The 288358-nt window shown below is 38.8% G+C and overlaps 2 protein-coding genes across 3 annotated transcripts; both read left to right on the top strand.

The window, feature by feature from the left end:
• The first annotated feature begins 51628 nt into the window (after positions 1 to 51628).
• Positions 51629 to 276009, top strand: LOC129779579 (acetylcholine receptor subunit alpha-like 1). Its single transcript, XM_055787137.1, has 10 exons — positions 51629 to 52670; positions 80201 to 81288; positions 192828 to 193034; positions 226786 to 226830; positions 230674 to 230783; positions 238541 to 238721; positions 239022 to 239482; positions 239548 to 239768; positions 239892 to 240151; positions 251227 to 276009. The coding sequence occupies exons 3-10, from the start codon at positions 192846 to 192848 to the stop codon at positions 251428 to 251430; spliced, it is 1671 nt and encodes a 556-aa protein (XP_055643112.1). The 5' UTR covers positions 51629 to 52670; positions 80201 to 81288; positions 192828 to 192845; the 3' UTR covers positions 251431 to 276009.
• Positions 276010 to 286585: 10576 nt separating this feature from the next.
• Positions 286586 to 287905, top strand: LOC129779089 (uncharacterized). 2 transcript variants are annotated; one of them, XM_055786356.1, is made up of 4 exons: positions 286586 to 286721; positions 286785 to 286970; positions 287040 to 287236; positions 287299 to 287905. In XM_055786356.1, the coding sequence occupies exons 1-4, from the start codon at positions 286710 to 286712 to the stop codon at positions 287579 to 287581; spliced, it is 678 nt and encodes a 225-aa protein (XP_055642331.1). In that variant the 5' UTR covers positions 286586 to 286709; the 3' UTR covers positions 287582 to 287905. The 2 variants fall into 2 exon arrangements, with proteins under 2 accessions (XP_055642331.1, XP_055642332.1); XM_055786357.1 differs by having other exon boundaries at positions 286593 to 286721; positions 286788 to 286970.
• The last annotated feature ends 453 nt before the right edge of the window (positions 287906 to 288358 follow it).

Raw genomic sequence — 288358 nt, 5'->3', positions numbered from 1 at the left:
GCTATACACTCTGTCCAACTTCTATAAGACTAGGTGATGATCTTGCTGCTTTGTGTCATTATATACAAACAGTGCTTCAATTTATATTTTAGTGTGTAGGTATTGGTGAGTACCATACACTGCATGATTTTCATATGTGTGTGTGCAAGCGCAGAGCGTAAACGAATGTTCTTGTATTTTTCAAGTGACAAGTTTCTTTAAGACCAGTTACATTTTTCGTTGTTTTAGTTGTTTTGATCAATAAATATAAAAAATTCCGAAGGGAAAAGTGCTCCCGGAGAGAGAAGAAAGACAAATCAATGCATTTCACCATCCGATTATTTTTACAGGCTCAGTTACATAAGTTTAATGGAGCCAAACTCTTAACTATATTTCAACTAGCATATATCAACATGTTGTTTCCTTAATTCTATGGTTAATGAAATAGGAAACCGATTACTCGCGGTCGACTCGAGTTTAGAAGGGTGACACATTTTCATTAGGAAAAGGATGGGATGTAAGGAGATGTGTGTTTACACTCGCACTCACATTCACATTCACATTCACATTCTCATTCACACTGACACTTCACACTCAATTCTTAAAACTATCCTTACATTTAATATGTGTTTACAATTTAACTTATTCTAATGTTAGTAGGAAGGGAACCGATAGCTCGCGAAGGACGAAAAGGAGGGGAAAAGGATGTATGAACAATCACACTCGATAGTTCGATAGCTTTAAGGAAAACATATATTTGGGACATGTAATCAAGGTCTAACCGAGCCAACACATCTCTCACCGGCACATTGGACTGCTTTCCTCCAGCCCGAAGGGAGTTTTCTAAATTCGATCTGGCAACAAGATACAACTCGCACGACCAAACAACGTGTTCGATGTCGTGGTAACCATGGCCACAACCGCAGAGATTGCTGTCGGCAAGATTAAAACGAAAAAGCAGCGCGTCTAACGAACAGTGATTGGACATGAGTCGGGAGAAGGTGCGAATAAAGTCCCGACTCAAGTCCAGACTTTTGAACCACGGATTGAGGCTAACCTTAGGGATAATTGAGTGGAGCCACCGGCCCAATTCATCTTCGTTCCATTTGCGTTGCCAGTTAACGATGGTATTTTTACGAACTAAAGAATAAAATTCATTGAAGGCGATTTGACGCTGATAAATTTCGCCTTCAATTGCACCTACCTTTGCTAATGAGTCAGCCCTCTCATTACCCGGAATCGAGCAATGTGAAGGGACCCAGACAATGGTAATGACATAACAGCGTCTGGATAAAGCACTCAAAATTTCTCGTATTCTATCAAGGAAGTACGGCGAGTGATTTTCCGGCCTCACTAAACGGATAGTTTCGACAGAGCTCAGACTATCCGTTACAATGTAATAGTGTTCAACAGGTCGTGAGGCGACGCTGTCCAGCGCCCAGTGTATTGCTGTCAATTCAGCAATATACACTGAGCAAGGATACTGAAGACTGTGGGAGGTGCTAAACAATTTGTTGAACACTTCAAATCCTGTGGACTCATTCATAGAGGACCCATCAGTAAAGTACATATTATCACAATTGACACGCCCATACTTTGCTTCGAAAATCGTAGGAACGATCCCCGAACGATGATAATTTGGAATTCCATGGATATCCTGCTTCATGGACAGATCAAAATGCACAGATGAATTGACAGGAAAACAAACACGGTTGGGAATATACGAAGAAGGATCAACCTGCATGGAGGCGAATTCATGATATGAGCTCCCAGCTACATCCCAACGCAATACAGATACAAAGATACTGAATTCGCTCGAGTTTAATGAGGTGTGTTTTGGCAGCTGATTGAAAACAGAAACTGCCATACTCCATCACTGAGAGAATAGTTGTTCGATACAACATTATAAGATCTTCGGGATGGGCTCCCCACCAGGTGCCGGTAATTGTACGGAGAAAGTTTATTCTTTGTTGACATTTTTTACTCAGATACCTAATATGGGCCCCCCCAAGTACATTTGGAGTCAAACCAGACCCCAAGATACTTGAATGACATAGCATGAGTGATCGGTTTACCCAAAAGTTGAAGATTTGGTTTTGCTGGTCTATGCTTCCTAGAAAAAACCACCATCTCTGTTTTCTCCGTGGAGAATTCGATCCCTAGCCCGATGGCCCAGGTTGAAAAATTGTTCAAAGTATCTTGCAAGGGTTCTTGCAGGTCGGATTCGTTTGATCCTACGACAGACACCACTCCATCATCTGCAAGTTGTCTTAGGTTGCAATTATGTGTAAGGCAATTGTCGATGTCACTTACATAGAAGTTGTACAAAAAGGGGCTTAAACATGAGCCCTGGGGAAGTCCCATGTAGGAGACCCGACTTACTGTCGAATCGCCGTGAGAAAAATTGAAATGTTTCTCAAAAAGCAAGTTATATAACATATTATTCAATAGAGGCGGCAGACCCCGAGAGTGTAATTTGTCTGACAGGACCTCTATTGAAACTGAATCAAAGGCCCCCTTTATGTCCAAGAATACTGAAGCCATTTGAATTTCTGAAGAAAGCAACGCAAGACAATCATTTGTCCCCTTGCCCCTGCGGAACCCATATTGTGTATCTGTGAGTAGGCCATTCGTTTCAACCCATCGATCAAGGCGAAACAAGATCATTTTCTCCAACAATTTCCGTATACAAGACAGCATTGCTATTGGGCGGTACGAATTGAAGTCGGACGCGGGTTTTCCGGGTTTTTGAATAGCTAGAACTCGTACTTGTCTCCAATCATCTGGAACAATATTATGTTCCAGAAACCAATTGAATAAATTCAACAAGCGATGTTTCGCCACATCAGGGAGGTTTTTCAACAAGTTGAACTTAATTCGATCCGATCCCGGAGCAGAATTGTTACATGAAATGAGAGCAAGAGAAAATTCTACCATCGAAAACTCAGAATCAAGATCGCACGGGAGCGGAATCGAGACAAATCTTTGGTGCAATATTAAAAATCCACCGATGTGAATATTCTTCGCTTTCATTCGTTGAAGAGCGATTTCTCATGTTTCGAGCCACTTTCCATAATTTTTTCATTGACGTTTCTCGTGACAAACCCCCCACGATTTTGCCATTAAGCACGTTTTTTCCCTTTGATCAAATTTTTGAACTGATTCTCAAGAGCTAAATACGTTTGAAAATTTTCAGGAGTTCCACGTTTCCGAAAAGCTTTAAATGCATTCGATCTTTCTATATAAAGCTTGGAGCATTGGCTATCCCACCATAGATTGGGAGGCGGCCTTCGGAAAATGGTGGAACCTGGAATGGGTTTCGTTTGAGCGCGAACTGCGCTGTCATAGATCAAACGAGAAAGGAAGTTATACTCCTCCAATGGAGGTAAACCATCTCTGGAATTGATGGCTAGAGCAATCGCGTCCGCATACTTTTTCCAGTCAATGTGTCTTGTGAGGTCATATGCCATGTTTATAGATTCAGAAGAATTCGACCCAATGGTGATGGAAATTTTGATTGGCAATTGATCACTACCGTTGGGGTCCTGGATTACATTCCACTTGCAATCTAACGATAATGAATTCGAGCAAAGCGAGAGGTCAAGAGCACTTGGGTTAGCAGGAGGTTTAGGTACACGTGTTGTTTCCCCAGTGTTTGAACACTGTCATATTGAAGCTGTTTCAAAGGTCATATATCATCGATGAACGATTGTCGTCGTACTGTTCCCCCCAGGCAGTTCCGTGAGAATTGAAGTCTCCCAAGATCAATCGTGGCTCAGGAAGGAGTGAGCACATGTCAACAAGTTGATTGCGGCTAACCGCATCTCTCGGAGGCCAATACAAGCTGACAGTACAGAGGTCTTTGCCTCTGATGTTTGCATGACAAGCAACAGCTTCAATCCCTCCAAAAGGTGGAAGGTAAATTCGAAAAAATGAGTGGCACTTATTGATCCCCAATAGCACCCCTCCGTATCTGTCATCACGGTCCAAGCGTATAATATTGAAATCATGGAAAGAGAGATCATCTCGCGAAGAAAGCCATGTTTCGGACAGAGCAAAAACATCACAATTGAATTTATGAATTAAAAATTTGAATGTATCCAAATTTAGGGATGAGACTACGACAATTCCACTGTAAAACAGTGATATCTCCGACCTCTCTATTTAAATTAGACATCAAGAGAGATAATCATTGCAAGGAGGGACCATGTTTGCATCAACTGTTGCAAAATTGTCTTTAATACTGGAAGCATTGAGATGACAATGGTTCTGATGGAGTCGGAAACATTAAAACACTTGAAGATTTGATCCAGAAGGTCAGACAACTTTATAAATCCCGATTGGGAAGTTGAACTGGACGAAAAAATAGGGACAGTTGGGGTTTTTGATGTTCCCTCGAGTGCTGGGTCGTTCGAAGGTGAACTATTCCCACGGAAGCCAGGAGGAACCTGATTTTGCTTGTCCGCGGCACTCGATTTTTTAGGCAAGCTAACAGGGGGTATCACCGGGGGGGACTCTCGTCGGATTGGACGAGCCCATTCAAGCAGTGCTCAATTTTTTGACGAATCCGCAAGGATACTGTAAGATGGAGAGAGTTTCACGTAAATCGCTCTCTAAGCTCTCTGATTAGGACAAGCGGGAAATAGCTACAACAGCTTCGAATACCTCAAAATCACTTATGCAAATAAAGCAATATGACAATTTAAATGTTACTCGGGTGACAATTCGTCAAGTTTTTGTAAAAAATCCTCACATAAAGAGGGCTTAAAAGGTTAAAGCCAATGTCCTGGAAAAAAGGTAATGAAGATGGTAGAGTTACGAGCGACATAGCATGCGCTGCCATAACTATTTCTCAAATAGTGACGTCAGTCGTTGTGTTTTTCTTTGGTTGCCGCATCCATGTGAAAATCCTTTTTTTTAGGAAGTAATTTATCAATTAGAAACGATTTTTTTAGAGTTCCCGCTGAATTTGAGTCTAATGTGATAATGTGCAGTGAATATTTGCGAAATCTCGTCGAAAAAAACGAATAAAGGTGATATTTCCATGTGCCATTTTCACTCCCCCACGTTCATAGAAACAAACGATGTTTCATTATTTTAACATTATGAAGTGTATGTTTCGAAGACTCGAAGAGTGTATGTTTCGAAGACCGAGTTTCGGTGTATATGTTGTGAGAGAATAATCGCCAATTAATCAAAATTTCACCGAAAATGTTACTGATTTCAAGAACTTAGCAGCTTATTGCTCTCTAGACCTTTTTACCACATAAATAATCGTGATAAGCCACGATACAATTGTCATCTGTTAAAAAACAAAAAGTTGAATGATTTCATGAGAATTGTGGCTCAAATTATCATGTAACCGTGAGAACTTTCAACATTGTTTTGTTTCTTCCATATACATTCCATATTGAATGCAAATAACGTTCTGTATCATATTGCGGACGCTTAAGGTATATGATGCAGGAAACAGATCTAAACACAGGTATTATGTGGTTGATGTTCTTAATAAATTAGTTCAATATGCTTTTAAGATTTCTACTTTGGTACCTATTTGATTGAAAGCAAAAAATCATCGAATAAAATGCGTTTCAAATGAAGCGAATAAGAATAAAACTTCGGACACTAAATCAAATTTCGGACAGATTTAATTCAAATTTCGGACACTTTACCAAGCAATCACAGTAAACTGTTAACTATGATGAGAACTGATGAAGCATTGGAGAAATTTAAATATTTATGAACGGGTAAATTCTACGTGCTCAAGCTAAGGAAACGACAAACACAAACGATAATGAGTAGTGTTGTAAGATTTCTGCCGATTATGTTATAATTCAAATGTAGTTCTCATGTGAAATGATAGTGAAACCAAGGGATTACTCTAATGAAGCAATTGTGATATTAATTTTATAATTATATCATCGGTGCATTAGGCATTTCAAGATATTAGAGCAAAGTGTCCGAAATATGATGTTGTCCGAAATATGATTCAGAACGGTAATTACGACACGATATTTTGCTTGCCAATACAGATATACTTCGCCTATTGCTCCACCTCTGTATGTACCTCATTGGGTTAAAGCTACTCATCTTACACCATCTCACATCGGAAGACGTCTGAGTTTTGCCAAAGCTCACTATAACGATAGTGGGACATGGTATGTTGTGACAAAGAATGTTTCCAAAAGAATACATTTTGCTATATACCATAACGAAATATTCTTTAATGTATAGGTTATTTTCACTGACGAGAAAAAGTTCAATTTGGATGGTCCTGATGGTTTCAACGGGTTTTGGCGTCATTTACGGAAGAAGGAACAGTATTTTTCAATCAGAAATTTTGGAGGATTCTGTGCAACCTTCAAGCTCAAGATAGCTTTCACATCATTCAAGGAGTACATACATGTTCTGGAATCCTTTCTCCTGCCTTTTTTGTATGGATATTGTCACACAAAATTCATATTCCAGCAAAACAATGCTACTATTCATACCAGCAAGGGAACTCGCTCTCCAGACGTGAATCCTATTGAAAATCCTAGGGGGATTCTTGTACTCAGAATCTACACTGGGGGAAACCGGTACACCTCGATTGAAGAGCTCAAGGTCGTAATTTCGGAAACATGGAAAAATATCGAGAAATCCGTTCAGCAGAAATTGGTAAATAGTATTCCAACACGAGTTTATTAGCCGAAATGGCAAGGCTGTCAATTATTAATATGTAAATCAGCTGATCGTTTTGAATTTTTGATTGATAATACTTATGACTTTTGAAATGGTCTTATAGAAACTGGACAGCAGAAATTATCATATTTTAGCACGAAACTCTTTCGAACGAAATTGACGCTAAATATACTTTATTTGAAGCATTCTAAGCATTGTATGAATGTATCCTGTTGAAATTCTAACTGTTTGTGTTGCAACTAAATAGAATCAGGGTGGTCTTAGTTGGACAGATTGTATGCAAATTAGGTTTAGAGATTTTAATCTGCGCGAGTGATTTGTAAGCGATAGCAAATCATTTAGGGCACGAAATGTACAGTTGATCTTATCCTGAACAGAATGAAAGACACAATTTGAACCATAGTTTTTATGATGATTCTTGATTCTATGTATTTCATTAAGACAACTGACTTTTTCAATCTCTTGAAAGTTAAACGTTAAGAAGAAAAAGTTATATATTTTTGTCGTAAAGAAGAAAAATTAAATAAAGAAAATCAATATTCATTTCGTTCAATTGCTGTCTCGTTGGAGGAAACGGATTACAGAATGAAAAATTGCTATTCGTTCGAGTAATTCTGACTCGGGTTCCAGAACACGGGTGAGAAGTTGATCAGTAGACAGATTTGGAATTCCTGAAGAAATTACACATTCGATTTCCTCAGGACATATTTTGTCGACTAATCAAATTAAAAATGTGTGTATGAGGTAATCCTCGCTTCTACCATTCGAGTGGATACATCCAATAATATATGTGGAACTTTATTTTTTATTTGAGCATACGCGCTGTAATCTTATGACAATGCACTGCATTTCTGTCTGGCAATAGCAAATACTGTATCGGCGTTGCTCATGGTAGTGTTTCGCAAATGAATGTATTCTTCCTCACGCCGCTTTTGTTGATTGTGTCGTAGGAATCGCAGTCGTTTGCTCTCTACCTTTGCGTAGGGTAACATAGGGTGAGTTTTAAGATTTTTCCCGCTGATTATACAAACTTTTCGTGTATTGGGCAGTAAAGTTCTGTTCGCCTACAGAAGAGGAACAATTTGATGCAGCGAAACTGTAAGTTTGATAACAATAAATGAAATTAATTGCATTTTAATATTTGCATGTTGTGTGGGGTGACATGGACACGTTTCTGTGGGGTGAATTGGTCCTACAGGTTTGAGGCTTTTCTTTAGTCTAATTGATTTAAGATGTCACTGAATTACAAAAAGAGGATGGGCAGACAACGTTGGAAGAAGGAGGAGCTTGAAAGAGCAACGCAGGCTATCAAGAACGGATTTTCTTTGACCAAGCATCGAAACTGTTTGAAAATGCTCGAACAACAGTGAAAAAATCCATGCAGAATTCGAGATGGTCTCAATCCAATTTTTCTGGTCTGGATTATGGCCAAGACACCTGGTATCGATCCCAGAACACTGTTACTGATTGTAAAATTATTCCAAAATACTTTACATAAACATAAGCATGTTTTTTTCGATGAAACGCACACTGGTTCAAATCACCCCACAGATGGATTAAATCACCCCGTATCAAATTTGAATGTCCAAAAATCATCTCTTTTATTTTATGATATATTTGGTAGTTTAGAGCTTGATATAATGATTAAACATTATTGATTGAGAGAAAACAAGTGTAGCTTAGTATACAATGTGACATTTTTATGTAGACCGTATTGGTTTGGAAATATTAGGCGATTTGCTTAGGTGGTCCAAATTCTCCCCTTTCCCCCTACATGTCGACCATTAATTTTTGATACAGCTCACGACATCGGAGAATGACTTTGTTCTGATCGTGTCCAGTGACACACAATCCATCGAGTGCACTTCATAAAAGTAATGATGTTCATAAACAAAATTTCTTCTGACTCCTGTGATCACATATATACTATAACTTGTCACTCAAAATACATGCAAGGCGTGTTTCTTGACATAGAAATCCAGATTATTGTTTCTTCATCGAATCACAATTTCATGTCACTGTCACTGTCGCCTACCTTCATTCCAGCTAAGTCTTCAAGAACATGCGCATGGCATCTGTACTCTCGCTCTCCAACTGGTGTTTTATCAGAATCAGAAATTATCAGAACAATAGCGTGATTGTGATTCGAAAGCAATGCAATCCGAACATGTGTGATTTGAAGAATTCCAATAATTCATTGAGCTCATTAAAAAGGCTTCCAGTTCGCCGGCGATTCGCCTGGCTTTAGGCGAAATGAGGTGACATGCGCATGTGCTCGATGATGCGAACGTAGCGCCATCTGTGATTTAACAACGTAAATAGATTCGTTGTTTACGACCTATTCTCATGCCTACCAAGTTTGTTCTGTATAATTTCATAAAAATCGGTCGAGACGTTTCGGAGAAGTCCGATCACAAATACCGTGACACGAGATTCTTATATGTATAGAATGAATAATGAAAAGCTTGACATTATTTGGAGTATAGACATCATTTTAACATCATTTACAGGTATCGATAAAGCCTATTATTTAAAATACTAAGCACTTGCAAAGTGACTGTAAAAACCAGGGATAAAATGTTTGCGTTAGCAAATTCCGTAAAAACTAAACATCGTTAATTTTTCAGTCTTTGTAGTTTTTTTTAACTATTTTGTTAGCTGTTTGAATGTTAAATGCCAGAAAAGGGAAGAATCTACTATAAAACTACTATAAAAAACAAATGATCGTTTATGCAGAAATCTTCATTAAAATTAATATTTAAATAGCGTTCGTAATTTTCGATTTTGAAAATATGAGTCAGTGACAAACATAGTGTGCAGAATTCGAGACGAATGTAATTGAACATATTTTTAGTTTCTAATTTTGTTTAAGATCTTATTAAAATATGAACTTTCGTCGAAGACGTCAACTTTCTATCTTTTATAGTTTCTGGAATAGGCATTTTGGTATGGAGACTCTTTAAAAAGTAATGTTTTACTTGTAACATTTTTGTGTTTGAATTCTCGCGTTTGATTTGTCCTCGATATGTTTCTAAATAGACGAAAGTTAGCAGAGCATGTCAATCACGATAATTTATTCATAAAAATGTTGCGAATCAAACATTAATAGTATTTTTTCATAGGAAAACATGAAAAAGTTGTTGTTCGAAAAACTTTTCCCTGTAAAAGTACCCATTTTTCGATGTATGGGTGACTTGTTGGAAATTGTATGGGCTTTTTTTTATTTTTTTTCAGAATTTAAAAAAAATATGTTTTCGAGAAAAATGAATTTAATTTTTTTCAATAATTATATCTCTTTCAATGATTTTTTTTTCAAAAATTTGTTTAATATTTTTTTTATGGAAACATAAATAATTTCCTACATTTCATTCTTTGAATAAAATTTGAAAATCTGAAATTTTATTTTACAATTTTCTGCATTTTATACTTTGACCAAAATTTTGTAAGTATCATAGTTTTTGAGTTATAAATTTTTGAAAAAGTTAAGAAATCTTTTTGGCCCTTTTCAGAAAGTAGTCTAATTTTTTTTGAAGATTTCAAGTACGCAAAGTTGCTTAAATGGATGAGATGGTGCTGCCAACTCTTAGGACGAGTTGGCATGAAATTCATCTCACATTTATGCCTTGATAATCTTAGAGTTCTTAGTTATATGAACACTGAATGTAATGAAAACCTTTGCTTCTTGTTCACACTGAGTAGTCTACTAGTGAATTTATGTGTAACTTCCAAACGTGGCCAATGTGGCCAAAACATCCACTAGCAATAACACTGCTCCTGCTTCTGACATCTATGTATCCATACTTCTTACAGACGGACAATCCAAAAGATGCATTTGTTTGAATTATTTTTTTCGAAGTCAAATTATGGAAATATGGAATTAAAAAGAAGTGTCACGGAAAGGTTTGAGGATGATAAATTTAACGATAATAGTTGAAATAAATGTACAAAAGTCTACACGTGAGCGTTTTTCAATGAACAAATTGGAGAAGGAGCAAGTATCAAATTTTATACTACCAGGGTTCCTAAAAAAGCTGCAATCGTGTCTCTCGAGGCTATTTCCACACATTTGATTTGTCTCCACTCTCTGTGCACACAAGAGTGCGCTAACGAATATGTACAATAATGCCTTATAATGTTATCATTTCATTTTGTTAACCCCTCAAAGCGCCGTCTGTCGATTTAATCGTTTTGAGTCGCGCCCTTACAACCATTTGCTGCTCATGCTCATGCTTCAAATCCATTCCTCAGGTCATACAGTGCAGCATTCTCTCGCCGAGCTTTTTTTTTGTTCCTCGTGCCTAACACTTTTCATTGCATTTTCTGATGAAGTGCTTTTATGCTTCCACATTCTTTCATCTTTTCCGCTATTCGAAATTCCCTCCATGACGGGGTGTTTTTTTTACAGGATCGCAAAACTCGCGTCACCCTGTTTTGTCCCTACTGCTGCAATCTGATGCAATGCCCTACCGGTATGGAGAAGCCTTACACCATCACCTTCACCAGCAGCTAGCATGCTACCCTGAAAGGGCTCACCCATTACGGGATACTCGAACCATGCACACGGCTGCAAGGATCCGGTAGTGACTGGTGCATTACATATTTTGTAAACCTCGCCCCCAACAACAAACTGCCGCAACTCGGATTAGATTTTCTGCTCTACGTTGCACTAGTTCATTCTGCAGCCGACATATTTTTTTTATTTCGAACCTTTTTTCCACTCACATAACCGTGCTCGTTGCAGAACTAGGGAATTCAATTCTGTCTTTCATTTAAAACTGAACGGGAAGTCAATTTTGCTTCGCCTTTTTTTTCCTACGGCGCATAACTTATGCATTCAACCAAATTGATTGAAGTGGTTGGAATCATTGATTTTCAAGCAGGAGGAATTTTTATAAGGAAATTAATTTCAAATGGGGCTCTCGTCATAATTAGGCTATTTTATGAATAGTTTAGATTGCTTTCTTCAATAGTAAATGGTGCGAATTAAAATAATATCCTTGGAGATTACTTCATTATTAATTTATATAGATTATATAATTATCGATTTGATTGTTTCTTTAAGATTGAAAGCTTGTTTTATTTCAAAATCAAGGAACAAAGAAAATATGTACCGACTTCATCTATGAGTTTAACTGAGAACCTGGAACATGATTTGTCAGAAAGAGAACTTGAAATAAAAGAATAAACCATAGGATTTCTAGTGGTACCGTTTTGTTACACAATATAAGGCTATCTTTCGCGCAGCTTGAAATGTTGCAATCCTCCCTAAACTCGTTTGGTTTCTCCTCGAATAACTGGTCAGTTTGTTTTTTCACTGTTCAAAGAGTCTATGCTCTTGCCCTGATGACAATGTTGTAGGAACCTGAACAAGTGATTTGAAGGTACAAAATCTGGTGAGTACTGAAGGTGGTATAGCACATCCTAGCTAAACTCAAAAAGTGGAGTTGTCAAAGAGACATGAGGCTGGGCGTTAGCCTGTTGGAACATGATGCCTCTTGAAGGAGCTTAGGTGGAATTATTTCTGAAGTTATGAAAAAATAATGAAAGGCATGTGTCTAGGACAAGACCACATTTTTGACGAAGGACTACGAAACTATCTTACTCTATTCTATTGTTTTTATTTTCTCGGATATTATTTTGGAACACACCCGATGATCCTAGAGCCGATGGTTTTACGTAGAATCAACTGAAGATTATTGCTTCATGATTCATTCTTTTCCTCCCGAGAATAAAACATCAACTGACGCAAGCGTTATTCTTCTTATTGGTCTTATAGCTATGGCCTGGCGGTATTGTTCCAGTTGACATGAAGACGGTAATAGTATTTTGTATATTTGTTCAACTTCCACCATTGTTCTACATTTTTAATAAAGGCAACATTAAAACCCCGACCTAGAAAATCGATATTTTCTTTTACATTTTTGGCTAGGTGATAACCTCAAAAATTCTGCATCAAAAGAATTTTCCGATAAAATTTGAGTCAATAAGTATCTGGACGCACTGTCTATTTTTCTGCAGGGCTTCTAGTAGTCGGAACTGAAATGTTTTGACAGCAATTGGTTTTGAAATGTTTCTTCTTTCAGAGTAAAAAAGTCACTATTCTTTTTATTTCAAAGAAGTTGTAGTTGATGGAAGCCGCGAACCAGAAAAAAACACCAACTTCGAAAATACGATGTAGTTAGGTGGTCGCGAAGTCGTTGAAATAGGCTAAATCGACTTTACTTTTTATTCCATAATGTTTTATCATATAACAAAACAAGTATAAAAATGGTGATCCTAAAATAATGCGGGGTAACGTTGGCCACCACTAGGGGTATGTAGGGCACATGAATCTAGCCGTATAGAGGATTATTGTTTCCGGCCAAGTTGTACTACAGATCAAGGATATTGTACTATAGATCAAGTGTGACAAGTGTGACAAGTGTGACATTACTATATGTGCCATCTGAAAACAAATCAAATTTATCGTGAATGCGCCCCGAGTTATGCAACCAACAATACAAGAATTGGGTTTTTTCAATGCATTCGCCAAATCACATATCTGGCCGTCTTAACCCAGGTATTAGTCGAGTAAAGGTGCCTCAATAATTTTATGAAATGCTTAAAAATCACACCGTTTTCTATTTAAGCACACTTAACAGACCTGTGTGTTTACTATTATAACATTGGTTTTACAAGACATGTACTTATTCACCACAAAAACACTACATTTCAAGCGAGCAAAATTATTGCTTGTCACCATCTGAAAAGTTTACTTTTGTTGTTTTATCATAAAGCGATTTACCTAGTCAAGCTACCAGAAACTCATGAAAGGTGGTTGCTGAAATTTGTAGCAAATTTGCTAATAGACGTGTCGCGGTTCGATGATTATTCTTGATTAGCGTCTCGATTCGGTCATCATCAATAGTGGCTTCTACCTAGTTTTTTTTAATCAGAATATTCAACTCAGAACTAAATTGCATTCAATGCAATGCATTCGAATAACAACTGTTCCTTCGGACTTCATTTGCGAAGGACTAAGTCTATGTTGAAGGTTGCCTAATCAGAAAACATATTTCTTTGTTTTATGAAATCATTTTCTAAAATAAATCAATAATTTTTAGTGCTGCGAACGAATTTGACAACATACAATCGAACCGGAACCGGATTTGTTTGATGTACGCTATGATTTCTCAGTCCATGAATATTTTGACTTGACGAGTTAAAACCATCCTCATATTCTCATAATATTTTTTGTGCACTCCTATCAATAATGTTATGACGAGGCATACTTCAGTTGCTGCTCTGCTATCGTGCGGATTGGTCTTACAGCTCAGCGCGGTGCTTGCATTGACATTAAGGAGCAAGAAAATATTTGCAATTTGTGTTTTGTGTTTTTCCCTCAATTTGCACCGAATAAGAGTGTTTTTTTTGTTATTTATTATTATGCCAACCGATAATTTGTTGTCCCAATGAAGTTGGATGAGGAAAAGCCAAAGTGGCATAAAACCCAAAATATTTTCTCTATTTAGACTCTACTGAGTTGAAATCCGCAAAAATAACAGGGTAATTTATTTTACCCAACAACGCTTCAGCTGGAAATACTAGTTGGCTTACCTTTCACCTATGTTCAAAGGTTTTGATACCTAGCAGCTGATAGTGATCCTCGCAGGGTGGAAAATTCACTGGATCATTCCATGGAAGATGTCGAAGGGAATAACGGACGATTTTCCTTTGAATGGATTCTATCCTCGTAATCCAAAATATCTGGTACGGGCACCAAACATCCACGCCGATTATCAAAATCGATTCCGAATTCCGTATGTTATTTCTATTTAGTACTTGCTCCAGCCAGAAATGATTTCGGAAGGTCGATAGTGTGTTGTGAATAGAAGATGTCATACATCGCAGAGCTATTTTAACACGTTCGTCGTCCAACGCGACGTTTTTGAGTTTCTTGGCAGACCCAACTTGCGAATAAATTATTAAATGAAGATCAAACTTAGTTTGTAGACAACTTTTACACGATATAGCAATATTTGTCTTAATTTGAACACGAATTGACACCAATAACACATGCCAAAGTCATTTTATGTGGGTTTCGCAAAAAAACTGCAGTATAAACCATCCGTACTATAAATTAATAAAAAGTATAGTATAAACATCATAATAATATGGTTATGATTTTATTATTTTTCTACACATCCTGTAGTTACATTTAGATGCCTATTCTATCGAATTCCTTCTAAAAATACTATTCAATTTGAACGAGGAAAGTGTCACCCATATCTGGGTGACAAGGTGACGAAAGTGTTAATCTTTTTTTCAAATTTTTGTTTCCGGTTTCGAGGTTTAGGCTCGAGGAACTTTGACGAGGGCTTGAAATTCATTGTAAAGTTACCATCATCGTTTCAGTCGGTATCATTTCCAGTTCCTGGAGCATATATTATATTCTTCAGCGTTTCATCATCTTAAACATGACTGGGAATTCGAGGATCGCGTATTTCAGGGCCAGGCTAGGAATTCAGTCCGCGATGACCTCGAGCTTTTCCGAACATAATTCCATCACTATTCAATATGCTCCCCATAGCAGTTTGATTCAGGCCTACGCATTGGTCCTGTCACCTTGTTTGCGTTCAGACCAAGAATTCTGTTGTAGATGCGTAGTGCTTCGACAAAAATATCCTAAATATCCTTGTAGAAATCTTTTGTCTTCCACATCTGCTCACAGGTTTTTTTTTCTTTGTACCACCGCAGGATTCCGTTGGTCGATTATGATTTGCGCTTGATATTTCCGGGGACGAATCGATTCGTATTTTAGGCGGTCATAATTCTTTTCTAGCTCAATGGAGTGGTACCATAATCACTTTATTCGGAAAATGAAATGAGTTATATGTTTGCTGCTTATAGATTGCCAACGGAAGTCCTACGCTCACCTTGCGGTTATATCACAGATATTAAAAACTTCTGGTTTTTAATATTTATTCAGTACAACTAAAAATCTGTAAAAATGCAGATTAATCAGCAGTTATGGCAACCTTGCCTGACATTAATTGAAGAAAGCTGAAAAAATACCTCGTATTTTCATTAACCCATTTGTCTGCAACTACCATTTCACAATGGAAAGATGACAGACAAGGGGAATATTTTTTTCTCGATTTCAGAGGCTTACGAGATGATATTCGAAATTGTGTTTAGATTTGTCTGTCTTGAACACTTGATAAAATGCTTTGTCGTCGGCAGCGAGTCTGTGTTTCAAGTTCTTGCACTGTTGGATGTCGACAAATGGATGCATTTGAACATCTCTAGATTCATAAATAAAGTATCGTATAAGCGATGTTAAAGTCAAAGTTGATGTGAATTATGTTGCCTACAATATTGTAGTTTCATATCAAAAAGTGAATAATTTCATTCCAGTAACCATAATTAATTATCATAATTAATAAAAAAAATCAGGCTTTTGTTGGAACCCTGGGAAATAGTTGTCATAATCTGTTGATGCTAGAATATGAGGAGGTGAATAAGCAACACCTCGATGGGATGAGGAAAACCCTGCTTCAATGAACGTAAACAAAAGCTGCGTAGCTATGTCTAATCAGGAAACAGAACAGAGCAAACTAACTTTGCTCATCATTCTGATCACAATTAACTGTAGTTTCACCAATATTCCGTCTACGTAATCATCTTTTTTTCAATAATCAGTTTTACGGAGTCATGTAGATAATTAAAAGTGGAAAACAACAAACTCGCAATGTCCCCCGGCAGCAGTCGCCTTTCCAGCTAGCCAAACATGGGACTAATAAATATCCTCATCCAGACAGTGGCGATCATCGATTCAACGAAGCTGTCCTTCGTCACAACCCGAGCGCGTTGGACGAAAGAAGGACAAATAAGAATGCGCCAGCAGAGCAAACAATGATGTGATTCCTATAAGTGTCACATCCTTCCTGGGGCTACTATACATCTTCATCAAAAAATGAAGCAGCGAGAACGGGGAGGATGCTGAGTGTACGGAATGAACCACACAACAAGTGTGAATCAGCAAGTTATCATTTCATCGTGTTTACACTCGTCCAGGATATTGCAGTTGTAGATATAAACACATGAAATTTGTTGAAATTTATGTTCAAAGAACAAGATGAGAAATGGCATTTTAAAGAATTTGAAATTACTTCGAAAAATTAAATTTTGTTGATTTTTTTTCTTTTTTCAATGTTTCGCTCATTTTTTTGAATTCCGTGTTGAATTAGTACCCAGTAAAAATTATAAAAGTTGTTTAAAAATTAAAAATGACGTTTCGTGCAATTGAAGATTATTTTCCTGGCATGAGTGACCTTTAGTAGTTTGGTATCTCCTAGCAGACCAAAAATAATGCGTATACTGCAAAATATTATTGCTGTCAGGGAGAGCATGAAGGAGTCTTTAATTATTTGTAAACCATGTTCTATTATGGGACATTAATCGTAGAACATAGCACTCATTTTGAAGAAGCATTTTTCCGTCACTTATTCCTAATTGAATGAGTCGAATTTTTGTCTCATTATGCATCCAATAATAGAGGTTGCATTTTGTCAGGGCGCAACATTGGATCCAGCAATATATACAATTGCTTGCTGTCCCTTCTTCTATGCGGTGGCAATAAATTATTTACGAAAATTTCTCCCGCTTGACCATCAAACAGATAGATCTTAAACGTTTCGCGACGAATAGACGTTTCCGCAGCGATAGCTCGTAACTATGGTGTATGTACCCACTATAAACATTCTAGATGATTTACACCTGCACTAGATTTCGCCATAAAATAAACATAAAACTCACCACTGGTCATCTCGAACAGCGGAAACATACAAAGGACTGGCTGGACGCAAGACACTTGAGCCTTCGCGCAACCGTGTTTTTTTTTCGCCTTCCAAATGATCCTTTCGGACATTAAACGTGAGAAAAGCTAGCGAAGCTAAGGTATGTCCTGCATACTTTATGTGCCAGAGTTGACGCTTGGCCCTTTTACTGCACTTTCTCATGTATCGCCGGGGAATACCGCCTTGGTGGAGTAATAAATTTCCTGCTGCTTGGACTTTTGTGGCAGAGGAGTTTGTATCACAATTGTGAAGACTTTAAGTGCAACATCAGAATGATTGAGGGAAATAACTGATAGAAAACTGCTAACTATTTTCTTGCAACAGAAGCTAACCAAGACAACTAGTTTTCTTAGAAGATGGCTTGAAATTGTTTGATTGTTTGAAATGAGAGTGTATATATTTTGTCAAATATATACTAGTGTTTTTGAAGAAATTTTTCATTTATAATCTTAATTTATATTATCGCCTTCAAAATAGGTCCCTTCTGAAACAATACACTTTTTCCAAAGAACAATCCAGTCAACGAAACACTTTTTTATGCTGTATCCAAGAATTGTGTACAGTTCACGCAAAGAATTCGATCTCACGAAGCGGTAATTTGAGTGTCGGAAGTAGAAAAAAAGTATATGCTCCCGTGACCGAATGGTTAGCGTCAAAACCTAACATGCCGGGGGTTCGGGTTCGATTCCCGTTCTGGTCGGGGGAATTTTTCGTAAAAGAACTTTCCTCCGACTTGCACTGTGGTTACGCGTATTCTAGAGCTTGCCACTCAGAATGCATTCAAGACGTGTTATTTGGCATAGAAATCTCAACTAAGTACTAGTAAAAATGACGCAAGTAATATTACGTTGAGACGGTGAAGTTCCTCTAGGAACGTTGGTGCCATTTAAGAAGAAGAAGAAGAAGTAGAAAAAAAAATCACGCGGGCCACATCTGGAGAGTACAGTGGTTGTTCAATCCGATTCGTACCATTTTTGGGCAAAAATGAGTTCAAAATGATCGATCGATCAGCTGGTGCATTATCGTGGTGTCAAATCCAAGTGTAAAACTTCCACAAATCCGGCCGTTTGCGACGTATTATCTCTCTCAAACACATCAAGATAATACTCTTTATTTATTCCGTTTGGCCATCCTAAAGGAATTTCGAATGGACAACACCACGAATATCGAAGAAATCAGTCAGTATTACCTACACTTTTTATCGACTTTGACATTGTTTTTTCAGTTTAGACTCGGTCCATGCTGATGATCGAGTAATTATGCGTTGGATGAACGTGGGATCAGATTTTGCCACTTGATGGCGATGGATTTTTTAAAGAAAATTGACCTCTTTTGGCAGTTGTTTTGCTGCGATTTTTCTCAAACAAAAAAACATCAAACAAAATATGGCATTCGGTATCGTAAGAGATATTTACTTCACGGGTCTCTCAAACGTCCCTAACGTGGCAAATCGTTCATCTCTTCTCGGTTGTCGAAGGTTTGCGGCGAACACCGATTTCAAAATTGAGTACTAAAAATTTTGGAAGAGCCCTCAGTTTGTCTTACCACTTTATACTATCTTCCGCTCGAAAGGTTCAACCAAGTGAACTTCCGCCAGGACAGTTTACTGCTTCTTCCTGATTAACGTTTTGCTCGATGGTCCAATCGTCCAACCTGTTCTGCTTGTAATCATTTTGAACTGGCGGATCCTCCAGTACGTCTTCAATTCTGTGTTCGCCCAGTATATCGCAAATCTCTGCAAGTTCTTTGGCACGTGAGCGGATTTTTACAACTTCAGCTCTACAGCTTTTGCACTGTAGTGACCTGAGGCACTTCTTGTGCTCCATAATTCGCTATCCGCGTGCCCAACCAACTGGTGGAGAATGCAGGCCACCGCTACTCGCTCGGTACAAGGGTGATCCTCAAGGGATTCTAACACTTTATCTAGTGACGACGATTTGGCTTTCGAAGCAAGCTGCAGAAGTCGACTTTGTGGTCACACATATGAATTCGGATTCAGAAATCAAATTTTCAAATCCGATTATTTTTCAACCCGACTCCAGCATCGTTTTGCACTGGCTGCAATTTCTAACTACGGTATGGAAGGTGTTCGCCTCTAAAAGAATAGCTTCGTGCCTGATCCTCGACGAACTATTATGGTGGCATAGGCCACAATTTCTCGTGCCGCCGTGCATTGAAGATTGGCTTAAGAAGTCTCTGAAACACATCGGGAAGATCGAGTACCCGAATTCTTTCAGAAATATTAAGAGCCCGCAATTTCAACATCGTAGAGCTGCAGGAGGTGTGCTGGAAAGGTTCGATGTTGCGATCGTTTCAAGGTGGGTATGCCATCTACCAGAGCTGCGGCAACACACACGAGCTGGGTACAGCTTTCATCGTAATGGAGGAGATGCAGAAACGGAAGATTGGCTGGAGGCCGATCAATGGAAGAATGTGCAGATTGAGGATGCGAGGCCATTTTTTCAACATCAGCATTATCAACGTTCACAACCCCCTTCTAGGTAGCATCGATGACGATAAAGAAGAATTCTACGCGCAGCTAGAGTGTAAACACGATCGCTGTTCAAAACACGACATCAAAATCGTAATCGATGATTTGAACGCTCAGGTCGGCCAATAGGAGGAGTTCAGACCGGTATTTGGCAGGTTCAGCGCTCATCAGCGAACCTACGAAAACGGCCTAAGACTTATCGACTTCGCTGCCTCCAAGAGCATGGTCATAGCACAGCCTCCAATGCCGTTACATCTGGAGATCATCTCAACAAACAGAAACACAAATTGATCACGTTTTGATCGATGGTCGACACTTCTCGAATATCATCGACGTCAGAACCTATTGTGGCGCTAACATCGATTCAGATCACTACCTGGTTATGGTCAAACTGCGCTCTAAACTGTTAGTCGTCAATAACACAAGATACAAGCGCTTACCACGGTACCACCTACGACGACTATAGGAAGTTGATGCAACATACTCGCAGCGTCTTGAAGCTGCGTTATCGAGGGTAGAAGAATTGGATGCTGCTCCCCTCGATGAATGCTGGAACACCTTGAAAGCAGTAATGAGCAGCACAGCAGAGATCCAGAGACCGTCATCGGTCATGAACAACGAGTACAATGGAACGGATGGTTTGACGATGGGTGTCGAGCGAAGAGGAAGAGTGTGAGGAGATGGAGCTGCTTTATCGTTCTCGAGAATCGCGGAAGTTCTCCAAGAAACTAAACACCTCGCACAAAGGCTTTGTGCCGCGGGCCGAAATGTGCAGGAACAAGGAAGGAGGCATCTTAACGAACGAACGCGAGGCAATCGAAAGGTGAAGGCAGCACTACGATGAACACCTGAACAGCGGGCAGATGGAGACTAACTACTAACTAGGAGACTAAGATGGCTAAGATGGCGTTAAGGAGGATTACACCGGTGCAGTGAGCAACGACGACGTACCACCCCCGACGATGGGTGAAGTTAAGGAGGCCATTAATCAACTAAAGAACCACAAAGCAGTTGGTAAGGACGGTCTTATAGTGGAGCTCTTCAAGGGAGGTCCGGGAAAACTTGTAGAGTATATGCACCTGTTGATAGTCAGGATCTGGGACACATAACAACTACCGGAGGAGTGGAAGGACGGGGTAATCTGCCTCATCTTTAAAAACGGTGACAATCTGGATTGTGGGAATTACCATGCCATCACAATCCTGAATGGTGATGTTTTTGTCTCAGATCCTCTTTCGTCGTCTATCGCCAACAGTAAGAAGATTTGTGGGAAGTTATCAGGCCGAATTCATACCCGGTTCCTCGACGACGGCCAGATTTTTACACTACGGCAGATCCTTCAAAAGTGCCGCGAGTATCAGGTCCCAACCCACCACATTTTCGTTGATTTCAAGGTCGCATATGATACAATCAACCGACGACAGCTATGGAGGATCATGAACGAACACGGCTTTCCACGAAAGCTGACAAGAATGATTCTAGCAATGATGAGCGGTGTGCGGTGCAGTATGCGGGTAACAGGTGAGCTGTCGGAACCATTTGAGACTCACAGGGGACTTCAACAAGGCGATGGACTCTCCTGTCTGCTCTTCAACGTGGCGCTGGAAGGTGTTATGGAAGGTGAACTCGACCCGTACGTATACCCGACTGAAACACGAAGCAGGGCTGATTGGGCAGGAAGGACTGATCGCAACAGAATTCTTCTTGGTAGTAGTGTTATGATCGACGGTGACGAGCTTGAGGTTGTAGAGGAATATGTCTACCTTGGCTCGTTGATAACAACTGACAACAACAACAGCCGTGAAATTCGAAGACGCATAGTCGATGGAAGTCGTGCCTACTATGGACTATGGACTGAGGTCCAACAAGCTCCGACCCCGTACGAAGTGTACCATGTACAAATCCCTAATTCGACCGGTCATTCTCTATGGGCACGAAGCATGAACGATGTTTTAAGAGGACTCACATGCACTTGGTGTTTTTGAACACCAACGAGCCCAGAAAGCGAGGTGGTTGGACCAGGTGGAGCGTGACTTGGCAAGAATCGTTGCGGTCGAGAGTTGGAGAACTGCTTGGGTTTATTGGCGAAAAATTGTGAAGAAGATCTAATCTCTCAATGGGATGTAGTATCATTATAAATAAGAAAAAATCCAATTTTGTAACAACGTCTCAACCTCGAAGGATAGTCCTCTGCGGTCCGGGGAACTAACGCTCTGAAGTCGCTTTTCGCTACGTTCAAGCTACTGAATTCTCGAAAGAGCCGTTGCCGTTACAAAAATGCCGTTACAAATATGATAAAAAGATAGCGGTTGCGTTAACAATACGTTCAGTTATATGTTTCTAGGGTTTTGCTTTCAAATTAAGCATTAACATTCACGAAAAACTGACGAGAATATATGAAAGGTACCTGTTTGATTTTGTAGGGACTTCCAAATTTGGTCAAAATTTCAAACTTGAATTTTGATTTCCAGAAAATAGGCTTTACACCATTTTACGAGCTTTTTAGCTAAAGAAATTTGAAAATTAGATAGAGCACGAGGAAACCAAGAATGTTTTGAACATTTTGAAAGAAAACATGGCTAATTATGGACATTAAAAATTAAACTAATTTAAAATTGGCAATATGATAACGCAAAATTGTAACTTCGTTTCTATTTTTTTTTTATTAATTCGTTTATTTTTACAGGCTCAGTTACTTAAGTTTAAAGGAGCCGAATTCTTAAATATAATTTTAAAACTATATATATATATATATATATATATATATATATATATATATATATATATATATATATATATATAAACAATTTTCTTACATCTATGGTTAGTGGAAAACCGATTACTCGCGGTGTACTCGAGTTTAGGAAGGTGACATATTTTTAGGAGAAGGATGGGATATAAGGAAATTGTAACAATGTTGATGAACACTCATTTCATAAATCTATTCGTATATCTATAGTGTATTTACATTTCAACTTATTCTACTATTTATAGCAAGGGGACGAATTATCCGCAAAGGAAGGAAAGGAGGGTATAAGGATGTAGGGACAATCACACACGAAGATCTATAGCTTTAAGGAAAACATATATATGGGACATGTAATCAAGGTCTAACCGAGCCAACACATCTCTCACCGGCACATTGGGCTGTCTTCCTCGGGCCCGAAGGGAGTTTTCTAAATTCGATCTGGCGACCAGATACACCTCGCACGACCAAACAATGTGCTCGATGTCGTGATAACCTTGGCCACAAACGCAGAGATTGCTGCTGGCAAGATTGAAACGAAAGAGTAGTGCATCTAACGAACAGTGATTGGACATGAGTCGGGAGAAGGTGCGAATAAAGTCCCTAACTAACCTTAGGCTAACCTTAGGGATAATCGAGTGAAACCACCGGCCCAATTCATCTTCATTCCACTTGCGTTGCCAGTTAGCGATGGTATTTTTGCGGACTAAAGAATAAAATTCATTGAAGGCGATTTGACGCTGATAAATATCGCCTTCAATTGCACCTACCTTTGCTAATGAGTCAGCCCTCTCATTACCCGGAATGGAGCAATGTGAAGGGACCCAGATAAAGGTAATGACATAACAGCGTCTGGATAAAGCACTCAAAATTTCTCGTATTCTCTCAAGGAAGTACGGCGAGTGCTTTTCCGGTCTCACTGAACGGATAGCTTCGACAGAGCTAAGACTATCCGTTACAATGTAATAGTGTTCAACAGGTCGTGAGGCGACGCTGTCCAGCGCCCAATGAATTGCTGCCAATTCAGCAATATACACTGAGCAAGGATTCTGAAGACTGTGTGAGGTGCTAAAAAATTCGTTGAACACTCCAAATTCTGTGGACTCGTTTATAGTGGACCCATCAGTAAAGTACATATTATCACAATTGATACCCCCATACTTTTCATCGAAGATCGTTGGAGCGATCCTCGAGCGTTGGTAATCTGAATATCCATGGATATCTTGCTTCATGGACAGATCAAAATGCACAGAGGAATTGATGTAGTCAGGGAAACAAACACGGTTGGGAATATACGAAGAAGGATCAACCTGCATGGAGATGAATTCATGATATGAACTCCGGAATCCGGAGTGAAAATTTAGCTCGGTCAGCTGTTCAAAATTTCCGATCACCAATGTGTTCATAACCTTACACCGGATGAAGAACCGATGAGATAATAAATTGAAGTGATCTTTTAGTGGGAGTAGGCCTGCCAAAACCTCGAGACTCATGGTATGCGTTGAGGGCATACATCCCAACGCGATACGGAGACAAAGATACTGAATTCGCTCGAGTTTAATGAGGTGTGTTTTGGCAGCTGATTGAAAACAGAAACTGCCATACTCCATCACTGAGAGAATAGTTGTTCGATACAACATTATAAGATCTTCTGGGTGGGCTCCCCACCAGATGCCGGTAATTGTACGGAGAAAGTTTATTCTTTGTTGGCATTTTTTACTCAGATACCTAATATGGGCCCCCCAAGTACATTTGGAGTCGAACCAGACCCCAAGATACTTGAATGACATAGCATGAGTGATCGGTTTACCCAAAAGTTGAAGCTTTGGTTTTGCTGGTCTATGCTTCCTAGAAAAAACCACCATCTCTGTTTTCTCCGTGGAGAATTCGATCCCTAGCCCAATGGCCCAGGTTGAAAAATTGTTCAAAGTATCTTGTAAGGGTCCTTGCAGGTCGGATTCGTTTGATCCTACGACAGACACCACTCCATCATCTGCAAGTTGTCTTAGGCTGCAATTTTGTGTAGGGCAATTGTCGATGTCGCTTGCATAGAAGTTGTACAAAAGGGGGCTTAAACATGAGCCCTGGGGGAGGCCCATGTAAGAGACTCGACTTACTGCCGAATCTCCGTGAGAAAAGTTCAAATGTTTCTCACAAAGCAAGTTATATAACATATTATTCAATAGAGGCGGCAGACCCCGAGAGTGTAATTTGTCTGACAAAACCTCTATTGAAACAGAATCAAAGGCCCCCTTTATGTCCAAGAATACTGAAGCCATTTGTTTTTTTCCGGCGTAAGCCATTTGAATTTCTGAAGAAAGCAACGCAAGACAATCATTCGTCCCCTTGCCCCTGCGGAACCCATATTGTGTATCTGAGAGTATGCCATTCGTTTCAACCCATCGATCAAGGCGAAACAAGATCATTTTCTCCAACAATTTCCGTATACAAGACAGCATTGCTATTGGGCGGTACGAATTGAAGTCGGACGCGGGGTTTCCGGGTTTTTGAATAGCTATAACTCGTACTTGTCTCCAATCATCTGGAACAATATTATTCTCCAGAAACCGATTGAATAAATTCAACAAGCGATGTTTCGCCACATCAGGGAGATTTTTCAGCAAGTTGAACTTAATTCTATCCGATCCCGGAGCAGAATTGTTACATGAAAGCAGAGCAAGAGAGAATTCTACCATCGAAAACTCGGAATCAAGATCGCACCTACCTTGTGGTATATCTCGAACAATTTTCTGCACAGGAGCGGAATCAGGACAAACCTTCCGTGCAAAATTAAAAATCCATCGATGTGAATATTCTTCGCTTTCATTCGTTGAAGAGCGATTTCTCATGTTTCGAGCCACTTTCCATAATTTTTTCATTGACGTTTCTCGTGACAAACCTCCCACGAAATTTCGCCAATAAGCACGTTTTTTCCCTTTGATTAAGTTTTTAAATTGATCTTCAAGGGCTAAATACGTTTGAAAATTTTCAGGGGTTCCACGTTTCCGAAAAGCTTTAAATGCATTCGATTTTTCAACATAAAGCTTGGAACATTGGCTATCCCACCATAGATTGGGAGGCCTTCGGGAAATGGTGGAACCTGGGATGGGTTTCGTTTGAGCGCGAACCGCGCTGTCATAGATCAAACGAGAAAGGAAGTTATACTCCTCCAATGGAGGTAAACCATCTCTGGAATTGATGGCTAGAGCAATTGCGTCCGCATATTTTTTCCAGTCAATGTGTCTTGTGAGGTCATATGCCATGTTTATAGATTCAGAAGAATTCGACCCAATGGTGATGGAAATTTTGATTGGAAAGTGATCACTACCGTTGGGGTCCTGGATTACATTCCACTTGCAATCTAACGATAGTGAATTCGAGCAAAGCGAGAGGTCAAGAGCACTTGGGTTAGCAGGAGGTTTAGGCACACGTGTTGTTTCCCCAGTGTTCAAAACGGTCATATTGAAGCTGTTACAAAGGTCATATATCAACAATGAACGATTGTCGTCGTACTGTTCCCCCCAGGCAGTTCCGTGAGAGTTGAAGTCTCCCAAGATCAATCGTGGCTCAGGAAGGAGTGAGCACATGTCATCAAGTTGTTTGCGGCTAACCGCAGCTCTCGGAGGCCAATACAAGCTGACAATACAGAGGTCTTTGCCTCTGATGTTTGCATGACAAGCAACAGCTTCGATCCCTCCAATAGGTGGAAGGTCAATTCTAAAAAATGAGTGGCACTTATTGATCCCCAAAAGCACCCCTCCGTATCTATCATCACGGTCCAAGCGTATAATATTAAAATCGTGGAAAGAGATATCATCTCGCGAAGAAAGCCAAGTTTCGGACAGAGCAAAAACATCACAATTGAAGTTATGAATTAAAAATTTGAATGTATCCAATTTAGGGATAAGACTACGACAATTCCACTGTAAAACAGTGATATCTCCGACCTCTCTATTTGAATTAGACATCAAGAGAGATAATCATTGCAAGGAGGGGCCATGTTTGCATCAATTGTTGCAAAATTGTCTTTAATACTGGAAGCATTGAGATGACAATGGTTCTGATGGAGTCGGAAACATTAAAACACTTGAAGATTTGATCCAAAAGGTCAGACAACTTTATAAATCCCGATTGGGAACTTCGTTTCTAGCTGAGGATTTTTTTTTCTTAATTACATATACAGGGTGGGCCATTTAAAGTGGAAGCATCTGGCAACCCCATAACTTTTGACAGAGATGTCAGATTAACAAATGTCATACCGCGTTGGAAGCGTCATTTCAGTACAATTTTAACCATGGAACAATACACACCTAAACAACGCGCTGAAATTGTTCAGCTGTACATTCAAAATAACTTCTCAATTGTGTTAACTAAACGTGCGTGGAAAAATAAAAATAAAGTTAGAACATCGCCTGGAGACAACACTATACGTCGATTATATGCCAAATTTATATCGTCTGGTAGTGTTGGTAATGCCAGTCATCTGTCCAGACAACGACCAAGACGTTTCGACGAGAATATTGATGCCGTTCGAGCCAGTGTTGCAGAGACTCCATCGACATCAGGTCGCCATCGTTCGCAAGAGTTAGGCATCGCTCGAACCACTCTCCGACGCATAATTCGTGTTGATTTGAAAATGTTTCCGTATAAAATTCAAATGGCTCAACAACTTAACCCATCTGACTTACCACGTCGACTTGATTTTGCGAAATTTGCCCCGGAAGATTAATATCGAAAAACGGCGATTATGACTGGCCACCGAGATCACCTGATTTGACGCCTCCTGACTTTTTTTTATGGGGATATTTAAAATCCAAGGTATACACTGGTAAACCAAGGACCCTGGCTGCGCTGAAAGACAATATCCGACAAGAAATTGCTGCCATATCGGCCGAAACATTGGGCAAAGTGATGGAAAATGCCGAAAAAAGGGCACATTTTGCGGTCAAGGCCAGAGGCGGTCATTTACGAGATATCATAATCAAAAAGTAGTTAGAACAAATCTCCTTGGACCAAAATTAATGAATTTCAAAAAAAAAAATTTAAAATTCTACTTCTTTACTTTGCTATTGCAAAAACAAATCCTTCCACTTTAAATGGACGCAGATTTTCAAACGCATCGTATTATTTCTTAGCAAGTAATACAAATACACCCAGGTTTTTTTTTACGCGAGGGATACGTACCTCGTAAAAAAAGCATTAATTGGAAAATCCGTGTAAAAACGTGTTATTTCGAAAATCCGCGTAAAAAACCGCGTAAAAAAACCGCTTTAATTGGAAAGTTCGCGCAAAAAAAACAGGTCACCTAAAATCTACGTAAGCATCGTGATAGAGTGCGGCACTAATTTCCGTCATAAGCGCTAAGTTCCGTCGCAAGCACTGATTACCGTCATATGCTCTGAGGGAGCATGAAGAAGAAATGTGAGCTGAGAGAGAGATATAATATTGCTCGGGTCTTAAAACCGCGTTAATTGGAAAATCCGCGTAGAAAAACCTCGTAAAAAAAACCTGGGTGTATGAGAAACGAAAAAAAAATTATAATATGAAAATATGTTCCAATATTTCGTTCAAAAACAAGCGGCTGGCCGTTCGACCAACGTTGGAAATATTCACGTAATTTAGAGTATTAATGTCCAGATGATGTCAAAAGGATTCAACAGGGCACCCACCTAGCATGACGAAAGAAGAGCGCTTCCGTGAGCAGGAGAGCGCGAGGACAGCGGTGAAAGTAAAACGATCAACCACTTTGTTATACACCCAGCAGCGAAATGGTTTTGTCTCCAGCGAAAAGTGAAATAATTCCAAATAGTTGTTTTTGCCAGCTGGTTCCGTTTTATCTTGTCCGTGTCCGCATTTTTCTTCGCTGGTCCGTATAACCGGAACCCTTTTTTTGTTGCTCGCCGACGCTTTTCGCCAGCAGTACAGATTGGATCACACCCTTTTCTTCAGTTGCTCCAGTTTTCCTTTTTTCGTTTCTCCGGTTGACATTCTTCCTGCTGCATACGGGGAGAGTCATCCGTAGTTTTTCGGTTACAATTCCTCACAACAACACGAAATGTGGGTGTGAGGGAAATTCGCAGCGCTGCTAGATTTCCCACTCACTCCGACATCTCCGACGTCGCTTTCCTCAAACTGGTATCAACTTCTCAGCAGGCAAAAGGGTGATGTTTACCATGATGGATGATGGAAAGGAGAGGGTGGGAGGGGAGTCCGGGTATTTCAGTGTTCGGCAGGGAATAGGAAACGGTAGACACAGGACGAATGGAAGATGTTCAGTAGAACCTCCGATGGGAGCATACACCTCTACGTTTTGGCTCTCCTAGCGACTTTTCTTCTGCTCGCTCAAAGCGATCCACAGTTGTGCTGTTTTACCCTCGACATCGATGTTACACTTTTCGGCAAGTCTCACGCCCTACATTCATGGCAAGATATTTGGTCGTTTTTGTTGGCCGAGCGAACAACAACGATGATGACGATCAAATCGCAGATAGGAGATTCCGTTGTTCCGTTCTCCCAGTTTTGGCCCATACAAAGCAAACATGCGGACAGTGGGCACGGTTATGTTGACGCGAGAAAGCTCTCATCAAATCAATTCGAGAGCGGGAAACTGAGCGTGCGAGTACAAGTGCTCTCTTTTCCGGTCCACATGGATGCTGGAAATTTGCCGTAGGTCTGCTCTTTTTTTTATCGGTGTACTCTCTCCAGAAACTAAAGATTAACTGCCATTTGGGAGGCTCCGGGTTTATTGTGTGTTTGTGTTTACGTTTTCCATATGCTATGGGATACACCAAAAATTTCACAGCGAAAACGAACCCCACTCAGTGGTGGCGAAAATATAGACTGCTGTACGAATTTAGTTAGTGGCTATTGATTCCGAATTTCATTTTCCTATTATGGAGGCTTTCATCATTATAGTGCATTCCTCTCTACGTTTGAAAAATAACTGATTTTTATTGTCTCGACTTAACTTATCAATGCGCATACAAAACTTTAATATCTCAAGGGAAGTTTTTTCATATTCTAACATTTGTCCTGATTCTTGAAATAATTTCACTTTTGTTGATTTCACGAATCATGATTCGTTTATTTGTTTTTTGTTTTGATTTTGAGCTTGAGCTTGGGCACACTTCGAAATTCATCTCCGTGATTGACCTGAATCAGCAAAATTGCACAAAGAACAAATTAAATGACGCTTGGGAGTAGTAGTTCATTCTCATTGTGCAAGTATCGGTTATTCTAACTTAAATAGGCAATAACGACGCACAGTGGCCCCTCAGAAATTCTAGGTGGCATTAAATAGAAAAATGAATGGAAATGCCTTGAAATTTGGTGTTCGATGGTTTTCGAAGGTGCTGAGTCTATTTTTGAGTCATTTTGGTTATGAACTCCAGAGCAAGGGCTGGGGGAGGGGGTAAAATTGAAGTGGCCAGAAGTCATAAAGAGAAAATGTAGAGGGGACCCTAAGGAAGACATTTTGTTATAAAAAACTTTGGAGGTATTTGGAGAATTTTTTGTAGGTCTACTTTTGTATAAATTCAATTAGGAATATTTACTAACTTTCAAACACTCATTTCACAGCACTTGTAGCAAAATTTGAAAAACATGCGTGTTTATCGCTACACTGGTTCAATGCATCAAACACTACGTTGCCACGACGCACAGTGCGGCGTCCCATAGACAAAACGTCAAAAAATTCACTTTTATATTCACCCAAACTAAGTAGGCGGTGTGTTTTATACATGTTTCAGCCATGCTGAAACGATCTCAGTAGCCTTGTTAGCCCAACCAATTTGTCAGAACAAGCATGTGCAGTCAAGAAGTTTCTTCTAAGCACGTGGTAAATTAATTTTCAGTGATTCATCACAGTTTAACATTGAGTTTTCGTTTACGTTCGATATCTTTTAAAGTGAAACCCCAAATGGCGACGGTAGCAACACGTTAGTATAATCCGTTTCCTTAACTATTATTGGGACATGCCGCAATCACTGTGAAAATAAACGCTTCTTCGTTAAGATAGTTTTGTTCCTTAAGAAAAAAAGATACTAAAATTTCAAATCCTTCGTTAAAAAAAGTTCCGCGGAATTCCGCTCCTAAACACCCCTCAACTTTTCAGTCATTATACCCTTGATATTCTGCAAGTGATTCTTGTTGCTCAAGTCTGCTCTTCTGACCACAGTTTACGTTTTTTGGATGATATTTCTACAATCAAGAATAAGCAAATTTTCGAACAATGGCTCCCAGTTGACCCCTCCCAAAGAAAAGATCGTTCACCTTTTTGTTGAGTTTTTTTTTGAGACGGATGATTTCTCTAAGGAATTTAAAGAAGAGCTTTTGAAATTTTGCAAAGTTTATTGCTACAAAATTAACCAGAGATGGTCGAAATGTTGCAGATCATATTCAAAATTCGTAAAGCAAAATTCTGATTGATTGTCAAAACCAGATAAGCTTCCGGCATATCAGAAAGGTAAAACTAAAGACGATTTGCAGTCTGTTCCTCAAATTGGTAAAGCCACCTTGAAATATGAAGTATTTCAAGACCTCAGAAATCGTTTAACGAATGTTCGAAAAAGACAAAAAGGCGACGTGTTGAAGATCTTGTTAACAATGATGCACCTGAAGAGCTTGCATTCGCTGCCAATGTATCAAACTGTTCGAGTGGAAATCAGGAGAAAACACTGACGGCGGCACCAGCACTGACTCTATATGTTGTTTTAGATCTCTGAAAGAAAGTACAATGTACTTCGAAGTACTTTGAATGAAATACATCCAAATTTGCTACCAAGTCTTTATGCATTGAAACAAGAAAAAGCTAAATTAACTCCTAAATTGATCTCTGCGACCGAGACGTCTGCTGAAATAGATTTACAAGATCTTATGAATTGCACCTCCGCTAGCATCGTCAAAGAAATTTCGCTAATGACTTCAACTTCAGTCAATCTCGTCTGTAAATGGGGGTTTGACGGCAGTTCAGGGCATAGTTCATACAAGCAAAAGTTTACGGAAGACGAAAGTTTGTTAGTCGTTGCACTGGTTCCCTTAAAACTGATCGACTCAGCAAATAACGCAAATAACACCTGGATGAATCCTCGGCTAAGTTCAACATCGTACTGTAGACCGCTGAAATTTGTGTTCACGAAGGAAGACTCACAAGCTATTCTTGGCATTCAGTCAGAAATGGAGAAAACAAATTAAAGCGTTACAGATTTTCATCATCAACAACGATAGCGCTCAGATCGTTGTATGTTTTGAATTCCATCTTATTATGATAGATGGAAAAGTGGCAAATGTGCTTTCCGGAAATAAAGCTTCTGCAAAATACTTAATTTGGGGACCTTTTCCGAAAGAGATGAATACATCGAAGGCTATTGAGACAGTACCAAATACCGAAACATACAAGCTAGGTCTGTCACCACTGCATTGCAAGATAAAATGTTTCGAATGCGTAATTCACATCGGTCACAGGTTAGCATTATAGAATGTTTAATAGTGATGACGATGTACTCGTCTTTACCGCACTCGAAGGACTTCTTCGCTAGATGATACTAGCAACCGAAAAGCACGCACTCCAAAACTTGTGCACAATGCACAATAGAACCACGCGAAAAGGACAATGTCCAGTGTCATCGACCGACCAACGAAATGAAGAGATACAATATTCGACCGTACTTGTTGTGTAGAACGTATATTTGGTAAAAGAGCGTCAAGCTTTACAAAATGTGTTGCTTTTATAGTGACCGTCGGCTATCGGTCATTTCTCGTTATTCTAATTCCCTCTCACACTGGCTTAGAATATTTGAATTACAGTTCATTTCATTTCGAGTGGTACCTTACGAGTTGGAACGGTAGGATGAACTAACAATGTTTATGGATAATTCCAACATTCCGGCCACCTTGAAATATGAGGTATTTCAACATATCTTAATTCTACTATTTACAAAATTGAATTCGTTGTTTCTTCCGTTGTAACACTTTGTTCTCCGGGTGCCAAGGGCGACGTGTGGATGTAGTGATGGATTGCCGTAATGAACAGGTTCTCGTGTTGATTCAGTAGCGAATGTGGAATGGTGTACCTCGACGAAGACCGAGAAGCAAGAAAACACCAGGTAGATCTTTCAAGACAAATATATTACATTGGACTTGCAATTACCTGTGCAAAGCGCAGGTGCGCATCGAGCAAGTTCTCCCTTGAAGGGTTGCTCTACCTGGTTAAGCGGTTGAGGTTGATTTCGCTGATGGAAGTAGAGCAATGCGTGCTACGGGACGGATGACCTCTGTAGCTGATGCTGTGCGGAGTGTCACCACTCGAACGATGCCATCTTTTCCTGGATGAAGCTTGACGACTTTCCCCAGCGGCCAATTTGCTGGCGGAACGTTGTCCTCTTTGATGATGACGACGGCACCGACTTCGACGGTGACTGGAGGATTGCAACCCTTTGTTGCACGAGATTGAAGCTGTTGTAGGTACTCTGGGTACCAGCGGGACCAGATCACCTGCAGATGTTTCTGGGTCAGATCCCAATGATCCAAGCGATTATCGGCAGTATCCTTCCAGTTAGGATCAGGAACTGCTTGTAGACTGCTTCCAACAAGAAAGTGTCTTGGCGTCAGGACTTCTAGGTCAGATGGATCCTCAGGTATCGGAGTGAGCGGGCGAGAATTGAGGCACATCTCGACTTGTGCCAACAATGTCAACAGGTCTTCGTAAGTGAGATTGGCGTTTCCAACGGTCTTTAGGAGGTGCGTCTTCGTCGATTTGACGGCAGCCTCCCAGAGACCACCGAAGTGTGGTGCTCGGGGCGGAATAAACTTCCAAACGATCTCATTTTCGGAGCACCAATCGAAAATTTGATCACGGTCAACAGCTTCCACCTTCAGCATACGGTAAATCCTGTTCAAGGCATGAGAAGCTCCTTTGAATGCAGTTGCGTTGTCGGAATGGAGCTCGACAACTTTCCCTCGGCGGGCGACTAGACGACGGAGCGCAGCTAGGAACGCTGGAGTCGACAAATCGCTCACTAGCTCGATGTGGACAGCCCTGTAGCTCGTAGGTGAGAATCGGATCGGTGTGATTCCTACGATACCGTATGCGAAGGAACGGTAAATCGGCAGAGTGATGCAATACTTGCCGATACATTTTTTCGACATCTGCTACGATGGCGACAATTCTTGTCCGGAACCTTAGGTATATCGAATATAGGTCTTGTTGAACCACAGGCCCAACAAGCAGCGTGTCATTCAAGGAATAGCCTGACGAAGTCTTGCATGATGCGTTGAAGACTACCCTGATTTTAGTGGATGTGCGGGATTCCTTGAATACGACGTGATGAGGAATGTAGCAATGCTGTATACGATCATTTACAGGCTCTTTCACCTTCTGCATATGTCCAAGCAACAAATACTCCTCCATGAAGCGATGATACGAGTCCTTGGTTGCAGAATCTCGTTCGAGTCGACGTTCCAGGCTCAGGAAGCGTCTGTCAGCGATTGATTTTGATTCTCCAAGGATGACTGAAGGATCTTCAACTCTCGGTAGACGCACGATGTACCTCCCAGACGAATCGCGCGTTGTCGTTGCAGCATACAGCTCTTCGCAACGACTTTCTTCGGTTGAATGAACCGGAGCTGATGGAATTGTTTCCATTTCCCAGAATTTTCTTAATGTAGCCTCTAGTCGATCATCTGCCGTGGAAAGAAAACAGAACCGTGGAATGCAGGTAGCCGTGCGAGATGCGGGACCAGTGACCGCCCAACCAAAAGATGTTTCGACTACCCAAGGAAGATTTTCGCCAAGATATATCTTCCTACCCGTGTGGAGTTCCCAGTAGCTTTCGCTGCCGATGACCATATCGACACTTCCAGGAACATTGAATAAAGGATCTGCTAGCATCACATTCGGCATCTTCCATGCCGAAATGTCAATCGGAATAGTTGGCAGCTCGACTGAGGGCTGCTTCAGAACCAGAAATTGTAGTTTCATCGAGCATACTTGATCTTCTGACTCGATGGTTGCAGTAATTGCACTGTTGATTGTCTTCGTGGACGATCCGATGCCTGCGACAGACACGTCCACCGAAGTTCGGCGACTGTAGAGTTTCTTCGCCAGCGGTTTCGATATGAAGTTCGACATCGATGCCGAATCCAGGAGAGCTCGAGCTTTGTGTTTATTGCCATAATCGTCGACGATATTGAGGACAACCGTTTCCAACAGTGTCATGGTGCATGCAGTTTGAACTGCCATGCTGACTTGGCGGGAACCAGAGGATTCTACGATTTGTGACGTAGAAGGAAGCGGCTGTTGAACCAGAGATGCTGTAGGGACAGCGGAATTCGATGACATAGTAGATGACACAGATGAATTTATTTGGTTGGCTGATTTGGATGAAACCCTTAATGGAGTAGGATCGTGCAAGAGCGAATGATGCTTCTCGTGGCATGTACGACAAGTGAATTTCGAATTAAATTTCTTGGACTGGTGACCCAAACTGAGACAGTTCCAACATAACCGTTTCGGCGAGACCAGTTCTCGACGCTGGTTTATGTTCTTTCCCAGGAATATCGGACAGGAACGCAACGAATGATTGTCCGAACATGAAAGCGGACAGGAGTAACTCGGAGTTGATGTTAATGCTGTGTTAGCAGACACTTTCTGCTTGAAGTACTTCTGTTGATTGCCGGCCACCTTCAATGAGGCTGAATGATGGCTATCTGAACCAACGGAATTGATAACACGAACCCGTTGATATAGAAACTCGATCAGTTCATCGTACCTAACATTTTCCTTTTGACTCGTTTTCTCCTCCCACGATCTTAGCGTTGCTTGGTCCAGCTTGTACGAAAGCAAATTGATGAGCGGCGTGTCCCAATGATTCACGGGTTCACCCAGTTTAGATAGGGCGCGAACATGACGTTGATAATCGTCGACCAAAGTGTGAATGCGTTTCGCACACTCCTGCTTGACTGCTGGTAAGTCGTATAATGCGCGAAAGAGCTGCTTCTTTAGGAACCGTGAATTGTCGTACCTCTTTAGAAGTGCATCCCATGTAACTGCGTAGTTGTCGGCTTCGATGTTCACCGATTCTAATGGTTTCTTGGCATCCTCTTCGAGTGATTGAATAAGATACTGCAATTTTGCAACGGTGGGAATGTCAGCATTTGCATGAACCATTGACGAAAATGTGTCCCGGAATGAAATCCAACGAGAGAAGTCACCGTTGAATTTTGGTAAATCTATTTGTGGTAGACGGAGATGAAAATTTGACGCGAATTGTTGTGGACCCTGCAACGAATTGTTCAAAGTTTCGTTCAGATCCCCTGTGCGCTTTGCAAGAAGAAACCCCTTCGTTTTACAGAACCGTTGTTCGAAGTCCACTCGTTCCTCAATGTGCTCATCAAGTGACTCCGGTTTGTCATATTTTTCGATGATATCCTGACACTCCATGAAATTGACATACAACCGATCTAGGGATTCCAACCGTACACTCAGCTCACAAGCATCGCGCTCGTGATTATATTCGCGTACAAATGTGACTAATCGCTCAGCTAACTGCTTCTCTGGTTTTGCGGACATCCCGAACGAAAGCGAAGCGGAAACGGCAGTAATCAGATGAAAGCGAAAATCCTTCCCAACGTGAACTAACCGTTTCTACGCGAAACCGTACCGGACGAGGGTGATACACAATCGAAACGTGTTAATCCTTCCCGAACCGGTGTATAAACCCCTTCGCGACGTATCAATCGAACGGAAGTGGGTCGTCTTAGTATCGAAATCGAACTCCTTCCCGTCGCGAACGTACCCACTTTACGCGGTTTCGCAAATCGAGGGCGCGAGCGGTTTTCCACTCGATATGCGACCGTCAACCACCAGCCACAATAGCCTTTGGCTACCCACTTTCTTACGTTCTAAGAATTGCTACTGCCAACCACAAATATATAACTTGGAACAAACTCACCGGGATCAATCCAATGGGATGAGTGCTTGTATAAAGGAATAACGTAATGGCGTCAAGTTGTCCTAATGACGTCCAGTTGGCGTGTAAGATGGCGTTCAGTTCTGTTCCAAGCCACGCCACCAAGCGTCCAAAATGGCAGCGGCGTCGTTCTTCAGAAAGGTCAATCACTTCACAACAATGGCTACTATCCGCGATGGCCAGACACAATGGCTGTCTTCTCCATATAACAGATTAACACCTGTCTTCGTGCAATCTCACGTGCGAAATTCTTGTCCACACAAAGTACACACACTAATTATTTGCCGACGGTGAATTTGTACCGTATTTCGAACGTAATGCTTACTATACCCGCGATCGAAATAATGGTAGCAGCGATAGTCACTATCGTCCACCCAGTTCACCGTCACACCGAGATCAGTAATTAATGATCTTATGATCGAATTTTGCTTCCCACAAATACCGAATAATATTCGCCACTAAACCACGCGCGACGAAAGTACACAATTGATGGTGATTGAATCGAGATTAATTGTTCTCTGTACCTCCGAAGTTTACCCGACTTGGTAAAACCTCCCAGCGCACACGCACTGAATTTTTAATACCCTCCGAGGTTTACCCAACTTGGTAAAACCCAACTTGGTAAACGCACTGAATTCGCAACGCACTGCAAAGGATAGTGGCAGACCGTTGACCCACACGATCGGTCAGATTTCCACCTTCAACACTATCGCGACGCGCACTTTCCGGTCTGAACCGCCTTCGATCCGGTTCGAAGGACCAATGATGACGATGCACTCGTCTTTACCGCACTCGAAGGACTTCTTCGCTAGATGATACTAGCAACCGAAAAGCACGCACTCCAAAACTTGTGCACAATGCACAATAGAACCACGCGAAAAGGACAATGTCCAGTGTCATCGACCGACCAACGAAATGAAGAGATACAATATTCGACCGTACTTGTTGTGTAGAACGTATATTTGGTAAAAGAGCGTCAAGCTTTACAAAATGTGTTGCTTTTATAGTGACCGTCGGCTATCGATCATTTCTCGTTATTCTAATTCCCTCTCACACTGGCTTAGAATATTTGAATTACAGTTCATTTCATTTCGAGTGGTACCTTACGAGTTGGAACGGTAGGATGAACTAACAATGTTTATGGATAATTCCAACAAATAGTGTATAATAACTATCATTCATTCCAACAGATTGCCATTCAAAACCTGGCAATAAAAACTGCTGAACATAAGCAAGAGTATGAAAGCAGGAAGCGAGAAATTCAAGAGGCGTTCAAGTCAAGGATGGGTCTAGTGTTCGACAAGCCGAAACCGGAGTATGGTTCAAGCAATGCCGGCAATACTGCACGAAAATTTTTCTCGGATCCACAAACCAGCTCGGAAATAACAGGGGTAAGTGTGGAGGTGATAACGAATTTCGCTACAATTCTCCGTATAATATCGTCGGGGCGAAAAATTGAAATGTCCAAATACCAGAAACTATTGTCGGATACAAGAGATCTCTACATAAGCCTGTACGGATGGTATTTTATGCCTATAACTGTGCATAAGTTATTGGTACATAGTCCAGATATTATGGAAGCATTTGATCTGCCTATTGGCCAGTTATCGGAAGAGGCTTTAGAAGCTACACACAGGCTGATCAGGGAGAGCAGGTTGAAGCATACAAGGAAATCATCAAGAATTTACAGTAATAAGGACTTGACGAACTATATGCTGCTTTCTTCTGACCCTTCCATAGCAGGGAAAAGAAAAACTATAGCGAATAATAATCACACGGATCAATGATATTTCTTCTTTTGTTGCTGATACAGTTGAATTTGATTTTGTTTGTCTTAATAATGAAACTGAATAATTTACAAAATAATCAAAATATGTAAGAAAAGAAATAAGACATGAGCTTTCTCATCACATTAATTAAAAGAGGTGTAGTTATTCATAAACTAACAAATATTACAAAATAGAGGAAAAAAATTACCTTTAAGGAAAATTCCAAAATAATAAATAAATAATAAATAGTGTACAGTTTATCCTGCTATACAATACATGTATGAAATGTTAAAATTAAACGTGACCCTAGAATAGAAAACATTTAAAAATTGAAAAATCACCACAGTGGCGTTTGCGTAACTCGGATGAAAAATAAAAGTTTATATTATTTGTGTATTATCCAAACAGGAAAAATATTCCGGAAAGCATTTTATTTCTTCATAACATTATTAATTTGGCGTTTAAGATACTTTTGCGATTATGTACAAAATGTTAGTGTTTTATGCAAAAAAAATCGTATAAATCATTAATCTTTTATGCAAAGATTAAGAATATATAAATCAAACATTGCTCTAGAGTAAAATGTATTTAATTGTTAAAAATGAAGCATTACAACTTAGACGAAAAATGTATAAAAAAAATGAAAAATCACCACGGTGGCGTTTAGGTCACTGTGTCGTCGGATGAGATATAAAAGATGGTGTGTTATTAGCCTTTTATCTAAACAGGAGAAGCATTCCAGAGAACAATTTAATTTTTTGTCACTATTAATATACTATACACTATTAATTTGGCGTCTAAGACACTTTTGCGATTACGTATAATACATAAGTCTTTAATGCAAATAGTAGATTTCATCATAACTAACATTTTTTCCATTATACCTATCCGAAAAAATGACTTTAAGGGTTGTTTTGATTTTTGTCCCGCATCCCCATATATTCAACGCACTGTGCGACGTTATCGCAACGACAATCTTCACGGACACTATTGCCATATGTGATACCAGATGCCTTGAAGGTTAACCTGAGACCTGAGAAGGTAGCCGAGAAAGCTCAGCTCATCTAAAACAAATAGATAATATATTATGATCATCGAGTGTACTCTTTATCGAACCCCAATCGATACGGCAAAGGAATATCTTTGAGAAACCTGATAAGGAAACCGAGAGAACACCTGTAAAATTGATAAAAGCATATACTCCGTTATTCATCGCGTGTATTTTTTAACGAACTCCAACCGTGACGACGGAGTTATCTGTGGGAATCTTTAGAGGTAATCGAGAAAACTCTTTTAAAACCAATCGGACCGGCGGCATGTTCCGTAAATTAACGAGAGTACTATTTATCGAACTCCAAACGTGATGGTGGAAAAACTACAGACAAACATTTTTTGTATTTTGTGTTTTTGGTTTGTTTTTTTTTATTACAAATAACGTGTTTTTTTTATTACAACGTGTTTTTATTTATTTATATCTCGAAAGAATGATAATGGTTTGGTCACAATCGTAGCTACGACATGTGTCCAGATTTTACCATCCGACCAGATGGTATCCCTACATATTTTACCACTCACAAACGGTTTGAGTCCTGAGTAAACATTCGCATTAACATTGGAATGAATATGCTTCATAATGAAAATGGACATACTTGAAGGTGGAATGCACATACTCCAAATAAAAATTATGAATGAAAAATATCCTTTCTTATCAAATATGTATTTTTTGTACATGAAAATCACATTTTTTTTGCAAATGGGAGAATTTTTTATTGCGAGAAATGCACTTAAATAAAATTTTAAAATGCAATGATGTGTTTTAGTTGAAACATCATGCAAACTATCTTCGGGACGGCTAATTGGATGGAGATTAATATACCTCCCAAAATGAACGTTGTCGGCAGATGTCGACACTGTAGTTAAACCAAAATCACTCTCTGACATTTATCGGCACCGGTAAAATATTCTATTCGAGAATTCCTTCATACATTTATCTGAAACGTGCTGTGTATGACCGGAGCCGTTCTGCTATTTTTCCCAAACAGTTCGCACGCAATCAGTTCGTTCGGAATCAGTTCATATAACGAACTACCGTTCTTTAAAAAGCTATGGGTGGGTTATACCTAAGATATAACCGTAAGGTTGATGTAGGACTAGCGTTGACTTAGAAATCATTTGATTATATTGATTAAATTGTTGATTAGTTGATTAGTGATTGAGTGAAACAATTTCCGATTTCAATTTCCAACAAATCCCGATTTAGGTCAATTCATGCATTGTGATAGATTACGTTCTTGGTTGCAAATCTGACGTATGTAATGATTGCTTGTTCATTTCATTCATTTATGGCGGACTTCCAAAATGTAAGATAATGATGATGACCCCCCTCATACCCCTACAAAGGTTTGAACTGGCCGATTTATCTAATAGATAATATTTATGTTTAACCAAATTAAGAGAACAGTATTATAAAACGAAAATCAAAGCAAACTGACTCTGTTGCAGGCATGAATTTCTATTAATCGAACATTATAAATAGGAAAAAAACTGTAAAAGAAAAACAATGGTTTTATCCGTATCGACATTAACATAATAATAATCTCAACTTCAGGCCTAAAGTTTTTTTTTCCAAGGCATGAAAATTTCCTACCCGGGAAAATCCTTGACAGATTGGGAATTGAACCCAATATCTAAAAGCGTCTACTTAGAACATGATAGAGATCTGCCACAATTCAGAAATACTCGATATGACCATCCGATAAAAAGATAGTTTATGACAATTCTGAATGAGCTATCCCCATTCCAGTTTCCACTTCAGACCCCATATAAAAATGTCATTAAGTATCAATGTTCTGCCATTGTTCACTTAACATAATCCAGGCCTACCAAACGCGCGCGAAGCTCCAACTTCCGTAGACAACAGTCACTATTTTTTTTACAATATACATTAACAAAACAACAACAAAAAAAAAAATCATCATCATCAGTACGAACATGGTAGTTACACCTGTAAATAAATTTGGGAACGGAAGAATGGCTAAACGATCAATGCATTTTACATTTCGCTCTGTGTACAAAAGTACTCGCCCCTTGCATATATATGGGCCCCCCAAGTACATTTGGAGTCAAACCAGACCCCAAGATACTTGAATGACATAGCATGAGTGATCGGTTTACCCAAAAGTTGAAGCTTTGGTTTTGCTGGTCTATGCTTCCTAGAAAAAACCACCATCTCTGTTTTCTCCGTGGAGAATTCGATCCCTAGCCCGATGGCCCAGGTTGAAAAATTGTTCAAAGTATCTTGCAAGGGTTCTTGCAGGTCGGATTCGTTTGATCCTACGACAGACACCACTCCATCATCTGCAAGTTGTCTTAGGTTGCAATTTTGTGTAAGGCAATTGTCGATGTCGCTTACATAGAAGTTGTACAAAAGGGGGCTTAAACATGAGCCCTGGGGGACTCCCATGTAGGAGTCTCCGACTTACTGTCGAATCCCCATGAGAAAAATTGAAATGTTTCTCACAAAGCAAGTTATATAACATATTATTCAATAGAGGCGGTAGACCCCGAGAGTGTAATTTGTCTGACAAAACCTCTATTGAAACAGAATCAAAGGCCCCCTTCATGTCCAAGAATACTGAAGCCATTTGTTTTTTTTTCGGCGTAAGCCATTTGAATTTCTGAAGAAAGCAACGCAGGTCAATCATTCGTCCCCTTGCCCCTGCGGAACCCATATTGTGTATCTGAGAGTAGGCCATTCGTTTCAACCCATCGATCAAGGCGAAACAAGATCATTTTCTCCAACAATTTCCGTTTACAATACAGCATTGCTATTGGGCGGTACGAATTGAAGTCGGACGCGGGCCTTCCGGGTTTTTGAATAGCTATAACTCTTACTTGTCTCCAATTATCTAGAACAATATTATGCTCCATGAACCGATTGAATAAATTCAACAAGCGATGTTTCGCCACATCAGGGAGGTTTTTCAACAAGTTGAACTTAATTCTATCCGTTCCTGGAGCCGAATTGTTACAAGAAAGGAGAGCAAGAGAGAATTCTACCATCGAAAACTCGGAATAAAGATCGCACCTATCTTGTGGTATATCTCGAACATTTTTTTGCACAGGAGCGCGGAATCAGGACAAACCTTCCGTGCAAAATTGAAAATCCATCGATGTTAATATTCTTTGCTTTCATTCGTTGAAGAGCGATTTCTCATGTTTCGAGCCACTTTCCATAATTTTTTCATTGACGTTTCTCGTGACAAAACTCCCACGAAATTTCGCCAATAAGCACGTTTTTTACCTTTGATCAAGTTTCTAAATCGACGGCGCCAGTGGTTGTGTGATTAGCGTAACAGCCTTACAATCCGATCGGCCTGGGTTCAATCCCAGCTGGCGTCGTTGGGATTTTCTGAGGCGAAAAATCTCTGGTTACGTCTTCCTTCGGAGAGGAGGTAAAAGAAGTTGGCCCGGCTCATGAGTTGTTGAGTCTGATAGGTAGGAACAGGTGAAGTCGCCTCCCTGATGTCTGTGATTGGCACTGAAGTGGCGGAAATAGGCCGACGAAAAATAAGCGAAAATAAAAAAAAAAGTTTTTAATTTGATTTCCAAGGTCCAAATACGATTGAAAATTTTTAATGGTTCCACGTTTCCGAAAAGCTTTGAATGCGTTCGATTTATCCTGATAAAGCTTGGAACATTGGCTATCCCACCATGGATTGGGAGGCCTTCGACGAATAGTGGAGCCTGGGATGGGTTTCGTTTGAGCGCGAACCGCGCTGTCATAGATCAAACGAGAAATGAAGTTATACTCCTCCAATGGAGGCAAACCATCTCTGGAATTGATGGCTAGAGCAATCGCGTCCGAATATTTTTTCCAGTCAATGTGTCTTGTGAGGTCATATGCCATGTTTATAGATTCAGAAGAATTCGACCCAATGGTGATGGAAATTTTGATTGGCAAGTGATCACTACCGTTGGGGTCCTGGATTACATTCCACTTGCAATCTAACGATAGTGAATTCGAGCAAAGCGAGAGGTCAAGAGCACTTGGGTTAGCAGGAGGTTTAGGTACACGTGTTGTTACAAAGGTCATATATCAACGATGAACGATTGTCGTCGTACTGTTCCCCCCAGGCAGTTCCGCGAGAGTTGATGTCTCCCAAGATCAATCGTGGCTCAGGAAGAAGTGAGCACATGTCAACAAGTTGCTTGCGGCTAACCGCAGCTCTCGGAGGCCAATACAAGCTGACAATACAGAGGTCTTTGCCTCTGATGTTTGCATGACAAGCAACAGCTTCAATCCCTCCAATAGGTGGAAGGTCAATTCGAAAAAATGAGTGGCACTTATTGATCCCCAATAGCACCCCTCCGTATCTGTCATCACGGTCCAAGCGTATAATATTGAAATCATGGAAAGAGAGATCATCTCGCGAAGAAAGCCAAGTTTCGGACAGAGCAAAAACATCACAATTGAACTTATGAATTAAAAATTTGAATGTATCCAATTTAAGGATAAGACTACGACAATTCCACTGTAAAACAGTGATATCTCCGACCTATTTGAATTAGACATCAAGAGAGATAATCATTGCAAGGAGGGGCCATGTTTGCATCAATTGTTGCAAAATTGTCTTTAATACTGGAAGCATTGAGATGAAAATGGTTCTGATAGAGTCGGAAACATTAAAACACTTGAAGATTTGATCCAAAAGGTCAGACAACTTTATAAATCCCGATTGGGAAGTTGAACTGGACGGAAAAATAGGGACAGTTAGGGTTTTTGATGTCCCCTCGAGTGCTGGGTCGTTCGAAGGTGAACTATTGCCACGGAAGCCAGGAGGAACCTGATTTTGCTTGTCCGCTGCACTCGATTTTTTAGGCAAGCTAACAGGGGTTGTCACCGGAGGGACTTGTGATTGAACTTTAGGAGTGGTCACATTTTTGCGCCGGGGATTCCCTTGGAATCGGCCCCCGTTAGCTGTGTCCGCTTCCATTTCGTCAACGAGCAACGTGGCGAAGGCATTTTGTGTGTTGATTGGTTGTTGTTCTTGAGCCGGTGGAGAAGCGCCCTTCAAAATTCCCGCAAAAGTGCGCTTCTAGCGTTCCTTCAAAGAGCGCTTCTGTTTATCCCAGCGACTCTTATAAGTTTCACAAGCTGAGAGCTCGTGTGGGGATCCCCCGCAATATGGACATTTATGCTCAGTCGCACTGCAGGGTTTCCTCTCATGTTGCTCTCCGCAAGTGGCACAGCGCTCTTTGTTGGCGCAATAGTCTGCTGTATGACCAACTGACTTGCATTTGTTGCAAGTCATGGATGAGCTTTGGCACGAAGAGTCGCACTGGAAGCCTTAATTTATCCACCAGAACGTAGTCAGGCAGGGCGGAACCAGCAAAAGTTACTCGAAACGAGTCGGACGGCGTGAACTTTTTTTCTTCCCCATTCTGGGAAACTTTTCCTAGTTGATGGCAGTCCAAAATTTTAATTTGTTTCAAAGGGAGCTGTTTAAATCTGCCATCTCCCTTTTTTATTATTTCGCTCCTCAGACCCGTTTCCGTAATCACCCCCGAAATTTCTACGTTATGGCAGGGCACATAGGCGCGATATTCTATAACAAACCTATTGTCGACAACAATATCGTTAGCGTGCTTCCGATTAGCCACGACAACACGCAGTTTGTTCGGTCTAAACTTGGAAATTTCAACCACGGAAGAGTAATATCTTGCCAGATCTTTCGAAATTTGGATGACATTAAGGGATTTTCCCTTTGGTTTGGGCCGGAAGAAAACAATCCATGGGCCAGATCCAGGTGCATCTTCTGGATAGACCTTGACACGGGGAGAGGAAGCAACTGCGGGGGAAGACGAGGTCGATTGTTGAGCGGGAGCGGGATCAGTAGGGCTGGGAGGCAAGTTCGGGAGTTGAGTGGAAGCGGGAGATTGAGGGGGTGAAGAGGAAAGGTTTGCAAATTTTTTTGAGGGGGGCTTGTTCAGGTGGATTAACTTTTCCTCTAAAGAGATATCTTCCGAGGGGGGAACGCGTTTAAGCGATTTTCCAGCTCCCGTAGGGGGGTAGACAGTGGATTCAATCTCCATGTCAACGGTTCCTCCTTCATCTGCCATTTAAAGTGGCAGATGTACTTTTTTACTTATCTTTTCAATTTTTTTTTTGATTTTTTCTTAACCTAATAACCTTAACCTAATGAAATTAATAATACTTATCTTGCACCCAGTGCGGATCCAATGGTTTCCTACTCGAATCACGTGTCAATCGTTCAGTACAGCTGAACCGGTGTATCGCAACACAGCACGATGAAGGTGTCGATCACGAGAGGCGACAAATTCACCAGCACACAGCGCCCGCGATGCAGGCCTTCTTGTGATTGCTTCGATACAATCCACTCGCAATATAGGGAATCCCGTTAGGATGCGATGATCACTTCACCAGCCACGAGAATAACGGTATCACTTCCTTGCTCGATAACGATATCTATATGCGTCCGGCGGCTTCGAACTTAGGAAGACGAATGAATTGTTGACTTGGTTTTCTATTTTTTTTTTGTTTTTGTTTTAATAAAAAAAAAAAAACTATGGATGGGTTATACCCATGATATAACCGCAAGGTTAACGTAGGACTGCCGTTGGCTTAGTAATCAATTGTATTTCTTTAATTAGCAATAATCCCACCTCGGATGATCCTCATTGGGTACGATATCGCCGCTGCGCAGTGCTGTCTTTTGTGTATTGATTAAATTATTGATTAAATTATTGATTAAAATAGTGAATGAATGAAACTATTTACAAATTCAATTGCAAACAAATCTCAATTAAAGTCAATTCATGCATTATGGTAGTAGTTATCACAGCAAATAGTTATCAATATTTTGCCTAATCCTCAAACGGTATACGTAGAAGTTCAGTGAGCTAGCGACATGAAGGGATATCTTCCAATTCAGACTTGAATAATCGAGCCAAAGCGTTGCATTTGTATCCACTTTTGTAGACCGTGATAGCAAAACGAATTCTGGAGTATAAAAATGTTTGGGGGTATAAAAGTTTTGACTTGAATGTGTCTGTAATTCCGATTCTCCCAACTTCTTGGTTTCGGAATCTGTATTGGGAAAACACATTCCGGTTTGCAAAAACGCAAGCGAGCACAAAAGTACTCGTAGTTTGCATCTTTCCCCAGGCTTCATGGTTTTTGAAGTGTGTGTTAGGGAAACATTCCAATTTGCAAAAACGCAAACGAGTACTAAAGTTCCCACTGCTTGCATCTAAATTTCTATGCCGATTTCCACAGGCTCCATGGTTTTGAAGTCTGTGTTAGAGAAACATTCCGATTTCCAAAAACGCAAGCGGGTACAAAAGTCATTTCATGATGGATTGATGAAATTTTTGCGTTAATCAATTTCGAAAAGAAGAAAATAATATATGTCATGAAACTAACTATCGAACAAATTATCCTAACTGAAATACCCACTTCTGATTGGTCGAAATTGACGACACATGTGGCGGGTCCCTAACAGAGACAAAATCAAGCTGCGTGGGGAAAATTGGCATTGCACATATATTCAAGCCATGGCATTGCACATATATTTTGATCTGTCCATGCGACAAAAGATCCATGGAATCCCAGATCATCTACGCTCCGATTACATTCCGGAGATATTTTCGGCAGAATATGGGAAAGTTAGATCTGATAAAATGTTCTTTACTGACGGTTCATGCATAAACGGGTCCACTGGCTTCGGCATCTTCAATGAAAATTCCAGTGCCTCTTTCAAACTCAAAGATCCTTGTTCCGTGTATGTCGCTGAACTGGGTGCGATATATTACGCATTAGGGATCATTGAAACATTGCCCATCGACCACTATTTTATTTTTTCAGACAGTCTCAGCTCAATAGAGGCAATCCGCTCAATGAAAGTTGATAAACGCTCATCTTATTTCCTAACAAGAATAAGACATCTATTGAGTGTTTTGGTCGAAAAATTATTCAAGATTACCTTAGCATGGGTTCCCTCTCATTGCTCGATTCCGGGGAATGAGAAAGCGGACTCGCTAGCTAAGGTGGGCGCTTCAGAAGGCACACTTTTTGAAAGGCAAATTACTTATAACGAATTTTTTCACATTCCTCGTCAGGACACACTCGTTAGTTGGCAGCGCATGTGGAGTGAAGATGAGTTCGGTCGTTGGTTACACACGATTATCCCTAAGGTTTCGACGAAAGCTTGGTTTAAGGGATTGAATGTCGGTCGTGATTTCATTCGCGTGATATCTCGGCTTATGTCCAATCACTACAACCTAAACGCGCATCTCTATCGAATTGGGCTCGCAGCAAACAATCTTTGTGATTGTGGCGATGGCTACCACGACATCGAGCATATTGTCTGGTCGTGTATCCGGTTCCATGCTGCTCGCTCTCAGCTCTCTAGAGCACTGAGAGCAAAAGGCAGACAATCGGATATCCCCGTCCGGGATATCTTAGGTAGCCGTGATCCTGATCTTCTGCTTCATCTATACCTGTTCCTCAGGAACGCCGATGTCAACGTTTAATGATTTTTCCTTCGTTGTGTCCCTGTTTCGTATCCCTCCTATTCGATCTATAAACTTTTACTTAGTCGCGGCAATACATACACACACTCTTTACAGATACACGGGCCAAAGGTTGTGCAGTCCACTGATGATTCAACAAAAGCCAAAGGTTGTACCGCTCATGACAACTCTACACGAGCTGATGATTGCGCCGGCTAGTGACCATTCTATCCTGGATTCCTCGAGAAGACGCACCACGCTAGATATGGGGTACAGACTAGGGGGGCGTTGCTGATTAATGGTCAGCTGCATCCCAATAGGAAGTATCCCGTGTCGGGCACAGGTACAGATCATTGAAGACAGCAACATCACAATTACGAAAACACTTGTAATACTAACCTCGAGCCAACCGCGAGTAATCGGTTACATATTACTAACATAGTTATAAGGCAAACATTGTCGAAATATTGAACTCCCGGCCCCGTCAGGTTGACGCCATATGAGCCTTAATAAAAATATATATTTTGGATAAAAAAAAAATATATATATATTCAAGCCGGAGGCATTTTTGTATTGCAAGTAAGGTGAGTGATACGATTAATTGTAGCAAATAAAATTGAAATTTGGAACTTTAATGTTGATTGCTTCGTGAAATTTCATATCAATGACTGATCGTGTATTGTGAAAAATTTAGCACAAGTGTAAGTGTAAAATTGTATGTGGTAGCAGTTGTGTTAAAAATGACATGTTTTTTTCCAATTCATTTATTTGTTAGGCTCAATCGCATGAGCTTTGCGAAGCCACTAATTCATGATTTGTTTATACAGAATTTCAACTTAAATTTATGTTTAGTAGGTTTCGACCGATTAAAAAAATGACATGATATATGAAATGATTTATTTCAATTTTTCATAAATAAAAACCAAGGCGTGTTCCCGCTCGAGAACGATAGTTTGGTTTAAGCTGTCTGTTTTGTTGTGTTCATTCTCTCCCAAAGAAAGTTTATACGGCAAGAAAAATTGGAAAAGTAAAGAAATATTAGAAAAAGTATTAGGTGTTGTTAGTCCAATTAAAATTCGCATTGGGTTGGATAAACACAAAGAAAGTAAAAATTATAAAAAAATTACCCTTTCCATTTCAAATATGTTTTCTCTATATTAAAGTAACATGTTTTTACTGATGAGAAAAAATGATAATTGTGTTCGGTATTGGTAATTATCTTATATTACATTGGTGAGTTTTTTTTTTATTTCATCCATACATATCATAGGAGGCATCTCGTCTAGGATCACAGAGGGCGGTTTTCATCATATCTCGTTCCACTTCAATATCTTTTATCTAATATGCACCATCCAACGACTGTTTACCATCCTTCTGTCATCATCACTCGGTAAACACTGGTGGAGTGAACAAACAATACCCAACAACCAAACAAAACTCCCCTTTTCAGGACCACCAAATCATTATCAAAGAGTTTAACGATGTAATTCATCAAACTTATCCAAAATCAACAGATAGCCTAACGGAATCCTACGTCAACTATGCGGTCATGTCTCGGACACAACCCTCCTGTGACTTTTTTTTCTTCAAAAAATTACAAAACAAAGTGTCCGAAATTTGAATCGAACTTTTTTCCTTCGATTCACATTTTGGACAGTTTGTTGATATTACAATGTGAGTCTTCAGGCTCATTCAGGTATGGGTAAGGTATCGTATTATAGAGACTTTAAACTTTTTCAGTTCATTCGTCTCTAGCCTTGAGAAAGGCCCTTGGAAAACTTTACTCTACTCCAGCACTACACCCCCACCTTCTTGCCTTGAGAAAGATCCCTCGCCGTCCAGCTCGTCCAGCAACGATGTTGTCCAGTCGGTGTCCACGCAACGAATGCTTATTCAGACATTTTAAAATCCTTTATAAATAATACACATGTTTTTCAACTACAGACCAGCAGATAGATAGCTTCTGAATAAGGACTGGATGAACTTCTAACAGAAGAAACGTTGAATCCTCCATATGTTGCCATGTATCCTGGTAACTCATCAACTCACGGTAAAAGTAAGCCTCTCGTTACTCCTGCAGTGGACACAAGCGAGTCCTGGGATGTGTTGTATGAAGAAGAAGAACCTGCGATGAAGTTGATTGAAATGACGAAGCGCCAAAAACATGAGGAAAGGAAAAGGAGATGAAACGGGAAGAAAACCAAAATCCAAATATTAGCTAAGTTGAGGAATCAAGAAGAACGGATGAAGCAGATAGAAATGCTTGAAGAGTTGAAAATGGCAGAAAAGCTGCAAATTCCGAATTAACATATAAAGGACCGCACGTTTTGGAGCAAACTTGAACGCTTCATTTGTTAAGAAAGCCAAATTGGTACAAAAGGATAATGATAAAATAAATGAAACTATGTAACAAAAATTAAGAATAAAAATTCAACCTCTTTAAATAGCCTTGAATTATGTTAGCTTGAAGATCAAATAGCTTGAGTTCAAATATATAATTATCATTTAAGCAGTATAACCCTTACGGTATTTTAAACCATGAAGCTAAAATAAAGACATCAATAAACGACAAGCGTTCTGGGGGAAAATAGGGGAAAGGATAAATTCTTGGAAATATCATAAAAGAGGCTGTTGAAAATTATTTCAAGTTATTTAGAAAAAAAACAAGTGTTAAAAGTTATATTACAAGTTTACAAACCATCAATGGTTGTAGACATTTGTGTGTGCATAAAAGGTTGCAGCACACTTTTAGACAGGCCAAGTCGTTGTTATTTTCGCATGTTCGTTAATTTTATTGCATTAGTAATTGTACAGAAATAAAAGTTTAGCCTAAAACCACAAGAAATCGTTTTGCAAACAGACTGTCCGAAATACGATTTCACTCTGTCCGAAATTTGATTTTTTTTAATTAATAGTGTCCGAAGTTTGATTTTTATTCGCTTCAATTGAAAAACATTTTTATTAGATAATTATTGATGTTTTCAATCAAATATGTACCAAAATAGAAAGCATAAAAGCATATTGAACTAATTTATTCAAAATATCAACCATATAATATCTGTAAATAAAGTTTAGATCTGTTTTCTGCATCAAATGCCTAAAGCATCCGAAATTTGATTCAGAGCGGTACTTAAATCATTAAAACATAGTCCTGCGTTCAAATATTATTGAGTGAAAAATCAATCAATTTCTTTGCCTTCAATTCTTCACGTCTATCCCACTGTGCTGGCGACTATTGCAAAATACGTATGCGTATGGAAATATGTAGTAAAGAGCGCGGCGCTTACGAGCGGAGATGGAAATTGATCTCACCAAGGCGTCTAGAATGCTGAGGCGGCCTGCAGACGGTTCGGTAATGTTAATGTTCATTTCTGGCGACTGGCTTTCTCGTTTGGCAGCCGAGCGAATGCATGTAAGGACCTCCGACAATGGAAAAGATCTCGGATAAATTACACACACAGCAATTTGCTCGCCGCTATCTGCCAGTCAGTGTGAGGAAAATCCAAACATTTTTCTCGCGGTGGAAGAGATTCCTTGGGAGAGAAAAATGAAACAGAGCTCCGCTGGGAGGGTTGCGATGTTTGACTTCAAAATTCGCGAATACCCGAATGGGAACGGCCAGTGACAAATGAAGCAAGCTAATATATAATAATTCCAAGTGCACAAGAAATTAGATGCTAACAAGATTAACTTCGAAAAGCCATTTTTGATTGGAAGATTTCTAACGGTTACGTGTGTGCTTTCAACGGGGACTGTCAATATTTTCGTACGCTGGCACATGTGAAGCATTCCATAGGGGACACTCCCTTTACTGTGTTTGCAAGGAGCGCGAGAGAGGACCGTTCGTATTCTCCATCCGTTTGTAGCCCAAATCCATGGCTGCGCGTGAATATACTGCAGTCCTGCGCAGTTGGGCGGCTACTGATCTTTTCTCAATCGTCTCCAGTTGCCTTTGAGCCCGCGGATTGATGAAATCGCTCGACTGTTTGTTAAGATTGCGATTTGTTGTCATATTAGATAATTTTTGTTAAAAATTATTATAATTAATGTAGTTCGGTAAGATAGAAAATTCCAGCACTGGAAAAAGGATTAGTTGGAACGGCTGGAGCTAGAGAGATGCGGCCCGAAATCTTCCTTTTCAAAATCTGACTGGTGAAGATGAAAAAAACTGTGTATGCGTTCTTGGTGTGAGATCTGTGCTCGATGTGTATGGCGATGTCGAGGCAGTGCTGCTGACGAATACGAATACTGGTCCACCTGACCCGAGAGGAAAAAACAGAAACTCAAGCCACACCACACATTCGCTGGCAGAATATACCAAAAAAGATTGGCCCAGAAGTTAGAAACGTGCGAAAAATTGTTTCGTTCAATGCAGGCTACATTCGCTAGCTTGAATGGATTCTGTTATTGGGCGAGGAAGAACATTTTTGGGCGATTCCCTCGAGTGTACCAGAAGATTTGTGAAAACAGATTTGCAAGCTAGAAACAAGCGAAAATGATGCCAGGAAAAGTGAAGTTCTCGAAAATATAGCATCCGGAGAAAACGGAAAACATCGTGAAATTTTGGAAAAGGGCGAATTCTGCAGAGAAGAAAGTGTTGATACGATTCATGTGCGGATATAATCGGAAGATAGAAACCGACATTGGAGAGGAATGAATGCAATTGTAAGTGAAACAGTGACGACCGAAGCGATCAGGATTACCGTGTGGATAAGTGGTGAAAGCACGCCTTGTTGAAGTAAACCACCAATTGTCGGGATTAATTTGATAATAGCTAATATCAATCGTTTATTACCTGTAGCGTTAAGGTAACAAACGAGTGATAATAAAGGGGTACACATTGACAAGCATAAATTATGTTTCCACATTGGAAAGCATCAGAAAATTACGCCTTGGATTCGAGAGAAATAACATTTTGTGCAGTTATTTTAAACAGCAGCAGCGTTGAGTGTGTCTCAGCCAACGAAACAAGGCGAAAATGAAGAGCCTGTGGTGATAAATGAAGAGCAAAACCGAATTTCCACCTACTTTGCCGAGTGTCGAGAAGCAAAATGGTGGTGGGAGACGACTCGCTGCTTTTTACCGCCTCTCCAAGGGTTGGTTTTCCACACTTCAACAACCAATTTGGTTGACTGGGTGGTGACAATAAGGAAAAAAAATATTTTTTTTTGATCTTTTGATTCCCCATTTAAGGGTAATTGTTTCCATTCACGACATCCTTCAGCTGCAGTCGAACGTATCATGCGTTGTCCTCTAAGGGAAGCAAAGTGGAATGTTGCTGTGAATCAGATATGAAAAAAAAAAATACACAAATAAGAGAAAGGTTTCGCATTGTGGAACAGCTCCTCTCTGGGTGCTATACTAAGGGTCGGTGAAAAAGCACAGGCGAGATGAGAAACGCGTCTGATGACGTTAGTGATGACGCGATGGTTTACTTGCACATTGTTTTTCGGCTGAAACGAATTTGAGGCGATGTCTGTTTTGTGGCATATTACCTTAAAATTTAAAAAATGCCTAGTTTCATCCGTGATAAGAGAATACGAGATCTACACGCAATCATTTGTTTCATCGAGCTTCCGGCGAGAACGAAACACCCTTTTAATTGTTTGATCGCATCTTGATTCTTTGGATGTGGTGGCTCACCTAAAAAGCACATATCAGGGTGCTTGGGATCCTTCGAGGTACTTATTCAAATGTAATCCTCTGTTCTGAACTGCCCACAGAACAATGAGCACGCCTTTTCGTGTCCCCTCGTACTGCCGGTTTATTTATATTGATTTTCCTCTGCTTTCGCCTGAGAGATGGTGTTGGAAGCTGCAAGAGGCAAAGTAAACGCCGCAGGAAGTAGGAATTCGAGATGGCAAATGAACGGAGGCGAACAAAAATTTGTGATTATTTTGCGTATTTTATTGTTCTCTGCACCTCGCCTGATGGCGCTGTTGTCTCTCACCCGAGAAGTAGCGGAAATGGAAGAAATTTCTTTAATTTTATTTTGAGGCGATGGAACTTCCACCAATAATGTACATTTTTTGAGTTGCTCTCGAGACCGAGTGTTTACCTCTCTGTGCATTCCGTAGAACGGGAATCTAGGGCCTTTGTCAGAAAAGAAGTTTGTTGGTTTAAGGTAGATATGAAAACAAAACATCTTGCGTTCCGTGTATTTTATACCACATAGTTCTTTTAGATTATAATTAGAACGTATTCACAAGTCAAATTAATCCTTAAAGAATAACGGAAAATATTGTTAGTACAAGAAAAAGAATTTTTGATACTTTTGAACATATACCATTAAAGTAATGGGATCTATAATATTTTGAAAATATTGGTTGACCTAAGAAGACTATCATGTGAACGAATACTGTGGAGAGAGAAAATTTTGCAATTTAAGCTCCGCCCAATGGCAACGTGCTCACTTGACCAGAGTTTTGTTCATTAGAAATGTGTGACCGTGTGTATATCAACTGAAATAAAACCTTTGCGATAGCTGTTCAAGAAGAAGAATGATGCTGTCGATGTTTGCTCATCATTATTATTCTCGAGCATATTATTATTTCTGTGAGGGAAAGTATAAATCACGAATCAACCATCTTTAGTTGAATCTGCAAAACTATAACTCTCTCCACACACTTTCTACCAAAAAGTTATTTCAAAAAACTCGATGCACTCTAAAATAATATTCAAAGTGATAAACCAGTGGATTGAATAAAATAATTTCGCTATTCCACGTCAAAAATGTGGTCGTATCGAAGACACAACCCTCTACAATTTTTATATCTGAAAATTGACCATAACTTACTTTTTAAGCCATTTATTGACTACTAGCGGTAACTGGAAATGTTATTATTGAATATTGACGAATTTCATGCCAACTCGACTGGCCGTTGGCAGCACCATCTCAGATAGTAGTGAAACGTTGTGGGTGTAAAGACATGGGTCATTTAAGCAACTTTGCATACTTGAAATATTTGAAAAACAATTAGACTACTTTTTGGAAAAAGCCAAAATTTTTTTCTTAAATTTTTACAAAAATTTATAACTCAAAAACTATGATACCTACAAAATTTATGTCAAAGGATGAAATGTAGGAAATTGTTTAAATTTTAACGAAAAAATACTAAAAAATTCTTCGAAAAAAAAATTTTTTGGAAAAAAATTTAATTCAAAAAAAATATTTTGAAAATTAAAATTATTTTTTTTCTCAAAAGCAATTTTAAGAGCTATTTATATCTAATTCTGAAAGAATTAAAATTTCTGACAAGTTTTCAATACATCGGACGATGGGCACATTTACATGGAAAATGTTTTTCGAACAACAATTTTTCCATGTTTTTCTTTGAAAAAATGCTATTAATGTTCAATTCGCAACATGGCATAAATTATCGCATTTTAAATGCTCTGCTAACTTTTCTATATTTAAAAACATGTCAAGAACATGTCAAACGTGAGAATTTACACACAAAAATATTACGAGCAAAACATTATTTTTTTCAGGAGTCTCCATACAAAAATGACATATATTCCAAAAACATAAAAGATAGAAAGTTGATGTCTTCAACAAAAGTTTATTTTTTAACAAGATCTAAAACTTTTTCGAATACACTATATCGCTATCTTGACTTTAAACAAAATTAGGATAAGTTCAAAGAAAACATGAAAATGTTGTTGTTAGAAAAACTTTTTCCCTGTAATAGTGCCCATCTTTCAAAGTATGGAAATTTTAAGAGCTATCCATATACATATTTTTAGAAATTTTCAAAAAATAAGTTTTTGAGAAAAATGAATTTTAATTTTTAAAATAACTTTTTTATCAGCGAAAATTTTTTCCAAAAATTTTGTGGTAATTTTTTATGAAAATTTAAACAATTTCTTACATTTCATCCTTTGACATTAATTTGTAGGTATCATAGTTTTAAAGTTATAAATTTTTGTAAAAAATTAAGAAAAAAAAAATTGGTTTTTTCCAAAAAGTAGTCTAATTGTTTTTCGAATATTTTAAGTATGCAAAGTTGCTTGAATGACCCATGTCTTTACACCCATAACGTTTCACTTCTATCTGAGATGGTGCTGCCATCTCCTGAGACGAGTTGGCATGAAATTCGTCTATTGCTTTAAAATAACTGCACCCAAACTAGCATTGGCAGAAAACATTTCTCGGGTAACTTTTAAAAAAGTCCTCTGTAACATTCACATCAACTCGAGAAAAACAATCCACTTTTATCACTAGCAGTCAATAATAACTCTGAAAAACCAATCGTAACTGTTGTTATGTGATTTTAGTTTAATTTGAAGCTTCCGAGCGAAAAATAATACATTAGACGTTTTAACTGACCACTTTGTACATATGACAAATTACGTTGCACGATGAGAATTTGAAAATAACTACTCATCAACGATCCAAGCACTTGCATTTCGTGCTAAAAGCAGCTCATTATTGTTATTACTCGTTGAATTGCCCTAAAAACGATATCAACACCCGCAAAAAAAAACCGAAAACTTAAAATGACCGAAGTGCGACTCCGTGGTGTTTTGATTGCTTTGTTACTTCGGACGTTTCGAGTGTCAGAGGAAAGTGGCGTCCGAAGTAACAGTCGCAGTGTCAATTTATTCACGAATGAAGGAAAGAACTTTCTCACAGTGTCGGATGAATTCTCTTCTGTTGAAACTCAACATCATATCTGTCATAATAAGTATAACACAAGAGTCGAGACGCGTGAACTTTGTCTGGTATATTGAACGAAAACAGCATGAACGAATTTCGAAAAGTGGTTGAATGCAGACTTTCATTACTGTCAATAATTTCATTTGATTATCACGAACGTTAAGTTGGTTTTCATCGCTTACAGTGATTTTTTTTATTGAAAACGTGTTCGATTTCCATATTTAGAAAAAAAAGAAAGGACCAGGAATACAGAAAAGGCAACATTAGTTTTCGTTGAGTGTTGACCGTTGTGTGGTGTTGAGCGGTTGAGCGATGTTTAGCGTTTAACGGCGTTGAGCGATCCGTTTCCGCTTCAGTTTTCTTTTTTATATGCTCTATCATACTGACTTTCAACTCTGTTTGGTTGGTTCGACATTTCCATTTTTCGAAGAATGTCGGGAGTGCGAGTTGAACTCGTGAGCTTTAGCGTGAGAGGTACGGTCCGTTTCAGCTTTCTATGATCTTTTCCTATCGCCATTTTGCTCTAACACGATCTTAGTTTCTAACACTTTCTTTTTTTGACTCCACTTCACTAACTCCATTTTCGGTCTTCCAGTGCCGTTTTTAATGAACCGCCATCTTCTTCATCTTCTATTCCAAAATAGCATAGGAATACGATATTCGAATTCTGCTGTTGAAGTCCTTTCATCCAATACCAATATCGTAGGGATTTTATATCATTGCTGGTCATTTAGAGCCAGTATCATTAAACCGGAAATCAAAACAAGATTATGTTCGTTTTCCGCTCGTCTGTTATTGTAACCCATTGCCCATACAATTGTGTAGGCCATTTCTGAGAGTAGATTCATGAAACATAGCAAGAGTTATACTATACATTCCGAGGTTCCTAGGTCGTCAAAAACAAGGATTTTGTGTGATGAATGGCCATCCTTTGCCATTAAACGATTCCACACTCAATTAATTGACGTTGAATTCTATGCTTTGATTTCCTCTAACACGCAATGATCTTCAATTTCGACGCTACGAATATAATGACGAATATAAAGATACAAATGAGAAATGAACTTTATCGCAAGCTGATGTTGATGTTCATGGCGAAAATCGAAGATAAACCAAAACACGTGTAAGAAAAGCAGTTGTCAAAAATTAACTGAACATTCAAAATAGCCCTACTTGTAGGCATAAGTGAGAGACATGAGTACCAAAATATGGAGGCGATCTGGCGTAGTGGTAACATCCGTACCTCTCACGCTAGAGGTCACGAGTTCAATTCTCACTCCTGACATTCTTTCAGAAATGAAAGTAAAAGTGACGAACCAGTCAAAGGTGTTGAAAGTCACCATAATACAGAAATAAAAAAAAAGTATCAACATAATGCCACAAAAAAAATCTAGAATCGAATTTACATTAACATATAGTTTTTTACGCTCTCCGTTTAAATCTCAGCAAACACTTTCCGTGTATAGGGGGTCGTACAGACGACGTTGAGTAAAAGTTGATTTTCTTTGTGATTTTCACAAAAAAAAATATAGTTATCCTACCACACATTGATAGTCTAAGTCTCGTTTTATAATAATTTTTTTTGAGGCATAAATTTTGCAAAATAAATGTGTCCGGTATTTTAAAAAAAAAAATTGAATGAGGCGGGAAACTGTCGACTGAGAACTGTCGAAAGTGGTCCTAGCTGTGGTGAAAAATTGGAATTTTTGAGGTGCCATAGGAGTAGGTTACGGTTATGACTAAACCATTGTGATTCTTTGAGATATAAATAAATAAAAACACGCGAAATTTATTTATTTAACATACTTCTTGGACGATGATGGCTTCTGTTTTTTTACGAGCACAGGAGAATTTTTGTGGTTTCAGTGTCATCAAACATCAAGTGTATTAATACCCAAGTACATGCCACGTGTATGAAATGCAAGAGCTTCTTCTGCAACCCAAATTTTCTGAGCGGTTGGATTTCTGCAGCACCTAGTTCAGCAAGGATTTGGAGGGTGATGCCAATCGAATATTTTGGCAATGTTTCAGTGTTTGGATATGCTTTTCCTGGTCAGATCTACTTGTAATGTTTCATTGTTGATTTGAAACTTTTGTTTCAACAAAATGGCTAAATCAACAACAAAACAAAAATCAACAAAAATCTAAATACCGCTATGAGCCACCGCCACTTATGAATCATATATGCAGCGTTGGCCTCATAATTCTCAATTTCTTTTGTGAAAAAATTCGTCGGAAATATAATACTTTCGTTTAGGCATTTCACTTGCAAATAACATGTACCTACCTTACATGGAGTACATTTCTGTATTATAGTGACTTTCAACACATTTGGTTGGTTCGTCACTTTACTTCCATTTTCGGAAGAATGTCGGGAGTGAGAATTCAACTCGTGACCGTGAGCGTGAGAGGTACAGATGTTACCAGTATGCCAGATCGGCTCTGTTTGTTACAGAAAATATAGTAAAATGATGACATCTGAAATCGGAATATCCCTTCCTTAAGGTTTTTCCCATACCTCTTGCTTGATTAGTTCTCGAGTTATGCAGAAATTTGTGTTTCATTTGTACGCCCCCCTTAGAGAGGAGGGAGCAAAGTCGTATCACAATGAAAACATTTCTTGTCTTCCAGAACCTCGACATGTTAAATATGATTCTGTTTGCTTGATTAGTTCTCGCGTTATGCAGAAATTTGTGTTTCATTTGTATACAACTAATAAAAATCTTCCCCGGTCCCAAAACCCCCTACATACAAATTTTCACGCTGATCGGTTCAGTAGTTTCCAAGTCCATAAGAATCAGACAAAAAGACAGATAGACAGAAAAACAGAAAGACAGACATCACTTCATATATAGATTGCAGTGTCGTAGCTATAAATCGAGCAGCGCCCCCTGGGGGGTGGAGTAATGTTTAGAAAACTGAAAAAAAATTCATCGCCTTCTTACAGCTTATGGAGAAAAATATTATTCAAATGGTCAAGTCCAATTACAAGCAAAAACTTTATGTGGAATCGAAAAAGTTGTTACTTGGGCTGAGGAAAACGGAGTACCAATGGAAAGACAATTTCTGCTGCGAGAATTACGAAATTCTGCGAATTATTTTAGAGTAAAATGTGATTTTTAAATTTTGCTTTGTTGCATATTATGTACATTAGAATGCCAATGAATGTATGGTAAAAAAGTGTTTTTCGAATTTTCGAAAGGGACTTCCTGCAAATTGTTGATTTCCGCGGAAAAATACCCTATGCAAAATTTAAGCTCAATCTGACTTTATTTATTAGTGTCACAGCCGTCAAAATTTCAGTTTTCTGAAAACCGTGAAATCACCCAAGGGATATTATTGAAAATCGAATTTCGGACAAAAATAGATGACAAAAAAGTGACAAAAGATCTCGACGTTTCATGCAATTTGAAGACATTTGGCATCACCTTTTTTTAAAGCTCCGATTCCCCTCTTGGGTGATTTTACGGTTTTCGGAAAACTCAAAATTTGTCGTCTTTGCGACAAAAGTAAATAAAGTCCAATTGACCCGATTGTCCCATTAGTAAATTTGAGATGACCATTTTCATTGGTACTCCGATGGATATCGTTACTCATGAATTTGTTTTAGAACCTTAAATAAATAATAATTTGCCAAACAAGTTTTATTGGATTTGTTCTGTGACAATAACATATAAGGATCTAATTAGAAATGTTTTGAGTATCCAATAAATCAAAGAACCATTTAAAGGTTTATCACTTATTTTGTACTCTTTGCAACAATTCCCCAACATTTCCTTTTCGTTACTACGCCCATGATTATTCGATTGTTTATATTATATATCATGCACTGTGGATAACCGAATTTAAACATACTAAACGAATTTTCAACGTATATAAATCTACTGCGGATAATCGAAACTAGTTGTATGGAACAATACCTCTTCCACCCCTCTTTTACCAAGCTATGTTCAATTCTGTTCAAATAGTAATATTTATAAAGCATATTAACAAATTAGTCAATGTTTTCTCGCATATTTGTCTACCAAAAGCTTTAGGCATTTCAGTTTAGCAATACATCGTGTTTTTATAGAAGCACTATACTATCGTTAAAGAAATGTGATGAAATCCCCTCACAGAATCAATCAAGCTTGATTACCGGTTTGAAAATTCATGGTGGGACTTTTATGCCTAGAATATCAACATGGTACAATTGAACTTGATGTTGGTACAATTGAACTTGATGTTGAATATATCAAGGGAACAAACAATTTTTGTTGTGTTTTTTTCCGAAAGATTATGCATAGAAACATCGTTTTATGAAGAAATGAGTGATCTGCAACACCTTCGCAGAATATAAATCTCATTGTTATTAGGCATTCGCTAACAAGGTGTATACGTGTTCTCTTAAAGTTTTTCTTATTTGTTTGAGAATAAGTTCGTTCTTCCAAACCAGAAATGAGTGCATTAGCCCTGCTGAGAGTGTGACATGAAATTCTTGCACTTGAACCGATTTATTCGATATGGATCTACAAAAATACATGGTGGGACAGTTATGAATAGAATATCAACGTAACATGGGACAACTATGCGTAGAACGGCAGCGTAGCTATTCAGCATCGTGACTATCCTCTCATATTGCCACGCCAATAATCTTTTGTTTATAATTTCGGATGATTTGTACTATAGTTTCTTCTAACCCCCATATTATATGATATTGGAATGTGTTTTTGCTGGCAGCTCGTCTTAAAATTAATAGCACGAATCCAAAAAAAAAAAATACACGATCATACAAAAGTTGTTCACAAACAAATTGCGACCTAATTAAGTAATCTTAAAATTCACATTTTTCATGGCTAAAGTGAATGATACTTGTAGTTTAAAGCTTTGGTTTCGCAGTTGATGTTGATGTTTAGCCCTTGATTTTCTTCATTTGGCATTTCCATCAATTGTCATCATTGAAAGTGTCGGTTAGCCAGTATTATGGAACCGGCTACGATGAGGTGTTTGCTCCTGAAAACTACTTCGTGCCCTAATGTCCGTTTCTTCATTGCAACCTTGTTTAAGTTGATGATCTGATTGTGGCCAATGATGATATGAAGACGTCAGACCCCTGGAACAAATCCCAAAACAACACTTCGTAATCAGCAGCCGTGTCAAGTAGCATCGAAGAAGTCGGCCTGCACGATGCAAAATCGTGAAATATTCCTCCAGACACAGGACATACCAAAATCAAATTATTCCCCTGGATAACAAGCAATATTAGAGGATACGTACATACTACACATAGCATTCAACATCCAACTTGATATAGTCGCCATCTTGAAAAGGTAGTTAACATGTCCTACCCAGCAGAATGGATGGAGCTGAATCGACTGAACAAGCCTGTCACGAATATAATAAGGTAAATGATTTTGGTTTGTCTAGTCAAAAATATGATCATGGTTTGTCCTTTTTATTGAATGCTCTAATTCAGTACACCTTTGTCAAATCAGGTATTCGAATGTTTCAAAACATATAATTAAAATTGTGTTTTCCATGATTTACAGTAGTTTTATAGTAATTTTTACGGATTCACATGTTTTGAAGGATTATACAATACACCTTCTATTGGTGTCAATGCGCCCCTCATTTGAGCTAACTTTTAATCAATCACCAGATGATTATTTGGCACGTATTCAGACCTTTTCTGGATTATAACACTTACCAATATTGTAAACATCATACTTGCACACTATTTATATCAGATTTACATAGCTAAACTATTAAATTAATGCATTTCGATGACCTCAATTCTAATCATGAGTTGTCCAATGCACTAATGTTGTTTTGTCCACATGATTTGTATGGCAACCACTTGGCGCACTGCAGTTTGTTTATTGTGTCCTTCGCGCATAGCAGAAATTGAGTTTCTCTATGTTGAGTGTGTTGAGGTGAACAGTTTTCAATTGCCCAAGAAAAGGCAATATTCTGAAGAAAGCCTATTTTTTTTCTTTTAAAAATGGTGATTTCTAAAACCGGACAAACCATGATAGTTTTTTGGACAAACCATGATCAGAGGTGGTCAAACTATGATCATGATTTCTCTTTGAGGAGAATTGTTAAAAAACATAATAATTTGAATAATTTCAACGCCTTACGGTAGTATTAGCAACTTGAGACTTGGAGCTTTCCAACAACAAATCGATTATTTGTGATTTTCATGAAGAAAAATTGATTTGCATTTACTAGTTGCGTGAAACGCAACTTAGTGCACCCGTGGCCGAGTAGTTAGCGTCTCACATTATCATGCCGGGTGTTCGGGTTCGATTCCCGTTCTGGCCGGGGGAATTTTTCGTCAAAGAAATTTCCTCCGATTTGCACTGTGGTCACGCGTATTCAAGAGCTTGCCCCTCAGAATACATTTGAGGCGTGTTTATTCGGCTTAGGAAATCTCAACTAAATATTAATGAATGACGCTAGTTAATGCATACGTTGAGACGGCAAACGTTCCATAGGGAACGTTAACGCCATTCAAGAAGAAGATGTTGCGTGAAAACACCCTAAATCGGACAAACCAAGATCATTTACCCTATAGGTATTTTCATTCGAATTCTCATTAAGTTATGAATAAAAATAAGGTAAACTTACTTTTTGTACTTACGAGATAGTTGAGTTCTGTCTTCAGCAAAATTGTAGGGCTAACAATTTTATGAAACTTTTCTGAAAATGCATAATTTGTATCTCATGGTTCTGCATACATATAACTGTTTTTCTTGGAAGAGTACTCTAAAACTAGTTTTTTAAATTGATTTTCTGACTAAATTACATTACATCAATTCAACATATCCACAATGTTTTAAGTGACATCGAATTACATTACTTTGCTGAAGACTATGCTGCAAAAAATGACATAAAGATTATGTACACATTGGGTTCCGTCTGTAAAAATTTGTGCACGTGTACTCCAAACCATGACGAAATGAATGACGTTGAGTATTAATACACAAACTTGCACATTTTTGAATAATTTAGTAAGTTTGAATTGCTACAATTTTTTCGAAAATTTATCGGATCGAAATATAGAAGATTTGAGTAAAATCTGAGTATGTCTCTTAGTACTCCCAAGTATTTTTTTACGCGGGGATACGTACCTCGTAAAAAAACCGCGTTAATTGGAAAATCCGCGTAAAAAACAACCGCGCTAATTGGAAAACCCGCGTAAAAAAACCGCGTTAATTGGAAAATCCGCGTAAAAAAACCTCGTAGAAAAACCGCGTAAAAAACCTTGGTATAGATCCTTTCTCAAGGATTTGCTGATCTTGTGCTGATCAAGATACTTTCTTATTTCAGCTGTACGTTATGGTCTACGAAATTATAATCCATTATGCAATTTTGGGGTTCATTGGATAATGTTACATTTTTCGTGCGATGTTCTGAAAATGTCAAATACGGAGCCAGCTCAAATATCCGCTGTCTCTATATTATTCATATAGTTTCGCGTGTAGAGCACGGATATTATCAGAAATTGAGTTGATGCTATCTATTTTTTTCTCCACCGCGGCAAACAAAAGGTAGACAATATCATTACGCGTAATGTTCGGACGCCGAACCGTCGCTGTGTCGAGGTGAATCGTTTAGCATCATCAGTGCGCAACACAGTGGGTACCTGCACAGGTATTTTGCGTGAAATCTCACCAACGCGTAGATGCTTGCCATTTCGCTGCCTATGCTGCTGTCTGTGTCCGGTTTTTCCGCACTCCTTCGCATTGATATGCCATGTTTTGTTAAAATAAACATCAAATCTCGGGTTCAGCTGAAATTCATGGCATAAATTTATGCCGAGCATCTGTCGACGTATGCTTGAAAATAGGGCGGATGTTTACTTTTGAGACTCGTTATTTTCATCCTTTCATTGGGTTGGGTGTGTTTGCGCAGTGGTTGATATTTTTTTCCTGCCTGCGATAAAACGAGAGTGAAAATGGAGAGATATTTGTTTATAAATTCTACTAGAAGTAAGGCGTTTTCCCGGTGTTGGTGGGTTTAATGCAATGTTTCTCAAAGTGAGGTTCAAAATTCAAATTAATCTTATGCAATATTTTTCAAATTAGAAGATAGTGTATTTAATTTGAATTTTGTAGCTCTGAAATCCTAAATTCGAATGAAAACACGTTAAGTTTATTGATTAATATAAAACATGAACTTCAAACGCTAGTGAAAGTGAAGTTATTCTCACAATTGAGTTCCGCTTACCCTTGCCCTCTTTTCATAAATTCCTACCTCAATTTGATGATTCAATTCTAAAGCATCACTCTTCTCCTGCCATGCTGTCAAAGTTTTATGACACCAACTTTATATACAAGCAAGCTCTCTAACATCCAGATACAGGAAGGCCAGAGAGCATCAGGTTGTCAGCAGTAGTTTATCCGCGCTATCGGTTGCTTATGTGTCATCCATTCTCCTACTCCATTGGCACAACTGTCTGCCACCGGACATCGATCCGTCAGGTGATTGAATTTCCGCTTGAAAGGATCGTAATCATTTTTCCGCCGACAGCCGGAAATGCTGTAATTTGATAAAGCATTCGATATCCTCCGTATTGCTCCGCAGCAGCAATTTAGCGATTTTATTTAGCTGCGCCCACCATTCTGAGTCATGCATCGTTAATTGATTTTGCAGTTTCCCATTATCGGTGCAGCTCGGTTATGGTGTTTATTGGAATTCAACCCATTTGGGTGGCGAATCATTTTTGTCGAAGCTGCTCAATCCATATTGTTTTCTCCCGCGTCAAAAATAATCCGAATATTCAGACTCTCATTTACAATCTATTACCCTTAATTTGGAAACAAATATTATATAGATTTTGGTAAAACGTTTTCAACTCTACTTCCGTCGTATTCACATAGATAGCTAAAGCGGTGAGTGATACATGAAATTCAAGCATCAGTAAAGAAAACCTTCTTCTTCTTGGGTGATTCTAACGTTCCTAGAAGAACTTCGCCGTTTCAACGTAGTATTAAGGTAAATGATTTTGGTTTGTCCAGTCGAAAATGTGATCATGGTTTGTCCACTGTTTTGAATGCTCTAGTTCAGTGCACCTGCGTCAAATTAGGTATTCGAATATTTCAAAACATATGAATAATATTGTCTTCTCCATGATTTACAGTAGTTATATAGTATACTAACTGACACGGCAAACTTCGTCCCGCACAAAATTTGTTTTTTTAATCAATACCTTCGAACATTCACGTTTTCTTGCTCTGAGCAAGTTCATGGGTCCAATCGCAGAACTGTTCATTGATTGAACAATTCGACCCCGTTGAATTTACCTTTTACTAAAAAAATCCTAGTATTTCTAATAAAACTCATCAGATTATTTTCAGACACAATTCTCGTTCAAGATTTTTTAACCGCTTGCGAATAACTTGTTTCTCCGTTACATGGAATAAATGTTTGATACAGAAAATATGATAGAATAAAGACAGCCCAAAGTCGGACAATCCCTTTGCTCGAGTTTTGCTCTTATCAACACATCCGGCGTTCCTTTTTTGGTATAAACAGAAGCAGATATAGGAGTGCGTTTCATCACATTAAACTCCATTTCCAGTTTCGAACAAAGATCAATTTCGCTAGCGCAAACATCAAATGGACTAACAGCACTTGTCACTATGTAATTGTAGAACATATGAGAATTTAATTTTCCGAATTTTCCCTTTTTCCTTCAGAGTTTTCCGAAAATTTTCAATTGTCATGTTTGGTTGAAATATGTGTAATATTTTTATGGGACCCCCTCTCCATTCCAGAGGAGGGAGGGGTATCATACCATTATAGAAACATTTCTCATACCCAAAGACCCTAACATCCCAAATTGTGCTTGATTAGTTCTCGAGTTATGCAGAAGTTTGTGTTTCGTTTGTATGGCAGCCCCCCATAGAGAGGGGGAGGAGTGTGTTCACCATAGAAACGTTTCGTGCCCCGTAAAACCTTCACATGCATTTGGTTTCATTTGCTTGAATAATTCTCGATTAATGCAGAAATTTGTGTTTCATTTGTATGACAGCCCTACCTCAGAGAGGGGGGTGAAGAGTCTAACGATCATAGAAACATTTATTGCACCCTAAAACCTTCACATGCAAAATTTCGTTTCATTTGCTTGAATAATTCTCAAGTATTGCAGAAATTTGTGTTTTATTTGTATTTGTATCAAACCATGATAAAAATTTGAATAATTTCCACATTTTATGCTAGTATTAGCAACTAGAGACTTGGGGCTTTTCAACAAACTCAAACTCGTATCGATTATATGTGATTTTCATGAAGAAAAATCGATTTGCATTTACTAGTTGCGTAAAAACACCCCAAATTGGACAAACCTAGATCATTTACACTATTTGCATCATTTTTTATTAGTGCAATGAATGATTGTATGGTGGTTAGATACTCCACCCCTTTTCTAAGGGGGAGCTGCCATACAAATGAAACACAAATTTCTTCGCACAAAATTCGAAAACTAATCAAGCAAATGGAGCCAAATTTGGCATGTGAAAATTTTACGAGGCACGAAACGTTTCTATGGTGAATACACCCCTCCCTCTTTTTAAGAGGGGCTGCCATACAAACGAAACACAAACTTCTGCATAACTCGAGAACTAATAAAGCACAATTTGGAATGTGAGGTAATTTGGGTATGAGCAATATTTCTATGATGGTATGACACCCCTCCCTCCTCTGGAATGGAGAGGAATACAAAAAATAATAAAAATATTACAAATATTTCAACCAAAAATATTCCAACCAAACATGACAATTGAAAATTTTCGGAAGACTCTGAAGGAAAAAGGGGATATTTGGGAAATTAAGTTCCCATATGTTCTACAATTCCATAGTGACGAGTGCTGTTAGTCCATTTGATGTTTGCGCTAGCGAAATTGATCTTTGTTCGAAACTGGAATGGATTTTAATGTGATGAAATGCACTCCTATATTTACTTCTATCTGTATCAATAAAAAGTATCGCCGAATGTGTTGATAAAAGCAGAACTCGAGGAAGGAATTGTCCGATTTAGGGCTGTCTTTATTCTATCATATTTTCTGTATAAAACATTTGTTCCATGTAACAGAAAAACAAGTTAAAAAAATAAAAAAATTGGTTCGCAAATGGGGATCAACGCTAGGGTAGGAGCCTGCCCGTTGGTCTCAAATGTTCCTATCTCACGCCTCCACGAAGATCATATGACGACATTTTTAGATCGGGCGTGAACTGGAAACACACACCTGGTCTTGGCTCCGAGAACGGGTGTCGAAAGTGGCTAAGTGAGGGGGTGCGAGCGAGTCAGAGCGCTATATCTCTCCCGGGGAAGGCCTCCCGGGTCATTGGAGGTTTAGGGGTGCGTCTGTTTCCATGTTAGGGGCGGCGCCCCGAAAAGGTTCCTCTGGCAAAGTGGGACTCTAATATACCTTGCCAACCCGCTGTCTCCCGGGCAAAGGAGATACACCCATGAAATGGAGCTACGATCGAGAAGAATATTGAAAATGCGATCACCCGAGGAGGGTCCCCGAACTGGAGCTGGTCCTGGAACGGGCGTAAGAGCGAGCGGCCAGCGGCTGGAGGGCGAGGTGCAAGAGCGGGCCACCAGCCGGGTTCAACCCGAAGAGCTACCGCCACTCGGAAACAGCAGCCATCGACATCACCCAAGAAACGCTGCGCCTACGAGACGTGTTGCGACTGCCAGACGACAGTCGTCCACACTTGTGGGTACCACTAGGCGACGGATCATGTGGACACACGAAATGAACGAATTCGTGATCCACGCCTATTACATCTGCACTGCTTTGGAGACGGACATGAGCGGTCGCCCTCGAATACTAACAATGTTCGAGGAAGCGTATCCAGAGTTCGTCGGGAGATTTGATCAGAACGCGATGAACGCGAGGTGTAGAGCGATAGTACACAACAACATGCTCTCCTAAACGCAAATCGACGAGATCAAGCAGCAGGTGCAGAGAGAACTAAGCTCCAGAACAAACAGAGCAAGCGATGTGTCGAGACGAAGTTCAGTACAGCTGAGCAATTCACTCGCGAGTCGGGCACGCGAATCAGCACCAGTGGAGGCCACAGCACAACAACCCCCTGAGCCGGAAGACCCACAGCCAGATCAACAACTACTACGCGATCTGGTCTTCCACTACGACGAGGCGATCTCACAGTTTCGCGACACAGATCCTTTGTCGCGCCCCAGGATTCCGAAGTTGCAGCATCCCCGCAGGCTGACAAGTGCAGTAAAGCTCATGAACGAGCACGTTCTTCCGCTGCACTTGGTTGATGCTGAGGACTTGGAGGAGCTGCAACTGAAAGTTTACTGTGCTGCTGTGGCGACCGCCAAAAGTTTAGGATACCGTATAAGGCCAAGAGGCGGACTGCTCCAACATCTCCGAGAAAGGCGTGAGCCTCCGTGGCGAAGGAGATTGGAGCAACGGATCCTAAACAAGCGCGCCGCAATTGGAAGACTGATGGCGTACAAAAGAGGCAGCAGATCGGTGAAATTATGTCGCCAAGTTGCTGTGATCGTACGGCCTACTGAACTTCGCCAGCTGGGAGCTCACCAGCTGACGGAAAAACTCGACACACTAGAACAGCATCAGCAGAAAGGATGCAGGAAAAATACGCATGGCTGCAAAGACCAGGCCATCATCGACGCAGCCATAGTCGGCCAGGCGGTATATAACCAGCGGAACCTAAGTATGGCCCACCTCGATTACAGGAAGGCTTATGACTCCATACCTCACTCGTTTCTCGTCCGGGTATTGAAGCTCTACAAAATTGACCCCGTCGTCGTTAGGTTCCTGCAGCATGCGATGAGGCAGTGGAGTACGTCTCTGCACCTTAGTGATGGGGAAAATGTGTTGCAGTCTAGAACGCTGCAGATAAAGAGGGGGATATTCCAAGGCGACTCTTTCAGCCCGCTTTGGTTTTGTCTGGCACTGAACCCCCTCAGTAGGACGCTCAATAGGAACGGTCATGGCTATAAGTTAAGGTATGGGGACGGCGCCAACGAAGAAGTGACCCATACCTTTTACATGGACGATCTCAAGGTCTACGCTGATTCACGTCAGCGTCTAGGTGTAGCTATCCGGGTTGTCGAAGATATAAGCAGGGACATCTGCATGGAGTTCGGCCTCGACAAGTGCCGCTGTGTCCACCTGCTGAAGGGACAACTTACCGAATCCGGAGGCTACGAGGTCTATGACGGCGAGTTTATACAAGACATGGTTCGTGGCGAATCCTACAAATACCTTGGATTCCGACAGCTCACCGGGATTCGCCACTCCGACATCAAGACGGAGCTGCGAGACAAGTTCTTGAGTCGAGTGAACTGTGTCCTGAGGACTTTCCTCAACGCGGGGACCAAGGTACGCGCGATCAACACATTCGCGGTTCCCCTGCTGACCTTCAGTTTTGGTGTAGTCAAATGGAGCAAAACTGACCTAGAGGACCTTGAGAGGAGGATCAGGAAAGCATTCAAAGAGGCCGGAATGCACCATCCTCAATCGGCACTGGAGAGAGTTTCACTGCCACGCAAAGAAGGGGGACTTGGAATAGTCGACATATCCGCACTGTGTGTTGCCCAGGTACGACAACTGCGCGAGTACTTCGCAGAACGCGCCAACCAAAACGCGCTATACCGGGCTGTCTGCGCCGCCGACAGAGGATACAGCGCTCTGCACTTGGCGCAAGCGGAGTACCAACTCAACTGCAATCTGCAGACAGTGGAGAAGAAGATTGCAGCTTGGAAGCAGAAGGCAGTGCATGGTGCCCACCCCCATCAACTGGACCAGCCACACGTCGACAAGGCCGCATCTAATCTGTGGCTAACGCGTGGTGAACTCATTTCAGTAGTAGAAGCCGACATGATAGCCATCCAGGACAGGATAATGCCGACGAGAAACTGCAGGCGGTACGTCTGGCATCAAGACGTTGATGACATTTGCCGGATGTGCCATCAACCAGGTGAAAACAAAGAGCACATTATGGGAGGCTGTCCCGTTTTGGCCAACGCAGCCTACACCGAGCGCCACAACAACGTGGCCCGTATTGTTCATCGACAACTGGCGCTCCAATGTGCTCTACTGGAAGACAACGTAACAAACTATCGGTACCTGCCTGCACCTGTCCTGGAAAATGACCGTTTAAAGCTGTACTGGGATCGCACTGTTTGACCGACCTCTCAATCCACCACAACCGCCCAGATATAATGGTTTACGACAAGAGCGACCGCAAAGTCACCATCATCGATGTCGCTATTCCACTGAACCAGAATCTGGAGGAGACCCACGGTCGCAAAATCTGCAAGTACCGACCATTGGCCGTGGAACTCAAGGAACTGTGGGGGCTAAGGGAGGTCCCAAGAATTGTTCCAGTCGTTCTCTCTGGAACTGGAATTGTCCCGAAGACTCTTCTGGAAGCGCTAAAGGTGTTGAACATGGAGAAGGAATTGGCCGGCATCCAAAAGTCGGTCATCCTTAGCACCTGCGCGATTGTCCGACAATTTCTCGGTCAGGACTAAAACAGCACGAGCATGCAGATACGTGCATTCCGCAGAGCCTAGTCCCCCTTTGGCATTCAGAAGCCCGGGCAGGTGAAAATTCTGGCTAGGTTCGCCTAGTTAAGAAGTGAGATAAGTCTGCCAAAAAAATAAATAATAACATGATATTATAATGATGAGTTTTGGTAGAAATACTAGGAATTTTATAGTAAAACGTAAATTGAACGGAGTTGATTAGAAGATCAATCAATGAACAGTTCTACGATTGGACCCATGAACTTGCTTATAGTTAGAAAACGTGAATGTTTGAAGGTATTGATAACAAGAAACAAATTTTGGGCGGGACGAAGTTAGCCGGGTCAGCTAGTATATATATAACACGGAGGGCGTTACAAAAACCATTTTGTAGGTTTTTTTAAATGAATTTTGAGGGAAAAATACATGAAAATAATTCGTCAGCTGTCCGGGTGAATTTTCGAGCTTTTCGTGTGATACCACTCAACGAAAATGTCCCGCGATATAAATATTTCAATATCACAATTTAATCATGTTGATGTTTTGATGAACCTAAAAAAAGCTCCTATTTGGCAGACTGTTCAAGAGCGCTTCTAATGCATCCAAACATTAATACGTTGAGTTGGTTTCATCGCACCGACAGTGGAATTTTTGTTTATAGAGTGTCAACTGGAAGCGAGACAGCAACAATATTGGAAAATGTTTTATATAAAAGGCCCCTATTGATCCGCAGGGACCAACGTGAGTCAGACGAAAAGTTTTACTTCTTTCGCCGGAAAGAAGTTTTCACCAGCACTTCAAGCTACTCTTTGAAACGCAGTGTATTATCCCGTTTGCCCAATATATTTTCAAAATTTAGAAAATAACACAATATATTTCGCAACCTTCCGATATTGCCCATAGACGAACAATTATTTTGCACAAACCAAAATATTGAGCAATAATATTGAACGTCTATGGCCCGCTTAAGATTTAAGGAAAATTAAATTATCTATCATCGCCATCCGAAATTAGTCCATTTTTTTAATGTATACTTTAACACTAAAATCAATGAAAAATGAATTGAAATTTTCGAGCATTCCATTCGGTAATTTGAAGAAATTTGTAGAATTTGTATCGTGCTTGCCAGGCGTAAATGCTCTAATTGAGCGAGTGATTTTCAGGCGTAAACAAAATCTAAACCACCGAAAAATCATAACGAAGTGCCGATACTTAGAAAGAAATAATACAGATCAGTTTAGAGTTGCTAAACTATGGTTCATATTCACATAACGTTTTGTGTCCCGCGTTAGACCTCTGACCATCTGGTCATTGTAGTGTTGGGGGTCCAGCTCGTCCCAAGCCTTCTTCTACGCAGCAAAATAGGTTTGCTTGTACGTAACGTCAGTTTTCACCGCAGTTCAAACTAATGGTTGCAGTGGTTCAATGCTCCAACAAACGAAGAACATCAGCGTTGTCCACCAAAATCGTCCATAAATTCTCAATAGGATTCAAGTCGGGGTTTTGGGGTGACCTTATCATTGGTTTGATCCGAGCCGTTCGGAAGAATGCTGCTGTTTCCTTCGCAGTATGCTTCGGGTATCTTGCTAGAAGGTGTAGTTATTCTCCAGTTCCATTTTCAGCATGGATTCTTCCAGGTTCTCACACAAAAAGGTTTTCGCACAAAATGTTGATCATCGGCAGTTATAATACCGTTGACCTATGCTAAGTTTCCCAATCCAGCCCACGAGAAACAGCCACACACCATGATGCTTCCACCACCGTGTTTCATAGTCGGTTGTAGATGCCGCACCTGAAGCCCTCGCTCGAACCAGCTCGAACTTGAACTCGTCCAACCAAATAATGCACTTCCAGAACTCCAGCGGCTTGTTCACATGGTCTCTCGAAAACTGAAGTGTTTTTGTTGGTGTTGATGGTCATCGGTCGCTTTTTAGGCGCAGTAGCTCTTCAGGCTCCGTTCTATGATCCAATCTTTCTTAGAATCGAATAATCGTTCGTGGGTTTTTCTTTGCATCTAGGATGATTAGCGAATCCGTTTTTGCATCAGTAATGATATATTTGAAAAAGTTGTTGGGAATTATAAGCGAATTCATAAAATTTCATGAACATGATGGTATAACACGACAAACATATTTAAAGGGCCTATTTACTATTAAAAATACAAAAAATTAGAAATATTTTTTTAAATATTTCGAGAATGGCTACATTTAGAAGGAGATTGATAATAACCTTTTTTGTTTTAAATAACATCAGGATTCATAATTTGTGGCTAAAAATGATTGTTAACATACAAAAATTCGAAGTTTTGAAAATTCCTAAAAAATAGATGTTCCACAAAGTTCGTCAAAAATAGTTCTACCATCTTGGGCCCATTTTTTAAATTTTCTACATTACTTCTATTTTATATGAAAAAATTGGAAAAACTATAAAAAAAAGTCACAGGAGGGTTGTGTCCTAGACACGACCGCATAGTTGACGTAGGATTCCGTCAGACTATCTGTTGATTTTGGATATGTTTGAATAATTACATCGTTAAACTCTTTGATAATGATTCGGTGGCCCTGAAAAGGGCCGTTTTGTTTGGTTGTTGGGTATTGTTTATTCACTCCACCAGTGTTTATCGAGTGAGGATGACGGATGGATGGTAAACAGTCGTTGGATAGAGCGTATCAGATAAAAGATACCGAAGTGGAACGAGATATGATGAAAATCGCCCTCTGTGATCCAAGACGAGATGCCTCCTGTGTTATGTATGGATGAAATAAAGAGAAAAAAATTCACCAATGTAATATAAGATAATTACCAATACCGAACACAATTATCAATTTTTCTCATCAGTAAAAACATGTTACTTTAATGTTACTTTTCGAGCGGGAACACACCTTGGTGTTTATTTATGAAAATTGAAATAAATCATGTTTCATATTTCTAGTCATTTTTAAGACAACTGCTACCACATACAATTTTACACTTACACTTGTGCTGAATTTTTTACAAAACACGATCGGTCATTGATATGAAATATCATGAAGCAACCAACATTGAAGTTCCAAATTTAAATTTCATTTGCTACAATTAATCGTGTCACTTACCTTACTTGCAATTCAAAATTGCACCCGACTTGCATATATTTGCAATGCCGATTTCCCTCGGGTACCTTGGTTTTGATGTCTCTGTTAGGAAACAAATTTCAGTGAGAACAAAACCTCCTCTACGTTAATGCATTTGCAATGCCGATTTCCCCTAGGCAGCTTGGCTTTGATGTCTCTGTTAGGGACCCGCTGCATATGTCGTCAATTTCGACCAATCAGAAGTGATTATTTCCGTTAGAATAGGAGTTGAGATTTTTCAATTATTCCATAGTTAGTTACATGATATATATTATTCTATTCAAGGTGAAAAATTGTTATAGAGTGCCGAAATCGTTTGATGCAAAAATCTCATCAATCCATCATTAAATAACTGAGCAATAAGCGTTTGAAATTGGACATATTTCACGATGCGATCGATTTTCGTTTTTAAATTTGTAACCCCATATGTTCCCGAATGACGTAATCCTACGTCAAAAATACATATTTTTTGATATCGCAAATTAAAATTTTATTTTGTAAATAAAAAAAAAAGTACTAATTTTTCTTCTCAGTGTATATTTTTTTCAAATTAAGCCAACTGTTCATGCCGAAATAGTTTGAACATCCTGCACTTTACTCTATAACTCTTATAATACTCTATAACTCTTTCTAACACACTATTTCGGTACGACTCATATTTTTTGAGATATAAATTATCAAAGATTTCTCTTACTCAAATCGATACGCCCTTTTCAAAAGTTACGCTTGAGTCAAAAAATCCCTAATTGCTGTGAAAAACTCATATTTCCTCCAACCCAAACGGAATACACATTTTCATTGGAATCAAAAATACAAGTAAATCTGCATTTTTAGGACGATTTCATTTGGAATTGCTGTCCTACATCCTTTCAACTCTTCTAAAAGAAAGAAAGTCAATGTTGGCAGTTGGAGATGCTGTCTGATGCTGAAATTGCGTAGATCGCTTAGCAATTTGCTGAAGCACTCAGCTGTCTTTGGATGTAAGCCGGTCCGTATCTTGCGCCATAACTTCTAAACATCATCGTAGACCGATTGTGCTCAGTTTTCGCGAGGTTTAGTGAATTTCTTTTATTATTTCTTTTTTACACCACAATTCCCCCACTTCCCATCCTGTTTTACCCATATTTGTCCATCGTGATGTTATTTGACGTATCCCAGATTTCACCATAGAAATTTGTGACATCGCCGATGTTGGCAGACCTTCGCTGTAGTCAGACCTCTAGTCACGTAGGTGGTCGCAGCACGCTTTTTCATCATCTCTGAAAATCCCATTTTATTCAAGGCGCTTTATAGAATCAGAATAATGTTTCGGTCGTGTTCTCTGTATCCCAAACATGTAGTGGTTGTCTGTAACAGGCGTGGGTAACGCGGGTAATGATTTTTTTATTACTGGTTTCCAAATAATCCATCGCCCACTGATTCCCACAAGAGTAGACGTTTGTCGCCTATCAATCGCCACGCTTCTCGTAGGTGCAGCGTTCCTTTGGAGTTGTTGCTGTTGTTCCTTCTGTGTTTCAGTAGCTCTCTTTGAGGTGAACTCGGCTAGTGACCCGCTCTCGCACATGTTTTTCTAGCCGCATTTTTGGGAGTCTCATCAGAAGATAACATAACAAGTATTTTACGAGAACGTAACTCGTTCTAATGGATGTGTCACCTGTCCGGCAGATGGTGGTATTTCAGAGTCCTACTGCATTGTGCATTGCACGTGCATTGTCGGGGCACCACTACCAACAAGGTGAACAAACGTACCCCTAAGTTCTCTGTGATCAGAGAGGCCTACCTTCCCCTGCTTCTTATTCGCATGAACATCCTCACTTAGCCACAATCCAGTACCCGATCTCCAGTACACGCCCGATCAAATGATTTGTCATCATATACGTGGATACTTGAGATAGGATCTCTCTCCGTTCACACAAGGTCTGCTGCATTGCAACAATGAACATCGGACTATTTGTACTATCAATAACACAACAATGGAAGCCTCACATTAATTGTCCCGCTGAGAATAAGAATATTCGCACGCCGAGTAGGTGATGTTGTGTAATTTATGTCATCAATAGAACAATAATGTACATGAATATTTATTCGACTCAGTTTCAACTGAAAATGCTGTCGTGTAAATAAACTGCGCGGTGATATCAAATATATTTTTCGACAGTGATAACAAATGGAATCTAGCCAAGCAAACTGATCGCTAGTAGTTATGTTAATTGCATCTGTCATTTACTTTACAAGGTATTAACATCTGCACTAACAGACGTGCATGTTTTAAAAAGTAACCCAGGGCTCTGCATAGTCATAGTCAACTGAGGATAGTCAGCTGACTATCTGACTGACTATATCCGTATTCAGTAAGTAATGACTTTTGACTTCTTCACGCAGTTTCTCCGCCAAAACGACTGAACAGTCAGTCGGGCGTTTAGTCGCTATCTCCCTCTACCGAGTCGACTATATCATTTCATTATTCCCAGTCAAATTATCCTCATTGCATTTTGAAGTGACTTCCTCCAAAATGAATTCGTTTCTCTCTTTCTCTCTTCCATGTACGTGTGCATGCATCGATGTTTGAGTTCAACGTGGTTTGACATACGCTACAGGTGAACTAGATTCTTTTGTATCGTACACGAAAATTACTCACACGTATAAAATAGCGTGCAGTGTGTGCGCGCTATTTTGCACGCTATTTACTAATACTAACGCGAGGACCTTTATAGCATACTTGATAAATGTCTAAGTTCGTTGGTTTGAGTTCAAGATGGGTAGACAATAAACCGTCCCTTGATGGGGTAACTTCTTTTCTGCATCAGAAATCATGCTTTCGTTTCTCTTTATATGGACGTAAAAATAAAATTGCGTACGCGGGTATAAAATTAGTGTCAGGGGGAAATGGAAGTGTGTATTGAAGTCAGTTGAATGCAGAGGCGCTTCTAGTTAATTATATTGTATGTGTGTTTTCTACAAGTTAGAAAAAATATATTCGACTGGGCTTAGTCAAGTTTGAAACTATCTTCTTTTGCCTTAATTATAAGCCACATTCGGTTTGGAAAGCCTCGAGCATGACACGCACGACTTCAAGTGGAATTCCGTCCCATTTTTTAGTCCAACTTCTCTAGAAACTACCCATAAGGAAGTTCCCCTAGCTTGAACAACCTATACCCTTGGGTGCCAATGAAATTATGGGAAAAAATAGACCCTAAAATTTCAAAAAGTTACCCTGTACAAAATGTTCACCACCTCGAAAAAATACCCTATGCCGAATTTCAGCTCAATCGGACTTAAGAGAGAGTGGCTCAAAGCGGTCGAAGTTTGAGGTTTTTGAAAATCGAAAAACCACCCAAGGGGGAGTAAAGGAAATCGGGGTTTTCGAATTTTTTTTTTGATGCCAAATGTTGATGCCAAAAATTCACCATTTTAAAATCGTCCAAAACATTCCTTACAAAATCTATCCGATGGCGCAGTCACTCAGCTGCACATTTCTTCCCATGGAAACAGAAAATTAAAAAATCCCGCAAATTGTGCTTATTTGCAATGCAGTGCAAATTGAACTTGTGCAACACTCGAAGATTTCTGAACAGCTGTTGACAACTGTCGCCGTCGAATATTTATAGCACCTTGAGCCATCTTGTGGAAACGGAACGAATTAAGCTGCACGCCCAATACTTATGCATTTGATGTCACAAACAAAAGACTCTTTATTGTGTCAATATATCAATAAATGGATGAGCTATAAGCGATCAGTTATTTATCATTATTTCTTACATGTTCAGTTTTTATATTTTCATTATAAACATCATACCTTTCTGTTAAGGGGGGACCCCTGTCTGGAAGGTCGAAACATAATGAATTTTATTGATTTTTTTTTCGGATGCTAGGAATGAAGTGAACTGTTCGGGTTTTTTGGTTATTGTTTAGGGTGTATTTGAAGATATATTTTCCATTTTTTGAGTGCATGAATAATGATCATTGCGCTGTTGACAGCTGGATGCGTAGATGCTGTCTGAAAATCGGTACCTTGCTGGTGGTATCGGTTCTGAAGCAACGGGGTGTCGCAGAACGAATTCCAATGAATATTTTGAAACTTAAGGACAATACCTAAAACGTTACATAGCAGTTTTTGAAAATTCGAACAATTTCCAAGATGGCTATCATTTTTGTTAAAAATGAATTATTGACGTGGGACTACGTCTAACCGGAGTATATGGGGGTAAAATGAAAACCTAAACACAGAACATGCAGGAAAAAATGAAAGATTCCGAATGCTTATGACTCGAACATTTCTTACTGGATTGAAAATATGTTTGCATCAATTGATAGGGAATATTTCTACGCTTCTATCGCAATCAATAAAATGTTATTTCTTATTAGATAAACAATTGAATAACTGTAAAATGTTAAGCGCTATCTAAACGCCCTAACTTTCTCATTTTGATTGGCCCGATCTATGGTCTCCCTAACACCAAGCAGCCTTGGGAAAATCAGCATTGTAAATACATGCAAGTATGGGGACTTTTGTTCTCACCGAAATGTGTTCCCTAACACAGACTTCAAAACCGAGCAGCGTTGGAGAGATCGGCATTGCAAATACATGAAAGTCGGGGACATTTTTGTTCCGACTGAAATGTGTTTGCCTAACACAGACTTCAAAACCATGATGTCTGGGGAAATCGGCTCAGTAAATAAATGCAAACTGCGAGTACTTTTGTACTCGCTTGCCTTTGTGCAAGTGCCTGAAGTTCATCAAATCAAGCAAATTCGCGGTTCGAGAAATACGTACACTTGAGAGATGCAAACTTCAGAAGGAAACGTAAAATAAAATAATCGTTTGATAATTCTTCCGTTCACATATTTTGTCCTAGGCATCATACCAAACATAAAAGGACTGTCATTAAATTTACTTGTAACGAAAAACATAATCTATCACAATGCATGTATTGACCTTATATGGAATTATACAATATTTTTACTCACAAAGCAAATATATTCAATTCAATTGAATTCGGAAATTGTTTCATTCTATTAAAAATTTAATCAATACAAACGAATCATTGCTACGCTAAGGTAGTCCCACGTCAACCTTGCGGTTATATCATATATACCCACCCATTTTATTTTTCATAAAAAATCTCAAAAATTAGATATCAAAAACGGCTATGTAACAATTTAGATAATTTATTAGTACTTGCTGAAAAAAAATCTCAGCCAGATCGGTCGAATAGATCTTGAGATATCGATGCCACCAGCTGAAAAAGATGGTTTCGATAAAAACGCGAGAAAAACTTTTGGCTGTAACTTTCCAACGAAATCAAATATCGAAAAATCCTTTTAGGACAAATTTTTTTCCTCTAAAATGCAAAAATGAAAAAAAAATCCACCATCCAGACCGGGGTACCCAGGTGAAGCCCTACCTAGCCCTATGGGAAAATCAAGCGAATTCAATTCAGATGAAGAAGCAGATGACACTAGTCCTGAATGACATTTGACAGATGTAATGGAGTCTTGTTGGAAGATGTGTAGTCGACTCTTGTAGTGTTGTTCCGCCAGGAGAACGGGATTTCAAATCAAAATCTCTTGTTGGTTCTAGCACTGGGTTCATTGTATAGGTAGTTTCCATTTTTTTTTCAATTTTATGCCAACAATCGTACTCCCCTAAGATGTTCTATATTTCCTTGTAACACTACGATATGTTGATTGTATTATAAAACTTTCATCTTTTTTCGGAATTTTGCTCCAAATTTTATTGTGGTATAGTTAGTTGGATAGTTACTACTTGGAAGGTATTTTAATTAAAATTATGAGTGTTCTCCTAAACATAAGCCCCCTTTCACGAAACGAAAATAAATAAGTTCATACAAAAGTAACAATTTCACATTGACGTCAGCCATTTCTGATATATGATCTGTTTTTTTTGCAGGATGGCTATATTGCAACGGTGCGGAGGCATTCAACCAAGAAGATTGCTGCCAGCTAGAAGCAGAAAAGACACCGACGCTTCCAATGAAAACGCATCATCCGACGCAAAACCAGAGGCGATAAACGGAAAGCGTAATTGCATTTGATGAGTTTGAGCAAATTCTAACAAAGCGAGTAGCTGAACCATCGGTTGCGCTTGGAGCCATTTGAGGACATTCGGGCAACGGAGAGGGAATCGAGGCATTTGAGTTTTCTTGTGTAGAAAACGTTTCTGTTCGCTCTTCCCCCAAAATCTGTCAGATTCTCGTTTGCCAAACAAGTTGGGGAAGAACATATACTGACACGAAGGAAAAGTGAAAATAGTGTAACATCAGTTCGAGTCGGAAGTCGGGATGCGTCCTGTCAATATATAGCGAAAGAAAATTTATGTTCGAACTAAACACTCGCACGGAACAAACATGAATTGAACAAATGTGACAATGTGTGTGTGATCACGTACCGGAAATTCAATACGGAACACCCCGGATTGAAATTTAATGGAAACTGAACTGCTCTCTGCTGCGGAACGTGCCTCCGAAAGGCTACCGAAAGGATACGGCGAAGCAGGGTAGTTTTCTACACCACCTGTAAATTAGTCCCTGTATCCCATTTCTATTTGATAGAAGTAGTGAACCGTCTATATCCCGTCGCAGCACATAAGTGTAGTAAAACAAAATATCCGATTCATGTAAATGGCTTCAATTTTCAGCGTTAAAATTGTGTGTTTATAGTATTATGTATATAATCGAACCAAAGTCAATCACGCTGCACTCGTAGTTCATGAGAATTTAACGTAACGGACTCTCGTTCGACGAGCGATCCTTGCAGGAAAAGGAAACCATCAATTTAGTGATAGTGGACAAGTGTGCTCGTGCGAAACAATTGCACGAAGATCTTGAAGTGGGTATATATTTGTGAACACGATCCTAGAACGGTTTTCAAGGACGGCGCCCTATAAAGGTGCCAAAGGTGCCGCCTTCTTACAGGAGGAGGCTCCGCAGAGGCGCTAGGCTGCCAGCTGCAGGCGATGCACCGATTTGCGGAACGACCGTGAGTATTGATTTGTAATTTATTTTTGTATCGAATTTATCGTGCCAATAGCATAGAGCAAAGGAAAAATCTCTGATAAGCAACTGAACTTTAGTTCGAACCAGTGAATCAACTGGTCGGTGTTAAGTCAGAACGGACCATGTGACATTTGGTTTATATTGACTCGCTTTTGACATTTTTTCGTGTTATGCAGAGATATTTGAAAAAAGACGGGTGGGTAATGTCGGGGACATAACCGGAGTGACGTAGGACTATACAAAGGGGACAGCTTTTGTTAAATATATATTTTAAATATATTGTTTTATTTTCTTCTCCTACGTGAATACCTACCTATCTACCTGAAAAATGGATTAGTTTTCTGTTTACTCTTTATGAATATGTTGATGGTTCTGAAAAGAACCTTTGGTGTTGTGTTTTTGTTATCACTCGATATTCCCATCTTGTTCGGTTAAACCTTTCTGTTTAGCTATTGCGTTTGCCACTCGCCACAGCTTTCACAGTTGGAAAATTTCTTCCCATCCAGCTTGTGACATGTTGTTCAGTAAATTACATTTAATGCGACGTGCCGGAGAAACACTTTGCCACTCACTGAAACTAATTGTTGCCTTGATGAGCGCCGAACCGAAGCTGCTCTGTTCTTGATGCGGGTTTTCTGATTGTCGTGAGCAGCTTTGCAAGCCAACTCGAGCACTCCGACGGCCGAAACTCTATAATCGCTGTTAGGTATACTGGTGCTCCGGCACCAATCCGTTCGGCCTAGTTACCCTTGCGGAGCAATCAGTGAATGCGACCAACAGGGAACTGGAGACCTGCACGGTTCGAGTGAGACTTTGCCTTTCCCTTAACTTGTCCTCCTTTGTTACGTCCACGATGCCGATGCCGTACAACCACACGGGTTTACGGTTTGAAAGAAAATAAGATATTTTTTTGGGGTCCGCGTGTTTTATACTCTAGCGGTACACACTCACAGGATAGAGACAAATCGGCAGACTCAGCCAGAGGGGCGAGTCCAACGAGACGAACGAATGGGCGTTAAAAGGGAGCGATGGCAAAAAATACATTCATTACGATTTGTTCGCTCGTTGGATTCACATGCAGGCTAAAAAGGGTCCTTTTCAGGATCACAAAATTATCTTCAATCTAAAGAGTTTATTGTTTTGTTATCACTCGATATCCCCATCTTGTTCGGCTAAACCTTTCTGTTTAGCGATTGCATTTGCCACTCGCCACAGCTTTCACAGTTGGAAAATTTCTTCCCATGCAGCTTGTGACATATTTTACAGTAAATTACATTCAATGGCACGTCGCATTACCACCACTCAGTATCGGATTGGAGGTAATTTTAACCTGTAATTGAACAATTGCGATGACAGCGGTACAGTGTCGACTTTCAATGTGGGGTCATAATTTGGACCCCGAACTCTATGTTTACAAAAATATCCAACTAAATATGTCACATTACAGGTCCGTCCAATTAGCTAAATGTCGAGATAGATGTAAATTACTGTACTTTCAATCTAGAAGCAATTTAAGAATTGATGAAAATCAATAAGCTCAGAACAACTGCCAAATTCACATACTCATCATATCCTGACAAACAAATTATGAAAAAATCAATTTGTGTTTTATTATTATTTTGGATAATGTTTTAGAAAGCATTGAACTATATTTCCTAAACTCTTTTTTTTGGAAGGTTTAATGGCCCTGAAAAGCGCCTTGTTTTATGGAATGGTTCCAATTTAGAAAACTTAGTACTCGTGGTTTTGAAAAAAACCATTTCGAACGCCCTCGATGCCGCCTTGTTCTGGATTTGCCACCAAAGCAGTTTGTATAAAGAACAAACTTTTTTCTTCTGCTACCTGATGCCGTTTTGCGATTGCGTTTGCCACTCGCCACTCGCTGCAACTGCCTGTTGTCTTGATGTCCACCGAACCGAATGTGTTCTGTTCCGAATGCGGGTTTTCTTATCGTCGCGAGCAGCTTTGCCAGCTAACTCGATCACTTCGGCGGCCGAAACTATATAACGCCGGCTAGGTGGACTGGTGCACTGGTACTAACGCGCTCGGCCTAGCTACCCTTGCGGGGAACTCCAGATCAACACGGTTCGAGCGGGATTTTGCCTTTCCCTTCACTTTTCCTCCTTTACCATGTCCAGACATGGCTGCTTGGGTTGGTTTGTTGATTTGTTGTGATGTGAACCGATGTGGTGTACGGTTTGAATGAGAATGATCGTTACGGCAGCGGAGCGGGGATTTTTAAGCTGACTGGCTGGCTCGAGAATTACGCATGTGTGAGACTGCGACCAATGTTTCGTTCATTTTTTTCTTTTTCCTTTCCAATCGTGCTTCATTGTATTTCGCTGCTGCTCTGGTTGCCCGTTTTGGTCGGTACGATTTGAGAAGCACAAAATGGACCAATCAAAAATGGGCACATAGTGCATTTTACAATGCTTGATATTTCACAATTATTCAATTATTTATCTCAAGAAAAATGAAATGTTATTCGTTATGATAGATGCGTGGATATATTTCCTATCAATTGATGCAAAAACCTTTGCGATCTATTGAGAAATGCTCGAGTTAGAAGCGTTCCAAATCTTGCATTTTTTCCTACTTGTTCAGTGCCTAGATTTCCATTTCACCCCCTATATCTTCCGGTAAGACGTAGTCCTACGTCAAAAAAAAATGGTTGGGTTATATCTATGATATAACCGCAAAGTTGACGGTTAGTCCAGTCCAGGTTAGCTTAGCAATCATTTGTTTGTATTGATTTTATTTTTGATTGAATGAAACAATTTCCGAATCAAATATATTTGCTTCGTGAGTAAACAGATTGAATAAAATGCCATGTAAGGTCAATTCATGAATTGTGAAAGATTATGTTCTTCGTTACAAGTACATTTAATGACAGTTCTTTTTCTTTCGGTACGATGCCTAGGACAAAATATGTGAACGGAAGAATTATCAAACGATTATTTTATTCTACATTTCCCTCCGAAGTTTGCATCTCTCAAGTGTACGTACTTCTCGAACCGCGAATTTGTTTGATTTGATGAACTTCAGGTACTCAGTGCCAGAAATTCAGTGAGTAGAAGATATGAAGGCATATACTTCAATGCAATCTCGAATAACCGAGCCAAAGTATTGTGTTCGTACCCGTTTTTGTAATCCGTGTTAGGAAAACACTTTTCGGAGTGCAAAAAACATGCGGGTGCAGAAGTACCCCCGGCTTGCATGAATCAACAACTTCAACTTATACCGTGTTAAGGAAACACATTCTAGCCTGCACAAAGGCAAGCAGTTTGTACAAAAGTACTCGCAGTTTGCATTTATTTGCAAAACCGATTTCCCCAGACACCTTGGTTTTGAAGTCTGTGTTAGGCAAACACATTTCAGGCGGAACAAAAATACCCTCGACCTGCATGAATTTGCAATACCAATTCCCCAAGACACCTTGGTTCTGAACTCTGTGTTGGGGAAACACATTTCAGTCGAAACAAAAATGCTCCCGACTTGCATGCATTTGCAATGCCAATTTCCCCACGCTCCTTGGATTTAAAGCCTGTGTTAGGGAAACACATTTCAGTTGGAACAAACTTACATGTATTTGCAATGCCAATTTCCCCACGCTCTATGAATAATAATTTATTTATTTATTTATTTATTTATGAATAAGAAGTCTGTGTTAGGGAAACACATTTCAGTCGGAACAAAAATACTCCCGACTTACATGTATTTGCAATGCCGATTTCTCCAACACTGCTTGGTTTTGAAGTCTGTGTTAGGGAACACATTTCGGTGAGAACAAAAATCCCCACACTTTCATGTATTTGCAATGCCGATTTCCCCAAGGCTGTTTGGTTATGATGGCTGTGTTGGGGAAACTGTAAATCGGGCCAATCAAAACAAAGTAGTTAGGGCGTTTAGATAACGCTTAACATTTTACAGTTGTTCAATTGTTTATCTAATGAAAAATAATATTTTATTAATCACGATAGATGCGTAGAAATATTCCCTATCAATTGATGTAAACATCTTTCCGATACAGTAAGAAATGTTCGAGTTAAAGACATTTGGAATCTTTTTCCTGCATGTTCTGCGTTTAGGTTTTCATTTTACCCTCCATATACTCCGGTTAGACGTAGTCCCACGTCAAAATCATCTGGCATCCCTCACACACAAACTATTTCTCTCGTGAGAATGTTATCCGGCCGAATGCGAGCAAATTGCTCCGATCGAGAGTATGCCGTACTGCCCGATGGTAAGCTGATGCGGAAAATATCAAATTGAGAAGGAAATGAATCCTTTCTTACCGTTTTTTTCATCTGAGATATCCACTGGGAACTCGACTCAATAAATATGACTCACAGTTATCGCCTCTAAATCGGTTTCAAGCAACAAAAACATTTTAGAAATGATGTAGAAAATTACATCGAAAATCGCTTCCGAAGAAAATGATTTTTGTTATTTTTTTGAAGCATGTTAAAATTGTAAAACTTGCATGGTAGGATTCTATCATTGACTGGCACGATTGCCTATAACCATTTTTGCTAGTTTACGAGAAAATCAGGCGAATCAAATTGCCCGGCAAGGGCCTTTTAAACACATCTCTACATGGTCCGCTCTGACTGCATACTATGAGGAGTTTTCGTTGATCAATCATAACAATTTCGATCTGTTCCTCCTCCTGTATGCGCGGTTTTCCAAATCTAATAAATGTAGTATGTAGCATACATAATGCTTAACCAAATGTAATCAATAACTCGAAATTTTCAATTTTTGTGACTTGGTCCCCTCTGATTCAACAACGACCAACTGCCGTATGCTACCGGAGGATGCCCTGCTGGATTTCTCCCAGTATTGCATGATTCATGAATCTTAACAGAGCATTACACCCAATACCCTTGCTCCAGCAATTCATTTCCGCCGATATGAGCATTGCCAAACAACAATAACAATTATATACATATGGAAAACGTACTCAGATTGATTGGCTAGATGTCTTGGACATCCGTTTTACGGATATAGTTCAAGGTCCAGTCTGTTTGTTCGTGAAAGGAAATAAAAAAAAAGTTTTTATAGCTACATAAAACATAGTAACAGAGAAGCGTATATTTTCTGGCCATCCCTCAACCCTGCTACTAGGGAGAGCCTTTCTGAGAATAATCATTTCTATCGATTTCCTGTTAGCAATACGAATGTTATGCAGGATGTCAAAATATATTGGGGAGAACAAATTGCAAATCACATAAACCGTAATAGATAATCTTTGGCATAAAATGTGTCCCATGAATCCCTACGGATAGGACAGTTACGGCGCCTCTTCACCGCCAAAAGTAACTTGCTTACGTTGCCTGGTTATGGAGAATCTTGTTGAGATACGTAATACTTCCATTGTGTGTTGGAACGCCAAAACATCCTCTTATCATCTTTTTGATTTAACAAAAACCATGTGAATAGGTTTTTGATCTTGAAATCATGGAAAAGGGAGAGGGGAGGGGAGTTATTTACTACGAATGAAATTAAAATATTTATTACTTTGTTCTTTGCTAGTTCAATTCGATTTTTTTTCGAGAAATGCTACGCTACGCTATTCATATGGTATCAAATGTGCCATTTCTTGGAAACAACCAGTATTGCCAGGTGTATCAATGATGTTCGCAATTCGGTGTCTTTGACACTCCTGTACTCGCGCGAAAAATCGTAACTCGTACTCACAGTCAGTGCGCTTCTCTGTAATATTGCTATTGCGTATTTTAGGCGCTATTGGTATTTATTCGAAGAAAAAATATAATTGAATAAAAAAACACATTCGGTTGTTTTCCAAGTTACTCGTTGTTCACATCAAAATGACTCCTTTGTGGAATTTTCGAATTGTTAAAAAAGTCGCAATTAGCCAAGAGTACGCTAGCAATAAGCTTCTAGCAACATTCTACGTGAATCGAAAGCGAATAATTCGTAGATCGTAGTTCGTCCATCAGTAATACAAAAAAATTGCAATGGGTTGTATCTAGGACACCAGCGCAGTTTTCGACGTAGAACTACGGAATTATATTATTCAATCCTTTTGTTTATCAAAGCGGATATTATTTTAGAATGCATAGATTTTTTTTGTAATATCTTTTTAGACTTTCAATTTTTTATTGCTTCAGTAGACTCGAAAGAGTCGAGTAGAGTCGAAAGCTATCAGCACTTCTCGTTTATTTGGTTCTACTCGCATCAAACTTTCTTCTTCCCACTCAGATATCGATCACAAACTATAAACCCTTTTGCTCCTATATTGTCCTATATTCCGCTTGAGATGTGGTTGAACCCCACAACATGCAACAGTAAGGTTACCCTGCTGGAATTTGAAAGCATACTTTCATGAAATATACGTGTACGAGGTATGGCTATTAAATAACGAGACTGCGCACCTGGAGGGCGCCTAGAGGGGTGGGGACAAAAACGAATAGTGCATTCAGTAGCTTGAAGTGTATGCTATAAACATACGAAAACACGTTTTTGTCACTATAGTAGTTTGCGAGCAGCAGTGGTTTGAATGGAACGTGGTTCGTAGTGCGCGTCGGAAATCATGTGTGACGAAAAACACGAACAACAACACACCTGCCCATAACGCGCTGTCGGTGAAGCAATTTTTAGCCGATAAGGGCATTCCAGTGCTCGAACAATGCCCGTACTCGCCAGATCTAGCCCCATGCGACTTTTTTTTTTATTCCCCAAGATCAAATCCGTGTTGAAAGGTTCCCGATTTTAGTCCGTAGAAAAAGCGAAGGAAAAAGCGACGCGGCTTTTGAACGCCAAAAGAAGAGTTTCAGCACTGCTTCGAACAATGGAAAAAATGTATGGAAAGGTGTGTGAGGAGACAAGGGGAGTATATTGAAGGAGAACATATAGTTGTACCGTTATTTTTGAAATATAACCCTTTTTCGTAACCAGTCTCGTTACTTAATAGCCATACCTCGTATCTAAATAAATGCAGTGTACATCTATATTCCAAAATTCAGGATACTCTTCCATATTCGCACTAGCACAAAAAATTCTGCTCTTCTTTGTCGTAGCACACCTCGATACAGTGGGCATCCTCTCCTTGTATCGAGCTGTGTGTGTATGCGTGTGAAATCAGCATTAGGCATGAATGATATCCGCTCGTTGTGTTATGCTAGCTCACTCGCATCTGTGTTTTCATTCTATTCTATTTTTGGTTTCCACCTCTAACCCCGAGAAGGGCCCTTGTGGAAAAAAACTCTATTCTATTAATGTATCGGTTGCCCGTTATAGACAGCTCTGTTCGGGAATGCACACAAATCGGCAGAACAAATGTATGGGAAAATGAGAATTTTCATCATTTTGAACTGTTTAGGCATTAGTGGATTGTACTGTATAGTGTATCAAACAAATCTTAGAGAATTTACGATTCCATTGGTGTGCTAATCATCAGAATTTGTTCGCTGTGAAAATAGTTATTAACGTTAACTTTATTTCACAAAAACGTGACCTGTTTTCTGATTTGGCACCCTACCTGAAAGAGTTCTACGTCAAAAAAATTAGCTGCAAGAGATTTTTTGAACTATTCGTGTGCTTATGAGCGTCCATGGGCCAAGCCAAGCAGTGACATCCTGCTGAAGAGATGGCGGAGAAATGAGCGGAGCGCCGACCCACTTGATCACCTTGACGCCGCAGGGTTTTTTCTTCACAGAAAACATTTGCACCACCTTTGTGATGTATGAGCTAATTGATGACGTTCGACTAACAAAGTATCTAGTCATGTTCTGTTCTGCTATTGGAAAGAACTACAGACCTTCTATAAACTCACATTGCAACATTTTACAACCATCATCACTTTCACCAACATCTCCCTTATCTTCCGACATTCCTTTTTCAAAATATTCGTTAGCATGATTATTTACACTCGTCTTCTCCCCGGTCTCAGGCTCGATCCCTGCTCCTGTTATTCGATGATTAAATAAACAAACGGAATTCTATGGAAAATTGAATATACCAAGTGTTCCTAAATTCGAAACTCACTCCGCTGAGGAATAGGTTATGAAAGACTATCAAAACGGTGCATTTGGGCTTGAGCAACGAAATTTAGACCAGTGTTATCATAAGTGCTTTTTCCAGTTTATGTAATAAATGTTCAATACAATAACATCATTTTATTTTTGTCTCGAGCCTAAAATTTTTGCTCTTTTCATTTACGTGCAGTCGTCCTGATCAGCACTTTCCTTTCCTTTCGGTCCGGTCCACGTGCCTATCTTTATCGGTCGTCCCGAGCCGTACTTGTTCTACGTGATCGTCTCGATCCGCAAATAATTTTACTTCCATTTTACACATTACGGATTACATTCCGATCCGCACTCTTATTATCATTTTTTCATAGGATCGTACTGGGTCGTACTTGTTTGTGCGGTCGTTCCGATATTTTATCCATTCAACCTCTTTACTGCACGGTCGTCCCGATCCGCTTTTCTATAACCAAATCATCCTCATCATGTTTTTGTGTGGTCGTCCCGATACACGTTTTTATCATTTTATTTTGTAACTATTCCCCATTTTTCCATTTTCCCTTGGAACCCATTTGATCGTTTCTCTTGTGTATCTTTAAAGTAACATTCATTATTAATATATGACCGTGATCAAGAGTTTCAATGCGTTACTGTATTAATTCAATGGATTACAGGACTGTTAACCATCATTATTTTTTTTTACTTTTTTTAACCTACTAAACATAGAAACATAACTAAACAAACTTTGTTTTGTCACCCTATAGCAACCAAAGTACTAAGCTGCATCAATTGAAAAATAAATCGTTGTTTCTGGCAACAAGTTTAAATTTTGCTATCATTCAAGTCAATCTGCAGTTTAACATGGAACATTAGTATTTCTGCCAACCCTGCTGTTTAATTTATACTTTTGTCAAATGTATTATTTACTTACTGATAATCTTCATGCCTCCCATGGTAGGATAGTTCTGCTACTTGTAGTCTTCCGCTAACTTGGTAGTCCCGGGATGACCATGTCTTCGTTGCATCGATGGAGTTACAGTGCTCGTAATTTCGAGTCGTCCCCCAAAAGGTTCTGCTGCCCTTTTGCACACAAACTTGGGTGAAAAAAGTGTAAGGGGTTGTATCTAGGACACTACCGCATTATTGACGTAGAACTACGTAATTATATTATTCAATCCGCTTGTTTATCACTACGGATATAATTTTAGAATGCATCGAAACTTTTGTAATAACCTTTTAGTTGTTCAGTTATTTTTACTGCTTCAGTAGTAAATTCCTCACTTTTCTCACTTTACGATTGAACAGGGATCCCAACTATAAACACTCTCACTCCCATATTCTTGAGTGTGTGCTTGAGGTGTGATCGAGCCCCAGTACATGCAACAGTAAGGTTTTCCTACTGGGATTTGAAAGCATACTTCCATGAAAGATACGTTGTATCTAAATAAATGCAGTGTATGTCCATATTCCAAAATTCTGTATACCACTCCACTCGCACTAGCCCAAAATTTTTCCGTATGCTGCTGGCACCATGGCATCTTCCATTATTGCATCAATCTGTTCGTGTCTATGTGTGTGAAATCAACATTAGGTGATGTCCGCACGTTGTGTTGCACTAACTTACTTTTCGCTCGCAACTGTAGTTTTACTCCATTCCATCAGTAGAAAGAAACTCTACTCCATACTTCTCCTTCCCTTATCTTTCTCGACAAGGAAAGAATCCATTCTCTCTCGATGTTCGCCAGCAACGATGTTGCTCCGATGACCATCAAACGAGAAGTGGTGTGGGTTCAGGTCAGGTTAGGTTGGGTTTTTGATTTTAGAGATTTTATACTTTTTCAGTTCATTAATCTCTAGCCTTGAGAATGGCCATTGGAAAACTTTACTCTACTCCTGCATCACACCTCAACTTTTGGGTCACTTAATTCCCACGCAGAATCCCACTCCGCATTTTTAATATGTTACAGCATAGAACCCCAGACGAAGAAATTAAGTGGATTAGGATCCGGGGAATATGTCCGGTGATAAAATCGAACAAATTTTCTTCAAACCTTCTTTCTAAAGGGTTACTCTAAAGAATCAATTATGATATTAATTTTATAGTTATATCATCAGAGCATTAAGCATTTCAAGTTATTATTACAGAGTGTCCGAAATATGATTCAGAACGGTATTTCCATTTCCAAATTGAATATTTTTCGCTGCAGCTTGGCTGGCAAAACCGTCAACTCGCTTGGAGGAGCTGTTTTCGGAGTTTTGTTTTTCTTCGGCAACCGCAATGCTCATTATTTATAGCCAATCTCACCACAACCTGGACAATTCTTCCGGATCAGTGCAAGCAAGAAAAAATGATATTTGTGGTGGATTTTTGCCGAGCCTCGAATTTGGAAAATTGCTCTACGGTGTTGCATCTATCATTCACAATACACTGAATTCTTTTTTACGCGACTGATGCGTGCACGCAAAAAATAAAAACGCGTGATTTCGAGCAAATCGCGTAACTAAAACTCTCATAATTTCTAGAGAATCACGTGAAAAAAGATTGCCCCATCACCGACACACATTCGTTATAACCACACTTGCAAAAGCTTTCGTGTATAATAAAATCGCGCAAAAAAAGAATCCAGAGTACTCTATCTCCAAAGCGAGTTTGCTTTCAAACTTGGCGTCGGGCGGACAAAACCTGTGGCTGTTAGCTGCTCGCTGGCTGAAGTGAGACTTAAATTGAGATTGAAAATTAAAATTCTCTTATATTCGTGGAGCCTGGCTTATATTTCTGTTCTGCTCTACTACTGCGCGTCAGTGTTAGCTCTGCAGTGAGTTTGTTTTGTGCGTATTCTGAGGATTAGTTGTAAAGCAAACAACATTGCATGTTCAGCAAGATACTAAATTTTAAACAGACGCTGGGGTAGTATTTATTGGGCCACTTCTTTTTCTTTTTCCCTTAGATAGAAAGATGCAGGATAGTTAGCTACGCTTGTTTTCACAGTTGTATTGATATATTCAAATGCTACGTTAGTCCTTTATTTTGGTCGGCATAGTATTAGGAGCAGAGATTGGACCAATCAGAGCGTGGAGTTTTTGGTTTGATAACATTTGTCGTTTTTCAATTATTCTGTAGTGATAGATACGTAGAAATATTTCTAATCGATTGATGCAAACAGCCCTGTGCTCTATTAAGGAACAGTCGAGTTATAAGCCTACGTTCAAAAAATTATCAAAACAAAAATAGGTGGTAAGGTGATTTTGTTTAGCGCATGACCGCATTGTAGATGTATAGCTACGAAATTGTTTTTTTTTCAATTCGGTTGTTTATACATCGACATTGCAAAAAATAACTCTTCAGTAGAATATTTTGGTGTGTGACTTTGAACTTAAAATATATTTTTTTAATACACGGATGAAATGTAAATTGCTAAATTTGCTATCTCTCTTCAGTGTTCATAGAACGAACACTGCGTTTACATTTCTAACTAGCGATTCAAGACAACGACAGCGGAACATCAAGAAAACAGTTGACTAGAGCGAGAATGTGTAATATGAATGAGGATGTTGATGTGTTGAAAGTGCACCCGTGGCCGAGTGGTTAGCGTCTCACATTATCATGCCGGGTATTCGGGTTCGATTCCCGTTCTGGCCGGGGGATTTTTTCGTCAAAGAAATTTCCTTCGACTTACACTGTGGTCACGCGTATCCTAGAGCTTGCCCCTCGGAATATATTCAAGGCGTGTTATTTGGCTTAAAGAAATCTCAACTAAGTTAATGACGCTAATTAATGCATACGTTGAGACGGCAAAAGTTCCACAGGGAACGTAAACGCCATTCAAGAAAGAAGATGTGTTGAACTATAGAGGCTTTAAACAAGGAGAGTTAATTTGTCTTTAGGTGTAATAGAAATCGCGAATTGCTTCTTTTATACCTAATCCATTACCTAATTTTGTGTCATTTATGAATGCAGATGCCATTAGCCTGCTCGCTATGTTCTATGAGGGCATGTTCAGCAGAGAGTCACCTGTATTAACCCTTTCTCTACAACAGTGTGCTCCGCCGGTGTGCTACCGCTGAACGGAGCATAGCGCCGAAAAGTATGCATTTCGCACTGGTGTGTTTGATGTGCAGTATCACCCTGATGTCGTCTGAAGACGACGCTCGTACAGACAAGTCATCGCGCGGATGTCGTCTATAGACGACGCTCGTAGAGAAAGGGTTAAAGACTGACATTTTTTTTTATTTTACACACCTTTCATTCTATTGTCCGAACACGAAGAAGTAAAATACATTGATATTAAAATAGGGTGTGGTATACACTCTGTCATACTTCTATAAAACCACCCTGATTCTATTTCGTTGTAACACAAACAGTTGAAGTTTCAACAAGATACATTCATATATTTTAAAGGCTTAGAATAAAGTGTATTTAACGTAAATTTCGTTCAAAAGTGTTGTTTGTTTATTTATTGTGCTTCAATATCATAATTTCAGCTGTCCAGTTCCTATAAGACCATGTCAAAATTCATAAGTATTATCAATGAAAATTTTGAAGCGATCGGCTGATTTACATGTCAGTAATTGACAACCTTGCTATTTCGGCTAACAACCTGTGTTGAAATACTATTTACCAAATTCTGCTGAATGAATTTCTCGATATTTTCCCATGTTTCCGAAGTTGCGACCTTGAGCTCTTCAATCGTGTTGTGCTGTTTTCCCTCAGTGTAGATTTTGCGTACAAGGATCCCTCTGAGATTTTCAACAGGATTCAAGTTTGGAGAGTGAGCCGGCCAGTCCAAAAGATTAAGTTTTTGGTCCTTATTCCATTGCTTATTTTCCTTGCTGATACGAATATGATATGATATGTAAATTTGTTGTGACGATATCCACCCAAAAACGGAGAGAGGATTGTAAGCTATCTTGAGCTCTCCGGTTGCACAGAATCCCGTCCAAACCATGCACAAGCCTCTACCAAAATTTCTGGTTGAAAGATACTGTTCCTTCTTCCGTAAATCACGCCAGTACCCGTTGAAAACATCACGACCATCCTAATTGAACTTTTTTCCGTCAGTGAAGATAACCTATACATTTAAAAACTTTTCGTTATGGTATATAGCAAAATGTATTTTTTGAATATTCTTTGTCACAACATACTATGTCCCACTGTCGGATCATGTGAGCTTTGGCAAAACTCAGACGTCTTCCGATGTGAGATGGTGTAAGATAAGGAGCTTTAACCTTTTAAACCCTTTTTATGTGATGATTTTTTACCAAAACTTCTTGAATTGTCACCTGAGTAACTTTTAAATTGAAATATTGCTTTATTTGCATAATCGATTTTGAGGTATTCGAAGCTGTTCTAGCTAATTCCAGTTTATCCCGGTCAGAGAGCTTCGATTTACGTGGCTCTCTCCTTCTTACCGTATCCTTGAGGGTTCGTAAAATAATTGAGCAATACTTGATGAGATCATCCAATCCGACGAGAAATTTCTCTGATACCAACATTTTCTTGGTGGAATGCATCGATTCGTTTTTCTTTTCTCTTCATGAGCGCTTTTCCCTTCGGTATTTTCCAGATTTATTGATCAAAATAACTGAAACAATGGAAAAATGTAACTGGTCTTATAGAAACTTGACACTTGAAAAATACAAAACCTTTGGTTTACCTTCAGCGCTTGCACACACACATATGAAAATCATACAGTGTATGGTAGTCACCAATACAAATACATTAAAATATAAGTTGAAGCATTCTTTGTTTACAATGGCACAAAGCAGCAAGATCATTACCTGGTCTTATAGAAGTTGGTCAGAGTGTTGGCAGTCTACCATATTTGCTACTGAAGAACTGCTCCAGAGAGCTTGCCTTTCCAGCGGCTTGGAAAGCAGCTTCCTGTTCAGAAATCTGGCAACTATAAGAAGACGACAAACTACCGTTGCGTTTTCTGCCTCAGTGCTGTATCAGCAAAGTGTCTGCAATACTGAGGTAGCTAATCCTTCTATAATCAACATGAGCTAATGAGTATCGCTCTATCACAACGGAATGGATGTTCTTTGTTACAAGAGCCCACAGTTTGTGGTGCACCACATGGAAGTGATCTGAGATCTATTATTGAACATTTCAATCAATGACCTGTGCTTACTATGTTCATTGTTCAAGCATGCACTGGCCGATCTTATGAAAATCCACCGGGTGAGCGCATTCCTTTTCGAGTGCGCTCCCAATAGCCTCCTACTTCATCAACACAGGATGGAAACTTGAACACTGGAACTTGAAGCGCAGGTTCAATAGCAGATCAATTTCAATAGCAACATAATTTTGAGGAAGCCGGCAATTAAAGGGTGTGTCACATCAAATTGCATCACGGAAAAAACGCTGTAGAAATTTAATTCTTAGGAATTATATCTTCAGCTTTCGCTTATAATCAGATAAGAGTGTATAGATCTCGTTGGCCATGCTTCACTGTCAATTTTTCGTAAATTTGGAAAAATGTCGTCGAACGAAAAAGAGCGTCGTGAATTAATCCTGTGCACTCATTTCGAGAATCCGGAGTTGTCACATCGGGACATCGGTAAGATGCTGGGAATCGTCCAATCCACGGTCAGCAGAGTACTAAAACGATACTTCGAGAACCTAACCATCGACTGGAAGGTGAAGAACGGCAAAAATGGATGCTCCGTCAGTGAAAAAGATCACAAGCGCGTAGTTAAGTAGTTTAGACGTGATCCGAGAAGTTCGGTCCGGGATGTCGCCAATAAGCTGAATTTGTCAAATTCATTCGTCCAGCGGACCAAGCAGCGGGAGGGCCTGCGTACATACAAGGTTCAGAAGGCTCCTAACAGCGACGAAAGGCAAAACATGGTGGGGAAGACGCGAGCCCGGAATCTGTACATCGAAATGCTGACGAAGCCGCATTGCCTGGTAATGGACGACGAAACCTACGTCAAAGCGGACTTTCGTCAGCTTCCGGGCCTGTTGTTCTTCTCCGCAGAGGACAAATTCAGCGTTCCGGAGGAGATTGGCAAGCAGAAACTATCCAAGTTTGCCAAAAAGTACATGGTGTGGCAAGCGATCTGCTCTTGCGGAAAGCGGAGCGCCCCCTTCGTGATGACCGGCACGGTAAACGGGCAGGATTACCTTAAGGAGTGCCTACAGAAGCGCTTACTACCACTATTGAAGCAGCACGAGGGCCCGACCATCTTCCGGCCGGATCTCGCTTCGTGCCACTATTCAAAGGACGTGTTGGAGTGGTACGAAGCCAACGGGGTCACCTTCGTGCCAAAGGAAATGAACCCGCCCAACGCGCCGGAGCTTCGCCCAATAGAGAAATATTGGGCGATTATGAAGCAGGCCCTCCGGAAGAACCCAAAAGTTGTCAAATCGGAGGCGGACTTCAAGAGAAAATGGATTTCTGTTAAAAAAAAACTACAACCTGACGTTGTACAGAACCTTATGGACGGGGTAAAGAGGAAGGTGCGAGCATACGGGCTTGGGCTCGAAGTATGAATAAAAAGAAAATGCCAAAAGTTGTTTAATAGTTTTTATTTTACTGTCTAAAATTTTCAAAAGGATCGGTCTACTGGGCGAATTTCTACAGCGTTTTTACCGTCATGCAATTTGATGTGACACACCCTTTATTAATGATTAAATGGAACATACGACTGAAGACGAATTACTATGAACGCAATCGAAATTTTATCATCTCTATTTGGAAGCGCTGTATTGAGTAAAACTAAAGATAAACACTTTTACAGGGATTTATTGAAGGTAGATTTCCACTTTTCAACATATCGGTACGAATATTGGTTAATGCAGAATAATTGGATATGTAACTGAGGTAACAAATCCTTGTAGAAGTACACCATGATAGGTTTACGAGAATTCCTTGTAAACTGTTAGTTTACTTATGAGCTTGTTCAAATTGACCTTCGTGATGTTTACATGGTTGCTCTCATTTTACCCTTTTTGTTTGAAAGTTTGTTCTATAATTTATTTTATCACTCGTGTTTCATTTGTTCCATTTTTGGATTATTTGAAATTCGGATAAATCGGCGGGTGAATCAACCCCACGTGTAATACATCAGTAAACATTCCGCCCAACGAATGCGGAGAACCTCCACCGGGGTGCTTTGAACTCCTCTCTCCAGTCGATTCCGCCGAAGGCAAAATTTTTGGCTGTGCTGAATAACTGCTACATAAAACAAGCATGGCGAAAAAACATTATCGCCATGTCTCCAATAAATTCCTAACAAAGAAACAAAAAAATTAAAATGAGGGAGAGCCCCATGAAAACATATCCTTGCCATTTTGCGGCCTGTGCTTGGAAAACATGAGAGCATCTGAAAATCATGGGGAAATATTATTCATGAAAATGCCGAGCATTGCGAGAGAAACAATGCCAGCGACTTCTTCCGAGGACGCCGGAGACTGGCACCGAATCGCAAGGGAGTGCCGTAGCAAATTTTCCCCACAGTCACAGCCTGACGAAACAGAACAACCCCGCATCATCCGGAATGGCCCCGCAGCCGGAAACGCACCACACAGCGAGGAATGAAATGGAAAATGGAATCTGAAAAACGAGTACAGATGGAAAGAGAAAAATGTCGTTTCACGACAATTTATTGTATTTTATTACGATAATGTACATAAATTATTTCAATTATGATCTGTCGGCGTGTGGACTAGAACATGGTTTTGGCCCCAAAAATATTAAACCGTTCAGGATAGTGTAGTTCTTCTGCCCAGACGAAACGAACGTTAGCGAATGGTTTCATCCTAATTATGTTTTGGTCCTTTTAGCATAATTTCGTGAAACGGCTCTCCGCGTTCGAGCATAAAATAATCCCACAGTTTGAATTTTGTTTATTCAAGCTAGCGTTTTATTAACGAGAGAACAAAAAAAATACAATGTCGGAGGACGATTAGATCCGGAAAGCGGAGGAGCGTATGTCATTTTATTCCGTTTTATTTCATTAATTAGAATATGAAATCTGAGTACCGGCTTTCATAACCATAATATCAGCGTCCTCGGCTCAAGCCGAACCACGTGGAAGTCATCGATTCGAGATTTTCAATCTATCTGAGGGATTATTTTTGCTAGGTGAATGACTGTTCAATGATGTTCTGGAGAGTGAGAGAGAGAATGTTGAATTCTATAGATATCAAACTTTTGTAGTTCATTCGCCACTAGTCCTGAAATAGATCAATTTAGAAAAGATCATTTACCCTAGACTCTTAGCCATGAGAAATGTCATTTTCAATGCCCTCGCCGTCGCCACCGACTGGTTGCTAGCTGGACGATTGCCGAATCGTAAGTGCTGCTAAAAATTGAAATCAAATTATTTACCTCTCACTCGATGCAATGTGACATGTGCGAAATTGACGCTCAAACCATAAGAGAGAAACAGCAACCATATTCCATAGCACAGTCCCTTATAGATGCTATTCAATAAAAGCATATTTCATTGCACAGAGTCATGCATTGAGCGGGGCGAGCAATCGACGGGGCATCAATATTTCTGAACAACTTCTCTGCTCTGAAACGTTGTGTTGCCTGATCGCTGTTTAGAGTGAAACTAGAATCCGAAAATTTGCAGTCCACTTGTCATGTAGGCTTACGGATGAATTTCATGAAGGAATGTTACTTGTTGCATTGTGGGAGGGTATGAGTAGCGAGTAAAAACGGAAAGCTCATCTATTTTATACGGTTGATATTTACTTGTTTAACTATTTCGACTATATATGAACAAAAATTTAACCTTAGGAAAAAAAATTTGAATAAATTTTTGATTAATTTGAGTATATGGAATCAAAATCCATCTATTAATTGAAGAAATATTAACGTTCAAAATTTATGAACTTATTCCAACCGAAACATGGAAATGAGTCCCTATATAAAAATGTCAGATAAGGTCCTACGTCAAAACGATTCGAATGGGGGAAAGGACCGACAATATAATTTCAAAAATTTACAAAGCCAGACCACATGTAGTAGTGGACTGGACGGTTCTAGCTCATCCGTCATATTTCCCAGACTTTGCTCCCTCAGATTACTAAACATTCCCGAAAAATTGGTACACTGCGTTTCACAACTATAGAATCACTTATTTTTTCTGAGTTTCCAGAGATATGTAAGAAGTCGGTTGAATTGAAGTATATAGTGTAGAATATAACAACTATCTTCATTTAAAAGACAGGCCATTTGAACTTTATTGTTGTGTTCAGGTGCGAAACAATCAATAAACTAAAAATCCGGTATTTGACAGCTATAGATGGAAAAATTCTCGCTTCTTTACAAAATTAACGTCAATTTCACATGAATTACAATAAGTTTCTAATTAGGTCATCTAGCTCTCAGTTCAAATAATCCATTCGGGTGGTTTGAACCAAGCTGTGCCATGTTGTAGTGTGTATCTCCTTCTACACAGAGGATACTGCTCGTTTAAGCTCTTTAAATCACTTATACTGCTTGTAAGCTGCATCTACTATTCGTACGATCACTCCTCATAAGTTCTTGATAGGGTTTTGATCTGTTAAACAAGCTAATCAGTCCAGAATCTGGAGCCCTTATTCATCAAACCATGCCATAACTTTCCGGATATTATGAATTGATGCCAAATTATCTAATTATCACATTATTTTGTACCAAAAACAGAAGTAAATGATTCTGAAGTGCTTCTGCTGACTGTTCATTCGTGTTGATGTTATGTTATCCGAACCAGGCCTTTTTGATAAAGCTCTTCTCAACCCATGAAAATCTTATCTCCAAAGCTGCGGATCCAGCTGCAATGTAGTACTTCAGAATTATTTACTTCTGTTTTTGCGTCAAAAACAATTTTTTACCACAAAAAAACAGTGATGATTGGGTAGTTTTGCATCAATTCATAACATCCGGAAAGTCACGGCATGGTTTATTGAGTAGGGGCTTCAGATTCTGGACTGGTCATGGACTGGTTGTTCAACATATCAAAACCCTATCAAGAACTTATGAGGAGTGATCGTACGAATAGTAGATGCAGCTTACAAGCAGTATGAGCGATTTGGAGAGCTTAAACGAGCAGTATCCTCTGCGTAGAACGAAATACGCACTACAACAAGGCACAGCTTGGTCGAAATCACCTCGAATGGGTTATCTGAACTGATTGAGAACCAATGGCGACCTACGAGTTAGAAACTTATTGTAATTCATGTGAAATTGACATTAATTTTGTGAAGGAGTAACAGTTTCTCCATCTGGTTCTATAGTTATGAAACACCGGAATTTTAGTTTTTTGATTGTTTCGCGTCTGAACACAACAATAAAGTTCAAATGGCCAGTCATCCAAATGAAGATAGTATTTATATTCTACACTATATACTTCAATTCAACCGACTTCTTACATATCTCTGGAAACTCAGAAAAAATGGGTGGTTCTATAGTTGTGAAACGCAGTGTATATATGACGAATTTTTTGGTAAAATTACCAATGATTAGTAAATTTTTGCGATACGAATTATTCGTACATATTACGCGACAACAATGGTAAACAAAAGTCAAATTGTCAAGTATAACCCAGTATAAGCCGTCGGTTCAACGTTGGTCGAACATATCCCCTAAACATGTTATGTTAACCCAACCTTTATGCATGTGTTATTATGAATTGATTTGGCTATTACATGCATCTGCGGTCATTTATTACACTATCACAAAGTTACCGATACCGCGTAGTCAAATGTACCATTCGTTGGTAGTGATGTGTATTGCATCTGACATTAATTTTACACACATTTGGTAATATTTACAGAAAATATGTACATTCTACTAATGTTTGCCTTACCAAAGATTTGGTAGCTTATTTTCGTAATATGTTTTCTGGGTGTATTTGTCTATGGCATCGCCCCATCTCAATGGCGGTTCCGATGTTATGAAGAAATAAAAAAATTGTTTAAACAACAGGATTACTTCATAACAACCAGACTTCTACCAGCGTAGAATTTGTGTATTATCTGAAAGATGGCTTTTTTTTTCAAATTGATGCACACTTAACCATTCACTTAACCAGTTTCAATAAATAGGATAACATGTAGTCATTAATATATTTGAAAAGTGGCGTAATCCGTTCTAACTGACGTAGCCTAATAAATATTTTATTTATTTATCATGTACACCGATCCTCTCGAGCGCCAAGGTGGTGTAACCAAACAACACCTTTCACTCATTAACGCTGACAGTAATCCTTACAGCATCCAGAATAGGAACCTATGCTGTATGATAGGTTATGGTCGCAGGGGTGTTGCCATGTTTGTTGGATTCACAAAATTTTGTGTGTAATTTAACCGAACCGCTATATTCGATATTATCAAAACTAAAATTAAAGAGATTTTCAAATTCAGTGAGTTTCCGGAATGCAAAGATTCAATCACATTAGGATATACAAAAACAGAAATACAGCCTTCTCATGTGGAACAAATTTCGTATTGCATGCAAAGGAGCAAGCAAGCAAAGAAAAAACGGGTCGCCCCGAGATTTGTTTGCCCTCTCATTGCGCATGCGTTTCTTCGCAGCCTCTCAAAAGGTCTTAAAACAGTCGCTAATGACAGTATTCATTCCAGGGGGTGTAGTAAAAACGAAAGAGGGCGCAGTAAAATGATATGTAACATCCAGAAGCAGCAAAGTCCTGACAACGCCCGCCCGCGATGTTGTCTTTCAGCAACAATAGATTCGCGCGGCTGGAATCTTTGCTCACTGCTCATTTCACCGTATCCGGACAACGATTCCAGTAGGAAATATTCCGCGGCAATACGTGTTTGGAGCGGGTTTTTGCGACAGTAAAGATATCTCTTCAAATGTCCGCCCAAGTGATATTCCTTCGCATTTGTATGTGCTGCTGCGAGCGTTGAATCAAGGGAAACACAGAAACACTATTGTTTTTTAAAGGTCTCATTGGAGGTTAGGGAGAAGAATATCGATAACAGCTTCATGATTTAAAAACATGCATCTTTTTTTTATCCCATTTATTTATTTATTAGGTTCATTAGCATTTAGCAGTAACAGAGTCGGGCTTAATCGTGTACATGTACATATGTTTATGTTTCTATAAATTGTAAATTACCAGTAGTTAGTAGTAGCCATTTAGGCGTAAGGGTACTCTTTCTGTTCTTCCATTGTTCAGCAGACCGAACAGCGGATACAGTTGATATTGATCATTGTTGGGTTATCTATAGAACAGCAGCCCGATGTTTCTTGCAGAGCAGAGCAGTTATGGGGCTGTCCACATACCACGTGGACAGAAAAAGCTCGATTTTGGACACCCCCTCTCCCTCCGTGGACAAGCGTGGACATTTTCATACCCCTCCTCCAGTTGTCCACGTGGACATTTTTCCTTTTTTATTTGAGAAAATAGCTGAATTGCGCAGAAGTTAAATTTTAAGTCCATTTGAGTTTATGCTGTTTCAAATTTCACTAGCTATACCATGCCACACTTTGCTGTGACACATTGAGGCTTTATTGCAAAACAAAACATATGTTTCATATGAGTTTAATTTTGAAATACTTGTAATAATTTGTTTTTCTATTATCTGCGAAGATATAAAGACTATCTGGTTTCTCAACACGGAAACGGGAGGCGATCTGGCGTAGTTGTAACATCCATATCTCTCACGCAGAGATCACGAGTTCAATTCTCACTCCCGACATTCTTCCAAAAATGGAACTAAAACCACCAGCCAAAACCACCAATGGAACTAAACGAACCAGCCAAAATGTGTTGAATGTAAAATAATAAAATCATAACCATAATATTATACTGTTTATACTATACTTTTTATTAATTTATAGTACGGATGGTTTGTACTGCAGTTTTTTGCAAGACCCCTAGAATATGACTTTAGCATGTGTTATTGTAATAGAGATAATAGAGAAGAAAAACAACAACACGGAAACGCGTAATATATAGTTGAACAGTCCGCATCCGAATATAAAACACATAATTCCAAAGATACATATTCAATATTAGAAAGTTAATTTACGTTCACAACTTCATCTCGGAAGTGTGTTTCTTCTATCTGGAAATCTTAGAGCTTCCTGAGGTATTGGCAGTAGCAACAATTTCAGGAAAAGAAAATATGAAGTAGGAAGCATGTACTGATATTTATAGATCTTCACTTGACAAAGGATTGAGGAGTAACGGGTCGAAACTTTAAAGCTATTTCGGAACACCTGTAGTTTCGATATAATTGATTATATGAAAATAAAAAAATACAGCATTTTCTAGCTACAAATTTCTAGTTTAGGGATATCGTACGTATATATTTTTAGTTTGATATGTATATTCGTTTTAGACAAGACATTGCAACAAAAATAAAGTGTTTTTGGTTTACTTTTGAATTTTCTATTGATTTCTAAAATATATTCCCAATAACAATCTAATCAACCTGATTATGTCCCTTCCATTTGATCCATAGAAAGTTTCAGTAGGACTATTTACTACAAAGGAATTCTCTATGAAAAATTATGGCTTAATTTTGAATTAAGAATATTTCATAAAATAATGAACGCACAGCAAATCGATGGTCAAAACTGCCCACTGCAAACTTTACAATATTCTATACAAGGTCCAGTTGTTACTTTGACGAATGCATTATTTTATAACAGAGTTAAAGCGTTTCAAAAATCACTCAAAATTTTCGATGCGGCATTTTGCTCCTCTTTTTTTGTTGAGTGTAGTTCTTTGCCCCCTCTGGAATACGATTGGTCACAGGAAATGTCGGTTCATTTACACACTCGATTCACTTTTAGTCGTCAACACAATACGAAACCTTTACCGCAATAGTTCGGGGAATTTTCAGAGGGCACTAATAGCGTATTAAAAATATTTTCAATTTATATTTTCTTATTTTTCATCTGCTTATAGACCATTCTTCATTAAGTGTCTAGATGGCTTCCAAAGAGCTCGTGGGGAAAACTTACATTAAAAACTCACGACTCATTGATTTTTTACTAACCTTGCCCCAAAAGTTATTTGTATTGCTCTTTAGTTTTTCCTATTTATGTTGTTTTGATTTTCCTCCACTTGAATCCTTATCAAAAAATCGCTTATGAAATTTCAACAGTTTACTAGAGAGTAATTCGACGCCAAATAAATCAGCCACTGCTCCCCTCACCCATTATTTTAAATTGGTTCATTTTTTTCAAAAAAAAAATAACTCTTCCCGATTGAAATAAGTTTTTGAGAGATCAATTAACTTTCTATTAAAATTCAAAGAAATTTTCTTATACAGGTTGTTAGGTAGTCGAGCCGGAATATTTCAGGTGATAGAGGATCATGTTTGATGATAAAAATCTTCCACACTTATTGTAAGATATGTATGACCAGCAGCTTAGCAACACTGTTACCGACAAGCTACCAACCTCTAAGCACAGAATAAAGGTGAAAAAAGGCAATCAGCCTTTCAAGTATAAGATCGTAACGAGGAAACATGCATGTATTACCGTTATACAATAAATGTACAATTAAACTATAATTGAGTTGCTATTGCCTTCGTTTAGTCACAACACTACACTTATGGTCAAATCTCAACTGCGGAAGAATTATTGAACATTTCTTTTTTTGCCTTAAACTGATTTTGATTCAAAAAGTACGCTGCTTAGCACGATTCAATTGCTTCCATTTGAGGTAATTTTGCATAAAATTCGAAACATTTAAATTAGGGGAAGATAACAAGAAGGAAAACAGTGTGGCATCAAGGAAAGAATTGTAGAGTGGTTGGAGAGCTTCAATTTGGTTGATAAAAACAATCCAGTTTATCATGCATTTTTGGAAAATTAATAAAAAACCCATAAAAGACACTACATTTTAAAGTTCTTCTTTACTTGTTAAGGTTTCTTAATTACATTAAATTGAATGTTTTCTAAATTAGAGTTAGTTCAAGACATGAAATTAGGCTCAAGAAAAGTTCTACAACGGTGTCCTACTTGAGAATTGACCATATGCGTAGAAGAATCTTTTTCATCAAATATGATCCTCTATCACCTCCTGAAATATTCCGAATCAGCTACCTAATTCCATGTATATTCTTATTAGAATACTGGCTCAATTGTTTTAAGATTGGCGACTAGTGGTGTATGGACAATCTCACGTGAATGTAAATATTGTTTCCTAGAAATTGACGGAATTAAAACACTTTGTAAGAATGATTTTACGCGCTATTCTGAATGAAAAACTATACAGACATTAGTATCCTATGACTAACTGTTCTTGAAATATAATAAAATGTATAGGAAATTATATTAGACAAAAAAAACCATTTACGCATTTCATAAAACATCAACAATTATGAAATCGTTTATTTTTGTACTCCATTACTATAAAAAAGTTCGATCATAGGAAATAGCTTGGTCATTCACAGTTAACGTGAGTTAAAATACATGAACTTTTGACTGGGCAGCTCAATTCATTTACTGATAAATAGGGCGATTTTTGAAATTCTTGAACATGTACTATTTAATTTAATTTTGAATGTATAGATGATTGTGTTTAAACAAAATAATCTTTCTGTCCATGTGGACTCAGTGTATACCCCCTCCCCCCTCTCCGTGGACATTTTATCACCCCTACCCCCCCTAAAGTTGTACACGTGGTATGTGGACAGCCCCTATATGGATGAATCGATCTTTGTTCCACCGTGGATCGATTTCCATCGCTGATGATGGTTGCGTGGACGTAGTTATTCTATAAAAACACAAAGATGGTCAATTGAGGGCCCTGAGTTTGAACTCACGATCGATCGCTTGGTTAGCGAACGCGTAACAAAGTGGCTACGAAGACCCCCCGAAAAAAACAGGCATCTGATAATGTTATGATTTCGATTTAACTAATGAAGCTGAGTGAGACTGTGTTTGTATTTAATTCGCTAACTTGATGTTGATGGTCGTGAAGATGGAGGGATATTGGGAAAAACATCTGAAAATGCGGTTCTGCCCCTCCTTTTCTCACAAGGCTGATGAGGTGGCACAAATTAGTATGCATGACGGTAATGTTAAAAATTTGTGATCGTCAGGCTCTAAACAAAGTTTTATGAAGAATTGTTCTCGTCTTTGGGGGCTTTCAATTGTACAGTTCTGTAGAAATTGGCCCATAATTAGATGATCGTACGTTGGGATTGACTTGTAGTTATTTGTTTTTACTAATATTCGTCCAATCATGTTAAATGCGTCGCCGATTGTTGAAGAATCTCATCCCACACTGCCTTAACTTTCTCACGATTTTTTTCTGTTTTACCTGACCTGAAAGGTATATAGAAAGTCATCATTGGACTGTAAAAATATACACTCGACCAAAAAATTAGACGATCAAAGTGCGAATTCGAAAATTTTAGGTGATTTTTGAAATGCTGTAACTTCGTGAAAAATCAAAGCATAAAGATGGAATGTAAATCATTTTAAATCTTTTTAGGGTGTAAAGTTTGTATATGTGGTTTTTTTTTGTTTTAATCGAAGCAAAAAAAAATTATATTTTTTTCAGAGCAATTTAGTTAGTTGTGCGAATTTGAATGTTTAAAGCCTCTATAATACAAACAAAATTGTAATGGGTTATATCTAGGACACGACCGCAGTTTTCGACGTAGAACAACGGAATTCTATTATTCAATTCACTTGTTTATCACTTCGGATATTATTTTAGAATGCATCAACATTTTTGTAATATCTTTTTAGTTTTTTAGTTTTGTATTACTTCAGGAGACTCGAAATATTCGAGTAGAAAGCTATCAGCACTTCTCGTTTATTTGGTTCAACTTGCATCAGACTTTCTCCTTCCCACTCAGATATCGATCACAAACTATGAACCCTTTTGCTCCTATATTCCGCTTGAGATGTGATCGAACCCCACAACATGCAACAGTAAGGTTACTCTGCTGGAATTTGAACGCATACTTTTATACTGGAATATACGTTTATCTAGAGAAATGCAGTGTATATCTATATTCCAAAATTCTGGAATTCCGCACTAGCACAAAAAATTCTCGTATGCTGCTCTTCTTTATTGTAGCACACTTTGATACAGAGGGCTTCTTCTCCTTGTATCGAGCTGTGTGTGTATGTGTGTGAAATCAGCATTAGGCATATGAATGATATTTGCTGGTTGTGTTATGCTAGCTCACTCACATCTGTGTTTTCATTCTATTCTATTTTTGGTTTCCGCCTCTAGCCCTGAGAAGGGCCCTCGTGGAAAGAAACTCTATTCCATACTCCTCCTTCACCCGATTCTAAAACAAACCTCTCCCGCTCGACGCTCTGCGGCAACCATGTTGCTTCGATCACCACCAAACGAGAAGTGGTGTGGCTTCAGGAAGGAAGGAAGGATGTTGAATTAAAGAGACTTTAAACTCTGGAGTGTTCATTCGTCTCTAGCCTTGAGAAAGGCTCTTGGAAAACTTTACTCTACTCCTGCACTACACCTCCACCCTCATTGCCTTGAGAAAGGCACGACGAGGGATCGACGAGGGATAGTGCCATCCGAGAAATAGAATCAATGATTAGTTCGTGTTCCGTAGACTACAACGGAACAATAATCTCAATCTCACCTCACCTAGATCGGTACGGCTGCACAATGTCATCTATGGCGTTCGGGAATGCGTTGGGCGCAATCTTTATCGCAGTTGAAAAAAGAGCATAAATCGAATTTTGTGTTAAGATTACTGCTCAGAGCGTGAACAGCGTTACAAAAATAGCAGACAATAGTCATTCTCGTCATACGAAAGAGGAGAAAAAATAAATATCATTTTCATCCCTTTAAGCGAAGCAACATGCAAGAGTCATCGTCGTGTTGCACACAAATTATGACGTTAGTCAAGCGGCTGAAAGTAACGACGATTTCTAATCATAGCAGGATGTAGTCATTCTTGACGAACGAAGGAGAAGGAAAAATGAAAGTCTCCTTCCTTCATGTGACCGACGCAACTACCAAAAGTCATTGTCGTGTTGCATATGAGCTATGACGATAGAGATTTTTTTATAACATTAACAATTTTCATCGGATTTCTTCATATCACTTTTCGTCATATGACATGGAAAGAACAACGATGTTTTTTCGTCATTAAAACTATTTACCAAGCATCTTCATATCATTGTTGCGTCGTGACTGCAGTTTTGCTGGAAGGCAACAGGTTTATTTTCAATCGACTGCGATTCCGCCACATCATTTCCGTCGCATTACGAAGTCATTTGTGTTCAAAGTTATAGATGTGCTACTAGATGACGATGAAGATATCGTTACTCGTCGTTACTGTGGTTTTGATAGCTGTGACGACGACGACTTTTGTCTAGTTGCAGAATTGTGTGAAGATACCCAGATTGAAACAAATATGTTTGGAACAATTCAGGAAAAAAAAGTATTCAATCCAGGAAAAATATTTAATCCTGATGGGCGTTACTAAAATGATAATATTTATACACTGAGTGGAATCCAAAAAACTCGTATATTGCGTGGGTAGGGCAAAAACGAGAAAAAGCCGCGTTGCATACTATATTTTCCAATGTTATGAAAAAGATATATATTCAAAAAATTATATTTATATATTTAGCCATTCCATGCCAAACCGATATAGCGGTTCTCAGATTTTCGTCAAAAGTGGTAATGTTGTTCTTTATCGCAAAACATTGGACACGTATTTTTTATTTTTTCATTAGGCTGGTCCGAAAAAACGATTTTTTTCCACTTTTTCCCAAAAATGATTTTTTTCAAAACTTCATAATATTCGAACCACTTAACCGATTTAGATGATCGACATAACATCTTCCCAAATATTTAAAAAATATCGAACTAGAAAAAAATAATTTTTTAGTAAATATTGATTGCAGTCGTTTTTTTATTGTTATCATGGCTTTGGACTAGAAAGTGCTATTTTTTTCTTCTTTCTTTATTAAAGATATTTTCAGCCAAAGGCTGGTTCTTCTCTAAAGAAAAGCGCTATATTTTTTATATTTTTTTCTTGAAAGCTGAGGATTTTTCACATAACATATCTCGATATCAGAGATGCTATTTTTTCGTTTTTCGGGTATGATTTATCAAAGTTAATTGATGGCTTGAAAAAACAATTTTCTCCAATTTTTTACACTACAAAAATTCATAACTTTTGAACTATTGGATCGATTCATATGATCGACATATCAAGTTGGAGCTTATGAGTTATGAGTTTTTTTTTTGAAAAAATATTACTTTTGCGAAAAATTTGGATTTTAGTTTTTGTAATTATGGATTGAGTTAGTTCTCATAGTTTTCTCAGAGATGCTATTTTTATCGTTTTTGAGTTATAATTTTGCAAATTTGACATGTTTTAAGTCTTCGATCAATATCCCTATTTGACCAAACTAGACCTGTGCTACTGGAATCCAATCTTCCCGCAAGTGTGGTATTTTTTTTAGGTTAACTTATTTGCTTCAATTCAATATGTCGATCATCTAAATCGGTTCAGTAGTTCCAATGTTATGATTTTTTTTGCAGAAAGTCATTTTTGGACAAAGGAGGAAAAATGATTTTTCGAACCACCGGTTAACTTTGAAAAACACCGGCCGACTCGGATTGCGTCACCTTGGCGGCTAGGGGCCGTCTCGGTTCCTTATCCTCGTTAAATAGGGACATAGCCTCATTACATTGACCTCAGAATAAATTTCATCGCGAAATAATAAATTCATGTTAAAAATTGCGTTGTGGTGATAAATATGTTAGTAACTTTTTCTGTTATGAACTTTTTTCACATTTTCATGGCATTTATGTTTTATATTTTTTATGTTAAAATTACCTGCAAAATATGTCTTAATATTTATTTGGGTCGATGTTTGCACAAGTGTAGGCCACATTTTAATCTGTACCAGAGGGGTTAAAAATCTGTATTTTTTCGTCCAAAAATTTGTACCATCGAAAATATTCGTTGTAGTAATTTAGCACGAAAAAATACTCATTTAATAATACATTAACATTTGCAAGTTCTTTGTGTGTTTTATATGGCTTAGTTTTTTTTGAATCTAGATTGCGTCTAGATTAGCATCTAGATCTTAATTGAATTTTAAAAAATCGCTACAAGCCATACTACGGCGTAATGTACCTTAATGTTGCTTTGTTTGAATGTAAGAAATTTCACACGCGGAATAAAACTGTACCAATCTGTACTTTTTGACAAAAATCTGTACGGTACAGAATCTGTACCAAAAATAACGAAAAAAATCTGTACCTTTCCAGAAAAATCTGTACGTTTGGCAATACTGGTTCACACTGACCCAAACCGTTCAAAACTATCGGCCGACGAAATGTCTGCAGTATGCGGAGGCTCTCAGTGTATGAGCGCAACCAAACTGAAACTAGTTTCCAGCTGTCGCCGTTGCCGTTTCTGCCGCTTCTGCCATTTATGACGCTTATGCCACTTCTGCCGCTTTTGCCGCCACACGCTAGAACGATGGCTTCAACATATGAGCTCTGGTTCGCGGTTAGAAAATGAATTATGTTTTTGGAAAGCAACTGTCAAATTTATTAGATACGATTGTCGGTAGAATCACAAGGGGAGTAGCTTACAATACAATTCCTCACTTATTTCGCCGTTACTCTGGTTTTTCCTTTTAGTCGAAACCATTTGAGGAGCACAATTTGGACCAATCAAAACGTGGCACATAGTTCGTTTGGACAATGCTTGACATTTCACAATTTTCAATTGTTTATCGTATGAAAAATAAAATTTTAGCATTGTAATAGACGCGTAGAAATATTTCCTATTGATTAAGGCAAACATCTTATGCCCGAGATGCCCGAGTTATAAGCGCTCGAAATCTATCATTTTTCCTACGTTGTCAATGTCTAGATTTTCATTTTACCCTCTATATGTTCCGGTTATACGTAGTCCTACGTCAATAATAAGATAAGTATAAGCATTAGTTACTGAAGTAAGCGCCATTCAGAAAGGAAATGAATCATTGATATCATTAGAATATTAGAAAAATGATGGCAGATGATTATTTTTTCTGAGGAGGACAAAATACTACATAGAAGGTTACAATATTAATAATTGAATATTAGAGGAGCAGAGTGATTTTTTGATTGAAAATTTTAAGTGATTTTAAGTGATCTTTAAATGAGAAAAATCAACGCTAGAAAATGGAATATATCTCATTTTAAAACATTCAGTTTCTAATTTTAGAAAATTTAGTAAACATTGGGGCTCCTCAGAGGTTTGTTTACGTTGTTTCACAGAGGTGTTTAAAGGTGACAGAAAACAATATTTGGCGACAGCAACACTGGATCTGGATCTCAAACAAGGGGAAAGCCCTATTGAATTCGAAAATTTGCCACGGTGGGTGGTTGGTGAAAAGAACAATAGGCTGCTACGATACAAGGGATTGGATGAGAGGATGGAATGGTAATAAAATGTATTGATTGGAGTGGAAAAATTTTATGACATGGAAGAAATGAGTCTTAGAAAGAAAATTGAAAAGAAGTAAAGCTCTTTTTGGGTTTTTAGCAAGGAGACATGCAGATCGATCGAATTGATAAGTTTTCTAGAAATATGTCTATATGGTTAATACCGAGTTGTGAAACCGATTTAACGCTTGCTTTGAAAAAATTGGACAAATTTAACCAACTTTTCTTGCGTTCGTTTTAACACCTAGTGCCGAAACCAGGTGTATGACATGATTATCGCTATCTCACTCTACCTACCGTCACCGCCTATCTCACTATCCCTCTGCTGTAAAAGTTCATCATCGACATCACGATATGTTAGATGGTGGTAAATCGGTAATTCGCGATAACGTCGACGTCTGGTGGCGACTTCAAGTTTGAGTCATAATTTGGGTCCCAAAATCGTTAGTGTAATCTCTACCAGATTAAAAGACACGAAGCCGGTTTTCAAATTTTAAAATTTGAATGAAAATTTTCACATTATGTTATTTAATTATTAGAAACACGTATTTCTGACTTTCATTCAACCATATGGTCATACAATTCCAACATTGTTGCTGATTTTTTTCTTTATAATAGAAAGTTGTCTTCATAAAAAATTTTCGTATGAGACTTTTCCCCCACCTGCAAACAAAAATGTTTTTAATTTAAACAGAATACTAATTTGATATGGGAAAGCTAATTTTTATTCATAATTTTAATTTTGAAAACGTTCACTCCGACTGAAAATCAGCTGTTCTTTGACGCTCCCCTAAACTAGAAAACGAAGCTCACTGCCGTCAACGCGGATCGCTGTTTTGAAGAAAACAAATACTTCTGACGTGTGAGATGTTGGCATCAAAAACATGGCGGGTGCCATACGGCTGGCCGAAACCACTTGTGCATTGTCAATCATAGTAATCCATGAGCTTTCAAACAAAATTTGACATGGCTATCAGTTGAACTGCAGAAGTTATGACGAAAAGTGTAAGGCAACTGCGCTCCATGGTTTGTGCGTACTGGGTCAATTGCGATCTGCTAATTTGTAGGACTGATTGGAGGCCCAAGGATTGTTTGTTTTATTCTTTCTGATGACTGAATTGTATCGAGGACACTTCCGGAGGTTTGAAAGCTGTTCTGCCGTGATCTCGCAAAGTGATGCAAGCGCCAAAATTGACATTTTACCTTTTATGTTATAGATCGATAAAGAATACCAAATCCTTTCAAACGACTGCGAAGTTTCATAGAAATGTGGAAAAATGACCCCGTAAAAGCTTGAAAACGGAATGGCGTAAGCGCCATTTCCACTGTGATGTGGCGCAAGCGCCATTTCCCTTATAATGTGACGTAATTTGTGTCTGATGCAATGTGATTTTTAATCCTTTTTGATGGCATAGAACGAACGAGAAGGGACAACGAATTTTAAATAACAACATTCAAGAGACTAAGCATCTTGACGATGTTTACTTACCTCACTTGATCAATGTCTTTTTCGGATTAATTGAAGCTGAGAGTTGATCGAAGGGTAAATATCGGATTTGCTGAACAACTGCACTCTTTTAAAATCTCCATCGAAACGCATCTTATAACAAAACTCAAAACATCCTCGCGTAAACTGTATTTGCTTCACATCGGATAATTTCGGACGGCATTATCTTATTCAACACGGATGTTTTCAATTGCATTTTGGATTGGAAAAGAAGGTGCTGTCCATAGTAGTTACAATCGGGTTCTCAACTACGTTGGCCCGCTCGACACACTTTACAAAGACGGAAAATGTGTAGAACTCTTCTCCCTGATGCTACCTCATGCTCCACTCAACGGTGGCATGTTGTAGAAAATATTTGGAAACAGATTCTCCCATACTTCGATGGATGAACGCCAATCGGTTGTGGAAACAGCGATTAAAATTTGCTGTTTCTACAACAAACTGGCGTTGGTGGCATAGCTTGAAAAAAACTGCATTTTTTCAAAAATCAAGCCGATGGCAATGTTTTTTAATCAACAATACACATTTTGTACAGATCAGATTCTCGTAATGTACGCGTATGCTTATTATACATGCAATTTTACAAAAAGTCTCGTACTGATAATTCTTACCTCTGGCGGTTGCGTCAGTTTGCGAGATTACGGCAGTGTTGAACATTGTTGAAGGTTGTACAAAATGCTTTCATTGTGGATTAGAAAGCAGATCAGATCCGTGCGCTCTTCAGAGTTCTTCACTCTCCTTCGACATTACGATTACCAAATGCCTGTGCTGAGAAAGAAAATAAATTTGCGCGGAGTTAAAATTATTTAAAAATGTAGAGATTTTCAAAAAATTGCTGGTTTTTACTCCTGGTTCAACTGGTTTATTCGATGTATGATGCGTCCATGTTGCCTAACGAAATAGTCTGCTCGCAAGATATTAATAGTGTTTTTGATGCAGGTTCTTCTCAGTTACTTTAAATAACAAAGTTCCTTCTCCATAAGACACAGTTCAATAGCAAACATTCTTCAGTATGTGTAACTATGCAATTACATGCATGTAAGAACAACAATTTACAAAGTGATGGATACTTACCCATTATTTGGCACATTTTGTGGCAAAAACGGGCGAATAACGTTATTAAGATAGGCTAACTACCCATATACCGGTCACGGTACCGGTACCGGTCACGAAATCATATTTTCCATACCGATCACATCAAAATAGACACTTTCTTTAAAGTGCTCATATCCACAGGGAAAACGCTTCAAATCATCATTTCTCTTGGTTCACCCCTTTTTCCAAGCGCACCGAAAGAGCACAATTTCTTAATCACGTTCATCGGTTGTTTTGGTTCTCAACCGAGAGCCCCATAAAGATTATGTTATTCAATAAAACAATTAATTTCTAGATGGGCGATAACGAAAACACTATGTCGAACACGCAAACATTTTCGGGGTAAACCCGCGAAGCTGGGAGGCAGTACCTGCTTGGTCCGTTCCAGCCTTTCACCACTAGTATATGCGCGCGGCGTGGAGACTCCTTCCTTCCCTCCTGGTGGTTGGTGGTTGAGTGCCGCAGCGCCGCAGGATGGAAGGAAACTCGCCTGGGAGAAAGAAAAATCAAACTTCGTAACGCTGAGTATCATAACTTGTAAACAAAGAATTTTTATGAGACGGATTATTATTATGGCTCGTTTATTATTATCGATGTGTTTCGGAGTATCATGCTTTCCTGCCCTTCTTTTGGCAGCTTTCTTCCGGTACCAGTTATGGTGTCGGTAGAGTGGAGAGTTAGCAAACGACGTGTTTGTGTGAATATCCTAGTTATTGTAGCCGCCTCACGATTATTCATTAGTTTCAAGTATTTTCAAGTATGGAACTAGTCTGAACCTTCAAACCTATGGAACAGAAAACTCCTAGTAGTAGGGTGATCATTGAACCTAGCAACTATAATTTTTGCCGATTTAATTTCAATTATCACGAAAGTATCATTTTTTAACTAACTTGTCAAGGGTCAGTTCATTCATGCAATATATTTGGGGCATTGCTTCTACAGAAAATATAATGCAAAGAAAGATATTCGAAGTGATGTTTTTGAAAACGGTTTTGATGTTTACCGGAAACCGTCGAGTGGAAATGTTGCAAGCAATTTAGGGATCCACTCAATCTCAATCACCATTGCCGGAGTTCTTATAAGTTATTGACGTTAGGCAACAAACAATTTGAGTGAAAAATATAAAACATTAAATGGATTCAGAGGAAAATAAGGTGGTTTGTCCAGGCCAACAGCAAAATCGAATGCTTATTGTTTTACAAACAATGCAGGCTGGAATCAAAAGGTATTCTTCAGAAACTCGAAACTGCTGCTTGATCGAAACTGTTTCAAACTAAAATTCAGTCATGCTCATAACGCAAAACAAAGAAAAATCATTTGTCGCTATCCCAAAGTCTAAATCATCTTATGCTTGTGTTCAGATGTCTCTCCAAATGCACTAGAGAACTTTTAATTATAATCGTCCTGAATTTTATTTTGTTCTTCAGTGCAAAGTTTTATTTGACTGTGTTCACCATGGTAAACTGGGCGCGCTTAATGTCTAGGATTCGATTTTACGTTTTACGATTCGATACCAAGTGTCATTGTCACAGTTCTGAGATAATTCTTCTTACTCTGAACAATTCATTGAGTTTTCCGACGTTGTCTTCGCCGTGTTCCACTTCTCGCTTGATGAAATGACAAAAAGAAGTGAAACAAACTCTTGCTTCGCAGAATTTTCTCCTTTATCGAAATTGCGATAAATCCTATCATCTAAAATGGGCAGCTATTTCGGTGCAATCTGGAAGAAATAATTCTCCACCGCTCTGGCGCTAAATGGTTTTTACCATTCACTGCCGAAAAGCATAAAATAGCATCAGCAAACAAATTTTTTCAATGAATTCGATTTTCGATAGCGCTTCCTGTCTATAATTCGACCCATTATGATATAAATTGATGTGACACGCTATGAGCGTGAAAATCGCTATAATCAGTCCATTTTTTGAGCTAACGTTAAAAGGTTTTCACTGATTTAGGAACATTCTTTCCCTTTGGTGAGATTTAAAACTGCGTTTCCGGCTGAGTTCTATAATCGAGTTTTATATGGGTTTCGTTATTCATAATTCCTTGTTTAATAGTAGTCCATTCGCTGTTTGCCATCGTTAGTAGCTGAGGTACCTAGCTTTTTCATCACGTCTCGCACTCATTCTGATGCTGCTTCTAATAATAAGGGGGGTTCAATAAAAAATGAGAATTTCTTCAGTGATATAGATATATATATATATATATATATATATATATATATATATATATATATATATATATAAGCTATTCTGTATGTTTTATTAAAAAAAATGGATGGGTTATATCTATGATATACCGCAAGGTTAACGTGGAACTACCTTAGCTTATCAATCATTTCTTTGCATTGATTAAATTTTTGATTAAATGAAACAATTTTTTCTCTTCTTCTTCTTCTTTTTGGCTTTAAGAGGGTTTAAACTTTTCAGTTCATTCGCCTCTAGAATTTTTTCTCTATTATAGCGACTTTCAGCACATTTAAGCTGGTTCGTCACTTTTACTTCCATTTTTTGGAAAAATGTCGGGAGTGAGAATTGAACTCTCGACCTTTAGCTTTAGAGGTATGGATGATCGCCTCCACAAATGAAACAATTGCCGAATTCAATTGAATTAAATATATTTGCTTTGTTAGTAAAAAGATTGTATAATGACATATAAGGACAATTCACGCATTGTGATAGATTATGTTCTTCGTTACAAGTAAAGGTGGAAACAGAATACCGCGTTGTGCGTTGCTTCTCATCAGTTGTCATTGCTTGCGTTTTGTACTAAAACATTTGCCCGACGCAGTCTGTTGATTTGCAGTCACAATCTAGCATTCGCGTCACCACTTTACATGTAAACAAAAACAAAATAAAATTCATATGAAAATCTTGTTCTTGTTGTGTCCACGGATCAGTTGAATGTTTTTAAAAACAACACATTGACATATCCGCGCTGGCGGCATTGAGCTTCGTTTACTAGTTTAGGGGAGCGTGAAAGAATAGCTGATTTTCAGTCGGAATGAATACATTTTCAAAATTAAAATTATGAATGAAAATTAGCTTTTCCTTATCAAACCGGTATTCTATTTAAATGAAAAACATTTTTGTTTGCAGGTGGTGAAAAAGTCTCATACGAAAATTGTTTATGAAGACAACTCTATATTATGATGAAAAAAATCAGCAACAATGTTAAAATTGTTTAGCCATTTGGTTGAATGAAAGTCAGAAACACGTGTTTCTAGTAATCAAATAACATGATGAAAATTTTCATTCAAATTTTAGAATTTAAAAACCGGCTTCGTGTCTTCTAATCTGATAGAGATAACACTAACGAGTTTGGGACCCAAATTATGGCCCTAATTTGAAGTTGCCACTAGACGTCGACACCATGCCACTTTCATCGCGAATTCGGCGCAAGCAGTTTAGAACAAATGTTAGCGTTTGGTACAACGATGTTAATGACGCAACGCATTATTGTGTTCGACTAAATGGAAACACACATATTTAAAATGAAGTGTCAAAGCACAATTGTCGCAACGCGACGCATAGCGCGGCATTCTGGTCCCACCTTAAATTTAATGGCAGTCCTTTTACGTTTGGTATGATAACATCTTGGTTTAGAAGTCTGTGTTAGGCAAACACATTTCAGTCGGAACAAAAATGCCCCCGATTTGCATGTATTTGCAATGCCAATTTCCCCACGCTTCATGGATTTGAAGTCCGTGTTAGGGAAACACATTTCAGTCGGAACAAAAATACCCCCAACTTTAAAGTATTTGCAATGCCGATTTCTCTAACGCTGTTTGGTTTTGATGTAAAGTTTAAAGTATTTGCAATGCCGATTTCTCTAACGCTGCTTGGTTTTGATGTAAAGTTTAAAGTATTTGCAATGCCGATTTCTCTAACGCTGCTTGGTTTTGATGGCTTTGTTGGGGAAACCGTAAAACGGACCAATCAAAACGAGGTAGTTTGGGCGTTTAGATAACGCTTAACATTTTACAGTTATTTTTCATTAGATAAACAATTGAATAACATTTTATTAATTGCGATAGAAGCGTAGAAATATTCCCTATCAATTGCTGCAAACATCTTTCCGATCCAGTAAGAAATGTTCGAGTTATAAGCATTCGGAATCTTTCATTTTTTCCTGCATGTTCTGTGTTTAGGTTTTCATTTTACCCCCATATACTCCGGTTAGACGTAGTCCCACGTCAAAACATAACGGTTGTTTTTCAAAAAAAAAGTCAATGAATGTTGGCAAAGGGGCCATGCTCGGGAATACGGCGCAACTTGGTGGAGATGCTCTCACAGGAGCACTGGACGGCACTGACATCCATCAATTCCGGATCCTTGTGGTCAGCTGCTTGGTGTCCGCTGCTCGAGAGAGACTACGCATTTCAAAACTTCTGCATGAAATGTTGAGAAAAATTACGTCTTTTTCATTTGGATATAAACAACAGGATGCAGCCAAAATCAGGCTGAATTTCGCACGTAATTCTAAATGATGGTTAGTGGCTTTATAATTATCGGAACATTCTTCAAATAAAAAATGCAAACAGTTGAATGTTATTGTTGATATAGGATTCTTCAACACATGTAATTACTATCCGATCTTCGGATTAGCTACCCCACATGACTCTGGTATACAAGAACCGTGCACATAGTCCCCATTTTCGAACGACAACAACAACTTTTTCCCTCGATTATAGCTTGGACAATTCATTCGCCTGATGGCTGGATTGCGTATTCTACTCATAAATCCACGTCACTAGTAATGTAAGGCGATATAAATATGATTTTATTTTTGGGGTATAAACTTCAGATCATTTGACATCAACTTCTCTATAACAAATATCAATTCACTTGCTATAATATCTTGAACGAGTCTATAGAAATATTCAAGTTTCCTGCTAGCTTCATGAAGGATGAATTTAGTTTTCTTTTATTTCAAAATTCGATAGTCGTTTGATATTCTTGACGGACTCACGGCCACTTCCATAGCTTTCTGGAGGATGTCATTGGAAATAAATGTTTTTGAAACGAATATCATCATTGAAATATTTTTCGAAATTCAACCTCTCATCCTGTTTTCAATCAAAAGATTAATACAAACTCGTTTTGAAAACTCAGTTTCATCCTTATAACTTGAACTGATTGCGTAAACGGAGGCGTGAACAAAGTTGTCAGCCCTCCAGTTTTTCCTGGATTTTGCCAGTTTTTTCAAGCATGCCAGCGAAACAGCCAAAGTTCCAAAATCTACAGTTTTTTTATAATTTTCACAGTTTTATCCTTTTTTGGCTTTTACATCCTTTTCTTCCATTTGTGAGAATTCTGCTCTGCTTCATTCATATTGAAGACCTGTACTGCCATTCTATGCATGGTTGTCCCATGTTACTTTTTGACAATTTTCACTTTTCTTCATAAAACTATGTTTTTATGCATAATCTTTCGGTAAAAAACACCACAAAACTTATTGTTTTTTCCCAGTGTTTGGAAAAATAACATCAAGCCAATTGTTCCATGTTGTTATTCTAGGCAAAACTGTCCTACCATATGTAGATCCATAATGAATGCATCGGTTCAAGCACGAGAATTTCATGTCACGCTTTCAGCAGGGCCAATGCACTCATTTCCGGTTTGGAAGAACGAACTTATTTTCATAGAAATGAAAAAAAATATATTACAGAACACGTGCACACCTTGTGAGCGAATACCTAATAACGAAGGAATTTATATTTTGCAAAGGGAACACTTTTTTCGTTCACACCACTGTACGATTCACAATCGATAACACTACCATATACTACATTCCATTGTTACTTGCTACGGCACCAAGTGTAATCACTTGTTTTTGCTATTAAACTGCAATTTTACGCAGAGTTCTCACATGTTATTTTTTGGCAAATTTCACTTCACTTCAAAAAACGATGTTTTCATGCATAATCTTTCGAAAAAACACAAGAAAAAATATTGTTTGTTCCCAGTACTTCAAAAAACAATACCAAGTTCAATTATCCCATGTTAAAATTCTAGGCATAACTGTCCTACCATGATTTTTTAAACCCATAATCAAGCTTGATTGATTGAATTAGGGTAACATTTCACATTTCATCAAACAATAGTTTACTGCTTTTAAAAAAATCCGGTGCATTGCTAGTTTGAAATGCTTAAAGCTTCTATTAAAGCTTCTATAACTATGAGTAGAACGGCAATGTATAGCGTTTATCGTCTTTCTATATCTATATCTATCTACCTAGTAAAAGCACACAGAAGTATGGTATGGTGTTTTCTCACTAACTTGCCTCTCTTTTATTGATATTCAGTTCGATCAGGAAAATTATGCCAGTTCGGATAATATTTATGCAGGTGCTGCTATCGAAATGTTGATCAATCAATTTTTGTTAGTATGCAAAATTTCACACAACGCCGTAGCTAGTTTCAAGACCAATTCGCGTAATTTTACATTAAACTATGCAAGCAAGTTCTAAAACGTTTTAATTTCAATGATCCTTTAATCATCAACATGGCGAAAATTTATCCAACTGTTGTCATAGAAAAGAAGCATATGCCAATTGCTCAGCTTCTACAAAACCTTCCAAATATGAGCGATCGAAATGAAGTTGAGGATATTGATAATTAATTTTAGGAGATCCGGAACCTGAATTTTACTAATTTCACTGTAAATGAACGCCAATATGCTGCTTTCTTTTGAGGTAAAATTCTATCCCAAAAAGTATTTTCCCAAATTCATTTGTTTATTTATTTTGGCTTAACGTCTTTACAACATGGCCTGAATAACAATTGTTCTCCAACTAACTCGATTCATGGTTATCTCTCTCTCCAATTCCGCGGGAACCTCAGCCGGATTCCCGATGAACACCATTTTTGCAGGATAGTTTTCCGACATTTTTGCAACATGTCCTGCCCAGTGTATCCTTCCAGCTTTGATCACTTTTTGGATACTGGGATCGCCGGTGAGTTGCGTGAGCTCGTGGTTCATCCTTCGCATCCACCTCCTCTTCGAGTATTGTCCATGTTTCGTGCCCGTAGAGGACAACCGCTCTTATGAGCATTTTATACAGGGAGCATTTGTGTGGAGACCATAATAGGTACGAATCCCATTGATAATGCGTTTCCGGATCTCGCGGTTGGTATCATCAGACGTTACCATTGAGCCAAGGTAGACAGATTGGTTCACTACCTCGAACTCATCGCCGTCGATCATTACACTACTACATAATCGGCTCTTGTCGTGCTCGGATCCGGAAGCCAGCCAATTGAAAATCGTACCACGCAAGTTAAACGCCGCTCGTTTCATAACACTCTCTAGCGCAATGTTGAACAGTAGGCATGAGAGACCATCACCTTGCCGAAGCCACCTTCGGGACTCGAATGAATCAGATCCACCCGATATACGCACACATCACTGTATTCCATCCATCGTAGCCTTAATCAGTCCGGTCAGCTTCACGGGAAAGCCGTTTTCGTCAATGATTCTCCATAGCTTTTTTCGTGTTATTGAATCGTATGCGGCTTCAAAGTCGACTCTGTACTCACAGCATTTCTGGAGGATCTGCCGCAAGGAAATCTTCACCTTGTGGCAGATCCTCCAGAAAGATCAGTAGTAGACCGACCTACGATGAAGCCGGTCTGATAACCTCCCACGAATCTATTTGTCAGTGGCGATGGACGACGGAGGCTTTCTAAATCATTTTGTAGGCGGCATTCAGGACGGTGATTGCACGAAAGTTTTCACAGTCCAGTTGGTCCCCTTTCTTGAAGATAGGACAAATAACCCCATCTTTCCACTCCTGCGGTAGTTGTTCTGTTTCCCAAATTCTGACAACCAGCCGATGCAGATAACTATTTAGGAAAATAACATTTTAAATGCAGAAAAACTTACTAAAAAATGCATTTAATATTAAAAACATTTATATCTCAGAACACCATCCCCTTCGATATGTTTTATATATTTTTATTGGAAACCCCTTCCAATCTAACAAGTTTGGCGTATAGTGGTGCCGTGTCGGAAAAAATGAAGAAATGAATTTTTTAAAATTTATCAAGTTTCAAAACGTTGTGAAACCCTAACCATTTATAAAAAGTAAAATAAAAAATAGAATCTACATGAAATTCGACATAAAAAAATATATATAACGTTTTATTCTAGGACTAACTGTTCTCGAAATATACATAAATTTTTATAAGATGATAAAAAGTGTTAGTGAAATATCTGTACGATGTTGGATCCTTAGTCGTAATGTCCAGCAGCAGTATGCATTTTCTAATGTTCCACAAACATGATTTCCATTATACAGCTACTCGCCTCTAATTGGACAGACCTGAAATGCGACACAAATGATTGGACATTTGATCTTCAATTGAACATTTTCGTAAATATATTTTTGTGCGAGTTTCTACAACACGATAAATTTTTAGCAGTGTTTTCAACCATTTTTCAATAATTTATAGTGTTACAACCAAATTTTTTATCCTTTAATCATATCATTTATATAATTACTATTAAGTGTGGTTATTCTTCATTAAAGTCTCCGAAAGTTGAGGTTCATTTTACTAGATTAAATATTTCGCACACTTTTCTAATTGTTATTTGTAGGATTTTCACTGATTTTCCTATTTTAACTTGTTTTTCACATTATGTTTTTCGTTTGTGTTGTGTTTGTTGATATGTCCAATTACAGGTCACAATCGCCTCTGATGCGGCACTGAGTGGTGCCTCGGGATGTCCAATTAGAGGCGAATCACTGTTTTAAGTTGGATATATCGTGAGAATATCTCATATGAACTGCATTTAAAAAGTTATTTATACTGATTTTCCAACAACTTTTTCAAGCATCATGTTTTAACATCTGGATTTCGTGTCTTTGAAATCCTTTGAAAAAAAAAATAATGATTTTGAGTACCTAAATATCAGTCATAATTTAAATTAGTCATAATGAAAATTATGACTTTGTGTAGCTTCTATCATAAGTACCAAAATTCAAATCGAAGAGCCGTCAAAATTTGCTGTTTTTCAACTGATGTGGCGTGGAAGTGCTCTAAAACAAAATCCGGATTAGTTAGAATGGCGCAAAATGTATAGCAGAAGTATAATACAGGTCGGACTCCGGAGTATTGATTTTTTTTTTCAATCCGGATAATCGAATCTTAAAAAAAAACAATTTTCTCTCGGTAAACGTATTATAATTATGATTTGCACTTATTTATTAAACAATTTTATCTAGGTTGACCCGTTTGTATGTTTGTGACTTTGTAACTTTGTAATTTTGTAACTTTGTCTGTAGCGCTGTACCACATTAATAAAAATTTAACCCCCTTCCTGTTAACCGATTGATCTGAAATTTGGAACACATCTTTATCTGTGGTGACATTTTAAAACTGCATATTCTATGGTCTTGAAAATCCAAGATGGCGGCCGCTACAAAATGGTGTATTACATATGTTCTCAAAAACCCATCAATATGGGTATCGAATGAAAGGGCTTGACCAGTAAAACACAGTTATTTATGAAAAATGTAAATCCAAGGTGGCGGCCGCTACAAAAAGGTGGATTACATATTTTTTCAGAACCCCATCAATATGTATATCAAATGAAAGGGATTGACAAGTAGAATACAGTAATTTATGGAAAATGCAAATCCAAAATGGGCGCCACCATAAAATGGCGCCATATATATTTTTTTCAAAACCTCTTCAATATGGGTATCAAAAGAAAGTTTTCGACTAGTTGAACATGGCGGATCATGAAAAATCCAATTCCAAGATGGCCGCAGTCCCCAAACAACTAATTACTTTTTATATGGTTTCACTCAGCTTGACCTGTTTGTATGTATGTTTGAATATTTGTAGGGTTGTCCCACATTAATAGAAAATTGAACCCGTTCCTGTTGACTGATTGATCTGAAATTTGGAAGACACCTTTAATTCTACTGTCATTATAAAACTGCGTGTTCCATGATCTTGAAAGATTCAATTTGACCATCGCTAAAAAATGGCTGAATGTCTTGACATGGAGAACACGAAACATAATAAACAACATAAATTCAAAAAGGTCGCCGCCACTAAATGGTCGACTATGTTATTTTTGCAATTCCCTCAATTCCCTTTTGCAATTTGCAATTGATACCTATCAAATGAAATGATTTGACTAATAGAATATAGTACATTATGAAAACATTCCGAAGAAAATTAGGTAAGAAATAAACGTTGGATTCCCATTATCCACAGTTAGTCGTTTCATCATATACCCCACGATTTTATTTTAGTCTCATCATTGCCCTAGATCAATGAAAGAAAGGATGTGATAACTACTAACTGCTACTTGCCAAATTATTTTCTAGCTCTTAGTATATTAAACCGTATAACTTAAGAAGTATTTTCACTTTTTTTTATTTCCTAGTTTTTTAGTAAATTATTTGTATCATTAGTATATTTCTCTATATTAAAACCATTCAAAAAAATTATGTTTTTTTCAAGTTTCGTTTCTTACCTAACTTTCTTCGGAATATTTCGATGATGTACTGTATTCTATTAGCCAAATCATTTCATTTCATTGCAAAAAATACATAGTCGACCATTTTATGGCGGTGACCTTTTCGAATTTATGTTGTTCATAGTGCAGTGTATTCTCCAAGTCAAGCCATTCAGCCATTTTTTAGCGGCGGCCAAATTAAATTTTTCAGGAACATGGAATACGCAGTTTTATAATGACAGTAGAATTAAAAGTATGTTCCAAATTTCAGACCAATCAGGAACCATTAAAAAGTAATTGACCCCCTGTGCAATGCGCTTTGGAGTTTCTATTTTCTATATCATTAATCCGAAAATAATTAAAAACACATTATTTCTGTTCAAATTTTATTTTAATTTTTGAAAAGGATGATTTTTTTTGCGCCAGTCATTGTATCTTATATGTTGTATTGTATTAAATGTTGAACTGAATTGAATTGAATTAGGCCGTAACAACATTAATGGACAGGTACCATCTTTCTGTGGTGGTATTTTGAAAATTTATCAATAGTTAAGCCTTTCGGCTTGAAAAAAAAACCAAAACGATTCATAACATGTTAAATTTTATTTTCAACCATTAGCGATAAACAACACATCAGTTTCTAAAAGATGAGACGACATAACGATACACCCGGAAACACATTAAGGAAAATCAAAATTTCTTATCAGATGTATCATAATGGCCGGCCACGAATAATGTCTTCAAAGGCCACAATGTTATACTGATACAATGAATCTGAGTTATTCCTCGGAAAATAGATGAGGGGGAACTTAACTTGCCGCCATAGAATAATCATCATTTAAACAATTTTCAGTAACCTTGAAATTCAACCATGAATATTTTAGCTGTACAGTCTGTTGAAAAAAGAAATGCGGCAAACCTGTACACAAACGAATATAAGATCAGAGCGTTTTGTCAGTTGTGATGGACAGAATAACATTAATAAATCATTTTATTAGATGTAATGTATCACATTCCTTCGTACGTTGCGTTCCATTTCCAGTATATACGCTCGGAATAGACGATGGTACATACTCGCAAATAAACCGACCAGGGAAAATTACCCCGCACTTATATCAAACCACCGAACAAACAGTGGAATGCCAGGGAAGTGCTTGAATAGCAGCACTTTTCAAAAGATTTATATCAATTTATCCTGGGAGCAAAGGTAGTAAAGGTACCCGTCAGGCTTGAGTGTAAAGACCTGTTGGCAATCGCCAACGGGAAAACGTGATCCTGATGGAAACACAAACCTGCAGTAGCATCACATCCTCGGTCTTACGTTTTTAACGTATCTTGGAGACAATTTATCATCGTCTCATCAGTGTCTTCACTTTTGGCAGTTTTGTGTTGGGACTTTTCTGCCATCATGCATCGTATTTGCGGCCAGTGCACAATTTTCATTATAACGTAACCAGTAACCAACATACGTAATTGTGCTAAAGAATGATTTGTTGAGATAAATAATAATGAAAAGGCTGATTTGTAAGTTATTATCTGTTCGATTAGCTGTCATTTATTCACAGGTGTGTGATTTATCTCTTTGTTTAAGAGAAAATACCATTATCTCTTTCATTTCGTGTTACTATCGTTTGTATTTGGTTCTCGCGAAATACATTTCGCTTGGCGGGATTATTTTCAGCGCGTCATAACAAAAGCAAAAATATTAACAAACGTCGTAAGCCACTGAAAGCAGTGCAAACTCAGTATGAGTATGTAATCCTATAAAGATAAATGGTGCATATATTGACACGTCGGCCAAACTGCGAGCCCTTCCGATAGAAAAACAATCATAAATCACAAGATCTATTTATGAAAGCCGTTCTATACCCGTCATAAAAATACGAATCGTTCAAATATTATACCCAACAACAACAACAGCAACAGCAGTAGTACACAAGTAAGCTTCTGCGAACAGTTCCGCAGCAGAGGACCGCGTTCTATCCCTGCTTCAAATCACACGTGTCAAGCGTTTGGGTGAAAAGGGAAGCTGGAACATGCCCGAATAATTTTTCCGATTGGGAAACTCGGAACAACCCACACGAAAACAACGGGCGGAGATTTTGTCATTTTCAGTTTTCTTCGCCAGGATATGGGTGAAAAATATTTTTGTTATATTTTTTTTCGGAACACAACTGCTCTTTTACCTACATTTACAGAATAATACTTTTTTTTTTTTTTTTTTTTTTTTTATTGAAAATATCTTCGCTATAAAAATGTAACGCACAGACATAACTTATCAGTTAATTCTAATTTTAAACAAATTTTTGGTCATTCCAAAGTCAAAAAAATCTGAAACTTCGTTGAAGCGATTGCAGCAGACGTCCAGAGGATTATTCATCCCATATAAGGTGCGATGGTTTGAACGACGGAAAAAATCCACTTGACGCGTCACCCGAAGAGGAATGTTGAAGCGTAATTTCCCAAGTAAGTCAACACAATCGACGTGGTTTGTCAGAACATCAAATATGAGCATACGTTGAAGGAGTATTCGTCTGCTTGATAGTGTCGGTAGGTCGATCAACATGCATCGGCTTTCATAAGATGGCAGGATCGTCCTATCCCTCCAGTTTAGGCGCCTTAGAGCATATCGAACAAAATGCTTTTGAATCCGTTCGATCCGGTTGATGTGAACAGCGTGATACGGAGCCCAAACCTGCACTCCATATTCTAATACACTGCGCACAAGTGAGCAGTACAACGTTTTCAAACTATACACGTCCTTTAAGTGATTTGTGGTGCGCTTCAGGAATCCAAGTATAGAATACGCTTTGGCCGCTACTGCGGCGATGTGTTCAGTGAATCTCAATTTGCTGTCGACAAGTATTCCAAGGTCCTTTACTGTGCTGGTACGTTTCAAAATTGTGTTTCCCATTTTGTAGTCGATAAAAAGCGGAATACGAGAACGGCTGAAAGAAATCACATAGCATTTGTTGGCATTGACTTCCATTCCATTTAATCGGCACCATTCCAATAGCGACTCGATGTCCATTTGAAGTGCGTAGCAATCCAGAGTCGATGTAACTACTCGGTAGAACTTTAAATCGTCAGCGTACAACAGCTTCTTAGATTTTAGCTTCGTGCAGAGGTCGTTAATGAAGAGAACAAACAGCAAGGGTCCGAGTATGCTGCCTTGAGGAACTCCGGACCGTATATGAACAGGATCAGAGCAGGAATCGCCTATCTTAACGAAGGAGATGCGGCCCGTGAGGTATGAACAGATCCATTGTGTAAGCCACTCTGGAAGTCCCATACGTCCGAGCTTCTCAACTACCAAAATGTGCGGTACCTTGTCGAAAGCTTTGGCAAAGTCCACATAGACAGCGTCAACTTGCTGTCGCTTCTCCATTTTGTCTAGAAGAGTCGATACGTAGCTTAGCAAGTTGGTAGTGGTTGAACGTTTCTTCATGAAACCATGCTGGTCATTGGAAATGATGCATTTGGTAGACTGATAAAGTACATCATGCACCATGGATTCGAAGACCTTAGGCAGACAGTTGAGAATGGAGATCCCTCGATAATTTTCGACATCATGTAGGGAGCCAGATTTATGAATTGGTTTGATTGAGGCGCACTTCCAGAGCGTAGGAAAGCTCTTCTCATTGAATGAACGGTTGAATAAAATACTTATGGGTAGGGCTAGGGAATTTGCGCAATTTTTAACGAAGAACGGAGGCAGTTGATCAGGACCAGGGCCTTTTGATCCATCGATGGATTGTAGTTTTAGCAACACCTCATGGGGCGAGAAACTCATCCGGGGTACGTTGACATTATATTGCGGAATAGTGTTCAGGTAGGTTTCAGACAAAGGTGGTGAGTTGTTACTTGACACACTTTGAAAGAAAGACGAGAACATATCTGCAGATTCTTTTGACGTACTGGCGGTCATTCCTCGGTATCGTACGTTTTGTGGTATTCCTTTTATCATTTTCCGGTCGTTTATAAATTTCCAAAAATATTTCGGGTTTTCTTTCACACTATCTTCGACGCGATGAATATAGTCACGAAAACATTGTGCATTCAAAGAGTTGTATTGCGCCTCTATTTCATGCATTTCTGTTTTTCGTAACTCGTTCCTACATTTGAAAAATCGTTTCCTAGACTTGCGAAGACGATTTCGGAGATTTCGAAGGTCCGCATTCCACCACGGATGGTTCTTGTCAAATTTTCTTTTCCTTCTTCTCATTGGTACGCTGGTTCTTATAATCCGAAAAAGCTCGTCATAAAAACGGGCAGTCGCCTCGTCAACCGATTCTTCTTCCAGTATTTGATTCCAGTCAACTTGTCGAAATTCCTCATCCAAGGCAGTAAGATCACACCTACTGAAATCATAGCAGTCAATCTCCTCGTCGAGTATATGCTGCTCAACTTCCAGCTTTACGACGAACGGTTTATGATGCCTGTCCATCTTCATTAACGGGTTTGGCGGTTCGAAAACATCTGCACAAGCGAAGTTATTTATGAAAACCAAGTCGAGCAATTTTCCGTTGTCATTTATAAAATGATTTTGCTGCTGTAATCCGCTCGCTAGCATATATTCAGTCAAAGCTAGTTCGGGTTCGGTAGACGCATTAATCGGTAGAAAGCAATACATATCGTCGTCGTACCGCCAGCATAAATTTGGCAAGTTGTAGTCTCCTAAAACAATTATTTTGTCATGGTCTTTAGCTGACGAAGTCAGTTGCTGAATGCTAGTTGAATGCATCTCGTAAAGCGAAGGGTCAGTATTAGGAGGTAAGTACACGGCACACACAAAGATATTTCCATCCTTCATTTCAATACAGACAGCGGTTTGTTCCACCGCATCGCCTTCCACGACTGTAGAAGCGCTCTTTAGCTCGGTTTTGACGCCTATCAGCACTCCACCACCTCTGCTATATTGGCTGGTAGCAGAACTACGATCACGGCGATAGAGAGTGTAACGAGTAGTTAGTTCCGAGTCAAGTATATCATCTTTCAGCCAGGTCTCAGTAAAAACAACGACGTCGTAGTCACAGGCAGAGAGAGCAATGAAAAGATCGTTTGTTTTGGTCCGTAGCCCTCTAACGTTTTGGTAATAAATCGTTAGTGGTCGAGGGGCTCGGATGTCGGATGTGTGATTGTTTGTTATGATCGGTTCGAAATTTCGGATCTGCTCAGATTCACGTCCTAATGAAATCATTTCAGCACTATGAATCTTTGGTCGAGACGGATCGTGCACGAAAAGTATTCCTTGCTGGTTGGTCATAGTCGAATTCTCGGAAAATTATTCCTTTCTGCCACGAAGAACTTTGGAGGGCCAGATCCTTGAGAGACAAACTAATACCGACTTTGAACGAAACAAAGGTGAGTTCACAAAGATTTCTACCTTTTGGAACCAGCTTCGCTACGTCCACAGTCTCATCAGTGTTCAAATTCTTTTTCACGAGTTGTGAAATTTCATCCACTGTTGCTTGAGGAGAAAAACCAGACAGATATAAATGGAATTTTTGCTCTCGTTGCGAGATAGCTATCGGCACAACAACGTCAGCATCTATTTCTTTCGTTCCTTCCGCATATTTCACGACATTGGTTTCATTGTTAGCGCTGGTATCTTCCCCTTCTTGCAAACGACGACGCTTACGTGAAACCTGTCCTGCAGGCTGAATGTCGACGCTTGGTGCTGGTATAGTGAACTCTGGGTTATTTTTTAATATTGCATTTATTTTTGCTGAGTTCAGCTCAATTTCTTTCCGAAGTTCATGTAACACTTTGTTATGCTCCTCATTAACAAGTTGCATTACTGTGTTGGTGGATGATATAGTTTGCCGAAAATTAGCAATCGACATCATTTTAGTGCACCCTTTGCACATCCAGAACAGCTGAGAGGAACTATTAATGATGTCACGAGTAGCAGAGGTCTGATTAACGCACTTTAAGTGGAACGCAGATTTACAGAAACCATTGCACACAATTGCGTCGACATCCTGCAGTTCACTGGCACACGAGAAACAGATGTTGATTATCTCCATTGTCTCGATTTGGTCAACTTAGATCCAACACAAAATCACAGAATTAGATGCCAAATCGGAGCTCGGATGATGATACTCGATAGTATTCCAGTGCAGTGGTTGACGATGCGTGCGACGAGGTTGTATGATTACGTTAAAACAGCGTTGAACATAAAAAAAAACACGAATTAGTACGGAACAAAATAACAGAACGATCGATTTGTTTACCTTTTCAGATTATGAATTGTTTTGTTTGCGATCGTAATTCTGTTTGGTCAGCTTTTCTCCTACTAAACTGTCTTTGCAAAAAAAATTGTCATACACCCATACAAGTCGAACTGCTTTACCCTTTTTCGTGACAGCATCACGTTGACGACCGTAAGAAGGATGGCGTTGACCTATTCCCATAAATCTTGGGCCTTTGTTCCCGATATATTTGCTGTAGCCAGCAGTGCGGGTATCCTTTTTTTTCTCGCCACCCTCTTTCGCACATATACACATCCACACTTCCGGAGCGAAGCGAAGAGAGTGCATGTGTATTTAGGCAGGCAAGAAGGTTAAAATAATTGCGGCACTGGAAATATACCGGCGAGCCTGTTCAGATCCTCATTTGCATAACACTTGGTCCGTTTTCATTTCTCGCTCTGTTTGAGGATGTGCTTCTGGGTATTTTTATGCTCAACGATTGTCATTATCGCGACAGTAACAGAATATGGTACTCCACTCACGTACAGCTGTGGAGCATTATCTTGCACTCCGTTGTTATATTGACACGTTACTCATCCCGCGTGAAGATGGATGTGTTGTTTTAGTGTTTTTCCCCATTTTTTTGTGTCCACCAGAACGCTATTAATATTTTGCACGTTATAATTGTGAGTGGAAAATTAAAAATTAAAAATTAAGCTTGTTGACGCTGAACCGCTGAATTGACGTTCAAAGAATCAACATATGAATTCCCAATAGTATATACGGGAGCAACACTTCGAAAAAAAATCTCTCTTTCTGTGAAATGTTTTGTACTAATAGTATGGACGTCACTAACAAATCAGCCACACAATACCGATGCCACAACTTTTAAATTGCGTTGCTTTGTTTTTCCGAATTCACCCTTCAATGGTGACGCATGATTGTTTGTCGAATCCGAAGATCCTGAGCCAAAATGAGCATTTCGACATTATAGTTTTTCAAGATACTGAGTTCAAATTTATTCTGGTTGTAGTTCAACTGTCACATTCGATTCCGGTCATATGACCATCACGGGCCCGTTCACGAGGATCGATCCGTTAGTTACGATTTTTCAACGATCTTAACGAAGAATCATGTTTTCACATGAAGACTCAAAACTGTTAAGTCGCTAAAGAATGACTCTTTACCAGCATGTGTGCACGACTTATCAATCTACCTTCATATGCAAATTAATCTTGCTGTAGGCATGCAAAATGTCACGCATATTGTTCTGATCGATTACAAAATTACAAGAAGTTGTACCTAGGATTAATAATTCGGATATTATTTTAAAATGCACAGAAATTTATGAAAAAACTTTTAAGTTATTAATTATTTTTACTACTTCAGTCGTAAAAAAAATAATTTAAAAATTGAACAATTTTTAACTGCCGTTTGTAAACTGATAGAGAATAATATGCTTTCCTAAATGGATGTCGCTAACATACGTCGACACTGTATTAGATATATAATATATTATACAGGATGAGTAGTAATAACTGTCAGTAAAGCAAATGATCACAAAAATTAAACGCTTGAATAAATTTTAATTTAGAGTGTATTTCATTTTAAGTACATCCATAACATTTCTCTTACATTAGCCCAATTCGAATCTTTCTCCCTTTGCTTTAATTACCAGTCGTTGTTGGAAAGCGTTACAGCTGGCACCCACGATATCCTGAGGCATTTCATTCCAAACCTTCTCCAAACGTTTCTTGAAAATGTCCACTGTCAATCCTTTGGTACTCCCTAGTTTGCCAAGCATGTAACCCCATGCAGAGAAATCGAGAGGATTCAAATCAGGCGAAGAGGCAGGCCACTCTTTCGAAGAAATAAAATCCGGAAAATTGTCCTCACACCAAGTCTGTGTAGCTTTTGCCTGATGAGACGGTGCAGAATCTTGTTGGAAGCAGTATGGCGTATTCTTGTAGTGTTTTCTGACAATGAGAAGCATATGGTTCTTCAAAACATTGTCGATGTAGTATTTAGTGTTGATTTTAACACCACGTTCCATGGGAACCTTAAATTTTTTGGAGAAACATCCCCATCACCCTGGAAACATTTTGGAATCTTTGAACAGCCAGCTTGTCCCGAGGAATATCAGAAGGATGTGCTGCATATATCCGATCATTTTGTTGATTGTGGTGATTCTGTAACAGGAACAATTTTTCGTCTGAAAACAGAATTTCACAACCACCGTGCCGCTTGAGCAGCTGCCGACATCTTTCGACTCTTCCAGCCTTCTGCTTTTCAGTCAAACCGTGCACCCGTTGTTTTTTGTATGGAATCAATCGAAGATCATCTTTCAAAATAGTCTTCATGGTTGACTGCGATATCCGCTGCTCCTTGGCCATCTTACGTCCAGACTGAGCAGGATTCCGTCGAACTCGTTCTCTTACTCGTTTGATGGCTCCCGGACTCCTCACAGTGAGTTTACGACCAGGCTTGGGAAGTATTTTCCAAGAACCAGTCTCCTTGCATCGCTTGATGGTACGAAAGATGAATCTTTCGTTGATTCCGAGTGGTTTCAGCTTCTTTAAGATATTACACGGTCGAAAACTTTTCAAGAACAGACTTATCACAAGTTCCCTTTTTGCGTCCATGGTTACCACGACTCTTAAACGAATGAAAATTCAAACCAAACTTGCAAGGGATGTTGACATTTGAATACACTCTAAACGAAAAATATGCAACACATCTGTGATTATCCCATCTTAAATTAAACACGTCTATAAAACACTATAAAACACCCTGTATATTAGATATTGAAAATTTATTTTCTATTCGTAATTTTCATCTCGAAAGTGTGTTCAGTCGCATTTTGTAAAACATCCGAAAACTAACCAAATATATATTTTTATTTTCTTATTTTGTAACTGCCAGACCCAGTCGGTCAGCGCTTTCCTCCCAAAAAGGTCAACGTCGACCCCTAGGGACCGACGCGGGACTCAACGTGTTAAATCGCAGAAGTCCATCTCTGCTCGCTCATCGAACGCTGCATTTGATTCGTGTATCACGTATTTGTCAGCATCTTTCGGATCTTCTACAAAAATTGTAATTGGGAATGTAATGTATAGCATATCAAACAAATCTTAGAGAGTTCCCGATTCGATTGGTATGTGAATCGTCAAAATCTGTTCGCAGCAGAACTAGTTAACGATAACTTTATTTCATAAAAACGAGAACTGTTTTCTGCTTTGGCATCATTAATAAAAGACGTAGTTCCACGTCAAAAAAATGCGCAGTGGTTTACAGGACACGATCGTGGTGTACCTCTACGACTTGTTTTTACTCAGATCGATTGCCTATAACTTCGCATATTATTCAAGAGTACACCTGAATTTCAGGAACAGCACCTCAGTAGAAAGTTTTGGTGGTCCTGAAAAAGGACCGATGAGTTGCGTGGTTTAGTAGAAGTAGCTGAAGATGGCTGATCCATTCTTATCCTCATGAGAACAGTACACACGATAGTCATGTTTGTCGTAATTTGAATCCTTGTCGTAATTTGAATCCTTCTTGCCAATTCACGAGTTAACGATGTTGCTAGTCGGACTTGGTCGAAGTCCAACGACGGTGCCATCAGTGTCAGCAGAATTCATCAACACGGAACAGCCGCATCGCGAACGGTCACCATATTTTCAACGATATCGATTGCGATCGATGAACTTGGCGAGCGTCGTCATGAGCTGCATGTGCATGCAGAAATATTCGGGAGCTGTTACATTAATTCAATGAATAAAGTTAGTCTGAATTGAGGTGTCGACTAGAGTGGTTAGTTTTATTTAAAAAAAAAACAAATTCCAGGTCGGAAAAGTTAACTCACGCAGTGCACTCAGTACGCATAGTGGATGTTCTTCTTCTTCTTCTAAAAGCACATCTTACACACAATGCAGCCACACATGGTTGTATATGTGTTTTGCCACCACTATTATAATGTGCTATTCATCACCACCAACAATGCAAACGTTAAATTCAATCTTATACAAACACTCTCCACATGACGATATGAAGACCGACGCGGTGCATCTCTCCATCGAGCCTACATCTCGATTTGTATTTTGATAGTTGATACTTCTCTTCTGGTTTGCTTCTGCGCATTGCACAGTGGGACGGCGACCGCTTGGGACGTAGGACTACGCATTTGTTTTATTTAATTTTTTTTGTTAATCATTTCGGATTTATTTATTTATCGATTTATTTATTTACTATGATTCTACATCCCTTGTGAGATTAGATCTGATTCACAATTTTTCGCCAATAAACGCGATCCACGGCTGCAGTTCTTCAACTCCCGGCTGCACCGATTCTTGTCCTGCTCCACCTGGTCCAACCACCTCGCTCGCTGGGTTCCTCTCCTTCTTGTTCCTACCAGATTCGAAGCGAATACCATCTTTGCAGGGCATATTGTTCTGAGCACTCGGCGTTCGAAAACACCAAGCGTTTGTGAGTCTTCTTCTAGCATCGTCCATGCTTCGTGCCCATAGAGATCAACCGGTCGAATTAAGGATTTGTACATGGTACACTTCGTACGGGGTCGGAGCTTGTTGGACCTCAGTCCATAGTCCATAGTAGGCACGACTTCCATCGACTATGCGTCTTCGAATTTCACGGCTGTTGTTGTTGTCAGTTGTTATCAACGAGCCAAGGTAGACAAATTCCTCTACCACCTCGAGCTCGTCGCCGTCGATCACAACCTTTCTACCAAGAAGAACTCTGTTGCTATCAGTCCCTCCTGCTAGCATGTATTTAGTCTTAGTCGCATTGATTCCAAGCCCAATCAGCCCTGTTTCGTGTTTCAGTCGGGTATACAAGTCGGCTGTTCTTTCGATTATATTCAAGTCGTCGACGAAGCAGATGAACTGACTAGACTTGTTGAGAATCGTGCCCCGCATGTTGAAGCCCGCTCTCCGCATAACACCTTCCAGCGCCACGTTGAAGAGCAGACAAGAGAGTCTATCGCCTTGTCCCCCGTGAGTCTCAAATGATTCTGACAGCTCAGCTGAGATTCGCATACTGTACCACACACCGTTCATCGTTGCCTGAATCATTCTTGTCAGCTTTTGGGGAAAGCCGTGTTCGTCCATTATCCTCCATAGCTGTCGTCGGTCAATTGTATCATATGCGGCCTTGAAGTCAACGAAGATGTGGTGCGTAGGGACCTGATACTCGCGGCACTTTTGGAGGATCTGCCGCAGTGTAAAAATCTGGTCCGTCGTCGAGCAACCGGGCATGAATCCGGCCTGATAACTTCCCACAAATCTATTTACTTTCGACGATAGACGGTGAAAGAGGATCTGAGAAAGAATTTTGTAGGCACCATCCAGGATTGTGATGGCACGATAGTTCCCACAATCCAGCTTGTCGCCTTTTTTATAGATGGATTACAACGACCTTCAACTCCTCCGGTAGCTGTTCTGTGTCCCAGGTTCTGACTATCAACCGGTGCATACACTCTACAAGTTTTCCCGGACTTCCCTTGAAGAGCTCCGCTACGAGGCCATCCTTACCTGCTGTCTTCAGCTGATTAATGGCCTCCTTAACTTCACCCATCGTTAGTGGTGGTAGGTCGCCGTTGTTCACTGCACCTTAACGCTGTCTTGGTCTCCTGTCTGCGCGCTGTTCAGGTGTTCATCGTAGTGCTTCCTCCACCTTTCGATCGCCTTTCGATAGTCGTTCGTTGCAGCATAGCTGCGCTGGCTGCATTCTTCTCGTTCAGGAATGCTCGGCACTCGTCAAACCATTCGATCCGTTGTCCTCGTTGTTCATACCCGATGACGGTATCTGCTGTGCTGCTAAATGCTGCTTTGAAGGTGTTCCAGCATTCATCGAGTGGAGCAGCACCCTCGGTAACGCAGCTTCAAGACGCTTCGAGTATGTTGCATCAATTTTCTGTAGTCGTCGTAGGTGGTACTGTGGTGAGCGCTGGTGTCTTATAGTATTGACGACTGACAGTTTAGAACGCAGTTTGATCATCACCAGGTAGTGGTCTGAATCGGTGTTAGCGCCACGATAGGTTCTGACGTCGATGATATCCGAGAAGTGCCGACCGTCAATCAATACGTGGTCAATTTGTGTTTCTGTTTGCTGTGGTGATCTCCAGGTGTAACGGTATTGGAGGCTGTGCTGGAAGAAGGTGCTACGTATGGTCAAGTTCTTGGAGGCAGCGAAGTCGATAAGGCTTAGGCCGTTTTCGTTGGTTCTCTGATGAGCGCTGAAACTACCAATTACAGGTCTGAACTTCTCCTCTTGGCCGTCCTGGTCGTTCAAATCACCGATGACGATTTTGATGTCATGTTTTGGACAGGGATCGTATTCACGCTATAGCTGGGCGTAGAATTCTTCCTTATCGCTAGTGCTAGTTAGATGGGGGCTGTGGACGTTGATAATGCTGATGCTGAAGAAGTGGCCGCCTCGCATCCTCAATCTGCACATTCTTTCATTGATCGGCCACCAGCCAATCACCCATTTTTGCATCCTCCCCATCACGATGAAAGATGTACCCAGCTCGTGTGGGTTGTCGCAGCTCTGGTAGATGTTATACCCACCTTGAAACGATCGCGCACCTCCTGCAGCACTATGATGTTGAATTGCGGGGTCTCAATATTTCCGAAAGAATTGGGGTACCCGCAAGAAAACTCGCAAGAGACTTGCACTTCCACGTTCCGAGTTTCCAATCTCTAGTCCGTGTTCTTTGCGTGGGTCTAGTCCGATTGTCCTGTCTCTAATTTCTTTGTGAATTTTCCTGTGCGTTTTATTTTTACGGATGACTTGCATGGCCTGCACCAACCCTCTGTCTCGCCGGAGGACCGTCGTGCACTGCTCTTTTTAGAGTCCCCGCTGGCACGAAGACAGTGATCAGCCGCCCCTGACGTGGGGATCAGACGATGTTTTGAACCGCACCTCCATGGTGAACAGACCCCCTTCCCTGTCAGCATACGACCAAGATCCCACCGGGGTTGGTTACCCGATCTTCACTATGGTTACTCGTACTCCAGTTGGCACCACGGGGAGGTAGGGATATGAGTTATTGGACAGGAAGCTAAGGATCACGAATGGGGTCTATTTTATACCTGCAGGTACGCGAAGTGTCGATGGTACGTTTAGTCCAGTCATTCACCAACCAATCATCAACATTATCATCATTATCATTTCGGATATCATTTATAAATGCACGGTGAACCTGAAAAGGGTAATGCATTAACCCTTGGTTTTTTAGAAGCAATTCTAGAAGCAGCGATTCTTTCTTGTTTTTGCGAGAATAATACACTAACTGATTTAATTTTTGCGTTTGACACATACACACTTGGCCATATGTGATTAAATATTCGTTCCAACAGCACCCCTCGTTATTCCATATTCCTTTACCACTTCTTTATATCTTTGGCAGCTCATAAAAACAACGAAAATGACAATATTTGCAAGTATCAACGGCACTACGAGTAAAATACATAGTGCACGAGATCGCGTTCAAAGCTCGAGGGTAGTATTTGCTAAATGATCCACTCATTGAAAAAATTGCTTTCGTTCGTTCAAATATGATCTTTCAGGAAACATTTCCCCCAGCGGTATTCTTTTGTTGTTATGTGTTGCAAAGCACGACACAAAAGAGAACAAGACAACTCTGCATCGGCTCGCACTTTATTGCACACCAGCATGCAATTTAAACCATTCACAGAGTATAGGGTTATAATGTATAGCGTATAAAACAAATCTTGGAGAATTTCTGATTCGATTGATATCCAAATCGTCAAAATCCGTTAGTAGCAAAAATAGTTGTTAACGTTAACTTTATTTCATAAAGCGTAAAGACGTAGTCCTACGTCAAAAGTGTTGGTAAATACAAAAAAACATGGTTTTTATATAATTTCGGGATGCTGAACACGAATCTGGCATCTATTTTTTTTATTTGGGGCCGTCCATAAACCACGTGGTACAATTTTTTGGGATTTTATGGCACCCTCCCCCTGTCCTCCCTATTGAAAAAAGATCACCTAGTTTATGGATGACCCCTCAAATCAATCAAATTCTGCCATAAATAATCTTTAAATTTCGATTTAAAATAAACATCATCATCATCTTCTTCTTCAAAACTGTCATCAGATTCATCGTCATCTTTCCCTGATTCAACAATTGCTTTCTTCAATAGAAAACATTACTTCATCTGAAGGTTATTTACAATTATTTTTTTCTATTTCAAGATATGTTTTTACTATTGAATATATGGAGATAAGAATATGATTGACTAAATTACATATGTTTATTATTTTCTCGACTATTTTTACGAGTGAAATGTTATTGGGCATATTTTATTATTTAATTACTCTTCTCTTGAGCCTCTTCGGTCATTCTTTCTGTAGGTAATATCAAGGATTTTTTGTTTAAATTGTTCAATAGTTTGTTTGAAGAAAAAAAAATGATATTCTTCATTGTAATAGATGCGTTAACATATATTTTTAATCGATTGATGCAAAATTTTCTACGATCAATCAAGATAAGAAGAAATGATTCTGAGCGTTCGGAATCTATCATATTTTCGTTACATGTTCGATTTCAACATTTTCATTTTGCACCAAATAACTTTCTGTTAAACTTATTCCTACGTTAATAATCCATCGTAACGACACAAATAATCACTCCAAGCACTTTAATTGTTCCAATAAGTCTGTTATTCTTTACAGAAATACTAGATGGCTAGCCTAACATGTTATGTACTGCCCAGCTGAGATTTCACATATATTTTTCATTTTATTGTTACTCCTAAAATTTTCATACACCTAGTGTATTGCAACGTCTGCCCAACTGATTGCATCCAGTCTCTTCGGGTATGTTTGCCTGTTGATAAATGAAGCCAGCAATATTTCCCGATAAATTTGCATAAATCTGAATTAGGTCATCAGGCGGTTTATATATGCTTACAGAGAAGCTTCGATTCCAATATAACTCTAATTAGAATAGAAGTAAACACGTGTTTGTGACGACACAATTACCGGTGGAAATTGATAATTTGCCTGCCAAGCTCCAGAACATCACAGTGCAGATACCGTTGTAGGATTCAAGATATAGTGTTGTATTAAAACATTGGATGTTTTAACCAATGCACAATGGTCCAGGAGATGTATTTAAGTGGAAATTAGCATTTAGAGCTCGACAGTTATTCTCTAGACAAAAACTGTCTTAGACAAAGTTGTTACTCATGATAGAGCGCTCGCTTTTATGTTGTCAAAAATAGGATGACTAAAATTGTCGATGAAATAAAAAATCTTATTTTGTTATCTTTATAGATAGAGGTAAATATTGTTCGACAATGTTGTAGCTCTTTTATAACTTTTATATTTAAAATTCTACATCAAAATGTTCTTCGCACTACATTTAGAGCTTATCAATACCAACATTTTGCGATGCAGAACATGTCAATATCTTAATCCTGCTCAAAGTTATTGATGAGTTTTCATCCAAAAACTCATGATTTTAATTTGAATTTACACAAACACTAAAAATAGCATAGTTTTGAAAATCACATATTATATAGAGTGAAATCTGTTCTTTCAAATTTCGTTCACAAACATTTTTTATGTTTGCCCCAGAAAGAATGATAAACAAATGAAAAGAGCGTGTTTTTTGGAAGAAATAACAATAACTTTGAGTAAAGTTGAGATATTGACAAGTTCTGCATCGAAAAATGTTTGCATTAGTAAGCTCTAAAAGACATTTTGCTTGTAAAATTTGAAATATAAAAAGAGCAAAAAAAAACAGTTTTTGACCCTAACGTAATTTAGAAAAAAGGCGCTATATCGGTTATTTCAAGAGATAGAGAAAAACTTTGTTCTACGAAGATGCCTCAAATGATTGGAGCTAGGTCAGGGGTTTTCAAATGGTGCTCCGCGGGGAATTTGTGCTTCGCGAAGTTATAGCAAATGCTCCCACTTGAAATCCTTCTTTGAAAAAATAATTCTTTGATTTAACTTCGCTGGGCATAGAGTGATTTATCTAGTACTAGCTGACCCGGAAAACTTCGTGCCGCCCAAAATTTATTTTTTTGTTATCAATATCTTCAAACATTTACGTTTTCTTACTATGAGCAAGTTCATGGGTACAATCGCAGAACTGTTGATTGCTTGATCTTCTAATCGACCCCGTTGAATTTACCTTTTACTATAAAATTCTTAGTATTTCTAACAAAACTCATCATTATAATATCAGATTATTTTCAGACACAAATCTCGTTCAAGATTTGCAAATAACATGTTTCTCCGTTACATGGAATAAATGTTTGATACAGAAAATATGCCTTTCTCGAGGTCTGCTTTTATCAACACATCCGGCGATCCTTTTTTTGGTATAGATAGAAGAAGATATAGGAGTGCGTTTTATCACATTAATATCCATTTCCAGTTTCGAACAAAGATCAATTTCGCACAGTTTGAGGAGGGTGGAGAGTCTAACCATCATAAAAACATTTATTGCACCCTAAAACCCCAATATGCCTAATTTGGTTTAATTTCCTCGATTATTTCTCGAGTAATGTAGAAATTTGTGTTTCATTTGTATGGCAGCCCCTCCCCTTAGAGAAGATGGAGGAGTATCTAACCATCGTAAAAACATTTATTGCGTTCTAAAACCTCCACATGCCAAATTTGGTTTCATTTGCTTGATTAATTCTCGATTAATGCAGCAATTCGTGTTTCATTTGTATGGCAGCTCCCCCTCCCCCTTCTGCCCAGGTCACAATCCAAACAATGCAAGAAGCAGTCCCCAAACAATTCAATTGCATTATTCATTTTATACTTAAAATATCCAATAATAAAATGGCTACAAAAAATATTATGATTGACTCATTTTTTGATTTAAATTAGGGATTTTGAATCGGTTTTACCGGTAATACCGGGTTATTTTCCATTACCGAATTACCGGTAATTTTACAATCAATAACCGGTAATTTCGGTAATTTAAAATATTACTCGAGAATCAAATAATATCGAAAAAAAACCCAACTGGCAGTGTTGCGCCGATTTTACGACCTCCGAACTTCAGTTCAAAAATCGCCGATCGATCTGAAAACGAAACACAAGATAAGCTTCAGCGATGAAGAACTGACAGCGATAAAGGAATTGGTTGATGCTTTCAAACCAGTTCTGGTCGCTGTTGAACTGCTATTGAGGAAGAAATGCATAAAGGGTGAAGGATGAAAAGCTGATGTCAAATTGCAATTTATGCTAGAACAGCTATCGGAGCAACCATCAGAAATTTGGAAGCAGCTGTTTGAAGCCCTGATTGGAAGGATTGCAGAAGGACGTTTCGTATATGCAGATTTGTTCCCGTATATGGATAATCATTCTACACGTGGTCGTGGCACAATCAATGATGACTTCGGCGTCTTCTGTCAAACGTCACGGACATTTGAACTTGTTCCTGACTTGATCAAATTTGACGATGATGATATTGATTCAGTAGCAGGACAACAGGAGGAGAAAATCTACTGGAAGATGCGAAACCTGCAGAACAGTTGAGCATCAAGGGAAAACTTGAATGACGATTGCAACAATCAAAGGTATCAACGACCAGGCCAAGCTCTACGTCTATAAACGGATTGATGAAAACCTTCAGAGAGTTTTCGTACAGAGGTAAATACATGACAATGGTATTCGATGCGTACTGTACGCCCAACATAATTGGACTCTGAACGGGCGTTTTCCTTTTCTGGAAACTTTGTTAATGAGATCTGATCTAGAATAGAATATGACAAAATTAACATTCTCGGTGTCCTTAGGTATTACTGTTATCAACAAACTAACAGTTCGGCTGAGAAGTTCATAAGTTTGATGTCTAGATGGCGTCTCTTGCAAAAATCTACTTGACTATCACAAAGCCCCTTCTTTCAATGGATACGTGTCAAAATTTGACAGCAATCGGTCGATTGGTTCGTGAGTTACAGCGTTGAGAGTGAAGCAACTTTTGTTATTGTGGAAAAATGGAAAAATCACAAGTCAATGAGAACGATGACAAAATTGCATGAATTGGGCATTGAATTGCTTCCACATCCACCATATTTTCCAGATTTGGCCTCCAGCGACTATTTTCTGTTCGCAAACCAGAAGAGAATGCTCGCTGTCAAGAAATTTAAGACCGATGATGAGGTGATTACCGAAACTGAGGCCTATTTTGGAAAACCCGAAAGAGTGCTATAAAAATGATATCAAGTTGCAAGATCGCTATAATCGCTGTATCACACCCTCGAAGGCAATAAATAAAATAAATTTTGAATAATAAAATAGAATTTTGCAAAAAAAAAAATAGTTTTACTATGTTACTTTATGAACTTTTCAGCCGAACTGTTTTTTTTTTTTTTTTTTTTTATTAATGATGATGGTCCCACCTCATTCCCCTACAAAGGTTTGAGCGGAACGGGTTATCTAATTGATAATAATTATATTACGGTATTTACATTATTCATCAACAAACCAGTAAGCAAATTAAATTGAAATGAAAACGGACGGGTTATTTCGCAGACATAGATTACTAATCGAAAGAACAATATAAGCCATTATCTGATCGTATTTATTCCATGGCATGTCGAGAGAATTCCCAACCCGGGAAGACCCTAGACCGATCGGGAATTGAACCCAATACCTATATCAGTATTAACCAAGAATTTACAAGGGAATTCCCGCTTTATCTGATACATGGCCACGATGCTATCGTTTCCGAGTTCAAGCAGCTGAGCAAACCCAAGCCTAATTCTAGCCGATACTTCAGGTCCATTATTTATCCCAAGGCATGTCAAGAAAGTTTCCAACCCGAAAAAATCCTTGATCGATCAGGAATTGAACCCAATACCTATGTCAGTATTAGCCTTGAATTTACAAAGGAATTCCCGATACTTCAGGCCCTACATCCAACCTGGAGTATAAACGTATCAACCTGAATCTGCAATGAGATCTGCCACAACACAGAAAAATCTCGTTATAACTATCTGTTGAAAAGATGAAATTACGAGTATTCCTGTTGAGCTATCCCTAGCTTCACTCCGGTTTCCACATTGAACCTCTTGGAACACTTTTATTTGATTCGAGAGAAATTTGATTATGTTCAGTCTTATGCTTCTCTATGTGTGTGAACGCGCGCGGACTCAAACTATTGTTTAATGTTAAATTTGTATGTTCGACTGTAGAGAAAAAAAAGTACGACTAAAGTTCCCCAAACGAATAACATACCATCATCATCATAGTCATAAGATAAGAAACACAAATATCCGTTATAACTTCGTCATCTTACATGCTAACATTCATTAACATTGATTCTATACTGGGTTAAAAATCCAAATCATACTTCAAAAACTCTTTACAGATACTACGGAACATTCGAAGACTTGTTGCTGTCTTTGCTTCATTTGGTAATGTATTGTAAAGCCGATATCCTTTGTAAAAAAGTGAATTTTGGGTACAGGACATTCGGAAGTTCATGGTTCTGAGGTCACTTGCTTGTCTTGTGTTATATCGGTGAATATCTCTCCCATACGTTATCGTGTTTTGTAGATAGTTCGGTGTCATACCGTTAGTCATCTTATATATGAACGTAAGCGTGCAGTACTTAATACGCTGACTCACTGACATCCATTGCAGGCATTCGAGCATAAATCTTCGTGGAGTTAGTCGATCACATCTCAATATCAGACGCATCGCCTTTTTTTTTTAATCTTCGCTTATTTTTCGTCGGCCTATTTCCGCCACTTTAGTGCCAATCACCGACATCAGGGAGGCGACTCCACCTGTTCCTACCTATCAGACTCAACAACTCATGAGCCGGGCCAACTTCTTTTACTTCCGCTCCGAAGGAAGACGTAACCAGAGATTTTTCGCCTCAGAAAATCCCAACGACGCCAGCTGGGACTGAACCCAGGCCGATCGGATTGTGAGGCTGTTACGCTAACCATACAACCACTGGCGCCGTCTGACGCATCGCCTTGTTTTGCACAATTTGCATTCTTTGCATTTGCCTCTTATTTGCAAGAAATAGCACAGATGCACAATAATCAAAATGTGGAGCAATAAGTGATTTATAGATCGTGATTTTACTTTCAAAGGTCAATAATCGATCAATTCTACAAAGCACTCCATATTTTTGAGCTGCTTTCTTTATAGTATAGTTTATATGCTCGTTGAAGTGCAGCGTTTCGTCAAGAATAACGCCAAGATATTTGATCGATGATGCTCTTTCCACCGTTTGCCCATCAATAGTTATATCAAGACCTTCGCTGTCAAGATTTCGTGTGGATACTACCATGTACTTCGTTTTGTTTATGTTTAACTTAAGTTTCTTCCATTTCAACCATTCGTCTAAGTTTAGCAGTTCATGGTTCATCTTTATGTAGCAATCTTGCAATGTGTCAGCTACAACGAATATAACAGTGTCGTCAGCAAACAAGTTTACGTCACTGCCATTTAACACTTGTTTAATGTCATTGATATAAAGCAAGAAGAGCAGCGGCCCCAGAACACTTCCTTGAGGCACACCCAGATTCACTGGTACCGCCGATGATTTACTGTCCCTATAAATAGTGATTTGTGTTCGCCCTTCCAGGTAACTTCCAAACCAGTTCAATACAGGTCCAGTTACATTATAATTGGAAAGCAAGTTTAGTAACTTATGTCGATCTATTGTTTCAAAAGCTCGCTTCAAATCAATGAAAACACCCAGTACTACTTTCTTCGCCTCTATAGCCTGTTTCCACTTCAAGAGCAACAAGTTGAGAGCCGTTTCACAAGAGTGATTTTTTCTAAACCCTGACTGTTCATCTACCAGTATCCCATTTTCCGTTATATGTTCCAATAATTGATCTTTGACAACAATTTCTAGAATCTTTTCGTACAGTGGTAACATATTAACTGGCCTACGGTCTTCTGGTTTGGATGGTTTTGGATTTTTTTGGAATCGGTATGACAACAGATTTTTTTCCAACTATATGGGCATTCGCCACGAAGCATTGACTCATTTACTATATATAGTAGATTTTCTTTGATTAAATCAAATGCATCTACTAATACTGTTTTATTGATATCATCAACACCTGAACAGTTTCTTAAATCCATTACTACCTTCCTCTGTGTTTCCATGCTGATGGTTCTGAAGCATCTCAATTCTGAAGACAGACTTGGAAAAGCAAAATAAAGACGATTCGTAGGAGATACAATACCATTGTGGATTTCCTCCACACTTGACGTGAAAAATTTGTTTAGCTTTTCTGCTGTTACGAAGTCACTTTCCTTATTACTGTCAAATTCAATGTCGATATCTCTATTGCCGCTTGGATTACACAAAGCTTTAATTTTTTTTCCACAGTTTCTTTGGATCATGCTGAATTGCGCTGATTTCATTTTGAATTAATTTATTTTTGGAGCTTTTTAGTTCACGTACATAAATGTTTCTCCATATTCTGTACGTGTCCCAATTTCTAATACTCTTTGTACGTTTCGCTATTAATAGATAATGGTCTCGTCTTCTCTTGATAGAAACCAACGTAGAGTTGTACCAGGCCTTGTTTGCGCCCTGTCTTAGTGCTGAAATCCCCGATTCCCTAGCCGCCAATATATGATTCATTGAAAACAAAGTGCTTCTTCAAGATTTTTTGCAGCATCATGAAGAGAAAATAGCTCTCCAATCTGCGTTATTTTACCCTGCAAAACAGATTCCAACTTGCGTTTCGAATAGTTTTTCCAGCACTTATAAAACTTTTTATTCATTTCGGTAAAGTTAACAAAGTCATCCGAGAAGATAGACGGCGCCAGTGGTTGTATGGTTAGCGTAACAGCCTCACAATCCGATCGGCCTGGGTTCAATCCCAGCTGGCGTCGTTGGGATTTTCTGAGGCGAAAAATCTCTGGTTACGTCTTCCTTCGGAGCGGAAGTAAAAGAAGTTGGCCCGGCTCATGAGTTGTTGAGTCTGATAGGTAGGAACAGGTGGAGTCGCCTCCCTGATGTCGGTGATTGGCACTAAAGTGGCGGAAATAGGCCGACGAAAAAATAAGCGAAGATAAAAAAAAAAAAAAAAATCCGAGAAGATAGAGATAAAACCAATTGTTTCATGATCAGAAATTTTGCTGTCATGAAGAATCTCGATAACACCATCGTCAAAATTAGTAAAAACTAAATCAATAGTCGTCGAAGTTGTTCTTGTTATCCTGGTGTGATCATTGATTCTTTGTCTGAATCCAGCAGCTTGGGTGATAGCCTTTAATTCATGAGACTTCCTATGTTCAATCCAATCAATATTAAAATCCCCAGTAATGACGATTCTTTTTTGTTCATGAACTTGTATATGTTGCAACCAAACATCTTCCAGAAATTCTAGGAAATCCTTGTCGCTACTACTTGGGGAATGGTATATTCCAGCACAGATTCCAGATATTTTCGAACTTCTAATTTCTACAGCTAGAAACCAGTTGTCTCTGTATGTATCATTGTAAATTTCTTTAAACTTCAAAAGGCCGGAAATGTACATAGATACGCCTCCAGTATGCACAGACCTCGACAAGCAATTTACCATTGTGTACCCAGTTACATTGAATTCATTTAGATCAATTGATTCCGTCAAATGTGTTTCAACCATTATTAATATTTTTGGTTTTTTGCTAGATATCAAGATTTCTATTTCATCGAAATGAGTGCGTAATCCTGCCACATTTAAATAAAGAATATCATATCCTTGCTCCTTTCTTGGATGGCTAGCTGGAGAAGTCTACCTGTTCCTTCTTCCTCTCGTAGTTGCGAAGGAATATGGGGCAGCTGGGACTCCAAGCAAAATGTTTAGTATCGATGTCCATTCTTCGTTCCTTTTTAATTTTTGTACAATTCGAGCATTGAATTTCTTCAGAGTTACAATCTTTAAATTGGTGATTTTTACCGCATTTCGGACATACACTAACTTCTGATTTGCAATCGACAATCTTATGACCATATTTGCAGCATTTAAAACATCTCAGAATCTTCAACCCATCGATTACCCGACATTTTTCGAAGCCACAGAATACTGATTTGGCTTCCATCAGTTTAATATACGTGTCTCCATCGACTTCTACAATCGCACTATATTTATTGTATTTCAAAGCATCGTTACAGTAGATTTTCCTCACTTGAAAATGTTAATTTTTCTCTAACAAAGGGTTTTGCTTCATCAACGTTAATTTTAAATCATTTTCATTTAACTCTTCACTAAATCCAATTATTTTAATCGTCGGTTTCAGCGCTTCTGGTATTTTAACCTCATAGTCCTGACCCAATTTTTTCTCAACATTAACCTTGATCAACTCAATTGAGGTTTTGTCTGAAGCAGAGACAAAAACAGTACCATTCTTGCCGTTTCGCAGGCCATTTATATTCAATCCCTTGGGATTGACATTTTCTTTTAAAAATTTTCTAGTTGTATCAGATTCCTGTGTAGTTTTTGGTTTTATGATTAAGATTTTCTCCCTGGTCAAAGTTTTCTTTTTAGTGATATTTTCAACATTAGCTACACTTTCAATTGTTGTTTTCCTTGCGTCTTTCAATACCGCAGCAAAACTTAGTGAAGTTGCATTTTCATTCTGATTTGGATCGTCACGACGGCGTTTTTTCAAATTTGAACGCAAATTGTATCGCTGAGGTGTTTCCTCTGCATTTGCGCTCACATCCGTGTTGTTTTTAATCAAATTTTCAATTTCCGCCCGTACTGCCTCTTTAACTTTGAGCTCAAAGTTATGGGCCAATTCAACCAAACATTTAAGCTCCTTGATATCACTCATAATTTTAGTAACGGAATCGTCAAAATGATTATTTCCGAAACCATTTTCGTGTAACAATAAACATGTGTCGCATACAAAAACGGCATTTTTATTTTTTTTTCAAAACGTCGAAGTTCGCACGCACCGCGCTGGGTAAACATTCAATATGTAGAGTCTCATGACACTTGCCGTAGCACGTTATCGCTTCTGTGTTTGGATCCTTTATCCTCTCACAGCAGCGACTACACCCATATCTAACTAGGCCCATATCTAAATATTCACTATTGTTCGCATGTGTACCGGCCATCGGCCGGCCCTTGCGAGAGAGTGAAAAAACAACAACACAAGCGCGTGCCAGTAGAAAGCGCTAGAAACACACTATCGATCAGCAGTAATTTAAACTGAAGATTGAGGTATTCAAGCTTTTCAACACTACCACTACTACAGTGATAGTGATTTAAACCACTTGAATACCCGTTTCAGATTAATATTTATGTTTGATTAAAGTTTACGAGCACAAAATACACATAAAACTTCTCTTTTGACTGCCGAATACAACAAATATTTCACCAGCAGAAATCTCTGCGATAAAATTGAAGCACAACACTTTGTTTTCACCAATTTTACCGCTGATTTTTCACAAGTAAAGAAAAACAACAACCGCTCTGGCTGAACTCAAGGCAGCAAGGCCTGAACTCAAGGCAGCAAGAACTGTTAAGGATCAAAAACTTGCAAAAGGTTTTTTCTGTAAACTAATCAGTATAAAAAAGCCGTTTCTTCAAGAAAATGGTTTATTTTAAAGCATGTTTTTTAACGGCAATTCACCGGTTTTACCGGTAATGAAATTTTCATTACCGAATAACCGATTATTGAAATTTTGGCACGGTAATGCAATCCCTAATTAAAATATCAACGTTGTTGTTTTTCGAGGTCAGTATTTACTCAGTAATTACCTTACGAAAATTCTCATTATACTGTACTGTTCAATCATCGATTGTTTACATTAATATTAATCACAAACTAACCAATAGTGGTTTTAAACAATCTTTTAGAAGATTTTTTGTCCAAGACAGTAATATTTTTTAATCAATTTAGCCATTTGAAAAAAGCTACCATCCGGAGTATCGTTTTAAACACTCAAAACATGCTTACACTGCGGGGTTCAAATCGATTTCCCACGTTTTTATTCCGGGTATAAATCTCTATAGTTTCCTCTACAACACAGCATCCGACCGTACCGTTGCGACGTGATATACATAGGAAAGCATAGCTCCCGAGTCTGGGAACACGAGCATGCCTACTTACCCTCTTCCGCTTTGCGTTGTTCGCTAGAGCATAAATCCGTTTCGGTGAGATATGAAAAACATAAAACCATTATCTTCAAAAACGTCAACGCCAGAAATCAGAGATTAAAGTTCCTATTTTATGGTAATTGAATCGGGCTGGTTTCTGCTGGGGCCCTTTCTGTGTGTATGTGTGCGTAGAACGGTCGGTTCGGTACCACATCGTCGCTTAGCCTTTTTTTTCCTTGTTGTACAGAGCACTCCACATAGCAAAGGCGCCGGTAGGTCTGCCATGGAAAAACAGAGCCCAAAAAGACAGCGATAAACAGCTGCAAATGCTGATGTTGATTCACGGGATGCTAAGAGAGACCTATCCATCCTATCCTATCCATCCTCCGTACATTCTTATCTTTTGGAACGGAGATTCGCCTTTGATGCTGGGATACAACTGAAGCACGCGATAATAGGCATAACGATGAACTGAACGCGGACAGCGAGCAAAATTCATTGATTAGAATATGAACTTAGCGCAACTGTGTCATTTTTTTTTGTATCCATATTGAAATTTTCGTCAAACACATTACCCGCAACCAAATAGAAGAACTTTTTGTGACAATTTACTGTATTTCCACTCACCCGAATTTTATTTATCAGCCATCGAAGTGTATATAGCAGCATCAGATCGGAAGGACATGAAAAAGGTTCACTACCCGCTGGTTCATCTCAACTCGGCCGCTGTTGTCCCACTTTAGACCTCTCTTTACCACCCTCCACCAGCCCCGGCATTTCCGGCGCATGCTGTGTTTGTCTCAGATCAACACAAGTTGTGTAGGTGAATTATTGTTCCTTTGATCACGATAAACAACAATTTTATTGGCATTTTATTTGTGATTGGTTGGAAGTGCTCTTCTTCATGTGCAGGGCAACAAAATCATCGCGTAGGACTGTGCAGATGCGAGGGTATATTGCTTTTTGGGGAGGTATCACTGGAAAAAGGGTAGTTTGTCGTATTCGTCCAGCAGTTTTGCTGTGTTTCCGCTGACTGCTGTATAATTTTATTACTCGCAGCGACAAATTGCACTAGACGTGGTTGCCGTTAACATTGGGAACAGATACGTACCTACATACATCTGGGAAACTTGAAGACCACGTTTATGTTGTTTTATTCATCAGAGCGATCGGGTTCTGTCGTATAACACTCAGGTTGATATTTGATTAACATCGAGACTTAATATTTACACAACATTCAATCCAAATGAATGGAATTCGGTTACATTTATTCACATTATAACATTACATCATTCATAGTTTCACTTCATAAATTAATTTATAAATATGCACATACAAAGCACCAATTTCAATCGAAAACAAAAAAAAAACAAAATGCAGTAGTTCCTACAAGGGATATGAAACCTTGCCATACAGAAAGCTTTGTTCCTTGAATTTCAGCCAGCAATTCTAAATAAGGTAAATGATTTTGGTTTGTCCAGTCGAAAATATGGTCATGGTTTATTCACTATTTTGAATGCTCTAAATCAACGCACCTGTGTCAAATCAGGTATTTGAATGTTTCAAAACATAAATTTTTCTTTTTCATAATTTACTGTAGTTTTATGATATATTTTTACGGATTCACATGTTTGAGAGATTATAAAATCCACCTTCTATTGGTGTCAATGCGCCCCTCATTTCAGCCAATTTTCAATTAATCACCAGATGATTTTTTGTCACGTATTCAGACCTTTTCTGGATTATAACACTTACGAATATTGTAAACATCATGCTTGCACACCATTTGTATCAGATTTACATAGCTAAACCATGTAATTAACGCATTTAGATGACCTCAATTCTGATCATGAGTAGTTCGATTCACTAATGTTGTTTTGTCCATATAATTACTATGGCAACCGCTTGGCGCGCTGCAGTTTGTTTATTGTGTCCTCCGCGCATAGCAGAAATTTCTTTGTGATGAGTGTGTTGAAATGGACACTTTTAAAATGCCCTTGAAAAGACAGTATTTTAAAGAGAGCCTAAATTGTGAATGAATCAATATGATTTTAGAAAACTCAAGCAATGCGAAATGCAACATCTACTTGAAAATTCGAATTTTTTCATTCTAAAATAGTGATTTCTAAAACCGGAAAAACCATGATCATGTTTTGAACAAACCATGATCAGAGGTGGACAATTCATGATCATAATTTCTCTTTGAGGAAAATTGTTAAAAAACATAAAAATTTGAATAATTTCAACGCCTTATGGTAGTATTAGCAGCTTGGGGTTGTTCAACAAACCCAACCTCGTATTGATTACATGTGGTTTTCATGAAGAAAAATCGATTTGCATTTACTAGTTGCGTGAAAACACCCTAAATTGGACAAACCAAGATCATTTACCCTACTGTAAAGGAGTTTTCCGAGTGTAGAAATCAATTTCATCTGACAAATTTCAGAGAACTCTTAACGATGTTTGGTACTATCACTCGAAGAAAAAATCGCCAAATGACAAAAACATGAGTTCTTTTTTCGAATAAAAGTTTACATTCCGTTTGGGTTGGAAGAAATATGAGTTTTCCACAGCATTTGGGAATTTTTTAATTCAAGTGTAACTTTTGAGAAGGGCGATTTTGATAAGAGAAATTTTTGATAATTCATACCTTGAAACTGTGAGTCCTACCGAAATAGTGTCCTAGAAATAGTTATAGAGTATTGATGCCAAAGAATATACACTGAGAAAAAAAAGTTTTGTTATTTACAAAAAAATACTTTAATTTGCAATATCTACAATATAATTTTTTTATTTTCTTTAATTTTTTTCATATAAAGTAGAAGTCATGAAGAAAACTTAAAAAATGATTACAAGATGATTAAACTTTTTTTGACAAACTGTGTGGAACATCGAATTTTTATGAATTTTCGAAACTTCGAATTTTTGTATGTTAACAATCTGACTCGGCCAGCGTGGTAACAGCGCTGGATTCGAAAAGACCGACTCATCCGTGGATACAAAAAACAATTACTGACGCACGTCCGGACACATCATTTATGTGGATACTAGGCCATTCCGGGATCCCCGGAAACGAAACAGCGGATTTCTTTGCAGCATCGGGTCGGCAAGCGACACTTCTCACAAATTTAGTCCCTGCAGAAGACACTAAAAAGGGGTGAACAAAGTATTCGAGGAAAGATGGGCCCAGGAATGGTACGAAACGGGAACGAGATGGAACCCGACAATCCAGTTTACGTAAGATCAAGGCGGACACCTCCAAATGGGAAGATCCGTTGGGGCACCGTGATCAGAAAGTAATCGCCAGAAATTCGCCTACAATATGGGCAAAAACAGGGGCGAATTCCGAATCCAGTGCGGGCTATGTCATGTCCACCAGTCATTGGAACACGTCATATGCCAGGCCAGGTTTGAGGGCCCAAGTGCACTGTATGTGATCCCTGAAAGTATCAGGGAAGCCTTAGGGAACGACGCATCCACAATTTCAGCAGTGATACTTAAAAGACATAAATATGTATAAGCAGACATAATCGAGGACCAAGCGAACGCTAGGATAAAAGGAGACATACGACGAATCGAGATAATTAGAAGGAAACGAAAGCGGAACCGACAACAATGGACCAGGCACGGACAAGGACAACAAGAAAGGAAAAAAAAGGAAAAAAAAAAGATAACAACATGCTAAGGGATCCGGGATCCGATGTCCCTGACGCTTGGGTGGCCCATCAGGACCTTCCTTCGTATTGTCACATCAAAAGAGATGAACCAGTCTACGGCTGAAAGTCTCTATAATAAAGAATTAGAAAATAAAAATCATTTTTAGTCACAAATTATAAATCCTGATGTGACTTGAAATAAAAAAGCTCATTATCAATCTCTATCTAAATGCAGCCATTATGGAGATATTTGAAAAAAAAACATTTCTAATTTTTTGTCTTTTTCAACTTAATTTTTTTATGTTAATGTATGTATTTTTTTAAATTTTTTTCCAATTTTTTCATATTAAATAGAATTCATGTAGAAAATTTAAATAATGAACACAAGCTGGTAAAATTTTGTGGAAAATCGATTTTTTATGAATTTGCGAAACTACGAATTTTGTTATGAACATTTCTTACCGTTTTTCGGAAACGATAAGAAACGGTTCAACACGAGAAAATTTTGTTGTAGTCCATTGTGGTATACTGTTATTCATTCTATAAGGGTGGGCTTAGACTAGTGATATATTCGTGTGAAGAAATATGATGAGATTTATAGAAATCGCATCAACCTTTACACTAGCGTAATCTTATATGATGAATATATTCATATTTCTGGTGAAATTATTCACCTGAAGTAGAACTGCATCCAACTTTATTGATTTCTAACCAGTGAGAAATTCACCAGCGTTTACATATGCCTGAATTTATTCTATACACTCTATACAAATATACCTCGAAGAAGTGTATCATATATATCCTCACCCGTTTACATCTATATCTGTTTGAATCTGAGTAACTTTATACATATATACGGAGGTATCTTAAAGATACCTGACTTCAGATGCAATCTAGGCATAACGTAAACAACTTGTTTAATTTTGTACCCATAACGTCCGGTTGAATCAACGAGGTGTATTTGTGTTGTTGGGATTTCAATTCTACTTTGAAAACGTGTTTAACATGCTAAAACATGAACATGAATAACATGCTAAAAGTTAGTATATGGATAAAAAAAGATTTTTTAATATCGCTACGTTTTGTGTTAACCCACATATCTTCAAATGTTTTTCAACATAACTCTTGAACATATATTGCCATAATAATGTATTTGGGAAAGTTGTTGAAAACTATAAGCAAATTCATAACATTTCATGAACATGTATAACACGACAAACATATTGAAAGAGCCTATTTTTTTTTATCCCATTTATTTATTTAAGGCTCAATAGCAGTTTAGCTGTAACGGAGCCGAATTTTAATCGTGTACATGTCACATGGTTATCATATCTCTATAATTAGCACATTACACAGTTGCCATTCGCTAGTATTCCTTCTATACCATTACATATGGTACATTCACACAGTAGCCATTTAGGCGTAAGAGAATTCTTTTTTCTGTTCTTCCATTATCCAGTGGGACCACCGGACAGCGGAGACAGTTGATTGATCATTGTTGAGTTTTTTATAGAACAGCAGCCCGATGTGTCTTGCAGAGCAGAGCAGTTGTATGGATAAATCGATCTTATTTCGACCGTGGATCGATCTCCATCGCTGATGATTGTTGCGTGGACGTAGCTATTCTGTAACAACACAAAGATGGTCGATGAGGGTCCTGAGTTTTGAACTCACGATCGATCGCTTATTAAGCGAACGTGCAACCAATGTGGCTACGGAGACCCCCGAAAGAGCCTATTGACTTAAAAGAAAAACAATAAATTAGAAATATTTTAACATGTTAAGCTCCGTTTTTTTTTGTGCTGGGCATTCCATTCAGCACGCATCAGGAGCGTTTGCACAATATCAGTGTCGGTCCCAGTTCCCATAAATAATCATTGTATAAAAAGAAAATAGTCAGCAATTAGACTAGAAAGTAGTCTCATTTTGTAAAACATCCAAAAACAAACCGTATATATTTTTATTTTATTACTTTATAACTGTCAGTTCCAGTCAGTCAGCACTTTCCTACCAAAAAGCTCAACGTCGGTTCCTAGGGACCGCTCAACGTATTAAATATCTCGAGAATGGCAGCATTTAGAAGAAGATTGATAAAGAGCTTTTTTGCTACATCAGGATTCATAATTTGTTGCTAAAAAATGATTGTTAACATACAAAAATTCGAAAATTCATAAAAATTCGATGTTCCACAAAGTTCGTTAAAAATAGTTTTACCATCTTGTATCCATTTTTCAAATTTTCTAGATTATTTCTATTTTATATAAAAAAAAAATTGAAAAATACATAAATTTAAAAGAAAAATTAAAATTCAAAAAGACAATATATTAGAAATGTTTTTTCAAATATCTCTAGAATGGCTGCATTTAGAAGAAGATTGATTAAGATCTTTTTAATTTTAAATCAAATAAGGATTCATATTGCTAAAAATGATTGTTAACATACAAAAATTCGAAGATTCGAAAATTCATAAAAATTTGATGTTTCTCAATGTTCGTCAAAAATAGTTTTACTATCTTGTATCCATTTTTAAAATTTTCTACATGACCACTATTTTCTATGAAAAAGTTAAAAATTATGTATTTTAGATATTGCAAATTAATGTTTTTTTTTGTAAATGAAAAAAAGTACTAATTATTTTTCTCAGTGTATATATTTTTTTTTCCACGTTTGGCCATCAATACTCTATAACACTCTATTATTATTATACAAAACTGAGCCGATTTCGAAGCTTATTTTCGTTCTGATGAAATTCAGAAAAAATGCCGGGGAGTGAAATGTAGTGAGAACGATACCAACAAGGCATCGAAGCGCCGAAAATGCGTGCGTCCATTTTTTTAGACATCAAACCATCAATTCTTTTTGGACATAAAATTTTTATCCACCAATTCTACAAATGCAAACGAATTTCGTCCTTACGAAAGTGATCAATTATCCTTTATTATCAGCAGCTCCAAGCGATACTGCGGCGTAAAAGTCGTCATGTACCTTAATGTTGCTTTCTTGAAATGTAAGAAATTTCACACGCGGAAAAACTGTACCAATCTGTACTTTTTAACGAAAATTTGTACTCTGTACCAAAAATAATGAAAAAAATCTGTACCTTTCCAGATAAATCTGTACGTGTGGCAACACTGATTACCACCATTTTCTCGCACTGCAAAATTTCCAGAAGGATAATAAATTGGGATCAAGAGAAGGTTGTAAAAATCTATTGCTAGAGTTTTTCGTCAATAAGGACCAAGACCTCCATGATAGAGACATTATGAAGCTACCTTTAGAATGGTAACAAATTTTCGAACAAAACGGTACATATTTCATCCAAATCGGACAATCCGAAGTATATTAAAAATAGTTTTGAATTTCACCCATAAATAATGGATAACTTTTTCCCCAACGTAATATTTTGAATTACTCTATACTGCCGTCCTACGCATAGTTGTCCCATGTTACTTTTTGACAATTTTCACTTTTCTTCATAAAACGTTGTTTTTATGCATAATCTTACGAAAAAACACAACAAAAAAAAATATTATAATATAGGTAATGCAAAGGTCTAATGAAATTACTTTTGGAATGGCACAAGATATTGTTCAAAATTATGCATATTTGAACATAATTGGATCATTTTAACTATGTTAATAATTTGTGGTCTAATTTTTAATTCCACGTTAATGATAATGAGACTAATGATAAGAAAATGTTTAGGTATGCTACGCCGAAGATTGATTCGTTTCCAAGTTTATCAACGCCAACAATGTCAATTGAAAACTGTTTATTGGTCGTAACATCATTAGTTATCCATCATCACGGCAAATCCTTGAGTTGTCGACACTTTATTGGCAAATGTCTTGAAACTCTTCTTTATCTGCTTCAACTGGGCAGCACCTGCACTTTCCCGGAAATATAATTAGTGAAACTCGTTAAGATACGATCAATACCGCGTCCAGCATGGGGTCCGATCAGTCACGGTTGTTTAAACTAAATTTGTGCGAAGAGGCGCTCTATAACGGCAGTAAATCATTATTGGAAGCTTTTATCTCGTCATATTCGCTCAACGTGAACGTCACAGGTAACGGAAACATCCATTTCGAGGCACAGAAAAAAACGACCCTTCCATCAACTTGGGAATTACGGTGAAAGTTAATTCGCCTTGTTGAAGTTTACTTTTCCCCTTTTTCTTCAGCTGGTCATAATCAGCGAAAGCTTTAATCAACGATGATGCCTTCCGGTGGAATTTATTCTTGTTAGGAGTTTTACGCGGATTCTTCCTACTCCAAGAGGACATGCTATTTCTCTTTCTGTTTTATGCGACCTGGCTTACATTAATATTGGTGCCTTTGGTTATTCCACAGGATTTGCTCCTTTTCTGTGTCGCTCTGATGTCGCCCAGAAGACTTTAATCTTTTTATCATCGACTCATGATCTGTCCACCTGAATATTCCTGTCGCGGGATAGTTCGTCCTTAATTCTCAGCTTGTCATTTTTAATGGGCTTAGCACTTGTTTCGGTTGCTTCTGATGGGTCCAACCAACCAATGCGCTATGGCACTATGAACATGGTCTACTATTGGAATTATGCTAAACTATTCTTCAATGATGTATATCAGCTGTCTTGTGATTTTTTATGCATCAAGTATTCTCCTCGAAAAAAAAATGAAATAAAAAATTCAGTGTGTCCTGAGCACATTTTTATACAGAAAAAAAAACAATAAAAAATGTTATCTATCGTCGCAAAAACTCCGGCGAATGGAAATAAAATATACACCGAAGAATGAACGTAAATCCAATAGAATCGGTATGACAATTCCGGCCTTCGCTTTTTCTTTCTCGGTTGGATGACTCGAAACAATTCTGTGCCTTGTCGGTGGAAAGATAAAGTCATAAAAAATGACGGTAATCTCTCACCTGTTAATTATAATCCAAACCCCAGCCGGGGGAGCGTTAGGGGAACGCGTTCAGATGCCAAAGCTAGCTTTCTTATTTTCCGCGTGGGGATTCGTTTACGACTTTCTAGACTTTTTGCGGGATCCGGGAGGCAACGTATTCTTGGCGGCGCTCCATATAGCCGCCGCGGTTGTCATTGCGTTGTGAACAACGGGAAAGTCTGTGCCATAATACATAAACTTTAATGTCATGGTTGACACGTCAGCTTACAGGCCGACGTTAATTGTTTTCTCTGAAGATTTCCTGTTGCATATCGCTTCCCACCGTGGGAATTAGCTTCCTCTGGTGCGCGGCGTCTAATGGTTCGGCAATTTCGCAACGAAACTCCCTAGTAATGCTAGTGCCACTTCACTCAAAATATTGAATCTTGACTATTGATTATTTTAAAAAAATAAGTACAAGATGGTAAAACTATTTTTGACAAACTTTGTGGAACAACGAATTTTTATGAATTTTCGAAACCTCAAATTTTTGTATGTTAACAATCATTTTTAGGCACAAATCATGAATCCTGATGTGATTTAAAATATAAAAAACTCTTTATCAATCTCTTTCGAAATGCAGCCATTCTCGAGATATTTAAATTTCTAATTTATTGTCTTTTTTAGAGTAAATCGGCTCTTTCAATATGTTTGTTGTGTTATACCACCATGTTCATGAAATGTTATGAATTTTATTATAACTTTCAACAAATTTTCGAATACATCATTTTAGTAAAAATATATGTTTATATGGTTAAAACTGCTAAACATACCATGGGTAACTCCTAAACCTATGATTTTACCATATTGATGTGTTCGGAAAAGTTGTTGAAAATTATAATAAAATTCATAAAATTTCATGAACATGACGGTATAACACGACAAACATATTAGAATAGCCTATCTATATATATAAAAATGGATTTCTGTTTATCTACCTGATTCTCATGGACTCGAAAACTACTGAACCGATCGACATGAAAATTGGTACATACAAATGAAACATAAATTTCTGCATTACTCGAGAATTAATCAAGCAAATGAAACCAAATTCGGCATATGGAGGTTTTAGGGTGAAATAAATGTTTTTACGGTGGTTGAACATTTCACTCCTTTCTCTAAGGGGGAGCTGCCATACAAACAAAACACAAATTTCTGCATTACTCGAGTATTAATCAAGCAAATGAAACCCAATTTGGCATATGAAGGTTTTAGGGTGCAATAAACGTTTTTGTGGTAGTTTGACACTCCTTTCCCCTCTCTAAAGAGTAGGGAGAGGAGATTGCTGAACAACTCGAGAACTTATCAAACAAATGGAATCAAACTTAGCATATAGAGGTTTTAGAGATCGATGAACGTTTCTATCGTAGTTCGACACACCTCCCCCTCTCTAAAGGGGGGCTGCCATACTGTTTTTGGTACGAGAAATGTTTCTATGATGGTATGACACCCCTTCCTACTCTAGAAAGGAGAGATGGTCCCATAAAAATAATGCACATTTTTCAACCAAACATATTCCAACCAAACATGACAATTGAAAATTTTCGGAAAACTCTGAAGAAAAATGGCAAAATTCGAAAAATTCAATTCGCACGTGTTCTACAATTAAGTATTGACAAGCGTTGTTAGTCCATTTGATGTTAGCTGTAACGAAATTGATCTTGGTTCGAAAGTGGAAATGGATTTTAATGTGATAAAACGCACTTCTATATCGTCTTCTATCTAAATGAATAAAAATGGATCACCGAATGTGTTGATTAGAGCAAAACTCGAGAAAGGAATTGTCCGATTTAGGGCTGTCTTCATTCTATCATATTTTCTGTATTTAACATTAATTCCATGTAACGGAGAAACATGTTATTTGCAAGTGGATGAAAAATCTTGCACGAGAATTGTGTCTGAAAATAATCTGATATTATTATGTCGGGCTTTGGTAGAAGTACTAAAATTTAATAGTTAAAAATAATTTCAAAGGGTAGATTAGAAGATCAATCGATGAACAGTTCTGCGTGGATGTCATAACAAAAAATTAATTTTGGGCGGGACGAAGTTTGCCGGGACAACTAGTTTACTATAAAAAAAGACAATAAATTAGAAATATTTTTCAAAATATTTCGAGAATGTCTGCATTTAGAAGGAGTTTTATAAAGTTTTTTTTTATTTCAAATCACATCAGGATTCATAATTTTTGGCGAAGAATGATTGTTTACATACAAAAATTAGATGTTTCGAAAAATCATAAGAATTCGATGTTCCACAAAGTTCATCAAAAATAGTTTTTCCATCTTGGAGTAGTTTTTGAAATTTTCTACATGACGTCTATTTTATATGAAAAAATGAAAAAAAAATCCTTAGATAAATTTAAAAAAATAATTAAATTTAAAAAGATAAATTAGAAATGTTTTTTCAAATATCTCGAGAATGGCTGCATTTAGAAGGGGATTGATAAATAGCTTTTTTATTTTAAATCGCATCAAGATTCATAATTTGTGGCAAAAAATGATTGCTAACATACAAAAATTCGACGTTCCACAAAATTCGTCAAAAATAGTTTTACTATCTTACACTCATTTTTTTTCTTTTCTACATGACTTCTATTTTATACGGAAAAAAATAAAAAAAATAAAAAAATACATATTTTAGATATTACAAATTCAAGTTGTTTTTTTTTGCAAATAAAACAAAGAGTACTAATTTTTTTCTCAGTGTATAGTTTTTTCACGTTTTAACATTAATATTCTATAAATCTTTCCAAGACACTATTTCGGTACGACTCATAGTTTTTGAGATATAAATTATTAAAGATTTCTAAACATGATACGCCCTTTTCAAAAGTTACACTTGAATCAAAAAAATCTCAATTGCTGTAGTAAACTCATATTTCCTTCAGTCCAAACGGAATAGAAACTTTAATTTGAATAAAAAATGCTCATGTTTTGCCATTCGTCGATTTCATTTGGAATTGCTCATGAGTGAATGGAAAAGATAATCTTACACATGATATCCACACATTTTGTTGGAATAAATTCCAATGTGCTGGAAATGTTATGTTGTTGGTTATGATAGTAAAGTGTGTGTGCGAGATAACTGCGTTTCAATAACTACTTTTCACATTGTGACATCGATATTTGTGTTTATATTCAATTGACCATCACATCTTTTTGGAAACGCTTTTTTCAGTTTTTTTTAACAATCTGAAATAGCCATTTTTTGAGTTTCCGCTGAATATGATGAGTGCAATGGATGTATGTTGGATCATGTAGGAAAAGACGAAAAAAGTGATATTTTCACTACCCCACCATCAGAGAAGTAAACGAACTTTCATTATTTTAGCGATACCAAGACGATATTTTGAAGGCTCTCAATGTGGGTGGGTAAATTGTCTTCACCGAAAATGCTACTGCTTTCAAGAACCATTTTTCCTCTTGAATAATGAAATATAGTACAAAATACAATACAATACAAATGAAATAAGGAAATACAATTGTCACCAAATTGCTAAGTTGCAAATTTTCATGATTATTTTGATTTAAAACATCATGAGTATTTTATCATATTTTGTTTACATATCCAAATACACTTCGCTAACTACTCCACCTCGATATGTACCTCATTGGCCTACGACCACAATTGAATTCATTAACACGTTGACTGCCACGTCAGTCTCCGGTGACTGACAGTATAACATATGATAATAAAGGTAACTAATATAAGCATTCTCTTCCGAACAAAAATTCCTTCCACTACGGTACGAAACGATGGCCCTAATATGTTTTAAAAGTTTCCATAGAGTCGCTATAAAATCGTGGCACTCAACGTGTTAAATTTGCCTTGTTTTGTGCTTCATTCTCAAAAGTGGAAGGAAGTTGATCGATACACTTTTGTGTCGATAATCCATACTGAAAATCGTAAAAATTATCGCATTCAAGTGTTCCCGTGTTAATTTCATTTTTCACTGCTGCAAAATTTCACTATAAGTCACTATAAACAACACAAGAAGTCGCCATACCGTAAAACGTGTCGTAAAATCTTTCAAAATGTCAAACTTTGTGATGGTAAAGTTAAATTTATCTTGCAACGTCAGTGTTGTTGAGTCGCAAAATTCACGGAGAAGCCTAATGAAAGACTTGGATAGATTCATCTTTTCGGCCACATCCCTTACCGAAAATTGGGGCTTCGCTTAAACGCTTTCACGACAAGCTTGTGATCTTATAGAACATCAATTCTGACCGCATTTCTCCTTCCATTCGATGCTCAGAGTTTCGTAGTAACGTTTAATCACACGACTCGTCGTTGACTGCACCATTCCGAGTTGTTTTCCAATGTCCCGATGAGAGAGTTGAGAATTTTCCAGATGCTTGCGCAAAATCAATTCGCGGCGTTGCTTTTCGTGTGACGCCATTTTTTCTAATTTTCGAAAAACAGACAGCGATAAAATACAGTGCAAACAATACTTATATGCAAATTTTCCACAGCGTTTTTTCCCGTGATGCAATTTGATGTGGGACACGTTTTATGCGGTCTTGTCTCCAACGCAACCCTCCAACTCGTTTTTACTGAAAATCTCAATTAAATAAACACAAAAGTTCACAATTAGAGCCAGTTATGTTTGATGCAATTTTACCGTGGACACCCTTCAACATTAGTGTACTTATCGTGATTGTTCTTGGGTGCAAATAAAACTATGCGCAATATGCAAATCAAGCGGAAATTGCATTCGCGCTACAGGATGAAAGCTTATCTAGTGGCCCGTAACACATCCGGCTGCTAATTAAATATTGACCACAACTGATGGCCGATGGTTGATTTATTGATAATTTGTCTCGGTTAGTAATCGGCCGGTTTTGTGATGAAGGTTTGTTTTTTTTACTTGCCCGAGAAAATATCTTCTTTTGTTTGGTTTCGTTTTTCAGCACCGATTGGAGAATCATTTTCCCCCGATAACCGAGATACAGCATTTGATCACTGTACAAATGAAACATGCGGTAAATTAGTGATGATGCAATGTCTATTCTGATAACACTTGATATACAGTCAATCGCAAAATTGAGTGTACAAATACCACTTTTCATTTATTCGATATAATATATTTTGAATACATTGATTCTTCTTATGCATATTAATTACTCACACATTTAACTAGCTGTACGTGCAATAAAATTCCGCGAAAAGTTTATTGCTAATTGTTTATTCCTAAGAATTGAAAACAATCTCTATTCTAAGCGTCGCTTAAATTTCTCCGAACAAATTAGCCTTGTAATTAAGATCAGTGCGTATTATTGGTTTTTGTTTTTCATTGATGTTTGAAAAAGATTTATTAAAATGGCAAGTTAGAGGAAAGACGAAATATATTAGGCTGTCAAAAAAGTCCCTCGGTATTTCCGCGAGGTGTCGTTGTAAGCGCGTAGTTCTAGTTGTATTGCGCTATAATATATTCCTTGACAGTGTTTTGTTTGGTTAAGTCGTTCGTGAGTTATAGTGTCGCAAATATGGAGCAAAATAAAGAGAAAATCCGACATATTTTACAGTACTACTATGACAAAGGCAAAAATGCATCTCAAGCTGCCAATAAAATTTGTGCAGTTTATGGACCCGATACAGTTTCCATTTCCACCGCACAACGATGGTTTCAACGTTTTCGTTCTGGTGTAGAGGTCGTCAAAGATGCGCCACGCTCCGGAAGGCCTGTCGTCGAAAATTGCGACAAAATCGCTGAATTAGCCGAGAAAGACCGGCATAGTAGCAGCCGTAGCATCGGCCAAGAGCTGGGGATAAGTCATCAAACCGTTATTAACCATTTGATGAAGCTTGGATTCACAAAGAAGCTCGATGTATAGGTGCCACACACGTTGACGCAAAAAAACATCTTTGACCGTATCGACGCATGTGAATCGCTGAATCGCAACAAAATCGACCCGTTTCTGAAGCGGATGGTGACTGGCGATGAAAAGTGGGTCACTTACGACAACGTGAAGCGCAAAGGTCGTGGTCCAAGCTAGCTGAAGCGGCTCAGACGGTGGCCAAGCCCTCATTAACGGCCAGGAAGGTTCTGCTGTGTGTTTGGTGGGATTGTCAAGGAATAATCTATTATGAGCTGCTTCCCTATGGCCAAACGCTCAATTCGGACCAGTACTGCCAACAACTGGACCGCTTGAAGGTAGCACTCCTGAAGAAGAGGCCATCTTTGATAAACAGAGGCCGCATTGTCTTCCATCAGGACAACGCCAGGCCACACACTTCATTGGTGACGCGCCAGAAGCTCCGGGAGCTCGGATGGTAGGTTCTTTTGCATCCGCCGTATAGTCCGGACCTTGCACCAAGTGACTACCACCTGTTTTGTCCATGGCGAACGAGCTAGGTAGTCAGAAGTTAGCCACAAAAGAGGCCTGTGAAAATTGGCTATCCGAGTTTTTTGCCAATAAGGAAGCGAGCTTCTATAACAGGAGTATTATGAAGTTGGCATCTCGTTGGGAACAAGTCATCGAACAAAACGGCGCATTTTTGACTTAAAACAGATTATTGTAACTAATGTTATGAACAAATGAAAATTCAAAAAAAAATACCGCAGGACTTTTTTGACAGCCTAATATATTGTTACGCGTACAATGATAATAAGTATGATTTTTTTTTATGAAATAAGTATGAAATCTGAGAGGTCGTGTTGGCCGTGAAAAGTCTTTCATCTCAAAGGTGAATATGAAAAAACGACTACAGTTTGCTAAGGCATATGTGAACAGACCTAAGGAGTTCTGGAACAAGGTCCTTTATACGGATGAGATGAAAACCAATCTCTATGAATCGGATGGAGGACAGATGGTGTGAAGCAGTCTTCAGAAGCAGCAACGCTGCGCTTGAGTTTAATTTTCATCAGCGCGCGCCAAAAGAAAACCCGTATTCTATCTCGGTGCGAAGAGCACAAAATTCATAAGCACGACAGCGCAAAATGTACCCGGCGCTGAACTCAGATACTGAACATTTCTCACTTGTGTGATGCGCGTTTCATTCTATACACACACACATACACATCAAATTCTAGCGCCCGCATTATCTTCGTTCGTTCCAAGCAAAGCATAAAAACAACAGCGCGCCCTAATTTGAATAAGAGACGAATGAACTCTCAGAGTTTAAAGTCTCTCTAATTCAATACCTTCCTTCCTTCCTAATTTGAATCGTATACGCTTGTGTGAAGAAAAATATTTCAACACAGAGAGCAATCCAGTTTCAAGCGCGCAGTGTAGAAATACGGCGCAAGCACGGTGCAAATTTCAGCGTAAAACTCAGCTTAACACTGGGCGCAAATTTCTGCGCAAGAACGGCGCTGACAACCAAACATTTCATCTGTGTTTCGGAGCGTGCTCATTCGCCAGAGCGCATGTGTACACAAGAAGTGGGAGCTCAACTCGGTACAAAAATATTGTTGCACATCAGCACCGAGTTGCATTCTGAAGACTGGTGTGAAGGAAACCAGGATCGGTGTTCCAGATTCAACATTTGGTTCCCACAGTAAAACACAGCGGCGGTGGTCAGATGATGGAACCATGGTATTTATCGATTCGGCGATGGACAAGATGACTTCATTGAACATCCTGAAACGGAACCTTTAGTTTCTCGTGCAGAAATTGGGTCTTTTTCGTGATCACGTCTTCCAACAGGAGGATGACCAGAAGCAAACTGATCTCATCGTGCGGAAGTGCCTACTCGTTAATGTCCCAATCAACTCAAAATACCTCCGTAATCACCGGATTTGAACTCTATTGAGTATCTATGGTTGGGAATCAAGAAATGTCTAAAGAATAAAAATCCAGGGAACGAAGCAGGACTCGAAACGACTATTAAGGAGATCATTCCGTTTACAGTGACCAAAAATCACGCCTCGGCGCTTGCAGACAGTGCTGGAAGCCAAAGGGGGCCATACCAAATACTAGAAGATTGATTTTTGTTATTTGTTAACATTTCTGAACATATTTAATTTTTTTTCAAGAAAAACTTGAACTGTACACTCAATTTTGCAACGTCTGAATTGACGATTTTTTTGTTTGTTTTTAAAACATGAAGTAGAAATGTGATCATTTCAATTTTTTTCTTCTACATGAGAGTGAAAAGGATCAATTTTACGATGAATATGAGTCACTTTTTTTTTGACCCCGGAAAACTCAAAAATAACTTTTTTATCAAGTATCGTATCAAGTTTTCTGCAAGGAATTTTGAACAGATACTGAACATTTCTCACTTGTGTGATGCGCGTTTCATTCTATACACACACACATACACATCAAATTCTAGCGCCCGCATTATCTTCGTTCGTTCCAAGCAAAGCATAAAAACAACAGCGCGCCCTAATTTGAATAAGAGACGAATGAACTCTCAGAGTTTAAAGTCTCTCTAATTCAATACCTTCCTTCCTTCCTAATTTGAATCGTATACGCTTGTGTGAAGAAAAATATTTCAACACAGAGAGCAATCCAGTTTCAAGCGCGCAGTGTAGAAATACGGCGCAAGCACGGTGCAAATTTCAGCGTAAAACTCAGCTTAACACTGGGCGCAAATTTCTGCGCAAGAACGGCGCTGACAACCAAACATTTCATCTGTGTTTCGGAGCGTGCTCATTCGCCAGAGCGCATGTGTACACAAGAAGTGGGAGCTCAACTCGGTACAAAAATATTGTTGCACATCAGCACCGAGTTGCATTCTGAAGACTGGTGTGAAGGAAACCAGGATCGGTGTTCCAGATTCAACATTTGGTTCCCACAGTAAAACACAGCGGCGGTGGTCAGATGATGGAACCATGGTATTTATCGATTCGGCGATGGACAAGATGACTTCATTGAACATCCTGAAACGGAACCTTTAGTTTCTCGTGCAGAAATTGGATCTTTTTCGTGATCACGTCTTCCAACAGGAGGATGACCAGAAGCAAACTGATCTCATCGTGCGGAAGTGCCTACTCGTTAATGTCCCAATCAACTCAAAATACCTCCGCAATCACCGGATTTGAACTCTATTGAGTATCTATGGTTGGGAATCAAGAAATGTCTAAAGAATAAAAATCCAGGGAACGAAGCAGGACTCGAAACGACTATTAAGGAGATCATTCCGTTTACAGTGACCAAAAATCACGCCTCGGCGCTTGCAGACAGTGCTGGAAGCCAAAGGGGGCCATACCAAATACTAGAAGATTGATTTTTGTTATTTGTTAACATTTCTGAACATATTTAATTTTTTTTCAAGAAAAACTTGAACTGTACACTCAATTTTGCAACGTCTGAATTGACGATTTTTTTGTTTGTTTTTAAAACATGAAGTAGAAATGTGATCATTTCAATTTTTTTCTTCTACATGAGAGTGAAAAGGATCAATTTTACGATGAATATGAGTCACTTTTTTTTTGACCCCGGAAAACTCAAAAATAACTTTTTTATCAAGTATCGTATCAAGTTTTCTGCAAGGAATTTTGAACAGATACTGAACATTTCTCACTTGTGTGATGCGCGTTTCATTCTATACACACACACATACACATCAAATTCTAGCGCCCGCATTATCTTCGTTCGTTCCAAGCAAAGCATAAAAACAACAGCGCGCCCTAATTTGAATAAGAGACGAATGAACTCTCAGAGTTTAAAGTCTCTCTAATTCAATACCTTCCTTCCTTCCTAATTTGAATCGTATACGCTTGTGTGAAGAAAAATATTTCAACACAGAGAGCAATCCAGTTTCAAGCGCGCAGTGTAGAAATACGGCGCAAGCACGGTGCAAATTTCAGTTTTCTGCAAGGAATTTTGAACAGATTTGTTTCATACAATAATGATGAAATTTTTGTGAATATATTGAAAAAAAATTAATACTGATCGAGTAAGAGTAAATATCATGAACTTCAATAAGCAAATACATCAATCAAATATTTCATTCAAGATGGAAAAATTGAGAATGGGAAAGGATGATAATCTGGGGGTACACTTAATTTATTAAAAATAAAAACTGTCATAGGCGGCTACTCACTCACTTTTTAACGACAGAATAGTTGGGCTTTTTGAAACAGTGCGTTAAGCTTTTGAAACCGTTTGAAAAAAAAAAGTTCTGGTCTCTTCTGTATATCCGAGGTAATTTCGCTTGTCGCTGCTTGAAAAAAAATTTGTGCAAAGACGAGACCGCACATAGAACATCGACCCTCGCATGAGAGCATCTTTAAACGATCGATTGAGAGATTAAAGGCTTTCAGGAGAAGATTTAAATTACCTTATTGCAACACTTCGGACCCGCAGTTTAAATCAGACTAAATGGACTAAATGGACAAAATGGACAAATTTCGGATGCCGATAAAAAAAACTACAACATATAATTCGATGAACCAACTTTTCCTTGAATCCTACGTTTATTGAGCCTTCCTCAATATTGCATAGATGCCCTTATCAATTGATTTGCGGCAGCCTTGACGAAAACTGTGAAACAACTACGTTCGATACTTTGTTTGTAGTGCCAATTTCTCCCCAGAGCGCAAAGAAGTTGGACATACTGAGGCCCTTCATGTCCGCCGGATATAGCCGATCCGGCATTTAAAACATCCTCTTTCTTCAGGAGAATTGCGAGAGTGTCGAAAGGAAGCCTTAGCAACCTTAAAGTGCAGCAGAAGCTAGAGAGGGAGACCGAGAGCAAGGTAGCCTCATCGTCCCACGCCTTGGAAGGGAGGTCGGAGCAACCGACCAAACTATAAACAAGTGCGTCTATGTGGAAGCGTTAGTCTAGGCTGGTCGTGTCTCAGCAGCAGGTAATCACCCAGAATGACCGGCTGACAACAAATCACTGGAGATGGACCGACTGAAGATAGATGTTGTACCGAAGTCCGCCAACCCTCCCAAAGGCCCCCAGCTACGATCGATAGAAAATTGCTGGGCGAACAACAAACAGAGGACCTACACTAATTGGCAATAATTTTGTGGTCAAACAGAGAAGCAGTTGACCGCCAAGATCACGAAAGATCCGAAGAACATACTGACACATATCTTCTCTCCGATCATGGCTAAGGTTCCGGTTAAGTACTGTAAGGCTACCCGGCATGGCGTCGGATAATTTTTTTAGAAGGCTCAATAAATGCAGCATTTAAGGGAAATTTGGTCCACTGAATTATCTTTTGTATTTTTTTTTTCATCGCTATTCGAAAGTTGTGCATTTTTTCAATGCACACGTGTTTCAAAGAAGTGGCGGAGATTTTATTAGATTGATGTGCAGGTTATTATCCAATCAATTCTTGATCAATTCACATATTTATCGTGGAGGTCTTGCTACCAATATTTTATGTAATTGTTGACAAGGATATCATGTTAATAATATACATCACCTGGTTATGAAGTTATCACGTATTATTGTAGTGAAACAATTCAACGGACGACGTGAGAACGAGGGAAAAAATACACAAATTATATTTAAAATGTATTAAAAATACATAATACATTTCTGTAGTTACAGTAGAACCTCGAATATGATTACGATTTGATGCGCGGTGATTTGGGTCGTCTGTGGGATGATTTGATCATGTCAATCATTTGGTCATTATCGAAAAAAATACCTATGTTTATGTAAAAAAACTTGGTATAATATTGCAATCAGTAACAGTGTTCTGGGATCGATACCAGGTGTTTAGGTCAGATGCCAGACCAGAAAAATTCTGCATGAATCTTTTCACTGTTGTTCGAGTATTTTTCGATGCATTGTACAAATAAAATCCGTCCTGGATGGCCTGCGATGATCTTTCAAGATCTTCTTTCTCCCAACGTTGTCTGTTCATCCTTTTTTTTTGAAATTCAGCAACATCTGGAATCAATTAGTCCAAAGAAAATCTTCAAACCTGTATGACCAATTCACCCCATAGAAAAGTGTCCGTATCACCCCACACAGCACGCAAAAACTAGAATGCAATTAATTTCATTTATTGTTATCAAACTTACAGTTTTACTGCATCAAATTGTTCCACTTCTGTAGGCGAACAGAACTTAACTGCACAATTTCCGAAAAGTTTGTTTAATCAGCGGAAAGAAACGTTAAAACCACGATCGAAAAACTTAGATTTTCTTACAATAAAAAGCTTGGTTTGTTCATGCTACCGTTTTCCCACACCTGGCAAATTTTGTTAGGTACGTTAGGTACACACGGTTCAGCAATAAAAGGAGATGACGTTATAGAAAATCTAAGTTGAACGGTACTTGAAAAGATAAAGAGAAAGGGGTGGTACAATTCACCCCAACTTACCCTACTGGTTTTTAAAATTTAAAAAAAACTCAAAATTTAAAAAAAGCAAAAAAAGGATTATCCTAATTTTATTCGACGATATTTAGTGGTACATCATAGTAATATGTACTTTGAGATTTTGAGACGTTTATCAAATTTATTTTTTAACGAAGATCATACTCTATTATAAAAATTTCGATGAAAATTTTTCGAAAATGATATTCGAAGTGGTAAACAAGTGGATTGTATATCATAATTGCGTAGTTCTACGTCGAAAATATGCGGTCGTGTTCTAGATACAACCCCTTACATTTTTTTTCTAATTTTTATCTCAAAGTTATTGAGGCGTGCAAAATATTGAAAAATGCGTTTTTCATCATTGATCATATGGTGAACAACATAATGACAACACTGGGGGGTCTCCGTAGCCACATTGGTTGCGCGTTCGCTTAGTAAGCGATTGATCGTGAGTTCAAAACTCAGGGCCCTCATTAACCATCTTTGTGTTAATAACTACGTCCACGCAACAATCATCAGCAATCATCGGATCGATCCACATCCATATAACTGCTCTGCTCTGCAAGACACATCGGGCTGCTGTTCTATAAATAACTCAACAATGATCAATCAACTGTCTCCGATGTCCGGTCTAACTGGATAATGAAAGAACAGATAGAACACTCTTACGCCTAAATGGCTACTGTGTAAATGTGTACCATTTGCAATGTTATAGACGAGAATACTTTAACGCCGAAAAATGAAACCTGTGTAATGTGCTAATAAATATAGATATGATAAATATGTGGCATGTACACGATTAAAATTCGGCTCTGTTACAGCTAAAAAATGCTACAGAGCCTAAAATAAACAAAAGGGATAGAAAAAAAAATAATGACAACATAATAAACAACATAAACATAAATGCAATCCATCCGTCTTTTTTCGGAAGGGGAGTGTTTCTTTATACAAATGAACAATAAATAAATAAACCAATAAATAAGTAAATAAACTAAGGTGAGGTCGAAATTCCATCAATTCAACAAAAAAGTCAATGAAGGGTTGTGTCCGAAACACGACTGCATATTTGACGCAGGATTCCGTTAGCCTATCTGTTGATTTTGGCTATGTTTGAAGAATTACATCGTCAAACTCTTTGATAAAGATTTGGTGGCCTTGAAAAGGGCCGATTTATTTGGTTGTTGTGTTTTGTTTGTTCACTCTACCAGTGTTTACCGAGTGATGATGACAGAATGATGGTAAACAGTCGTTGGATGGTGCGTATCAGATAAAAGATATCGAAGTGGAACGAGATATGATGAAAACCACCCTTTCTGATCCTAGACGAGATGCCTCCTGTGTTATGTATGGATGAAATAAAGAAAAAAAGACTCACCAATGTAATATAAGATAATTATCAATACCGAACACAATTATCAATTTTTCTCATCAGTAAAAACATGTTACTTCAATATAGAGAAAATATATTTGAAATGGAAAAGGCAATTTTCTTTTATAATTTTTAATTTCAACCCAATGCGAATTTTAGTCGGATTAACAACACCTAATACTATATGTAGAGCATTTGGGAAATCACTTCTTCTAATATTTCTTCACCTTTCCAATTTTTCTCGCCGTATAAGCTTTCCTTGAGTGAAAATGAACACAACAAAACAAACAGCTTAAACCAAACGACCCGTTCTCGAGCGAGAACACACTTTAGTTTTTATTTATGAAAATTGAAATAAATCGTTTCATATATCAAGTCATTTTAAACACAACACGATCGGTTATTGATATGAAATTTCACGAAGCAACAAACATTAAAGTTCCAAATTTAAATTTTATTTGCTAGGATTGATCGTATCACTAACCTTACTTGCAATATAAAAATGCCCCCGACTTGCATATATTTGCAATGCCGATTTCCCCCGGGCCCCTTGGTTTTGATGTCTCTGTTAGGAAACACTTTTCAGTGGGAACAAAAGCTCTCCCTAGTTTCATGTATTTGCAATTCCGATTTCACCCAAACAGCTTGGTTTTGATGTCTCTGTTAGAGACCCACCGCATGTGTTGTCAATTTCGACCAATCAGAAGTGGGTATTTCCGTTAGGATAGGGGTTAAGATTTTTCAATTGTTCGATACTGAGTTTCATGACATATATTATTTTATTCAATATTAAAAATTGTTATGGAGTACTGAAATCGATTAACGCAAAAATTTCATCAAATCATTCATCATCATGAAATGACTGAGCAATAGGCCTTTGAAATTGGACTATTTTCACGATGTGTTCGACTTTTGATTTTTAATTTGTACCCCAATATGTTCCCGAAAGACGTAATCCTACGTCAAAATCCCCTATAAGGATCTCCATTGTTTTTCACATTGCTTCACTCAACATCACAGTTTGAGGAAGCACGAGTGTAAGAATTTATTTCAAACGTGAGGTTTTCTAAGAATTAATTGTGATTCATTTTATTGTTTTCAATTAGTTTGCTCAGCTCGTATCATTAGAATAATAATAATAAGGATGAGAATACGATGAGGATACGCACGAAAGCTTGTAGTTGTTCTCTCTCGCAATAACACCCAATGCAGAAAATCCTCATCCGGTCTGAAACCAGCCGTGTCTCAAACGAATGTCAGGCAATCAATAAAATTGTCCCCATCCGGAGAGCGATCTGCAAAACAAAACGAGCCTTCATTTCAGAAACAGAAGTTCGACTAAACGGCCTTCTCTGGCGCAACCTGGTTGTCCACTACGAATAGATCAAACAGGAAGAGTTTTCCCGCTCCAATTAACATTATTGCCCCGTTCTTTCATCCGATTTCAATTTGTGCTGTAACTTAATATGAAACCATGGCACCGGATGAGCGATGGGATTATTCTATTCGACAGTCAACGAGTCCAGTTACGCTGACACCAGGAGCTACCTTAACAGAAACGATAGAGAATTGCTCCGTACACTACATCGCACCTGTAGCCTCCACCCTCAAAATATGTCCAAGAAGAGTGCAGTAATATTGGAGTTCTTCTCATGCCGGCAATACATGAAAATTAAACCACCCCAAAGTGGGGAAATTGAATTGAATCTCACCAGCATGGCGGAAATGAAACGATACGAAGCCGTTGGTGTGCGGAGATTTTGTGGGAACTAGAGGACGTATTTGTTTCGGTATGAGAATATTCATCATGACTGCTCAACTTGGAGTGATTTGACGAAATTCGCTGGGCCATAATGAAGCCGCCAAAATTGGAATTTATGAACAAAAAATTAAAATGTATATTTAAGTATTATCTACCTGGTTGTAGTTCAGTTTTTGTAACTCTAAAGTATAGATCGGTGTGGCACATTGTAGAGCTATTCTCAAGCGAGGCGATTAAGTTCCATGAACCATCCCAACTCTGTAGTGTGGAAGTGAAGGGAATAAGCTCCCATCACGGATACATAATTAATACTCCCATAATACAGCGGCTACCACGCTCCGCTTTTTCGGTCTTCCCATGTAGCGAGAGAGGGTTCGTTATCCCCTTATGGCGGTCCAATCAGGTGTGTGCTTCTTATACATCTTTAAATAATGCTTGATAAATAAATGAGCAAGATTACAAAACTTACTAAACCCGCAAAATCCTAAACCCGCTGCTGAAAATGTCCTTGGGTTAGGGAGAATATTCATCATCTCTCACGTCCGATGGTGTGATAGAAATTTATCCCTGCTTACTGAAGTTTTCCCATTAATATTTTCTCGACAAAGTTGAACTAACCTGTCATTGATGGAACGTCAGGTGAACATTATGCTTGCCATCCTGAGCTGTTTAATGAAACTGTTTTCTCGGAACTCGAACTACTTGGCAATTGGCTGTCTCACAACAAAAGTGTGAATCGAATTTGTGTTTCATTCCATTCGTCCACGTCAATCATGGCGAGCGTTTATCGATCTTTCGCGGGTAAATTCCAGTTCGAGGCAGTCACTTGTCGATTCACAACAGCTCAAAATGTCAGCCCGATCAATTAATTTATCTTCGTTATTATCTGTCATGCTGCAATCTTCCACGGTTCGATGCTGCTGCTGCTGCCTAGTATCGTGTGACAAAACTCGAAACGAGATTCATCTCATCAATAATTCATCTTTGAGCAGTTGTGGACACAATTTTGCGAACGTTCGTTAGCTCCCCTCGAGTGGCATTGGATTCTTCGGCTTCCGTCTTACAACATTCACTTACATTATTTGTGAAATGTAAATTCCAACGTCCAACAGGAATAATTGACAACATTATTTTGATTGAACACGTTCACGACTGTTTTCAGTTCTACAATTCTGGGCTATTTCTTCTATGATTCTGTGCCGCGCTTCACTGGGAAAATAATAAATTCCTCTACAACTGTTACATGCATCACTGTGATCTAACAAAAAAATCACCAAACTGATCGTTCGAAATCTTCAAATCAATATAACATTAAGTAGAACGATCAAAATGCGTGTAGTTTCATTAAATTTTGACGTAGAATTACGTCTTCCATTAAGGGTGCCAAATTAGAAAACAGGTCACGTTTTTATGAAATAAAGTCAACGTTAATAACTATTTTTGCCGCGAACGGATTTTGACGATTTACATACCAAACGAATCGGAAATTCCCTGAGATTTGTTTTTTATGCTATATATTACATTCTCCTAGTGTGTTTGTGTATATTTAGGTGCTTCAAGTCATCGATATATGGCTTTGTGTGCGCACGTGGTTTGTTCCCAGCTTTAAAAAAAAACAACATCGAGCTCAATTGTACCATGTTGATATTCTATTCATAACTGTCCCACCATATATTTTTTTTGCAGATCCATATGATGTAAATCGGTTTAAGTACAAGAATTTTATATCACACTTTAAGCAGGGCTAATGTACTCATTTCTGGTTTGAAAGAACGAACTGATTCTCAAACAAATAAAAAAAAGTTTAACAGAACACGTGTATACCTTGTTAGCGAATGCCTAATAACAGCGAGATTTATACTCTGCAAAGTATTGCAGATTACTCCCTTCTTCATAAAACTATGTTTTTCTGCATAATCTTTCAGAAAACACAAAAACACTTATTGTTTGTTCCCAGTATTCCAAAAAACAACATCAAGTTCAATTGTCCCACCATGAATTTTGAAGCCTGTAACCAAGATTGATTGATTCAAATGAGGGCATCTTTTCACATTTTATTCGAAATGTGAAAAGATGCCCTCATACACATACGTTTGCCTATTCTCTGCTTATAAAAAAAATCAGTGTTTTGCTAAACCGAAATGCTCAAAGCTTCTGGTAGACAAATATCTTCGTAAACTTTGAACGCGTTTTCCTCAGTTGCTGGTTTTGGAACATGGGATAACTATGCGTAGAACGGCAGGATAGTTATAAGATGTGGAATGTTGGTGCTGGTACAACAAGTATGATTGCCTGTAACCGAGTGTATGTAAATTTTCAATGCATTGACATGAAACAAAGTGCTACATGCGATCAGCTTGTGTGTTGTTCTGCGAAGGCAAGAATGAATCAAAATCAATTATCATCAACTGATTCTATAGTAAAACACAATTTCAGGGCGATCAAACCATTCTACAAAACAGTTATTTCTTAAAATTTCGCAGCATTCTAAAATAATATCCGAAGTTAGTAGCAAGCGACTTGAGCAAAATAACAGCGTAGTTCTACGTCAGCAGTGTGGTCGTGTCTTGGACACAACCTCCTATATTTTTTTTATTATTCAGAAAATAATCTTATATTTTTTTTGTAGTTCAATCATTATTATACAAAATAAAAAATACCCTTTTGAGCTTTCGCTTTGCAAAACCAAGCAACAGTGTCTTACGTCAAACAGCCGCTATTAGGTGTTGTATACCAGCCTTGTCGCCAAATCAAACGTGGTCTGCCGTGTTCGTTGAGAAAAGCCAACAGAAGATCATCCAGCCATTTTTTGACGTATATATTTCTTCTTCTATAGGAGCCCTCAACCCCTACCATTAGTTTGATCTATTTCAGTTCCGTATATATCCTGGTTGATAATCTTGAATATTTCTGCTTCCTTTTCCCTCTCCCTTCGCTGGGTAAAACTCAGTGTTTGCCGATTGAATGTATCACTGAATAAATCACTTTCGTTTATTCAAATATGATCTTGCAAAACTAATTTCTCCCAGTGGCAATTGTTTATTGTTGACGAATAACACAAACGAGAACGAGAGAACTCTGCTTCGATTAGCAATTAACAAACTGGTTAGCATGCGAACCAAAATGTCATGATCGCTTTCAGTGCTGAAAGTTTATATTCTTCTTTGCCTATCATTTGCTACACATCGAACCGGCATTCGCCGGTTTCCTTACGATGTAAATAAGAATACCAAAATAAATCATAAACAGAACCATCTCTACAGAAATAATAATTGTAGGGTTCACCTTAATATAATAATCTTAGTCCAGATCACCCCTCGCGATATCAATAGAGAGAATGGAAGAAAAGTAATAAAGATAGAGTGTGCAGACAGTAAACATGGGAAACGAACAGGAGACAGAATTTAAATGGACTGGACGAAATTGACCGGAGGATAATCCATTACAACAATCAATCGAACCGTCTTGTCCACTACGAAAAAAAAATGAAAAATTATAACAAATGTACATGACGTATGACCAAACCCTGAAGAGGTTCGATGGTTTGAATGGTTTTGTAGAAACAGTCGAAGATGGTTGGTTTATTATTGTCCTCGCGAGAACGATACACAAACTGACATGTCGAAATTTGTGTCCTTATTGCCAATGCACGTAGTGCAACAGTGCAGAACGATGTACTTCTTCTATTCGCACATCTGACATACACTGTGGCAACAGGTGATAATATATTTGTTTCACCATTGTATACCATTGTGTACTTTCGACAAAGCATAAAATGACCAATACATGCGTGTAATTTAATCGTGCACAAACACTTGTCATCCGACTGTATGACAATCGATCCAGTGTATCTTTTTATCAAACCTCTATTCAAAAACAAATCAAAATTGCGATCTTTCACACACAACACATTATTGATTCTTCGAAGCGATTTCGCTCTCAGATTTCGCATCGGAATATTTTGGGCTGGCTGAAACGAAACTTAAATTAAAACTTTCTTCTTTGTTTTTTTTAAACAAGTTCTAAACTTGAAAATTCACTCGGCTCTATAAAATAGTAATTGCAAATTATTATTTTTTTTCGCAGAGTTAGAGCCGCAGAGCCGATTGTTTTTACCAATGGTATGGATGAATTCATTAGTGGTAATCATTTGTAGTTACCCCATTGAGGATGATTATCTCTCATAGTTTTCTGTTTGTATCCATCAAACAAATGTGTCTATAGGAAGTTAATTCTCCCAGTGGCTTCTCAGGTTTCAGCGAAAGCACCATCTTTTGGATTTTCTGGAGATTCATTTTTTATCAAAAACGTATTTTTCTTTTATCTCTCAAATAATTATATATGAATATCCCATACAATAATCAATATTTTTTATCTTCTAATTCATACATCGGAGAAGAGCACTTTTGTAGGAAAAGAGTTTTTCTAACAACAATTTTTCATGTTTTCTTTGAAAAATTTCTACTAATGTTTAACTGGTAACATTTTTGTGCGTAAATTCTTGCGATTGACACGTTTCTTCATTTTTTTGTATTCAGAAACATATCAAGAACATGTCAATCCTGTGAAGTTACACACAAAAATGTTGCAAGTATAACATTACTTTTCTAGGAGTCTCCATATATTTATAAAAATCAACACGGCATCGCTGGGCGCTTGAATATAGAATATCTGGTCTTCATTTATTAGTTGAAAAGTTGAAATGAATATTAGGGGCCTTCGCGGTTTTTCTCATTGAACGCACTGGATTCGCCCGAACCTTCCTTTTGATGCCATTGACTTTCCTCGGAATCCGAGTTGACCTCGAACGACCTGTGGCCACCTTCGCGGATTGTTGTCCTTTCTGTTCTCGGTCTAAGACCCTTTCTCACGGTGCGCCGGGACTCTCCCAGGGCGATTGAAATGTCTTCTTGTAACACTTACGCGTGGGACAAATTGTGAATAGGCTGTCACTTCGTCATGGTGCGACTGTCAAACTAAGGAAATCGGTTTCTTTTACTCGCAGCTTATTATGATATGAATTACAGGCAACCCTTTTTTTGTGCGGTACACATTTTGAAAAAAACTTTTTTTGTGCGGTAGATAGGAACCGCATAAAAAAAGTTACCCCCAAGAAAATAACTCAAATCCACGCGTGGCTGTTTTGTGCTTTTAGTTTAAGGTGAAGGTGGAAGCTAGCCATTGTAGTAGTATAGGTAAACCCACGTGTAAAAATGTGGTAATAGTGTTTGTGAGAGAAGAGCAAAGCACACGTAAAAAGATCAATTCACATATCAGACTGTGTGGCGCTTCATTGATACGAGTCTTTGAATACATTTGAAAAATAAATAAATAATTCAATACTAAAGTAAAATGTCCAACACCTTCGCTGTGGGGTGGAGCTTGCAGTATGGAAAAATCATCAAGTTGCTTGACAGTGCTGCTGCTGCGAATCAACATCCTTGAATCATTTTTGTTGTAGACTTAATAAACGTAAGATTTAAAGAAAATTTGTTCCTACAAATTATCTTTCATCGCCATCTGAAATTAGTCCATTTTTTTGAATGCATACGTTAACTCTAAAATCGATGAAAAATGGATTGGAATTTTCGAGCATTCCATTCGGTAATTTGAAGAAAATTGTAAAATTTGAATCGTGCTTGCCAGGCGTAAATGCTCTGATTGAGCGAGTGAAGCGGGCGTAAACAAAATCACAACTGAGTGCCGATACTCAGAAAGAAATAATACTGATCAGTTTAGACTCGCTAAACTATGGTTTATGTTCACATAACGTATATACATAACGTTTTGTTTTTTGTGTCCCGCGTTGGACCTCTGACCATCTGGTCACTTTATTTTAGTTGTGTGTCGAAACGTGTTGCCGATAGAAATCATGTCATGCAAAAACTTAGAAAAACTTAGAGCATTTGATGAGAGGAGAGGAATGATTTCAGATGTGGATAATTGAGACGCAAATATGCTTTTTTCGCACTGAAATGCATATAAACCATCGAAAAAAACTAAATGGACGATAACTTCGTCAAATATGCTTCTTACACCGCAGAAAAAAACCGCACAATAACAGAAAACCGCACAAAAAAAATAGCGCAAAAAAAATTCGCACAAAAGAAAACGCACAAAAACAGGTTTTACTGTATAGCTTACGTGCGAACACAGAAAACCAAAGCATTATGTGTACAGGTGAAACGGTACTAACTATTAAAAAATTTCTTTATCGCAAAAGATTGTTAGGAACATCCAACTCAATTGGCGAATCCATCGTAAATCCATTAAGAAATGTCTGAGCAATTAGCGCTAAAAATTGAATAATTTTTGTCACGCAACCGAATTTTTCAATGTGTGCTCTCACTATGTTCCCAAAAAACGTAATTGTACGCCAACAATGTCAAAATGTAATGACTTTCATTCAAACTGATTGAAATGTTAGATGAATGAAATAGGTAACGCGGGAAAAATATTCTTGTTATATTAGGCTGTCAAAAAAGTCCTGCGATATTTTTTTTAAATTTTCATTTGTTCATAAAATTAGTTACAATCATCTGTTTTAAGTCAAATATGCGCCGTTTTGTTCGATGACTTGTTCCCAACGAGATGCCAACTTCATAATACCCCTGTTATAGAAGCTCGCTTCCTTATTGGCAAAAAACTCGGATAGCCAATTTTCACAGGCCTCTTTTGTGGCTAACTTCTGGCTACCTAGCTCGTTCGCCATGGACAAAAACAGGTGGTAGTCACTTGGTGCAAGGTCCGGACTATACGGCGGATGCAAAAGAACCTTCCATCCGAGCTCCCGGAGCTTCTGGCGCGTCACCAAAGAAGTGTGTGGCCTGGCGTTGTCCTGATGGAAGACAATGCGACCTCTGTTTATCAAAGATGGCCTCTTCTTCATGAGTGCTACCTTCAAGCGGTCCAGTTGTTGGCAGTACAGGTTCGAATTGAGCGTTTGGCCATAGGGAAGCAGCTCATAATAGATTATTCCTTGACAATACCACCAAACACACAGCAGAACCTTCCTGGCCGTTAATGAGGGCATGGCCACGGTCTGAGCCGCTTCAGCGGGCTTCGACCACGACCGTTTGCGCTTCACGTTGTCGTAAGTGACCCACTTTTCATCGCCAGTCACCATCCGCTTCAGAAACGGGTCGATTTTGTTGCGATTCAGCATCGATTCACATGCGTCGATACCAAACAAAACACTGTCAAGGACTATATTATAGCGTGCAAAAATACCTTTCCAACAAGCTATAGTATGACTCGATACAATGAATACAACTAGAACAACGCGCTGACAACGACACCTCGCGGAAATACCGCAGGACTTTTTTGACAGCCTAATATGTTATTAACATTACTAACACAGGAACATTATTTTAAAAAATCTTTAAATTCTGTACGAAACCCTAAAATTCCGTAATCTGTATCTACAAAGTCTGAAAAATCTGTAGGAATACAGATTATTCTGTGAATATGGTAACTCTGCCTGTCGGGTGCGTTATATCATGGACAGACATACAGCTGTACTAGCGTTGTATGAACGTCAGTGTTTAGTTAAATAATGAAATATATGTGTATGTTCATCCCTCTTTCCCGCAGACCGCTTCATTTAGCATCATTGAATGTAGTATACCTATGTTTACGGTTGTAAACCAATTTGACTAATAGAATGGTTTAAAAATTAAACGCATAACATGAAATTTATTGGTCCTATCAGACCTGGGCAACAGTCAAGTCACAAGTGATTTGTTTCTCTTCTCATTTAGCATTCCTCACATACACTGAGAGAAATAATTAGTAAATATAACGATTTATTGGTACTTCCTACCAATTTATAGTCATTTTCTGTGGACTAATTATTGGTATATCCTTGTATTGAATCTGAAATTCATTTTACATATGCTTGGTAATATGTACGTAAAATATGTATATTCTACTAATGCTTGCAGATAAATTTATAGACATACTTCGGCTCATATGTTTTGATAAAAAAAAATGAGCACAGTGAAAGACTGCAGACAGACAAATTTGCCTTGATTACAAAAATATGGGATATAGAGCATTATAGAGAATAGTCAGGCTTGCTACAAACCTGACGCAAATATAACGACCGATGAGCAATTATTCCCTACTAGATATCGATTTACGCCGTACATGAATAAACGGAATAAATTCGACATCAAATTTTGGCTGACATCCGATATTAGAAGCAAATATCTTGTAAGCGGTTTTCCGTACTTGGGCAAGGATGCAACTCGAGAGTCATACATTCCCTTGAGAGAATTTGTAGTAACTAAGCTTGCAGATCCAAATTAAGACTGCGGACGAAATATTACCACAGTTAATATTTTTACTAGCATTTCACTTGCAAAAAAGTTACTTGCGAAAGAAAACTACTTTGATTGGCACTATACTTACAAACCAAAAAAAAATACCTTAAAATTGCGAAAGCCAACAAAGACAAAATGACACAGCGAAAAAAAAGCAAGCCTTAAGAAAAAAAATCTGTTACTAAGTACAAAACATAATAATATAACAATTGTAAAAAATGAAAAAATCGAGAAGTTGTATCCGAGACGCGACCGCTTAGAACATAGGACTACGCAATCTTTTTTTTTCAAATTTGTTGGTTTATCATTTTGTATATTATTTGATAATACGTCGGGATTTCATAAATAACTCCTTAGTAAAAAGTTCCGGGGACCCTGAAAAGGTTTAATGGCTTGCGTGGTTTTGTAGAATCATTTCGAGAAGAAACGATTCTCTCTTGCCTTTGTGAGAACAATACACTAATTGGTCATATGTCGCATCTTGTTTCTTTATATCAATGCACGCATTACACTGAGTATTCAATGAAAGGCATCTTCCGTGCATCGACATTCAACAAGCATCAAATACGCGTCTAACAGATGCACTCATTTGCAGCGATAAAAATGAAACATCGCGAGAATCACCGTTTATGAAAAATCGTTTCTCGACTCTCGGTCAAAACCGTCAACAAAGCAGAACAGAGCCGATGCGCACGAGAGCAAATATGAATCGCTACTAAAAGTATCGAAGGTGTGCTATTCACATGTACAGGAAATGAACAAGTTCTATGTTTCGCATTATGAAAACAAGCAACACACACAAAGCCAAACACTGATGGCTAGAAGCGACCTGCTTTGCCATGGCTCGGATGGTTGTGTTGATTGCAATGCTAGATGCACTTCAGATGAAATATTCGCTGCTCGAGGGGAAATATGAAACACAAAACGAACAGAACAAGCAACCTTTGTTGTTTCGAGCACAGAAAGATTTTGAGAATATTCCTCAGAAGAGATGCAATAATATAGATGCTAGCGACATCTTACTTACTACACAAGTTTCTAACCCTTCGTTGTTTCTATTCTAGCGGCTGCATAAGTTGCCCGTTATTGACAGCTCTATTCGGGAAAGCACACAAATGGACAGAACAAATGTATGGGGAAATGGGAATGCTTCCAATTTTCATCAATTTAAACCATATACAGACTATGGGATTGTAATGTATAGTATATCAGCAAAATTCGCAGCAAAAATAGTTATTTCATAAAAACGTGACCTGTTTTCTGATTTGGCACCCTTAATGTAAGACGTAGTCCTACGTCAAATAAACTTGTTCTTGTGTTAAGTCTATTTCAGAATTAGTACTAAGTTGAGATACCTCATGCCAAACAACACGCTTTGAACGTATTCTGAGTAACATGCTCTAGAATACGCGAATAATCATATTTCCCCATTTTTTCCACTACAAAAAATCATAACTTGTGATCTACTGGACCGATTCAGATGATCGATATATCAGAATAAAGCCAATAAGCTAGTCTTGTTTGAAAATATATTACACTTTGAATAGAAATGGATTTTGTTTACGTAATTGTTGATTATATTGGTTTTTTATAGCTTACATCATTTCGGGACCAAGAGCGCCATATTTTTTTATATTTTTTCCTGAAAGCTGAGGTTTTCACATAATATATCCAAATACCAGAGAGGTGTTATTGTTCGTTTTCAAGTTATGATTTTTCAAAGTTAACATGTTTTCAGTTTTCGTTCAATATTTCTATGCGACTAGACTGGATGTATGCGACTATAATCCAATTATTTGGCAAGTGTGTTATTAAAAGACTAGCTAGTAGGCTTTGATTTGATATGTCGATCATCTGAATCGGTCCAGTAGTTCAAAAGTAATGATTATTTTTGAAAAAAGTCATTTTTGGGAAAAAAGGGAAAAATGATTCGAAAAATCATAACATCGAAAAATCAAAAACGAAGAAAACGCCTCCCTGGTTTCGAGATATGTTATGTGAAAAATCCTCAGCTTTCCATAAAAAATAAAAAAAAAATATAGCGCCCTTGGTCCCGAGACCATGAAAACTATAAAAAAACAAATACAACCAATAATGACAAAACCAAACCTGAAATTTTTGCAAGCGTAGCATTTTTTCAAGAATGAGCTTATAAGCTTTAATTTGATATGTCGATCACCTAAATCGGTTCGGTAGTTTACAAGTTATGAGTTTTTGAAAAGTGACATTTTTGGAAAACAGGAGAAAAAGTCGATATTTCGGATCACCCTAAAATGAAAATGGGCACCCGAACAAAAAAAAAAAAAAAAATACGGGTCTAATATTTTGCGATAAAGAACGAAACTACCACTTTTTACGAAAATCTGAGAACTACTATATCGGTTTGGCATGGAATGGCTGTATATCTAGACCCCTGGAGGCTATTCCAGTAATTCAATTCGGTTTGGTTCATTAGGCTTCAATTCTCGCAAAGCAAAACAATATACATCAGGAATCATGATTGCTGTTATACGTGTCAAACTTCCAACTCTGGACTATGTGCATCACCAGACCACTAGGTTGTCACCTCCATGTTCAACCGTCTTTTGGATATGTCGTTCCCTTAGTGCATCTCCAGGTTTTCTCCATACTCAAGAGCGGCGTTTCTTGGTTTCATACGTTACGGTTTTTATAGGACATTGTTATGAAGAAAAATGGTGTTGCTTTTTGCTATAATTCTGTTGTTTATACGTTAGTTCAATGATTTTAATGAGCTAAATTTCAAAATTTAAATTTTAGTTTAAATATATATATTTTTTAAATTTCTATTATAAGTTTACATTTTTACTTATTCTTCGGTTAGTGGTACATATAATCCAGGTCGTACCTAGATACTGACAAATTAGGTTGTTTTTCGAATTTTCTCCTGCTTCTTGTGAGCAAATTTTCACGTGTGCTTTAAACAGAAATAAAAATAAAGAATAGGAATATTAGCTGGTTCACAAACCATATCATTTGCATTTCTCAAATGTTCATAAATATCGAAATGTATTGATGAAAAAGGGAGAAAATATACCAACTATTTGTTTCAAATTATCATATCGCTGTTGTTGTTAGAAAAAAAAAATGAATCTTGTGGAAACTACGTTGCATATTTTTCACATTTGTAATGGTTGAACATTTTTCATAGAATGTACAGAATGTAACTAATTGTTACATATTTGGCTAATCATCGATAGTACATTTGAGCTCGTTTTACCGGTGTGGTATTTGTCGCACGGTGAAACATTCCAATGTGAAACGTGCCTGAAGAATTCCATCGCACTGAATGTGATATGTTAATCGTTTTCGAGAAAATATATTACTTTGTTTTTTTTCGCAATTCCAAAACTTTAGCCATTCATTATGTACATTAAAAATTTGAGGGCCAAATAGGAAGCCTTTTTTCCAGACCTATGTCGCAGTCTGCCTCCGTTGCCTCGATTCAAGCCACATCATTACAACATGCGACTCAACCGAACCAATTTCCTTCGCGATGTCAATTCTGGCAATGAGCAAATTTTAAAAGTTTTTTCCCCCCAGTGGGAGCTATGCTCAGTTCCGCAGTTTAATACTTTCATTTCGTTTCTCTTGGTAATTTTGATGCATACTAAATTCGACGTTTTCCCCCTCGTCCATTCAAGCCAGTCTTCGAGGGGGCCACCAACGAGCGTGAGATTAACGTGTGGAACGAGCAAAGTTGATGAGGAATTTTGCATGTGCAATCTGGATCGCGATTGGTATTGAAGAGCTGAGCAGCATCAAATATTTAGCGGGGACGAATAAAAGAAAATTTTCTCCCGCTTGTTTGCTCACTGCCCGTAGCCAGTTTTGGTTTCCCTCTGTGCTAAAAGACATTTTCATCTTCCACCTTTTCTGGTGGATCTAAGTTTCGCCTTTGTTCGACGTTTCTTTTAGATATTTCGACATAAGTTATTGTATTATGGTATCTGCATTGCACCACTAATGTTTTGTTCGTTTACTTACCCTCTTTTAGTCCGTCACATCGAACCGGATGTCGAGCTGGCGACGAAAATAAAAGTAACTTTTTTGTTCCCTACAGTTTTTTTCTTTCGAACAAGCGGCACGTTCCTACTGGCGGGATAATGAACAAAGAAAACGGTACATTATCTGAAATAATAATGATGACAATAAAAATCTGTTACCGCCCTTTACATTGGACTTTGGAAAGTAACAAAGGTAGCGAATAAAAATGCTCCCTCCCCATCCTGGAGGAAAACTGTTTCTGCGATGGCACAGATAATACAATATTTGCAGACCTTATTGGCGAGAGTTTTGCACCTCTGGAATTGTTAGAGTCTTGTGAATGAGACGCGCCATGATAACATAAAAAACTGAACACATATTATAATTTATTGACCGGAACTTTCAACTGTTTTTGGGATTATTTTTATCCCATTCTTGATAATTCAGCAGGGGATCTAGAATATGATATAACATATATAACGGATACTATTGATTCTTTAACGAATTTGCAGATTTTTCACGTCAAATTGAAGGGCTGAAATCATATTTTTAAGACATTTTGTAACACTAATTCAAGTTCCGAAATACAAATTATAAATTTCAAATTCCGACTCCAGATTTGGATTTGGAATTTCTATTAAGATATATATTTTAGATTTCGTATTCTACATAAGAATTGCAGACTCAGAAATCTCGAAAATATATTACTTGTTTGATGTTTTAAGACTCCGATTTTCGAATACTAGATTGCAGAATGTTAGAGATTTCAGGTCCAATTTCGATTTTGTATTCAAACTCCAGATTTCATGATTGTACAGGGTTTTCCAACTTTAAATTCCGAAAGTAAATTGAAATAAAACACACTAAGAATTCGAATTTCTATGAAACTTTTATTTCAAATTAAAGTTTGGTTTATGCCATTATGTGTGAAATACAACATCATTCAAATGTCCACCTAGGGCTTCCTCGCACACCTTGATCCGGAACAGGTAATTTTCGATTACTTTTCGGCACATATGGGGTGGTATCTCGGTCATAACTTCACGAATGTTGTCTTTCAAATGTTCAAGAGTTTGCGGAGAGTTGGCATAGACACGGTCTTTCGCATAACCCCACAAAAAAAAGTCTAGCGGGTTCAAATCGCATGATCTGGACGGTCAATTGGCATCACCAAAACGCGAAATTATGCGTCCCTCAAATTTCGTTCGCAATATGGCCATGTTCGGTCGTGTTGTGTGGCACGTGGCGCCGTCCTGCTGAAACCACATGTCATCCGTATCCATATCTTCAATTTGTGGAAAAAAAAATCGGTTAACATGCGGCCATAGCGCTCACCATTCATAGCGCTCACCATTACCGTCTCGCCGTCCTCATTTTCAAAGAAATACGGCCCGATGACTCCACCAGACCATAATGCGCACCAAACAGTGACTTTTGGCGGATGCAATGGCCTCTCAACAATCACGTGTGGATTTTCTGAGCCCTATATACGGAAATTTTGGGTGTTCACATAGCCACCGAGCTCGAAATGTGCCTCATCGCTGAAGAAAATTTGATGCGAAAATTCAGCATTTTGCTGCTGTTGTTCGTTCACCCAATCGACGTATGCCCGACGCATTCCATGGTCACCACGCTCTAATTTTTGTACCAGTTGGACTTTATATGGATGTAAGTGCAAGTCCAAATGCAAAATTCGCCACAATGATGTGTTTGACAAGCCCAATTGCTGAGCACGCCGTGGAATCGAAACATTCGGGTCATCCTCTACACTGGCAACAACAGCAGCAATATTTTCGACCGAACGCACATAACGATGATGCACAGGTTTCACAATATCCTCTACGGATCCAGTTTGTTCGAATTTACGCACTACATTAGCGATTGCGATGTAGCGATGTAGGCCGTCCATGACGACCAAAATCCGTCCGTAATGCTCGAAAAACATTTGCTGGTTTTTCATCATTTTTATAGTATAATTTAACAAAATTAACACATTGTGCGATGCTAAAACGGTCCATATTGTAAAATGGCAGACATTCAACTAACGATAGGACGCTTTGATTGACAACTATGTCAGACGGTTGTCAGCGCAGGGCTGTATACTTTCGGAAGCCCGAAATGGAAAACCCTGTACATTTACAGTTACGATTAATGATTAAAGCCCAACGTGGCAAACCAACGTCGAATTCACGAAAAGTGTTTCTTTTCGAAATTTTATTATGATAACCATTCATCACCAGAACCCGTCACTGTTGCTTTTCGATCTATTAATTTAATAACGGTCTGCATTTACGTTCTACTCCAGTATTCTCTGCCACAGTTGTAGTCCTGCAGAGCTCCAACGTATTGTAATCCTACCAAACACTAACAAATAGAAGAGTACTCCGTACAAAAAGTAGAATTAGAAAATTGTCCAGAATGCCCAATTGACGAGTTCAGGGTCGAAGCAGAATCGAGCATCCGAAACGATGAAGCATATGCAATTTTCCCTCCCTGGTTGCACGTCTCTCGAAGCTAACCACAAGCCCCATTCTGGTAAATTGGGAAATCGAACGTTACAAACAAGGCCACATGAACCATGGGCGACAGTCCGACTGAGGGGCGAGTCGAGCAAACAGCAGTTCCTACTGTGTCAGTAGGTTATGGATCCCCAATGATATGTCGGGTGCCACTCCAAATCATAGTATAAATTGAACTGCAAATGCAAGTGCATGCTGGGGCATTTGTTTCAAGAGCACACGGATAGTAACACGTTCAGGTTTGGAATTGACGAACGAAGACAGTCCTTCTGAACTAACGTAGGTTTTGTTGAATCAAGAGTTAATTCTTGCAGAAACAATTAATTAATTCTTGCTTGAAACAGATACAAATATTATTGTTTGAAGGACATATTTGCAATCCTGAGTAAGTTCAAGCCGTTTGGTGACAGAAGATATTTGAACCGTTTGTTTGAGAAACCACCCAAAAGTCATTTTTAACCAAAATTAATTTTGGCTATTTTCAAATCTTATTCATAGTTCGCCATGCAAAGAAATCGCATATGGGTTCCGTACACCGTTGGTTTTCATATCTTTAGGTGCAGAGTGTTTGTGTGGGATCGAATTGCGTTGTTGATTTTATACGTTGTCAAAGATATATAATAGTGGGGGAACAAATATAAAATAGCATTTGGCGGAAGTAAATTTCTAGAAGAAAGATACACAGAAAGGACAAAAATCTCGTGAATTGTTCTCACGAGAACAAGAATGAATCATATATCAACCATCTTCAGTTGCTTCTACAAAGCCACGCAAACCCATTCGATTTTCAGGAACACCAATCAGTTTAAAAGAGTTAAATGTTATGTATTTCCCTGTACAAATGATAATCCACTCACACACTTACATGATGAGCGTTCAGCAAAATTTCATAATATCTATTCATTCATTCATTGAGAATTGATTCAGATACAACTTCACACTTGCGGTTTTATCGCAAATATAAACCAACGTACTTTTTTTCATTTTCGTTCAATATTATAATGTGTGAAGCCATTTTTTCGTGCCATGTTGAAATATTTGAAGAAAAAAGACAGGTGGGTAATGTCGGGGACATAACCGAAGAGACGTAGGACTACATCAAGGGCTGTCAATTTGTATAACTTATTGAATATCCTAGTAGTATTTCTGTACCTATTAGCAAAATTACATCTTTAACGTTCCCAAAAACATCATTCTCAGACAAATAATTCACAACGCAGAACTGCAATCAAAAATCCGAAATTGATTGTGTTGGTGGTAACTATAACAATGAACACAGCTGTCGCTTTTGGAAAATTTCTTCTTTCCATCCGGCAAAAAACCACGTAAATTCCAAAGTTCGCTTAAAAATAAACCTGGTAGTTTTCAAAATCCGTGCTGAAATCTAAAAAACTGTAAAATATTAGTTTTAAAATGCAACCCATATTCTAACAATTGATTGACCGTTTTTTTTTTGCATGCTACAATCATGATATCTGTATCTCCTTTTATTTCTCACCTACTAATCAGTGATACAATAAAAACTTATTTCGTGAAAAGTCACATTAATTAGCATATTGAATTTTTACGCGGTTGATACGTGCCGCGTACAAAAAACCGGGGAGCCGATCTGGCGTAGTGGTAACATCCATACCGTTCACGCAGAGATCACGAGTTCAATTCTCACTCCCGACATTCTTCCTAAAATGGAAGTAAAAGTGACGAACCAGCCGAAATGTGTTGAAAGTCACCATAATAGAGAGAAAAAAAAAACAAAAAACCGCGTAAATTCCGAAATCCGCGGTAAAAAAACGGGTAAATTCCAAAACCCGCGTAAAATAGAACCGCGTAAAAAGCGATTTCAGTGTACTTTGAAACCATTCAATTAGGAAACCATGCACGAATTCGTAAAAACTGAAAAATACCTCTAATGTATAGCCGTTTTCAATTTGGAAACCATGCACGAATTCGAAAAAACTCAAAAATACGTCTAAAGTAGACGTATTTTTGAGTTTTTACGAATTCGTGCATGGTTTCCAAATGGAAAATGGCTTCAAAGTACACTGAAATCGCTTTTTACGCGGTTTTTTTTATAATCGTGGTGTACCGTTTTCCCTCAATGTAGATTCCGCGTACAAGGATCCCCCTAAAATTTTCAACGGAATTCAAGTCTGGATATATATATATATATATATATACATATATATATATATATATATATATATATATATATATATATATGTATATATATATATATATTTATTTATATATATATATATATATATATATATATATATATATATATATATATATATATATATATATATATATATATATATATATATATATATATATATATTATATCGAAAGCTAGCTTTTGGTACTTCAGTTAAAGTGGACTCCATTATACTCGGCGGATTTGCAGTTGCTTATTTATATTTTCCAATTCCTCCTTACCTCCTCGTGGAAGAGTTTGTTTTTTCCGCTCGTGACACAGATTCTCGTTTTTCTGGTCCCATAGCTTCTGGTTTTGTTGAAGCCGAACATGCTATCTATGATGGGAATAAATTTACATACCAATTACACCGCTTCACCGTATAGCGTTCGCCAATACCTCCCACCCATCCCACTCATCACCCAGACGGGGCGATGATTTTGGGGCAGCTTTGCTTAGCTCGATGAGCAGCGGCAAACATGCACTTATTGTTGAAAATGCGCTGTTATGTATGTTTATCACCAAAGGCACCAAAGATAGAGTTCGAGGCAAATTATCATCCTAATATGGGGGAAAGTTTCCGGAGATGAAACCATAAGCGTGTACCATAATTTGGCAAATTTGGTGAATGCTTTTCGGTGTTATTCCGACTACATTGCTTGTGTGACAGCGACAGCATCTTTGTTATTGAATGCAAAGTAGAAGAAAATCTCCTATGAAAATCCAATGTGGAGGAATATGTGATACTTCGAGGATTTCGTAAATGATAATTCTGCTAGAGTTTGAACAAGAGGGACAATGTATCAACAGCCAGCAACAACCATCAACAACATTATATACGAGCTCGATGATTTGCGTTGGTAACCTTCTATCAAAATTAGGGGATCATACTGCGATACACTCAATAGAAACAAGCGGATGTATCATTTCAAGTGGAATACGAAGTAATTTTTAATAAAGCAAACATGCTAGCATGTTTCTACAAGAGAGTTAACATTCACCTGCGATGTTTTTGTTCCTATGTTTCATTAGAGAGACACAGTTGGGAAGATGATTAATATTTTGTCACTAAAACCGACCGTAAAGTTTCGAAAATGCTTTGTGCGATTGTTATTCCTGCGGAACAGTTTCTCAATAGGGAAAGTATAACGAACACGGAAGTTATGCTTCTTCGCTGTCAAATACAATGTGTACATATTTAAAGTTTTTATTTCGATGGCAATTCACGTTCCGAGCAGAAGGTAATCACTACTTGTGATGCGTATACGGAGTAACTACCATTTATTTATGCTTATATTCCTGCCGGGACTATCCTCTTCGGCAGGTTACAGCGGAACAAGACGGCGGAAAACCACAAAAGTTTCATCGTAGAAAGAATGTTATTCGAGGAAATTTTCCGTTGTGTACAGGATACTTTCACAAGAACGGGAGGATAACCTCTTAAGCCAAACTCTTTCGGTATCTCATGGCAAAGAATTTCGGAAAAGAAGCTTTTCACTTTCTGTGCATACTAAAGTTCGTTTCGGCATTGTTCACCGAAACAGAAGTTTATCGTCCACTCGATGCCCGTTGGGAGCAGATTGTGGTCAACGGGATGAGAGAATCTCCTCACGAGGGCACTTGCTTGGCGAGAACAAATTCTTATACAAACTTTGGTCGCTTGCAGGGTTATTGTTATGCCATGTTCACACACTGACTATCCTAATTACTCTCGAGCTAGAAACTTAACCACTGTTTCGAAATCGTCCCTTTCTTCCTATTCGATTTTACTGTATTGTTGTTTTTGTTTCTTTTCTTCTCATTTACAGGGGTGGACCTGGCCTAAGATGGGGAGCGTGCTACTCACGGCTGTGTTCATAGCGTTAAATTTTGCTACCGGCCTGGCCAACCCAGATTCTAAGCGTTTATATGACGACCTGCTGAGCAACTACAACCGATTGATACGGCCTGTGGGCAATAACTCCGATCGATTAACAGTGAAAATGGGTCTACGTCTCTCACAGCTCATCGATGTGGTAAGTATTGAGCAAAATAGTGTTTCTTGTTATCATATATTAGATTCCGGTTCAAAATTAGTACTAATAGTTATCTACATGCAAAACACATTTATTATTATTCTGACGTAGGACTAAGATTTTCATTTTTGTATGGGATATAAGATTGAAGTTTCAAAAACCATAATATTACGCTTGGGTTGTGAAGTTTTGAGCGTTAATGCTTTTTTTCCGGCTGAAGGAAGCGTTACGATTATTACTGATGATGATAGACGCAGTCTTTTTTGATGACTTGTTTCAATAGCTTAGAAGCAGTTTTGAAAATAATCTATAAACCTTTGTATCGTCTTAAAAATTCATCTCGATTCGTCTCGATTGGTCAGTGGTTGATATATGTCGTCGGATGGCAGCAAAGGCACTATACATATCGTGCATACCATTCTTTGCTATGGTCCAAGCCGCGGGCAAAATGCACTCTGGCGCAAGTGGTAACAGCAAAGGAGAGTACTCTCGGTCTACCAGCGTCTTCGACCTGTCTACACAATGATGCGGCATGACCAGTCTCGAACGAACCATGATCTACTAGTTTATCTCGTCAAGAACTCGGAGTACCTGAAGGACTTCCAGAACATCCAGTGCTGTTCCACATCGTGGTCGAATGGGACCGCTGCAAACCGTTCCACAGGGACGGTTCCTAAAGCTCAAATGTTTCATGTTTGGGCTTCGCACAAGAAACTGTCACCTGGCACCCGCTACGTTGATTGAGACAGAACCACGGCCTAGAGGCATGTGAACACATGGCGGACACTGGCCTTGTCTGTGCAAACTGCAGTGCCGATCACAAACCCACCAGCAGAGTGTGTCCGAGAGCCGAGTACATTAAGATTCGAAAGTGTGCCTGCACCAACAATCAACCAGTAACCGCAAGCAACCAAGCGGACTCCTCAGTGCAGCATCGGCTCATGGGCGCAGCGTCGCAGCGGATCAAACTCCTCTCCCGAGGTTCTCGCACTCACGTATGACATTCGGTGTGACCGTCGGGGGCGCTCCACTGAATGATAAGGAGCTCGTCATCCTAGTGTCCGATGTCATCAGGTTTGAACGCACTTGCATCGACCGCCGAGTAGGTGATCTCGTGGGTCAAAGCCCTACACATTTCGGCTTCAAACACCATTCAATGCCATTACCAAAATACTGGGCTCCTCAACTGAAGACCAATTTCAACCTTCTCAAGATGGTGAATCTCAGGAACAAACATTTCTCAGATCATTTTCGTTCCCTCCCAGATTTCACAAAACCTTTTTAGAAAACGGACAAGATTTTAGTAAACGAACCGCGACCCATCCTTTCACTCATATCGTCAGATTCGATTCCATCACTGCTAATTATACTATATCTGCCGAGAAGGCGAATGCGCTTGGTCAACACTTCGTGGATTTTTTGTCACTTAATAGTGAATCCCACTTATCGTCGCTAATCGTCGAGGAGATCGTGGCAAGTAACGCTGAAAATCCCTTCGTTCTCTCCGAGGAATCGAAAATAACTGCCGATGAGGCCATAGCTGCGATTCGTAACACAAGAACTGTGGATGCGATCTAGCGTAGTGGTTAACACTCGAACCTTTCACGCTAAAGGTCACTAGTTCAATCATGACTCCCGATATCGTTCCTTCGGAATGTAAGTAAAGCCATTGGTTCGAATGTGGAACCAGTCACTATAGTACAGTACAGCACTATAGTATAGTACTATAGTACAGCAAAAATATCTTCGCGCGCTTAGCTACTTCCCGTCTTGCTGGAAGCTAGAATAATAATTGCGCCTAGTTCCGCTATTAATTTTTTATCATCCATCTCGAAGCTGATCGAAAGGCTGATTCCCAGTCGTTTAATGGGAATCGCAAATCAGAATAACTTCACCCTACGAGAGCAGTTTGTATTTAAGAATGAATATTCCGATATCCACCAGCTTTCGCGAGTCACGAACATCGTCAGGTGGAAGAAGAACGTTTCGCGAAGCAATGCAACGCTAATTTGAGCACATTTATAATTTAACTCTCAGAACTAACATGTGCTGTTGATTGCTCGCTGTCTAGAGCGATACTGAAACACTGAACTTACAGAATATCCAAGTAGTTTTTCAGTATATCTTAACAAAATTAGCTTTCCAACGCTCCAAAAAACTACTCTCCAAAGAACACTCAGAACAGCAACAGCAAATCCAAACCGAATGGATGGGGTGGCGACGTCGACAGCAACCGCTACGAAACATATTTTAACCTCTAGTTTTCCATCGAAGAACACAGTTCTCATCGCTGAGAAATACTTTCTTCACATCCGTCTACAAATGCGCTGCAAAAGTGATAGTCTTTACCGCAAAACTTTTGACCCATATTTTTTACATTTTTTTAGGGTGGTCCGAAAAATCAAATTTTTCCACTTGTTCTCAAAAATGACATTTTTTCAAAAATTCATAACTAATTGTAGTCGTATTCGCCATAAAAACAGGCTTTGAACTAGAGGGCGCTATATGTTTTTATATTTTATATTGAAAGCCGAGGATTTAAAAAAAAAACATATCTCGATATCAGAGATGTTTTTTTTCGTTTTTTGAGATTTGAGTTTTCAATGTTGACCGAGGGTTCGAAAAACAATTTTTCCCTCTTTTTTTCTCTGCGAAAATTCATAACTTTTGAACTACTGGACAGATTCAGATGCTCGACATATCGAATTGAAGCTTGATTGAAAAAAGTTTTCTTTGAAAAAATATTATATTTGCGAAAAATTTGGATTTAGCAGCGTTAAAAATGGAATATATAATCTGACTACCCTTCCCTTAGCCTCTATCGAGCTCAATAATCATATAGTTTGCACTCTCTGAGACTTAAAAATCAGAATCTGCTACATTAGTTGAATATGAATCATTCGCTTTGCGTAGTCCGTAGGATCCTGCTATTTCATGATGCATGGAGAGGTTCGATATGTATATGTTAGAGGCAAAGAAGAAAATAAACTTTCTGCACCGAAAGCGTACATGACGGTTTTACTTGCGTGTTGGTGTATCATGAAGTGCGAACCGATGCAGAGTTGTCTCGTTCTCTTTCGTGTCGTGATTTGTAGCACGTAAGAACAAGAGAATGCCTCTGGGGGGAATGGATTTCTGTATGATCATATGTGAACGAACGAAAACGATTTACCATACATTTGTTTTGCCGATTTGTGTGCTAATCCTACCCGTATTTGGAATACTTATAACTCGAACATTTCTTAACAGATCGGAATAATGTTTGCATCAATTGATAGGAAATATTTCTACGCGTTTATCACAATTAATATTTTTTTTTTCATGAGATGAACAATTGAATAACTGTAAAATGTCAAGCGTTATTTAAACGCCCTAACTGCCAGATTTTGATTGGCCCGATTTACGGTTTCCCCAACACAGACTTCAAAATCGATGTAGCTGTGGAAATCCGCTCTGCAAATATGCATGCAAGTCGTGGGTATTTTTTGGTGTTGAGTACTTTTGTACTCGCTTGTCGTTGTGCAGACCGGAATATGTTTCCCTAAAAAGTACTTTTAAAATGAGAAGCATGGGAAAATCGTCATTTCAGATCTCGTATTGGCAAGACCGAGGAACAGTCGAAACAGTGGACTTCACCCGGCGAACGTGCTCCGAAGTAGGCGAAGACAGTCCGATTGGCCGGAAAGGTGATGGCCACCGTTTTCTGGGATTCACAAGGTGTGATCTACATCGACTACCTGGAGAAGGGCAAAACGGTCACAGGGCTCTACTATGTCGAATTATTGGGCCGATTCGATACCGAACTGCAAAAAACGGCCCCATATGGCGAAAAAAGTGCTCTTCCACCATGACAACGCACCGGCTCACACCTCCGCCGTTGCCACGTCAAAATTGATCGAATTGCACTACGACCTGCTGCTCCGTCCACCGTATTCTCACGATTTGGCGAAATAAAGTAATAATAACGCAATTGACGGTAAAAATATTATTTGTTTTATTTGTTCAGAGCCTGAAAAAAATTCTGAAAGTCGAGCAACCAAACTAGAATACTATGTGTTTAAAATCACCACAATTTTTGTTACATGTCATATTTTATATTTTGTAAATTTATTCGCAGTAAAGAAGTAGTCACCGTCAAAAATCAATCAATTATTTGTGTATACTTCTCATCATTTTCAGTTTATTTTGAAACAGAGAGTCATTCAGCTCGCGCAGTCCGAAGACATCGGTCGCAAATTTGTTCGCGTCTATTATAAAGTGGAGATTATACCGTTATCAGTTCGTGGCTGGTGAAGTTATTTCGCCCTAACGGGGTTCTCTTTATTGCGCGAGTGAGGAGAGCAGTAATCACTACCAGCGTGAGGAAGAAGTCCTCCACGGCGGACGCGGTGCGTGTGCCGTATCATCGCTGTGTGTGCTTTAGCATCGTCATCGATTCCATCATCGTGTTGTGGTGCGATATACCGTTGCATCTGTGCCGAGCGATTGCCACGCGGTTCGATTGAGACACCGCTTCATTTCATTCGCATTGGTGTGCGATTTAGGTATAATATATATTAGGTTTAGAAATACAAAAAAAAAATAAAAATTATATTATTTTATATCTGCCGTAATGGCAGAAGGTCATGTTGACATGGAGATTGAAACTACTGTTTCCTCCTCACTAGCTACAACGGGGGCTGGGAAGTCGCTTAAACGCGTTCCCCCCTCAGAAGATTCTTTCTCTTCAGAGAAAGAGGTAATCTACCTTAACAAGCCGCCCTCAAGAAAATTGGCAAACTTTTCCTCTTCGCCCCCTCAATCTCCCGCTCCCGCTTCCGCTCTACTACCGAACTTGCCTCCCAGCCCTCGTCCTCCCCCTCAGTTGTTTCCTCTCCTCGTGTCAAGGTCTATCCAGACGATGCACTTGGAGCTGGTCCATGGGTTGTTTTTTTCCGGCCTAAACCAAAAGGAAAGGCAATTAATGTCATTCAGGTTTCGAAAGATCTGGCAAGATTATACTCCTCCGTGGTCGAAATCTCTAAGGTTAGACCGAACAAACTGCGTGTTGTCATGAGTGATCGGAAACACGCGAATGCAATTGTGATCGACGAGAGATTCTCCCTAGAGTATCGCGTCTACGTGCCCTCCCATGACGTAGAAATCTCGGGGGTGGTAACTGAAACTGGTCTGACGTGCGAAATGATAAAAGAAGGAGTTGGTAAATTTAAAAGACTCCCGTTGGTGGGTGTTAAAATTTTGGACAGCCGCCAACTAGGAAAAGTATCCCAAGAAGAGGGAAAAACTAAATTCACGCCGTCAGACTCGTTTCGAGTAACTTTTGCTGGTTCCGCTCTACCTGACTACGTCATGGTGGGCAAATTGAGACTGCCTGTGCGACTCTTCGTGCTAAAGCCCATGACTTGCCAAAAATGCAAGTCAGTTGGTCACACTTCAGATTATTGTGCCAACAAGGAGCGCTGTGGCACTTGCGGAGAGCAACATGAGGGGAAATCCTGCAGTGCGACTGAGCATAAATGTCCATATTGCGGGGGATCCCCACACGAGCTCTCAGTTTGTGAAACTTACAAGAGTCACTGGGAGAAACAGAAGCGCTCTTTGAAGGAACGCTCGAAACGCACTTTTGCGGATATTTTAAAGGGCGCTTCGCCACTGGCCCAACAACAACAACCAATCAACACACAAAATGTCTTCGCCACGTAGCGTAGTGGTTAACACTCGAACCTTTCACGCTAAAGGTCACTAGTTCAATCATGACTCCCGATATCCTTCCTTCGGAATGTAAGTAAAGCCATTGGTTCGAATGTGGAACCAGTCACTATAGTACAGTACAGCACTATAGTATAGTACTATAGTACAGCAAAAATATCTTCGCGCGCTTAGCTACTTCCCGTCTTGCTGGAAGCTAGAATAATAATTGCGCCTAGTTCCGCTATTAATTTTTTATCATCCATCTCGAAGCTGATCGAAAGGCTGATTCCCAGTCGTTTAATTGGAATCGCAAATCAGAATAACTTCACCCTACGAGAGCAGTTTGTATTTAAGAATGAATATTCCGATATCCACCAGCTTTCGCGAGTCACGAACATCGTCAGGTGGAAGAAGAACGTTTCGCGAAGCAATGCAACGCTAATTTGAGCACATTTATAATTTAACTCTCAGAACTAACATGTGCTGTTGATTGCTCGCTGTCTAGAGCGATACTGAAACACTGAACTTACAGAATATCCAAGTAGTTTTTCAGTATATCTTAACAAAATTAGCTTTCCAACGCTCCAAAAAACTACTCTCCAAAGAACACTCAGAACAGCAACAGCAAATCCAAACCGAATGGATGGGGTGGCGACGTCGACAGCAACCGCTACGAAACATATTTTAACCTCTAGTTTTCCATCGAAGAACACAGTTCTCATCGCTGAGAAATACTTTCTTCACATCCGTCTACAAATGCGCTGCAAAAGTGATAGTCTTTACCGCAAAACTTTTGACCCATATTTTTTACATTTTTTTAGGGTGGTCCGAAAAATCAAATTTTTCCACTTGTTCTCAAAAATGACATTTTTTCAAAAATTCATAACTAATTGTAGTCGTATTCGCCATAAAAACAGGCTTTGAACTAGAGGGCGCTATATGTTTTTATATTTTATATTGAAAGCCGAGGACTTAAAAAAAAAACATATCTCGATATCAGAGATGTTTTTTTTCGTTTTTTGAGATTTGAGTTTTCAATGTTGACCGAGGGTTCGAAAAACAATTTTTCCCTCTTTTTTTCTCTGCGAAAATTCATAACTTTTGAACTACTGGACAGATTCAGATGCTCGACATATCGAATTGAAGCTTGATTGAAAAAAGTTTTCTTTGAAAAAATATTATATTTGCGAAAAATTTGGATTTAGCAGCGTTAAAAATGGAATATATAATCTGACTACCCTTCCCTTAGCCTCTATCGAGCTCAATAATCATATAGTTTGCACTCTCTGAGACTTAAAAATCAGAATCTGCTACATTAGTTGAATATGAATCATTCGCTTTGCGTAGTCCGTAGGATCCTGCTATTTCATGATGCATGGAGAGGTTCGATATGTATATGTTAGAGGCAAAGAAGAAAATAAACTTTCTGCACCGAAAGCGTACATGACGGTTTTACTTGCGTGTTGGTGTATCATGAAGTGCGAACCGATGCAGAGTTGTCTCGTTCTCTTTCGTGTCGTGATTTGTAGCACGTAAGAACAAGAGAATGCCTCTGGGGGGAATGGATTTCTGTATGATCATATGTGAACGAACGAAAACGATTTACCATACATTTGTTTTGCCGATTTGTGTGCTAATCCTACCCGTATTTGGAATACTTATAACTCGAACATTTCTTAACAGATCGGAATAATGTTTGCATCAATTGATAGGAAATATTTCTACGCGTTTATCACAATTAATATTTTTTTTTTCATGAGATGAACAATTGAATAACTGTAAAATGTCAAGCGTTATTTAAACGCCCTAACTGCCAGATTTTGATTGGCCCGATTTACGGTTTCCCCAACACAGACTTCAAAATCGATGTAGCTGTGGAAATCCGCTCTGCAAATATGCATGCAAGTCGTGGGTATTTTTTGGTGTTGAGTACTTTTGTACTCGCTTGTCGTTGTGCAGACCGGAATATGTTTCCCTAAAAAGTACTTTTAAAATGAGAAGCATGGGAAAATCGTCATTTCAGATCTCGTATTGGCAAGACCGAGGAACAGTCGAAACAGTGGACTTCACCCGGCGAACGTGCTCCGAAGTAGGCGAAGACAGTCCGATTGGCCGGAAAGGTGATGGCCACCGTTTTCTGGGATTCACAAGGTGTGATCTACATCGACTACCTGGAGAAGGGCAAAACGGTCACAGGGCTCTACTATGTCGAATTATTGGGCCGATTCGATACCGAACTGCAAAAAACGGCCCCATATGGCGAAAAAAGTGCTCTTCCACCATGACAACGCACCGGCTCACACCTCCGCCGTTGCCACGTCAAAATTGATCGAATTGCACTACGACCTGCTGCTCCGTCCACCGTATTCTCACGATTTGGCGAAATAAAGTAATAATAACGCAATTGACGGTAAAAATATTATTTGTTTTATTTGTTCAGAGCCTGAAAAAAATTCTGAAAGTCGAGCAACCAAACTAGAATACTATGTGTTTAAAATCACCACAATTTTTGTTACATGTCATATTTTATATTTTGTAAATTTATTCGCAGTAAAGAAGTAGTCACCGTCAAAAATCAATCAATTATTTGTGTATACTTCTCATCATTTTCAGTTTATTTTGAAACAGAGAGTCATTCAGCTCGCGCAGTCCGAAGACATCGGTCGCAAATTTGTTCGCGTCTATTATAAAGTGGAGATTATACCGTTATCAGTTCGTGGCTGGTGAAGTTATTTCGCCCTAACGGGGTTCTCTTTATTGCGCGAGTGAGGAGAGCAGTAATCACTACCAGCGTGAGGAAGAAGTCCTCCACGGCGGACGCGGTGCGTGTGCCGTATCATCGCTGTGTGTGCTTTAGCATCGTCATCGATTCCATCATCGTGTTGTGGTGCGATATACCGTTGCATCTGTGCCGAGCGATTGCCACGCGGTTCGATTGAGACACCGCTTCATTTCATTCGCATTGGTGTGCGATTTAGGTATAATATATATTAGGTTTAGAAATACAAAAAAAAAATAAAAATTATATTATTTTATATCTGCCGTAATGGCAGAAGGTCATGTTGACATGGAGATTGAAACTACTGTTTCCTCCTCACTAGCTACAACGGGGGCTGGGAAGTCGCTTAAACGCGTTCCCCCCTCAGAAGATTCTTTCTCTTCAGAGAAAGAGGTAATCTACCTTAACAAGCCGCCCTCAAGAAAATTGGCAAACTTTTCCTCTTCGCCCCCTCAATCTCACGCTCCCGCTTCCGCTCTACTACCGAACTTGCCTCCCAGCCCTCGTCCTCCCCCTCAGTTGTTTCCTCTCCTCGTGTCAAGGTCTATCCAGACGATGCGCTTGGAGCTGGTCCATGGGTTGTTTTTTTCCGGCCTAAACCAAAAGGAAAGGCAATTAATGTCATTCAGGTTTCGAAAGATCTGGCAAGATTATACTCCTCCGTGGTCGAAATCTCTAAGGTTAGACCGAACAAACTGCGTGTTGTCATGAGTGATCGGAAACACGCGAATGCAATTGTGATCGACGAGAGATTCTCCCTAGAGTATCGCGTCTACGTGCCCTCCCATGACGTAGAAATCTCGGGGGTGGTAACTGAAACTGGTCTGACGTGCGAAATGATAAAAGAAGGAGTTGGTAAATTTAAAAGACTCCCGTTGGTGGGTGTTAAAATTTTGGACAGCCGCCAACTAGGAAAAGTATCCCAAGAAGAGGGAAAAACTAAATTCACGCCGTCAGACTCGTTTCGAGTAACTTTTGCTGGTTCCGCTCTACCTGACTACGTCATGGTGGGCAAATTGAGACTGCCTGTGCGACTCTTCGTGCTAAAGCCCATGACTTGCCAAAAATGCAAGTCAGTTGGTCACACTTCAGATTATTGTGCCAACAAGGAGCGCTGTGGCACTTGCGGAGAGCAACATGAGGGGAAATCCTGCAGTGCGACTGAGCATAAATGTCCATATTGCGGGGGATCCCCACACGAGCTCTCAGTTTGTGAAACTTACAAGAGTCGCTGGGAGAAACAGAAGCGCTCTTTGAAGGAACGCTCGAAACGCACTTTTGCGGATATTTTAAAGGGCGCTTCGCCACTGGCCCAACAACAACAACCAATCAACACACAAAATGTCTTCGCCACGTTGTCCGTTGACGAAATAGAAGCGGACACAGCTAACGGGGGCACACCGTTCATTTTCCAAGGGAATCCCCGGCGCAAAAATGTGACCACTCCCAAAGTTCAAGGACAAGCCCCTCCGGTGATACCCCCTGTTAGCATGCCTAAAAAATCGAGTGCAGCGGACAAGCAAAATCAGGTTCCTCCTGGTTTCCGTGGGAATAATTCACCTTCGAATGGCCCAGCACTCGAGGGGACATCAAAAACCCCAACTGTCCCTGTTTTTCCGTCCAGTTCAACTTCCCAATCGGGATTTATAAAGTTGTCTGACCTTTTGGACCAAATCTTCAAGTGTTTTAATGTTTCCGACTCCATCAGAACCATTGTCATTTCAATGTTTCCAGTATTAAAGACAATTTTGCAACAATTGATGCAAACATGGTCCCTCCTTGCAATGATTATCTCTCTTGATGTCTAATTTAAATAGAGAGGTCGGAGATATCACTGTTTTACAGTGGAATTGTCGTAGTCTTATCCCTAAATTGGATACATTCAAATTTTTAATTCATAAGTTCAATTGTGATGTTTTTGCTCTGTCCGAAACTTGGCTTTCTTCGCGAGATGATCTCTCTTTCCACAATTTTAATATCATACGCTTGGACCGTGATGACAGATACGGAGGGGTGCTATTGGGGATCAATAAGTGCCACTCATTTTTTCGAATTGACCTTCCACCTATTGGAGGGATCGAAGCTGTTGCTTGTCATGCAAACATCAGAGGCAAAGACCTTTGTATTGTCAGCTTGTATTGGCCTCCGAGAGCTGCGGTTAGCCGCAAGCAACTTGTTGACATGTGCTCACTCTTTCCTGAGCCACGATTGATCTTGGGAGACTTCAACTCTCACGGAACTGCCTGGGGGGAACAGTACGACGACAATCGTTCATTGTTGATATATGACCTTTGTAACAGCTTCAATATGACCGTTTTGAACACTGGGGAAACAACACGTGTACCTAAACCTCCTGCTAACCCAAGTGCTCTTGACCTCTCGCTTTGCTCGAATTCACTATCGTTAGATTGCAAGTGGAATGTAATCCAGGACCCCAACGGCAGTGACCACTTGCCAATCAAAATTTCCATCACCATCGGGTCGAATTCTTCTGAATCTATAAACATGGCATATGACCTCACAAGACACATTGACTGGAAAAAATATGCGGACGCAATTGCTCTAGCCATCAATTCCAGAGATGGTTTGCCTCCATTGGAGGAGTATAACTTCCTTTCTCGTTTGATATATGACAGCGCGGTTCGCGCTCAAACGAAACCCATCCCAGACTCCACTTTTCGTCAAAGGCCTCCCAATCCATGGTGGGATAGCCAATGTTCCAAGCTTTATCAGGATAAATCGAACGCATTTAAAGCTTTTCGGAAACGTGGAACCATTGAGAATTTTCAAACGTATTTGGACCTTGAAAATCAGTTCAAAAATTTGATCAAAGGGAAAAAACGTGCTTATTGGCGAAATTTCGTGGGAGGTTTATCACGAGAAACGTCAATGAAAAAATTATGGAAAGTGGCTCGAAACATGAGAAATCGCTCTTCATCGAATGAAAGCGAAGAATATTCACATCGATGGATTTTTAATTTTGCACGGAAGGTTTGTCCCGATTCCGCTCCTGTGCAAAAAATTGTTCGAGATATACCACAAGATAGGTGCGATCTTGATTCCGAGTTTTCGATGGTAGAATTCTCTCTTGCTCTCCTTTCTTGTAACAATTCTGCTCCAGGAACGGATAGAATTAAGTTCAACTTGTTAAAAAACCTCCCTGATGTGGCGAAACATCGCTTGTTGAATTTATTCAATCGGTTTCTGGAGCATAATATTGTTCCAGATGATTGGAGACAAGTGCGAATTATAGCTATTCAAAAACCCGGAAAACCCGCGTCCGACTTCAATTCGTACCGCCCAATAGCAATGCTGTCTTGTATACGGAAATTGTTGGAGAAAATGATCTTGTTTCGCCTTGATCATTGGGTTTTTTTTTTGGCAGACTTATCTCACTTCTTAACTAGGTGAACCTAGCCAGAATTTTCACCTGCCCCCGGGCTTCTGAATGCCAAAGGGGGACTAGGCTCTGCGGAATGCACGTATCTGCATGCTCGTGCTGTTTTAGTCCTGACCGAGGAATTGTCGGACAATCGCGCAGGTGCTAAGGATGACCGACTTTTGGATGCCGGCCAATTCCTTCTCCATGTTCAACACCTTTAGCGCTTCCAGAAGTGTCTTCGGGATAATTCCAGTTCCAGAGAGAACGACTGGAACAATTCTTGGGACCTCCCTTAGCCCCCACAGTTCCTTGAGCTCCACGGCCAATGGTCGGTACTTGCAGATTTTGCGACCGTGGGTCTCCTCCAGATTCTGGTTCAGTGGAATAGCGACATCGATGATGGTGACTTTGCGGTCGCTCTTGTCGTAAACCATTATATCTGGGCGGTTGTGGTGGATCGAGAGGTCGGTCAGAACAGTGCGATCCCAGTACAGCTTGAAACGGTCATTTTCCAGGACAGGTGCAGGCAGGTACCGGTAGTTTGGTACGTTGTCTTCCAGTAGAGCACATTGGAGCGCCAGTTGTCGATGAACAATACGGGCCACGTTGTTGTGGCGCTCGGTGTAGGCTGCGTTGGCCAAAACGGGACAGCCTCCCATAATGTGCTCTATGTTTTCACCTGGTTGATGGCACATCCGGCAAATGTCATCAACGTCTTGATGCCAGACGTACCGCCTGCAGTTTCTCGTCGGCATTATCCTGTCCTGGATGGCTATCATGTCGGCTTCTACTACTGAAGAGAGTTCACCACGCGTTAGCCACAGATTAGATGCGGCCTTGTCGACGTGTGGCCGGTCCAGTTGATGGGGGTGGGCACCATGCACTGCCTTCTGCTTCCAAGCTGCAATCTTCTCCTCCACTGTCTGCAGATTGCAGTTGAGTTGGTACTCCGCTTGCGCCAAGTGCAGAGCGCTGTATCCTCTGTCGGCGGCGCAGACAGCCCGGTATAGCGCGTTTTGGTTGGCGCGTTCTGCGAAGTACTCGCGCAGTTGTCGTACCTGGGCAACACACAGTGCAGAAATGTCGACGATTCCAAGTCCCCCTTCTTTGCGTGGTAGTGAAACTCTCTCCAGTGCCGATTGAGGATGGTGCATTCCGGCCTCTTTGAATGCTTTCCTCATCCTCCTCTCAAGGTCCTCTAGGTTAGTTTTGCTCCATTTGACTACACCAAAACTGAAGGTCAGCAGGGGAACCGCGAATGTGTTGATCGCGCGTACCTTGTTCCCCGCGTTGAGGAAAGTCCTCAGGACACAGTTCACTCGACTCAAGAACTTGTCTCGCAGCTCCGTCTTGATGTCGGAGTGGCGAATCCCGGTGAGCTGTCGGAATCCAAGATATTTATAGGATTCGCCACGAACCATGTCTCTTATAAACTCGCCGTCATAGACCTCGTAGCCTCCGGATTCGGTAAGTTGTCCTTTCAGCAGGTGGACACAGCGACACTTGTCGAGGCCGAACTCCATACAGATGTCCCTGCTTATGTCTTCGACAACCCGGATAGCTACACCTAGACGCTGACGTGAATCAGCGTAGACCTTGAGATCATCCATGTAGAAGGTATGGGTCACTTCTTCGTGGGCGCCGTCGCCATACCTTATTTTATAGCCATGACCGTTTCTATTGAGCGTCCTACTGAGGGGGTTCAGTGCCAGACAAAACCAAAGCGGGCTGAAAGAGTCGCCTTGGAATATCCCCCTCTTTATCTGCAGCGTTCTAGACTGCAACACATTTTCCCCATCACTGAGGTGCAGAGACGTACTCCACTGCCTCATCGCATGCTGCAGGAACCTAACGACGACGGGATCAATTTTGTAGAGCTCCAATACCCGGACGAGAAACGAGTGAGGTATGGAGTCATAAGCCTTCCTGTAATCGATGTAGGCCATACTTAGGTTCCGCTGGTTATATACCGCCTGGCCGACTATGGCTGCGTCGATGATGGCCTGGTCTTTGCAGCCATGCGTATTTTTCCTGCATCCTTTCTGCTCTTCTGCGATGATGTGATGCTGTTCGCAGTGAGCAGAAACTTTGGCGGTAATTATGCTGCTCAGTATTTTGTACAGACTCGATAGGCACGTTATCGGTCTGTACTTTGATGGGTTCAATGTGTTGCTGTCTTTCGGGAGGAGGAAGGTGACGCCACGGGTGGCGAATTCAGGAAGGTTGTGTGGGTCACGTAGCACCTTGTTGAAGCACTCAGCTATCTTTGGATGTGCGACGGTCAGCTTCTTGTGCCAAAAGTTCTGGACACCATCGGGGCCCGGTGCTGCCCAGTTCCTCAGGTACCGCGAGGCTTCGCGGACATCGTTCTCTCCGACGATGATAGCTGGCATCTCTCCAATTTCACCACAACTCTCCTCCTCCCGTCTTAACCACATTTGCCCGTCGCGATGTTCTACTGGGGTCTCCCAAATACCAGCCCAGAAGTTCGTCACATCGCTAATATCTGGCAAACCTTCGCGGTAGTCGGGCTTCTCGTCGCTAATGTGGTCGTAGAACGCTTTTTCGTTATCTCTGAACATCCGATTTTGTTCCTGGCGCTTTGCAGAGTCAGAGTAACGTTTCAGCCGTTTAGTTAGGACGCTCAATTGCTGTACCAGTGTGTCGAGTTTTTCCGTCAGCTGGTGAGCTCCCAGCTGGCGAAGTTCAGTAGGCCGCACGATCACAGCAACTTGGCGACATAATTTCGCCGATCTGCTGCCTCTTTTGTACGCCATCAGTCTTCCAATTGCGGCGCGCTTGTTTAGGATCCGTTGCTCCAATCTCCTTCGCCATGGAGGCTCACGCCTTTCACGGAGATGTTGGAGCAGTCCGCCTCTTGGCCTAATACGGTATCCTAAACTTTTGGCGGTCGCCACAGCAGCACAGTAAACTTTCAGTTGCAGCTCCTCCATGTTCTCAGCATCAACCAAGTGCAGCGGAAGAACGTGCTCGTTCATGAGCTTTACTGCACTTGTCAGCCTGCGGGAATGCTGCAACTTCGGGATCCTGGGGCGCGACAAAGGGTCCGTGTCGCGGAACTGTGAGATCGCCTCGTCGTAATGGAAGACCAGATCGCGTAGTAGTTGTTGATCTGGCTGTGGATCTTCCGGCTCAGGGGGTTGTTGTACTGTGGCCTCCACTGGTGCTGATTCGCGTGCCCCACTCGCGAATGAATTGCTCAGCCGTACTGAACTTCGTCTCGACACATCGCTTGCTCTGCTTGTTCTGGAGCTTAGCTCTCTCTGCACCTGCTGCTTGATCTCGTCGACTTGCGTTTGGGAGAGCATATTGTTGCGTACAATCGCTCTACGCCTCGCGTTCATCGCGTTTTGGCCAAGCCTCCCGACGAACTCTGGATACGCTTCCTCGAACATTGCGAGTATTCGAGGGCGACCGCTCATGTCCGTCTCCAAAGCAGTGCAGATGTAATAGGCGCGGATCACGAATTCATTCATTTCATGTGTCCACATGATCCGTCGCCTAGTAGTACCCACAAGTGTGGACGACTGTCGTCTGACAGTCGCAACACGCCTCGTAGGCGCAGCGTTTCGTTGGTGATGTCGATGGCTGCTGTTTCCGTGTGGCGGTAGCTCTTCGGGTTGAACCCGGCTGGTGGCCCGCTCTTGCACATCGCCCTCCAGCCGCTGGCCGCTCGCTCTTACGCCCGTTCCAGGACCAGCTCCAGTTCGGGGACCCTCCTCGGGCGATCGCATTCTGAGTATTCTTCGTGAACGTAGCTCCATTTTCTGGGTGTATCTCCTTTGCCCGGGAGACAGCGGGTTGGCAAGGCCTCCATGACCCGGGAGGCCTTCCCCGGGAGAGATATAGCGCTCTGACTCGCTCGCACCCCCTCACTTAGCCACTTTCGACACCCGTTCTCGGAGCCAAGACCAGGTGTGTGTTTCCAGTTCACGCCCGATCTAAAAATGTCGTCATATGATCTTCGTGGAGGCGTGAGATAGGAACATTTGAGACCAACAGGTAGGCTCCTACCCTAGTGTTGATCCCCATTTGAGAGCACATCCGTTGTTTTTTTTTTTAGCAGACTTATCTCACTTCTTAACTAGGCGAACCTAGCCAGAATTTTCACCTGCCCCCGGGCTACTGAATGCCAAAGGGGGACTAGGCTCTGCGGAATGCACGTATCTGCATGCTCGTGCTGTTTTAGTCCTGACCGAGGAATTGTCGGACAATCGCGCAGGTGCTAAGGATGACCGACTTTTGGATGCCGGCCAATTCCTTCTCCATGTTCAACACCTTTAGCGCTTCCAGAAGTGTCTTCGGGATAATTCCAGTTCCAGAGAGAACGACTGGAACAATTCTTGGGACCTCCCTTAGCCCCCACAGTTCCTTGAGCTCCACGGCCAATGGTCGGTACTTGCAGATTTTGCGACCGTGGGTCTCCTCCAGATTCTGGTTCAGTGGAATAGCGACATCGATGATGGTGACTTTGCGGTCGCTCTTGTCGTAAACCATTATATCTGGGCGGTTGTGGTGGATCGAGAGGTCGGTCAGAACAGTGCGATCCCAGTACAGCTTGAAACGGTCATTTTCCAGGACAGGTGCAGGCAGGTACCGGTAGTTTGGTACGTTGTCTTCCAGTAGAACACATTGGAGCGCCAGTTGTCGATGAACAATACGGGCCACGTTGTTGTGGCGCTCGGTGTAGGCTGCGTTGGCCAAAACGGGACAGCCTCCCATAATGTGCTCTATGTTTTCACCTGGTTGATGGCACATCCGGCAAATGTCATCAACGTCTTGATGCCAGACGTACCGCCTGCAGTTTCTCGTCGGCATTATCCTGTCCTGGATGGCTATCATGTCGGCTTCTACTACTGAAGAGAGTTCACCACGCGTTAGCCACAGATTAGATGCGGCCTTGTCGACGTGTGGCCGGTCCAGTTGATGGGGGTGGGCACCATGCACTGCCTTCTGCTTCCAAGCTGCAATCTTCTCCTCCACTGTCTGCAGATTGCAGTTGAGTTGGTACTCCGCTTGCGCCAAGTGCAGAGCGCTGTATCCTCTGTCGGCGGCGCAGACAGCCCGGTATAGCGCGTTTTGGTTGGCGCGTTCTGCGAAGTACTCGCGCAGTTGTCGTACCTGGGCAACACACAGTGCAGATATGTCGACTATTCCAAGTCCCCCTTCTTTGCGTGGCAGTGAAACTCTCTCCAGTGCCGATTGAGGATGGTGCATTCCGGCCTCTTTGAATGCTTTCCTCATCCTCCTCTCAAGGTCCTCTAGGTCAGTTTTGCTCCATTTGACTACACCAAAACTGAAGGTCAGCAGGGGAACCGCGAATGTGTTGATCGCGCGTACCTTGTTCCCCGCGTTGAGGAAAGTCCTCAGGACACAGTTCACTCGACTCAAGAACTTGTCTCGCAGCTCCGTCTTGATGTCGGAGTGGCGAATCCCGGTGAGCTGTCGGAATCCAAGATATTTATAGGATTCGCCACGAACCATGTCTCTTATGAACTCGCCGTCATAGACCTCGTAACCTCCGGATTCGGTAAGCTGCCCTTTCAGCAGATGGACACAGCGGCACTTGTCGAGGCCGAACTCCATGCAGATGTCCCTGCTTATGTCTTCGACAACCCGGATAGCTACACCTAGACGCTGACGTGAATCAGCGTAGACCTTGAGATCATCCATGTAGAAGGTATGGGTCACTTCTTCGTGGGCGCCGTCGCCATACCTTATTTTATAGCCATGACCGTTTCTATTGAGCGTCCTACTGAGGGGGTTCAGTGCCAGACAAAACCAAAGCGGGCTGAAAGAGTCGCCTTGGAATATCCCCCTCTTTATCTGCAGCGTTCTAGACTGCAACACATTTTCCCCATCACTGAGGTGCAGAGACGTACTCCACTGCCTCATCGCATGCTGCAGGAACCTAACGACGACGGGATCAATTTTGTAGAGCTCCAATACCCGGACGAGAAACGAGTGAGGTATGGAGTCATAAGCCTTCCTGTAATCGATGTAGGCCATACTTAGGTTCCGCTGGTTATATACCGCCTGGCCGACTATGGCTGCGTCGATGATGGCCTGGTCTTTGCAGCCATGCGTATTTTTCCTGCATCCTTTCTGCTCTTCTGCGATGATGTGATGCTGTTCGCAGTGAGCAGAAACTTTGGCGGTAATTATGCTGCTCAGTATTTTGTACAGACTCGATAGGCACGTTATCGGTCTGTACTTTGATGGGTTCAATGTGTTGCTGTCTTTCGGGAGGAGGAAGGTGACGCCACGGGTGGCGAATTCAGGAAGGTTGTGTGGGTCACGTAGCACCTTGTTGAAGCACTCAGCTATCTTTGGATGTGCGACGGTCAGCTTCTTGTGCCAGAAGTTCTGGACACCATCGGGGCCCGGTGCTGCCCAGTTCCTCAGGTACCGCGAGGCTTCGCGGACATCGTTCTCTCCGACGATGATAGCTGGCATCTCTCCAATTTCACCACAACTCTCCTCCTCCCGTCTTAACCACATTTGCCCTTCGCGATGTTGTACTGGGGTTTCCCAAATACCAGACCAGAAGTTCGTCACATCGCTAATATCTGGCAAACCTTCGCGGTAGTCGGGCTTCTCGTCGCTAATGTGGTCGTAGAACGCTTTTTCGTTATCTCTGAACATCCGATTTTGTTCCTGGCGCTTTGCAGAGTCAGAGTAACGTTTCAGCCGTTTAGTTAGTACGCTCAATTGCTGTACCAGTGTGTCGAGTTTTTCCGTCAGCTGGTGAGCTCCCAGCTGGCGAAGTTCAGTAGGCCGCACGATCACAGCAACTTGGCGACATAATTTCACCGATCTGCTGCCTCTTTTGTACGCCATCAGTCTTCCAATTGCGGCGCGCTTGTTTAGGATCCGTTGCTCCAATCTCCTTCGCCACGGAGGCTCACGCCTTTCACGGAGATGTTGGAGCAGTCCGCCTCTTGGCCTAATACGGTATCCTAGACTTTTGGCGGTCGCCACAGCAGCACAGTAAACTTTCAGTTGCAGCTCCTCCATGTTCTCAGCATCAACCAAGTGCAGCGGAAGAACGTGCTCGTTCATGAGCTTTACTGCACTTGTCAGCCTGCGGGAATGCTGCAACTTCGGGATCCTGGGGCGCGACAAAGGGTCCGTGTCGCGGAACTGTGAGATCGCCTCGTCGTAATGGAAGACCAGATCGCGTAGTAGTTGTTGATCTGGCTGTGGATCTTCCGGCTCAGGGGGTTGTTGTACTGTGACCTCCACTGGTGCTGATTCGCGTGCCCCACTCGCGAATGAATTGCTCAGCCGTACTGAACTTCGTCTCGACACATCGCTTGCTCTGCTTGTTCTGGAGCTTAGTTCTCTCTGCACCTGCTGCTTGATCTCGTCGACTTGCGTTTGGGAGAGCATATTGTTGCGTACAATCGCTCTACGCCTCGCGTTCATCGCGTTTTGGTCAAGCCTCCCGACGAACTCTGGATACGCTTCCTCGAACATTGTTAGTATTCGAGGGCGACCGCTCATGTCCGTCTCCAAAGCAGTGCAGATGTAATAGGCGCGGATCACGAATTCGTTCATTTCGTGTGTCCACATGATCCGTCGCCTAGTAGTACCCACAAGTGTGGACGACTGTCGTCTGACAGTCGCAACACGCCTCGTAGGCGCAGCGTTTCGTTGGTGATGTCGATGGCTGCTGTTTCCGTGTGGCGGTAGCTCTTCGGGTTGAACCCGGCTGGTGGCCCGCTCTTGCACATCGCCCTCCAGCCGCTGGCCGCTCGCTCTTACGCCCGTTCCAGGACCAGCTCCAGTTCGGGGACCCTCCTCGGGCGATCGCATTCTGAGTATTCTTCGTGAACGTAGCTCCATTTTCTGGGTGTATCTCCTTTGCCCGGGAGACAGCGGGTTGGCAAGGCCTCCATGACGCGGGAGGCCTTCCCCGGGAGAGATATAGCGCTCTGACTCGCTCGCACCCCCTCACTTAGCCACTTTCGACACCCGTTCTCGGAGCCAAGACCAGGTGTGTGTTTCCAGTTCACGCCCGATCTAAAAATGTCGTCATATGATCTTCGTGGAGGCGTGAGATAGGAACATTTGAGACCAACAGGTAGGCTCCTACCCTAGTGTTGACCCCCATTTTTTTTTTTTTTTTGCAGACTTATCTCACTTCTTAACTAGGCGAACCTAGCCAGAATTTTCACCTGCCCCCGGGCTTCTGAATGCCAAAGGGGGACTAGGCTCTGCGGAATGCACGTATCTGCATGCTCGTGCTGTTTCAGTCCTGACCGAGAAATTGTCGGACAATCGCGCAGGTGCTAAGGATGACCGACTTTTGGATGCCGGCCAATTCCTTCTCCATGTTCAACACCTTTAGCGCTTCCAGAAGTGTCTTCGGGATAATTCCAGTTCCAGAGAGAACGACTGGAACAATTCTTGGGACCTCCCTTAGCCCCCACAGTTCCTTGAGCTCCACGGCCAATGGTCGGTACTTGCAGATTTTGCGACCGTGGGTCTCCTCCAGATTCTGGTTCAGTGGAATAGCGACATCGATGATGGTGACTTTGCGGTCGCTCTTGTCGTAAACCATTATATCTGGACGGTTGTGGTGGATCGAGAGGTCGGTCAGAACAGTGCGATCCCAGTACAGCTTGAAACGGTCATTTTCCAGGACAGGTGCAGGCAGGTACCGGTAGTTTGGTACGTTGTCTTCCAGTAGAGCACATTGGAGCGCCAGTTGTCGATGAACAATACGGGCCACGTTGTTGTGGCGCTCGGTGTAGGCTGCGTTGGCCAAAACGGGACAGCCTCCCATAATGTGCTCTATGTTTTCACCTGGTTGATGGCACATCCGGCAAATGTCATCAACGTCTTGATGCCAGACGTACCGCCTGCAGTTTCTCGTCGGCATTATCCTGTCCTGGATGGCTATCATGTCGGCTTCTACTACTGAAGAGAGTTCACCACGCGTTAGCCACAGATTAGATGCGGCCTTGTCGACGTGTGGCCGATCCAGTTGATGGGGGTGGGCACCATGCACTGCCTTCTGCTTCCAAGCTGCAATCTTCTCCTCCACTGTCTGCAGATTGCAGTTGAGTTGGTACTCCGCTTGCGCCAAGTGCAGAGCGCTGTATCCTCTGTCGGCGGCGCAGACAGCCCGGTATAGCGCGTTTTGGTTGGCGCGTTCTGCGAAGTACTCGCGCAGTTGTCGTACCTGGGCAACACACAGTGCAGATATGTCGACTATTCCAAGTCCCCCTTCTTTGCGTGGCAGTGAAACTCTCTCCAGTGCCGATTGAGGATGGTGCATTCCGGCCTCTTTAAATGCTTTCCTCATCCTCCTCTCAAGGTCCTCTAGGTAAGTTTTGCTCCATTTGACTACACCAAAACTGAAGGTCAGCAGGGGAACCGCAAATGTGTTGATCGCGCGTACCTTGTTCCCCGCGTTGAGGAAAGTCCTCAGGACACAGTTCACTCGACTCAAGAACTTGTCTCGCAGCTCCGTCTTGATGTCGGAGTGGCGAATCCCGGTGAGCTGTCGGAATCCAAGATATTTATAGGATTCGCCACGAACCATGTCTCTTATGAACTCGCCGTCATAGACCTCGTAACCTCCGGATTCGGTAAGCTGCCCTTTCAGCAGATGGACACAGCGGCACTTGTCAAGGCCGAACTCCATGCAGATGTCCCTGCTTATGTCTTCGACAACCCGGATAGCTACACCTAGACGCTGACGTGAATCAGCGTAGACCTTGAGATCATCCATGTAGAAGGTATGGGTCACTTCTTCGTGGGCGCCGTCGCCATACCTTATTTTATAGCCATGACCGTTTCTATTGAGCGTCCTACTGAGGGGGTTCAGTGCCAGACAAAACCAAAGCGGGCTGAAAGAGTCGCCTTGGAATATCCCCCTCTTTATCTGCAGCGTTCTAGACTGCAACACATTTTCCCCATCACTGAGGTGCAGAGACGTACTCCACTGCCTCATCGCATGCTGCAGGAACCTAACGACGACGGGATCAATTTTGTAGAGCTCCAATACCCGGACGAGAAACGAGTGAGGTATGGAGTCATAAGCCTTCCTGTAATCGATGTAGGCCATACTTAGGTTCCGCTGGTTATATACCGCCTGGCCGACTATGGCTGCGTCGATGATGGCCTGGTCTTTGCAGCCATGCGTATTTTTCCTGCATCCTTTCTGCTCTTCTGCGATGATGTGATGCTGTTCGCAGTGAGCAGAAACTTTGGCGGTAATTATGCTGCTCAGTATTTTGTACAGACTCGATAGGCACGTTATCGGTCTGTACTTTGATGGGTTCAATGTGTTGCTGTCTTTCGGGAGGAGGAAGGTGACGCCACGGGTGGCGAATTCAGGAAGGTTGTGTGGGTCACGTAGCACCTTGTTGAAGCACTCAGCTATCTTTGGATGTGCGACGGTCAGCTTCTTGTGCCAAAAGTTCTGGACACCATCGGGGCCCGGTGCTGCCCAGTTCCTCAGGTACCGCGAGGCTTCGCGGACATCGTTCTCTCCGACGATGATAGCTGGCATCTCTCCAATTTCACCACAACTCTCCTCCTCCCGTCTTAACCACATTTGCCCGTCGCGATGTTCTACTGGGGTCTCCCAAATACCAGCCCAGAAGTTCGTCACATCGCTAATATCTGGCAAACCTTCGCGGTAGTCGGGCTTCTCGTCGCTAATGTGGTCGTAGAACGCTTTTTCGTTATCTCTGAACATCCGATTTTGTTCCTGGCGCTTTGCAGAGTCAGAGTAACGTTTCAGCCGTTTAGTTAGGACGCTCAATTGCTGTACCAGTGTGTCGAGTTTTTCCGTCAGCTGGTGAGCTCCCAGCTGGCGAAGTTCAGTAGGCCGCACGATCACAGCAACTTGGCGACATAATTTCGCCGATCTGCTGCCTCTTTTGTACGCCATCAGTCTTCCAATTGCGGCGCGCTTGTTTAGGATCCGTTGCTCCAATCTCCTTCGCCATGGAGGCTCACGCCTTTCACGGAGATGTTGGAGCAGTCCGCCTCTTGGCCTAATACGGTATCCTAAACTTTTGGCGGTCGCCACAGCAGCACAGTAAACTTTCAGTTGCAGCTCCTCCATGTTCTCAGCATCAACCAAGTGCAGCGGAAGAACGTGCTCGTTCATGAGCTTTACTGCACTTGTCAGCCTGCGGGAATGCTGCAACTTCGGGATCCTGGGGCGCGACAATGGGTCTGTGTCGCGGAACTGTGAGATCGCTTCGTCGTAGTGGAAGACCAGATCGCGTAGTAGTTGTTGATCTGGCTGTGGGTCTTCCGGCTCAGGGGGTTGTTGTACTGTGGCCTCCACTGGTGCTGATTCGCGTGCCCCACTCGCGAATGAATTGCTCAGCCGTACTGAACTTCGTCTCGACACATCGCTTGCTCTGTTGTTCCTGGAGCTTATTTCTCTCTGCACCTGCTGCTTGATCTCGTCGATTTGCGTTTGGGAGAGCATGTTGTTGCGTACTATCGCTCTACGCCTCGCGTTCATCGCGTTCTGATCAAGCCTCCCGACGAACTCTGGATACGCTTCCTCGAACATTGTTAGTATTCGAGGGCGACCACTCATGTCCGTCTCCAAAGCAGTGCAGATGTAATAGGCGCGGATCACGAATTCATTCATTTCGTGTGTCCACATGATCCGGCGCCTAGTGGTACCCACAAGTGTGGACGACTGTCGTCTGGCAGTCGCAACACGTCTCGTAGGCGCAGCGTTTCTTGGGTGATGTCGATGGCTGCTGTTTCCGTGTGGCGGTAGCTCTTCGGGTTGAACCCGGCTGGTGGCCCGCTCTTGCACATCGCCCTCCAGCCGCTGGCCGCTCGCTCTTACGCCCGTTCCAGGACCAGCTCCAGTTCGGGGACCCTCCTCGGGTGATCGCATTCTAATTATTCTTCGTGATCGTAGCTCCATTTTATTGGGTGTATCTCCTTTGCCCGGGAGACAGCGGGTTGGCAAGGCCTCCATGACCCGGGAGGCCTTCCCCGGGAGAGATATAGCGCTCTGACTCGCTCGCACCCCCTCACTTAGCCACTTTCGACACCCGTTCTCGGAGCCAAGACCAGGTGTGTGTTTCCAGTTCACGCCCGATCTAAAAATGTCGTCATATGATCTTCGTGGAGGCGTGAGATAGGAACATTTGAGACCAACAGGCAGGCTCCTACCCTATGTTGATCCCCATTTTTTTTGTTTTTTTTTGTTTTTTTTTTTTTTTAAGGTTTTATTTATCTAATTTCACTATTTTACAATCAATATTGCTTCTTGCTAAATTTATAATCTGCTACAAATCCTAGCGTTTTGAACACATTATTTATAACATTGATTTCAGTACAATTTCTACAATTACTACAATATTAATACCATTTCTGTTCATTTTTTATGTTTCCTTTTTAACATTAGCATATGTTTAGGTAACTTCCAAATTCTTTTGCTAAAATTTTACTGTTGTTCCATCTTATCTCTCTCAACTGTTTTTTAAACATGAATAAACTGGCACCAGGATACTTTAAATTAAACGAAATTACTCGCACTGTTAACCATAACGCTGACTTCTGCTGTTGGGATTTTGCACATATCCTTCGTGAGAGAATATCTTCCAAATTGTTACATATTACACCGATTCGTGTTCGAATGACCTGACAACACCAGTCCCACACTTCTTTTGAACTGCGACATAATTTTAGTCTGTGGTTTAGACTATCGACGCCTCCGCATTTAGCACATAACTGAGGATTTCTTCGAATATTGTAAGCTTGGAGTTTTTCACCAGTTGGAACCAGATTGTTGACAAAGCAGAACAAATTTGAACGATCATTTAAAGTTAAAAAATTTTGATTTATGTTCTCCCACACTGTTGGCCAATCAGAATCAATTTCGTCTTCAATTTTTGGAACACAATTATTCAAATTAACAAAATGCGTATATAATAGTTTTGTTGAGTAGTTTGGATACATCGTTAGGATATCTTTAGCTGTAGAAATCCATTCCCTGGCATTTCTCGTCAATCGTTGTGGAATCCGAAAATCTAATAAGTAATTTTCTTGTTGCAAATTTCCCTCTTTATCTGTATTGTATAGTAAATTTTTAATAAACAGTGCTTTTATTTTTGCTTCAGGATCAATTAATTTCATCCCTCCTTTCAAATGATCAAGGTATAATTGATTTCGTTCTACTCTGAAAATGAATCGGTTCCAAATGAAATTTCCACACGCCTTTCGTATTTCTGCGATATGACGATTTAATGGTGGAAAAACATGGCCCAAGTACCAAAGTTTCGATAAAATGTACGTATTCAATACCATACATCTTTCAAATAGATTTATATTTCGAATCTTGTGTCTCTGCATTGTTATTTTCAAATTAACGATTAATGAATCATAATTTGATACCACAGTGAGATACCAACTTTTACTAAACTTCACGCCTAATATTTTCAGACAATCTTCTTCTTTAATTAATTGTGGTCCTAACTCAATCTGATTTATTCGCATAAAGGCCGATTTTCGATAATTAATTTTTATTCTGGCATATCTAGAGTAGCATTCAAAAATAGTTAGCAGTACGTCGAACTCTTCTTGACTTCTTATTAAAACATTGAAGTCATCCGCAAAAACAATAACTTTAATGAATTTGTCATACACCCAGAAACCTTGAAGACTATTTGATATGAATCTAATGAGAGTTTCTAAGTATAGTACAAATAATAACATACTTAAAGGGCATCCTTGGCGCACCGATCGTGTAATTTGAAAAGAATTTGTAAGGAATCCGTTAACTAGAACGCGAGATGAGGCCACAGCATAAAGTTGTCTAATACAGTTTATAAACAACGGCGGAAGTCCAAATTTTTCCAAAACTTTCCATAAATAGTTATGGTCTACCCTGTCAAAGGCTCTATTTAAGTCAATACTTACTAAGCAGCCTTTGAACCTTTTGTTTTCGCAAGATCTTGTAAGTATCCTTCTAATGTCTTTTAAATTATCGACACAAGACTTTTTCTGTAAACACGCCGTCTGTCCAGCTCCAATTAACTTATCGAGAAATGGCATGATTCTTTCTGACAAAATTTTTGTGAACAATTTATAATCGCAGTTTAGCATGGAAATTGGTCGATAACCTTCTAACGACAAATTGTTACCCACATTTTTCGGAATTAGCGTTATTATCCCGTCAGAGAAATTTTTCGGTGGCGAAAGAGCACCTGAGAGATAGGCATTGAAAATATCCAAAATATCATATTTCAAAGAATCGAAATTTCGCAAATAAAATTCATAAGTTAGCCCATCAGGTCCTGGTGTTTTTTTCTTTTTGGCAGCCGTTAACACATATGTCAACTCTTCTAACGTAATGGGCGCAAGTAAATGTTCTCTATCGTCATCATTCAATGTCACAGATATGTGATTTAGCGGATCATCATCAATATTCATGGAATCTTGAATGCTTTGTCCCTCGAAATGATTTGAATAAAATTCAAAAACGCAATTTTTCAGTCTGTTCGAATCAGTAATTATATCGCCATTGCTCTCCAATTTTAAAATTCTATTACTCTCTCGTCTTTTTCTTTGTGCTGCAATTTGGAAAATATTAATAGTTTCCTCTTGGAAAAGGTTGAAACTACTAAAGTTTTCACCCAAGTGATTTATCCTTTCTGTTTCAATTTGCAAAATCCTCGCCTTAATCATATTTACATCTAAATACGTCTCTTCCCCTCTATTTCGTTTATCCATGTACTCATTCAATTTAGCATAAAAATAATGTTTTTCATTGGAAATCCTCGATACTAACTCCCAACTTTTACTTTTGAAGAACTGTTTGGATTTCGACTTCACAATTTCGTTCCACCATTTATTTTTATCAGCTACATATGTTTGCCTAAGTTTCCAGCTTTCATAAACTTCAGAGAAATTACGCATAATTCCATCATCTTTAAGTAAGGTGGGATTTATTTTCCAATACCCTCTTCCCCTATTTATAACCAAACATTTATCAACATTAATCTTCATGATAATTCCACAATGATCTGAAAAGGCAACGGGCCTTGTTTTAAACTCAAGAATATTTCTCATGAAGTCTCGCGGTACATAAAAGCGGTCAAGCCTAGAAGCCGAATTCAGTCTGTGAAAGGTATATTGATTCTGTTTGAGCTCAAGTGCAACATCTTTCCATCTAAAGGAATCTACAATTTGACGAAGTCCACTACTATAATTTTTGTTTTCCCCCATACAATCAAAATTATTAATAATGCAATTGAAATCTCCTCCCACAATATTCGTTTCCACATTACTTTTTGCGAGATGTGGTGTAAGGTCATTCAAAAACAGTTCATCTCTTTCCTTTCTACGATTAGATCCAGAGTAGGCGTAAATATTAACAAAATTTATATTTTCTATAGCAATAGATGATATTCTCCCATTCAAACTAAAAAGTGGCTGAGAGATATTGAAAGAATTCCGTATTAGTATCGTGGTCCCAGACTCATGTTCATTCATATTGGTGAATGCTACATGTGATGGAACAAAAGAAAAATTTTCGTAGCAAACTTCTTGTAAATACAACACGTCTATATCATAATTCCAAACGAAATCACGAAGAAGATTCTTATTGACAGTGCTAGTACTGCTATTCAAATTTATACTCGCAACTCTTATAACACAATTCATAGTTGGAAAACTAACTATTTTTAACTTCTATAATTCATACATGAAAGTTAAAAATCAATAAACGCAATTTTCAAAGGTCAATTACTCAGATATCTTCTAATAATTAAATTCCATGCTCCTCGTTAGAAGTCATATTCAATTCTATCGAGCGTTCATTCTGAACACTCCCCTTCTTCTGCCTAGCTTTACTGCGTGTGAGGCGATCTAGCGATTCGCTCAAAGTACCACCCATTGTCGATTGTAAAAATGTTTGATCACGAAGAACTTTTCCCGTAGGTGACTCATCAGAATCCGAAGCGGCTTCTTTGTTATTATCAGATGATATTTTATTCCTACCTCGTTTACCCATGACCTTTATAAACTCATCCTCTGTAGCAGTTGCAATCGTGTTGTCAATGCACGTGGCATTGAAATCCTCCCTCATCGATTGTTCCACGGCAGCACTGTTAATTGAAGCTATTTGTGATTCCTCGTGGTTAAAGTTATCCCCTTCCTGCATATTTTCTTCTTCGATGTCATTTTTTGTTTGTTGTTGGACGGCAATTGTACGCTTTGGAAGACCTTGACCAAGATTAACCATTTGTCCGTTAATCGTTGTTGTATTTTGCTGTCTGATCCAATTTTCTCCACGTTTCAGGATACCACTATACGACGATGCTTGTTGGTCTTGCAATCTGTTGTTTACTGATTTTTTCTCTGGACAGTTGATTTTCAGATGGTCCTTACTGCCGCAGAGAAAACACTTATTAATAAGGCCTTCATATGATACTCTCACTCGTAGATTTCGTATGTACAGTGAGGCTGGTACTTCAACACCCTCCTTCAGTTCCAAAAAAACTCCACGGACTGAAGTCCAAATCGGGAAGCCAGTATCTTCTCCATATTTCTCACGAACCATCCGAACGATTTTTCCGAATCTAGTCATCACAGCGGAAATCTCCCGGTCTTCAATTTCTGGTGGCAGATTGAAAAGCCTTACATATCTGACAAACGCGTTTGCCGACAACAACTTGACCTCAGTACTATCATGTTTATCATAATCAAACCTCAGTGTTCCGGACATATCACGAAGCGTGTTCCGCATATCTTCTTCCCTCTTGAACTTTATAATGACAGAGGTTTCATTTTTCTCTTTATACATTGACAGCAGTAGTTCACTGTTGAGGCCCATCTTATTTTTCATAAATTTGAAGATTTCACTGTCTGTCGGTTCTGGTAGTCCATGGTCGAACTGGATACGCAAAGAGCTGGTTCTTAGTTCTGCGTCAGTCATTTTCTCTCCTTGACACGTCCACTAGATCCGGAAGCAAATCTGCTCACCTCTCCTGTGATTACTTTCACGGAGCTCTCTATTATTCGTCTGTATTGTTTGAGAATCCCGGAAAATTACAATATTCGTTATGGTTCCACTCAGTTCAAATTGAACGTTGGTTTGATCGATTTTGTTTTGAATTCGGACGAAATAGCAGAGCTGGTGGAAAAAAACGTCAGCTCTTTTCCAAGGCCTGCTGTAGACTGAATTGAAACGAATGGCTTACTCTCAGATACACAATATGGGTTCCGCAGGGGCAAGGGGACGAATGATTGTCTTGCGTTGCTTTCTTCAGAAATTCAAATGGCTTACGCCGAAAAAAAACAAATGGCTTCAGTATTCTTGGACATAAAGGGGGCCTTTGTTTCTGCTTCAATAGAGGTTTTGTCAGACAAATTACACTCTCGGGGTCTGCCGCCTCTGTTGAATAATATGTTATATAACTTGCTTTGTGAGAAACAGTTGAATTTTTCTCACGGGGATTCGACAGTAAATCGGGTCTCCTACATGGGCCTCCCCCAGGGCTCATGTTTAAGCCCCCTTTTGTACAACTTCTATGTAAGCGACATCGACAATTGTCTTACACAAAATTGCAGCTTTAGACAACTTGCAGATGACGGAGTGGTGTCTGTCGTAGGATCAAACGAATCCGACCTGCAAGGACCCTTACAAGATACTTTGAACAATTTTTCAACCTGGGCCATTGGGCTAGGAATCGAATTCTCCACGGAGAAAACAGAGATGGTGGTTTTTTCATAGACCAGCAAAACCAAAGCTTCAACTTTTGGGTAAACCGATCACTCATGCTATGTCATTCAAGTATCTTGGGGTCTGGTTCGACTCCAAATGTACTTGGGGGGCCCATATTAGGTATCTGAGTAAAAAATGTCAACAAAGAATAAACTTTCTCCGTACAATTACCGGCACATGGTGGGGAGCCCATCCCGAAGATCTTATAATGTTGTATCGAACAACTATTCTCTCAGTGATGGAGTATGGCAGTTTCTGTTTTCAATCAGCTGCCAAAACACATCTCATTAAACTCAAGCGAATTCAGTATCTTTGTCTCCGTATTGCGTTGGGATGTATGCCCTCAACGCATACCATGAGTCTCGAGGTTTTGGCAGGCGTACTCCCACTACTTGATCCTTCTTCGTATACTCCCAACCGTGTTTGTTTTCCTGACTACATCAATTCCTCTGTACATTTTGATCTGTTCATGAAGGAGAAAATCCATGGAATTCCAGATTAGCATCGATCGGGGATCATTCCTGCGATCTTCAATGCAAAGTATGGGCGTGTCAATTGTGATAATATGTACTTTACTGATGGGTCCTCTATGAATGAGTCCACAGGATTTGGAGTGTTCAACGAAATTTTTAGCACCTCCCACAGTCTTCAGAATCCTTGCTCTGTGTATATTGCTGAATTGGCAGCAATACATTGGGCGCTGGACAGCGTCGCCTCACGACCTGTTGAACACTATTACATTGTAACGGATAGTCTTAGCTCTGTCGAAGCTATCCGTTCAGTGAGGCCGGAAAAGCACTCGCCGTACTTCCTTGAGAGAATACGAGAAATTTTGAGTGCTTTATCTAGACGCTGTTATGTCATTACCTTTGTCTGGGTCCCTTCACATTGCTCAATTCCGGGTAACGAGAGGGCTGACTCATTGGCAAAGGTAGGTGCAATTGAAGGCAATATTTATCAGCGTCAAATCGCTTTCAATGAATTTTATTCTTTAGTCCGTAAAAATACCATCGCTAACTGGCAACGTAAATGGAACGAAGATGAATTGGGCCGGTGGTTTCACTCGATTATCCCTAAGGTTAGCCTCAAACCATGGTTCAAAAGTCTGGACTTAAGTCGGGACTTTATTCGCACCTTCTCTCGACTCATGTCCAATCACTGTTCGTTAGACGCGCTACTCTTTCGTTTTAATCTTGCCGATGGCAATATATGTGCTTGTGGCCAAGGTTACCACGACATCGAACACGTTGTTTGGTCGTGCGAGGAGTATCTTGTTGCCAGATCGAATTTAGAAAACTCTCTTCGGGCTAGAGGAAGGCAGCCCAATGTGCCGGTGAGAGATGTGTTAGCTGGTTTAGACCTTGATTACATGTCCCAAATATATGTCTTCCTAAAAGCTATCAATCTTCGTGTGTGATTGTCCTTATATCCTTATATTCTCCTTTTCCTTTCCTTTCGCGAGAAATCAAATCCCTTCTCACTAACAATAGAATAAGGTGAAATGTAAATACATGTTAGATATAAGATAGGCTTAAGAATTGAGTATGATGAATGTGAGTGCGAATGTGAGAGTGAACATTGTCAACATATCCTTATATCCCATCCTTTTCCTGAAACAAAATGTCACCCTTCTAAACTCGAGCAAGCCGCGAGTAATCGGTTCTCTACTTCATTAACATTAGAATTAATAAAAAATGTTTATATATACTTGTAACTATACAAATAGGAGTTTGGCTCCTTTAAACTTATGTAACTGAGCCTGTAAAAATAAACGATTTAATAAAAAAAAAAACAGAGAGTGCATTCAGTTTAAGATCACGGGGAGGATAAAACAATATTTCGGACGATTTACATATTACCTAGTACAAGCGGATGTATATTCAATCTCATATATTTTTCGATGTTTCATTTCAAATAATAACAGAGATTAAATTTCAAATAGAAAAGAGAAGCAATAGAGTAATTAACTTACATTCGACCTGTGTTAAAGCCAGATTCTTTCCAAGCTGTTTCCCCGCATCGCAAATTACGCTCTAATTTATGTATGTGAATAGCTATGTGAAGCGAAGAGCATCACGCAAGGCTCTCTGGTATTTCACTGATTTCTATCAATCACGAAAGAAAACTTAGAATGACTACATACCATCACTTACAAATGTGCTCAAGGACACCTCCACTTTTCTGCTGGAATTATCTAATGGCTGGGGTTTAGAACTCAGATAGTCGTTTCTGTTTGTATTTATAATTTATCAGGTTGGTTCGAAAATAAGATTACATTTTTATGAATGCATTGGTGAACCAGAAAAATCTTAGGATTAGAATAAGGTTTCATTTTTACACCAGGAACAATCCGTTTATGAGTAATTTGCTCCAACAGTCACTCTCAACTATATTTGTTTTATTCGCATTAGAATACTAGAGACTGAATAAAGGTAAAAAACGCTAAAGAGATTACATACTCTGTTTTGCACTATCAGAAAAAGAAGGTTGAGCACAAAACATTAACTACACTTTACGGCCACTTTCCGCATTTAGTAACACCGTCTTGAAGTCGTTGAACTGTTTCGGAAGGCTAATAAAGATTTGAAAAAACCTATAAAAAATGGTCTTTTCCAGTGTCTGGTTGAAATTGTACAATTTAAGTACCTTACCATTGGCTTCATACTAGCGGTCAACTAGTCGCTACGAAGCGCACCATAGAATATAAACGAAGTTTGGACTGTAGGAAATATTGGCATCATAAATTATTCTTTCATCCCGCTGTTACCACCAAATGTGGATATTCTCTGTGGCTGTTTTTTCTCGGCTGGAGATGATACTGTCCGAAGAAGAAAAACGACACTGGAAATTGGCTAAATATAATTCTTGCTTTCTGGTAACAACAATGCGGATGAGTTGCTTAGTTTTGGATGGCGAAAACGAAGATTACCCATGAGAGAATGACAGTTTTAATCAATTCAAATTTAATGAGTTATGTGCATTTCAAATTTTATATTTTATAATGAATACTACAAAAATGAGATGATGGTTAGGCATTATATTCATTCAAATGTAGTGATTTATGAACATATATTACTGATGCAGAGAGTTTCTTGATAGCGAATTATCTTGGTTTTTAATTACGTAAACTTCAATATCATAGCCTTAATAATACGCTCTATAATGACTCGATGTCATTTGATTGCCATTTTTGCAAAGGCAAGATTATAATAATCAGAAAGCCATCAGAGTGCTTCGAACATAGTAATTTGTAGCAGTGGTCTTTTTCATTCGAACAAATCCAAAAATGAATTAAAACTGTTTTTCTAAAAAAAATTGTCTGGTCCTTCTATTTGTTAGTATTAGATTTGGTAATTATACCCGAAATATATTATGTGAAACCACTTTTTATCAATATAAAACTATGAGCTTGAATTATAACGCTTTAAAGCTGGTGGACTTAGGGGGCTTTTCAAACAAAGAAGAAATCAGTTGTGTATTTTCCGATTTTGAAGTGATTCAATCCAATTTTATGTACTTTAAATGTTCATAATGTTCATATCAAGAGAGAATGGGTTTGTTCAAAATTTATGCTCTGCATTGAAGGAGGGAGGAGAAGGGGAGGACGTTGGTTATGTATGTTTTGTTTTACTCTTATTGCATAAGGAATACAACAATACGATGTAGAGGAGGATAGAGGATATTTTAAAATACTTTTTGCGTTATCTAATACATAAAGTACTTAATAAGTACTACGTTTTGCCTGTGACTCAGCATAGTATTCCTTATGCTTTAGAACCATGGACTTATGGGGTTTCTCAAACAAACGAATATTTGAAACCCCAAATTCAAGGGGGTTCGTAGAACTAACTTTTTCTGAAATGTTGATAGTCGTTGTAGGTACCCTCAAGGACTCGAAATCTGCCAAAAAGTCAATTTTGATAAAAATGGCGTTTATGAGGCTTCTCAAACAAACGATTCAATTGATCTAATAATAAATAAAAAAAAGCATCATTGATCGAAGATCTTTTTTCGAATCACCGAACACAGTCCAGCTTTCAGTCGAATATTTTTTTTTTAAATTTTGTATTTACAATTTTATACAAACTGTATACTGTGAGACTCGTTTTGTAACATTTTTTCCAACACGTATTTTCTATTCTTTTATTTTCAGAATCTAAAAAACCAAATCATGACTACTAACGTGTGGGTAGAACAGGTAAGTAAAAACATATAATTCTATTAGTACTGCTTCTAGTTTTACCCATAAGTAGCTGACCCGGTGAACTTCGTCTCGCCCTAAATTATTTTTTTGGTATGAATTCTTTCGACATTCACGTTTTCTTACCGAGCGATGGATCATGGGTTCAATCGCAGAACTCTCAATTGATTGATCTTTACAGTTTCCATTTGGCTCTTTACAATTTCCCGGTCTGAAAGGTTGAAAAAAATCTAATTTTTGTTTTCTGCATTTTTGGGAAGCTTATGCCTTTTATGACATTTATGTCCTAAAAGGATTTTGCGATATTTGACTTCATTAGAAAGTTACAGCCAAAAGTATGAAGTCACCTCAAAGGATTAGTATTGCTGTGTGATTTTTTAAACGCGTTTTTCTCGAAACCATGTCTTCTCGACTGGTGGTATCGATATCTCAGAATCTACTCGACCGATTTGGCTGAAATGTTTTATCAGCATGTAAAAATGAATTATCTAAAGCGTTACATAGCCGTTTTTTTATATATGATTTTTTAGATTTATAAAAAATCTTAAATTCCAAACAGCGATTTTTTATGAAAAATAACTCATTTTCAACTAAAATGACCGCCATTTTGGCAATTTTTAGAATTTTCAACAATTTCTATGTAACACTTTAGGAGTTCGTTTTGCGATACCCCGTTGCTTCAGAACCGATACCGCCAGCAAGGTACCGATTTTTAGACAACATCTACGCAACCAGCTGTCAACAGCATAATAATCTTTATTCGTGCTCTCAAAAAATGGAAAAAACATCTTCAAATATAACTTAAACAATAAACAAGATACCCAAACACCACACTTTATACTTTATATATATATATATATATATATATATATATATATATATATATATAAATATCATAATTTTTTGACCTCCTAGAAAGGGGTCCCCCCTTAATTTCCTAATACTTCTGCCAAAACTCGCCATTATGATACAAATTTATTTTCATACACGATTTTCACTCAAGATTCTCGATTCAATTGCAAATAACATGCTTCTCCGAATACATGTTTGATATAGAAAAGTAAATTTTCATTCATAATTTTTCTTTTCCACCTGAGAATCATTTTCGCTCCTTACTAACGGAACACGAAGCTTAATTCCGCAAACGCGAAATCCAACAATGTGTGGAACATATGATAATAATATTCTTATCGAACTTTCTCTCGAAGCTTTTCAAAAATTCAAACTTTTCTCACCATAACATTGATCTATGGGTAGAAACAAATACAACAAAATAAAGGCAGTACAAATCGTACCATTCTTTCTAAGGCTTTGCGCTTAGCAACACATTTGGCCTTCCATTTTTATTTACATAGAAAATTGATGGTTATCTGCGTAACCTTATAAAAACATTGAACAATATTATATTTTGAAATTTATTTGTTTTATTGAAAAATCACGTTGCTGTTGGTCATCCTGTGTAATTAGTTAATTTAATAACAGGGTATTTGGATATTTTTTCATTAACTCTTTCATGAACCCGCGCGAGTGACATAAGAGTAATTCCAACTGAAATCGACAAATGACAAAACATGAGTATTTTTGATTCGAATAAAAGTGTGTGTTCCGTTTGGGTTAGAGGAAATATGAGTTTTCCACAGCAATTGGGAATTTTTTGACTCAAGCGTAACTTTTGAAAAGGGCGTGTCGATTTGAGTAATTTTTCTTCTCAGTGTTCAAATTAAGCCAACAATACTCTATAACTCTTTCTAACACATTATTTCGGTACGACTCATATTTTTTGAGATAAAAATTAACAAAGATTTCTCTTACTCAAATCGATACGCCCTTTTCAAAAGTTACGCTTGAGTCAAAAAATGAACCATGATGATGTATTTGGAAAAGTTGTTTTGAATTATAAGCAAATTCATAAAATTTCAAGAACATGACGGTGCAGGGATTATTTACTATAAAAAAGACAATGAATTAGAATTTTTTTTTTCAAATATTTGGAGAATTGCTACATTTAGAAGGAGATTGATAATAACCTTTTTTTGTTTTAAATCACATCAGGATTCATAATTTGTGGCTAAAAATGATTGTTAACATACAAAAATTCGAAGTTTCGAAAATTCCTAAAAATTCGACGTTCCACAAAGTCCGTCCAAAATTTTCTTATCTTGGGCCCATTTTTTAAATTTTCTGCATGACTTCTATTCTGTATGAAAAAATGAAACAAAAATTGAAAAAATATGTATTTTGGATATTGCAAATTGAATTTTTATTTTGTAAATAAAAAAAGAGTACTAATTTTTTTCTCAGTGCACATGTTTTTCATATTCAACCATCAATACTCTATAACTCTTTCTAAGACTTTATTTCGGTACGACTCATAGTTTTTGAGATATAAATTATCAAAGATTTCTCTTACTAAAATCGATACGCCCTTTTCAAAAGTTACGCTTGAGTCAAAAAATTCCCAATTGCTGTGAAAAACTCATATTTCCTCCAACCAAAACGGAATACCCACATTCATTGGAATCAAAAATACAAATTTTTAAAAGCTGTATTTTTTGGACGATTTCATTTGGAATTGCTGATAAGAATAATGGGCCTGATCACGAACGTCACTTCACGGTGAAAACGAAATGGATTGTAAGCAATTTGTATGCGTTTCATTCCGTTTTCGCCGTGAAGTGACGTTCGTGATCAGCCCCAATGACTTATTGACCTATACCATAGACTTCAGATATCCCCACAAAATTATGGGATTCGACGAACAATTCAAATTCAAAACAACTGTTTCACGCTTTTTGCGAAAAACAAGTATAATTCTCAAACGTTGTTCAAATGTCAGTCTTTTTGATGATCTTTTTTTTTGAATTATGGCGTACATTTGATACTATAATATAACTATCCAAAAATCAGTCGATAAAAATTAAACAACACATTGCTGTAGAACCGGTAATCCAAAATGTTTGAGCCGCGTGGAAACGCGAATAAGGGTATATTTCAGCATCAACACGCCTTCAACTGACCCTCGATTCTGTAAGCCCTTCCAGCGAGGCAAACCGGACAATAAATCCAAGATTAATAATAAAAATGCAATAGAGCATTAAATTCAAATAAACGCCGTTTTTTCACTATTTGAAATTCATAAGCGGCCATCGTTTACTGATGACTAATTTATTTTATTTATTATACAATAACATCCAGTTGCTCGGGGCTTTAAATGTGTCACAAGTATCTCGACACCGCCGCCATATTATATATATCTGCATGTGGAATTTTTCTCGCACACTTTTATCGGCGGTTTCGTCCTGTAAATCACCCATTTTTTGCCCCATTTCGATGTTGCACCCTGATGCGTTGACCTGAATCACAAGCCACAGTATGGCAGCGGTGGCAATATTGAGTTCGATTCGGTGGGAGGCAAAGCGACCGCAAATCGCCTATATCCATACACATCTCTGAAACCCGGCGTTCATCTGCTGTAAGAGTCATCAGTGTGAGCCTTATAGGTTCCGGGCATAGTATATATGTACACAACTATGCTCAGTTGAGGTGACTATAGGAACGCCATTAGCAGAACCCATTCAGTCAACTTGAAACAGTGCTTGACTACAATGAGGGTATAGTGATATCTCAAAATAACCGCAAATTCCCCTTTACTGTGTGACCGTCAGCTTCTGTCGTTGACTCGAGTCTTGAGATGTAAACAACCGCAGTAAAGTTGTTCTGCTTGATTGACATCCTTACAATTCGTTGACTTGTGAAATGCGTTTCGGTGTGCATAAACTTTCCTCTAATATTGATTTTGTAGTACGTTAACACTCAGATTTTTTCCCATCATTTTTCCAGGAATGGAATGACTACAAGCTCAAATGGAATCCAGATGACTACGGTGGAGTGGACCAGCTCCATGTACCATCGGAACACATTTGGCTGCCAGATATAGTGTTGTATAATAAGTGAGTATTTTATTGAGTGCCAAACACTTAACTTATATTTATTTCGAGTAGAACGGATATGATGAAAACTGATTAGTAATCCAATGTTGTAATAGCGACCCTTCACCAAGATGTTATGAAAAACTCTATTCTAAATTCGAGCTCCGTAAAATAAAACAATGAATATTTTTACTATCCATTATATCATTATTTGTTCATCTATCTTTTAACAATAACATAAAAATTGAAAGGAGAAAAAATGTTCATAACTAGAATAGTTAAGAGCTGATGAAGTGAGGGGTTTAAAAAAAAAGTTGTGCCATTCTGGTTATCTGAAACAAAAAAATCGAACAGATTCTGAATCAGTAAAGATGCCGCTATCGCATGAACCTCGGACAAGTCAAGACATCTTTTTTGACAAAATGGTAGTCGTTTGAATAACAAAATGCGGTTCAAAACGTTTTTCGTACGTTTCCCGATTTTTTAAAAATAGTAAAATTAAAAAAAAAAATTTTTTTTGAAATTCGTGCGATAGAGAGATGCATGCAGATGCATGTATTCATATAAATTCGACATGAATTGCTTCAGTAGAACTCGAAATATCGTGTACACCAGTTTGAAAAAACTAGTTCCGAGAAAAACGCGTTTGAAGTTCATTGTTATGGCCGATGGGATGGGATTATGGGATTAGATACCGCATCACTAAAATGGCTCTAACTCTGTTAATAATAGAATTTTCGATAAGTCCTTTCTAGGGTATATTCAGAAATATGAAGGATTTTTTTTTAAATTTGTTTTTCAAATTTCTAGACTAGAATAGTGCCTTAATTATAGTTCTATCATTCGCCATTAACATTTCTATACTCGCGCATAGGTCTGTGAGACGGAGAATTCAATAATTCGTTCATTTCTTAGAAAAAATCATCACTATAACTTTGCGAATCTCTCTAGCTTTGTTATTCGTTGTTCGTCATCGTTTAGCGCAGAGGTTCTCAAACTGTTTTGGACAATCGACCCCCTTTCCAGAATTAAGTGATGCCTCAGACCCCTCTAGCCATTTTTTTAACAAAAATCTATTTCAAGTTTTTGTCTTATTCATACAAAACTCTTACTATTTGAAAGACTTTTTAACCTGTTATAAGGCCGCAACAACTATATTGCCGCCCACAGAAAATATTTTTTGCCGCACTTGGAATATTATTTCAATATTTTGCTTAACCAAAGACTTTTAAGAGTATCTGTCAATACTCCAATTTTTTAGGGCTGCTAAAAATGTACGATAGTTATTTGGGAGTTATTTTTATGTAAAAAAAACCGCGATTTCAGGGCGCCGGCAAAAATTATGTTTGAATTCGTTGAACTTGCAACAAGTTGAAAAGTTTTACTGTAAACGTCCTATTTAGGATCCACTATGTAATTTGAGTTTCTTCAATTAAAAAAAATGAGTATTTGATGAAAAACCCAAATTTTATATTTTTCTTTGTAAGTCTATATACAAAATTTTTTTTTTCGCTGCATTAGAGATATTGTTTTAATTTTTGTACAACCAAAGGCACAATGAATTGAGCTTACAAGACAGCGACAGGCAGTGTTTTTGGGTTTAAAGGATAGTGGCAACTATATTGCCATTAATTTTTTCAACTGTTTCAATAGTTTGTTTTTTTTATCAAAAATAATGTATTCTTCCTCCTGTAAGGATTATGTTCTCTGAATTTTGAGTTGATTGCTTGCCTAGTTTCCACTACCTTATAAAGGGTTAAGCTAGGGTTGTCAGGTGTATTGAACAGAAATGTTGTTGTTGAAAAATCAAAAGTCTGGATTTGTTTGGATTTTTGTCGGCAGTTTTATTTTTATTTGTCTGGATTTTTTCGACAAATTTTATTTAACATTTTCACGAGAACGACGTTTGATGTTTGCGGAAGTGGACACGGTTTGCTGATGAGCAAGTGTCTTCCTCAAGGCATGTGAAGAAGGTGTTTGGATTGAGTTTGTTTACAAGGGCCCCTCCTCAGGACTAGAACTGCAAAAGTTTGAAGTCTCGATAGTTCAACACAATCAATCAATCAACATTTTTACATCTGTTGTATAAAACATGGTTTAAAAGTTATTTCTTCTTATCATTTATCGACACACTGTACTTAAACTTAAAGGTTGCAGACATGTGCATCAAATTACTCTCTTCGGTGTTCAGTAATTTTTTGGGATAAGTTTTCTTGATAGCGGGAATCCCATTTCACCACCACGGGTAGTTGTGGCTAGAACTGTACCGCAAATCATGACTAAATTGGCTCGTTCATCCGGAGAACAATTTGAAAAATCATCCAGATTAACCAGGGAACCAGATGAGTAAAACTTTCAGTAAACGGTAGAATGGTTTGATGTGTAATGAGCAGTTCAGCCGCTGTTCCAGCCTAGACATTTTCCAAGCTCTTGTAATTGTGTTGATCAAACGCAACTTTATACAGATGTTTTAGCGTTTGCATAAACTCATTTGTGGAAAAAAAAATCCAATACCGTGCGGAAAAATCGTTAAATGCTCGAATGAAAAATCGGTAGGACTCTTATTTTGAAATAGCTTGTTCATGTTGTGAATCACTTTGATTATGTATGACAAAAATGTCAAATAAATACAGGCAACCCTTTTTTGTGAGGGGGAAAGGGACCGCACAAAAAAAAAATCGTATAAAAAATCGTTTAAAACTTCACCAGTAGCTTTAAAAAGTCGTGTTCATTACACAATTTGAAAAAAACTTTTTTTATGCGGTAGATAGGGACCGCTTAAAAAAAGTTCCCCTAAGAAAATAACTCAAATCCACACCGGTTAGGTTACCTTAAATATTTCAGTCGAATTTTTCCATGTTCGATGTTCGACATTGTTTGCTACTGTTAATAATTGAAGAGTGATAAACAAAATATTGTTCATACAAATTTAAAGCCAAACTTATCTGTCAAAAAGTGTCAATTATTTGACCTCCGGACAAACAGTGTACGGCTACCTTGAGGCTAGGACTATTCCTTCGAAAGATCCGTCGATTCGTCGGCAATCAATCTGAACGGATTACTTCGCAAATGACTAACAGGCTCATCGTGTTCACCATTTTCGAGAACATTCGTGATCACAGCAGTCGCTTTTGTGCTTCTGAATCGCAGCATGCTTCAAGAAATCCTTCAATCATTTTGTGCTTTTAGTTGTATGTCGAAACGTGTTGCTATTAGAAATCACGTCATGCAAAAACTTAGAGTATTTGATGAAAGGAGAGGAATGATTTCAGAAGTGGATAATTGAGACGCAAATATTTTTTTTTCGCAATGAAATGCGTATATACCATCGAAAAATAACTAAATGAACGATAACTTCGTCAAATATGCTTCTTTTCATAAACCGCACAAAAAAAACCGCACAATAACAGAAAATCGCACAAAAAATCGCACAAAAAAAATTCGCACAAAAACAGGTTTTACTGTACCTTCAAACATTCATGTTTTCTTACTATGAGCAAGTTCATGGGCCCGATCGTAGAACTTTTTATGATTGATCTTCTAATCGACACCGTTGGATTTACCTTTTACTATAAAATTCCTAGTATGTCTAACAAACCTCATCATTATAATATCAGATTATTTTCAAACACAATTCTCGTTCAAGATTTTTCAACCACTTGCAAATAACATGTTTCTCCGTTACATGGAATAAATGTTTTATACTATTTTCTGTATAATAAAGTATTTTCTGTGATAGAATAAAGACAGCCCTAAATCGGACAATTCCTTCCTCGAGTTCTGCTCTAATCAACACATTCGACGATACTCTTTTATTGGTATAGATAGAAGAAGATATGGGAGTGCGTTTCATCACATTAAAATCCATTTCCAGTTTCGAACAAAGATCAATTTCGCTAGCGCAAACATCAAATGGACTAACAGCTCTTGTCACTATGTAATTGTAAAACATATGGTAATTTAATTTTCCGAATTTACCCTTTTTCCTACAGAGTTTTCCGAAAATTTTCAATTGTCATGTTTGGTTGGAATATTTTTGGTTCAAATATGTGTAATATTTTTTATGGAACCCCCTCTCCATTCCAGAGGAGGGAGGGATGTCATACCATCATAGGAACATTTCTCATACCCAAAAACCCTCACATCCCAAATTGTGCTTGATTAGTTCTCGAGTTATGCAGATGTTTGTGTTTGTGTGCCCCCTGTAATTTGATGTTTCATTTCTATGGCAGCCCCCCTTAGAGAGGGTGGTGGAGAGTCTAACTACCATAGAAACATTTATTGCACCCTATAACCCCAATATTCCTAATTTGGTTCCATTTGCTTGATTAATTCTCGAGTAATGCAGAAATTTGTGTTTCATTCGTATGGCCTTCCCCGGCCCCAAAAACCCCTATATACCAATTTTCATGTTGATCGGTTCAGTAGTTTCCGAGTCCATAAGAATCAGACAGACAGACAGACAGACAGACAGAAATCGATTTTTATATATATATAGAGTAACCCTTTGCGGTCGGAGTTAATTCCTATTGAAAGAAATCCTCTTATCTTTCTACGCTAATAAAACTTTGTTTATAGTAAGTACCGTTACCTTTTATTCATAGAAACTCCTTATACATTCGTGAAAAAGTTTACTATATATCAAAATTTATTTAGAAAAAGTGTAAAATATTACATCGTTTTATAAAGCATTTAGTATGATTCCTTGCAGTGGTGGCTAAGAGCAGACAAACGACCGCAAATGGTCAATTTAATGGTTATTATGTTCATACAAATAACTCACAAATACTGGAGTAGGTAATCAATTTTTTGAAAAAAATATAAAAATCGTACGTTAATATTTTTTTTTAAATCAGTGTTATGTCATGAACCTGGTGACTTTAATTCTGTTTCTACTAATGTAATATAATGAATTAAATTAGTACATGAGTGTATTCAAGTTACAACAAATTTCAGAACGCAAATGCCAAATGAAGTTGCTAAATTTATCATCTCATACAAACTTATGCGCGCTGATCTATTTGTTGAGTTTTTGAAAAGTACAACAATAATGCTTTCTACTATAAATCAATTTGGATTACGTAAAACAACTTATACTGTATCATGAAAGTTTTTTTTTACCCTTTCTTTATTAAAGAGATTTTCAACCGAAGGCTGGTTCATCTCTTATCTTGAAAGTTTTAAACAAGAACTTATTAACTTGTTAATTAATGGGGGTCAATTTTTAGATCTCGTCGACTCCCAAAATCAATTTTCGTTCTTGTCGACCCCTGAGAAACCTGATTTAGCGTACCATATGAGTTGGTAAGAAGAGGACGTGTATCACTTTAGCATATTCGGTCTGAGACACCGACGCGAGTATAGGAGAAACTTTTTTGGACAAGTGACTTTTTTCCTATTTTATAATATTGTTCAATGAAAGGTATACATTAATGTAAGTGGCATGGAATACGGGATACATCGGATTGAACGGATTCATATATTATTCGTCGTTAGATTCATACGTGCAAAGGTAAAATACAAATGTTTGATTGTCGTTTAGTTGTTCACTGAATACAATGCACAATGGTCCAGGAGATGTATTTAAGTGGAAATTAACATTTAGAGCTTGACAGTTATTCTCTAGACGAAAACTGTCTTAGACAAAGTTGTTACTCATGATAGAGCACTCGTTTTTATGTTGTCAAAAGTAGGGTGACCAAAATTTTCGATGAAATAAAAAATCTAACTAACTAACTAAGTTATTGATGGTTTTTTACCCTAAAACTCATGATTTCAATTTTAATTTACTCAAACACAAAAAATAACATAGTGTTGAAAATCACACATCATGTAGATTGAAATATGCTTTTTCAAATGCAGTCATTAACTTTATTTATGTTTGCCCCAGAAAGAATGACAAACAATTGAAGAGAGCGTATTTCTTGGGAAGAAGTATCAAAAACTTTGAGTAAAGTTGAGATATTGACAAGTTCTGCATCGCAAAATATTTGTATTAGTAAGCTCTAAAAGCCTTACTCTCTTTGAAGGTATGGTTTTACATATAAAAGTTAGAGCAAAAAAAACAGTTTTTTTCATGTTGACCCTAACGTAACTTAGAAAAAAGGCGCTATATCAGTTATGTCAAGAGATAGAAAAAAACTCTATTTTACAAAGATATCTCAAATAACTAGGACTACAACATTGTCTAACTATGTTTACCTCTATTTATGATGATAAGAAAGATTTTTTATTTCATCGAAAACTCTGGTCACCCTATTTTTGATAACATAAAAATGAGCACTCTATCGTATGTAACAACTTTGTCGAAGACAGTTTTTGTCTAGAGAATAACTGTCGAGCTCTAAATGATAATTTCCATTTAAATACATCTCCTAGACCAGTGGTGTTCAACCTTTTTGCCAGAGGGGCCACAAACACATGCTAGGCATGGTGTCGTGGGCCGCAAAACAAAAATAAATGTACTACGAAATTATAACCGGCGTGAAACAAACATAGAAATTCAAGAATGGAACTCTTTTAGTACAAACATTTGGTAGCACTGACAAGAGTCAATGGATGAATGCTTTAACTGAGTGAGGGACGCTGACTTTCACCAATATTTATTGATTTTTGTGTATGAGTTCCAAACATCATACACACCAGATGGGCCAACCAGAAGAGCCCACCGGGCCACATACGGCCCGCGGGCCGCTGTTTGAGTATCGCTGTCCTAGACCATTGTGCAATGTTGCTAATGTGCGGTGATTTTCAATGTCTTTAATTATCAATGTCTTTAATCATCTCGATTCATTACATTAAATGAGCCTAAAAATAGCAGAAAATGACATGACTCTCAAACAAATAAAAAAAGATTAACAGAACTCGAGAACACCTTGTTAGCGAATGCCTAATTTATTTACTGGAAAAGTGCTGCAAATCACTCTCTGCGCTAATGTTTGATGTTTTTTATTCATAATCTTTCAGGAAATCACAAAAAAAAACTTATTGTTTGTTACCGGTATTAAAAAAACAACATCAAGTTCAATTGTATTCTAGGCATAATTGTCCCACCATGATCAAGATCGATTGAAGTGAGGAGATCTTTTAACATTTCATTAAACAACAGTTCACTGCTTATAAAAACCCCTGTGTATTGGTAAACTGAAACGCTTGAAGCTCCTGGTAGCGAAATATGGTAGAAAACTTTGATTGCGTTTTTCTCAGTTGCTGATTTTGGAACATTGGACAACTATGATTAGAACGGCGAATAAGTTATTCCAAATTAACAAAATGATGATCAGGTGTTTAACGAGAGTTTGTTTGACCCTGTTTAACTGGGTTCTAACAAAATATTTAAAAAAGAAAATATAGAAAAATATAGAAAATAAAAAAAATAAAAAAATATAGAAAAAAAAACATTGGTTCATAAAAAAACAAAATGGAAAATGTTTTCAAGATTTAAAACAAATGTAAAACGTTTGCAAGAACGTCTTGAGGAATAATAGAAAGATAAAGTTTGTTTGATAATAGTTCCGTTTTAATTTCATCAGTTTAAAACTGCTCCATAACCTCTCGCGATATGGTGCATCACAAAATTGAATCGTGTCCGTATATCCTTATGAAAATCATAACCAATCAAATAATGAGGTCAACTATACTAATTCAGCTGCGTTTCTGCTCTATTTTGTTTCCCCAAAATTCCATTGTCGACAACTGCATGGCTGCCAACATCATCATCGTCATCATCATGGCCATCGCCATCACCATGGTCCTCGGTCCTCGTTCTCGGCATCCAGTGCGGACGGTAACTATGAGGTGACAATAATGACAAAAGCAATTTTACATCATACGGGTAAAGTAGTATGGAAACCACCTGCCATTTATAAATCATTTTGTGAGATCGATGTTGAGTATTTTCCATTTGACGAGCAAACATGCTTTATGAAATTTGGATCCTGGACGTACGATGGATACATGGTGAGTATGTGTGCACGGTTTATCATTCTCCATAATGGGTAAATTTCGGCCATAGACAACGTTTTTGCTTTCTAACGAGTTGTGTTTTTGAATCGAAAGAGGGAGATGCTCGATGCTCCTCGAATGGAAATGATTCGGACACAAATGGCTATCGTCCGTGTTTACATGGCAATAGCGTTTGTGTTCGGAGGAGCATGTTTGTGGGATAATTGATGGCTTTCTGATGATCTCTACCCAAGTAAAACAAATTTCACCGAATGGACTGACAAAACATCTCTTATTGTCTACGCATATTTTCAGGTGGATTTACGCCATCTCCAGCAAACGCCAGATTCGGATAACATAGACGTGGGAATAGATCTGCAAGATTACTATATATCTGTTGAATGGGACATTATGAAGGTGCCTGCCGTTAGAAATGAAAAATTTTATAGTTGTTGTGAAGAACCATATCCGGATATTATATTTAATATAACGTTAAGAAGAAAAACACTTTTCTACACCGTGAACTTAATCATACCTTGCGTTGGGATATCGTTTCTCTCCGTATTAGTGTTTTATTTGCCTAGTGATTCCGGCGAAAAGATATCATTATGTATAAGTATACTACTGTCACTCACTGTGTTTTTTCTACTGCTGGCTGAAATCATTCCACCAACATCACTAACGGTTCCACTGCTAGGAAAATATTTATTATTTACGATGATGCTAGTCACACTGTCCGTAGTTGTTACCATTGCCGTGCTGAACGTTAATTTTAGGTAAGTTAAATCTACCCATCAGTTTGTGTTGTGCTCTACTGTACTCTTTTCCGTCGTCACTACAGATCACCCGTTACGCACAAAATGGCACCATGGGTGCATCGAGTTTTTATAGAGCTATTGCCTAGGGTGTTATGTATAGAGAGGCCGAAGAAAGACGACGAACCATCCGAAAACGAGGAGCAAGTGCCCGAAGTGCTGACAGACGTGTTCCAGGTGCCACCGGATGTTGAAAAATACGTCGGCTACTGTGGGAAGCAGTTCAGCACAGATTTTGATATTCCTGGTGAGGAGATTTTCAATCACTGGATCTGTTAGTTTTCTATCTATTCTAGATCATAATGGTCATTGTGAAATGAATTGACGCGATACTTACATTACTGAGTTTTTTTTGCGCTTCCGATTACAGCACTGCCACCGTCACGTTTCGACGTGGCCGCGTCAGGTGGCGTTGGCCCTTGCTTTGGCGAGCCACCATTACCAGCACTGCCATTACCAGGTGGAGACGACGATCTCTTCAGTCCAACCGGCAACGGTGACATGAGTCCGAACTGTTGTGGCGATCTTAGTCCTACGTTCGAGAAGCCCCTCTTGCGGGAAATGGAGAAGACTATAGAGGCATCGCGATTTGTAGCTCAACACGTTAGAAATAAGGACAAATTCGAGAGTGTAAGTTGAACCTTTTTTTGGTTTATTCATACCATTTTCAGTTCATACCTTTCAGTCAGCTCCCTTAAGGTCAATTTAGCATTATTAATCTGCTTTTTGACGTAGGACTACGTCTAACCGGAAGATATAGGGGGTGAAATGAAAATATCGTCGTTTACAACGCTACTGCTTAGAGAGATTCTGTGACGATCATCCATGTTTGTATTCTGACTGTCTCTAAGAGCCATTTGCTTAAAGACAAACAAATTAATTTAAATAAAAAAATAAATAAATAAAAATAAAACGTTTGAACCGTTCGACCTATTCGTAAACCACTGAATTCTTTGGCGTGTCGTAACCGATGTATCAACTCAATATATCCAATGCACTCATACCGAATCAATGGGTTTTCATTTTTTCTTTCTTTATTCTACTGGTTTTCATCTAACATCGCATATTATTATAGAACGAAATGAAATTTTAGAATATTTTATTAAGTTTTGAGGCCATTTAATGATTGAATTATGTTGTCCTCGCAATTTTTGCTATTAAGCTATAGAACACGAAACTCAATGCGTTCAACATTAAAACTAACCACTTCAGTCTACCTTTAACAACAGGTAAAAACAATAACTATGACTACGCGGGATGCGTCAATACACACACTTTCCACCAGACGGTACGGAAACCGACGCGGTACATCATTTCATCGCCTTAGTCTTGAGAAAGGCTGTTGATTGTTCGTCGGCTGCAGAGTTCCTAGCATAGAAATCGCAATTGACGCAAGATTTTGTGCAAGAGCGAACCTGCACGCAATTCTATAAGAATTTACTGCGCATTGTGCACGGCAGTATAGTAATGCGGGGCAAAGGTGCGCACGAGGCAAAAGTGCGCATTTGCCTTTTTGGAGCAACGGAGCATAACAATTTGACAACAGTGTATTCGTTTGATACATTAATACACCAGCAGCTCACACATATAAGCAAAATAAATTTCATGAAAGTGGCAAATAGTTATTAGGTTAAAAGAGTTTTACAATGTTTTGATCTATTTTTTTCAATTTTGGAGATGACGATTTACTTACCTAAAATAACTAGAAAGTTCGAAACTACATTGTCAAGGAAACCTTCATTCTATAGTATATGATAGTGCGTATTCGTTTTTGTGAAAAAGTTTAACAGATTTTTTTTTTTAAATTTGATTAGTTCTAAAATTGCTTGTGGGGCAAAGGTGCGCAGTGGTTGTGGGGTAAAAGTTCGCACTCGAAAAAAAAATTATAAAATGTTTTCAACCAAATTTCAACGGGATCCACAAGAAGAAAATTGATTTCAAGAAATGCACTCCAGAAATGCTCAAATGACCCGACAGAGACTTTGGGAGGGAGTCTCAAAGCGTCGGATTGCGGCAGACCTCGGTATTTCTGAATCAGCTCTGAGGAAGAGGCTCATATCAGTAAGTGATTTTTGATTTGAATCTTCTTTTATTGACATTTCTACCTCTGCTGAGATGTGTGAGCGAGATGATCCTAGGACGGTTCAGATAGGTATTTACGAGTGAGCAGTCTGAGGATCTGGCGGACCACTGCAGAGTACTGGACAAAACTCTCTATGGTATGACTCTCGAAGATTTACGGTGCCTGGCGTTTGATTTTCCAGAAGCCAACAACTTCCAGCACGAATTCAACCAAGTTGCAAAACTGGCAGAAAGAGATTGGGCTTCTAGCTTCATGTGGGACCACCGTCTGTCTCTTCGAACCCCACAACAGCGCATCGAAGCAACAGCGCTCCAAGGCAAAGCGTCGAAATCCTCAGAACCGAAATCCAAGATGAGGAATAAAAATAAACAATTGTTTAAAAATAATTCAAAATAAATTTCAAATGATTTTTTTTTATTTTTACCGTGCATTCAATTCAATAACGGTTATGTTTCGTTTATGTTTATGTTTCCACAATGAGCTTCAAATGAATATTGTTTTTTTCGACACGTAGTTTGAAATAAATCAAGTGAAGATAACTATGTATTTATAAACTTGATCTATATGAATAAAAATGATTCGGTGTCCGTTCCTCACGATTTAACTCGAGAACGGAGCAACGGATTTAAACAGTCAGTATCAGGATTGATGCGTCTTAGTCTGCATCAGGTTTAAATATCAAAAAAGAAATTATATACCGCGAGTATAGATTGCGTGCATAAAAATAATCTCTGTGGGAACTTGAGTGTTCGAAATGATTTATATCAATATATCAATTGTGGGTAGGACGAAGTTCGCTGGGTCAGCTAGTTTGTTAATAAAAACAATATCTGTTTCAAATGTTGAACATTTTCGGATATCTTATAAAGGGTGTGTCACATCAAATTGCATCACGGAAAAAACGCTGTAGAAATTCGCCCAGTAGAACGTAGAACGATCCTTTTGAAAATTTTAGACAGTAAAATAAAAACTATTAAACAAATTTTGGCATTTTATTTTTATTCATACTTCGAGCCCAAGCCCGTATGCTCGCAGCTGACGGCAGCTGACGAAAGTCCGCTTTGACGTAGGTTTCGTCGTCCATTACCAGGCAATGCGGCTTCGTCAGCATTTCGGTGGACAGCTTCCGGGCTCGCGTCTTCCCCACCATGTTTTGCCTTTCGTCGCGGTTAGGAGCCTTCTGAACCTTGTATGTACGCAGGCCCTCCCGCTGCTTGGTTCGCTGGACGAATGAACTTGACAAATTCAGCTTATTGGCGACATCCCGGACCGAACTTCTCGGATCACGTCTAAACTGCTTAACTACGCGCTTGTGATCTTTTTCACTGACGGAGCATCCATTTTTGCCGTTCTTCACCTTCCGGTCGATGGTTAGGTTCTCGAAGTATCGTTTTAGTACTCTGCTGACCGTGGATTGGACGATTCCCAGCATCATACCGATGTCCCGATGTGACAACTCCGGATTCTCGAAATGAGTGCACAGGATTAATTCACGGCGCTCTTTTTCGTTCGACGACATTTTTCCAAATTTACGAAAAATTGACAGTGAAGCATGGCCAACGTGATCTATACCCTCTTATCTGATTATAAGCGAAAGCTGAAGATATTTCTACATAAATTTCTACAGCGTTTTTTCCGTGATGCAATTTGATGTGACACACCCTTTATTGTCAGTCTCCTCCCTCCCAAAAATTTACACGTGGAATGTTCCCACTCTTCTCCATCCATAAAAAAACATAGAACACCCCCCTCCTGCCTATTAGACAGTGCCTACACAGTAATGATGCTTCTCCCGCTTCTGATGATAAAGCATTCATTTTTGGTACAAGTTGTCTCAGAAGTTCAATTCAATAAGTGCGCGCTTTGTCCCCACTATGGGGCAAAGGTGCGCATTTGTCTTTTTGTATTAAAATAGGTATTTGTCCAATTACAAATACAACTCGAGAAATGCTTGTACAAAAAGCAATTAGTACGCCATAAAGAAGTGAAACGACCGTTCCTTTTAACGTAGAACTTCGTTTAACAGAAATGGTGTAAAACAAAATCTAACAATTTAACACTTTACGAAAAAAAATAAAAATTTCGAACGTTTATGATTGTATCAATCGAATGCAAATTACATTGAAGACATTCGTCTTAAACGTGCTATTAAAGAATTGAAATATGTCAAGCATTATCCAATAAAGAATTCCACGTTCTGAGGAACAGATTTCATAACAGAACCACCCACCTAAAGTGGCGGCGAGGATTTTTTTTTTGGTGTATACCTTTACCATATTGAATCCAATCGTAGCTATGCATCGTGTATCAACATCCCAAGCACAAATATAATAAGAAGCGCTCGCAATAAATAATGCGTTTGCTGCGGCAATTCGTCAGTTGTTGTTCCGTTGCTGGCCGGATGAGTCGCGCCCGAATCATTCGTACGGGAGGCTCGCGCAGAATATGAAAGATTCATGAGCAATGCTTTTACTGTCCTTAAATCCACAAAGTAGAAGAGTAAAATTTGTAATTTCGCTCCAGGCAACAAATATCAGCCTTTTTTGAGATTGAGAGTTAAAAAATTTCAAATTTCAAATAAAAAAATCTCTCTGATTTTTGGATATGCTATGTAAAAAACCTCTGCTTTCTAGAAAAAATATAAAAAATATAGCGCTCATGGTCCCGAAACCATGTGAATTATAAAAAAAACAATCAATAATTACGAAAACAAAATCGAAAACAATTGTTTTTGCGAGTGTAAAATTAAAAAAAAACAGCTAGCTTGGTGCTCGGAATTTGAGACGAATGTGATTAAACATATTTTTAGTTTTTCATCATGAATATGTATTTGTAAATCAATTTTATTGTAGTCAAATGAAAAAAGTATCCGAAAATAAAATTTATTTCGCACCATTTTGTGTAACGAGACACTGTTCAATAGTCATCAAAGCTCAAGTGTTCGGAATTTGAGACAAAACGGTACATTTCAATACATGCCTGAGAGAATCAACCCGCTGTGTAAGGACATTTAATCCTTTGGTCCGTTATGAAACAGTAAGCTGAAATTCAAACCCTTGAAAATGCTACAACCGTCAGCCAACGGTGACTTTAATTTGAAAGTGTTGTCAAACGTAGGGCAAGTGTACCAATAATGGAGGAAATATGTCACAAACTTGCGGAAATTGGCGAATAAATACTCTATTTTAGTTCAAAAGTATACAAAAGTATACTTTTTCTAGCAGTTTGAACTATGTTTTTGAAGATGCTCGCTGATATTTCGATGATTAATTGACTAAATTGTATAAAAAACCATATTTGGAAACGTCACTTCCATGTACCCATCATGGTAATAGTGTTCCTGGAGTTCCTGAAAACGCAAGATGAAGAAGAGGTTGGATAGAGCCAACCTGATACTCAGGCAGCAGTTCGTGTTTTCTGATGAGAAACTATTTGCCTTGCAATAGTGTCCAAAATATATCGGCTGTAGATGCCGACGTTGGCCAGCATTCCCCCGTCCCACATAAACATCCCGCGGTTCCGGAGCGCCACGTTGGTGATGGGTTGGTGGGTGGGAACTTTGTGTATGACATGTAAAAAACCACTTCATGGTTTATTAAAAAAAAGTTAAACCAAATAAAAACAAAAATCAATATGATCCTCTTTGGTCTCGATAACCAACTGACAACACTTTGCATACTTTCCATGAGATTCCGGAGGTGTTGGGGTCCAGCTCGTCCCAAGCCTTTTTCAACGCAGGGAAATTGTTTTGCATGTTTGTAACGTCAGTTTTGGGCACCTTGTTGTCCAAAATCGCCCATAAACTCTTGATAGGATTCTAGTCGGGGCTTTCGGATAGCCACACCATTGGTTTGATCCGGGTCGATCGGAATAATGCTGCTGTTTTCTTCTCAGTATGATTCGGGTTCTTATCTTGCTGCAAGATGTAATCCCATTTTCAGCATGGATTCTTCCTGGTTCTCGCACTAAGTGTCGATGTAACCATCGGAATTCATAATACCGTTGATCTACGCTAAGTTTCCTACCCCAGCTAACGAGAAACAGCCCCAAACCATGATACTTCCACCATCGTGCTTCATAGTCGGTTGTAGATGCCGATCCTGGAGGCCCTCGTCGCTCTTCCGCCACACTCGGAGTCGCCTTTTCTCGGTAAAACAGCTCGAACTCATTCGACCAAATAATACGCTTCCAGAACTCCAGCGGCTTGTTGAAATGGTCCCTCGCAAACTGAAGACGTTTTTTTTTACTGGTGCTGCTGATCATTTGTTATTTTTTGGCCAAGTACCTTTTCATTGGAAAGTTACGGATCCAACCTTTATATAATCGCCCGAATGGTTGTTCGTGGATTTTTATTTACATCTCGGATATTTAGCGTGTTCGTTCTTGCATCAGTCTAACGTTTCGGTCCTCTTCCCGGTCGATCAGCCACGCTGCCGAGCATCTGATGTTTACGAATGACCAACAGGATCGCACCACGGCTTACCTCATACTTCCCAGCAATGTTTCGCTCTTTACGCTAGAAGTCACGCACAATCAAATTTCAAACCTGTGTTGAGATTTGCTTTCCGCTCATTTTCCGGTAGCTTCCTCAGCGTTGAAAGTTGACTCATGAACTAGAAAATTATGTTTGTGTCAGATGTAAACAACTTGCTGTCAAAACTGAGGGGTACAAAAATAAATCTACGGTACTTAAATGCCAAAATGGTCTACTAATTTTCAATTTACAGAGTTTTGACTGGAATACCGAAAAGTTTGAAAAAAACTTTTAATATTGGAACACTTTGGTTTCAGATGCTGCGATTGAAATGTTATCAATGAATATTTGTCAGTATGAAAATTTCATTTCATATTTCCTTTTTCTAATCCGACTAATGTCATAGAAAGGAAGCATATGCTAATTGAAATAATATTCAGAATATCAATAATGAATTTAGAGAGATCCAAAACCTGGATTATACTGACTTCACTGAAAACGAACGCAAGGATGCTTCTTTTTTTTTGGGTCATTAAAAGGTATGACAGTAATTTTGCCGAATTGAAAATTATTACAACCTTCTAATTCTGCCGCATTTCCAAGATACAGTTGAACGATTGTTTTCAGAATTCAATTTAAACACAACCAAAATAAGGAGTAGAACAGGAACAAAAACTCTGCGAGGAATTCCAGTTTTCAAAAATTATGTAGGGGAAATGAGGTTAAAATGAACAGGTTTGGTAAAATGAACCAGTGCTCAAACTTCGATTTAACTATAAACAAATTGATACTTCTTCATTATGTCAAATGTAAAAAAATAATAGATAAAACAGAAAGGGCCTGGCCGGGTAAGGGAGTAAAAAGTGCCCCCAAACAAAATCACCAACTGTATGGCAAATATTGTATAGGATTATCAATAAGAAAATTTGGCGGTTTATTTGAACCCCTATGTGGTTTAACACAGGATCTGTAGTGAAAAACATCTTTTTCGTTTATTTCACGCCATCCTCAAAAGCTTCGAGATAAAAATTTAAAAAAAATACTGAATGTGCATCTTACTACGGTATATCAAGAAAAATTTTAAAAAATTCATCAACAATTTAAGTACAAAAAAAATACTGAAATTTTGAAATTTTTTTTGGGATTTAAAGATTCAGTACTACTCTAATTCATATTGAAATGTGTTCATACGGCTTTTCTAGATATGTTTGATTTTTTTCAGTGTTGCGCGGTACAAAATTTAGTTTTTTTTTTATATTTCCGAAGAGTCTGGCTGGGTAAGGGAATAAGAAGTCCTCCAAACCAAACCACCCTCTGTATGGAAAATATTGTATAGGGTATTAAATAAAACATTTTGTCAGTAGTACCAGATATTTGAGTCCTTATATGATACACCATAGGATCTATGGTGAAAAATGCACCTTTTCGTTTTTTTTTCACTCCATTCTCAATAGCTTTGAAACAAATATATGAAAAGAATACTGAAAGTACATCTTACTAAGGTGTATCGCTCAATATTTTCAAACAATTTTTCATCAAAAAATCAAGTACTAAAAAATTTTTTCAATTCATTTTTATTTTTATTTTAAATTAAATATATTTTTTTTATTTTCAAATTCGGTACTACTCTAGTTTGTATTCAAATTTCTTCCTACGTCTATTTTAGGTATATGTAATTTTTTTTCCGAATTTTTAGAGTGTTTTTCGCGGTACAAAAAAAATACTTTCAGACATTTCGAAATTTGGACAAAAAATATTACTTTGAGACTCAATTTTACTCTAATTTTTATTTAAATGCGTTCGTTTTAAAAAAATTTTAAATGTTGAAACAAATATTGTATATAAATATTGAAAACCACGAAAACAATAAAAGAATCACATACGAACGTATTTAAATAAAAGTTAGATCAGAAGTGGATCTCAAAGTTATATTTTTTTCAAAATTTCGAAATGTCAAAAATATGTAGTATTTTTTTTTTGTACTGCGTATTTATTTTTTTTATTATTAGATTTTTGGATGAAAAAATTGTTTGAAGATATTTATCGATACACCTTAGTGAGATGTACTTTCAGTATTTTTTCATATTTTTGCTATTGAGAATGGCGTGAAAAAAAACGAAAAGGTGTATTTTCCACCATAGATCTTATGGTGTATCATATAAGGACTCGAATATATGGTGCTACTGCCAAAATGTTGGTGATTAGGTTTAGGGACTGGATAACGACTAACAATGTCATGTTTTCCAAAGCTGATCTTTCTTATCAAATGTTGCTTTTCAAGGGGTTCCTTTTGTGGATTGACTCTGAAAAAATATGCCACATCGACAAAAAAAAACTCAATATGTGAAGTGTTCCTCACTACTTTTTCGCACGTGTGAGTAAATTCTAATTACTACTTTAGGTGAATAAGCTCAGCCTGATTCATACATGTACCTACTATTTCAATAATGATTTAAATAAATTTAGATAAGGAACAACGTATAAATCTATCTCATTTAGTATGATATGTGTAATTGTTCATTTTACCACCATCATGTGATCATTTTAACCGCATGATAAAAAATACTCGATTCCACATCTTATTTTCTTTGATTGAAAAATGTACTATTTTTATTTTTTATAATAAAAACCGTTTGATATCTTGAACAACAGTTAGTTAAGCTATAATATTCTTCGTAGAACGGAAATTGTAGCAGTATTTGGACGAAGTAAATGGGCATATTCCTTAGGGTGTTCATTTTAACCGCTTTTCCCCTACATATTTTCTGCATATCAAAAAGTTAGAGTTAGCTAGAACGACACAAAAAGTGAAACAAAAGTAAAGAGTATTTCAATGGGGACGCTACAAAAGAAGACCGAGAGGGACAGCTAACGACGTCATATTTTTTCCCGCTCTCTCGACATTTCTCTTCAGTAAATTTTGCCATTTCATAATAGAAAAATATACGATCCAACAACGAGTCGAGATTATTAAAATTCACTACCGAATTTCGATGTCAATGGCCTCAACTATGAGAGCGCTACGTCCAATATATGGTCGGGATCATTTCTGGCAGAATGGCTTCGTCAATAAGCAAAATATGCGTTATTGGTCAGGCAGCAACCCACACGTACTCCATGAGTCACCATTGCATCCAGCAAAAATCACGGTTCGGTGCGGTTTATGGTCCGGGCGGCGTCATTGGCCGTACTTCTTCCGTGATGATCAAGACCGGCACGTTACTTTGAATGGAATCGCTGAATGATAACCGAATATTTTTGGCCCGAATCAGATGATATGGACTTGGACAAGATGTGGTTTTAACAGGACGGTGCCACAAGCACCACAGCGAATTTAACAATCGAATTATTGAAAATCAAGTTTGATGAGTGTTTTATCTCATGAAATGGCCCATTCAATTGGCCGACTCGGTCGTGCGATTTGTCGCCGTTAGACTATTTCCTGTGGGGCTACGTCAAGACAATGGTCTATGCCAATAGACCAGCGATGATTGATGAACTTCATACGAATATCGAACTTGAAATTGCAGCAGTATCGGCCGATTTATGCTTGAAAACCGTCGAAAATTGGGTTCAGCATCTGGACTTCTGCATGCAAAAGAAACCGAGTTCCATACATAATGACAATAGATGTATTTTCACATGAATAGAAGAATTTTATAGCGCTTTTATTGAAAAACCCGATGAAACGTATGATTACAAACAGGAAAAGTAACAGTAAAATTACTACTTACTGACACTGTTACTGTATATAGAATACTTTATTGCTATTAGGTGTACCGGTAAGTTTCTTCGGTTTTACAACAGATGGCGTAACTTTATTATTAATCCAGTGAATCAAATTTTCAGACATTTATTGGAAAGCTGCTGTCATTGCGCGTCTTTTTCAGTATATGTCAGAAAGTTGAACGCAAACAACATATTTTTTGCCACTTCGAATATGTCGAATTTCGTACCAACGAGAGTGTTTTTGCGGGGAGTGCTACTACCGTTTGTTTTTGCTACCGATGACAATTGATGCGTTTGAGCCGTGCACTGAAAGAAAAACGGCCACAATACGAGCAAACATACGATAAAGTTATTTTGCAGCAAGACAATGCTCGGCCGCATGTCGCGAAACCGGTCAAAACATACTTGGAAACGCTGAAATGGGAGATCCTATTCCACCTGCCGTATTCTCCAGACATTGCTCCGTCCGATTACTACCATTTTCGATCGATGCAACATGGCCTGGTCGACCAGTACTTCTCCAATTTTGATGAAGTCAAAAATTGGATCGATTCGTGGTTAGCCGACAAACTGGTCGATTATTTCCGCAAAGGGAACCGTGAATTGCCAGGAAGATGGGAAAAAGTTTTGTCTAGCGATGGGCAATACTGAATATTAAATTTGTAACCGTTTTTGCAGAATAATGCATTAATTTTTGAAAAAAACGAAGAAACTTACCGGTACTCCTATTAATATAAACAAAATTGGAAAAAATCGATTCCAGCTTTTTCCAGTTTTTTTTAAACATTTGCCAGCTATTTCAAAAATATGGTTGGCATCTCTGCTGATGACTGTTAACACGTGACCGGCATTGTTATGGTCGTTATTGAACTCAGAATGCAGCACAAACACTTCTGATACGGTTTCAGATTCGGCAACTATAAAGGATACGGAAGATAGATTTTCTATGCTCTTCCCACATTGTACTAACTTAGTGATTTTTAAAAGAGATGAGTCTATGTTAACAATGTCATGAATATGCTGCTGCAAATCGGTTTCGTTCTGTTCCGGGCGAAGGGGAAATCGTTTCACACGCACAAACCTACAAAATGAGGAATGTTTAGGTTTTCTGATTGCACATTCAAAATAAATACGTCAAATTTAAGTTGACCAAATTTTGATCGCTCCCCTCTTCACAAATCTCAACTATATGTGGGAAAGTTCATGCGATCTAAGAAGATGAAGGCTTCATTATCGAAATGTTTTAATAACGAAAATTAGACCAGAATTAGCCTCATTCAAACGGTTAGAATACGGATGATCGAATAATAATGAAAAGCAGCGTATTAGTTCTTGGGATATCACAATTTACTATTCTTTGCTACAGCTAATAAATATGTAGCCAATATCATCACCTTTGGTTTATTTTTTTCGTTGCAGATAGAGGAAGACTGGAAATATGTAGCACTTGTTCTAGATCGCCTATTTCTGTGGATATTCACGATAGCTTGCGTAATGGGCACGGCTTTAATCATCCTGCAGGCACCAAGTTTGTACGACAACACCCAGCCTATCGACGCAATGTACTCCAAGATCGCCAAGAAGAAGATGGAGCTGCTCAAAATGGGCAGCGAGAATGTATAGCATCCGCCCGGGTTCGCATCCGCCGTTTGGAAGTACATTCTGAACTGGATGCGAACCCTGGTTAACGAGGATGACCATTAATAATCCGACCCAACAGAAGCCCCCCTCCCTCGAAATTAACGAACAACGCAAAAACAATAGACAAAGAAACAACAGTCAACCAAAACCAAACCAAAGTTACTGCACTCGCATTGCATCAGGAGGAAGAATGCTGTTGACTTCCGCGCGCTGCCGAACGACAGGAAAATTTCACCCTTGTTACGCTGAAGACTCATCAAACCCCCCAAAAAGGTGGCGAATATCACATGAGCTTCCTTCAGCCTTCGTCACAGAATCGTAGCAGGTGAATCTGAAAACCGGCTGATGATCCATCACGTAAGTCAACAGCATTTCGCACTGATTGTTCCATTTGTGTTTTGTGTTTGATTTTCAGTTATTGAGAGGAAAGAATGTCAATAACAATCAAATTAACGTTAATACCGAGTAACGAAATGTAGTTTTTAATAAAAAAGGGGAAATTTTTTATACGTCGAACGAAGGGATTGAGGAAACTCCCTAACGCAAGGGAAACACAAGACCTTGAACATTAGTTTCTTATAGTTTAAGGTAACTGGGTTTTCATTAGAACACTACCGAGCATTTGGTGTAAATAGGAGAGACGACTTTTGATGAAACAGTTATCTTCGAGCCACAATAAGCAAATAACATAACAAGACGAGTGCAATGTGATTGATGAAATTATCAACTTGAATCATAACATAATTTGTTGATGTGTCAAAAATGAAGAAAAAAAATCTGATGTAAATAGTTGCATTTTGTTGAAAATCAGCCCTAGTGGAATTTGGTTAGCTTATAGCAGAATAAATAAACAAAAAAAAACTCTCACATACACGAATAAAAACGAAAACGAAAACATGAAATAGTTGATATTTTTTTATATTATTACTGATAACACTGTATGAATTGAAATGATAGTTATTTTTAAGTGGGGAAAAGCAACACACAGAGAGGAAGACGTCATTTAGTTAGAAAATGAATTTGCATACATTTTTATACGCTGAACAGAATAGATGTGAATTGACACGGTTTTTCTTAGTCAATATGTTGTGTTCATAATTCCATTGCAAGACAATTTTCTTCCGGCGGATTCTGGACATAACCGCGTTGTGGGCAAGCAACACATAATGGCAAACTATCTAATTTTGGAATTGAGAAATTGTGAAATCTTCTTAACTAAGTGTAGCAGAGCAAACAAAAACTATACACACTACACACGAAATGAACAGTGCAAAAAAAAAATAAGACGGAAAACAATGGATGACAGAACAACTAGGATTGTGCTGGAGCAGACTAAGAAAAAGAACAATCAGCATGCACCGGTCTGATAATGAAGTGTCTTATCTACAGGAAATTCTACCAAAATTCCCAATAAACGAATGCTAAAATTACTGCAACAACAAAAATCCAGTGAGAACAGCCGACACGGTTATTCGATCTCGCATCTTTGAAACTGGCAAAGACATCGAACAACACTTTTGCCAAATTTCCAAGATCAAACGGAAACTTCCTATAATCACTAGATAAAAGAAAAAAAAACTGACAGTGTAACTGATAAAAAATGTGGATGTATTTTATATGACACAATATTATTGGGGAAAAACATTTTCGTAAACTATAGGTGTATATGTAGTTAGATTTTATATCATTAAATGAATTGAAGATCAACTAAAGATCAAAGTGGTAATATGCAAGTATCAAATAGCGCAGAAAGAAAAAAAAACCAGTGAAGATGTAGTCAAACCAGTGAATTTATTCGTACTAACAAATTAAACTAAATCACAGAAATACACACGCATTAACACACGTACAGAGAACAAATCTCAACGACCTTATAGGACGGTTCGATGATTAATCACATCACGTGTATAGAGTCTCTTAATTCGTAGGGAAAACAATTGAAAGTTTTAAGCAACCAAGTGGAAAACGTCTTCAACAGCTCACTCTTGGTCTTCTGCAACAAATCAAGTGATGGTGGTCAAAACAAGACAACAAAAAAAACAAAACAAAATAACATACAAAACAGAAACTTCTCATAGTTAACAAGAAACGTTAGTCCATATAGGAGAATAATATTTCAAACAGACTATAGCTATTAATTTCTCTTTAAGGCAATTACATTCTCCAGATTTGGCGGCTCGTTTTCGCAAGGTGAACGGCAGAAGTAGTACCTTTAAAAATATTGGCTATTTAAAGGAATTACTCCCGGGGTCACTGTTGAACGATATCCTAGGTTTGTGTTTGAGTTTCAGCTTCTGAATTATTTCGTAGAAGTACCGAGTTATTATTGGGTTTCGATTGTCGCACTATAAGAAACAGAAACAACCATATAAAGTGTCTCGAAACAGATCGATTAGGAAATAGTGAAAATAAACTGCCAATACACATAAAAACCAATTATGTTGACATTCAATTCCACAACTCTGATTGATCAGAGTTCACGCACGTGGTTGAATTATATCCCATCATTGACTGAATGATTTTTGAACGCGACATCTACGGTAAAAGGGCTCCATCCAATTCGACAAACGGTGAGGTTTGTTTTTAGATTAATTGACACTTTTCATTGTTATAATATTATCTTTTTTTTCAACTACCCCATTTTCCATTATAAATATCGGATTCTGAGTGAAATATCCACGTAGAGTATTTCATTTACCTTATTTGTAAATCACGTTGCTATTGATAAAGGTTATCTCTATTTGAATTCGATGATCGCTGAAAGCGATTCCTCGACATTGTCGGATTACAGAAGCGCCGAACTTTTTTTTTTTTCATATAAAAACAAGTCACACAAAAAAAAACAAAAAAAAACAACTTTGTAAATAGACAAAACTGTGTAAATGCAAATGTTTGTATTAAGCAACATTAAACGTTACTTACAGAAAGTTTTGACAAGATCTTTTAAATTATTTTCGTATGAAAATATAAGAAAAATGAACTCCGCAAAAAAAACTTTTACGAACGAAACACTTACTGGGCGGCGCAGAGGGGTGGCCGGAGGGGGAGAATGGACACTTAAAAACAAAACGGAAACATGATAAAGCCAAGTTAATTAAAAAAAATGAATATAATGATAAAACTACAGTGGAATAAATCTACTCAACCGAAACATTAAAAATGTGCTCAAAGTTAACATGTACAGAAGACGAATGAATTGGTTGGCAATGGAAGAAATCATCAGCGGGTATGCTGGCGCGTAGGGAATGTTAAGTTTATTTTTTATATAGAAAAAAAATTATTGAATGTAATTCGCATGAACGCAAAACGAAAGATTTCAGGCAAAAGCAAACGAGAACAAATGCCGACACATTTTGTGGGGCACAATTTTTGCTATATCTCCACTTGTGTTTAGAAGTTACTGTTGGAATTCTGTGGGGAGAAAATGACCTTAAGTATTAGGTTGTTTGGTTACCGGTTTGGTTCCGTTCTGTTTGCCAAGATTGTGTCAAACCAGCTCAAATAAATCGAAATCATCAAAGCAAAGCAGTTGAGAAGATCAATTGATTCGTCCATGATGTTAAACACTATTAAAACAATAAACGTAAATTGAAAGTGAACAAATAGTTAAATTAATTGAGAGATGTTAAAAACTGTAACTAACCCGCAGTGAAAAACAAGAAGGGGATGGACGTTAAACGCGTAAAGTCTCTTTTATTCTAGCCATTAGTTTCATAAATGTGTGTTGTATTACGGCTTGATATATAATCGATAATATTTATCGTTACGAAAAGTGTTGATCATCACATTTCGAAAAATCGAGAGAAAAAATACAGAGAATCAAGTAAACGGATGCGAAGTACGTTTACGATTGAGCTCGCCGGTGAAATGCTGCACTCAATTCAGTAAACATGCAATTCCGGTTTTCATATTTTCGAAGCTTACGCTGTGCTGACAGACTACCGATCTGTAAATGTATTCCACCATTGAAATATGAAATGGATGCTTCAACAATTTTTTTTCATTATTAATGATTTATGAATGAGTTATTTACTGACTGCATATTCCCATTCTCGCAATTCTACCGAAAACGAACAGATCAATAATTTTATTCCTCAAGTGTAGAGACTCACAAAACCACAGAAAGTGGAAAACAGGAGCCGAAACAGTGTACGTACGTATTATGTCATAATGAAAACGCATTTAACATTAATTATGTAACGACAACAAAAAAAACCAAACACAACGAATGTACATTTTTGTAATCTGTGCAATGCACATTAAATTAATAGTGACAAATGCCTGGTTCGGTTGACGTTAATTAGTTTTAAATAATCACACTTGCAGCACTCAGTATTTGTGTTCACGACATCAGGAAACATCCGCTGGCGAAACACAGCCTCTAACGAATACCCTAAGCCAAATTCTTCCGATACATTGGATTTGTAAATACAAAAATTTACGTGAATTTAATTGAGGCAAGAGAAGCAAACAAACAAAAAACGAGTAATACATTTTTGAACATTATGGCATGACCCTGATTTCAAATCGAGTGTCTTCCAATCACATGTCGTGTATCTGGCTCTTACCCGAGAAACAACCTAAAAAGTGAACGTGAAAAGGATTAAATCAAAAGCATAATACACAGTAATCGTCAGTTCTCAAAACCCAACACAGCCCCTTCATCGTGTTAATTCACAGGACCGAGCGTCGATAGCCAAATTGTCTTACCCAAGGACACAGTGGGGAAAAAAGTGATCGCCATTTGATGGGGAGCAGATGAAGAAACGAAGAAAAACTATACACAGACAGTCTGGCTAGTCACCCTCCCCTTTCCGAATATACATAACACGAATCAGATTCAGAGCCGGAACAACACTAAAATCCAAAATCCTAGGAAACGTTTAGCCATTCACGCCGGAGAATGATTCCGGAATAGGAATACACACACACGCGCACATACACTCACACCCACACACACACCCACGCCCACAGCTGCGCTTTTGGTATTTATCGGATTCGATATCGGTCATCAAGAAAAATAAACAATCTAACAGTGAGTCATTGATGAACGCGGAACGGAAGCTTTCTGGAATACTTAACATGTTGTGGTTTTCCGCCAGCATTGTCGGTGGAACGCGAATTGATGTTGGACAGTGACAAACCATCGCTGAAACCAACGTTAAGTGCAAGTGCATCGTTCACTGTCATTCATTTTCACCTCAGTTAATCCCAGAGATACAGTGACTGGCACGAAGAGAAATGTACCCAGAAACATGTAAGTCAGACGATTACGAACATGTCTTTTTATATTCAATCCATTTTTAGTACAAGTTTTGTTAGAAAATTGTTGCAATTTTCATAAACATTTGGTGCGCAACTAAGTTCGCGTTATTTTTCACATAGGATTGCGTCTTTCGGAAGCAAATTAGGAGTGCAAATTAAAAAAAAAATAAATATACCGGTCGCGTCACGAAAATCTATTGCAATATAAATAATCATAAAAATTCCAAAAGTTAAAATGTTGAAATAGGATTAAATGAGGCTGCGACTGCACCGTATCTTGTTCAAAGATATTCAAAATCAACGTGCAACAAATATCGTAACGTAATCCTACGTCAACTATACGGTGGTGTCTCGAACACAACGCTTAGTTTTTTTTTTGTTCAATAATGTAGCTTCTTTGCATAAAAGTTACATGGAAGTTGTATCCTAGATACGAACGCATGGTTGACGTACGACTACGTTGCAAAACTTCACCAGTAGCTTTAAAAAATCGTGTTCGGTACAGAATTTGAACAACATTTTTTTTTGTGCGGACTGCATAAAAAAAATTTCCCCAGGAAAATAACTCGAATCCACGCCGTTTGCCGTTCGATTTCCTTTTGTTTCCATGCTTTGCGATGGTGCAGTTTGCCTTTTCGGTTGCGCGTAGCTGTGTTGTGCTTTTAGTTGTTTGTCGAAACTTGTTGCTGTTAGAAATCATGTCATGTGGAAGACTGGAAGACGGAGTCCTGCGTCAAGCAAAATAGGCAATGATTTGTTAGATTTACGTTATTGTTACCCAAACAAAATATTTTAAAATGATATAACGACAGATGGGCCAACCAGAGGAGCCCGTCGGCCACATGCGGCCCTCGGGCCGCAGGTTGAGTATATCTGCTCTGGGGGATGGAAATTTCGATGTTGTTTTCGATTCTCTTCAGGGACTGAACACCTAGAGATCAAATGTAAGCAAAATCATATTCGCTCGCTTGAGTACAAGAGCAGCCGTAACATGGCTTGTAAAACATTTGCTATATGTGTAAGTGTATCATTGTCTGGTAGAAGTTTTGCTGAAAATATGTTCAAAACCGAACCATTTTCTTCAATCTTCAAATTTTGAATTATAAAGGCTTTGAACTTTTTCAGTTCATTCGATTCTAGCTTTGAAAAAGACAAAATTTGAAAACTCAAACTAGAGGCGAATGAACTCTCCGAGTTTGAAGCCTATAGAAATCAATCTAACAACAAAAACAACAACTTAAGCCTTCAGAAAATATTTATATTTTTATTGCGACAGTTCATCTGGGAGGTTAATAGATCGATGCAGTAATCTCGTATATACAACAGGAAATGACTGAACAAGGAGCGCTCGAAAAGGTACTATTTTCGTGACGTGACCAATTTTAAGTTTTTCAATTTGTACTTCCAAAATGTTCCCGAAAGACGTAATCCTACGTACAAAATAGTTACAACTGAATCATTCAGAACATTGCTCATCGCTACAACTTTTTCACATGTTTCTGGCAGAGTAATGAAAGGTCTTCGTCCTTGAACATTTTGTATAGGGTAACTTTTTGAAATTTAAGGGTCGATTTTTTCCCATACATTCATTGGCACCCTAATGCTCATCCTTGCTGGAATCAAAATGCTTGTATTCACTCCTGACCAGGAACAGGAGTTTGTACCTTCACATGCTTGATCTTGATGACCGTTTTAATTTATTTATATTTCGTATCGTCTTCGACCTCGAAAGTAGTACAGACATATGTGTCTTATTCTATTGCTAAAAGTATGTTTTGCTATATTGAAGTCAAATTCGTCTAACACTTCGTTGAATAGCCTGCAACTAGCAATCAGGGGCTCGAAATAGGCTTGCTGGGTACGATAAGCAGGAAGGGATGTTGAATGTGCCAGACATGGCGCCATTGAACTGACCGAACCCCTCGGGACTTGTTAAGTAATAGTGCGTCCATTTAGTGATCCAATCCGGCAGGCATGTGCCTCTCATTTTATGAACAGTCGTCGCGTGCGGAACTTTGTCGAAGGCTTTGGCAAAATCTATATAGACTATGTCGACTGGCTTCCGTTTCTCGAGCTTCCCAATCAGGACATGCACAAACGTCATCAGGTTTGTAGTAGTTGAGTGATTTTTCATTAACCCATGCTGTCTAACTGATATAATATACCGAACGGAGCGTAAATGACGTCATGAACCATTTTCTCGAGAACCTTACCTAGATAATTCAATATAGAGATTAGGGGATAGTTGGCAACATTGAGGATATTGCCGCTTTTGTGGATTGGAGAAATTGATGTGATCTTCCATGCCTTCGGCAACACTCCATCAGATAATGACTTATTACAGAGAGTCGACACGGGAAGCGACAATGATGTGGCGCATTGTTTTAATAGCAATGGTGGTAGGCGATCGGGTCCTGCACTTTTCGATATATCCACAAATGAAAGCGTCATCAGAACGTCACTAGGTTACAATGCAAGGCGGGAAGATGAAGGGTGCGAAAAGAGTTAGACGTCGTGCACAACGTTTCGTTACTTTCGTTACTTTTTGTGACATGTGGATGGGGGGTGGCCGTGCTCGTTACGTAACAAAATTCAATTTTTATTCCTAAATAAATTTACGCGCCCCTTTATGCTCGAGCAGCTAGCTTCGATCCTGGGACCGAATGCGGTGTGTTTCCTGAGGCAAGATGATAAAGCACGTGTCGTGATGGGCTTAAGGGGAGACCCTGGTCTGGAAAATCGAAAAAAATGAATTGTTGTTTTTTGAATTTTTAGAAAGCTTATGTCCTCAGAAATGTTGTCGTTAAAGGGTATTTCGAAATATGAATTGTTGGAAAGTTACAGCCAAAAGTATGAAGTCACCTTCATGTAGTATTGCTGTACGAATTTTTGAACGCGTTTTTCTCGAAACCATGTTTTCTCAACTGGTGGTATCGATATCTCAGGATCTACTCAATCGATTTGGTTGAAATGTTTTATCAGCATATGTAAAAATGAATTATCTAAAGCGTTTTCTTGATATCTCAATTTTTCGATTTTTTATGAGCTTCTAAACAGCGATTTTGCATGAAAAATAACTCATTTTTAACTAAAATAGGCGCAATTTTGGCATTTTTTTGAATTTTCAAAAACCCATATGTAACGCCATAGGTATAGTCCTATAGTTTCAAAATAATCATTGGAATTTGCTCTACGACACCCCGTTGCTTCCGAACCGCTACCACCAGCAAGGTACAGATTTTCAGACAGCATCTACGCATCCAGTTGTCAACAGCGTAATAATCATTATTCCTGCACTCAAAAAAAAAGGAAAATATATCTTCAAGTATACCTTAAACAATAACCAAAATACCCGAATACTTCACTTTATTCGTAACATCCGAAAAAAATCACGAAGAATCATTATTTTCCGACCTTCCAGAATATCGCGTTAAACTTCTAGATCATGATTTTGTCGTTGCTTATTCCATCGGTTATTGCAGATGCAGAGACAAGCTGGGGCACTTTGGTCATGCTGAAGCAGTTGGATATATTGGTTCAACTTACGTTGCGGTTTGTTCAGGGAGACACTGTTCTTCGAACGCATGCAATATGCTTGATGCAATATTCGTTGTTACAAATGCTCCAGAACGCAGTGCTTCCAACCGAGTTGAACGTCGGAAGGCTCTTCTTTCCGGGAGTTAGCAGGTTTGATACTTCCTCGTGATAATTAAGGATCTCATTTTGATGAAAAACTCCAAACAGAGTATCCGAAACTGGAAACGAAACATTTTGAGTATGCAGCGGAAATTGAGTATGCAAATTGATGTAGCGGAATTTGTACGATATTCAGCCGAATGGTTTGCTAATCACGTAAAAACATCCCAGTACTTCTTTCAAGTAGTGTAACGACAGAAACTGCTGCATTGAAACAAGAAGTAGTTAGTGTTGGAATTTATACAAAATTTAGATGAGAACCAAATATGACTCAACCTGATCATCTCCGATTATATCTATTGTATTGTTCCGCACACACATCCATATAGATTAGGCATCTCAATTAGCATTGGGCGATCTCGATCGATTCTTAGAAGATCGATCTTTTCCATTCCGATTTCCGATTTTTTGGAGCGATCTATTGTACTCGAGAAAATCGATTTTTTTGCTTTCGATCTTTTCGATCTTAGAAACACTTTTTGTAGATTTGTTTTTCAGTATACATCGATTTTTATCTCACCAAAGGCCACCCAACATGTTTTAAACATAATTTCAGCATTTGGATCGCTTCTTCTACGATTTGCTTATGTACAAATGCTGACAGAGACAGAACTAGCGTCAGCTACTGAGGGGATCTACTGTACCAGATGCTGATATCAAATACAGGCTAAATGTTGTTTTTTAGAACTGGCGCCAAAATCAAGAATCGGCTTCGACTAACTGACACATGTGTGGCACGATTTAGTTAATTTATTCAATAAAACGACTGCCTGACGGCACAAGATGAATGTCCTGATGATGTGGTCTTCATGCTGAGGAACAAAACAAAATGCTTTTGATGTTTGCATAAAAATATGAAATTTGTATTCCCTGTTTAAAGAATTTAAATTTTCAAAGATCGATTTAGCAAGTATCGATTCGGCAAAGATCGATTCTTTGGTAACGGTTTAATCAGCCGTTTTGAAAATCGATTCGACAATATCGATCTTTTTATAAAGATTGCCCAATCCTAATCTCAATGCGAATACAGCGCAGATGAGTTGATCTGAACCAGAACCCACTAAATTGTAACGACCATTCATCACATAAAAGTTTTGTTTTTTGGCGATTTCGGCATAGAAATGTAAACTCTACAATCCTTAGGGGCTCCATGGTTTTCCTTCCTACTCTTGATGAATGACCAGAAAGATGACGGATCGCGCTTAGAATTGCTTCCCAAACAGTTGATGTAGTTGCGAAATGCAGCGTTCTTCAATTCATTGTTCGTACGAAGTGCCAGGAAGGTTTGGTAAGTTATAATCTCCCAAAAAGAAAACCGCATCGGTTTTGTTTTCGCGATCGATAAGATACTGAACGCTGTAACAGTTCTTCCTTTACATCCCTGGATCGCTATTGGGTTTTGGGTAAACACAGCATACAAATATTGACATATTTGCGAGACTTACTTTAACTGTTCGAGTTCGGCTGCATTTGGAACTTCGATGATATTACACTGTAAGCACTGTAACCAATGAGAACACCGCCGTCCCGAGTCAGACTGCTGGTCGAAGAGTTACGGTCCCAGCGATAGAGTGTGTTCGAGGCTAATTCAGCGTTGGATTCCGGCGAGAGATTGGAGCGTTTCAATATGAATCAAGTCAGTTGAATGGGATTGTTCGTCGACGTTGATGCTCCCGGGTCGGCTATTGGTACAGGCTTCCAAAAATGCCGTGAGGTGGAACCATTGTCTTCAATATCGCGAAATTCTCGCGAAATCCCTTGCGGCCAAGTAGAGGGGTCCATTGCTTTTGTTTTCAAGCTTTGGATGATACCCACCTTGAACGATACGTACGTTAACGTGTTCAGCGGTCGGCCCCTGGGGATGTGCTTCTTTTCACCAATATCCATCGACTTGTTTTTAAATTGAAGCACCATTCAATACGAAGTAGATAATTGCTGGCTATCTCTATCAAAATTCGAGTTGTACTCAATAAATAAGAACAGATTCCGTAGAATGGTTTATGTTCTGTTTAGGAGAGGTGTTATTGATATGAAATTTCACGAAGCAACCAACATTAAAGTTCCAAATTTGAATGTTATTTGCTAGAAGTAATCGTATCACTCACTCTACTTGCAATATAAAAATGCCTCCGACTTGCATATATTTGCAATGCCGATTTCCCCCGGGCACCTTGGTTTAGATATCTCTGTTAGGGAATACATTCCGGTGAGAACGAAAGCTCCCTCTACTTTTATGTATTTGCAATGTCGATTTCCTCCTTGCAGCTTGGTTTTGTTGCCTCTGTTGGGGAACACATTTCGGTAGGAACAAAACATTCCCCTACTTTTATGTATTTGAAATGTCGATTTCCCTCAGGCAACTTGGTTGATGTTTCTGTTAGGGAACAAATTTCGGTGGGAGCAAAAGTTCCCCCTACTTTCATATATTCGCAATGCCGATTTCCCACAGGCAGCTTGGTTTTGATGTCTCTGTTAGGGACCCGCCGCATGTGTCGTCAATTTTGACCAAACAGAAGAGGGTATTTCCGTTAAGATAGGAATTGAGATTTTTCAATTGTTCGATAGTTAGTTTCATGACATACATTATTTTCTTCAAATCGATTGACGCAAAAATTTCATCAATTCATCATGAAATGACTGAGCAATAAGCGTTTGAAATTGGACAATTTTCACGATGTGTTCGATTTTCGATTTTCAATCCCGAAAGACGTAATCCTACGTCAGAAAAAAAGGCTCTCCTCAACATTGGCAATCTAGTGTAGTGCAATTTGAGCTCAAAATTCAACAAAGCTTTCATTAATTACGTTTTAGCACAGTTTTCCAGATTCATAATCATCACAATCCTTCAAAAAATATTACACAAAAAATATGTGAAACATTTCCAATGATCCTGGTGTCAATGATAATCCGAAATGAATGAGCCCCGATGATAATTACAAATATTTCGATAAAAAGAACAGCCAAAAAGTGCAATTAAACCACACATCCTTTCATCGCTCCAGTTGTAGAAATTTGCTACACCGAAAGACCGCAACAATACGTGTCGGCATGCACCCCGTCAACAGTCAATACATCAAACAAGCTGTGATAATCTCCGTCAATCGACAATGATGTTTGTCGACATGATGCTGCTGCTGCTGCTGCTGCTCGAGGAGTGACATACAGCGGTTTTTATGTTATCCTTCGCTGTGTGCTTTCGCCCACGCTTTGTTGTTCCGCACATGATGCCAGCCAACCGCAGCGGAAGCGACGACAACTCGAGATGTCCGTAAGAAGGGGAAAAACCGGGGACAACAAAGATCGATTAGCGAATGAACGTTATTTGCCAAAAATGGATGGCTTCCAGGATGTTTACTTCCTAGTATTATGTTCTGTCTAGTATGCAAGCCGGGGTAAATATTGTAAGCTTCGTACTATTACTCGAAAAAAGTGGTGTTTTATATTGGAATGGTGAGATGTTTCGATCAGTACGATATCAATAAAGGGTTTGCAAGTTGAAATTGTCCGTTTATTTTTCGATGGACAAAAACATAATTTTCTGGAGAACCTCAAAATAGTTTTATTTGAAGTAAAAGTAATCCCCGTTTGATTCAACACATTTCGCTCAAGGTGGATCCATTCTAATAAAACATTTTTTTGTTTCGACAAAAACCATTCGCCGATCCATTTTTCTTTATATTCGGTGGAATGCTTCTTTGCAAGTGTATGCCCCATTGAAGCAAAAAGGTAATAATCTGACTGTGCCAGGTTTGGAGGATACGATGGGTGCGCTAACGTTTCCCAGTTAGGGGTTTTTATTGCGTCTCTCACGGCTATAGCGGTGTGTACCGATGCGCTGGCATGCTGTAACATTTTTTTTTTCTTTATTATAGTGAGTTTCAACACATTTCGGCTGGTTCGTCACTTTTACTTCCATTTTTGGAAGAATGTCGGGAGTGAGAATTGAACTCGTGATCTCTGCGTGAGAGGTATGGATGTATGCTGTAACATTACTTTACCATGTCGTGCCCAATTTGATATTTTTTCCATCAATGGAAAGTTTAAATTTATCATTTGTTGTCGATAGCGATCTGTATTCACCGTTTCATCCGATTTTAGCAGCTCGTGGTACTCCATACCCTTCTGTTACACCACACACATCGGCGTCGGCTTTCGGCCTAAACAATTTGGCTTTGCAGAGCTCCACCAGATGAAAAACCCGATCCATGGCTGCAGCACGCCCGACAGATTTTTGCCAAGTCCTGCTCCACCTGGTCCAACCATCTCGCTCGCTGGGCTCCCCTCCTTCTTGTTCCTACCGGATTCGATGCGAACACCATTTTTGCAGGGCTGCTATCCGGCAATCTTGCAACCTTTCCTGCCCATCGTACTCGCCCAGCCTTGGTGTCTTTCTGGATGCTAGGTTTGCCGTAGAGTTGCGCCAGGCGTGGATCTAATTGCGGAGTGTATAGCTATGATTGGTGTTCTCGATATAACGTTATAACAAGCGAATGATGTGCTTTTACCGTCTTTTTCTTCGAATGGAAAAAACAAAAGTAATGAAAGCCACAAAGGCTCTTTACGATTTGACATATAGGGTAAGTGTACCAATTATGGAGGATATATGTTGCAGAAATTTGCGAAGAAATACTCTACTTTAGTTCAAAAGTATACAAAAGTATACTTTTCCTAGTAGTTTAGACTCTGTTTTTTGAGATTCTCACTGATATATCGATGATTAATGGACTAAATTGTATAAAAAAACATGTTTGAAAATATCACTTCTATGTACCCATTATGGTAATAATGTTCCCGGAGTTTCGTAATAAGTGTACCTATTACTGTAATAGTTGTAGCCACATGGAAAAAATGTTAAAAGAATTCAATAAATACTTCAATAATAATTTTTAACTAAAATTCTGCCTCTATATCTTATTTCTAATATGCAATACCTTGTCGTTAATTCTATACTCGACAAAAACTATGGGAACGGTGCGCGAAGTCGAAATGTTTAAGTGATTTTAGAAACGCTGTAAGTTTGTGAAAAACCAACGCATGAAGATGGGATATACATAATTTTAAAGCTTCAAGTTTTGAGATGTAAAACTTGAATTCTCCTATCTATAAAAATCGATTTTTCAGTTTTTTTTAAGATTTTGTAGATTAACACAGTGTTTTGTTATCCAAGTCATAGTAAATTCAATAAACCTTAGCAATCAGCATTCCTTTGATTCCAAAAACGCTTCTGTAGTTCATTTTACTACAGGAAAAAGTAATTTCCCTTTTTCAATAATGATGTTATTCCCAAATCAGAAGACAGTTTTGAAATTCCAATAAATTCTTTACAAAACTCATTATTTATTATTCATTATTCGGCAATTTTTGCCTAATTACTTTGATCTTATATTCTCGATAGCCACAGCCTTCCAGACAGATTTTGTACTACATAATTTCAATATGCAAAGAACATGAACCAATTATTTGTATTCAAAATTGAACAAACTAAGAACTTCAGGGATGATAATCTGAGAGACGGTACACTTAATCAACTATAAATCAAAAAAGAATTAACAAGCATTACAAGTTCCGGTTCCGGATCGCATCTCCTGTTAATGGGAAATTTTTGTTTTTTTTTCTAATATCCCGTATCCGGCCGGATACCAAACATTGACCGGATAAGCAAGATACTGAATATCCGTTTCATCTCTAGATTGAACTGTTGTTGAGTGCACCCCGGTGGAAAAATAACTGCCTGCTCCTCGTTGCTAGGCCTGAGAATCACAAAGACGTGAGAGTTGTAATGCAGTTTTCGTTTCTCTTCAGGAACTGAACAAAAGATATTAACCCATTCACCTAAGATTTAATTTTCAACAGAGTGGATCAAACAAATATGCTTCGGTCGGACACACATAGTGCTATTTCACTACACTGCTGAGCGTTCAAAAGCGCCCTATGATATGCAATTACACAGCGTGAAAACATTAGTTACAACCATAATAGCATAACAATCATAACATAACAACGTACAACCATAATAGGAACATAGAGGCTCTGCTTTTCAGCTTTGCAGCGATTTCGTGCAACCATAATAGGAAAAGGGCAGCTTTCGGTATTGCGATAATTGGCACGTAGATGTAAAATTGTACCAATTATGGTAATACAAAAATACATGTTTATTTCGCTAAAATCGTATAAATTGGTCGAATCACAACATCGAGAAGGCTGTAATGTATGCGTCTACCCTGTGTAGGCATCAAAACAACCACTTCACAACATAAAAATCTCATTATTTTGACCGCATATTCCTTAGCAAAATGCTAAGAAGCAAGCATCAATGGGACACACTATTTTCAAACTAAATTTTTCAACAAAAGAACAATGTTTCGCATAGAATCAAGTGCCAAAATTGACAAAGAAGAGATTTATGATGTTTCAAAATCATATTAGAGCCTTTAAAAATAAGATACGTTTTCTAAACTAATAAAAAACCCACTCGTATTACCATAATAGGTACTTTTGCGATGATAGTTATTTCTACCCTGTGTCGAATCGAAAGAATTGCATACAAACCTGCTAAAACATTAACCAGACAGTTTCAACTCGCACACCTGGTATTTGCGGAAATAAGAGTTTATGGGCAGCGAATTACTGTATTTATTATGAGAAAAGCTATTCGATTGCCAATCGAGATAAATGGCAATCAAAATGATTCGTTAAATGAAATTTGCAATTATTGGATTCTGAAACTCTGTGCACACAGGAGGAGTTCTTGGTGGCCAACTGGTACATCAAACTACCATTCGTGATGTTCTCTACAGTCTCCTTTGGATTCACAACGAACATCCGGGACATACCGGATTTTTCCTTCTTCGTAACTCCTTCTACTGTTAATTAAACACGCAGCTTGTATAGCAAAGACAACAGAAGGATGGTACGCATCAACACAAACAACATATCAAAACCGAGCGAAGTATGCCGTCTGAGGGAAGCTAAGCACACCTGTACCGAGACATGAGTCTCTTGGAATGCCAATGATATTTTCCGGTCGGTCCGGGTTGCTGTCGTCGTCGACGTTGGGATTGATTATGTAACCAAGTTTGTTTGTGTGTTGTGTACAGGAAAGTGGGTAGACAAGGAAAACAAACGCACGCCCACAAACACACACGCATAGGACCCGGTTTGTGTGCTCATCTGGAAGATGCGTCCCGCGTGGCCTCGTAATCTGGGAGGAAAACACGCTGAAAGCGTATCGATCGGCATTGGAAAGCGCTGCCGAGAGGAGAAGAAGGAAAAAAAAGCTGCTCCGTTGATTGTGGGGTTTTAATGCTCGCCCGCACGGAAGCGGCCCGACTTGGGGCGTAGGCTACTGCTCTGTAGTCAAGCGTCACTCGGAGTCACTGTGCGAACACAGAGTGGAAAAGTAATAATTTTCTCAATGGGAATCAAATGGAATGGAAATTCTGGAGAGCGGAGGAAAATGATTTCTATTTTCTCGAATGCTATTTAACCGCAGTCGCCGTTTTCGCCGCTATTCCGGTTGACGATGGTGCACGGGATAATGTATTGGAAAAAGGCGGTGAATAGCGGCTCTATGGGTTAGATGAATGCCGGGATTCGTTTCATGCTTGAATAGATATTATTCTCGGTGCTCCCGCCCATTAAACTGTCAACGGTCGCTGTTGTTTTCCGAAAGAGAACCGCGCGGTTGGCAACTGCTCTGTTTAGGACTGTGATTCATTTCTAAAAATTTCATAAAAATCGGTTAGTATTCAAGCAGCGAAACGAACTCAAAATGGCATTCTACTCGCGTCTTGCGCCCTTTTAACTTTGTGTATCCAGCTGATATCCCAAGACAAATTTTCGTTTATTTTGCTGATTAGCCTCTTGCCAGCGCTCGCGATCGTGCCGAGAGGTATTGTGTGCAATCAAAGGGAACCAAATCAGATGATTCAACAGAGAGTAAAGGGTTGAAATTCAATTATTTACGCTGAGAGTTATGGAACACTGGGTTTAGCATGTTAACAATTATTGCTGGTTGATAACTAAACATCATCACTCAGATGGGGTAATGGATGGGTACAATTTCCTAATGTACTTGTTATTCTCATTTATGTACTATTGACATAAATAAGTATATTTAATCTTGAATTGCTTGAAGTGGTTTCAAAGGAGGGTAAAAGTTGAGCTTCAATTGATTACAATTTGTTCGGAAGATATATTCAAGAATGAAGTTTAAAGCTTTGTATGTTAACCCCAAAACAGTAAACTTCAAGGATTATATATAGACTAATTTGTTCTTACACATTACAGGAATTCGTATTTTAAATGACGTTTCAATATTGACTATATTGGCTTGCTAATGTTCTCGAAACACACGGTCTCGAGGGCGTCATCTTTCATTTTTGATGAAAAGATGTTTGAGATGGAAGATAGTTAGGTAGGATTGTTCGATAATCTGTCAAAAATGAAATGTATTACAAACTACGAATCCCATTTGTTTTCTCTATTAAGGCTCATTACCGTTTTAGCTGTAACAGGGCCGGATTTAATTGTGTACATGTTAGATGTTCATTGTATCTGTACATATGGTAAATTATACATAAGCTATTTAGGCGTAAGAGTATTCCTGTTTCATTGTTCAGTTAGACCGAACAGCGAAGACTGTTGATCATTGTTGAGTTATCAATAGCAAAACAGCTCGATGTTTCTTGTTGCAATCAGAGCTTGCATGGGTGGAGAGAGGTCAGCACTCGATCTCCATTTCTGATGATTGTTACATGGACGTAGTTATGTGTCTACGAAGACCTCCTGAATTACGTTGTGGCATTGATCAATAATTTCAACAAAACATTCCAAGCCGAAACACCTGTGACACCTGTGACTACCACAGTGGACCACGAAGAGAACAGCAGTCAACGGACGATATCTTCCGTGAATGGAAAGATAAACGCACAGGGAAATGCAGAGCTTCATTTGTGACTGAAATAATGTTCCCTATTGGTACCGTCATAAGGGGGCAAATTGATCACCGGGGTGAAATTGATCAAACTCATAAACACAAACTGAAATTTTTGAAGGTATACTAATCAGTTTTCGCCCGTGGTTCTCATTGAATCCCATTGAATTTCATAAAAAGATATATTTTCTGAACAGCATTTTCGTTTCCATTTTTAAATATGGTGATGAAACATATTTTCAATACGTCAAAGCGATTTTAATAGACGCTAAAAATATTGGTTCATTAGCATAGAAACTACTTTGATATTTGCATATAAATTACTTTGATGTTTGTGGGCAAAGTGGTCATAGGTGAATAACGACTTACAATCTTACGACTTACATCAGATTCTGCTCTTAAAGAGGATCCTGGCTTTGACCCTGGATAAATATGCCACTCCAACTAAACCAAGCCTCATTATGCGGAACTTTATGTGTTTCATACTACGTTTGTGTAAGCATGAGAAAATTCAATTTGAGACTCTAGGTGAACAGGCCAAGCTCATTTCAACCATGTTCCTACTATATCAAATATGATTTGAACAAATTTGGACGAAAAAAACGCATAAATCTATCCCATTTATCTTGATACGAGCGAGTACTATTTTGAATTTTTATAGTAAAAGCCGTTTGCTATCTTGAACAACAATGAGTTGAACTATAATATTCTTAGCAAAACGGGAATTGAAGCAGTATGTGGACGCTGGAAATGGACATATTTCTTAGAGTGACCACTATGCCCCCACTTCTCCTATTTATTCTACATAATTTCGATTCAACATGTTACCCTGTCGTGCTCTTTTAAACGGGTCAATGTTTGTCTGAGGCTTGCTGAACTCGGGTGGACTTTACAACAGGCCTTGGCCTCCATGACGCGCCATACTGGGTGATCTGGCGGATTAAGATCGGAGCTAGCTGGCGGCCACTTAACTTTCGCCCAGAACGGTAGATGTTCCTGCAACCACTAACTGGAACCCGTAACTCTCGGATGCGGTTGGTAATAATGTGAGTTTTGTTCCGTGTCCTCGACTTCGCCCCGCAATCTACCTGCACGATACTCCGTGCTGTCGATCCCGTATTCCTACGCCATTCTCCTAATTGAACCCACTGGATTCCCCCCATTCTTCTTTCCGATGGCAGCGGTAACCATCGGAGTCCGATCTGACCTCGAATAACATGTGGTCACCATCGCGGAAAGTTGTCCTTTCATTCTCGCTTCAAGACTCTTTTTACGGTCCACCGGGACTCTCAAACGGCGATTGAAATGTCTTTTTGCGACATCCGAGAAGTTTCGCCAATGACTTGGCGGATTGTGAAGCGACTTCCCAAAGACCACCGAAACTTGGAGCTCTCGGTGAAATGAATGTACTGTGATTATATTTTGTATTTGAATATTGCGGGACTGTCAGCAAACTACGTATGTTTACGTCAGATTGTTGAGTAAAAATGTCCATTTTCAGTCCTTTTGTCGAAAACACACAATATTGAAATTAAGTCATATGATCAGTATACACTCTGTCCAAATTCTATAAGACCAGGTGATGATCTTGCTGCTTTGTGCCATTGTAAACAAACAAGGCTTCAAATTCTCAACTTCAACTTCAATTCTAGTGTATTGGTATTCGTGACTACCATACACTGCATAATTTTCATATGTGTGTGTGCAAGCGCTGAGCGTAAACCAAAGGTTTTGTATTTTTCAAGTGTCAAGTTTCTTTAAGACCAGTTACATTTTTCCGTTGTTTTAGTTGTTTTGATCAATAAATCTGGAAAATGTCGAAGGGAAAAGTGCTCACGGAGAGAATAGAAAGACAAATCGATGCATTACACCAAGAAAATGTATGTATCACAGAAATTTCTCGTCGGATTGGACGATCCTATCAAGTAGTGCTCAATTATTTAACGAATTCTCAAGGACACGGTAAGAAGGAGAGAGCTCTACGTAAATCGAAGCTCTCTGACCGTGATAAGCGGGAAATAGCTAGAACAGCTTCGAATACCTCAAAACCGTTTATGCAAATAAAGCAATATTCCAATTTAAATGTTACTTGGGTGACACTTCGTTAAGTTTTAGTGAAAAACCCTCACATAAAGAGAGCTTGAAAGGTTAAAGATCCTCATCTTACACCATCTCACATCGGAAGACGTCTGATTTTTGCCAAAGCTCACATGAACTTACAGTGGGACATGGTAGGTTGTGACAAAGAATGTTTCCAAAAGAATACTTTTTGCTATATACTCTAACGAAAAGTTCTTCAATGTATAGGTTATCGAATCAATTCGATTCAACGAAGTTATTGATGGAAACTGGTTCTGTTGTAACGCTTTGTTAATCCCAATAACTGACAGTGACTAGCGCCATCTTAACGATCGGAAGCGAAAGCACTTTTGTGGAGACCGCCAAAGCCGTGAGTGGTGAAAATACCAAGCTCGCTGAAAAATTGAGTAAAAACGACGCGGAGGCAAAAAAGCGGGAGTCCGTTTCCGTATGACGTGCGCGTGCGAGTAGTGGGGAGTGTTACCCGAGCTAAGGGTGGAAGAGTTTCCCACTCGATCAACGCTGATGGAATTCCACTACGCAGTGCAAGTTCTCCCGAATTCTCCACAACGTATTGGAGGCGCAACATCCGGCGACTGGTAGTTTTTACCATAGTGCCGAGAGTAATAGATGACCAGAAAAAAGACAAAAAACCTATACACCCGAGATGTCGTCCTTTCCCCCCTTTGAGTTGCCTCATTGTAGGTAGGAACGCCCCTATACAATAAACCCGCATGGAAGAGGGTGTTTGAGACCCGTGAACAGCCCGCCATGAAGGTCTCTAGCAGGACCTGTATTTTGTAATGGCCTTCCTCGAAACTGGTGGCTGGTCAAGGTCAGGGAACGTTCGTTACAGCATTACAGTAGAACGTGGCATGAAGATGGGTAACTATGGTGTTTTGCATCATTCTCTCAGCTCTAGCGACCAACGTTTTGTTGGAATTTAAAAAAAACTGGCTAGAAATGTTCCTTGATTCCAGCAGATTGAATATACGAGGTCTGTTCAAAAAGTATCGCCACTTTCGAAATTACGCGGGTTGTGTCCGATCCTAGTTTTTTTGTGGCATTATGTTGGTACTCATGGTACTCATACACTTATGGTGACAAGTACGGCTATTTTGAATGTTTAGTTCATTTTTGACAACTGCTTTTCTTACAAATGTTTTGGTTCATCTTCGATTATTGCCTATTGCAAAAATGGATCAAATTTTGTGTGAAAATCAAAATGAAGTGCGCGAACACATTCCGAATGTTGATTGTGACATCTGGTGAACCTACCTTGAAGCGAACCAACGTTTATCGGATTTCGAAAAAAAGGATCGAAAAGATGTAACCGACACAAAGCGTGCCCGAAGCCCGAGCACGTCAACAACTGAAATCGAATATAAGTAATCCGTGGGTGTACAAAAATCGTGATACTTCTAGAACAGCTCTTGTAGATAAAGTGGTCCACTTTATCCCATTCAATTAAGCAATTCCATAGCCATAACTCGTGTAAGCCCTTGTCAGCATAAGTGAGAGACATGAGTACCAACATAATGCCACAAAAATATCTAGAATCGAATATACGTAACCCGCGTGATTTCGAAAGTGGCTATACTTTTTGAACAGAGCTCATAGATCCATGTACTGGTGGTCACATTTCTTCAAACGGGTTTTAATATTCGATTTGACGAGTACTCAAAATTGACAGCTTTTCTCTGCGTGAATGAGCTGCGTGACAATAGAATTTTTAGATTCATAATTCATAATAATGTTAACTTATGAATTATGAATCTCTTTCATGTTTTCATTACTTTGAAGTAAATTGATTCTAACGCCAATATGTGTTTCATCGTAATCCCGCAAACGCTAAGGGTGTTTGGATAGAGATTAACGTTCAAGATCAATACGCTCATTTAGTATCGTTTTTCGGAAATCGAAGAACCTATCAATCCACGTAAGATAGCACAACAACTTTGGCCACATGTCAGCGAAATAGTCTCGCAATTCGTGCCCGTTTTCACTCGGATTTCCGATCCATCTCCTCTTCTCTATTTGAATGTTCAATGTTTTGTACGGAAAATGAAGTCGAAATAACAATAAGAGCATCCATGATGCGGAAATAGATGCGTCAATAATATACAGAATAGTATTCCAGACTGCTTCCAGAATCCAGAAACAACGATCGCACCATCTCGCAAAGTTAACTTAGAGCTGCACCGGTTCTCGCACAAGAGTAGCCAGTTTTTTGGGTAATGTAAGAGGGTTTACTTATTATATTTGACAAACAGGCGCGCGTTGTAAAATCAAAACACAACACATACCGCAAGATATGAGAAAAAAAAATGGAAAAATTGAGTGATCAATATTAATCTAACTAACAAGCTATAACGATAAGTAAACATGCAAAACGAGGTTGTTTTAACTAGTGACAAGAAAAGGAATAACAATGCGATAAATGTACATTTAATGTATGTTGTAAATATGACTTCATTTTGGGCTGAGCAATGTAAGATCACTATTTTGAACGGGACACATGCGACAGTTAGCGAAAAAAAAAACACACACAAAGAAAACATCAAATCAAATTGTTTAATCACATCTACAATCAATCTGCGACAAATAACAATGGGATAATAGTGCAACCGATAGTTTCGTATCCGAATGCATGATTTATTTACTCGGTGAACAGTAGACAATCGCTTCAAGGTGTAGCACTCGAGTATATTTAGTTCCTTTATTCCACCGACGTTGAATTGGATTACTTTCGAACGATTCAAACATTTATTTATTCATATATTGGTGAATTTATAACGCCTAGTAAATAAATTCGCATACAACATACGTAGCAAACAAGAGTTGTACAAATCTTGATAAAGTCGAAGAAATATTAAATCATTGGAAATACACTCAATCACAATTAAAAGCAACTACAAATAGGACGGTCAGTTAATCAATCTCAGCAAACGAACCTATCAAGTTGGAAAAAAATATTTAGAAGCAAACGAATTGACGTGGAAGAATGTATGCGTAAATAATCTTTTTTACGAGACAGAGAGTAGCAGTAAAATAGTATAGATATAAAAATAAACATCTTATATACACATCCATTTTCAAATTCAAGCGTTTTTTACATAAACAAGTTATTTTTTGTAAGAAAACATTGACAAAACGACAAAAAAAATGCGACCCTCGGCTAGGTGATAAATGACGAATAGTTATAAACAAATAAATCTACAAAGCAGCATCCACAATATACTTACACATTCAATAACATATGTATATCATACACCCATAAATGTATATTCACAACACTCGTGAAATTGATCGAGAGCATCAAACTTTTGAACGATTGAATTCATCAGCAGCAACATAGCAGCATTAACCGACACACGAAAAAAAAAACGCAACACAATTTCAGATGTGAGCAAACTCAATAACTGACTCGACGTTGACTCCTAGCTCTACGTGGCACAACACAACACACCGCACAAGACGGCTCTCGGATCATTTTCATCGTCACTCACCACAGTTCATCCATGCTAGCGCGTAAGGACAAAGTCTTTATTTTTATTGTAATTATTTTTTATGGAAACTATTTCGTACCATTTCAATTAAATTGATCAAATGAAATTAATTGAAAATGAAAACAAAACATAAACCAGAGCTGTGAATCTTAATCGATGATGTTGGGGTTTTCAGAACCACCCTACCGGATGCCGACCCCAGCGTTGCGCGAGTTGCCTTGGGGCCTCTCGCAAAAACCTGGATGACGCATGCCGAGGGCCAACGTGGCATCTCAATGGATTCTTGAACATAGAAAAGTTGTAAATATATTTTTTAAAATGAGGGTAAATACATTTTTATAATTGTTTTCGAAAAATAATTTATAGTAAGGCTTAGGATAATGATAGTGTAAAAAATATGGTTAATTATTTATACAAAGGTGAAAAATATTGTAAGTAACGGTTTTTATCAAAAAGGAAAAAAATAAACTACCAAAAATTAAACTTAAACTAATGAAACGTCTATACTAAAGCCAAACTATACCTACGAACAACAGAACATGAAGATAAAAAACAACACCGACGTCAGCAGAAATGAGTTGAACTAATCCTACAATGATATAAAATTTATAGATAAAACAAGATACAATTAACGCAAAACTAACAGACAAACAAGCGGAATCTTAATCATAACTGCATAAGTATTGTGATCATTGATTACTTAATGTTACTGTCACATATAATGAAGAAATGAAATCACTGGAAAACACCATAAACGAACTACTAACTTGCAGAAATTAATCCATCACTAACGGATGACAGCACATCAGAATGAACTATTCCCCCAAGAAGTCTTTTCAGTCTACCGAACGAGAGACTACTATAAACAGCAAATGCAACACACGAGAAACTATAAAATTAGAACATTGGATTGAAGAGAAATAGCGGTTATGGATAAATTTGGTAAACGAAGTAACATTCAGAAGAAAACAGAGTGAAAAAAACACACACATGAAACACGAGAAGTTGAAAACTAAAAGTAAAGGTAAAGATGATAACATGTGACATAATTAAAAAAAATATTAGATTGTATATTATAGAAATTTATTAATATATACATATATAAATAAATGTTACGCGTTATTAATAAATTATAAAAAAAACATGTTTTTGTTCATTCATTCGCAAAAAGAATTGCTCTTACAACAACTCCTTGTCTAACGCCGTATTACCATTGATGTTTTGAATTCTCATGCTCAATAACATTCTCATTGCAATCATCAAACATGAAATTTGTCCTGTAAATCTCATCACATTCAGTGATCGATACAAAAATGTACAATTAGGTCCGGTCCACATAGAATCTGGAAACACGACCCATTTATTAGCAGTACCTCTAATGGTCGTTTTTTTGAAAAAGTTCCCCATTGACCATTGAGTTATGATTTGTAGTTTGTTTTTGCTGATAAATTTGCTCGTAAACGAATGATCTGGCAGAGATCACGAAGGCTTTTGTTAAGAACAAAAAAAAAAATTGACCGGTAGTTTCCAAGCCGAAACGCATTCTACCGTTCACTAGAACACAAAAAGACCTTCCGACATTTTGGCAAGCTGCCAATACAACTGAGAGGTAGTCCAGCGACACCTTTACAACGGAGAGAATTCCAACACAAGGGAAATTAACCCACGAAATTTTTTTTTCATCAGCACAATCGAAAAATTGGATAATTATCAAGAGAATGTTGAAAGAAACAGAAGAGGTAAGATAATCGAAAAGGTAATATACTACAGCCTCAATTGTAGCACCATTAATTTTTACTTTCTGACCGGCATCATTGTGAAAGTAAAATGGATCAATGATTCCACTAGTACATAAAGCGCACCAACAGTATTCTTCTTCAAGATGCGAGAGTGTTTCGACAATGGTACACCCAAAATTGATTTTTAGCACATGTTTGGCATCCCGATTCATTACATTAACAACGTTGAGCCCATAGGCCGGTCCCAAGGGGTCGACGTTGAGCTTTTCGGTAGGAAAGCGCTGACTGACTGGGACTGACAGTTCCAAAATACGAAAATAAATATATATACGGTTTGTTTTCGGATGTTTTACGAAATGTAACTTCTTTCTAGTCGAATCTTTGACTGTTTTCTATTTATACAATAACTAGCTGACCCGGCAGACTTCATCCCGGCCGGAATATGTTTTTTGCTATCAATACCTTCAAACATTCACGTTTTCTTACTTTGAGCAAGTTTATGGGTCCAATCGTAGAACTGTTCATTGATTGATCTTCTAATCGACCCCGTTGAATTTAGCTTTTACTGTAAAATTCCTAGTATATCTAACAAAACTCATCATTATATTATCAGATTATTTTCATACACAATTCTCGTTCAAGATTTTTCAACCACTTGCAAATAACATGTTTCTCCGTTACATGGAATGAATATTTTATACATAAAATATGATAGAATAAAGACAGCCCTGAATCGGACAATTCCGTTCTCGAGTAGAAGAGAAGAGATAGAAGAAGATATAGAAGTGCGTTTCATCACATTAAAATCCATTTCCAGTTTCGAACAAAGATCAATTTCGCTAGCGCAAACATCAAATGGACTAACAGCACTTGTCACTATGTAATTTTAGAACATATGGGAATTTAATTTTCTGAATTTTCCCTTTTTCCTTCAGAGTTTTCCCAAAATTTTCAATTGTCATGTTTGGTTGGAATATTTTTGGTTGAAATATGTGTAATATTTTTATGGGATCCCCTCTCTATTCCAGAGGAGGGAGGGGTGTCATACTATCATAGAAACATTTATTGTACCCTAAAACCTCCATATGCATAATTTGTTTCCATTTGCTTGATCTCGAGTTATGTGGAAATTTGTGTTTCTTTTCTATGACAGACCTGTTGAACCACTTTAGATTTTTATCCTGTTCATCAACGATTTATGCCTTCGTATATCCTCCGAGAAGCTGCTTTTTGCTGACGACTTTAAAATCTTTCGAGTCATCGCATCTCAAATAGACTGCTTTTTATTGCAAATCGACATCGACGTTGTTCTGAGCTGGTGTAAAGAGAATGGTATGAGTGTGAACATAACCAAGTGCAAAATGATCACCTTTAGCCGCAGTCGATCTTCAGTCTCACACCAATATCTGATCGACAATACTCCATTGGAACGCCTACAGTCTATTCGCGACTTGGGAGTTATGATGGATTCTAAACTTCGTTTTCATGAGCACGTTTCCATTAGTATTTCCAAAGCGTATTCCGTACTTGCATTCATTCGCCGCAACGCTACTCAGCTAACCGACGTGTATGCACTGAAATCGCTTTTTTGCGCATTAGTGCATAGCATCATAGAAAACGCTGTTCCGGTCTGGGTACCTTACCACACGTACCAGATAATCCGCATCGAACGCATTCATAAAATTTTTAAATGCTTCGCACTTCGTAACCTGCCTTGGAACGATCCCCTAAACCTTCCCGATTATCAAGATCGTTGCCGCCTGATTAGTCTTGAATTCCTGTCTGTACGACGACAAAGGCTGCAACAGCTGTTCATATTCGACGTCCTGACGAACTACATTGACTGATCATAAATCATAAATTGTTCATCTATTTTTTAACAATAAAACAAAAATTGAACGAAGAAAAAATATTCATAACTAGAATAGTTAAGAGCTGATGAAGTGAGAGGGTTCAAAAAAAATTGTACCATGGCGTACACGATTCCAGTCATTCTGGTTATCTGAAACAAAATAATCGAGCAGATTCTGAATCAGTGATGATGCCGCTATCGCATGAACCTCGGACAAGTTAATAATATCTCTTTTTTACAAAATGACGGCCATTTGAAAAACAAAATGCGATTTAAAAAATTTTTTCTAACGTTTTCCGATTTTTTAAAAATAGTAAAATTTGAAAAACATAATTCTTTAGAGGTTTATGCGATAGAGAAATTTCTGCATATTGTATCCATATAAATTCGACATGAATCGGTTCAGTAGAACTTGAGATATCGTGTACGCCAGTTTGAAAAAAACTAGGTTTGAGAAAAACGCATTTGAAGTTCATTGTTATGGCCGTATCAGATTAGATATCGCATCACAAAAATGGCTCTAACTCTGTAAATAATAGAATTTTCGATATGTCCTTTCTAGGGTATATTCTTAGACTACAGAAATATGAAGGTAAAATTTTTGGATTTTTTTCAAACTTCTAAACTAGAATACTTCCTTAATGGAATACTCCATGTATTGCGGAAGAGAGCTTTGTTCTGTATTTTCAAACAGAAAGATAAAGATGGAAGACGCCAAACTAATTATTTTTGTGACAAATGCGAACACCTGAACTGGATTTTGAGGACTGTTTCGAAAGATATCATACGAAATATAGCATATATGTTTTATATGAAAACAACACATTAAAACACATTGTTCAGTAAATACTTATCTGAAGTTTACATAAAAATGAATAAATCTTGTTCATCTTTCATAAGCTCACAAGTTATAAATATTCTGCATGTAACCTTACAAAGTTATACGTCACTGCGTTTCCATGTAAAAATATTTCCGACCGCAAAGGGTGAATGAAGTATTACTATTTTTATTTTAAAACTATGATGATTAATGTGAATTAATTGTGCAGTTTTCTTTCAAGAAATAAAGTCATGAATAGCACAATATTGGGCCTTTTTTGCTGTTGGAGATATAGTCGGGTGAAAGCTGTCGAGCTGTTTGGTTTGCTTGTTACATTCCTGATATTTTGCTTTGGGAAACATTTCAGCAACATTATAAAATATGCAATTCGCAACACATGACGTTCGAGAAAGAACTCGATTCGATAAAATTCTATTGATTTACAAAATATGAAAATTTGGTCGGTGTGATAGTTATAGGGATCGAATTGACCGATCAGTTCGATTTACATAATAAGGACCAATATTTCTGAAAGATAGTTCTTATAAGTGATGAAACGTGTAGTATTTTGGCCGGATAACGGATACTGTATATCCGGTAAGCTTCGAACCGGATGAATGAATATTCCTTAATAAAGTATCAAGTTTTCTGCAAGGAATATTGAACAGTTTTTTTTCTAATATTTTTAATACTAGTCGAGTAAGAGTAAGTACTACAAATTAAAAAAAAAGCAAAAAACATCAATCCATTATTTTCATTCAAGAAAAAAAACTTGGAACTGTCTTCAGGGACACAGAGGGAACACTTACTTCATCGCAAATCAAATTAAACAAAGCAAAAGAAACGAAATTGAATTGAAACTTCCACGCGAAGCTCATGGCACTTTTTGGGACAGTTTCAACGAAGTGGCAAATGACAGTCAGTTTCCATTGAAAAAAACAATTCTCAATTTCCTAAAAAAAAGTCAACGATATTGATTGATGAGACTTTACAGGAAATAAAGTACACCCAGGTTTTTTACGCGTTTTGTTTTACGCGGATTTTCCAATTTTTTCCGTATTTTACGCGGGTACCCCCAAAAGTTTCTACTGCCCCTTTGCACACATACCAACTTTAATGAAAAAAAAATATATATATATTTTCTAAATTCTGCTTGGAATATTTCACACACGGTGCGAGTCACACCAAATCCATTTCGGAAACATGCAACTATAGTATCACTTAATTCCCACGCGCAAGCCCTGAAAGATCACGTCTCAAAATATTTCGATTCAAGGCAGTTTCCGATTATCCCGTTTAATTCTCGCTCCTGGCAGGATCGCCAAAATGTGTGCTCATTAGCGTCCGCAGTATAATCGCAGCCCGCCCGAACCCGAGCGGTGACCGCCTGCTGATAAGATGGCAGAAAATGTGTCGAGTGCCCAGCCCACTTAATCGCTAAACTGACGATGACCGTGTTATACACAGTAAGATAGGCACTTTTACAGAAAAATAGGTTTTCACAAACAAGTAACCTGAGTAAAGTGCCAGTAATATTGCCCTCATTCCGATGTATGGGTAATTTGTTGGTAATTGTATGGACTATTCATATAATTATCAGAATTTAGCATGAATGAATGAATTTTCAGAATTTATAAAAAAAACATGTTTTTGAGAAAAATGATTTTTAATTTACTAAAATTACTTCAATGAAATTTGTTTTAAATTTTTTTTTCGATTATTTACCAACATTTCGTAGATATTTTTGTTGGAAAAAATTATAGGAAGTTGTGTCCAAGACACGACCGCATTGTTGACGTACATCTACGCTGTAGTTTAATTCAATTTGTTTACAACTGCGAATATTAATGCTACAAAATTTTAATCCTTAGTGCAGAAAGTTTTGCTACTGACAAGCGAAACCAAATCACATACAAAATTCCAGAACGACATTTACTTTCTTGGTGACTAAATAAACGAAATAAACTCTTTCTGTTAATCTCAACAACCTCTAAAAGAGTAGCACTGCTTCATTATGATCAAGATTAGCGCAAATGCAATCCTAGTTGAAGGGAGTTTTGCAACTGGCACGCGAACCCAAATAAATCAATAACTTATTATAACTTATTGAATAACTTGGTATTCCCGAATCACCATAGCGTCAGTTCAATGCATTGAATGCATAGCGTCAGATATCGATGGCTTGAAGCAATTAAATATGCACACGCTTATCTCCGTTTTGCGCTCTTCTCAACAGAAGCCCGTTCTGTTAATATTGCCGGTCTAGACCAGCTTAGCTGTCATCCTTTGTGGAGAGAGTTTTGCTACCGTCGAGCGAAACCAATTCACAGACAAAATTCCAGAACATTTATTTTCTTGGTGAGCTGACGATAGCCTAGCTTGATGATTCCCCACACAATTGTGCAGTTCAGAACCTTAATGCAATGGCGTCAGTTTGATGCAATTATTGCAATTCTAGAGACATCAGTAATTTGATCGCGTCCACAGCTCAATCCAAAACTAGTTCATTCGTCTCTAACATTCAAAAAGGCCCTTGGCCTCGTATTACTCCTCGCCGTCCGGCTCGACCAGCAACGATGTTCTTCAGTCGGTATTCTCACGAAGAATGAAAGTTTGCCTCAGCGAGATCCACTGTTTATACTCTAGACAAATATTCCCCTCCGTTCTTCTTCTTTTCCTTTGTTCCAGAGACGATTTCCCCTTCGTTGCTCGTCCATAAGTTGCTCGTTATTGACATCTCTGTTCGGGAAAGCATACAAATGGACAGAACAAATGTATGGGACAATGGAAACTTTTATAGTTTTCATGAATTTTAACCATTTACACACCATGGGGTTGTAATGTATAGCAAATCAAACAAATTTTGGGAAATTTTCGATTCGTTTGGTATGTAAATCGCCAAAATTCGTTCGCGGCAAAAATTGTTATTAACGTTAACTTTATTTCATAAAAACGTGACCAGTTTTCTTATTTGGCACCCTTAATGAAAGACGTAGTTCTACGTCAAAAAATGTTTACACTGTCCAATTTCTATAAGACCATGATCTTGCTGCTTGTGTGATTGTCAACAAAAAATGTGTCAATTCATATTCTAGTGTATTGGTATTTGTATCTACCTTACACTGCATGATTTTCATATGTGTGGGTGCCAGCGCTGAGCATAAACAAATGGTTTGAGGTGCCCATTTCTATTTGAGGGTGGTCCAAAAAATATTGGTTTCCCCTTTTTCCCAAAAAATACTTTTTTTTTAAATTAATTACTTTTGAACCACTGAACCGATTTAGATGATAGACATAACAAATTGAAGCCAATGAGCTTTTATTGAAAAATATTGAACATGCAAAAAAAATTGATTTTATTTTCGTAATTATTGATTGTAGTCTTTCTTTTTTTTATTGTTTTCATGGCTTTGGACTATATTTTTTTATATTTTTTCTTGAAAGCTGAGGATTTTTTATATAACACTAGCTGACCCAGCAAACTTCGTCCCGCCCAAAATTTATTTTTCGTTATCACATCTACGTTTTCTTACTAAGCGCACGTTCATGGGTCTGTTCATTGATTGATCTTTTAATCTATCCTTTTAAATTACCTTTTACTATAAAATTCCTATAACTGTCAGATTATTTTCATACACAATTCTCGTGCAAGATATTTCAACCACTTGCGAATAACATGTTTCTCCGTTACATGGAATAAATGTTTGATACAGAAAATGTGACAGAATAAAGTCATTCCTGAATCGAACAATTCCTTTCTCGTTCGGTGATCCATTTTTATTTATTTAGAGAGAAGACGATATAGCAGTGCTTTTTATCACAATAAAATTCATTTACACTTTCTAACGAAGATCAATTTCTTTAGCAAAAACATGAAAATGGACTAACAACGCTTGCCAAAAATTTTCAATTGTCATGTTTTGTTGAAATATGTGTATTGTTTTTATGGGACCCTCTCTCTATTCCAGAGGAGAGAGGGGTGTTATACCATCATGGAAACATTTCTCGTACCCAAAAATCCTCACATCCCAAATTTGGCTCCACTTGCTTGATTAGTTCTCGAGTTATGCAGAAATTTATGTTTCATTTGTATGACACCAACCAGCCCCCCCCCCTCCCCCTACCTGAGAGACGGGGAGGAGTATCTTATTACCACAGAATCATCACTGCACTCTAAAACCTCCACATGCCAAATTTGGCTCTATTTGCTTGACTATCTCTCGAGCTATGCAGAAATTTGTGTTTCATTTGAATGGCAACGCCTTCTTAGAGAGGGGGAGGGGTCTCGAACTATCATAAGAACCTTCCCCGACCCCAATTATGAATTTTGCAAGAAGTTGTTTTTGGATAAAAAGGGAAAAATGATTTTTAAGACCACCGATGAACTTTGATAACTCATATCTCAAAAACTAAACAAATAGCATGACTGATATCGAGATATGTTATGCAAAAATCCTCAGCTTTCAAGAAATTTTTTTTAGAGAAATACAGCGCCCTCTAGTCCAACGCCACGAAAACAATAAAAAAAGACTACAATCAATAATTACGAAAATAAATTCCATTTTTTACAAGTTCAATATTTTTTAACAAAAGACTAGCTCATTGGCTTCAATTTGATATGTCGATCATCTAAATCGGTTTAGTAAATAAAGAATAAAATTACTACTTGTGACGAAAATCTGGGAACAACTATATCGGTTTGACATGGCATGGCTGTATATACGAGGGTGGTCCGATAAGTACTTAGGCTCATCGCCCGATGGTGCCAGTATCGCAAGAGAGATTACTAATAGTATAGTACTTTCTCGTAAACGGCTACTGCCAAAATATCAGCCGAATCGGACTCGTAGTTTTGTTTTGGCCGTGTGTGAAAGCGAACGTGTCCGCGGATTTTAGAAAAATGGAAAAAATGGAAAAAATGGAAATTCCGCCGTCGCCACGGCCACATTGGTCGAATTGCACTACGAACTGCTGCCACATCCACCGTATTCTCCAGATTTGGCCCCGTGCGACTTTTTTTTGTTTCCAAACTTGAAAAAGTCACTCGCCGGGCAGAAATTTAAGTCGAATGAGAAGGGCATCGCCGTCACAGAGGCTGGATCAAGTGTATCGAGGTAAAAGGAGACTATGTTGAGAAATAAATCGCTACTTTTCCAAAATGTTTGTTTTTTTTTGTAGGCTAAGTATTTATCGGACTGCCCTCGTTTATACATTTTAGAATTTAAAAAAGATACGTTTTAAAGAATTTTTTTTAATTTTGTTTTTTTCATGGAAATTCAAATAAATTCCTACTGCCTACTCCTATGACGAAATGGCATGATATTCTCCTTATAAAAAATAATTGAAGCTCGAATTTCTATGACGAAATTTTGGACTCAATGTATAAATATAACGAGTACTCTTATACCCGTCACTAATGTGTTAATTGAATCAACCTATAATTCCACTTTCCGTAAAATACCTGCTCATAAATCAACAAAACAGCATCCATGCTGCCCGGAATAGTTCTCTTTCCTGGGGGAGAACGAGTGTTAATAATTATCACCTTCGGCGCGGCAGAATAACGTTGACATTCGTATTGGGGTCACGACGGAACGTGGTTATACATATCTTGAATCAACACTATTCGAATATCTCTCAGTCTGTTGCTTGTTACCCATATACGAACAGAAAGCAAAGCAGGGTAAAGGTTGGACAGAAGAAGGCAAAAACCATCTCGAATGCTGATTTTTCTCGTTAACACCTTGGATTATGTTCTAATTGATACAGGGGGCGTTGCGTTGCTATCTATATTTCCATGAAGGTTCACTGAAAAGTATTTGATACTTTGAAATTAAATTACTAAGTAAACATAACAGAACTACCTTATCTATTTTTTGCGATCTGAGTTGGAAAAGTTTTCACAGCTTTCACTTACCTTGTTTCAAAATCAGAGCTGCAATTTGTCATTGTCACTGCATATATTTGGGGTACTATGACGACCATTGCAACATTACCACCAAACAACGTGCAACAAAATATAAACCGACAAAACAAATTCCTCACTCTTCAATGATAAATAATTTGTCAGAGTGTGTTGACGAACATAGCATGTTGCAAGTCAGTGCCCTATGATCGTCAAGACGGGAAATACCATGTCACTTGATGTAATGGAATTTTACACGTTTACCAGGGTGCATTTGTTTACGTTGGGCAATCTGACAACCATTCTCATATAAAATGCTAAAACTTCGAGGACTAAAACTAAACGGACTTTCAAATACGTCAATTTGGCAGGATTTCGGGCAGAAATTTCAACGAAGCGATAAATTTCTTCATTATTTCAGCATGTAGATATTTTCCAAGCTTTGGTCAATTATATATTCCGTTGCCTAAATGATTTGCTATCGCTCACTCGTCATTGCGTGTTCGACATAGTATTTATTTCAATAAATACAAGAAACAACAAACGGAACGAAAATCGAACCTTTGCTTGATGAAGATAAAATGCAATCTGCGACAATCATCAATTCGTTGCTGACAATTTTGCCGCCTACTTGGTCGGTCAAAACGTTTTGACGAAGCTCAGTAACATGCATAGTGTTGCATCGTACTCCGTCAGTCATCATTTGACCAAGATTTTTGTCAGTAAGAAGCGACTAACGTGGCTCGTCAGTTGTCATTGACATTGATGAAAAAATGCAGCTCTGGTCAAAATATAATTAACAGGTTCGTCTTTATATGTTTTCCAAAAACACTCTACCCGGACATGTATTACAGGATAATTTGGATGTATGAAATATGATAATGGCGACGACGCTTCAAGGATACGTTTCGGTAATCGACATTTGTGACAATTCAATGTACTGACAGAACTGTGCATGCATACATTAGCGAGTTAAAATGTAATTATGATTTCTTAACTTTTGTTATTCACAATTTGCTAGTTTCAGTAAAGTATTTCAAGTATTACTTCAATTAACAGAATCAATATAATGTGTTTCTTTTGTGAAAGTGTTGTTCGTTTCGAATCAAATTACCATCATTTTGTTATGATGCACAAAAATGTCAATGGTCACCCTATTAAAACATTGATTTCTCTGAAGCACAGCGCGCGGATGCCTCCCGAAAAACTTTCAAGTGAATTAATCCTCACTATTTCACACTTTCGGATGCTTTTTTTTATTCTCCTCTTCGTTCATTTTACTCGTTCCCTATTTTTCTGCTGCTTTGGAATTACAAAAGGTACTCACTCAGTCGATACTATGCACCTGAATTCTGAGGTGGTAAGATAGCACTCAACTCGTTCAATTAAATATCGACGAAAGCTACGGTGATGGAGCAAAGATAGAATTGGTGAAATTGAAGTGGATTGTTTGCGTTCAACATGGACCGAATTGTAATTTATTCGTCTAATGAAATTTGAAGTATAATTTTGCCAAACAGCGATGACTTATTTCAGAAGAAGGTTATTCATTTCATCGTTTTGTGGTTTATTTTGATAACTCGATGCCAGTCGTGGGAGTTGCTTGGAAACGATACTTTGGTTTCGAATCAGACGGATGTGGAAGTTCCTCAAACTGATTCGTCAAAAGTGCTGTCTAGGAAAAAAAGATTTATAGTTTTCCCCGAAGGTTCGAGTTTTTCAGTAAGTTATAGCTTTTGAAGTGTTCGCCAAAAAAAGCATAAATGATATTGAATGATATTGCCTCAAAAGGTTGCTGTTTGCATGACGGTTGGAGTTATCGGAAATCCAAACTATAACATGTTCAGTTGGGCGGTGAACTGGGGTATAGCATACAATTTACCCAATCAGACGATTAGTTTTCAGCAAGAGATGCAGGAACCGAAACCGTTGGCGCAGAGGAGATATCGTCGGGACTTGTACCACAAACTGGAAGTGGCAATGACTGAGTAAGTTTGATGAAAAACCGTCATTTTTAATTGGTTCATAACTTTCGTGATGTTCGTTCCAGCATGGGTTACAATGGGCGGGAATGCATTTTGCGGGCACTGTGTGAAAGTTCACAATATTTCGGCAAGAAGGGATCCAACATGATTGCAGAGATGCTTCGAACGTTGTTCAGCTTCCCCAAGTCAAAGGTTCTTTCATTCGAACACAGCGACAACAGAATCTACGATGAGGCGCACAGGAAAGGGAAGAACAAGGTGGTCTGTCAGTCGCTTTATCCCGCATGTCAATTTTCGCTGCTCGAATTGGCACTTGGGAAGTATTCTAGCCCATATAGTTTCATGTGATTATATATATGTAGATTTAGATTGTAGATTTGCAGATAATAATTGGGTGTATGGCATCACAGCTATTCGTAAACTAGAGTTTTTAATTGAATTCCATAACTATTTCGGTGAAAATTTTTAAATGTCATAAACAATGCCCTCGACTTTAATTATAATAAGTTTCTGATCTAAACATCTGCTGTACATTTAGGATGAAGAAAACAATGCATGAAGAGATTTAACAGGATGGAATAAAATAGAATGTACAATAAAGACTGAATGAAGATGCGAACAAAGACAATATAAGCATTGGAGAAAGTATAGAGAAAAATGATAATTATGTAGTTGCTGGAAAAGAAATAAAAATATATATAAAAAAACATTTTTCATCTTACATCTTACGCTACTGGACAATAAACAAACAAACAAACAAAAAACAAAATACATATGACATCTTTTTAATTATTGTGATCTCAAGAGCCATCGCTAGCTTTTTCCCATCTTTTTGGCAATTTACGGATACCGTCGCGAAAGAAGCGCTCATCTTTTGAAACCAAAAATGAATCCAACCAATTTTTGTAAAGCGGATCTGAAGTAAAACGTATTCCACTCAAAGCGTTCTGCGTCGACCGAAACAAATGGTAGTCGGGAGGGGCAAAATCTTGACTATAAGGTAAGTGAACCCACATTTTTCATCCGCTATTTTTCAACCAGCTTTAGTTCGAACAGCAGCAAGAGACTGAGCATTGTCATTATGGAATTCTATCGACGTGTGTCTGGTCGCATAATCTGGACGTT

The sequence above is a fragment of the Toxorhynchites rutilus genome, chromosome 3 (genome assembly GCF_029784135.1).
Source record: "Toxorhynchites rutilus septentrionalis strain SRP chromosome 3, ASM2978413v1, whole genome shotgun sequence".
NCBI lineage: Eukaryota > Metazoa > Arthropoda > Insecta > Diptera > Culicidae > Toxorhynchites > Toxorhynchites rutilus.
Note: the sequence above shows the minus strand (reverse complement) of the source record. Positions and strands in the feature narration are given on the sequence as shown.

Bases quoted from the DNA above. Each gene is read 5' to 3' on its own strand.
- LOC129779579 (XM_055787137.1), top strand. From the start codon at position 192,846: ATGGGGAGCGTGCTACTCACGGCTGTGTTCATAGCGTTAAATTTTGCT. The intron at 238,722-239,021 runs GTGAGTATGTGT...GCATATTTTCAG, and splicing joins GGACGTACGATGGATACATG to GTGGATTTACGCCATCTCCA. The intron at 239,483-239,547 runs GTAAGTTAAATC...TCGTCACTACAG, and splicing joins GTGCTGAACGTTAATTTTAG to ATCACCCGTTACGCACAAAA.
- LOC129779089 (XM_055786356.1), top strand. The intron at 286,971-287,039 runs GTAAGTTATAGC...TTGCCTCAAAAG, and splicing joins CCGAAGGTTCGAGTTTTTCA to GTTGCTGTTTGCATGACGGT. The intron at 287,237-287,298 runs GTAAGTTTGATG...TGTTCGTTCCAG, and splicing joins CTGGAAGTGGCAATGACTGA to CATGGGTTACAATGGGCGGG.